The sequence below is a fragment of the Perognathus longimembris genome, chromosome 15, assembly GCF_023159225.1.
Source record: "Perognathus longimembris pacificus isolate PPM17 chromosome 15, ASM2315922v1, whole genome shotgun sequence".
NCBI lineage: Eukaryota > Metazoa > Chordata > Mammalia > Rodentia > Heteromyidae > Perognathus > Perognathus longimembris.
Window position 1 is genome coordinate 971704 of NC_063175.1, and position 288358 is coordinate 1260061.

General features: G+C 42.3%; 1 protein-coding gene across 1 annotated transcript; it reads right to left on the reverse strand.

Moving 5' to 3' along the window:
- Positions 1-11568: 11568 nt before the first annotated feature.
- Positions 11569-202810, reverse strand: Colec12 (collectin subfamily member 12). Its single transcript, XM_048363073.1, has 10 exons — positions 202648-202810; positions 187240-187290; positions 53104-53226; positions 42657-42755; positions 40809-41855; positions 25854-26342; positions 24962-25098; positions 23712-23821; positions 13568-13713; positions 11569-12222 (listed from the first exon to the last, which is right to left on the reverse strand). The coding sequence occupies exons 1-10, from the start codon at positions 202652-202654 to the stop codon at positions 12203-12205; spliced, it is 2229 nt and encodes a 742-aa protein (XP_048219030.1). The 5' UTR covers positions 202655-202810; the 3' UTR covers positions 11569-12202.
- Between the last annotated feature and the right edge of the window lie 85548 nt (positions 202811-288358).

Genomic DNA, 288358 nt, shown 5'->3' on the forward strand with positions numbered 1-288358 from the left:
AATAGGGAAGTCAGATCTGGCCAGTGCCATCAATAACTGTGGAGGGGCTTCAGATTGACTCCAGCTCAGATTAGAGCAGAAGCCAACTCCATCTTCACTAAGATCTCCCCCACCCTATCCAGGGAAACTCCCCTTTATTATGATAAGTTATGTAAATTGACCACCTGAGGCCAGGGAGGTTCAGGGGAACCTGTGCCCTCTGAAGGGTAGGCCTATCCACCTGACGTCAAATCCATGTGCCCTCCAGAGTGGGCTTATCCACCTGATGTCAAACCTATGCATCAATTCTAACTAGAATGATAGGTTGGTCCAAACAGATACTATGAGACAGACTGTAACTCTATTGGCCACCTGCGTGCAGCCTAGCATGCTCTGTAAATGCTGTATCCTCATTGGCCACCTGTGGGTGGCAAGTTTGACTGTGATGTTTGCCTTATAACCAGGCTGGAAGGCCACCCGTGTGTGCGGTTACAGCTCCAAAGTCTGGGCTGCACAGGTGCGGGTGGTTCTGGCTCCCGAGTCTGGGCCGCGACCCTGCACATGTGGTGGGTGAAGTGCCAGACTTTGAAGTCAGGCCCCACTTTACCACGTGAACCCCACTTTACCACGTGAACCTGAGATAAGCAGACCCTGTGAGTAGACCCAGGACAAGCCCATTAGGGCCCAGTCGGTCTAGAACTCTAACCGCTGGGAATGCTTAACTCTAACCACCCCTAGAATCGAACACTGAGCCAATCAGATTTGTATCTGTATCCTAATCTTGCTTGCTTGAACACCTGATTGTTGTAACTTTGTTCTTTGCCTTTATAAGCCCTGTGTAATCACAGCTCGAGGCTCCCTCCTAACCTCCGCTGTGTCGGCGGGGAGGATGAGGCCCGAGTTGCAGCTCGCTTAAATAAAGCCTTGCCTTGCTTTTGCATTTCGGAATGTCTGAGTCTCAGTGGTCTTGGTGGTGGTCTCACGACTTGGCACAACAATATACCAATTTGAAACAATATTAAACTAATAAAAGGAGGTAAATTCAGCCCCCCCCCCAAAAAAAAAAAGTCTCATGGACTTTCCTTCCCCAGGCTGGTTGAACCATCATCCTCAGATCAGCTTCCTGAGTACTAAGGGTTACAAATGTGAGCCACAAACACCTGGCCTAATATTTACTTCTTTTTTTTTTTTCCCCCAGTCCTGGGGCTTGGACTCAGGACCTGAGCATTGTCCCTGGATTCTTTTGCTCAAGGCTAGCACTCTACCACTTGAGCCACAGCACCACTTCTGGCCATTTTCTGTATATGTGGTGCTGGGGAATTGAACCCCCAGGGCTTCATGTGTACAAGGCAAGCACTCTTACCACTAGGCCATATCCCCAGCCCCTAATATTTACTTCTTTAAAAAAAGTTTTTGCAAACTTACTGAAGTGGTATGATTGGCCCCTCCTGTGTAAGCAGTGTTAAGCATGTCATCTTGTTGCCTTATCCAGAGAGGGCTAGGCACTGCCTTTGTCTTGCTGTTCTGAAACTGCCTCTTAAATGTTCTATGATAGACCTCACAGAGATCTGTCTACTGAAGTGCCTCACTGATGGACCTTAACACCTGTGGGCTCACTTGAACACTAGTTGGCTTTCTGCCATCACCATGTAATTGGAATGCATTTGTCTCACAAATGGTGACAATATCATGAACATTCCTCATCAATGGCCCATACCCAGGTGGGAGGGAAAAAGTTGGGGAAAAGGCTATACTCTCCTGTGTGTTAAGCCATTGGACAATTGGCTCCTTACTCCTAAAAACAAAATTAGGAAACATTAGATTAGATTGCATGTGGCTCAGTTTAGGATTCTGTTTTATTTATTGCTTCAACTATTTTTTTTTATTGAGTGTGTTTTACATACAAGGAGCTGTGCCAGGTAGGTAGAGAAGGATAATATAGCAGAGCTCTAGCTCCTACCTCTAAAGGTGCCTATTGCCTGGACAAGGAGTAGGGTAGACAAAAATGTGGGTAACTGTCTTAGCTGGTAGAAGATTAGGGCCTAATAGTGGAACAAAGGGGACATGGGAATTGTTTTAAAAATTATTTAAGTAGTTGTACAAAGAGGTCTCAATTCAACATACCAGTTTGTGTGCATAATGCATCTTGATCAGTGCCTTCCCTCTCATCCTGTGGACATGAGGGATTTAAAATGTTATTTGTAGTGTGATGATTTGAGTATGAAATATCCTCTCCAGTTGCTAGTTGATGGGCTTTGGGAAATGTTTGGATCCTGATGGCTCTAATGGTAAATCCCTTAATGGATTCATAATATGATGACATTATTGCACAGTGGTAAAAAAATAGGAGATAGGGTCTTGGAGGAGGTGAGTTCTGGGGGTGAGTCCTTGGGAGTATATGTTGCCCAGACTACTTTCTATATTATTCTTTTTATTTGTCTCCTGTATACCCTGAGGTGAATAGTCACTGCCATAAATATGCTCCTGCCATCATAATGTTCTGTCTCACTAAGGTCTCAGAGTCAACAGTGCCATATTATAGACTGAAAACTCTAAAACCATGTGATAAAATATTCTCGTTATGTCAAGATATTTTGATACAGTGACGAGAAAAGTAACTAGTGTCTTCACAGAGGATCAAGCATTTGAAAAAGAATTATGAAGATGGATTTCATTGAATGGAGATGTGGCTAGAATATTCTAGCCAGGAAGCTTGCCAAAGAAATAGAAATTAGGGACTTTTTGCCCATCTGTAGACCCCAGGCCACTTTATATTGGAAGCAGATCCCAGCTTGTTTTCCTTGCCTTTTAAAAAAAACCTAATGACTGCTTTAGATTTCAGTTACTGTATGAAATTCCCAGGCACCTTGAATATAAAATTTTCTTTTAAAGCATGCTTTTCTGGTACAAAAAGGTGAAAAATTGTCCTTGGCGAAAGCATAAGAAATACATCCTAGGAAAATAGAGAATGAAGGGACAGCTTTTGCATGTTGCTTGGTTTGAACATGATTTGTCCCTGGTAACTCCTTTTGAAATTTAATTACCATTGTGGTAATATAATACTGGGAGCTGGAGGCTTGGACAGGTGATCAACCGTCATTAAGAGATCATGTATTTCTCATGGGATTAGACTAATTAGTGCAGGAGCAGGTTTCTATAGCACAAGACTATCCACTGTGTTTTGTCTCTTCTGCATATACCTGGTTGCACTTTTGACTTTCTGCCATATTTTAAAGTAGCATAAGGCCCATATCAGATGGTTGTATCATCATCTTAGATTTGCTAGCCTCTGTAAGCATGAGCTGAAAAAAATCCTCTTTCCTATAAATTTCCCATTTCCCAGTGTACTAGTCTGCTTTCTGTTACAGTAATAAATACTGAGATAAACAACTTAGAAGAAAAAAATGTTTGATTTGGGCTCACACTTTTGCAGATTTCAGTCAGAACCAGTTCCCCCCCTCCCATACCTTTGCTTTGGGGCAGCACATTGTAGAATTTACATTAAAACCACTCTCTTGGTAGCTAGGAAATGAGAGAGAGAGAGAGAGAGAGAGAGAGAGAGAGAGAGAGAGAGAGAGAGAGAGAGAGAGAGAGAGAGTGGAGGTAAAGGGATGAGAAGGCAGAGGGAAGTTGGTGACTGAAGGTCTTAGTCATTATCTCAGGAAATATGCTGGTGAAAGGAACTGGGGAGAAAGTGACAGTTCAATGAAGAAGGAGATAACTCTTTTTAAAAATCATATTTCTTTCCTTTATTTTTATTTTCACATGTTATGTTGAATCTTTCCTTTATTTTTGAAATGAAGTAAACTGAGAGGAGGGGAGAATATGTAGTAGGGAAGGTGCTAAAGATGCAAAAGAAGAGCTCCTTGAAGCAGCATACTATGCTCAAGGAGGCAGAATAACAGAGGCTGGTAGTGAATGGATTCAGTGGGCAGGTGTGGGTGGAAACTGGGGCACAGGAGAAGTGGGAACTACTAACAGGCAAAAGGAGTTCCTCCCTGGACAAAGAAGGAATAGGCAGGTGAAAGCACAGGGAGATATTAAAATGGGATACTGATGAGTACTTTAAATGTTGATGCCAACATTGTGTGTGCGTGTGTGTCATGTGTGTGCCAGTCCTAGGGATTGAACTCAGGACCTGGGCACTGTTGCTGAGCTTTTCCATCAAAACTAGTGCTCTAACACTTGAGCCATATTTCTGCTTCAAGCCTTTCCTTTCCTTTTTCTCTTTGTTGTTCCTTTGTGGTTAATTGGATATAAAAGTCTCATAGACTTTCCTGCCTGGGTTGGCTTTAAACTGAGATCTCTGCTTCCTGAGTAGCTGTGATTACAAGTATGAGCTATTAGCACCCAGCTTTAACATTTTTTAAAAATAGGAGAATCTGGGGCTGGGAATATGACCTAGTGGTAAAGTGCTCATCTCGTATACATGAAGCCCAGGGTTTGATTCCTCAGCACCACATATATAGAAAAAGCCAGAAGTGGTGCTGTGGCTCAAGTGGTAGAATGCTAGCCTTGAGCAAAAAGAAGCCAGGGACAGTGCTCAGGCCCTGAGTTCAAGCCCCAGGACTGGCAAAACAAACAACAAAATAGGAGAATTACTTTTTTAAAAATATTTTTTTAAATTTTATTTTTACTGTTAAGATGATATACAGAGGGGTTACAGTTACATATGTAAAGTAGTACATTTCTTGTCACACTTGTTACCACCTCCCTCATTTTTCTCCCACTTTCCCTCCTTCCCAAGCCCTCTTACCCCCTTCCCCCCCTCCCTGCCAAGTTACAGTTGGTTTAGAACATATTGTCTTCTAAGTTTTGTTGTTGTTTTGGTTCACCTTTTACCCTTTGTCTCGCCATTTTTTTTCCTTTTGGCCAGTCCTGGGGCTTGAACTCAGGGCCTGGGCACTGACCCTGAGTTCTTTTGCTCAAGGCTAGCACTCTATCACTTGAGCCACAGCACCATTTCCAGCTTTTTTCTGTGTATGTGGTACTGAGGAATTGAACCCAGGGTTTCATGCATGCTAGGCAAGCACTCTACCACTAAGCCACATTCCTAGCCCAGTCTCACCATTTTGATGTGCCCTGTCTGTTCCCTAAATCAGATAAACATATATGCAATACCCAGGGTATCAAATCAAATACAGTGACAACGGGGCTAAACCATAGGGAAGAAAACAAAAAGGCATAATTTCTCATAGTACATTGAAAATAACACTAACAAACCAGTTATTTCCTTAAGTTGGAGTTCATTTTGCTTAGAGGCATGTGAAGAAGTGCTCAGCATACTTGGCTATAAAAGAAATGCAAATCCAAACAACACTGAGATCCCACCTCAACCCAGTAAGAATGGCCATTATCAAGAAAACTAATAACAACAGATGCTAGTAGGGATGTGGCCAAAAGGGAGCTCTACTACACTGTTGGTGGGAGTGTAAACTTGTTCAACCACTCTGGAAAGCAGCATGGAATTTCCTTAAAATGCTAAATGTTGAGCTCCCCTATAGCCCAGCAACCCCACTTTTGGGCATTTACCCAAAGGATCACAGCAAGATCATACTAAAGCTACCAGCACAACATGTTCATTGCAGCACTACTTACCATAGCTAAAATATGGAACCAACCCAGATGCCCCTCAGTAAATGAATGGATCAAGAAATTGTGGTATATGTACACAGTGGAATTCTTTGTTTCTATCAGAAAGGATGACATTGCCCCATTCATAAGGAAATGGAAAGACTTGGAAAAAAAATCATACTAAGTGAAGAGAATCACTTTTTGACTAAGAGTAAATAAGACATGGAGAAAGTTGTGAGCTGAATCATGTCCACATTAATATATTGAAGTCTTAACTCTCAGCACCTTAGAGCATGGTTTCTCCAAACCAGACCTCTCTTGGACACCTGTGGCAGTGGGAGCCAAAGCAACACTTGCCTCTTTGGTCACTGAAAGGGAAGGAATTGATCTTGTGCTTTCCCTGAAAGCCTGCCAATCAGGATTCCTCCATTGTCTGCCTGGTTCTGTTAGAAACAGAGGGTACTCGTGGTACCTCTACTGATTTAATTTTTAAAAAAAATTTCTTTAAACGACTGTTATATCACTGTTGTAATTACTTTCAACATGTGATGTGAAACCGTAGCTTCTATTATTGATGACCCTCTTGTATCCCCTTCCTGTGGTTGTACCTGCACTATTTCTGTATCTTATCTGAGTACATTGGAACCCATGTATATTGGTATTAGAACTAGGAAACTGAAAGGGAATACCAAAATCGAGAGATACAGGGTAAAAAGACAAACAACTACAAAAGCAATACTTGCAAAACTGTTTGGTGTAAATCAACTGAACAACTCGGGGAGAAAGGGAAAAGGGGAGGAGGGAGGTGGGAATGAGGGAGGAGGTAACAAACAGTACAAGAAATGTATCCAATGCCTAACGTATGAAACTGTAACCTCTCTGTACATCAATTTGACAATAATTTTTTTTTTTTTTTTTTGGCCAGTCCTGGGGCTTGGACTCAGGGCCTGAGCACTGTCCCTGGCTTCTTTTTGCTCAAGGCTAGCACTCTGCCACTTGAGCCACAGCGCCACTTCTGGCTGTTTTCTGTATATGTGGTGCTGGGGAATTGAACCCAGGGCCTCATGTATAGGGGACAAGCACTCTTGCCACTAGGCCATACCCCCAGCCCAATAAAAAATTTTTTTAAAAAAGGAAAAAATTTTCTTTAAGTAATTATACAAAGGGGTTTTTGTCATTGCCACCCCTTCCATCACACTCTTCTATTTTTCAACCCCGCCCCTCTAATTGATGTCCAATGACCAAGAGGAACGGAATATAAGGGGATGACTCTGATCAAGATGCTTTGCACTTACAAATGGATTTGTTGAAAGCCCTTTGTACAACTGCTTAAAGATAATAATAAAAAAGAAATAGAAAAGAATGCAAAAAGCCTAGACTGTCAATAAGGTCACTGTTTAAGCACAGGAGATGGCATGACAGGGTGGAAGTGTGGTGGTTATGGGTTCAAGTCCCAGTTCTTGGAATATTTAACCCATGTGATCTTCACTTACCTGGAGTAGGAGTTGGAGATAATCTATGTCAAGTTCCTAAGTAGTAGTGGGGGCTGTCCTAGTCACTGTAGAGACAGCATACTGTCCTTGCTGGTGTTTGGCCCCACCCCTTGCTCCATGGCCAGGAGAAGAATGCTGAAGAATCCTTTAACGCCTACGCTTTGAGCAATGATGGAGTGGGGCACCATAACTGATCATTACATGATGCCAAAACCTCTGGCAGCAAATACTGGAAGATTGACCAAAGGACAAATCTCTATCACTGGCTCAGGGAACTAAATGAAGACCCTAGGGTAAGCTCATTTAATGACCCATCTGGATGGATTGTTGGGAGAAGCCCCAGGATGGCAGTTGACTCTGCTCATGTTGCAATGATCCCTGCTTTGCAGACTCAAAGACTAATAAGCCCTTGGAGGAAGCCAGAGCCTGGGATACAATCCTGGCTATGGCAATCCCAGCTGGACCAGGAGAGTTCGTTCATATGTTATTTAATGAAAAATACAAAGGGCAGGAGAGGCCTGGAGGTATTAAAGTTGGTTTCTATAAATCTGGTATTTTTGTTTTTTGGCTCTCTGCCCAACTGCTAGACCTGGGCAAGTTGTATACTTTTTAAACAAGGACATGTAGGAGAGGAAAAAGGATGAGCGGAACAAAGTATTACCCGTATCTGTCTTGTGATTTAGAAAATCAATGTCATGGCATCAAAGGATTCTTAGAATAGAAAGGTTCTTAGAGAAGCTGAAAAATTTGCCCATACTTTTAACACTATTGGACAGTTAGGAGATAACCTATTACACTGCCACTTAGATGCTTTTCTCTGGCTCTGGGGCATATTTTGGTACAGAATGAATCTAGTTTGCTTCCTGATCCTTTTTTATGCAAACTTCATTTCACTTTGATGTAATAGCCCTGTGAAGTCATATGAATTCAGCTACCTACAAATTGAAAATATTTGAGAAAGAATGTGAATTTGGTGCAGATCCTTGTATTTTTTTTCTTTAGACAATGAAGTATAATGATTCACATAGCATTTTTATTGTATAAGTAGTATGATCTAGAGATGATTTAAAGTTTACAGAAGGATGTGCGTAAGTTTTATGCAAGTCTGAATGATATTTTATCAGAGGTTTGGGGTTGTCCTGAAACCAATGATACTGAGGGAAGACTAAATAGAGAACCAACCATTAATAACATGAATTCCCTCATTAATCTTGCTTGGATTCTCTCACCTTTCAGTTCTCTGAACAGTTTATAAGTGAACAATCACATTCACATCTTTTCATTTTTAGAACTTTTAGGCTTTACAGCTGGTTTATAAGCCATTTAACCCAGTGAACATACTTTCTGTTTTACCCAGAATACATGGTGTGAGCTTTTGGCATCTAAGGGGATCAGTTCTACCTTTGAGTGATGCTTGGAGGAAGCACTTTTCAGGTTAAGAAGGAAGCAAGATTCAGGTAGAGCTAGGAGGTAAGAGAGCATAATGGAAGGTGCAAGTAGCATGATTTGCCTGTTCAGTACATTGTGGGGGAGTGTGGGCTGCAGAGGGAAATGGAAACCAGGCCTCTAGGCTTTACCACAACTGCATGTATACCCTGTCCTCAACTGAGATCCTGGATTCATCATAAATGTTGTTTTTTTTTAAGGGGTAACTATGATAGAAATGTGGGTAATGGGCATATATTCAAGCTGAGCCCAACGTTCCTTAGTTTCAAAGCTGGCACACTAGGTTTGCATAAAGATGAGAGGAGCTAGAGTATTACTGATGTCACAAATGTGTTATACTTCCATTCTCAGCATCCATGTGGCATTGCTATGGAAGCTGCCCACTTCCTGATGCATCTGCTGGTAGTTTTCATAGGAATAGCTTTTACCATCTGTTGTCTGCTCCAACTTGAACTGTTAACTGCTACAAGTGGGAGGGAGAAGGTAGGAAGAGAGCTGATCTACACTGATCACCAAAGGAAAAGAAAATGTTTTGGTTTTGCCTTGTCTTGCCTTCTTTCAGGAGAAACAATTTTATCTTCTCACAGTATATAGCAAGTCAGGTGTGTGAAGACCTCACAGTATTTCACTAATACTTTCTCCTGTCCCAAAATGCATGGTTATCATAACATTACTAGAGACCTGGTGTACTAGGATAAGGTATCTCCTAATGTGATATTCACCTGAGTTTATTCATCTATGTCATAAAGGCCTTTGGTTCCCACTTTTAAAGCATGGGTTTGAACCCTGTCTTTACCACTCAGTAATGGTATGACTCAGGAAATCACTTCACCTCTCTGAGCTCAAGTCCTTGTAAAATGGGGAATATGGTAGGTAGGCCTGCCTTAGCACTATTGGGATGACTGGGTGAGATGGTTTGATAGAAACACAGGGCAAGTAATCAGTGGGCTGGGAAAGGGCCTTCAGTTGTAGAAATTAGCACTTGCCAATGTACATGAGAGAGTCAATTCCAAGTTTCTTCTGTAGACAATTTTTTGTGACTTGAACTCAGAGCCTTATACTTGCTAAGAAGGCACTCTACCACTGAGCTATATCTGAGTTATGGGCTTGAACTCAGGGCATGGGCATTATCCCTGAGCTTTTCTACTTAGGGCTTGCCCTCTACCACTTTGAGCCACAGATCTACTTGAGGTTTTTAGGGGCTTGTCAATAAGAGTCTCATGGCCCTTCCTACCCAGACTGACTTTGAACCACAGTCCTCAGATCAGTCTTTTGAGTAGCTAGGATTACATGCATGAGACACCAGAGCCCAGCTCTAGATTTAAAAAAAAATTGCGCTGATTATTTTTGAGGCAGTGTTTTATATCCTCTAGACACCACGTGGACTATGATACCTATTTAAGCTTCCTGTCCTGAGATGACAAATGTATAAAACCATACCTAGCATTTTTCTGAGTTGGAAGTCTCACCAACTTGTCTGTCCAGGCTGGTCTAGACTCAGTATCCTTCTGATCAGCCTCCCACATTTCATAAGATGATAGATATGTACCACTGTGACTAAGTCTTGGTTCAGAAGGGGTCTTGTAGCTGGGTCATAATAGCTTATGCCTGTAATCCTAGCTACTCAGGAGGCTGAGATCTGAGGATCAGAGTTCAAAGTCAGCCTTGGTAGGAAAGTCCATGAAACTCTTACCTCCAATTAACCATCAAAACCCAGAAGTGGAACTGTGGCTCAAGGCGTATAGAGTGCTAGCTTGAGCACAAAAGTTCAGGGACAGCACCCAGGCTCTGAGTTCAAGCCTCAGTACTGGCACACATAAAAGGAGGGGAAAGGGGTCTGCTGCTGCTGCTTTGAATTTCAATCTCATGGTCAGTCTCCTAAGTAGCTAGGATTACAGTTGTAAGCTACCATTGCCTAGCTAATGTAAGCACATGAAAAGAAAGAGAAGAGAGTTTTAGTCTATCAATGTTCTTTGAGGTAGTCTTGAAGTCCAGTGTCCACCTTGTGCCATAGACCTTAGCACTTCAGGCCCAGGTGACAGTGGGTCATCTGACCAGTTACATGGATAGGACAGTAGGGCAAAAAGACACCAAGGACAATGGCTGGCCTACAAACTGTCATGAATAGTGATTGCTGGCAAGCAAGATAGTTCACATGGCCACAGATGTGATCACTGGCTTTATTCCTTTACCATTTAATTTGGATTTGGTAGCAGATCCTGCTTTGGAGAACCCTTGTGAGGGGAGGAGGGAAGGAGCTGGGTGGAATCTTAGCTCTGAGCATCAGTAACACCCATGCCTTGTCTCAGCTTGGCACATGCTAGACTTTTCAAGAGCACGTCCAAGAGTAGACAGATGATGGGCTCCAAGTTCATCAGGTGGGTAGCGTTTACTTTTGCATTTCAATTGGTATATGCCTTGGCGTTGTCTTTGGGAGCTGACTGGAGGTCAACTTTCCAGGGAGTGTAGAGCTGGTTTGCATCTTTCCAACATTGCCACCTTTGGTGAATGTGACATTGTGTTCTCCAGCACTGGCTCTGTTGTAGGTTTGACAGTAAGTCTGTTTACATGTCAGCTTTATAAACCAGCTCCCCCAGCCCCTTTTGGTGCTAGTTCTGGGGCTTGAACTCAAGGCCTGGGTGCTGTCACCTAGCTTTTTTTACTCTAGGCCAGTGCTCTACCACTTGAGTCCTAGCTTCACATCCAGGTTTTGGTGATTGAGATAAGAGTCTCAGGAACTTCCTTGCCCAGGCTGGCTTCAAATTGCAGTCCTCAAATCTAAGTCTCTTTCTGGAGTGGCTAGAATTGTAGGAATGAGCCACTGGGGCTTTCTAGACAGACAGGGTTGTGTGTTCTGCCCTTCCACCAGCTCTGATTCACCAAATTAATTAGATTCACATCCTAAATTCACACTTTATCAGGCATGCCATAAGTGTGAGGCTGATGACAGGCTCAAGGCATGGCCCAATTGCATGAGCTATGTAAATGCTCAGGCTTAATCTCCATCAGCAAAACATGCAAGAATATTTTGGATACTTCAAATGATTCCCGCCTCTGAGGAAAAGATACATTAAAATACATATACACACATTTATTTTTAAAACCACAACTGAAAAATATTTTTTTTTGCCACTGGGTAGAATTAAATCTGACAAGAAACCCTCTGAGATTTTATTAGTACCACTGTTGTTTTCTTTGGCTTCATGTATTATATTCATAAAATGACAAAAAAAGGGAAAATAATAGTAACAGGAAAATATTTTGTACAAAAATACAAAGTTTTAAAGCTCTTTAAGTATATTTCATATTATTACTAAGAATTGGCCTATATATCTGTATATGTCTGCATAGTTTTCCTACTTCTGGGATTTTAGAAATGTAAGGTACTGTTTACACAGTGCATAAGTTCTTTGTATAGCTCAACACCAATAACAGTCTCTTTTTAGTTTGAGTATTCCATCCTTTGAGTGATTTAATTTGCATAATTGTGTGGTTATTGGCTGAGAAAAAATGACATGATTCAGTCCATGTGATTCAGTATTGCTCTGGGGGATATTTCAGTTTCCAAGTCCTTGGAATAATGGCAAATGCTAGCTGTCAATTTTTAGCAATTGGTTTTCAGTGCTTCTCCCTCCTTCAACCTGGAGAGAAGGTAATGGCATCTGGAGTATACTTTGCCTTGGAGAGCCGTCTTATTACATCACCATTTGTTATAATGCAGATGACAGGACTACAAGAGAGAAATAAGGATGGGGTTAGAGACATATTTAGGAACAATTCTATTATCTAGCATTCAATAACATTTTTTCCCCCTTTGGTGAGGGGCAATCCTGGGGCTTGAACTCAAGACCACACTTGATGGCAGTGCTCCATTTGAGCCATTTCCTTTTTTGTTTTAGTTTGTCTTACAGATAGAGCTTCACATTTTTTCCTTAAGCTGGCACCAGACTTTAGTCTTTCTACCTTGCCTCCTGGGTATGTGTGTGACTACAGGTGTGTGCCACCATACCTGACAATAACATTATTCTTTTTCAAATGAATGAGTAGAATTACTTACAATTAAGCTAAATTCCCTCTAGGAGGAGAAACCTATTTGGGGGGAAAATCCCTTCCCAACAACTTTGAATGTCTGAGTAAGGCAAAAATGACTACTTTGGTTTAGTTGTCACAACTGATATGTGTGTGTGTGTATAATATTATGTGTATATTATAATCTAGTGTCTAGATATCCATGTCTCCCACCTAACCAGGCTGTGGCTTCCTTATGTGTTTGGGGTTCCAACACTTGGTAGACCTGAAGTAATTATCTACTGAATGGCAGATACATAATTGGTGCCCCAGTTACTTCCAAAAATAATTTGAGCGAAATAATGCCTAAAAGAGTTTTGTTTACTAATGGGTAAAAGCCAGATTTATTAAATTGTAATTCACCATTTAAGTGACCCATTTCAAGTGGTGCATTCAGTGTTTCTTAGTATATTCACAAAGCTGTGCTAGTCTTTGCTAGAAAAGATTTTTTTATTATCTTCAGAAAAACTTCATTCCCATTAGCATTCCTTCCCCACTTACTCTACCATAAACTTTGCCATGTAGTTCTGATAAAATTAAGGTGCTGTGTTATGGAGAGGACCATATATTAAATAAAACTTGAGCCAAGTGTCTTTTGAAGGGCCTCTGGCTTGTGAACTTACAAGCAATGCAGAAAACATCTATTCACTACCTAGGACAGTCTCTGGCCTGCAGCAAATGCTCAGTAAATACACACAGGAGTGATGTTTGGCCGGGCATGAATGCTGGTTTACACAGCATTTTAAAGAACAGTTATTTTAAAGAACAGTTAGATTATAAATTACTGACCTGGGTCTGTAAGTCTAACATTTATTGAATACTTCCTAAATACTCAGCACATTTATCCCCTTGTCTGAGTCCTTACAACCATCTCATGGAGAAAGTATTATTATTTCACAGAGGTTAATAACCTACTCTGCTAGTAAATCACTGAAACAGGACTGGAGCTATCACTCAGAGCCCTTCTTACCACCTCGCCCTCAAATTCCAGCCATGACTTCACTTACCTCTATCCCTGTTTTTTTCACAAATGAAGTTATTGATGTCCTCACACTGGAAATCGTTCCACTGCCCAGCATAAATCAAACCAGCACAGTCTTCTCCTGGTCCATGGCCATGTCCCCAGTTATCTGGCTGTCCAGCTTTCCAATTTCTTTTTAACAAAAGAGAAACAAGAGTGTTATTTGTATAAGAATACAGAGATATTTATTCAGAGGAATATAAGAAACAAAAAACGGAAGCATTTCTCCTGGAATGAAAATGCATTATGGAAAGAAAAAGCAATCCATGCTCTTATTCCAAAAGATGAGCAGCTGTTTTGCAGAACAATGTGCAGTGTAACACCTCCCAGAAGCCTTGTCATTTTTGCCACAATGAAATCAAGATTTAACCTTTATCATCATGAGGCTGAGGGGTTGAATCCTTTTTTGGCATAGTTAGATGAATGGTTTTCTAATGTATTCCAGAATGCAGACTTCTGGACATGTAAGCGTAGTGTGCAAGAAACATATGTAAGTGGCCAGGGGAAGGACTCTTGCTCTCCTTTCTTCCTCTCTCCCTCCCTCCTTTCCCTCTCCTCTTCTCTTTTTCTCTCCATGTTTTACTCACAAGGATCCTTGTATATCACACTATCTTGTCTCTAACAAGTAGAAGAGAAAGAGAAAATGAGAGATCTTTCATATGTATTTATATGAACTTCTGTTTCATTGGCTAAGTTGAGGGTGGTTGATGGCTTTAGAAAGAAATGGTAATTAATTTTCTGGAAATGACTCCTACATTTCACTGGTTTTTCTTGGGAGAAGGATTCTTAAAAACAAGTTTCTTCACTTGGGCTCCTTGGCACAGGACGGAACTTCCTTAACGAAGACCCAGAAAGGCTACAAATCAAAGAAAGGTTGGACAAATGGGACTGCATCAAACTGCAGAGCTTCTGCATGGCAAAGCACATATCTCGCAAGATAAACAGAAAGCCCATAGACTGGGAGAAGATCTTTACTGGCCATTCAACGGACAAAGGCCTCATACCTAAAATATATGCAGAACTAAAAAAATTACCTTCTTCCAAAACAAAACCGCAAAGAACCAATAGCCCCCTCATCAAGTGGGCTAAAGACTTACAAAGAGACTTCTCTAATGAGGAAATGAGAATGGCCAGGAGACATATGAAAAAATGCTCTACATCACTGGCCATAAAAGAAATGCAAATCAAAACAACATTGAGATGCCATCTCACCCCAGCAAGAATGTCATATATCAAGAAAACTAACAATAACAATTGTTGGAGGGGATGTGGCCAAAAGGGAACCCTACTTCATTGTTGGTGGGAATGTAAACTGGTTCAGCCACTCTGGCAAGCAGTATGGAGATTCCTCAGAAGGCTAAATATGGAACTCCCCTATGACCCAGCAGCCCCACTTTTGGGTATCTATCCAAAAGACCACAAACAAAATCACAGTAAAGCCACCAGCACAACAATGTTCATCGCAGCACAATTTGTCAAAGCGAGAATCTGGAACCAACCCAGATGCCCCTCAGTAGACGAATGGATCAGGAAAATGTGGTATATATACACAATGGAATTTTATGCCTCTATCAGAAAGAATGACATTGTCCCATTTGTAAGGAAATGGAAGGACTTGGAAAAAATTATACTAAGTGAAGTGAGCCAGACCCAAAGAAACATGGACTCTATGGTCTCCCTTATTGGGAATAATTAGTACAGGTTTAGGTAAGTCAAGCAGAGCATCACAAGGCCCGATAGCTATACCCTTATGAACACATAAGATGATGTTAAGTGAAATGAACTCCATGTTATGGAAACAATTGTTATATCATAGTTGTAACTACTTTCAACGTCCCATGTGTATCTGTAGCTTCTATTATTGATGATGTTCTTGTATCACCTTCCTGTGGTTGTACCTACACTATCTCTGTAATCTTATCTGAGTATATTGGAAACCATGTATACTGGTATTGGAAGTAGGAAATTGAAAGGGAATACCAAAATTGAGAGACACAGGGTAAAAAAACTCAAACAACTACAAAAGCAATACTTGCAAAACTGTTTGGTGTAAATGAACTGAACACCTCAGGGGGGGGGGAAGGGAAAGGGGGAGGAGGGAGGGGGGGTATGAGGGACAAGGTAACAAACAGTACAAGAAATGTATCCAATGCCTAACATATGAAACTGTAACCTCTCTGTACATCAGTTTGATAATAAAAATTTGAAAAAAAAATGAAAAACAAAACAAAAAAAAAACAAGTTTCTTTAGGATGAGTTTATTTGGGGCTTATGAACAGCTTGAATGCTGTTGTTTGGAATAGAACTTGGCCAGAGTTCATAGGTTTTCTTTTTGGTGGTTGTTGAGCTTGAACTCAGGGCCTGGATGCTATCCCTGAGCTTTTTTTGCTGAAGGCTACCACTTGAGCCACAGCTCCACTTCCAATTTTTTGGTTGTTAATTGAAGATGAGTCTCGTGGACTTTCCATCCCAGGCTGGCTTTGAATTTCAGCCTCTTGAGTAGCTAAGATTACAGGCATGAGCCACTGGTGCCCAGCTGAGTTCACAGTTCTTGATTCTGTTTCTATGCAATGAATTAGATATACTCGCGGACTCCATTTTTCTTTGGGCTGGGGAGTGCTAGCTAGTACTGGGTGTTGAATTCAGGGCCTGAGTACTGTACTGTTAGCATTTTTGCTCAAGGCTAGCATTCTACCAGTGGGGCCATACTCCACTTCTAGCTTTTTGGTGGTTAACTGGAGATAAGAATCTCATGGACTTTCCTGCCCAAGCTGGCTTGAAAATGTGATCCTAAGATCTCAGCTTCCTGAGTGGCTAGGATTACAGGTGTGAGCTACCAGTGCCCAGCTTAAGATACCATTCTTGAGGGCTCTTCTTTAAGATGTAGGTTCATGAACAGAAGTTGATGGTTGCCTTCTGAGAGAACACACTGGCCTCTGGGGAGGGTGTGGAAGAACATCTGCAGCAGAAGATGCTTCCCAGTTGTGACTCAGTACCCATCAGCAGGTGGGTGCCATATGGTCACCCAAGAAGAGAGCTCACATAGCCCTCCATCTTCTGATACTAAGACCAGCCCGATCACTTCATGGAGGATAGTGGGAAAGCGCAGGTGAAGCATACAAAGAATGAGGCAGCATGGTAGAACTGATGCCTCCAAACCATAGGTATGTTTGGGGATTTTAAACAATCATTTCAGTTAAGTAAATCTAATGAAAAAAAGGATAACTTAAAGGAAACTAGCAGCTGTGAGAGTAAATTTGGAATGACACTAAGAAGAAAAATTAGAATAGTCATTTACTCACTTAACTGATATCCACAAAGTACCTGCTGTGTGCCAGGCATAAACCAGATGATGGCTGCAAAGCAGTGCAGAGCACAAGGCCTGACTCCCATAGAACTTACATAACAAATAAGATGGATTAAAACAAGAATCTCAGACAAAGCCAGGCAAGCGGGCTCAAGCTTGCAATCCTAGCTACTTGAGAGGTAGAGAGATCCAAGGACTGTGGTTTGAGACCAGCCCAGGAATAAAAGTTAGTGAGGTTTCATCTTACTCAATGCTTGGGCATGGTAGTACACACCAGCCATCTCAATCACTAGGGAAAGTACAAAATGGACAGCAAATCAGAGCAGCCTGAAGTGAGACCCTATCTTGAAAAGAATGAAAGAAGGGATAGGCAGAATGGTTCAAAATGAGAGAGTATGAAACCCTGGGACAAAACTCCAGCACTTCCTTAAAACAAACAAACAAACCTCCTAGTGATTACAGGTATAGATAAAATTGGAAAGAAAAAAATCTAACTTTAAGGTTGGAGGTCTGGCTTAAGTGATAGAGCCCCTGTCTAGCAAACATGAGGCCCTGAGTTCAATCCCTAGTACCACAAACTATGGCAAGAACAAAACTTGATTAACTTATTTAGACTTTAAAAAAGTATATTAAAATTTTTTTAAATAAAAAAATATTTCTGCCATCTTGCAGGTCGACTCTGGAAATGCCAACAATGCCCAAACAGTTAGAGCTCATTAATGTACATTTTATACATTTCTTCCAGTACAATGAAAAGGTTTGATCCTAATTTTGCTTACAGAATTTGAGACCTGATTCATGATTTTTCAGTTCACTGGTAAATAAATATGGCTTCTTTGGAATAAGAAGATGTGCTTAAGATGACCCTCACATTTTCTTTTAGATCATTTAAAAGCTTTCTCCATTGGCACTCAGACACAATGCCCAAGGCTTTCCTTTAGGGAGGGAAAACCAGAACGCATTTTTGTGGGGGCGAGGGGAAGTGTCTGAGGTGGGCTAGTATGGAGGAGGGATGGTAGCCTAAAGCTAGCTGCAGGAACAATTTGAACAATCTCCATGCATCTCTCTGGAAAAGCAACAATTCCATGCAGTGGCTTGTGGGAACATCCTGTGTGTATTTTGCTGTGGAACAGTACATGTCAGATAAACACAAGGTATGTGTTTTGGAGAAGAATGTCAGCTTAAAGATTGCCTCTAGAAGGAATGGCTGAACTTTGGCCTGAAAATCACCAGATCTCATGTTATAATCTGCACATCACAGCAACCCCAAAAATAAGTACACCAAGAACTTTGAAAACAGATGATGGCTCCAGTGAGCTGGAAACACACACAAGCAAATCAGCTGGTGGGTGTGGAACACCTCCAGGGTTTTGGGGTCATCCTAATGGAGACAGAACATATGTTCCCAGGCTGGGGAATAGCTCCTTCCAACCTCACAAGCTAGTACTTTGTCATCAACCATGGGATTAATGCTACAAGGCCAACGAACTTCGGCTGGGAAGGGTTTGGCCTCAAAACAGGAAGATATTAGTGGTGAGAAATGTTTCTTTGCAACAGAATGTTCTCCCACGATGATGGTTGGAATTGTGGAAAAGTCCTTTTTTGTAGCCTGGGCCAGTGCTACTCTGGTAAAAAATATATGAAGGTGTACCAGTGTAAATTATTGTTAAATTAGAGGAAGCTGAAGTGTCTTTTCTGGTCCCCCCTTCCTATGGTTTATATTATAAAAGCACAAATATGACACGGGACCATCTATAAGGACAGAAAGCCATTGTTTTACCTTTGTTATATAAACATGAAAGCTCAGATCTGACAGTGTATTCTCACCAAATGATATCCACACAGGAGAAAGGAAAGAGCAGACTCAAGGGGGTTGTGGGACACTGGAGGAAGACTGGTAACTTAGTAGAATGGGTAGAGGGGACCTACTGCTCTGAGCCTGTGGGCACAGCCTACATCCTCTACCTTGCTAATTTGGCCCAGGCAATCGGCCAAATGACATATTCCATCAAGAGTAAAAAGATTGGCTTTGATAAGCTCTGGTTCCAATCTTTTCTGTTTATCTTTTCTCTATTTCATTGCTTTCTGTTCTTTCCTGTGTTTCCTTGTACTTATTTGTGTATGCATATATGTGTGTGTTTCTGGGGGTAAACCAGAAGCATATTGGCTCTTTCTACTTAAACTTGTTCTTTTTCTACCCTTATAAGTGGAATCTGATGTTCAACTTTTAAGAATATGTTTTAATGTAGGTATTGTAAAGCTATCAGTATACTACTAAACATGCACTGTTTTATATGTATCTTATAACTTTTGATATGTTGTATTGTTTTTGTGGAACATTTCCCAGATTTTTGTGAGTTTTTACTCTATGGTTTATTTGGAAAGATATACTTCCCAAATATCTTACAGATATCTTTCTGTTATCAGTTTCTAATTTAATTGTTTGGGGCCAGGGAACATATTCTATTAAAGTAGTCTTAAGTTTATTGAGACTTGTTTTATAGTCAAGCATGTGGTCTGCCTTGGTGAATGTTGTTATGTGCTTGGAAAGAAAGCATATTTATGGTTGATGGGAGAAATAATCAGACAAGTTAACTGGTCATGTCCTTATTGATTTTTCTATCTACATGTTCTATCAGTAAATCTTTGATGTCATGCTCTTTTTTACTACCATATTTAGGATTAAAATGTCTTCATTGTGGCATGGTCTTAGAAATGGGCCTTAAATATACAGATATGTGTGTGTATATATATATATATGTATGTATATGTGTATATATATATTTAATTTTATTGTTATTATTAAGGTATTGTACCAGAACAGTTACTGTTTCACAACTCACATAGAAATGGGCATTTTTAATGTGAGTATAGGGATAATGCTTATATTGCTGCCTCCATATTCCAGAAAAAGTCCAGAAGCAGGCTTGTGGGGAATCGTTCAGGATAATTCAGTGATAGTGTATGGATCTCAGTCTGTATTCAGGGGACAAGAGATTGCCAGCCAGAAATGAAGTTGTCCTGTGTCTATGGTGAAATGGACAAATAAGAACAGCACCCTCCTTCTCCATGTGTTGTTAGAGGGCCAGCTGTATGTATTTAGTGCCTGTGCTGGGGCTTGAACTCAGGGCCTCATGCTTTTGCTTGGCTTTTTCCTTCAAGGCTAGTGCCCTGTTACTTGGGTCAGGCCACCACTTCTGGCTTTTTGGTGATTAATTGTAGACAAGTCATACATTTATCTTCCTGGGCAGATTAGCCAGGTTTTCAGGTGTGAGCCAATGGTGCTTGGCCATTTTACTTATTTTTAATGCTGAAATTTGTAGACATCCAGTATGCAAGAACTTGGCCTGAGCGCTGCCCCAGACTGTTGCAGAGTTCATCTCATGCAGTTGCTTTGTTCCAGCAGGTCCTGTCTTGCCCCAGTCTAGCAATAGCACAAGACTCAGTTGTGGAAATAAACCTGAGATCAGGTCTGTATGTGCTGTATGTCATGTCACTTTTTGTCAGTTTATTCTTTCCCTGCTTTCTGAACCAGGACAGAAATAACAGAGGAAGTTGGGTGCTGATGGCTCATGCCTGTAATCCTAGCTACTCAGGTAACTGAGATCAGAGGACCATGGTTTGAAGCCAAAACAGGCAGGAAAGCCTCTTAGACTTATCTCCAATTTACTGCCAAAAATGTCAGAAGTGGAACAGGGCCTCAAGTGGTAGAGTGCTAGCCTTGAGAGTAAAAGCTCAGGGACAGTGCCCAGGCTCTGAGTTCAAGTTGTAGGACCTGTGAAAATTAAAGAAAGATACAGAGGAAGGCCTGTTTTCCTTTGACTATTTCCTCTTTAACAGTAACCATACAAAGTCCCTAAGTAATTTGAAAAGGGCTGTGTATGTGTTGGAGAAAAATGGTAAGAGAAAAGCTGACATTTAATTTCTCTGTGGTAGAGGCAAGGCCTGAGATGATGCCAGCTCCATCAACTTATGGGTTTAAGAGAACTGGTACTAATCCTTCTTCGAATGTTTGGTAGAATTCAGCCATGAAACTTTCAGGTCTCAGTTTCTTATTCCTTGGATTTTTTTTAATTACTACATCAGCCTCTTTATTACTGACTTATTTGGGCTTCCTAGTGCTTCTTGATTCAGTCTTGTTCAGGTGTGTGTTTCTAGAAATGTATCTGTTTTTCTAGGGCATCTGATTTGCTGGTATATAATCATTGAACTCAGGGCCTTGCCCTCTTGTGAGTAATCTCTTAGATGGCTAGATCTAGAGAATCACTGCTACAAGCAGGAGAGAGACCTCAGAAACCCAGAGGAGGAAACAAAATCTAAGTAAATAAAGAAGCACTTGGGGAGATTGGTACTGTTGGGAGGCCCTTGCAAAGCCTGAAGCCCTTCCCAGATCTCAACAGGAAATGTTATCTTCACAAACCTATTTTGAGACTTGAGTGAGAACAGTTTGGATCTCAACTGAGATACTAGACAATACAGTTGTTAGTAGCAGTACTATTTTACTATGATAATTATGATAATAATAAGAATGATACCAGTACTTGGAAGTGATGTATCTCAAGCACTTCCCACATGGTAAGTCCTGTATTAAACAACATATACATATGTGTGTGCACAAACATCTCATTTTCAAAATACACAGTGCTTTCTTTGCTCAAGTATGTTGTACACACAGGGAAGGGAAGATACTACATGGTAAAATAACTCACCAGGAGGAAGGGTCTCGTAGCTTTGAAGGGGGTGTGGTCAAGGCCTGAACCTAGCTCTTACCTGATTCCAGAGCCTGTGCTACCTCCTATGGATTTTACTGGCTTTTCTGGTTTGTGCAGCATTTTTTATTATATGTAAAATTCTATTAGCCTTCAGTTATTGAAACTGCATATTATGTCTAATTCCTTGCATTTAGAATTTGATCCTGGGAAGGTTTACAGGCACATGGGTGAAAAATGAGACACACATCCTTTGCTGTGGGTAGGGTGCAAAAGCTAAGTAAGGTGTCTGGTGATGTAATCCCGGGTACCGATGTTCCCAAATCACCAAAGTGTCTTGGTAAATGGAGCAAAGTTTCACCTTGGAAGAGCTGGCTTATACACTGTGTTATAGCTCAAGGTATTTCATGTGGGCCAACCCAGTTTCTTGGAGGAAAGCTAAAGAATGAATTTCTTAGTGAATCGAACATAGGTTTTTCCTTCATTTATTGGGATAAGAAAAATGGAGATGACTTTTTCTTTAGGAAAAAAAAATCCTGGCTGGGGAGGAGATAACAAACAATACAAGAAAAGTACCCAGGGGGCTGGAATATGGCCTAGTGGCAAGAGTGCTTGTCTGCCATACATGAAGCCCTGGGTTCAATTCCCCAGCACCACATATATAGAAAACGGCCAGAAGTGGCACTGTGGCTCAAGTGGCAGAGTGCTAGCCTTGAGCGGGAAGAAGCCAGGGGCAGTGCTCAGGCCCTGAGTCCAAGGCCCAGAACTGGCAAAGAAAAAAGAAATGTACCCAAGGCCTAACATATGAAACTGTAACCTCTCTGTACATCACTTTGACAATAAATAAGAAAAAAAAATCCTAGCTATCTTGGTTAGCAAAGAAAGTAGGCTTATATTTCCTTTAATAATCTCTGCCTTGAGCAAAAAGAAGCCAAGAAAAAGAAATCTTAAAATAATCTCTACCCCCGTTCTCACCTCCAGCCCTCCATGGCTGTGTATAGATGCCATATCCACCACTGCTTTGAGTCTCCCATAGTTCATCCCTGCTGTTCTAAGTATCAGAGAGTTCCTGAGTGCCCGAGTATGTCAGGGCCTAACTTCCAAGTGCAGAAGAGCAGATAGAGTATCTACCAGGCCAACAGATGCTCACTTTTGGGGCAGACAGACCTAAGATATCCAAATGATCCACACCAACATTTGGCCACTTAGAACACTATTCAGATTCATGCATGTGGAGAATAAGATGAGAAGTAGGTGGATTTAAAAGTAAGAAACTGCCAGGGGAGGTGGTACATGCTTGTAATCTCGGCTCTCAAGAAATAGAGGCATTAAACTGAAGTTGGGGCTGTCCAAGGCCACATGGATAGCAACAGTCTCAAAAGGACAAAGCTGCCTGTCTATGTGCACACCTCTCACACCTATAACCCAATGTCACTACTCCACTAATACAAGGTACCACAATGCCCGAAACAGCCTCATTTTCTTCTCTCCCAGGTAGAACTGCCCCAGAAAGCTAGGCTCAGAAAAATCTCTAGTAGCAAGGCCAGAGTAGGAAGAAGAAATGAGATTCATATGGATAGAATGTATTCTCTTTAGACTTGTGGGGAAGGGGAGGGAACTGAGTGCTCTGAAGTCCTTTAGGAGATGGCTTTCCTCTAGTGCAACTTTGAGGTATACTTGAGCTTCCTGGGTGGGTCCCTAATCAGTACACCAATGGTGTTGTGCTGAAAGGAACACTCAGGGTGCAAAAACATCTGGGGTGAGAGCTGAATGTACCTAAGGTTGTCTAAGTTTCATTACCTTTCCTCAGAAGTACACTACTATGTAGTTTTATGAGTCTTATGATTTTTTTCCCCCAGAAATAATTCATTCCATGTAAACCAAAGTGGAAAACTCTATTGGACAGCTGAAATATGCAGCTGGTTTCAGTAAGTATGTGAGGGAATATCTGAGCACCATGGAGGTTTCTTTTCTTTTTTTTTTTTCAAATTTTTATTATCAAACTGATGTACAGAGAGGTTACAGTTTCATACGTTAGGCATTGGATACATTTCTTGTACTGTTTGTTACCTTGTCCCTCATGCCCCCCACCATGGAGGTTTCTGAATACTCACTTGTAGTCTGCAGGTGTCCCGTCCAGCCACTTCCACTCGTTTTCCTTCTCCAAGTCTGTGAGGCCAATCCAGTGGCTGTCTCTTCCTACGATCTGCTTCTTTATCCATTGCTGAAAAATTTATCAGAATGGGTGCATTACTATGTCTATTAATACTAATGATGGGTATTCATATCTGAAAGACTTGTTTCCAATATTTGGGATAAAGGACAATTGAAAGAGGGTGTTTATGACCATTTTTATATGGCTTGCTATCCTCTTTTTCATAGCATTTATTTAATTGGGAATTGTTTTGGGGGGCTTGGACTTTCTGTAGCTCTCAAGCTTAAAAGTGATGTAAAAGTAATGCAACTCCTTCAAGTCAGCAAGGCAGCTCAGCGAAGCCCTTGGGCCACTGCCCTCCTTCCCTTCCTGGGCTCTACTTATGGGAACAACCACAGCATTATGCATCTGTACCAGGCCCTGTGCAGTGGGACAAGTGGCTGAGCTGGGCGTGGGCCCAGGCACCTGACTGCGCCTCTCTAGATGCTTCCCAGGTCAGTTACTAGAAGAAACCTGACTTCAAGCTTGAGTTTGCTGGAGATGCTTAGGGAAGAGGAAGGAAGTCCTGGGACACGGTGACACCAAGGGAACAACACTGGCATTGTCACGAGTTGAATCTTAGTCTAAGCTCTCCACTTGTCATCCTGTCAGTAAATCATTGCAACCTTGCTGTGCTCCAGTTTTTCTTATCTGTACAATAGGGATTATAAGAACTAGATTTTAGGGTGTTGTCAGGTTTAAAGAAGAAAATACCTGGCACATGGAAGAGGGCCTAATGAGAGCGAGTAGCCGCTATCATTGCCATAGGGGGGGCCCTGCCTCAGTCTTCCTGACCCCTCTGGGGCCACCTGTCTGGTTCCCCACCCATCCCAATAGTGCTCATGTATCTGTCTCTCTTGCCACAGGTGTCTGGTGGCATGCTCACACTTCTCTGCTGCCCCTCAAACTCAAAACAGCCAGTGGGAGGAGCCTCACAACTCTGAGCTTGAAAGGCTGGAGTTCCCAGTTGGATATGAGAAGACAAAATTCCAGCACCATGAATGAATGTAGTAGTCCCTGGAGAAATCCCAGATCGCCATATCATGGCCTTCCAAGTTTATATGATTATGAATTTGATATCTTTGACTCCCCAGCAAGTATGCAATTTCCTGATGTAAGCTATCTCTAAATGATAGCTTTCCCCACACCTGTGTCAGCATCAGCCTTTACCTGTTCCTCTCTTGAGTTTATGAAAACTAAATGTGCAGACTTGTCTTCACAAAAAAGTTTTGCATCCTCAAAAATTTCTTTTTCCACCGAAAAATAGTAACATTTGTCTGTGAAATTCTTCCAATGAGGTGGACAGCCTAGAAAAATAAAGTTTGTAATATTAGTCTTAAGCTCTTCATATTTCCTTAACTATGTTTAAGATGCCAGAGTGCCAACCCCATGCCAGGAGCAGTCTGTGGGAGCCTGTGCCTGATTTCACAGTAGGGAGAAGCAGGAAACCCCAAGACTGGATCTTAGTTCCTTTGTACCTGGATTAGTGCTTTACAGTAACAGAAAGAATGCAAAACAAGCAAAAGGCCTGCAGGCCCAGAGGATTATCACCTTGAGTCACCCAGAACCCATCAACAACTGGATGTGAGAACCTAGACCAACTCCAAGCTCTTGGGGCAAAAGAGGTAAGAGACTCTGAGTCTCACTGAAGGTAAGAGTTTTGGCAAAGATGAAAAAGGTACCATGACACCTTTTCACAAAGGAATCGAATCAAAGCATCATCACAAAAATTCTGTGTGATGCAGATGGAGTTCTCTGAGGGACACTCTGTCCTTGGGGTGGACAGGATGGTCAGGGAGTGGCTAACCAGTACTGGCTGCCTTGAAGGAAGTGTTTGGGTTTTCTTATTTTCTGAGGGCCTGAGTTCTCTATAGAGAACTGATAGTATTTGGAGAGAAACACAGGCATCTGAATGACTGGGCTGAGGCTTGTGGGGCCTCACCTGATACCTCACTGCTGAATTAAATTAGGGAGGCTCCTTCTGGGGGTTGGCTCCACTGTGAACACACATGCACATTGCCAAATTCCCCCATCCACGCTGGAAAGAGAACTAGGGATTTACCATTGGCCTCTGGTACTGGAGTTGGCACATTCTGCAAAGCCAGGGGCTCCACAGCCCCAGATGGGCCTGGAGGTCCTGGGGGCCCTTTGGGGCCTGGCATGCCTGGCACTCCTGGCAAGCCTGGTAGCCCCCGTGGTCCAGGTACCCCAGGCTCCCCCACGGTGCCCTGCAGTCCCTGGAAACCAGGAGGCCCTTGAGGGCCAGGGAGTCCATCTTTGCCTGGTGGGCCTGGAGGGCCTGGGTCGCCACTGGGGCCCTGAGGTCCTGGCTTGCCAGGGGTCCCACGAGAGCCTTTGGGGCCCTGGGAGCCTTTGGAGCCTTTGCCGCCGCGTTCTCCAGGTGGGCCGGCTGGTCCGATTGGGCCTCTTTCCCCTGTAGGGCCTGGTGGGCCAGGCTCCCCCTTTTCTCCTTTCTGCCCTTTGTTGCCAGTGGGACCAGGTGGGCCTTGAGATCCTCTGTCACCTTTTGGGCCTCTGGGGCCAGGAGGACCTAAAACATTAAAAAAAAAAAAAGTTATAAACATGCCCTGTCACACTAGCTTCATGTATAAGCTGTCTTACACTACCTCCATTTTTAAAACATTTAGCACATAAGACATTAATGAATGCATATTTATCATACTTTTGTGGGCGTCCTCAATTGGCGCTAAGGCCTTGAAAAAGGTAATTAAATTAAGGTCATTGGATGGGCCCTCATCTAATGAATCCTTGTAAGAGATTAGGACACAGACATAGGAAATCTGATGAGGCTGGGAAGGAGGAGAGAGGCCCTGGAGGAAACCAACCCTGCTAATACCCTGACTTCTAGTTTCCAGAATTGTGAGGGAAGACATTTCCGTTTAAAGCTTTTAAGTCTATTATAAAAGCAGTTATTATGATAACTGCTGTGTTGGGATTAACAAAAGCCTGTCTCTCTTGACACAGCATCATCTCTCTTTCTACATCACTGCTGTCCTTCCAATTGAGCCTCCTTTCCCCATGGACCAGGACTTACCTAACTTCTATGAGCGCTCAGGCAGATGAAGTTCTCTCTTTTTCTGCCTCCCTCTAAACTCTGCCTGCCTGCCTGTGACATAGGGTGGGTATCGATATTTGTTTAACATCTGCTTTGAAAGACTCAAAGAAAGGTTTTCTATTCTTGTTATTGATGTTAAGTTTGGAGACTCAGTTAAATTCTGCTTGTTTGGCTAAATTGTAAGCTTTCTCTAGCATTGAGCACATGGTCGACAATAGGATTGGTTGGAGTGAAAGCCTGCCCATCCCCCAGGTGACAGGGATGCCAAATTCCTGGAGGCAGGGCAGGGACTTGGAGTCTCCAGCTTCCGGTAATCCTGCCCCCACTCTGAACTCTGTAACTATAGCCTTGCATTTCAAAGGTGCCTTGCAATTCAAATGCTGGAAGATGAAGGTGTCTTACTGTGAGCTTGCTGTCTGTGTTCATGTCCTGTCTCCCATAAGCTCCCCATGGGAGCTAAACTGGTTTCTCAAAATGTGGCTTCTCGGATGATCTCAAAATTTTGGTTTGCTGAAAAGGTTTTTTTTTTGTTGTTGTTTACTATCTAACCACGTGGTTCTAGAATATAGGCAAAATAATATCATTTGCCACTGGAATTCCAGAAAACTTACATGGCCAATTAAAGAACAATTCTAAGCGTGCCCCAAAACGTGTGCACACTGTCTGTATGTGTATGTATGTCTATGTCTGTCTGTTAGTAAAACTTCAAAACAAAAAACAGGTTTTAAACCCAAACTGATATGTTTGGGTTCAAGCAAATGAGTCTAAGAAAAACTCCAAAAGGTTCTAATATACAGCACGTTATATAAGTACAATGATGTAAAACCAGTGTGTTATTCTTTATGTCTATCTATGCTGAGTCAAGTGTACATCTAATCCTGACAATTCTTTGGTATAGACTAAGATTTTGCTTCTCCATTTCTTCTTCTTCTTTTTTCGCTGTGCTCTCATAAACTCTTTAAGGTCAAGGGACCAGAGTCATTTTGGAACAACTGCACAAATGTGACTATTAACCTAAATTTTCCTGACCCAAAATTAACATTTTGCTTTATAAGATACAGGTTGACATGTGTGCTAGCTGAGTGGACTGTGGCAGTCTGTGGCTACAGAAAGCTACCTCCACAGTCAGCTCCCAAACTGCCTGGTTTGCTCAGGCATCTAGGAGTCCTGTGAGGATTTTGACAGGCCCAGGCTGTCAAAGGCTACTACCCTGGCTCTGCCTGCCCCAAGATTAGAGTTGGGTTTATAGCAGGCCTATCATGACAGAGTTGCAACCGAGACTTATTCCAAGGTTAAAAGCATCAGAGTTGTGTTTGGCGACCACAGGGTTGCATTGGGGTAGCTTTGGTGTCTTCTCCCTCCATGACTCACAAACTGTCCTGGCTGCTACAGAAAGCAGACTTGGTTGGCCTTCAATCTGTGTCGATTTTGTGACTAGAAAGATGGTTAAAGGCCCAAGCCTTCTAAAATTTGTTTAAAAATGCCCTTAACCAGTCTGTGTAGAAATTTACAGGCAACAAGCAGGAGGTGTGACAGCCTATCCAGGGAACTCTGAGATGCTACTACAGCCTTATCCAGATGCAAGCCATCCCTGCTGGGATGGAAGACACAGCCACTTCAGATCCACTGAAGCTGAGACTTTTATTGCTATTCATTTGTTTTCTCTTTCACGTGCCAGTAAGGTAAGGTTAAATAATATGATTTGATTTAATAGCACATGGATCTCATTCAGTCTGCTGTTCTTTAAGTGTTAAAGCAAAACTCTGGCAACTATTTGTTGGTCAATTCTTAAAAACTTACAGGTAAGCTCTACTCCTTTTGTTCTCCTGTTGCTTTAATTGGAAATAAAAAGGGCTTTTATGGCTAAGACTCCTTGGACAGTTCAAAGCCAGCTCAGGCAGAGAAAAATAAAAATCCCTCTTGGTCATATTTGAGGTCCTTACTATTTTACTAGTCAAAAATTACATTTGAGTACCTTGCATGATTTAAAAAAAAGTTTTTTCTGGGAGATATTAATTGGCTTCGCCCTTATCTTAAATTATCCACAGCTGAATTAAAACCCTTATTTGATCCATTAAAGGGGGGCCCCTGACCCTACGTCTCTCAGAGAAATGACAACTGAAGCAGCCAAAGCCTTAAGCATAGTAAATTCTGCCATTTCTTCCCAACATGTAAATTATATTGATTACTCAGCCCCCTGGGAAACATATATTTTAACTACACCTCATTCTCCAACAGCAGTCCTCTGGCAGAAGGGACCCCTTTTATGGCTCTCCTTGCCTGCTACTCCTTCAAAAGTGTTAACTCCCTATTATAAACTGGTAGCCACCTTAGTTCCATGTGTGCCGTGTGGAATCTTTTAAGTATCTTGGGTGCGATCCACAAGTTATTTACATACCCTATACTTTACAACAGCAAGAATGGCTTTATATTCATTGTGATTTCTGGGACATTGCTTGAGACAATTTTGTGGGCATAATTTCACATCATTGTCCCTCCAACAAATTACTTCACTTTGCCTCTTCTTACCATTAAGTGAGGGTAATGCTATTACGGATGAGGCTACTCAAATTTTTCTCACTCAAATTGACTTAGCAAAGCAATCACATGCTGCCCACCATCAAAACAGTCGTGCCTTACGTCAGCAATTTCATATCACACGTGAAGCGGCCTGTAAAATTGGAAAAACTTGTCCCAACTGTGCTACCTTCATACCTGTGCCCTCCAATGGTATTAACCCTTGAGGCTTAGTGGCCAACCATGTTTGGCAAATGGATGTTACCCACATCCCCTCTTTTGGACGGCTCCACTTTGTCCATGTTACCATAGACACTTACTCTAATTTTATTATGGCTACTCCTCTTAGCGGGGAAGCTAGCAAACCTTGTATCTCCCATGCATTACGCTGCTTTGCTACTATGGGACTTCCTAAACAAATTAAAACTGATAATGGTCCAGGATATGTTGGACGAGCTTGTCAAACTTTTTGCAAATCTTACCAAATTGTTCACTCTGCAGGAATTCCCAATAATCCTCAAGGTCAAGGAATTGTTGAAGGGGCCAACAGTTTGTTAAAACACCAAATTTCTAAATTAAAAGGGGGGGAATTATACCCCTTCTCTCCTGTTAATATTCTTTCTCATGCTTTATTCGTACTAAATTTTTTAAATTTGGACTGCAATGGCCACTCCACAGCACAGCAGTTCTGGGAAAAGAGAGAGCAAAGAGCTTTTGCCCAAGTTAAGTGGAAATATCCTTTAACAAGTGCTTGGCATGGGCCTGATCCAGTATTGACATGGGGTCGAGGACATGTCTGTGTTTTTTCACAGGATGAAAATGATGCCTGTTGTCTACCTGAGCATTGTGTTTGGATTGTGGAAACTCATCAGAATGGTACAAGTGCTGACCCACTGGGCTTATGTGCCAGATCCACCCATTGTGCACCCTGCGACTTGGGAAGGAGCTGAGGTGTTTGTCCATGTCAACAGATCAGCATACCGTACAGCTCCAGATCCTTTTGTCCAACACGTTAAAATGAGAGACTTTGCAGCTTCTGGCATTGGAACCCCTTTATGTTTTACAACTGACTCCAACAGTTATATATTCCAGGCTGTACTGTAATGTAATCCATAAATCATAGAATTTGGATTCCTGATAATAGTCAAGTATATAATATACGAATGACTTCATTGCCTACTGGGTTTCCTGTACATGCCAATTCTACATCGTCCTTCATGATACCTCGCTGCATCAACTCTTCTCAAATTGTAGAATCCACGGGAGAACTGCACCCCATAAAGTGTAGACATGATCATCCTTTTATAACCAATATTTCAGGAACTAATTCTCAGCTGATGGACTGGTCTGGATCCAATCTCACCAACAAGTACAGCCCAGGTCTGTGGTGGATGAATGGACACCCTCAACGCCATGTCTGGATGTTAGGGGCTGCCCTAAATAGGCCCACTTCTTTAAAAAATATTAAGAGTTGTATAACACCTCCTTATGCCCTTATGTATGGACCTTTTAATATTTTTATAGGAGCCATGTATTTCAATGTTACTTGTACTATTGTTCTTTTACAAATTGCTTGTATATTGGTCTTACTGATTCTGTAATTGGTATTAAGCAGCCTCCATTTATCATGCTTCCTGTGAACATATCTGAAGCTTGGTATAAAGAAACAGGTATTCAAATGTTAAAACATTTAAAAGAGCTCATGCGCCCTAGACGATTTGCAGGGCTATTAATAGGCATCGTAGCCTTTATTTCCTTAGCTGCCTCTGCTGCAGCAGCTACTGTGGCTTTAACACAAAGTGTGCAGATAGCTCACTATGTTAATCAGCTTGCTCATAATACTACGCAAGCCCAGCACTTTCGAGGCAGGATTGATGATAAGGTAGAACAAAAATTAGAAGCATTGTATGAATCTGTGTTGTCTCTGGGAGAACAACTCCGTGCTTTACAAACTTTGCAACGGGTGCGCTGTCATGCTGGGTTTGACTTTATCTATGTGACCCTCCATAAATAAAATGGGTTGAGCTATCCTTGGGAACAGGTTGTAGCACATCTGAATAGTATTTGGCACCATAATAATTTGTCCTTAGATCTCTTTCAACTCCATAGGCAAATAGCTGGACTAGAGCAAGCTCTGCCTCTGGACTCTAAAGTGGCAGAAACAGCAAAAGAACTGTTTGAACAACTTCAACAGTATATCCCTTCCTTGACTAATATTAAGGGACTGCTAATGACATTGTTCGGCCCAGGGATACTTTTGCTGATGGTTTTCCTATGCCTTCCTTGCATTGTACGCATATTGCAAAACTCTTTCATGAGTTTAGCCAGTCAGCTGCATAAGGTCAAGCTCCAAGTGAATGAATTTTCCCCTGAGAGGAACTGCAGCCAGAGATGGGTTTGAGGGCGGGGCCAGCTTGACCGACCTAAGACAAGGGCCTTCAGCATTGCTCTGAAGAAGATCCCCAGGACGGGTAAGGCAGGCTGGGGTACCCACCCCACCTAAGACAGGTGGGTTTGCTTCTTTAAACAAAGACGGGGGAGATGCCAGGCGCCAAACTTGCAGCTAAATTCTTCCTGACCTCTGGCTGTGTTTTCAAGGACGTGCAAGGACATGGCTTAATGGAAAATCAGAAATGCTTTACTATGTCTGTCATGAGTCCATTCTTATGTTAACCAAACTCATCCTGTCTTAACTACCATCAGGTATTGCTCTGGAGTCCATTCTTATGTTAGCCAATCTCACCCTGTCTTAGCTATGTCGGGTATTGCTAACTTCAAGCCTTTTAGTGTTCTGGAATTTTAAGCCTATGCTGTTTCCTGGTTTTCAAACTGCATTTATCCTGGAAGTTAAGAATACACCTGGCTGCAGTCTTGAGTTACAATCTCGAGATGCAGACCTCCCATACCCCATCTTTGCCTCTTGTCTTTTTTCTCTTGTCTTGTATTTTTCCTTTTCTTTAATCCTCGCCCCCCTCATTCAGGATTCCCTTTTCGCTGCCGGCTGGCTCGGCAGATGTCCTCAAGGACATTCAGCCCTACTTGAACAGTCTTGGGTCAAAGTTCTTCAAGAACTGCTTGCCTCTGATCCTCACAAATTCCCATTCAACTACCACATTCTCCTCCCAGTCCATAAGGAATTTTGATTTTCTCTAATCATTCAGCCTTTGCCTTTCCTCAAGGATCCTTCCCCACCAAGCATCTCCAGCTGCAGAGTGATTATTCAGGGGTGTTTATCAAATGCATATGTAGCACTGTCCAGCTCTCCAATGGCAACATTTTGGGCTTCCAGAGAGAGGTACCTCTCTTTCTGTGTTCGCCACCATGGACTGTGGAGACTGTCTTTCCTGATTCTATTGACAATGGGTCCACTAGCTCTCCAAATCTGCAGTTTTAAGTTTTCTTCTGCTTAGTCTGAGGTGGCTTGTTACATAGCCCCAGACATTTAGGAAAGATAGGGAAGGTGGACTTTTGTTGTCAAATGTATCTCTTTTAGGTCACTTTGTTTCTTCTGTTTCCCTCTTCCAGTATCAGGGCTTAAATTTAGGAGCTCAAGCATGCTCAAGCCATACCTCCAGCTCAAGTTGTTGATGTTTGTTTGCCCGTCCTGGGGGCTTGAACTCAGGACCTGGGCATTGTCTCTGAGCTTTTGTGCTCAAGGCTAGTGCTCTACTACTTGAACCACAGCTTTTTGGTGGTTAAATGGAGATAGGAGTCTCATAGACTTTCCTGTCTGGGCTGGCTTCAAACAGTAGTCCTCAGACCTAAGCCTCTTGGGCAGCAAGGATTATAGGCATGAGCCACCAGTATCTGGCTGGTGTGTGCTGTCCCTTGGCCTTTTTGGGTGTTTAATTGAAGCCAGCTTGGGCAGTAAAGCCCAAGAGACTCTTATCTCCAAACTGTGATCCTTGTATCTCAGCCTCTTGAGAAGGTAAGATTAAAGGTGCAGCCACTGGCACCTGGATTTTCTTTTTAATAGACAGAATATTGTGGACTTTTCTGACCTGGCTGGCTTCAAACCATGATCATCTGATTCTCAGCCCCCTTGATAACTAAGAATACAGGTGCCAGCCACTGGAGCCTGGCTAAATAAGTTAATGTCTTTGTATGCCTGCAGAATTATATTCTAGAGATTAATATCGATTGGGAAGCTGCTGTGTGTTTCCCCACAATGGATATTATTATGGAAAATTCTAATGAAAAAAATAAAATGAATCTGGAAATAAATATGCCAAAGAAAGTAACTTTTCTTCTAATTTGTTTCACGTTTATGGATTTCCTTAAGTTAAACAAAAGTCGGTTGAGAAATTTTCAACAGTGGGCTGCTCAGCTTGAGAGTCTTAAATGCCAGGATATCTATGAGGCTGGTAAAATTGCCATAGCTCCAGAAATACACTTAAACAACCAACACCAGGACTCAAGCAGGTCTAGGTTTGCACTGCCAGCAATCCTCCACCTGTATTCACAGACTCTAGGGTTTTGGGAACCTTGAACTCTAAAGCAACTCAAACTAGATGAAAAAGACTTTAAATTCCCAAGCAAGTAGTCTACCTTGAGAAAAGTTTCAAATATATTTCCCAGCAGCAGCTTTAATTCTTGCTGCCACCCATCATCTTGGAGATTGAATTTAAAGAACCTCCAATGGAGCCAGGTGCAGTGGATCACACCTACAATCCCAGCTCCACGGAAGCCAGATGAGCATTTGCCTGATGAACTAGCTGTGAACCAGACCTCAGATTCCTGAGTAGCTAAGATTACAGGCATGAGCCACCCAGTGCCTGGCAAGCATCTTAAAGTGGCTAATGACAAGTGCTCATTAAGTGTAAGTCATCAGGAATTTCCTGGAAAGCATTAGAGTATTTTGAGTCTTGCAGAGGAAAGACTGAGCCAAGCTTAATCCCTCTTGCTCCATCGGGCTTTCCCTCATCCTCATGCTGAGCTCACCATGTGCAGAAAAAAGATAACCCCAGGATGCAGAAGTGTCGAGAGACAGAGGTGCATCCAGAAATGGAGTGCTGGGCCTTGTTGCCTGTTTTCACATACCTGCTGGTCTGTTAGGCTGCTAGATACATGGCATTGAAAGGGAGTTGCCTGAATGACTTGACAAGTTTCTCGTATCAACTCACAGCAAGTGCAGGGATAAATGTGATGTGGGAAAGTAAATATTCTTCAGAAGCTGATGCATCACCAAGAAACCTCATTGTCACTGACATCTCCCACTGATCATGGCTGTTACCACTTAGTGTGCTCCATGGCCTTGCTCTAGGAGCCTCCCTAGTGTGTGCCACCATCTATGAGAATCAAGGTACGCACACAGCAAATGTGTTCCTCACTCCCCACAGATGACGCATCAGCAGGTCCAGCCACACTAACACCCCCAATCTGTAACACACGGCCTATGGCTGCTACATTGAAGAGGAAATTCCGAGATCTTTGAGGCACCAAACATGTGGTTAAGAAGGGTCACAGCACTGTGAGCCTGCCAAGGGTGTGGCTGGAGAGAAGAGATGGGACCTTCAAAAACAGAACCTGCCCTGGGTCCTTGTTACTATCTCCATGACTACCATTCCATGACTACCATTCCATCTCAAGCCACGCCCACCTATGCTGGACCCCTGCCTCCACACTTATGCTTCTATAATCTATTCTTACTCTAACACCAAAAAAGGATCTTTTAAAAATGCAAACCAGATAAGGTGTCACACCTACAATGAACCTCCAATTCCTGGACCTTATATGCTCATTCTAAGGTATCAGGACAAGGAAGAGGGGTATGGATGTTTAATGACTATCCTTGAAGTGAAAGGCATAGACTAGAATGCTTGGGCTCCAACTGTGTATGTACTTGTCTTTTTGAATCTCTATAAATTAGTTTCTTCCTCTATAAACATGGTATTAAAAGCAACTGCTTCATAGAGTCCTGGGATTCACTGGGATGGTTTGTGAGAGTATTCATACCTACAACTTCCCTGACTGGTAAATGTCCAATAGTCACTAATTACTGAAGAACTACTAATAATGTGAACATGGATCTTCAACCATAAGCATTTCATACCACTTAGCTGACCAGATGTATCTACAAACCAAGTATGTCATACATTACCTTGTAAAAGGCCAGGTGAACTGGCTTATATCTATAATCCAGAGGCAGAGCTCAAAAACAGGGAAAAAGGTTAGCAAGAACCCATTGCAGCAATTTAGAAAAATGGCTGGATGTGTAACCCAAGCTACAGTATGTATAAGAGGGAGGCTTTTGGGGTGAAGGGAGGGAGGGGGAAGGAGAGGGAGAGAGAGAGCACCCTGTCTGACTGAAAAAAAAAAAAAGCAAGTGAAAAAATGCCTACCTAGACAGCATGACCTTTGAATTCAAGTTCCTTCTATTACTGCTAGGAAAAAAAATTTCCTTGAAGACAATAGTTAAGCCAATGGAGTCATAAAGTATGAAATGAATAGAAAATATTCAGAATACCCTGGTAATATTGTCCCAGATATCAATTACACTAAAGAGTTGTTTTATGACAATAAACAGCAGCTACAATCTGCCCTCATTCTGGACTTAAGAATAAAGACTAGGGGGCTGGGGATATGGCCTAGTGGCAAGAGTGCTTGCCTCGTATACATGAGGCCCTGGGTTCGATTCCCCAGCACCACATATACAGAAAATGGCCAGAAGTGGCGCTGTGGCTCAAGTGGCAGAGTGCTAGCCTTGAGCAAAAGGAAGCCAGGGACAGTGCTCAGGCCCTGAGTACATGCCCCAGGACTGGCAATAAATAAATAAATAAAGACTAGGCACGGAACAACACAAATGTTCATTAATTTGTACAGCTAAGCACACTCCAGCACCTGGAGTGGCATGAGTTTAAAGCAGCAGGCAAGACTTTACAGTGGCAAAAGGATAAGAAAGGTGTTCATCAACTAGCGGGGTCCATGGCCTCAGAACAAAACCCAGAACAGTGTTAGGAGAGCTGCTGCTTGAGAGAGAGGTTCTTGGCATAGCCAAAGACTAAGCTGCCAAGTGTTTTTTTTTTTGTTGTTGTTTTTTTACAATGCCAGCCTCTGATGCAGCCACATCAAATGTGGTGGCCCAGCATTAATAAACTTGGGTACTATGTCAATGTTCCAGGAGGCAATACTGACATGGGATTCTTGTCTGGCCAGCTGGGGAATGGCTGCAGGAAGGCTGTTCAGATGGGGTGTCTGGTCTTCTCAGAAGGGAGGTAGGCCCAGGCCTGATTAGATCCCTGATACAATAGCAGATCAGAACCAGAGGCAGTCTCCATAAAAGATCACCTCTCGGGACTATTACACATACCTACAACTTCCCTGACTGGTAAGTGTCCAGCACCTCCAAGGTGGGGGTACTAACGTGGTTCCTGGAAGTCATTTTATTTTTATGTAACACTAATTTTTACAAAGAACATCTTTAAAAAACATCCACTAGTCTTTGTGTCAACTCTCCAGAGCTCCCCCAGTGGTCTTCTAAGCAGCTGTACATGACTGCCTTGTTTCCCCAAGGTAGAACCCCAAACCAAGGCAGACCCCAGCAGCCTCAACTTTTGTTAGCATGCAGGGCTGTGGATGTCTGGCTGGAAAGAGAAACCCCAAAGTAAACATGCTCTAGACCTACTGAACACAGTAGGATATCACCACCCCATCGCTATGCTGTTTTTTCATTAATACAGTTAAAGATCACATTAACTTCTCAGAAGAACACATGTAATCACTTCTGCCAACTCAAACCCTTAGCTCTTCCTGCATACTTCCTCTAAGCTATGTCATCCCAACAGCATTTGTCTGTCTGGTCTTAGAAACCTATGAGCATGGTTTTACATGAATCCCTCATTACATCTAATTGGCCTCTCTTGCTACTATTCCAGCCTCTTAGATCATTTTGGATGATTCCACTATCCTCTAGCTATCACACAAGTATTAGATGATCAGAGCATCCATATTCTCATGCTGTTCACTGATACAGTTGTTGAACAGGTCCTGCTACCTGCCAGCTTCACCTGCCTCTCACCATTAACTATTTGGTTGTTTTTTTTTTTTTTTGTTTTTGTTTTTTTTTTGGCCAGTCCTGGGCCTTGGACTCAGGGCCTGAGCACGGTCCCTGGCTTCTTCCCGCTCAAGGCTAGCACTCTGCCACTTGAGCCACAGCGCCGCTTCTGGCCGTTTTCTGTATATGTGGTGCTGGGGAATCGAACCTAGGGCCTCGTGTATCCGAGGCAGGCACTCTTGCCACTAGGCTATATCCCCAGCCCTATTTGGGTTTTTTTAGTACTGGAGTTTAAACTCAAGGCACAATTGCTAGACAGGCGTTCTACTGTTTAGCCATGCCTCTGGTCCTGTTATTGAGATAGGGTGTTACTTCCTGCCAGGACATGTATGTGGACTGATATCCTCCCCTTTTCCCTTCATGTTATAGCTGGTATGATAGATAAATACCACCATGGCCACCATCTTTCCACTGACATGGAATCATAGAGATTGTTTTGCCCAGGCTGGCTTAGAACCAAAATCTCTCAATCTCAGTCTCCCATGTAGCTGGAATGAGTTGTATACAACTACACCCAGCTCTTAGTTGAGAAGGAGTCTCAAAACCTTTTTTTCAACTTGGTCTGGCCTCATGTCACAATCTTCCGCCCCACCCCTCATCTCACCCTCTCAAGCAGCCAGGCTTATGGGTATGAGCCATTGGCACCTGGCTTGTCTATACTTGCCATTCAACCAATGTGGAAGACATACCTGAGAGTGAACCCCCTGCCCTTCCAACCAATGACTCATGCCTCTATGTAATATCTTCCCTTCTAATGAATAGAGATGAATGGAAGAGCTTGTGGGAAATCAACTCCCTGATTAGGCTTTGTTAGTCAAGGATCCATCTTTGAGCGGTTTTCTTGCTGGCTCTGAAGAAGCTATGATACGAGTTGGCCACATAACAAAGAACTGTGGGTAACTCCAAGAGTTGGGAATAGGTTCCAAATGACAACCAGAAAAAGACCAGAAGCCTCCCTCCATCTTAGGCTCAAGAAGATGCATTCTTCCCAGAATCCAAGGCACTGTGGAAAAGGAACTCTCCCAGTCCAGCTTCTGATGAAACCACAGCCCCTTGATGGTAGCTCCCCTAAGCCATGCTCAGAATCCTGACCCACAGAAACTGTGAGACAATAAATGGTTTCCAGCTATGTAATTTGTTACATAGTACAACTGGCAAGCTCACCTAATTATGCTGTAAGACACCTCTTTCTCTACTTCATCCCTATAGTACACTGCTAAACACCTTGATGCAAGCCAAATAGACTGTTTTTCATTCTCCTAGTTCAAACACTCTTAAGAGCTCTGCCAATGTAAGGAGTAAGACTAATTTCACTGCCCTTGAGACTGAAAACTCACAAATGATCTTTTTGTAATTTCTTCTCAAGACTTTCTTGCACTTGAAAACAAATTCCCACTTTCAAGTTAATGTATAGAGTTCCCTCCCCTTGATCTGTTGACCTGTGCCTCTTTTTTTCCTGAACCAGTTTGAACTCGGGGCCTTACACTTGCTTAGCTTGCTTGCTAGGCTGGTGCTTTACCACTTGAGTCATGCCTCAAGCCTATTGTTGTGCTAGTTAATTGGAGATAGAGTCTCTAGGACTTTTCTGCCTTGAAACCACTATCTTTTAGATCTTAGTCTTCCAAGTGGTTAGGGTTACAGGACAGGCATGAGCCACCAGCACCTGGATTACATTTATCCTATTATTTTGCATTTTTGATTCCCTAGTTGTAGTGCTCTAAAATTCTCTTGATTTTAAACTACCTAAGTACCAAGACCATCTTGTCTTTGTATACCTAAAATAGCTGAGCCCAGCATCCTCCATACAGGACCATACAACCTGTCAAAGCAGTTTGACTGGAAGATACTATTACTATATAGTTGCTTCAGATCCTCAAAAAATTTCATCTGAGTCAAGGACTTCCAGTATACGGGAATGACCTAGATGGCAGTATTTCAGATTTCATATAGGAGTCCATCATTTCCATCCTACCACTACTGTGAGAACTAACCATCCCTGTGTTCATGACATATGCAACTAAAAATCCCTTAATGGAAACTTTGCAACATAAAATAATTAGTCTTGCTGGACCCAGTGGCTTATGTCTATAATTCTCACTACCCAGAAGGTTAAATTTTGAGAATCGTGGTTTAAAGCCAGCCCAGGCAGAACAGTCCCTGAGATTTATTTTTAATTCCCCAGCAAAAACTTGGAAGTAGAAGTATAGCTCAATTGATAGAACCTAGCCTTGAAAAAGCTAAAGGACAGCACCGAAACCCTGAGTTCAAGCCTCAGTACTGGCACAAAAATTAGAAGAAAAAAAGTCTTGCTTTCAAACTAACTCAATGTAAAAATACTTCAGGTATTGTGAAAGTCCAAATTAACCATTCTTTCATTCAATTCCTAATTAATAGGGCATCTTTTTATTTTTATTTTTGGCCAGTCCTAGGGCTTGGACTCAGGTCTAAGCACTGTCCCTGGCTTCTTTTTGCTCAAGGCTAGCACTCTACCTCCTGAGCCACAGTGCCACTTCCAGCTTTTTCTGCTTATGCAGTGCTGAGGAATCGAACCCAGGGCTTCATGCATACTAGGCAGGTACTGTACCGCTAAGCCACATTCCTAGCCCAACAGGGCATCTTTATACATCCTTTCAACTTAGTGACTTATTTCTAAACAGTGGACTATGATAGAAGTGATGATACATGACTTCTGAGGCAAGGAGACAAAGGTCATCATGCCTTCCATCTTGGGCTTTCTTCTGGGAGAGCAGGAGTGCTCTGAAAGCAGCCAGCTTCCATGTTATGATGACACTCAAGCAAATTCCTATAATGACCAATTGAGGCCTCTTAATAAGAGCCTGCTGAACAAGCTGTGTAGGAAGCAGCCCCATCGGGCCTTCAGATGATTTGCAGCCTTGACTCATATCTAGACTACAACCTTATGAATGATACCAAGCCAGAACCCACCTACGAAGCTGCTCATGAATTCCTGACCCACCCAAAATTTGAGAGCAATATTTGTTGCTTTAAATTTCTTTTTTCAGAAAAACTTTCAAAATCACTTTAATATTCCATTTTACATGAAAGATGAAGAAAAATTTATACAATAGCAGTATAATTATCAATCAGCAATCTGGTTTTAAGAGAGGTTAACAAGCCCTACAAACTGAAACACCAGTTTAACACAAAAGTGGTCTGCAAAAATTTGAGGTATTTTAATCCTATCCCTTAGCTGTGTTGATCCTATTAAGTTTAAGTCACGTGTAACATGCAACTATATATTCTCATATTTCACCTGTTTGGATTGTTGCTTTGGATTGCCAAGTTTGGGGGTGATTTTTTATGCAGCAAGAGAAAACCAGTACAAACACAAATGCAGAATCCATCTTTACCTTGGAGTATTGTAAAATTCTTGATGAGCTGACCATGCTTGGAGTCTACCAATTTCATTTCTTCCATAATCACTGATAAGTTGGCCACTTCAGTGTCTAACCTTGACCTCATCATGTCTTGTTGCATCCTAAGAGAAACAGAATCCAATCGGATGTTGGCCAGTGTATTATTCAAGAAGGTCAGGTCATCTGTGTGTTTGGTTAGGGTATCTGTGCAAGTGGTTCTGACTTCATTCAGATTGCTGGTCAGCGTCCTCAGGTGGTGGGCTGTGTAGCTGATGTTGCTGATGATGTTCACGATGTCTGTCTCAAAGAGCTGGAAGCGCTCCTCCAGTTGGCTGAACTTGATGGCTGTTCTATTCTCTGCATCCTTGTGTGAGTCCTGAAGGTCTTTCAGGTTCTGCTCATTGGCCTGTGAGATAGTGGTGATGTTGTCCATCTGACCGGTAAATGAGCTGAGCTGGCTGTTCATATCCTCTAGGGTATCGTTGTTGGCTTTGGCCAAGGCTGAGTTGTTGACAGCCAGGGTCTGTAAGCTATGTACTTTCTCCTTTAGCCAATCAGTGTCCTTTTTGGCTTGAAGGAAAACCTGCTGCAGATTCTGAAAGTCATTCTTGATTCGCTGGATGGCCTGGCTTGTGTCATCTACAGACCTCTGCAAATTGGTGATGAGGTTCCTCTGCTGCAGCTGGGTCAGGTTCAGGTTGTTGAGATTCATGATGACCACGTTGTGAGAGTACATTTGGTTCTGCAGATTGCCCTGCAGCACGCTGGTGTCTTGTTGTAGATTCGTCACATAGCCATTATATGCCTGGAGGGTTTTGTTTACGGTGGTGATGAGGAAAGAATTATTCTCCAAAGATTCTTTCAGTTGACTCTGCCTATCTACAAGCACATCCCCACTTGCCTGTAACTTCTCCAGTGTGTCTTTGTTCTTGGTAGTTTTTTCTGTAATCTCATGGAGTTGTTGACGAAGATCCAGAATGTCTGATCGGAAGGTAGAAAGTTCTGAGTTGGTGCTTAGAGCTTTCTTTCCAGTTTGGTCCCCTGGAGGAAGAGATGTTAGTCATTTAGACTGGTGGAATGGAGAAAGTTCTAGCAAGGTGTGTCAGACTGTAGGATATGCAGAATGCTCTGCATTAGAATTTTGGGGAATCAGAAAGGATGCTTTACCCTAGGTCTGGCATAATTGGGTGAACATAGGGGATTTATCATATTCTAAGATACCAGGCAGGGTGTTCTGAGAAGGGAACAATCTCTTACATTCACCAAAATTCTTTCTAAAAAACTGAGGCTGAGGTCTGAGGATCATGTTTTGAAGCCAGACTGGAGAGATAAATCTGAAAGACTCATCTCTAACACACCAGAAAAAAGCTGGAAGTGGAAGTGTGGCTCAAGTGGTAGAGTGTCAAATGAGAGCTAAAGGCCCCAACTTCAAGGTACAGTTCCAGAAGAAAAAAAATGAAAACTTAAACTAAAGAATAGACTGGAATCTTTTATTTTATAATTTTTTACAGTTCTTTACTGAAATTTAAGATATTTAAAGTATTCCAAACACTGAGCCTTTAATGGGGGGGCATTTATGGTTCTTTTGTTGTCAGGATTGGTCTTCAGATTTTATTTGGCATGTACAAATTTGGGGGACAGGAATTAGCTCCAAAATTAGTTGTTAGCTTTAAAAATAAGCCTTTTAATTAAATCAAGAAGATAGGCACAAAAACATGCACAAAACTGAATGCCTTATTTGGCAAATGGAGTTTATAGTACTATCTTTCTAAAAAGTTGTCATTGTTTATATCAAGTAGAATTAAAGAATTTTCTCAAGGATTCACTCTTGTCACAGCTTACCTAGTTTTTTCAGGTCACTCTCCACTGCTGTGAGCTTGTCATCATAGGTTTGGCGAGATGTTTCCATGCCACCTGTGACATCGTCCATTTTCTCTACAACTAAGATTCCAAAAACGACAGATTAGTCCACACTGCCTATGTATAATATTTGTTTCAAGACCAGAGGTCTTTTCATTATGGCACAAAGGAAACAGACTGAAACAAAAAAAAATCACAATTGAAATCAAATATAGGGAGAGCAGGCTAGGGGTGTTAGTGGTGTAACATTTGCCTAGCATGTACAAGGCAAGTTCAATCCTCAGCATGCGCACGCATGCACACACACACACACACACACACACACACATACAATTATAGTCAAGTGTGGTGATATACAAATTTAAAAATTAACTCCAAACAATTTCTGAAACTTACAAGGCATTACCAGATTCTAAAAACAGTAAAGAACAGATAACTTTCAACAAGTAAATTATATGTCTAGATTATAGATAAATTATTTCTTTTCCTAAAGGACAGATTTTCCTTTGCTTTCTTCCTTAAAAAAATTTTTTTTTTTTTGCGTTCTAGTCCTAGGGCTTGAATGCAGGGCCTAGATATTGTCCCTGAACATTTGTGATCAAGGCTAGCATTCTACCACATCTGGGTTGCATGTGTGTGGTTAATTGGAGGTAAGAGTCTCATGGACTTTCTTGTCCAGGCTGGTTTCAAACTAAGACCCTCAGATCTCAGCCTCCTAAGAGCTAGGATTACAGGTGTGAGCCATCAGTACATGGCAAAAAAAAAAAAGGACAACTGTTTAGCATGGGTCTATTTGGCACGATAATTATGAGCTAATCAATCCAGTTTATATTATTTATCATGTGTTCTATTCACAAATGATTACATGGGAAGAGTGTCTTTGGGTCCTCCTAGATAGAAAGTTCCTATTAATGTGTGAGCCAAGGAATTCATCAGATGAATCCTGAAGCAGACTGTTTTCCCTCAAGCACCTAGAATCTGGCCATAATAAAATGTGTTTCTGCTCCCAATGCCCTTTCCCATTCAAGCCTTTCCATGTGTTTTCTCTATATACAATGTTCTTCTTTGGGTCAAGTTGTACTACAGAAGCTCTGAAGGACTCAGCTGTACCTTTACATCATCTCTAGGTGTTTGCAAATCCTGTCTATAGGCCTTCCCTGATGATGGGGCTCCCAACACCTAGCTGGGACTTCTTTATTAAGACATTCTTCATTACAAGGAAGTTTGTACAGAAGCTCCTTAATTTACAGGGAGATTATGTCTGATAAATCCTTGGCTATGTTGAAATCATCACAAGAAAATATGGCACATTGTATTCAATACTGCTAACCTTTGGAGCCTCTCAGCTTAGCAATACCACCACTGTGGTATGTCTGTTGTTTCCATCAGACAGGGGCTGATGAGGCTTTGGATCAATACCACTGCCTACCATCAGACCATGATCGTACCACATATCATGTACTATATAACCAAGAAAAAAAGAGCAAAAAATTCACCATGCAAAGTTGGTTTGTCACAAAATCACAGTAATGCCACCAGCACAACAATGTTCATTGCAGCACAATTTGTCATAGCTAGAATCTGGAACTAACCCAGATGCCCCTCAGTAGACGAATGGATCAGGAAAATGTGGTATATATACACAATGGAATTTTATGCCTCTATCAGAAAGAATGACATTGTCCCATTTGTAAGGAAATGGAAGGACTTGCAAAAAATTATACTAAGTGAAGTGAGCCAGATCCAAAGAAACATGGACTCTATGGTCTCCCTTATTGGGAATAATTAGTACAGGTTTAGGCAAGTCATAGCAGAGCATCACAAGGCCCAATAGCTATACCCTTATGAACACATAAGATGATGCTAAGTGAAATGAACTCCATGTTATGGAAACAATTGTTATATCACAGTTGTAACTACTTTCAACGTCCCATGTGTATCTGTAGCTTCTATTATTGATGATGTTCTTGTATCACCTTCCTGTGGTTGTACCTACACTATCTCTGTAATCTTATCTGAGTATATTGGAAACCGTGTATACTGGTATTGGAAGTAGGAAATTGAAAGGGAATACCAAATTTGAGAGACACAGGGTAAAAAAAAAGACAAACAACTACAAAAGCAATACTTGCAAAACTGTTTGGTGTAAGTGAACTGAACACCTCCGTGGGGGGGGGGGGGAGGGAAATGGAAGGAGGAGGGGGGTATGAGGGACAAGGTAACAAACAGTACAAGAAATGTATCCAATGCCTAACGTATGAAACTGTAACCTCTCTGTACATCAGTTTGATAATAAAAATTTGAAAAAAAAAGTGTGGTTTGTCAGAGGAGATGAAAGAGGCTGGCTCTGCAGGGAGCGCTACCTCCCCCTCCCAGTGAGGTCCTAAGTTTCTCATCATGGCCTTGACCAGTCATGCAACGCTGCTGGTCCTGACCCATTGCCCCAGGAAGATCTGCATGGAACAATGGACTAGGCTTCAGAGGTGTGTGCCTGGGCCAGTCAGAGAGCTAAAAGATGTGGAAGGAGCAAGTTCAGGTGATTAGATGTGGGGACTGATATAGTTCATGGCTATTTAATTATTTAATTATCTTGAGAGTCATACAGCTTTCTTCTACATGTTATTAAGCCCTGAACACCCCCCCACCCTCAGATGGTGACCCTTGTGTCTCCCCCTGAATCTGTAGACTCACTCTTTGACACTGTTGAAACAAAGGACCAATCCAAGTGTTGCAGTTTATCCATCTCATTTTTTTTCGGGGTGTGTGTCGCTTAGAACTATTGGGAAGTTGAAGCCTGCTTGTATTCATTTTTATCCAAGAGCATTTTTTCTTGCCAGTCCTGGGGCTTGAACGCAGGGCCTGGGCACTGTCCCTGAGCTTATTTGCTTAAGGCTAGCATTCTGCTATTTGAGCCACAGCCCCATTTCTGGCTTTTTCTGTTTATGCAGTACTGAGGAATTGAACCCAGGGCTTCGTGCATGCTTGGCAGGTACTCTCTTGCTAATCCACATTCCCAGCCTCATCCAAGAACTCTTACCTCAGTGTGTGGCACTAAGTAGTTATTTAACAAATGCTTCCTTTATTATGACTGGTATTTAAATAAGACTCTGCCTTGGGTGGAAGTAAATAAATACAAGGGGACCAAGCAGGGAACCTGAGCACAATTTTGAAAATTCCTCTGCACAGTTTTGAAAAATGTACAGGACACAGATCTGTTCAAATAATCTGTTCCTCAGTTGTGAAATTGGGATGCATTCTCTGAAATCCCTACACACTTTACAGAATACCATGTATTTTATGCATTTTAGCTGAAACAATTATTTAAAAATAAATTATGGGATGTTTACAAGTTTAGACTCAGTTCTGATTCTCAAATCAAAACATATGTCTCAGTTTGTCTTCAAACCACACACAGGATTGTAAGTCCTGCCTCTTTTCTAGAAGCCACAAAAACCTCTAACTATGCTGGTAGTCGGTCATTTTCTACACTCTTTCAAGTCTCTTCCATTTTAGTTTAGAAAAACACAGAACTGTTGTGGACAGAAAATTCAGGTTTCCTTAGCATAAAAAGAATACTTTAAAAGAAGACTAATGAAATTGTTAACTCTGTTGTTCAGTACTGCAAAGAAACTATTTTCACCCAGCCCTTCAGTGCTGGTAAAGTGGCTCCATGCATCAGGGTGTGTGTGTCTGTGTTTAAAAATAGCATTTCAGCATAAGGCTGTAAACTTTTGGCTGCAAAGCTGGCAGCTGGCTAGTCTATGAAACACAGACTGAAGAGGCTCAGCATAAACTCTCGTGTGCCTTGCTTTTAACTCTTAATTCCCAACACAGAAGGCAGCAGCAGAGCTGTCAGCAACAGAGCTCCAGACAGGCCTCAGTTTTCAGATCATTATCATAGGAGGAAAGTGGCCAGGAGGTGCAGGAGGGTTACAACAGGTGTGTGCACGTACGTGCGTGCGTGTGTATGTGTATGTGTGTGTATGTGTGTGTGTGTGTGTGTGTGTGTGTGTGTGTGTGTGTGTGTAGGCACTGGAGCTTGAACTTAGAACCTAGGTGCTGTCCCTCAGCTTTTTCACTCAAGGCTGATGTTCTACTACTTGAGCTACACCTCCACTTCTGACTTTTTGTGGTTAATTGGAGATGAAAATCTTACAGATTTTTCTGCCTGGACTGGCTTCAACTCGCAATCCTCAGATCTCAGCCTCCGGAGTAGATAGGATTACAGATGTGAGCCACTGGTGCCTGGCATTTCTACCCATTCTTAAAGGTGGAATCTAAGTCTCCCCACTCCATTATTTTGAGCCTGGCTAGTGATTTGATTTCTGTGCACACCTACTGAACCTTTACGTGAATGACAAGTTCTATTGTCTATAATTCAACAGAGTTAGAAGCCTCCTATTCTTTGTTTTGTTTTGTTTTTTGCCAGTCCTGGGGCTTGAACTCAGAGCCTGAGCACTATCCCTGGCTTCTTTTTGCTCAAGGCTAGAACTCTACCACTTGGGCCCCAGCGCCACTTCTGGCCTTTTCTATATATGTGGTGCTGAGGAATTGAACCCAGCGCTTCATGTATATGAGGTGAGCACTTTACCACTAGGCCATATTCCCAGCCCTAGAAACTTCCTATTCTTTGCCTGGTGCAATGAACCCTCACTGTACTTCATTCCTATCACTCCTACTTGAAAGGAAGAAAGAGAAGCTCAGAGATGTTTGATACTTTCCAGAGTCACCCAGTTTTTAGGTGACTCAGAGGGCACCAGGCTGGAAGATCTAACTCCAAAATTCATACCCTCCCTGAAACTCTACATTGCCTCCAATTTAGTATTTCCCTTCCCTCTATCTGGTTTCCACCAGTAAAAAGAACTTTGAAGGAAAGGATAGTCTTTTGTATATTTCTTTAATCTCAATATCACTGGATGTTTTTTAAGCCTCTAGTATAGAGCTAGACATCAAAGATCCAAGAGGTGGAGCCCACAGCCCCAGCTCTTGAGGAGGGGAGCAGGGGGCAAGCAGAGAGCTCCCACCCAGTGTTCAAACTGTTCCTTCTAAACTGAGGCCCCTTTTCACAGGCCCGGGACCCCCAGGACCCACACTTCATTCCCTTGGAATTCAAGGAAAGCATTTCTGCCTTACATGACATTTTCACTTCAATAGAGAAAAACAAAATCTATAGGCTGTTTCCCAGAGTTCTAGAGAGTTTGACAGTGTGACCAGATGCACATTTGGAAAGCCACTAATCCTGTTGTCATTGTCATTTTGGCAGAGTGTAGCAGCAAGATTGATATCCTATGGCTAGGAATAGTGACTTATAGGAAAAATTTCTCTTATTTTCTGGGACTCCATTTTGAACTCAAGACTTCAAATTTGTTAGGTATGCACTTTGGCCACAGGAGTCAAGTCCCCAGCCCTGTTTTGCTTTAGTTATTTTTCAAACAGGGCCTCACATTTTTGCCCAGGTTGGTCTAGATACAATCCCACTTACACTTCCCACAGAGCAGGTATTACAGGCATGAACCATCAAATTCAGTTTATTGACTGAGATAGGTCTTACTTTTTTGCCCAGGTGGCCTTGAACCTTTGATTCTCCAAATCTTCTCACAAGTAGCTGCAATTACAGGCATGCACAGCACACATGGCTTAGTGGATGCTCTTAATGAGCAAAATTCAGATTGCTGACTCTCTATATCTAGCCATCCTTAGCAAGATGGTCTGTTGATCAGGGAAATGGAATAGTTTCTGTTCCAGAAATACTTTGGAGGAAACGGCTCAGTGAATTAGATTGCTCTTATCGTGAAGGCTCCACTGACTAATGATAAAAGGCCCAGGTGAAAGACACACCAAGCTGCCCCTGGCCACAAATGTGTATCTGCTAAGTGGCTGACGCCTCTGGATCACAGTGCTCTACAGCTCTGTCTGATGACTGAGCCATTCTCTAGCTTGTTCAGCCAATGAACTCTTCAGTAGAAACTTCCTATACCATAACTCAGTGTGGGGGAGACAGGCAAGGAGGAAGCTGAGTGGAACTGCCTTCACCAGCTCTGAGAGAGGAATCTCATTTCCTCCCACTTCTCCTGCAGAGAAACATGTCCCTACACCACTTTCACTGCGTTTCTTTCTTTCTCTGCCTCTCTCTGTTCCCTTCCTCTCTCAACCTCTTTTCTACCCCCTCCCCCCACCTTCTCTCTCTTTCCTTCCTCTTTCTCTCCCCACTTATTTTGTGGGAAGGGAGTTTTGTCCACCATTCAAGGTAGGTGTAGGAAGGGAGAGCTGCTTTCATCTTTCTGCCTGTTGCAGTATTAGTTCACCAGAATCTTATCAGCAACTAAGAGGAACCTCTGTACATGTAAGGAGAAAGTACATCTGGAAAACATCAACATTTTGTTCCTTAATGCCAGGTTTGGCAACCAGCAAGTACAAGTTGAATTCTCTTATTTTGGTTGGAGGCCTGAGGAATAGAAGCATTGAAGGAAGGGAATGAGGGGCAAGATGCCACCTTACTCCCCTTCTATTTGCTCCCCAGAGCTCTTCTCCCTTCACCTTGGTATTATTATTCCACAAATCAAGCCAAGTTGATCTCCAGGTTTTAGGTTTCTAGGTAGGATTTTGAGGGGGCAGTGGTCCCTTATCTGCAGATTGCTTACAGATAACTGGGGGCATCTACTGTTTGTCTTCATCGAAGTCAGGCTTAATCCACCATCCAACCACTCTGTCATCTATCCACCTGAACATCCACCCATCCATCAATTACCCATCTATCTTCCTTCCACTCACCCCACCCAACTACCCCTTTGGTCTATAAATCAATAAGACAAACTAGTCACCTGGGCTATAATGACACAGAGCAAAAGGACTAAGAGTAAAGAAACAGTACTTTGGGGTTTGGGAAAAATAGCTGTAAGTGATCCAAGGAAAACAAGGAGCTATGTAGGTGGAAAATAGGCAAAAGGGACTCCAGCAAATGGACCGTATTCTAACATGTTAAAGCTAGGAGGATTTTCAGTGGGTAAAAAAATGGGGGAAATATTTACATTAATAAATCAAAAAAGGAAAAATGCAAGTGAGGTGGTTCAACTCTATAATCCTATGTACTAGGGAGGAGGAACACAGTTCAAGGCTGGCTCCAGCAAAAAAAAAACTATTCCAGTTAATAGGAAGCTTGGTATCTTGGTACAGGTCTGGCATCCCAGCTGTGTGGGCAGTATAAATAGGAGGATTGTGGTCCAGGCTAGCCAAGCATAAAGAAGGACCTAACTTGAAAAACAGCTAAAGCAAAAGGAGCTGGAGGTGTAACTCAAGTGGTAGAGCACCTGCCTAACAAGCTTGAGACCCAACAGTTCAAACCCCAGTACCACAAAACCAAACAAAAATAAGCAAGAAGAAACCCTTTAGAATCAGTTTGATAATAAAAATTTGAATTAAAAAAAAAGAAACCCTTTAGATCTTTTTGTATGACTCTGATGCTCTTATTTCGAAACAGAAGCAAAAGAAAATAACAAAATATTATATATCTCCCAGTCTCCTTTTGCTTCTAGCAGTAAATGTTTATTCTTATTGTATCACTGGGGAGTACTGAGTCCTGAAATTACTTAAAGTGGCTGCTTGACTTCATGCTTGTCACTAAGAAATCATGGAGAAGTGAGTGTTGGCCTAAATAATCTGGGGAAGAAGAAGGCTATCTGGACCTGAACATAGAACACCCTCCTTTGCTATATAGGTTCCCCTCCTGCCCCTTGGCCCAGCCCTGGTCGGGACTTAAAGGCCTTTCTTAATCACATATTCTGCTGCTTCATCTGAAAACCGTGGGGCTCCAGGTTGCAGGAGCTGACTGAAGATGGATGAAATAGCCTGGAAAGTTTCCAAGTTCTCGTTGCCCCAATTCATCAGCCAACACAGTCATCCATGCACGATGCTTCCCATGAATATGGCTTTAGCTTGGGGACTAAAATTCATGAACTGTACTGAGGACTAACAAGTTTGGCGGGTCTAATAGCTAGTGCTGCATAACAAAGAAGGAAGGACAGCTAATTGGAAGGCAAAGGATGGCCATCTAGGATAAAAGTTAGCTAGGCCCAAACTTAACAAGCAAACTGAGGAGTGGGAGGTGGTCCACACCTGCAATCTCAGCAATGTGGAGAGAGATACAGAATTGCAGTCCAAGGTCCAGCCTAGGCAAAGAGCTTGGGATTCTGAAAAAAACACCCTAAAAAAAAGGGACAGTGCATGACATATCCCTTACCTAGCAAGCACAAGGCTGGGTTCAAAGCAAGGTACTGAGGGGCTGGGAATATGGCCTAGTGGTAAAGCGCTCGCCTCGTACACATGAAGCCCTGAGTTCACTTCCTTAGCACCACATAAACAGAAAAAGCTGGAAGTGGCACCATGGCTCAAATGGTAGAGTGCTAGCCTTGAGCAAAAAGAAGCCAAGGACAGTGCTCAGGCCCTGAGTCAAAGCCCCAGGACTGGGCTGGGGATATGGCCTAGTGGCAAGAGTGCCTGCCTCATATACATGAGGCCCTGGGTTCGATTCCCCAGCACCACATATACAGAAAATGGCCAGAAGTGGCGCTGTGGCTCAAGTGGCAGAGTGCTAGCCTTGAGCAAAAAGAAGCCAGGGACAGTGCTCAGGCCCTGAGTCCAAGCCCCAGGACTGGCCAAAAAAAAAAAAAAAAGCCCCAGAACTGGCAAAAAATAAAGCAAGGTACTGAAAGAAGGGAGGGAGGGGAGAGGAGGGAGGGAAGAGGAGGGAGGGAGACACTAATAACCACTATCTATTGGCACCAATTATGGGACAAGATGGATTCTATTATCTTGTCTTGGCTCATCCTTACTACCATGAAGATAACCATTTTACAAAATACAATCAGAACCTTTACGGTGTGATGGTTGGTACTCAGATTATAGAACCAGGGAGGCACACAAAGCAAACACTCATCATCCACTGATAAATTAAGATCAGCTGGACCCAGATTTAAATTGTGACTGGCCAGGTTTGAGGCCCATTCTCATTCCAACTTGCTATGTTTACAGAGGGAATTCACTCTGATCTTTCTTGTCCTGTGTCAGGTTCATAGGCTGAGGGACAGAGAAAAGCTCAGGTACAGATCTGAGGGAAGGCAGTGGAGGTGGCTGCTGAGAGGAGGGTACATATGCCCTTGGTGGTTCTGAATCAGGACACCTGTTGCCTGTGATGTCTGGGAAGGATGGGTCAGGAGGATTTGGACAACAAATTTTATTACCTGGATTCAGACAGATGTAGTCCTAACCTCTGTATGAACCCATCCTAGAGCTTGAACTCAGGGCTTGGGTACTGTCCCTGAGCTTTTCTGCTCAAGGCTAGTGCTCTACCACTTGAGCCAGAGCTTTACTTTCAGCTTTTTGTTAGCTGATTAGAGATGAGAGTCTCATGGACTGTCCTGCCTAAGCTGGTTTTGACCCACAATCCTCAGATGTCAGCTTTCTGAGTAGCTAGGATTACAGGCACGAGCCACAGGTGCTCAGCTGGCCTAACCTTTTTGTAAGGTAAAGCTGTGTGCAGCATTTTTATGGAGCTATATAAACAACAGTGTCTAGCTGTAAATGTAAAGAGAAAGAAAGGAGATTCATTAGTAAGTTGCATCTAAGGAGATCTTGTTTTGCTTATCATGTCAATAATGGTTTCCCATATGTTGACTTCTGGGTTTCCAAGAACCTCTTAGAGACAAGATGGAAGAAAAATAGGAGTAGCTAGAAATAGGTAGGATAAAACAACAAAGAGGAACACAATCTTCACAACTTATAGAGGACTATTAATGTTGTTGAAATGAGTCAAAAGAAACCACTGCTTTTCCTCTTGGATATCCATAGCTATAAGCACACATTTTTCCATGGATTACTCTCTAAACACTTCAGTAAAATACCTATTTCTATAGCTTTTACATAGTTGTACATCACATAGAGAGTCAAGAGAAAGAATATGGGGAGATGTGTGTGTTCTGTACAAATACTTCACTGTTTCATATGAGGGACTCGAACATCCAGAATTTCTGAAGTCTTGGGGAGGGGAACCTAGAACTGATTCCCTGTAGATACAGACAGCTGGCTGCATTTCATATTTGCAAAGGTGAGTCTTTTTTTCATGCTTAGGTTAATGAAATTTTTGTGTGTGCTGGTACTGGGGCTTGAACTGGGGGCCTAGGTGCTGTCCCTTAGTTTTTGTGTTCAAGGTTGGCACTCTACCACTTGAGCCATAGCACCACTTCTGGCTTTTTTCTGAGTAGTTTTTTGGAGATAAGAGTCTCATAGATTTTTCTGCCTGGAATGGATTTAAACCTCAATCTCAGATCTCAGCCTCTCAAGTAGTTAGGATTATAGGCATAAGCCCTAAGTACTCAGTAAAAGATTAATTTTGAACTTCTTTGCTATTTGGTAGGAGAAAGGAAAAGGCACTTACCTTTATATCCCAAAATGGCTACTGTGATGGTTAGCAAGGCACACAAAATGTATAATAATATGATAGAAAACTTCAGTGCCCAGTTATTTTTACATTTGGTACATTGTGTTCCTTCCTGAATACCTGTAAGAGAAGTTTTAATAATAGTAAGCAAACACCATTTCAAACAGTGTCTTTTTGTATTTAGGTCAAATGCCATGACTAAATTATTTTTACATATGCTTTACAATACTACACAAGAATTTTAGAAATCAAATAAACTCTCCACTGCAGCAATATAAACCTTTTAAAAATTGCATTATATTGTTATGGCTGCATTTAACATGACCTTAAAATAACATATAACTTCGTGTTATAGAATACTTTAAAATCACATACTGTTTATTATGACTATTATTTAAATAAGCATCATCCTGGGATAAATTATTTAAATGCTCTTGTTTCACATATGACAAGGATCTACAGCAATTCAGATACAATGAACCAAATGAAAAACCTGTGACTTATCTTCTAACTTTTTAGGTTTTTAAATTTTGTATTGTTATTATAAAGATGATGTGCAGAAGGGGTTACATAAGTTATATGTTATATAAGTCAGGTAATAAGTACATTTCTTTTTGGATAATATCACCCCTTCCCTCACTGTCTCCCAGTTTTTCCCTCCTGTCCCTACCCACAAGTTATATAGTTCATTTACCACACAGTATCTAGTGAATACCACTGCTACATTTGTTCACCTTTGTCCCTCCATTTCTGTGCCCCCTACTTACCTTCCCAAAGACAGATATATGAACAAAACAATAATAAAAACAACCACAAAGAAAAAAACTCATTTCCTTTTCCCTGAGTATCCTCCTTTGGTCTCACTGTGTGTGAATGCCTGGAGTCCTGTATAATTTATCATGTCCCAGTGGATTATCTCTTGATATGTGTTTCGCTGGTGTTCTGGAGCTGGTTCCAACTGGCTTGAGCCAGTTGTTAAATTGGTAAGAATTTTAGTTATTAAACTGAGGGTAACATGAAATCATCCCCAGAGGGAATGTTTATACCATGGAAATTGGTGAACACTACAAACTAGCACTCCCTTTTTCCCCTAAGAAGAAGCCAATTTATCCACATGCTATTGGTTTTAATGTCCTGAAACCTATAGTAGAACAGAAACCCTCACACTGTGTGTGTTTGTGTGTCTATGTGTGCACGTCAGTTCTGGGGCCTGAATTCAAGGCCTGAGCTTTTATGCTCAAGGCTAGTGCTCTACTATTTGAGACACAGCTCTACTTCTGGCTCTCCTAGAGGTAGCTCCTTGAAGATAAGAGTCTCACAGACTTTCTTGCCCAGGCTGGCTTTGAACTGTGATGTTCAGTTCTCAGCCTCATGAATAGCTAGGATTATAGACATGAGCTACTGGGCTAACACTGTCACTTTTTTTTTTTTTTTTGCCGGTCCTGGGGCTTGAACTCAGGGCCTGGGCTCTGTCCCTGAACCTCTCTGTGGTCAAGGTTAGCGCTCTATCACTTGAGCCACAGCATCACTTCTGGCTTTTCTGAGTAGTTTATTGGAGGTAAGAGTCTCACGGACTTTCCTGCCTGGGCTGGCTTTGAACAACGATCCTCAGATCTCTCAGCCTCCTGAGTCACTAGGATTACAGGCATGAGCCACTGGTGCCCAGCTAACATGGACATTTTTATGATCAAATTCTCCATAATAAATAACCTTTTTGTGTATCACATATACACAGACAGACAGATAAATACTGACCATTATTTAAGTTATTATAATTTGTGAATAATAACTATGGAACTGATAGAAAGACCAGATATTTTTTATGAGAAGAGGGAAAAGCTTTATTGATTATAATTCAACCTTTTGGGAGGGAAGGAAAGGGAGGAAAGGAAGAAGGAAGGAAGGAAGGGAAGAAGGAAGAGGAAGGAAGGAAGGAAGGAAGGAAGGAAGGAAGGAAGGAAGGAAGGAAGGAAGGAAGGAAGGACAGACAATAGCCTCTTCTCTTACACCCTGGTATAAGGGACTTGAGACACGAAGCCATAAAAAGAACTTTCCATCTGATTGATTAGAAACACGGAAGACAAAGACAATGGTGTTTTTAACGTGAAGACCATGCTGTACAGCTGAGAATATCCTGTTTTCCCTGCCCTGTCTCCCTGTGTGTGTCTTACTAATAGTGTCCCCAGGTCCTAGGATTGTGCTCATCACTTCAGATGGAGAAGTCATAAGGGGTTAGCTACAGCCCAGGCTTTTGCCTTCTGGTTTGAAATTTTACCCACAGTGCCCTTCTTCAGTGAAAGGAGTCTTCAGCTGCATTTAATACAAAATGATGGACAGTACAAGAAATGTATCCAATGCCTAACGTATGAAACTGTAACCTCTCTGTACATCAGTTTGATAATAAAAATTTGAAAAAAAATACAAAATGATGGAAACAACATATAACAATGACTCACGTTAGCTCTCTGGATTCAGCCGGTCATTCTAGTGCTCTGGCTATAGACATAACAGGAAGGCCCTCCCCACCTCACCCATCAGTTTCATAGCTTAGAACAGCTTCTCACACTTTGGGGTGCATCAGAATTACTGAAAGACTTGCTTACACACAGAGTTTCTGATCGAGGAGGCCTGAGAATAAGGCTGGTTCACAAGTTCCCAGGTCATACGGATGCTCTGGCCCACTGTTATACTTTAGATTGTGCTTCTCAAACATTAAAAGGCTTCATGTGGCACACTGTTGGAATGTACATCCCAATTCAGGAGGGCTGAGTTAGGAGTGGATTTTTGCATTTCTAACAAGGTCCTGATGCCTGGTCTGAGGAGAGCATACTTTGAGAAGGGAGAGTTTAGTTTAGAAGATAGGGTGCTGGGTAACTTAACCAACTATTGCCATGAAGATGAAGCTATCAATCAGACTCATTGATCAAACAGCCCCAGAGAAAATCAGCTTCAGCTTCTTTAGGTCACAATTCTCTCTCTCTCTCTCTCTCTCTCTCTCTCTCTCTCTCTCTCTCTCTCTCTCTCTCTCTCTCTTTTTCTTTCTCCCACACGCACGAACGTGCGCGCACGCCTCTTTTTCTTTTTTTTTTTTGCCAGTTCTGGGGTTTGAACTCAGGGCCTGAGCACTGTCCCTGGCTTCTTTTTGCTCAAGGCTAGCACTCTGCCACTTGAGCCACAGTGATACTTCTAGCTTTTTCTATATATGTGGTGCTGAGGAATCAAACCCCGCTTCAAGTATATGAGGTGAGCACTTTACCACTAGGCCATATTACCAGCCCCATAATTTTCTAATTTTTAAAATGCCATTATCTTTCTGCTTTGCTTCTTTAATAGTTCCCTGTATATCTCAGTGCTTTTTTATGTCCCAAACTAACAATGGTGCTAACTAGTTCAGCCAGAACAGCCACTGTAGCATGCGAGCATCATTCTCACTGGAAGCTTCCTTTTCCAGTCCCACAAGAATCCAGACTCACCCTGTACTAAAACACTGCTATTCTGATGACATTTGCCAAAAATAAATATAAAAACAAAAACTTGCAGTGATCCATCCTTAACTGAAGGATGGGGACACACACACACACACACACACACACACACACACACACACACACACACGGAGCTCTGAAAGTCTTTATCATTTGGTAATTTAAAATGACAAAGACCCATAACATTGTGTCATTGAGCAAGGGTGTACACATTTCTGAAATTATTAAAGGAAGAAGTGGATAGGAAGACCCACAACCACGCTGCATTCCATGCTGAGAATAATACATATGGAGTGGTGACAACAGAATGCTGTTGCCCAAAGATTGGATGGTACTTCTGTTGGTGGTGGGAGTTTCATTCCCTTCCTAGGGGCAACTTCTTCACTCCACAGCAGAACCTCAGAAGATTTGGCTAGGGAGGAGACTGTGGTGGACAATGGGACCTGAAGGCTGGAAAATAGCACTGAGCTCAGCGAGTGACAATTACTGATGGGAAAAGTGAGGCCAGTTAGGGGGAAGAAGCCAAATCCTGTCCCTCCACAAGCACCTGTCCCTCCTATCCTTCCCTGTGTGCTGGCACTGGGTTGCCAATGGACATTTTGTGCCCATGGCATTCATCCAGATCCACTCCCAGACAGCCGACACTGGTTCACCTTCTGAAAAGTTGGGACATTTTCCTTGCTGCATGTCTCCCCTGCTCACTGTATCTGCACTAATCAATATCAGATGGCACTGCCCGGCCTCTCTTTCCACTTGACACACTTTCTTTGGCTTGTTTTCTCTCCCCCTGGGGACTTATTTTTAATAAGAACCCTTGTTTTATCTTTCCTTCTCTGCCCTCCCCTGGGAGGACATCTGGCCAAACACACAGATGCCTACTACAAAGAGACCCTGCTGGTTCCTGGAGCTGGGGGACCCCTCCTTCTTCAACCTAGATGGTCACAAAAAGAAAAAAAAACATTTCAGAGAGATATCCCTGTTACCAGCTTTTGTGGTATTTGTTTTCTTAGCATTACTTTTCAGAGACTGGGGACTTGGTTCCCATAGGGGTGAGGGGGAGGAAGTGCAAGCCAATCTGCAGAGTGCTGCAGGGGATAAGATGGTCCAGGTCAGGAAGGAGAGCAGTGTTGCCTCTTCTGGCAAAAACCTGCTCTCAACAGCATGCTGCCAGGCATGCCATTCTACTGGGCATCCCTCTTGAACTACTTTCTGCTCCGTCCCCATATTTGCCTCCTGGTTTTTAAATGTATTTCCCACTGTCCAAGTCTTTGTTGTTCCAAAACCTTTAAGGATTCCCTGAAGCCAGAATCACTCTGGTTAATACCTCTAATATTCCACTGAAGTTCAGAATAGGTGGACAATTTGATTCCCAATTTCTAAATTCTAATTTTCCTAGGTTTCCCTTGATTCCAGTAACATGTTTCCAAGTAGCAGTGTGGGGGTGTGGTGGGTAGAGAGGGGTTAGCTGGTTGCAGGAATAACTGAAATACTCCAGAATTGGCAGGGCAAAAGGCCAGAAGAATTCACCAGCAGGGAGAATTCCTTTCTGCTGTGGTTCCCCATAAAGAGCCCTCCCAAGTGCTGTGGTTCACGCTCTAACCCAGGCTACTTTTCCAATCTTTTGGAGGGAAAAAAAAGAGTTCTCTCTTTTATTACATTTCCCATCATGTATAGCCTCCACAATGGGCTTGTCTGCTACAAATGGATCCATGGGGATCCACTCCTTTCCTCCTAGTGGGGACTGGACTGAGGTCAGAGTTCATGCTTCTGAGACAACTCAAAATTATCCAAGTCTGTATCTCAGTGGTGTGACTCTTTAAGTGTCATGTTACCAAAGAGAAGCTGCAAGAAGCTGCAAGACTGCACAATCTACAAGACCGCAAGTTTTGATGTGAGACTTGAAATGACCTTTTTATATGTTTTTTTTGGTACTTATTAATCTACTGTCTGATGGCATATATTCCCATAAACACAACAGAATGATTGGCTGTAACAGCAGAACTGATGATTCAAATCTATTCCTGTACATAATTAAAATGCCCTCCTCCAAAGTAAGAAAACCATCAACTGTCCTTGGAACTTGCTTTTATGTTCTGCAATATCATCAGAACAAAATTTAAATACAAAATCCACTGTATCTCACAAATAATTAGCTGTCCTTATTTTAAAGGCTACTATTACACAATTACTTACACAATTACACTATTACACTATTACACTGTTACTATTACACAAACTTATACAATATAGACTTAACTGGTATAAATTTTGTTAGTTAGATATAGTCTCCCTTATTGGGAATAATTAGTACAGGTTTAGGCAAGTCATAGCAGAGCATCACAAGGCCCAATAACTATACCCTTACGAACACATAAGATGATGCTAAGTGAAATGAACTCCATATTATGGAAACAGTTGTAACTACTTTCAACGTCCTATGTGTATCTGTAGCTTCTATTATTGATGATGTTCTTGTATCACCTTCCTGTGGTTGTACCTACACTATCTTTGTAATCTTATCTGAGTATATTGGAAACCGTGTATACTGATATTGGAAGTAGGAAATTGAAAGGGAATACCAAATTTGAGAGACACAGGGTAAAAAAAAAAGACAAACAACTACAAAAGCAATACTTGCAAAACTGTTTGGTGTAAGTGAACTGAACACCTCTGTGGGGGGGGGGGAAGGGAAAGGGGGAGGAGGGAGGGGGTATGAGGGACAAGGTAACAAACTGTACAAGAAATGTATCCAGTGCCTAACGTATGAAACTGTAACCTTTCTGTACATCAGTTTGATAATAAAAATTTGAAAAAAAATTTTTGTTAGTTAGGAATAATTTAGTTTCTCAAATAGAAATCTCAGCATTGAACACTGTGTCTATCTGTCTGCCTACCTACCTACCTATTTATCTGGGTTTGTAATAAACTCAAGGCCTTCACTTGAGCCACACCCACAGCCTTTTTTATTTTAGTTTTGTTTTTTCAAACTGGGTCTTCAACTAATTTTGTTAGTGCTAACCTTGTACCACAACCTTTCTGCCTCTGTATCCCAAGTAGGTAGGATTACTGGTAGGCTAGACATCTTCTTATGCCAAGTTTCCTAAATAACATGGAAGCAGAAGAATTGGTAATAAAGTCACTTTCTGGGCTAAATAAGTGAAGCCGCACAGAAACTCTGTATTTCAAAATGTATATCTAAGCCAGAAAAATTGCTTAGAAGAGACCTTTATGAGCACATGAACTCTTCAGCGTTCATTTGGAATGTGTAGTAATATTCTGCACATTTACCAAGGGTATATTTTGTTTTTGTTAACCTTTTCCCCCCTGGCATATAAAAAGACAATCCATTCTAGTTTGGCTTGAGTGTTAACAATAAGGAATATGTATTATTTGTTTAAATATTTATAATTTATACCCTGCCTTCTAAAAAAGAATTGTTGTAGGCAAAAAAAAGATGTAATAATGGTCCCAACTCAGAATACATAGTGTCTGCCAGAATGTACAGTGTCTCAAAAGAATGTCATTATTTTCCTTTCTGTGGTTTTAAAAATAAGAATCTCTTATTATATGAGCTGTCCACAAATGCTTTCAATTGTGAGTAGAAGGATCCTATCTGGCTGAGGAGGTCAATCAATCCCATCTCTCACCCTTGCTAACTGCCCTCTCTCTAGGCTGTCTTCCTGGTCATTTCATCCTGGGGGCACAGAGCCAACTATCAACAGACCTGAGGGCTGGAGCCATTTCCACAGTTCTAACATCTTCATTATGTGGTACATCATGCCATACGATGCCCTTCTGTGATTAAACTTTCAACCCTTTTATTAAAACAACTCATGAAAATTCAGCTCCAGCCTGCCATCAGGAGTCCACTGTCTAATTGAAGAAGACACTTACACACCACGCAGGTTATTTGGAGGGAGGCCATCAGACATTGGTTAGTGGGTTAGGTTTGCTACTGATGCAAATGCAAAGAAAAAAATAGCAGCGAGGACAGCTATTACTAAGGACTTAAAATTGGCCAGGCTCCTCATCTTTCCTTCTTAGAATATCTATAATAACCTTAAAAGGCAGCAATTCTGATTCTTAAGTTTATAGATTTTGGGAAAGTCCAGAGTCCAGAGGTTGAGATCCTAAGCCAGCAAGTGGCTGAGCTGGGAGTTGAATGCAGATGCATCTCATACCTCATTGCAAAGCTAATTTACCTCAAAATGGCAGCAAGATGAAGGGTGTCTGACTAGATAAGCTGTGGAGAGATGGGTTGGACTTGTAGTCCAAGTGAACTGTCAAAATCAGCCAGGGCTGAAGCAACCTTTCACATGGCTAAAGATAACCCGTCCTCAAATGAGTGGTCAAAGCCAGCCCCAGTTAACCATGACAGGGCCCAGGTTGCAGCAAGCTATGATTTCTCTTACTATCTGTGCTATCCAATCCAAGAACATTCTTCCCTAAGTCAATGTTCATTATTCCATGAGAGGTCAGGCCTGGCTGTAGGTATGGCAGTAAGTGAGGTTCATATACCCCTCAGGGTGCCGCTCTGGTCACTCCATGCAGAGTACTCTCTCTGCAAAGCATGTGGCTTAACCAGTGACCAAAGAGTGGATCCTGGCAGTGAGAAAAGAGGGTGCCATGGTTCCCCGTCCATCTCCCTCCCAACCACTGAAACCAGTCTGCAGGTGCAGGGGATTTCCCAGTCCTGACACCCAGCCTTCCAAGTGTCCTTCAGGCCAGGATGTAGATATTCTGAGAGATGGCAGCTGCTCAGGAGCACATACCAGGAGAGCATCTGCTCCCTAAGCATCCAAGGACCTGGTTATCTGCTGGGGTGGAGGATTGGGGACACAAATGGAAGGAGTGTGAAACATGCCCTTAGACCCCTTCCCAGGCTGAGAGATGCACTGGGTGCCTCTGAGTACACAAATCTAAAGCCTATAGGCATAAATGGGAAACAAAAGTACACAACCTGACATTGCTTTGAGAGTTGTTTCTTTAAAAAGAGTTGCTTTGGGGCAGCTGAAGGATTAACATAATGATGATGGGAAACAGTGCCCCTGCCATCATTAACCTCTGTTAATGGCAGGGTATTTGTATGACTCACTGGAATGGAGCTGGGGCATGGAAGATGTACAGAGAGACACCTGAGTCTGATCTTCCACATCTACCTACTTCATTGTGTGTGTGTGTGTGTGTGTGTGTGTGTGTGTGTGTGTGTCTGTGCATGTATGTGCCAATACTGGGGCTTGAACTTAGGGTTTAAGTACTGTCCCTTAGCTATTTTGCTCAACTACATGTTGAGCACTTCTTGGGGCTCTACCACTTGAGCTGTAGCTCCACTTCTGGCTTTTTCACGTTTACTGGGAGGTACAAGTTTCACAGACTTTCCTGCCACAATCCTCAAATCTCAGCCTCCTGAGCAGCTAGGATTCTAGGTGTGAGTCATCAGCATCCATCTTAGTTTATTCAAAACAAAACAAAACAAACAAAAAAATCCAGAAAACTAGTGATGTTTCATCAAAAGAGAGAGGTCCAGTGAAATGAAAATAGCAATTAACTTGACAGACATTCCTCCATAAATATATGTTTCTATTTGTTTAAGTAAAACCTATACTTGAAGGCACACAAAATTAAGAGACAACAACAACAAAAATAGATCACAGAGTAGGGGAGAGAAACTTTTTCTTCAGGAAATGAGTGAAGCCCTCTGGCTGAATAGACAGATCAGGAGGAAGGGAAGAGTGTCACGAAGGGATGTACTGTAGGCTGGACACAATGCAGGGATCTCCCTAGCTTCAGATAGTTGATATCCTAAAAAGCCGGAGGCCCTGAGGTGGGGGGAGTCTGTGCTCCCATAGTGACTACTTTTGTTAGCTATAAAGAACAGATTTGGAACCAGTGGTGTAAAGTACTTGGACATTGAAGGCAAAGCCAGTCAAGGCTGTCAGGTGTAGAAATGAAAGCTCTGTGGAGACTCCTAATTAAAGGGCCCTTTCCTCTTTTATGGTACTGAGCATTGAACTCAAGGACTTATGCCAGGTAAGTGATCTACCACTGAGCTGTATCTGCAAGATTCTCCCACCCCCTTTGCCTATGCCCACCTACTCAGAGGTACTACGTCTGAACTATACAGTATTCATCTCCCAGGTCTGTTCAATTCCCCTTTCTCCACCTAGTAGCCTGAACAGACCGAGCAGGCTTTTTGCTTCATTGTTTTGTTTTTGTCATGGTGCAGATCAACACATCTACCACTAAGCCACACTCATGCCCTGACTTCACTCATTTTTCTTACTCTGGACCATATTGCAATTTTTATTATACTCATTTCCATCAAATCGAGCATCATAATCCTTTCTTTTTTTAGGTCCAAGACTGGAACCTGAGCTAGGTACCTGATGCTTTTGCTCACTGGCTAGTGAGCTATGCCTCCAAACCCAAGCATCATCATGCTGAATTCTCTGAGCCACTGAGCCAGGGCCAGGAATATATGATCCAAACCTTTGAGATAGCTGTAGAATTAAAGGCAAAATAGCCTTTATCTATGGTTTTTGCAAGGTACTCCTGAAAAAATGTTATTTGCTGACACTCTTATTCAACCAAAACAGAGAATTTAATGAGTTAAGGATGCATCTATAACTTCTTGCCAAAAGGATATTTAATATTGACACCCAGAAAGTGTTGAGATGCCTCAGGAATAGGGATCCATCTTATTACCTGACTTATAAAACTGTAACCCCTCTGTATGTCACCTTTATAATTACAAAATAAAAGGATCCATCTTTAGTATAATGTTTCCAAGGGAAATATTTCTATCCAAATAATAAATACTTCAGGACCTAAGTCTAAACACAAACCTCTATCTTTTCTCCCTTCCTCCCTTGTTTTCTCCCTCCTTTGCTCCCTCCCTTCCTCCCTCCCTCCCTCTGTCCCTCCCTCCCTCTGTTGTGGTACTGGAGCTTGAAATCATAGTCTTGAACTCTCACTTGACTTTTTCACTCAAGGCTGGCACTTTAATATTTGAGCCACAGCTCCTCTTCTGGCTTTTTGTTGGTTAACTGGAGATGAGTCTCATGGACTTTTCTACCAGGCTGGCTTCAAACCATGATCCTCAGATCTCAGCTTCCTGAGTAGCTAGAATTATAACTGTGCCTGGGAAGCTCTCATCTTTATGTAAGAGAGATTGTAGCTTTGTGGGAAAACAATGGTGTATTTGAGAGGAGCCCTGACTACTGCTCTCTGTGACCAGGATGAAAGTAAACTGGCAGTGTTGGACAAGGACACAGGTGAAATATGTTTTAAGTCATATTCAACCCATCTTTTGATTGGATTCTGACAGTCCCAGCTACAGTCTCCAGAAAACTAATCTTGACTATTGAGATAGTCCAAGCTCATGGAAAGCAGCTACATCCCAACCACACCCCAAGAATTCTGCCTGGTGTGCTTGGCAGAGCGTCTGCAGGCAAGCCCTGGCTGGCTGATGTGCATACCAGGCACACATTGTATCCAGTACCCAACAATGCCAGTGAATGCCAGTGGGACTTTAGGAATGCACACAGATTAAATATCCCTTCTCTAAACGCATGTGATCGGAAGTATTGCAGGTCTTTCCAGATTTTGGAATATTTTCTTTGCATAATGAGACATCTAAGGACAGGACCTATGCCTACATGCAAAATTCAATTATATTACAGCCTGAAGTGACTCTGGAACCGTATTTATAGTATGCCTGTGTAGTGACTGTCCTCCATTACATGAGGTCAGGGGTGGAACTTTCCAATTGCTGCATCATGTCAGTGCTCAAAAAGTCCCCCCCCCCCGCCCTTTTAAATTAGGATTGCTCATCTCACATATCCATATACCGTGCTGCTGTGCAGTTGGTGAACATTAAATCCTTTCTGCGCTTGGACCTCCTTTTGCACAGGGGTCCTGTGAGTGAAGGACCCAGAGCAATTATATCAAAGACCCTAAGGCCTAGGCCACTGTTTTAAACCCCTGGGTGCATGCATGTATCTAGAAAGCACTGCTAGGTGCTTTTTCAAAGCTAGGTGGTGTTTTCAAAGGCAATGGGGAACATGAGAACAAGTTATCTAATACAAGGTGAATTCCTGATGGTTTAAAACCACCTAGAAAAAAAAGCAAAGGAAACCTTAAGTATCAATACACTTTGATGTCTTCAAAAATGTACCCAAGCACCTGGTGCCAGTGGCCCACCTCTGTAATCTTAGCTACTCAAGAGGATGAGATCTGAAAACTGCAGCTTGAAGTCAGCCTGGGCAGAAAAGTCAGCTAGAAGTGGAGGTGTGGCTCAAGTGGTAGAGTGCCATCCTTGAGGGAGAAAGCTAAGAGACAGCACCCAGGCCCTGAGATCAAGCCCTACTACTGGCACAAAAAATGCATCTCATACTTTCTAGGATATTATAATTTATGTTTCTTTCATGGGAACATCATATGTAATATTTGTCAAATACTAATATCACAGCTCCTTAATACAAGGGAACTCATTGGCTCCTTTAACTCCATTTGAAATTGATACTTTCCCACAGGAGTGTACAAAGGCGAAAGTACTTTGCCCACCTAAGTTTGCCAGTGTGGCCTGCCCTTGTAACAGAGTCATTCCAAGAAGAGTCATGTGGTACCTCATTCTAGAGTTACAACCTCATTCCAGAAAAACATTCAGACATACATCTAGACACAATTTGAGGAGACCCATGGGTGTCAGAAACTTGCCATAGACCTGAGGATGAGAACTGACTTGTTATAGGACTAGGGAAGATGCAGGATCCTTTCCTTCTAGAATTAATGGGTTCTGGTTGTCTGAAACACTGACATCCTTCATCTCCCACACTGTGTGTGTGGGGGAGAAAGTGATGTTAGAAACATCTCATTCCTCATTCTTCTGCCTAGTTACTTCTCTTGGCCTGCACAAAACTTACCTGTGAGTTCCAAGTGATCCCAGCAATACATCAGGTATTATGTGAACCAAGCTGCTTGGGCACCACTGGGACCACCCAGTGCAGCGTACAGCTGAGGCTAGAACCACCCCGAAGAGGGGAGGAGGCAGGTCACAGAGGGGAAGTTGGGGAAAGTTCATCTGTTAAGATCAACAAGTACAAAGTCTCTAGGGGAGGCCCAGATGTCCCACTGAGAAATGTCCTACTTAAACAATCTCCAAAATTTGGCCATTGGCCTTGTGGGAACCAACAGCAAGAGTAACAGCTGGAGAGAACACATTTCAAGTGTTGCTTCTCACCTCTGGCTTCCTCTTGATCATGTCCAAGTGTGTCTACTCAGGTTCCTCTGGGAAGCATCTCACCTCACTGAGAGAAAGAGCTGAAGTTTATGAGGCTTCACATCATCTGCCCCCAACCCCACTCTCACCTGCTGAGCCATACACAAGGCCTCAGGGCCTTTGCCCATGAGTCTCTATACAGTTTTACTCAAATGTCACCTTTTCAGTTGGGTGTTCCCTGACTAAGAAAAATGCAATTCTCTTACTTTCATTTACCTCCTGTTCCTATTTTTTCTCCTTAGAATTTATGGCTATTTAATATACCAGCTGTTTCACTTACCTATTAGCTTCCCTGACTCTAGTGGTTCACAGAAGCTAGTATATGGTTAGAACTGTAGCTATCTCATGTGGTTGCTTGAGAAGATTAACTGGGTACATACATGTGAAACTAGGAAATGTTATACATATGCTGGTCCTAATGGACCCAGTCACTATTCCTTAGGTTTTTGCTCAAGATTGTCACTCCACAATTTGAGCCACAGCTCAAATGGTTGTTTAATTGGAGGTAAGAGTCATATACTCTGTCTTGTATGGGCTGGCTTTGAACCACAATCCTCAGATCTCAGCCTCCATAGAAATTAGGACTACAGGTGTGAGCCACTAGCACCCAGCTATGAACTTTTTATTATTATACCTGATTACATACACTGATCATTTTAAACTCTGATCATTTTAAACACTGATCATTTAAAACTCAATGTGCATTTATTATAAACCTATTTTACAACATAGGAGACTGAAGCTGGAAAAGTTTCCTTGATATTATTCCACATTTATGGGTAGCAGAGCCAGGATCCCCTGGACTCCAAGTTATTCCATGTTCTGCACACTTGTTCCCTATGCTCTGTTATGAATGTCCTAGGATAGATGAGTGACAGGTCCAGCCCGGGGGGCAGGAAGTGGAGAATAAAGTCCCCCTGAATCCAGCAAGCATTGACTTACACATCTGCATGAATCTGAAATGATGGGTGGCATTCTGTTTACTTCCTAATTTCTCCAAAAAATGTACCAGAGTCTGCCAATAAAAAAGAATGTTTTCATGACCCCAGAAAATCCATGGACTGCAGACATTTACTTTAAACAGTCCTCCCACCATAACAGGAAAGGAGGCAACGCACAGGAGTTTATTATAACAGCTGCTTTCATACCCCAAACAAAGTTTGGCTGTTTTTGGCAGGTTGCACTGTAGTAGAGTTGGCAAGAAGCTGACAGACTGCATGAGTTTCCTTTCCAGAGATCATTTTGCTTCCTCAAAAAGACCATGGTGGACTATTGAGTGTGAGCAGCAGCTGTGTGCTCCTCCATTGCTCCTCTGGCCTCCTCAAAGAGGTCTACCCTATCTGGGCCTCAACATAGCCACACATTTATACAGCAGAAAAAGCCTTGGCATGGCCAAAACCTTGGCTAGCACCCAGTGATTCCTTTAGGCACTACTTAACCCTCCAAACCTGTGTGCTCATTCTGTGGGTTACAGTAAGAATGAGAGGCAGAGGGACAAGCCATCCTAGGCACAGAGCCAGGCACTGTGGGCAGCTCACTGCAATGCTGAGGTCATCATGGTGATGTTAGACAGCTTGAGTCCCAGCACCTCCTGATGCGTCTCCTGGGACTCACTGTTTTACAGCATGCCTGCAGTGGGGGAATGTCCAGTGCAAATCTTTTCCCAAAGGGCTTTCTGTCATATCTGCATCCACTTCCCTTCAGACCCTTGGTGAGTCTGAGAAGAGATGATATAAGACCAGGTGCTAGGGTTCCCTGTACATGCCAGTGCTCTTGGAGGTCCATGGCAAAAGGAAAGGAAGGGAGAGAAGAGGGCCTGGTGATGGCCTAAGGACAGGGCTTTGCTGGGCTTTAGCTGGAAGTCCGCTGGTGAGCACCCCTGGCTGCTGAGAGGTACGCAGTGCTGGGCTATACCTGCTGCAAGGGCCAGGGCTCAGCAAGCACTTCTGCCCATCCCATCTCAGAGCAGACAAGCCACCAGCACAGGAAGAGCTCAGCAGGAACAAGCCAGTGGGTCTAATGCCCCATCAGCCTGGCTCTGGCTCAAACACATACAAAGCCAGAGAGGCTTTAAAGGATTGGAAGACCAGCCTGGATCCGTTGGCTGGCTGGATCTATAGGAGTGTGTGGGGTGGGGGCGGGGGGGGGGTGTACCAGAATGTATGCAAGGGGCTGTCTCAGAAGCTACCCTCTTTGGTCACCAGCATCCGTGTCTGAGCCTCACACACAGCACAGGCCCTCTACTCAAAGGGAGTAGAGCTTTGGACTGGAATGGAGGAAATCCTGGGCTGCTGTAGGCAGCTTTGATGACCTATTTTGTTCAGAGCTGGAGTCAGGAGCACTTGCCTACTTAACAAGAGATGGGGGAGGGAACCCAAGAAAGATAGCATGGGGCTTCAAAGGGCTACTACCAGTGAGGCATATGAACAGGGACACTCAGGGCTGGAGAGGGGAAGGGGTGGTTGGGGAGAAAGGGGTGGATCGGTGGCAGGTGGGGCCAGAACTCCTTCTTCTTAGTTCAGATGTTAAAACATTCCACATCCCAGATGCCAGCTCAACCAAAACGAGGCTGTAGAGTCCTGTCTATCTTTAGTCCTAACCCCATACTCTAGAGGTGATATTCTGGATACCCCATAGTACTCCATAGCTGAATATCAGCTCTGCTTGTCTCCTAGACTTTTGTAAAAGAAAACAACCCAGCAATCATCTGTGGGTGGAATACCTGGGCACAGCTAAAACACTTTCCACTGTTGACTTGGGGCTCTCCCTGCCTGGCCCTTTTCCCAGAGGGGTAGGGCACCCCACTGCCATGAGCTCCAGGATGTGTCATGCATCCAGCTGATGGCTCAGAGGACACAGACTCCACGTCTGAGTAAATTAAAAAAAAAAATAAGTTAAAGTATACAGGCAAATGACTATTTTAAGTCTGTTCCACTGTTAAGGGAAAGTGGCTGTGAGCTCAGGTTCCAGGCTTTGAGAACATTCTTCTGTTCCCATGGAACTGGGTAAAACTCCCAGTGTATTCCTTAACAAACTAAGCAAGTGTTTGCCACTGGTCCTTCAGTCAGTTGACCCACATCAAATCCCATAGGACATGGTGAGGAAGGGGGAAAGAAAGGGCAATCAACAGCCAATTCTTGCCCTAGGAGGCGTAGGAACAAATCTTCACCATGATATCCTGGCCATTGCTATAAAAAGTTGTCAGTTACACCAAATATGGGTGGCGCGTGCTCGTAAGCCTAGCTACTTAGCTGAGAATGAGAGGATCACTGTTCAGTGCCAGCCAAGGCAGGGAAATTCTCTATCTGGAGTTCTTCCCCAAGAGTCGTGCATAGTGTCATATACCTGACATCTCAGCTTCTTGGAAGGCTAGGACTAGATCACATTTCCAGGTCAGCCAGGCAGAAAAGTCTAAAACACTCCACCTCAACCGAAGCAGCTTGAAATGGTGGTATATACCATCCAACTATGACAAAATACCTAAATTAGGCAGAGTATAGTCTGGGCATAGGCCTGGACAGGAAGCATGACCCTATCTTAAAAATAACCTCACACACACAAAAAATAACCTCATAAAAAGGGCTGGAATCCTGGTTCTATGGTAGAGCACCTACCTAGCAAGTTCAAAGCCTGGAGTTCAATGGGGATTTTTTGGGGGGTGCGGGGGTCTGTTGTGGGCTTGAACTTTGGGTCTGGGTGCTGTCCTTGAGCTCTTCAGCACAAGGTTAGAATTCTACCACTTGAGCCACAGTGCCACTTCTGGTTTTCTGGTGGTTTATTGGAGAAAAGAGTCTCATGGACTTTCCTGCCTGGGCTGGCATAATTCTCAGACCTCATTCTCCTGAGTAGTTAGGATTACAGGTGTGAGCCATCAGCATGTGGATCAATGGGGAATTTTTTAAAAAAAATTTCTCAGTCTTTTTATTTATTTTTCTGAATAATTATTTATTATCAAAGTGATATACAGAGGGGTTACAGTTTCATATGTAAGGCGGTGGGTACATTTCTTGTACAATTTGTTGCCTCCTCCCTCATTTCCCCCTCCCCCCTCCCCCTTTGCCTCTCCCCCCATGAGTTGTTCAGTTGGTTTACACCAAATGGTTTTGTAAGTATTGCTTTTGGAGTCACTTATTTTTTAATCCTTTGTTTCTCAATTTTGATATTCCCTTTCCCTTCCCTAGTTCTAATACCAGTATACACAGTATCAAGGGTACTCAGATGAGATACAGTGATAGCATGGGGACAACCCCAGGCAGGAGATACAAGAGGTTCAACAACAACAAAAAGCTACGGTTTCACATGGCATGTTGAAAGTAATTAGCACCATGATATAACACTCATTTCCATAACATGGAGTTCATTTCACTTAACATCATCTTATGTGTTCATAAGGGCATAGCTATTGGGCTCTTGTGATCCTCTGCTGTGACTTGCCTAAACCTGTGCTAATTATTCCCTATGAGGGAAACCATAGAGTCCATGTTTCTTTGGGTCTGGCTCACTTCACTTAGTATAATTTTTACCAAGTCCTTCCATTTCCTTATGAATGGGGCAATGTCATTCTTTCTGATAGTGGCATAAAATTCCATTGTGTATATGTACCACATTTTCCTGATCTACTCATCTACGGAGGGGCATCTGGGTTGGTTCCATATTTTAACAATGACAAATTGTTCTGTGATGAGCATTGTTGTGCTGGTGGCTTTAGTGTGTTCTTGTTTGTGGTCTTTTGGGTAGATGTCCAAAAGTGGGGCTGCTGGGTCATAGGGGAGTTCTATGTTTAGCCTTCTGAGGAATCTCCATACCACTTTCCAGAGTGGCTGAACAAGTTTACATTCCCACTAACAATGTAGTAGGGTTCCCTTTTGGCTACATCCCCTCTGGCATTTGTTATTATTAGTTTTCCTGATAATGGACATTCTTATTGGGGTGAGGTGGAATCTCAGTGTTGTTTTGATTTGCATTACTTTTATGGCCAGTGATACAGACCACTTCTTCATGTGTCTCTTGGCCTCAATGGGGAAATTTTTGAGAAAGGGTTGCTAAGAAGGTTTATTTTGTCTTTTCCTTTTAAGACTCTCATCCTTCCTGCCAGGGTGTACTTGGTACCTATTTATTTTCTCTTTCCCTTTCTACTCCCAGATTGCTACCATCTTGATTTCTACCTGAATTACTTTTTCCCCCTACACAACATCTCTCCCCTTCCCCAGTCTCTCAGAAGATCTATTTCTCCCTCCTAATTCTTTCCACCATCCTTTAGGGCTGCCAGAAATAATCTTGAAGGCCCTTGGCTAAGGAAGGGGCAAGACCTGGTGGAACTGTACAAAGTATGTCCACAGGCCTGGGTCGCAACTGGGGTCACTTCTTTGTAAGGGGAATTGTTCCCCATTTCTACCAAAACACTTCAACTTCATCAGGAGAAAAAGTCTAAATGTTCACCTACTTGAAAACCCCCAACATTTGAAAGAGAAAAAGAAACAGAAGAGCTGGGTGGCTGGTGGATCACACCTGTAATCTCAGGAAGCTGAGATCTGACAATCATGCTTCAATGCCAGCCCATGCAGGAAAGTCTGTGAGACTCCAATTAACCACCAGAAAACAAGAAGTGGAGTTGTGACTCAAAGTGGTAGAGCTTTAGCCTTGAGCAAAAGAGCTCAGAGACAATGCCCAGGCTCTGAATTCAAGCCCCACAGGAGAAGAAAAGAAAAGGAAAGGAAAAAGGAAATAAAAGAAAACCATGAAGAGGAAAAAGGAAGAAATGAAAGGAATGAAGAGCAGAAGACAAAGTCTCAACTTCAGTGATCATGATCTATTTAGGTCAAAGCTCAAGATGCTAAAACTTTCCAATGCAGCACTAAATAGAGGCCTCTGAGCTCTTGATAGGGATTTAGAGTAAAGTACTCTGTTCCCCAAGGGGGCTCGTGAGTCTCCAGCATGACAGTTCAACAGAGAGAGCCAGGGAGTTGCCCAGCTGGGAGGTTGGTGGAGCAAAGGCCAGGCCTGGCCAGCAGTGCAGAGCTCATTCACCAGGCCACGTGGGAGCCTGTCAGGCAGGCGCACAGGACGAGAGCCATCTGTCACCGTGTTTGCAAGACCAGCTTAAGAGAGCACAAGTCCAAAACCACGAGTGAGAAGATGAAGCTATACATCCGGAGGAAAAGCAAAGAGTTCTACCCAACGCTGAGGTAAGAGATTTTTTTTTTCCATTGATGAAGAAAGAATCCTACTTCCCTCTGATTTAGATTATTTTTAGCCCATTTTTAGTATACATGCCTCAGCTGCTGCCTCACACATCTGGCCAAGACTGCCCTCTCCCTTAACATTTTCAGCAGTATCTTTCTGCCTAGAAGATGAAACAAGCCCAGGGCAGGGCAGGGAACCTGGATGCAAAGGCCTCCCCATCCCATTCCTCTGTCTCTTGCTAGCTGTCTGGGTCAATGCATCCCCTCTGCCTGGAACACTTGCCTTGTTTACCAGGCCAAAGTGTGCTCAGACCCTCCCTCATGGTATCAAGGACTTAAACAACATCTTTTCCTCTATATGTCTCCAGCACCTAACATAGGAAGTGTCCCATTCATAAGCTGAGTCTTTGCATAGGACTCTTTGCATACAATTACACACATGCATACACATGTGCACACACACACTTACACATGCTATTATCTCCTGCCTCTCCAGAATTATGGTTTCTAGTTAGGTCCCTGACACAGTGTTTCTGAACAGGGACCCAGCAATGGAACAGATGCAGTAAAAGAGAAGGAACTGTAGATGGGCTTAGAAATAGCTGTAAGTGTTCAGAAATCTTATGTGGGTAAGCTTAGGCTTTCAACTCTTGCAGGGCATGTGCCAGCATGTTTGCATCAAGGCAGAATTGGTAAAATGAAAGGGAATAGAAATAACAGAGGCAAATGCCCTGTATAAGATCCCCCTCCCAGCCAGCTCCCTGGGCAAACAGCCCCTGCTCAGTGTGTTAAGTACGATTTCTATTGTGAATCCATCTTTCCCCAAAGAGCTACAGAACACCAAAGGTGCTGGGATAAGAAGTTGAGTCTTTTATAGATATAAGGCAAGGCAGGCCCGGTCAGGCATGGTGATCTGTGCTTATAACTCAAGCCTCGTGAGAAACTGATAGAGGAGGATTGTAGTCCTAGGCCAACATTCAGCAAAAGCATAAGAACTTATCTAAAAAATAAAGGAAAAAAGGGCTGGAAACCTCATTCAAGTGGTAGAGCAGAGTTCAAATTCCAATACCACCACCACTAGCAATAACAGCAACATCAAATCCAGCAGGAAAAAATGCAGAGGGAGCTGAGGAAGCACAGGAGGGGGACCCCTTGCATTGCAAAGAGCTCCAGACCAGTAAGGTGAGTCTTTTCCCAGGAAAGAATTTTTCAGATAATTGTATGGAAATATAGCTCTACTCCAAAATGTTAGTTTTCAAAAGACTAGCATGAAAGTGGCAAGAAGAGAGAAGGACATAAAAATCTCAGGTGTTGCTGGGAATACTGGCTCATACCTGTAATGGTAGCTGAGATTGTGAGGACTGTGATTGGAGGTCAGTGCAAGTGAAAAGTTCACTAGATCCCCATCTCAGCCAGTAACACACCCGGCATACAGCCAGGTGCTGGTGGCTCATGCTTGTAATCCTAGCTATTCACCCCCACTTTACATAAATCTCAGGAAGCTGAGATCTGAGGATTGTGGGTTGAAGCCAGCCCAGGAAGGACAGTCCTTGAGATTCTTAGCTCCAATTGACCACCAAAAAGCGAAAAATAAGGATGTGGTTCAGGTAGTAGAGTGCTAACCTTGAGCAAAAAAAGCTCAGGGATAGCCCCTAGGCCCTGGGTTGAAGCCCCAGGACCAGTACAAAAAAAAAAAAAAAAAAGAGAAAGAGGCAGCGTGGGGGTGGGGAGGAGGAAGTTAGGTAGGTGGGTCTGTGATCTCCTAGAAATCTAAAAAAGATGCTGCCTCCATAGGCCTGACAGAAGTCTTCAAAGTAATGAGGACTGCTGCTGGGCTGACATGGATTCAGTATCATCTCCACATGCACTGTGGGTCAAACAGGCAATGCAGGAGTGGCCAACTAAAAATATTGCACTTGCTAGGCCATTGCTCTACCACTAAAGCTACATCACTAGTCCTTTTTTTTTTTTTTTCCGTGCTAGTCCAGGTGCTTGAACTCAGGATTGATGCTGTTCCTGAGCATTTTCCTCCTCAAGGCTAGTGCTCTACTACTTAAGCCATGGCTCCATTTCTGGATTTTTCAAGGAGGGAGGGAGGTGCTTAATTGGAGATAAGAGTCTCATGGGCTTTCCTACTAAGGCTGGCTTTGAACCTTGATCCTCAGATTTTAGCCTCCTGAGTAGCTAGGCACGAACCACTGCCACCTGGCTGCTTTCGTTATGTTATTATTTAAAAAAATAAGACCTTGCTAGCAGCACAATTTGCCATTGCTAAAATATGGAACCAACCCAGATGCCCCTCAGTAGATGAATGGATCAAGAAAATGTGGTACATATACACAATGAAGTTCTTTTTTTTTATTTATTAGTTTTGTTGACAAGGTGTTGTGCAAAAGGGGTACAGTTACATAATAGGGCTATTTCTTGTGATATCTTATACCCTCATTTTTCTTTCCCTTTCCTAGATCTGGTAGGCATATATACAATACCCAGTGTACCAAAAACATAGACAGTAGCCACATGGCTTACGCTAAAGGAAATTCACCTAGAACTTTAAATATAATGTCAACAATAGAGTTTGCTTATCCTTCTTATATGATCATACATATATAGCTTTTGAGCTATTGTGATCCACTGAGAGGCCTATTTTAGATCTTTTAATGTTTAGTAGGTGTTTGATTTTAGTTACATAATGTAAGGTCGCTGACCCACACCTGTGGGAAATACCATTTGACAAGAAGTTTTTTGTTTCACAGACCTGGTCTCTATTATTCCCCCCTCCCACCTTAACAATCATATATCAAGGAGATCATGCCCTTTTGTTTTCTGTGTTCTAGGCTTGTCTCACTCAACATTATTTGTTCAAGTTCTGACCATTTCCCTGGGAATACCAATATGTTATCATTTCTAATCGCTATGTAGTATTCCATTGTGTATAGGTACCACATTTTTTTGATCCATTCATCTATAGAGGGGCATTTGGGTTGTTTCCAATATCAATATCAGGTCTGATGTTGGCTATTGTGAATTGTGCAGCATTAAACATGGATGTGCAGATATCTTTTTGATATCCTGAGACCTGTTGTTCAGGATAGATGCCTAGGAGTGGTATGGCTGGGTCATAGGGTAGGTCTATGTTGAGCTTTTTGAGGAATCTCCATACTGTTCTCCAAAGTGGTTGTACTAATTTGCACTCCCACCAACAGTGGAGAAGGGTTCCTCTTTCCTGGCATTCCCTCCAGCATTTGTTGTTGCCTGAGTTCAGAGTATAGGCCATTCTAACTGGAGTGAGGTGGTATCTCAGGGTTGTTTTTACTTGCATTTCCTTTACTGCCAAGGATGTTGAACATTTCCTTATATGTTTCTTTGCCATTTTTATCTCTTCCCCTGTGAGGTCTCTCTTTGGCTCCTTTGCCCATTTAATAATTGGTTTACTGGGCTTGGAGGGGGTTAGTTTTTTGAGTTCTCTGTAGATGACGGATATTAGGCCTTTGTCTGTTGCTGTGCTGGTGAAGATCCTTTCCCATATGGTTGGCTGTCTTTCTAGTTTGGTGGCTATGTCTTTAGCTGTGCAGAAACTTTTTATTTTGTAGTAGTCCCATTTGTCGAGACTCTCCCCTATCTGTTGTGCCCCTGGGACTCTGTTCAGGAATTTCCTACCTGTGCCTGTAAGTTCTAGTGTGTTTCCTACTCTGTCCTACAGTAGTTTCAAAGATTCAGGTCTGATATTGAGGTCCTTGATCCATTTTGGGATGATCTTGGTGCATGGTGATAGGCTAGGGTCTACTTTGAGTTTTCTACCTATGGCTACCCAGTTTTCCCAGCACCAGTAGTTGAAGAGGCTGTGTTTTTTCCATTGTATGTCTTTAGCTCCTTTGTTGAATATCAGCTGACTGTAAGAATGTAGCTTTATTTCTGGGTCTTCTATTCTATTCCATTGGTCTTCAGATTTGTTTTTATACCAATACCATGCTGTTTTTGTTATGATGGCTCTATAATAGAGCTTGAAATCTGGTATTGTGATACCACCTGCACTGCTTTTTTTGCTTAGAATTGCTTTGGCTATTCTAGGTCGTTTGCTGTTCCATATGAAGTTATGGGTTGCTTTCTCTATTTCAGTGAAGAATGTAGCTGGGATTTTGATGGGGATTGCATTGAATTTGTATAACAATTCGGGCAATATGGCCATTTTCACTATATTGATTCTGCCTACCCATGAGCATGGGAGGTCTTTCCATCTCCTTGTGTCCTCTTTGATTTCCCTTTTTAGATTTTTATAGTTCTCATTAAATAGGTCCGTCATGTCTTTAGTTAGGTTGATCCCCTAGGTAATTTATTCTTTTTTTAGCTATTGTAAATGGTATTATTTCCATAATTTCCTTTTCTGCTTGTACATTGCTGGTGTACAGAAAAGCTGCTGACTTTTGTGGTTGACTTTGTATCCTGTTACTTTGCCAAAATGGTTTATTAGGTGTAGGAGATTGGGAACTCAGTTTTTTGGGTCCTTCAGATATATGATCATGTCATCTGCGAATAGGGATAGTTTGATTTCTTTTTGCCAATGTGAATCACTTTGATGTCCTCCTCTTGCCTTATTGGTATGGCTAGGGATTCCAGCACTATGTTGAAAAGAATTGGGGAGAATGGGCATCCTTATATTGTTCCTGAGTTTAGGGGGAATGGTTTTAGTTTCTCCCCATTTAATATGATATTAGCAGTTGGTCTGTTGTATATGGCTTTATTGTTTTAAAGAATGTTCCATCTATTCCTGTTCTCTCCAGGGCTTTTAAAATGTATGGATGTTGTATTTTGTCAAAGGCTTTTTGGGCATCGACTGAGATGACAATGTGATTCTTGCTCTTAGATCTGTTAATGTGGTGAATTACGCTTATCAATTTATGGATGTTGAATTGATTTACGGATGTTGAACCATCCTGTGTCTGTGGGATGAAGCCTACTTGATCGTGATGTATAATTTTCTTGATCAGTTTCTGGATCCTGTTAGGTAATATTTTATTGAGGAGCTTTGCGCCTGTGTTCATTAGTGATATTGGTCTGTAGTTCTCTTTTTTTGTTGGGTCTTTGCCTGGTTTGGGATGAGTATAATAATAGCTTCATAGAATGAGTTTGGGATTTCTCCCTCTGTTCTATTTCGCGGACGAGTTTGAGGAGTATTGGTATTAGCTCCTCAGAAAAGGTTTTATAGAAGTCATTGGTGAATCCATCTGGGACTGGGCTTTTCTTTGTTGGGAGGCTCTTGATTACCCCCTGTATCTCGCTGTAAGTTATTGGTTTATTTAGTTGATTTATTTCTTCTTGATTCAGTTTGGGCAGTTTATACTTCTCTAAGAATTGATCCATTTCTGTAAAATTATTGTTCTTTAGTGAGTAGAGGTTCTGGAAATAGTTCCTTATGATTTTTGAATATCGTGTGTATTTGTTGTAATTTTTCTGATGGAATCCCTGATCTTATGGATATGAGTCTCTTCTCTTCTTTTTTTTTTTGTAATTCTTGCAAGGGGTCTGCCAATTTTATTTATTCTCTCAAAGAGCCAGCTATTAGTCTTATTTATTTGTTGAAGGGTCTATTTTCAATTAGACCTATCTCTTCTTTAATCTTTGTGATTTCTTTCCTCCTAGGCATTTTAGATTTATTATTTCTTGTTTCTCCAAATATTTTAGTTTCATTGTGAGGTTATTCACCTGCTCTGATTCCATTCTTTTAATGTGTGTGCTGAGGGCAATGATCTTGCCCCTCAGCACTGCCTTGGCTGTATCCTATAGGTTTCTTTGTGATGTATTTTCATTGTCCCTGACGCTTATGAATTCACTAATGTCATCCTTAATTTGCTCTGTGACCCAAGTGTTAGATAACAGTGAGGGGTTTAGCCTCTAAGTATTTGTGTAGCCTCTGTGGTATCCTTTGTTATTGAGGGTTACCTTGATTCCACTGTGATCAGATATAATACATGGGATGACGTCAATACTCTTGTATTTGCTGAGGTTCTTTACACAATGGAATTCTATGGCTCTGTCAGAAAGAATGACATTGCCTCATTCATACGGAAATGGAAGGACTTGGAAAAACTCATACTAAGTGAAGTGAGCCAGATTAAAAAAGACATAGACTCTATGGTTTCTCTCATTGGTAATAATTAGGACCTGTCTAGGATAGTCCTAGAAGAAGATCACAATAGTTAATAGCTATGTACATATGAACACATAAGAAGATGCTAAGCAAAATGAACTCCAAGTTGTGGAAATAAGTGGTTTGTCGTTGTTATTTTCAACCTACCATGTCTTTCTTCCCCATGGTTTTACCCTTGATGTCACTGTAACTGACTTTGGTACCCTGAGTATTGTATATGTTTATCAGAACTAGGGAAGGGAAGGGGAATATTAGAATGGAGAGACAAAGGGTAAAAGGCAAACCAATGCAACAGCAATACATAGAAGACAATATGCTGTAAACCAACTGTATAAGTGGAGGAGGGGAGGAAGTTGGGGAGGGGGAAGGGGAAGAAAATTGAGGGAAGAGGTAATAAGTTTTATAAGAAATGTACTCACTGCCATATGCATGAAACTTAACCCCTCTGTACATCACTTTGACAATAAATAAATGAGTTAAAAAATAAGACCTTGAATTTATGGCTGGGCAGGCCTGGACTCCAATTCTTTTTACACTATGTATCTGGATGACGTGTGTACTATGCCCAGCTGTGTGTGTTTGGTGGGGGGGGGGTGGTCAGTCCTGGGGCTTGAACTCAGGGTCAGGGTGGTATTCCTGAGCTCTTTTTGCTCAAGGCTAGTGCTCTACCACTTGGATAACTCACAGCACCACTTCCAGTTTTCTGGTAGTTAATTGGAGGCAGAGTCTCATAGGTTTTCCTGCCCAGGCTGGCTCTGAATCATGATCCTCAGATCTCAGCCTCCTGAGTAGCTAGGATCACAGGCATGAGCCACTGGCACCTGACCATGCTCAGGTTTTATTGGTTGAGATAAGGCTTCACAGTGTTTTGCCTGGAGCTGGCCTAGAACTGCAATCTTCCCAATTTCTACCTTCCAGGTAGCTGGGATTTTAGCCACAACCCATCATGCCCTGCCAAAATGTATCTTTGAATTCTCAACATCTAATTACAAATCACTTCTTCTCAGGTAGAAACTTCTTGTGTTAATCATTCAGATACACTAATGGAAACAAGATGCTTTTTTTCTTTCCATTTCTTATGCACAGAGTCAACTGTATAGAAGGGACTGGTTCTGCATATCTGACCTGACCCCCTCCTTTACCTAATCAATTGTTACAAGGTAGGTAGAATGCATTGTAAGGGTTCTGCATCTCATCACAATGGGGAAAGTTTTCCTAACCTAGCAAGTAGCAGATATGCTACTGAAAGGGAATGAAGCCCTTCCTTACTTTAGCAGTAGGGCGTAGTGGAAAGTGCATGCCTCAAGTTTCCATCCAGACAATTTGCTCCTTAGGACTTAGGCCCCCTTCCACCTCAGTGTCTTCATCTGTATCAAATGTCATCACCGCAACTGTGATTCTGGGTTACTGTGCACATGAAATGGGATTGTGTGTTTACAATGAACACAGTGAATGTGGCACACTCTGGACTAATGTATTCTTAGTTCCTTTTGGGGGATGTCTGCCTGCAGGTAGCACATCTTTTGACCTGTATCTCCATGTTGTCCATTTTTACAAGGGTTAGTATGTCATGGGATGGTGTTGGGAGGGAGTGATGACTCAGGAGGAAGAGGCGCGCTTTTCCCTTAATCTGAGTATCTGTCAAAAATGAGCACACATTTAACATAAACTCAACAATCCTAGCTGTGGAACTTAAATTACAATTATATTCGTCTTGTGTCAATGTAAAAGAAAACCAAGACACACAAGGATATACACCACCACCACCACCAACAACAACAACAAATCCTTAAGAAATGAATCCAAGTTCCAGTTCCTGAAGAGATCTGTCTATTCACCCACAGACTGTAGCCTCCCTTCCACCCTGACCACCAACCTCTTTCCCACAATCCATCTGGCATCCATCCATCAGTGCCTCTGATCAGCACGGAATGCAGACATTGGGGCTCAGCCCTCATACATTTGATAAATACAAGAAGCTTTCACACACTACAGGAATGGGGAGGCTGTTCAATGGAGGATCACCAAGATAGCATGGAACCTGATGTCTGTCCCAGAGACGCTGTAGCTGTTGCTTGAATGTACTTGAAGGACTCTCCTGTGTGACAGAAAGTTGCATTGCTTTCTCCAAATTACCTTTCATGAATGGGGCCTAGACAGAACTGAATTTACGCTAAATCTAAAAAAAAAAATTAAGGATTTAATACTAATGGTAGAACAAGTTTGTTTGTTTTTTTAAAGTCAGTGGGAAGGGAACATGAACACTATTTCAACACCTCTAATTCCTTTGTACATATCATCTGCTTTAGTGCCCTGGCTAATTCTGATAGCTTCCTTGGAATTTGGTTCATCTTGACCTCATCAAATGCCAAACACAGAAATTCAGACTCTAAGAATCCCTCCATTTTCCCAAGAAAGGGGCAGAACTCCTATGGCAGCTGTGGGTAGGGTTGGCTGGTCAGAGGTTCCCCTGTGGTTTCCGGGTGTCTGTGGGAAGTGCCCCGGGCTGGGTTGCAAGGCAGCCAGCTTAGGGCTTGCCCCCTGAAAGCTTGTTTGCCAGGTCTGCAAAGACCTCACCCCCAGCAGAGAACTCCAGATGTAAGGAGATCTTCAGACAGGGACTAAGAGGGGCCACTGAGAGAATGAGCAACATATTGCTGAATGTTATGAGCAGAAACTAAACTGAAATCCTATTGGGCAGAGATTCTACAGGACATCAGTCAGTCACTAGACACAAGGATCGAGACTCAGTGACCTTTAGGGTCCCCCTGTAATTGTGATTCCAGGGGATCGATGGCTAGTAATAACTAATCAGTGAATTGTAGAATGAAGGAAAATATTTTTGTTTAAGTGAGGAGAACAAATCCACCATAAATTTTACCAAATGGATGCACATGAGTGGACTGGGACATAGGAAGAAACTGAAGACAACAGAAATGTCCAACAGTTCTTTAAACCATAGCATAGTTCATTAGAACAATTAAAAACACAGCAATAAAAGGTGTAGGCCTAATAAATGGCCTGGTGTGGTAGCTCCCTTGGAGAGTATCTGCTGATTTAAGTAGACAGACAATCTGGAGGAGACTCCTGCTGTTTATATGGTTGCCCAAGTTAATTATCCTTATACTTTAGATCATGTGAATGGTATTCTGCTTATCTAGATCAGGTATCTAGAGCTGACTCTGTCCCTTGACAGTCATGAAAATACATAATGTTGTCCTTTTAAGCATTCTAAGATCAGGTTAACAAAAGCAGCATCCTTTTTGTATATAGGCACAACATAGAAAGCCTTTATTTCTAGAGTACTTGAATTAGGCCACTTAAGCAAGTGGTTTAAAGTGGGTTTTTTATAAAAGACAAAGAAAAGAGCACTGGTGGTGAATTGTTCCTGTGTCTTGACTCATGATGTGGCTTGGCCCTGAGTTTATGAAGTGTATTTCAGATAGAGATGATGATAATGTGTCGAATGCAAGCATCCCTAAGAATACTAACCACAGGCCAGGCATGGTGGCTCACACCTGTAATCCTAGCTACTCAGGAGGCTGAGACTTGAGGATTATGGTTTAAAGCCAGCATGGGCAGAGAAGTTTATGAGACTTTTCTTGAATTAACTATGAAAAAGCTGGAGTTGCAATTCTGGCTCAAGTAGTAGAGTACCAGACTTGATAAAAAGGAAAAAAAAGCTAAGGAACAGCCCCCAGGCCCTGAGTTCAAGCCTCAGTACTAGTACCACAGACAAAAAGAAAAGTAACTACTACTGCATATGGAAAACAGCATGATGCTCCTACAGAAGATGCAGCAAAGTGCAGATGTTCTTACTAGAACAGAGAGGGGGTGTCACAGTAAAAGAAGAAACTATCTATCAGGGTGTCTGTAATTCGATCTTCAAAATACAATTTTTGAGAGAGAGTAAGGTTCTGTGCTTCCTTGTAGCATGTACAGATCCTTAGAAAGTTGATCTCATTCTGGATCAAGTTTGTCCAAGTGAGCTACAGCTACAGATAGGGTGGATACACGTACTTTGGAGAAAGCTGGGCTTTACTAGGGAATCTGCTGTTGGGGGTGAGAGAGAAGGCCAAGAGCTGGTGTGGCCTTTATAGGATGGAGCCCTCAGGAATTTGCAGAATCACTGAGCATCCACTGCTACCAACTTCCCTTAGCTCCTTATTTTGTACCAACTAGTTTCAATGTATTTAACATTTAACAAACATTCCAGTTATGCAAATGTGGGTGTGCTGGGATGACTAGATTAAGACATCGAGGCTGCCATCTTGGAAACCAGATTGATGATGCTCCAGGACCTTGTTGATGAAAGTTCTGTCTATGGCTCAGCAGCATCTGCATCTTTTGAAGTCCATTAGATGCATGCCCTCAGATCTCTCCTTAGACTACTGAATTCAGTGTTTCTCAAAGCCCTGGAAACTTAGACAAACATGGCAGTCAGAGACCCCCAGTTTCTTTTTTTTTTTTTTTGGAAACAAGAGGTTTTTATTTTACTTTTTATGGTATTTTTTCTGTTTTTCCCTTTTGTTGCTGTTTTTCATTTCTTTTTTTTTTTTTTCAAATTTTTATTATCAAACTGATGTACAGAAAGGTTACAGTTTCATACGTTAGGCATTGGATACATATCTTGTAGTGTTTGTTACCTTGTCCCTCATACCCCCCTCCCTCCTCCCCCTTTCCCTCCCCCTCCCCCCGGAGGTGTTCAGTTCACTTACACCAAACAGTTTTGCAAGTATTGCTTTTGTTGTTGTTTGTCTTTTTTTAACCTGTGTCTCTCAAATTTGGTATTCCCTTTCAATTTTCTGCATTCAATACCAGTATACACGGTTTCCAATATACTCAGATAAGATTACAGAGATAGTGTGGGTACAACCACAGGAAGGTGATACAAGAACATCATCAATAATAGAAGCTACAGATACACATGGGACGTTGAAAGTAGTTACAACTGTGATATAACAATTGTTTCCATAACATGGAGTTCATTTCACTTAGCATCATCTTATGTGTTCATAAGGGTATAGCTATTGGGCCTTATGATGCTCTGCTATGACTTACCTAAACCTGTACTAATTATTCCTAATAAGGGAGACCATAGAGTCCATGTTTCTTTGGGTGTGGCTCACTTCACTTAGTATAACTTTTTCCAAGTCCTTCCATTTCCTTACAAATGGGACAATGTCATTCTTTCTGATAGAGGCATAAAATTCCATTGTGTATATGTACCACATTTTCCTGATCCATTCATCTACTGAGGGGCATCTGGGTTGGTTCCAGATTCTCACTATGACAAATTGTGCTGCAATGAACATTGTTGTGCTGGTGGCATTACTGTGATTTTGTTTGGGGTCTTTTGGATAGATACCCAAAAGTGGGGCTGCTGGAGACCCTCAGTTTCTAACTGCTCATTTTTTCAGATACAAAGTTGAGACTCCCAAAAGTTAGGGTCCTTTAAGTCACACCATGAATTTTTAACAGCTCAATATGGAGCAAAGAATGTTTGATGTTTCATCTGGGAGAACCAAGGAGCCCTGCTCAATTTCTCATCTGTAGAAAGGCAGATGCTCATATTTCGCAAATAGTATAAATGTGAGGACTCAATACAGCATGTAAAATGCTCAACATACTTCATTTCCCACATCCCCCCCCCCCCCTCCCGAGAAGCACCTTTTAGGTATGCACAGCCTCCACACAAGCCAGCTAAATACTTGACTTGGGCCTGAAGGAATCTCCACATGGTGAAACATGCAGAATGTTACATATTGGCTGAAAGGTGGGGGCCATGTGCTGCCTCCTGTTCTTTAGGACAGTTGTCATTGTGTTATATAGATCCCTGGATGTTTCCAGCCCTGCTTTCTAACACAGTGACATGCTTGCTTTTGGCAGGTTAATTGGTACAGTTGTCAGTACAGCTGCCTTTTATTGCCAATAAACTTGGGTCCCTAAGCACTGTAGCCTTAATTATTTGTTATTTCTTTTTTTCCCCTCCAAGATGACTAACGTATGTCCTGCTTTTAAAATTGTTGCATCTTGAATCACAACAAGGAATTGAAGAATTCACTGAGGAATTTATCACAAAGCAGTGACTTGAAGAAATGGCTCACAAAAAGCAACAGTTGGAGCTGAGTGTACTCCTTGCTATTTGGGAGGCCGCAATCTGAGGATTGTGGTTCAAAGTCAACCTGGGAAGACAAGTCTGTAAGACCAGCAATAAAAACTGGAGGTAGAAGTATGGTTCAAGTGGTAGAGCACCAACCTTGATTGAAAAAAGCCAAGTGGTTGTATGAGGCCCTGAGTTCAAGCCCCAGTACCAGAAAAACAAAAACAAAAACCAGGTATGTGCCAGTGGCTCATGTCTATAATCCTAGCAACTCAGCAGTCTGAGATCTGAGGATTGAGGTTTGAAGCCAGCCTGGGCAGAAAAGCCTCCAATTAACTACAAAAGAAAGAAAGAAAGAAATGAAGAAAGAAAGAAATGGTTTTGCAAGTATTGCTTTTGGAGTTGTTTGTCTTTTTATCCTTTGTCTCTCGATTTTGATATTCCCTTTCCCTTCCCTAGTTCTAATACAAGTATATACAGTATCCAGGGTACTCAGATGAGATACAGTGATAGCAGGGGCACAACCACAGGAAGGGGATACAAGAGGAACAACAACAACAAAAAGCTACGGTTGAACAACTCATGGTGGTGGGTGGGGGGAGGGAAAAGGGGAGAGGGGGAAATGAGGGAGGAGGTAACAAGTTGAACAAGAAATGTAACCACTGCCTTACCGTATAAAACTGTAACCCCTCTGTACATCACTTTGACAATAAGTAAATAATTATTCAAAGAAAGAAAGAAAGAAATTGATCATGGCTTAAGTGGTAGAGTGTTAGCCTTGAGCCAAAGAAGCTTAGTGACAGCACCTAGGCTGGCACAAAACCAAAACAAAGCAAAATCAAACAGAAAAGCTATTTGGCAGAGGTAGTGCAGTTGCTTTGCTCCATTCTCTGTAAGGTTGAGAATGATTTACTTCCAGGCTAAGGAAATCACCACTAAAGAAATATTTGAAGGCCCCAATAGCCTAGTGACATTTTCCACTGCAATATTTGAGAACCATCTTTCAGATCACCATTGATTGATTCAAACACAACTATACATAGCTATGTTCATAGCTCTTAAAAATATTGTGCTCAAAGAAAATTCAGAATCATTGAGGACAGGATGGAGAGGTGGATATAGACCATTTTGATGACTGTAATCATGCGTGTAGCATTTTAAAAGCTTCCCTATGTTGTTGGGTTTAATCAGAGTATTATTCTTTATGGGTGACAAAACTAATGATTACATGAAATAAAATCCTTCTTCTTTTCCTTCTTTCATTACCAAAGGAAGACTATTCAGCTCAGCCAATGGTTAGTTCCCTTCCATCTTTAGAAAAATTGGAAAAACACAACCCATAGGCAACAAGGGTCTTTTTCAGCCAGCAATTTCAAGGATCTGCTTCATAAAGTCCTCTGGTAGGCGGGCTAGGAAGCAGACAGATGGACATTGCACTTCTTTCATTTCTACCTTTCAGCCAAGGGCTATCAAACTGAAAAACAGCTCCCACAAAACAGCAGGAGGGGTAGGAACAAAGAGAACTTGGGAATGGGCTGTGTACAAAATTGGTCCTTTTAAAACAAAATCAAGCTTAAATAATACTTTTAAGGCTGTTAGGAGGCCTCAGCTTCCACAATGGCAAGGCACAGTAAGCTACTTATTATGCTATTTTTATTTATTTATTTATTTATTTATTTATTTATTTATTTATTTATTTATTTATTTGCCAGTTCTGTGGCTTGGACTCAGGGCCTGAGCACTGTCCCTGGCTTCTTTTTGCTCAAGGCTAGCACTCTGCCACTTGAGCCACAGCGCCACTTCTGGCCGTTTTCTATATATGTGGTGCTGGGGAATTGAACCCAGGGCTTCATGTATGCAGGGCAAGCACTCTTGCCACTAGGCCAAATTCCCAGCCTATGCTATTTTATTATAGTCAAACACTACTTCTCTTTAAATAGAGGTCTGTAGAAATGATTTTTAAGTAGTTATCTGTATAACTGTAAGTAAGCTAAATCTAATTGAATCATCTTTGATAGCTCTTTTGGCCTTTAGTCTGAGTTGACGTGGTGCCCCCATTGTTCAAGTGACTTGTTTATGAAAAGATTCAGTCACATTATTATTGTCAGGGTAAGGGTGTCCCCAAATACCAATCACACAGCAATGAAGCTTGTAGACTCCAGTTGTAGGATGCAGATGTCATTTCACTAGCTGCCTGTGGCCACCATGTCTTAGGACTGTTATGTCACAGACATGAGGGCCCAGGGAGCATGCTGGGAAAACAGCCTCTGATACAATGCCAAATGAAGGTGGTATTTAAAGTAGCTTTTGCTACAAAATCTGATTCTCAGGAACACTGAATGAGGAACATACATATCAACAATCATAATAAAAGCCATGTTTATAAATTTCTCACCTGTTGCTCTTCCTTTCTCTAGGGTTAAGAAACCTTTAGGCGAACACACACACCTATCTTCCCAAGGTCAGCTTCCTTACCTTTCCAGCAAAGGAAAAAGCTCCTGCTTCGACTTTGCGTTGTCCTTGGCCTCCTGAACATCTTTCCCCCCATCTCCCAGGATGCTCATATTCCTGCCACCTAGCCAAACTCCTCACTCCTCAACGTTTTTTGGTCCAAAATACCTATTCCTTCTACAACCAATGTAGAACATCTAAGCCAGTAGTTAGGAGAAATGCAACTTGACTGCGTGATTCACAATTTAGCACAAACATGGGGCAACTTACTGCAAGTCTCCAAAGAGTTTTGACAAAAATATAACAATTTTTCTCTTTTCTTCATCTTTTTCTTTTTTTTCTTCCAGTCCTGGGCCTTGGACTCAGGGTCTGAGTACTGTCCCTCGCTTCTTTTTGCTCAAGGCTAGCACTCTGCCACTTGAGCCACAGCACCACTTCTGGCCGTTTTCTATTTATGTGGCGCTGGGGAATCGAACCCAGGGCTTCATGTATACGAGGCAAACACTCTTGCTACTAGGCCATATTCCCAGCCCTCTTTTCTCTTTCTTACTGGTATGATAGCTAAGGTTTGAACTCAGGGTCTCGTGCTTAATAAGAAAGCCTTATGCTATTTGAGCCATGCTTACAGCCCTTTTAAAAGGTTTAGTTCTTTGGGTTTTGTGCAACAATGAACCTAACTCCTCCAATCTCTGCCTTCTAAATTGCTGGGATTACAGGTGAGAGCCACCATGCCAAGCTTAACCTAAACATACGGATATAGTGGAATTTCAGTGAACACAGTTTTACAAAAGAGGTTATTTCAGGCAAGATTAGAAGAGAATGTTTGACGGGGCTGGGAATATGGCCTAGTGGCAAGAGTGCTTGCTTCGTATACATGAAGCCCTGGGTTCGATTCCCCAGCACCACATATATAGAAAACAGACAGAAGTGGCGCTGTGGCTCAAGTGGCAGAGTGCTAGCCTTGAGCAAAAAGAAGCCAGGGACAGTGCTCAGGCCCTGAGTCCAAAGCCCAGGACTGGCAAAAAAAAAGAATGTTTGAAAAGCAGGAGATGATAAACAGAGTCAGCTGTCTAAACCCACTGGTTCTCATCTGAGGCTTCAATTAACTGTGTCTGTGCTGAGTGTACCTGGATAATTAGTTTCTAAAGAATACAGTATCATCACTATTTTCAGAGCACTTCCATTGTGCTAGTTATTTTGAGTAATCTAGAGATGAATTAAAGTTTCTAGGAGGATCGTATAGGTTCTATGCAGCACAAGAGGACTTGTGTATCCATTATGCACGAATGCATACATGCATGTGCACACACAGTTACAGAATAGCATACAATGAAGCAATTTTTGAAAAAGTATAGTGTAACAAGCCTATTTGGGGGTATCTAACAGCCAAACAATAGCTCAGAAGTAAAATTAGGCCTGGTCTTCCTCCACTAATCCAGAACAATCCTCTCCTCCCCTCAGAACAACCCAGACTCAGACCTGAGGGGCAGAGATTGAAACTCAGCTCAGCACTTTCGTAGACACTGAATATGAAATTGGTATAGATCTGGCCACCAATGCGAATCCACAAACCTCATTACAGCTTTCCAACAATTGCCTTTGTTCTCATTTCTTTTTGAACCTAGGGCCAAAGATAGATGGCTGCTGATGGACTTAAAAAAAATTACTATTAAAACCATAAATTGCCAGGAGCTGATGGCTCATGCCTATAATCCTAGCTACTCAGGAGACTGAGATCTGAGAACTGGAGTTCAAAGTCAGCCAGAGCAGGAAAGTCTGTGAGACTCATCTCCAATTAACCACCAAAAAAGCCAGGAGTGGAGCTGTGATTCAAGTAGTAAGAGTACTAGTCCTTGTCACAAATGCTCAGAGACAGCACGTAGGCCTTGAATTCAAACACTAGGCCCGGCATATGGTACACTCATGAAAATCATACATAAAGAAAAAGCAACAGAGAGAGTTATTCTCAGCAAAGCATGAAACATGCATGTTGGAAATACTGCAGTGAAACTCTTTGGTGGGAATACTACAGTAAAACTTTCTTCAAAAAACTGAATGAAGTGGGGCACCTGTGGCTCATGCCCATGATCCTAGCTACTCAGGAAGCTGAGATGTGAGGATCACAGTTGGAAGCCAGCCTGGGAAGGAATGTATATGAGACTCTTATCTCCAATTAACCATCAGAAAATGGAAAGTGGTGCTGTGGCTCAAGTGGTAGAGTGCTAACTTTGAGCTGAAGAGCTTAGGGACAGTGCCCAGGCCCCAGAGTTCAGGCCCCATGACCAACCAAAAAAACAAAAAACAAAAAACTACCAAACCACCAACAACAAAAAAAAACTGAATTAAAAAAAAAAAGAAGGAAAACAGGCTCAGATGGAGGGGCACAGCAGGAGGGGGGAGAGCTAATGAAGTGGGCCCATGAAAGAACAATGAAACTTTTTGAAAGAAACGATGAAAAGTTTTAAGAAGGAGTGAAATTGAGCACTAGTGACTCATATCTTTAATTCTTGTTACTCAGGAGGCTGAGATCTGAGGATCCTAGCTCAAAGCCAGCCTGGGTGGAAAAGTTTCAGCTTTAACCAGCAAGACTCTTATCTTTAACCAGCAAAAGACCAGCAGTAGAAGTGGGTTGTGATTCAAATGGTAGAATTCTGGCTTATAGTGAAAAAGCTAAGCCACAGGCTCTAGGCTCTGAGTTCAAGCCTCAGTGTTGGCACGCACGCACACACACACACACACACACACATACACACACACAAAGGAGGAGGAGGAGGAGTGGAATGGAGAAATGAGAGGAGAGGATACAGTAGACTGACACACATCATTTGTGTGGAAATGTCACACTGACACACATCCTTAAACAACTAATATATGTTAGCAAAAAAGACAAGAAAATGGTAGGTTAACATACAACTCTTTTTTTTTTTTTTTTGTTTGTCATGCAGCTTGAACTCGGGGCCTGGGTGTTGTCCCTTAGCTTTTTCTACTAAAGGCTCTACCATTTGAGTCACAGTTCCACTTCTGTTTTGTTGCTGTTATTGTTGTTTGCTGGCTTATTGGAGATAAAGGGTTTTATGGACTTTCCTGTCTGAGCTGGCTTCAAACCTCTATCCTCAGATCTCAGCCTCCTGAGTAGTTAGGGTTACAGACATGAGCCACCAGCACTGGAAGGCTAACACTGGTAAGTTCATAGTTCCAGACCAGCCCCAAGCAGTAAAGTCTGTGAGACTGTCTCAGTGGAAGAAGCTGGTAACATATACCTGTCATCCAGCTACAATGGAAACCTAAGACAGTTAGAGTAGGGTTCAAGCATACAACTGGGCAGGAATGAAACCTTATCTCAAAAATAACCAGCACAGGTATTGGAAGTAGGAAATTCAAAGGGAATACCAAATTCGAGAGACACAGGGTAAAAAAAGAGGAATAACTACAAAAGCAATACTTGCAAAACTGTTTGGTGTAAGTGAACTGAACACCTGGGGGGGGGGGGAGGGAAAGGGAGGGAGGGAGGGGGGCATGAGGGACAAGGCAACAAACAGTACAAGAAATGTATCCAATGCCCAACGTATGATACTGTAACCTTTCTGTACGTCAGTTTGATAATAAAAATTTGAGGAAAAAAAAATGTACTCATAAACCTTAAATGGTGATAAGTCATTCTGGTAGCATCATAACAAGAAACTTGAATTATGCATAATGATGTGTTGGGGAAATTATAAATGGCAATAAACAAAAAAGTTCTTATAAAAAAAAATAACCAGCACAAAAGAAGACCATAGAACACCTGCTTGGTAAGGTCAAGGATCTGAGTTCAAATTTGAGTACTGCCAAAAAAGGAAAGGAAAGGAAGGGAGGAGGGATAAGGAGAGGGAAAGGGGGAAGGGAGGGGAACAAATGGGAAGGAAAGGGGAGAAGAAGGGAAAGGAAGGTTGCAGAAAGCAGTCATTAGCACATACAGAGTACAAGTTTAGTTTGTGTTTGTACTGAATAAGTGCCTTTGGGAAGATCTGGCTGCTCTATATGGACAGGTAAGGTTAAAGTCTCTACAATGTGTGTCAACTAATCTTGCAACATACAACATACTACACACACACACACACACACACACACACACACACACACACACACACACGGAGTAACTGTCTCTGGCCAGAAAATATATGAGTCCATTTGTGAGATCTAAGAGCCAGAGAGCCCTTGCCTTCCCATCACTGCCACTCCTCCTGTGATGTGAATTTTTCTAAACTAACTCCACACAGCCATCCCTACCTACAATATTTGACTTGTTCAACAGGCAATGATGTAGTGTGGTGGTGGCTGGACATGAGTGTTGCAGCCCTGAAGTATCTGGATGTCAGGTGAGCCCAGGAAGGTAGGAAAGCAAAAAATCCAGGAGAACTCTTGGCTCTCTCATCTAACATGCACACCTGCTCACCCAGGCCTAGGCTTCCTCTCTAGCCCAGATGATCATCTACGGTGTGTTTTTTTCTTTGCCAGTCCTGTGGCTTAGACTCAGGCCTGAGCACTGTCCCTGGCTTCTTTTTGCTCAAGGCTAGCACTCTGCCACTTGAGCTACAGCGCCACTTCTGGCCTTTTTCTATATATGTGGTGCTGAGGAGTTGAACCCAGGGCTTCATGTATACAAAGCAAGCACTCTTGCCACTAGGCCATATTCCCAGCCCCATCTACGGTGTTTTTTTTTATGCAATTCAAATTAGATGCTGGGTAAGACTGACAGGAATGAAGTTTATAAGCTGTGCTGTTATTTAAATATGTGGAATCTTATTTGTTTAGAAAAATGGGCACTCTCTTTTAGGTAAATGCCACAACCTTCTGCATCAAAGCAAACATACATACATACACACACACACACACACACACACAGCTTTCTGGACTTTGGTTTACATTTTACACAGTTGCTTTAGCTCAGAAGGAAAGAATGAATAGGGAGAGGAAACTCTCAAAAGATGCCCTGTCATCAATTTGACTTCTAAAATGTTGGGGTGCCATGGGGGGGAAGTCACACACATGGAGTCAGGTCAGGGATTTTTATGTAACATCTCAGACCTGGGGCCAAGCCAGCAGGGACTCGCCATAAACTATTAGTTCAGAATGATCAATTACTGCTCCTCTATGATTAAACATCTCTGTACTTTTTTTTCTTTATTCCATAATCCAAGGTTCAAATTCCTTTGTTTCTGAGGTCTTTGCCAAGTTCACTGCCTGCTGTCTTAAGAGTCCAATTGTCAGAAACAGTATGCATGGATGATTGCCCAAAAGATATGCAGAACATCTACTCTACATACTGTACTTGGATCCACAATCAAGCCAAGCCATCAAAACACAACAGGGGGAGGCTGAATTGTTCTGGCTCTGTGTAGAGCTACTTTCACTGAATTACACTTTGGCAGAAGGCCACTGGCTTGCATCAAGGGACATTACAAAAAACAGTCCTCTAAAAATTGCTAGTGTAGGGATACTATTGAAGATATCTCCACTACAGCCTACATGGAGCCATTGATGGCACCAGTGGAGAAACTTCCCTGACTCTTAGTTCCAGAAGAAGCCTGTTTCTCTTGAGCAACTGGATATTTTCCTTTTGTTCACGATGAATTTCTTATTTCCCTTTTTGCTTTGATGTCTAGGAAGCTCAAGGTCAAAGTTTCCCTCCCACTTCTAGCAACTATACATTTCTTATGTTTCCATTTCTTTTTTAAAACTTTTATTATCTATATTTATTGTATATATTTAAGGTATACAACATAGAAATTTCTCTCCACATACTATGTCCTTCCATAAATGTCCTTGAATGGTTGGAGAACATGGTTATTTAATTCATGGCCTGTATGCGTCTTTTTTGAGATCCCAACCTGCTTTTTCCAATTTGTTCTTTTACTACTCTCTACCATGAAATCTACTTTGCCATCTGCCTATTCCAATTCCTCTATCCTGAATATTTCTCTGCAGCAAACTAGAAGGAAGTTGAGCCTAGATAACAAGTGGTAGGTCAATTTTCAAATGCTATCACAGCTTCCCTTGTTCTTCCAATGCCAGAAAAGTGTGTTTCATGTTTGTTCAAAAATCCAGACTAATCAATAGATCATGAAAATGGCATCACAATGCCCATAGCCAAATATTTCATCAAAATACATTAGAAGCTGAACAGAGTGGTTTGTGCCTGCCATCTTAGCTAGTCAGGAGGCTGAGGTTGAAGTTTGGACCCAGGTTGAGGAGAAAAGACTTCAAGATTCCATCTTGGAGGCATGGCTCAAGTGGTAGAGTGCCATCTGAATGAATAAGCAAGGAAGGCAAATGAGCGGCAGGCCCCTGAATGCAAGCATGGATACTGGCAAGAACAAATGAATAAATAAAAACAACATATCCCAGAAGATGTACCATAATTTCCTACCCTAAGTGTTCTTAGTTTTGCTTTTGCTTTGTGTATTTGTTTTCTTCTTCCTTTTTGTGGGGGAAGATGGTTTAAGGATTTTTTTTAAACTCAGGGCCTCATACTTGGTAGATAGTCATTTTACCACTTGAGCCATATCTTCAGCCCTTTTCAATTTTATTTTTCAGGAGAGCCTTGACTGGGCCACAATCCTATTTATGCTCCCTGTGTAGCTGGTATGGCAGATGTGTACTGTCATACATAGTCATTGGTTGAGATTGGGTATAACTCTGCCTGGGCTGGCCTCGAACTGGAATTCTCACTATCTCCATCTGTAGTAGCTGAGAGTGAAATGTCACAGTAAATGGCATAGGATTATGGTTCTTTCAGCAGGAAGACCACTGAGCCCAGAACCTTCCAACACACGGACAAGCCGCAGCCCTATCAGGTACAAAGACTTGCCAAGCTGGCAACAAAATCCATTCTTGACTCTCAGCCCACCATTCTTCCCCTGGGACCCTGCCAAGTACAAATAATGGGGGTTGGGGGAGATGCTTGTAAGAGAGAAGAATCCAGAGTACTTGTATCTGCACTGATGCCAGTTCACCTAGACACAAAACAAAGAAACCCACACTTGTATTGAATCAGATCTGAGCATGCGAATAATGGGTTCAGGCACAGGTACTGGGGTTCTAGAGATGCTTGGAGCTAGGCACCTGGAATTTTCTTTGTCTACCACCATGGGAGAACCTGACTCTCATGGGCCAGATGCCTGGATGATGAGGTGAATGAAAGCCTTGTGTAAAAGGCTGTGTTGGCAACCTGGGAGTCTGGCTTCACTCTGCTCATGATTGCACTCTGTGTGTCTCCTGGAGAGGGGCATCCATGAATAAAGACACTCAGGATTTTCATAGTTGAGGTGGAGGATACAAAGTGATCCCAACTTGTTTAGGCCACCTGGTTGGGAAGGACCTGAGGAAAGTGAGAGTTTAAATGCTGGCACCTTGGTTCCTCTGGTTTTGTTTTTAATGGGCCAAGTGTAATCCCCTGACATACAGGGTATAAGAGAAAGCTCAGGAGACACTGTGCTCTCTCAACCAATGCAGAACACTCAGCATTCTTGAGTTTCTGATCGCCTTTTTAAACAATAATGAAAAAAACATAGATAATAATCCTTCCCAGAAAAATGTGAGGTTAAAAGTTTAATCTGAGTTCATAGTCCATGCATTCCAAGAGAGGACTGTAGGAGGAAAATTACTCACCTAGAGTTTATATAAATTCTAAGGCGATTAGAGTCAGCCGACAAATTGGAGCCAGAACACGTTTACATTGAAGGCTTAACATGTAGATTCCTCTTATGGAAAGAAAGAAGAGGAAAGGCGGAAAATGGAAAGAGAAAAATCCCCCGCCACCCCATGGTTCTCGTTAAGGAATAGGCCCATTAAATGTTACTCCATCAGCTCAAAGAGTGTGTAAGATGTCAATCCCCAGTTCCTCCCCTTGTCTGTCACTCTTGAAAAGCACGTCACATCTGCTTGCTATCAGCATTGATCTCACAGCGTGTGTCTGACTCACTTAGAAAACTCAAAGCACATGTTTATTCCCGCTGAGGAACTAGTCATTACTGTGCAATTTACAGGCTCTCTGCGACCCCCGGGGCCTGCCACGGGGCTGGAGAGCACTGGCCCAAGAGCTGCTCTGAGTTCTTGATGCTGGACTTTGCTACCAGCTTTGAAAGGGGAGGAGACTCCTCTCAGCCTCCAGTCAGCTCACGTACCCCTGACCTCTCCAGTCTGGCAAGGTGAGGACCCCCCCAAAGTCAAGTATTTTGTGGGAAAGAAGGGCAGCAGGTAATGAAGACAAAACTGTCATCTCAATGCTTTCTGAACAGAGATGACATCCATGCACCCACTCAGCAAGTCCCCGTCACAGCTGTGCGCTCCTCCGTTTTCCACATCCTGCTGTCTCAGTCACCCTAAGGGACTGGTCAATGAGGCTTCTTCAGCAAGATGGAATCTGTGAATCTGCACCCAAGTGTCTTCTCTAACCATGGTAACCTACTTTATCAGGGCCTGCCCAGTCATATTCTGGGCTTCAAAATGAAAATTCATCAGACTTACATTTGGTCCATCATATTTTAATTTTTTTTCTAGTTTTGCCTCTATTCTGTCAAAATTCCTGGGAAGTTCACAGCTGTGATCAATCAACACAGGTGTCTGTATAAGTCAGGGGAGTGAATCCCTTTTGGGCAGATCTGCCCCTTGGAGAGCCTTTCTACAGAATGGAGCCTGCACAAATGAAGTCACTCTGTCAAGAGCCTAGAGTTTTCTTTCTAGAAGCCTTTCAAAGAGACAGGAAACTGTACAGGTTGCCTTAGCTGGAAAAAGACACAGCCAGATAATTAAATCCAAGAAGCCAAAACCCACTCCACACCTTTGTGTAGTTGGAACACTGAACCATGTGATCCCACAAAGGCGCCATTCCCCATCCATCCCAATGAGATGGTCATCTAGGTGGCCCCTGGTGCCCAGCTTTCCTTCCCTACAGTTTCAATTTCCTGTAGTCTGAAAATAATACATGGGGAATTTCAGAAATAAACACAGTTTAAACTATATACCATTCTGAATCGTATTATAAAATCTTGCACTGTCCTGTTCATTTGTGCTTGAGATATGAATTATCTATTTGTCTAGTGTGTCTACACTGTCTGTACTACCCACTTATCACATCTTAACTGTCTTGGTTATCAGACCACTGTCACAGTGTGGCAGTGCTGTGTTCAATAACCTTTATTTTACTTAATAATGTTCTCAAAGTACAACAGTAGAGATGGTGGCAATTCAGATATGCCAAAGAGAAGCAGTAAACATGTTTCCTTTAGGTGACAAGGTGGAATCTTACTATAGATATGTATGCATAGGAAAAACATACTATACATATATAAAGTATATATGTATATGTATATATTAGTACTATCAACAGTTTCTTGATTATTATTGGGGGTATCTTAGAAGGTATTCCCTTGCCTAGAGATAGAGGTCAACTCTAGAAGTAGCTTGTAGAGAGAACTTGTTGATTTGGTGAATTTGTGTCTGCTTACCCTGGGTCCTTTCTTAGTTCTGTGCATCTGGGAAAAGACAGGGAGACTTTGTGTCCTTGCAGTTTGTTTGGTGGGTTCTTCAAGTTCTTTTTTTTTTTTCCTTCAAGTTCTTTACTAGTCATCTATGGCCTTATTCATCCCTTCAGCCTGTTTGCAGGCAAGCTGTCCTCTGCGGTCAGCACCTCCACCTGTGACCTGCTACCAAACTCTGGATATCAGCACGAGTCGATGTCACTCCCTAGAGCAGTGGGTCCTGAGCATTCTGAGCCTGCTTTTATTCATTCCTTATGTGTTAGCTTACAAATTATCTTCACTGGCCTTTCTTGTCACTTCATAATTCAAGGCATAAAATATAGCCACCCTTTGATAATCAAAGAGGGATTGGTTCCAGGACCACCCCAAGTGTATCAAACTACAAGGATGCTTTAGCCTCTTATGTAAAATGGTGTGACACTTGTATAGAACCTACACATTTCCTCTGGAATATTTAAGACCATCTCTTCGTTCACTTATAATACCTAATGCAACATAAGTACTCTGCAAATAGTTGTTATACTATATTGCTTAGGGAATGACCAGAAGAAGGCCTAGGCATTTATTCCAAACACAAGCTTTTTAGTTTCAGAATGCTTATGATCAAGGATGGAATGAATCTATAGGCATAGAACTTGTGGATATGGAGGCCTGACTGTAGATCCCTAAATTTCTTGTCTTATGATTCCTTTTCTGTTAACTTATAAATTTATAAGTTAATAGTGCAAGACACAAAATGCACTTTGAAGTTTATCCTAATAACTCTAGATGTAAGTGTGTGTGTGTGTGTGTGTGTGTGTGTGTGTGTGTGTGTGTCTTTATACCAGAACTGTGGGCTTAGCCTGGGTGTTTTAACTTTTTATGCTCATAGCTGGTGCTCTTCCATGTGAACTACGGCTTTTTGGTGGTTAATTGGAGATAAAGAGTCTTATGAATTTTCCTTCTCAGGCTACTTTTGAAGCATGATCCTCAGATATCAGACTCCTGAGTAGCTAGGATTACAGGAGTAAGCTACCAGCACCTGGATTTAGAGGTAAATTCTATCCATACTCCCAAGTAAAATGCTTTAAATTCTGAAGGGTTAGGATATTTTTTTAAACTAACTGCCTGGCAAATGAAACTTAGATGATCACTACTGCTAGCTGTAACAGCAATATTCGTCAGAATTTGGTGGTAGGAGGTTGAGAATGGAAGGGCTCCCTTTGCCATTTTGAGTTTTGGTTCTCTAGAGTCTGAGTTATTAGTGGTGGTTTTACTCCATGGGTCCTTCATAGGAGTAAAGACTCCTGTGAAACTGAGTATATCTGTCAATCCATGTAACCAAGAAGAAATAACTAGGCATACTATAATCTCTCTACTTGAATTTTTAAAATTGGAGTCAAAAGACCAAAGACTGACCCATTCACTTAGGGTTAAACCATGCCATCCAGCTAGGAAAAACAGGGTTTGGAGGGTACAAAGAAAAAAAGTTTCCTAGATATGAATAATGGTACATTCATATCTTTTCTAGTTTAGAGTACTTTTTTAATGGGAGAAGGACATTTAGAGTACTTTCTCCAAGGAAAAGAGAAATTAGAGATACTAAATGCATCCAAATGTCTTAAACATTTCCAAAAGGAAGACCTAAAACCCAATTCTGCAGGTAACAACTGCCTCACACCTCTTCACTCCATGGGCACATTCAGAACAGCAGGGAAACACTAAGAAACTGGAGAGGGGTGTTGATTTTCTCCATTAGTTCATACTATCTCTTGTTTAGTTACAGTACCTTCAGTCTTAATACCTTTTGTCAGTTGATTCTGTTGTCTCATTTCAGGTTTGAAAAACATTAGATGAGTTGTTTGTCACACACACACGCGCGCGCGCACACACACACACACACACCCCTTTCCAAGAATCACAAATTCTAGTTTGAGAGTCATTCTACAACTTAATTCAAGAAAGGCAATCACCATCACAATGAAGGAAGCTAGCAACAAATTCCCTTTCTACCCATTTGCCCCATTAAACAATACAAGATGAGTGCATTTCCCCACTGTTGCCAGCAAAGAGTGCTGAGGGCCAGTTCTCTGGTACTTGAAAGCCATGAGCCCTTCTGACTGTAGTGTCCTCTCCTTGCAGGAAGCTCCTTATGAGGTCCCTGTTAGGAGGAATGAAGGTTTGTGAAAAGGGTAGGTACCTGACTGCAACAGGCTCAAGTGTGAAAACCTCAATAGTAAGAGATTCACAAGAGATGGCAGAGGAATGGGGACCCATCTGCTCAGTAATGACGCTCAAAGAAGTCAATATTTACATGAATAGCAGTGAGAAAACTGACTCTGAAGACATAGGCCAAGACATCCAATCTTTCCATGCTTTTCTGGGGGGAACTGTGGGAGTTGGCAGCTCTGACCTTGCATTTCACCACATACATGCTCCCTCTTTTTGCGCTACTTGGAGATGTTTATATGTTAATTCTAAGTGCCCATGGACTTAAATAGTCCAAGAAGGAAATAAGGAATTAAAAACTGCTCTATATGTCATAATCCAGACCCCAAATCCTAACCTAAACACATCCAAATTCCTCTGATCTTGTTAGCAATCTAACGAACCCAGCAGTTTTGGTCTAAATAATGCGAAGCATGTCAGGACCACCCAAGTTCACCAGGCTACCCTGTCAGCAGCTCAACATACTGCTTAAAGAATGAAACCAATACAAAAACAACACACACACACACACACACACACACACGCACACACACACACACAAAATGCTATTGAGTATCTGAACTGACAAGATTTTCTACCATACTGGTCTACCATACTGGTCTCAGGAGTATAAGATACTCCTGAGGGCCAGGCATCGACAGTGCCAAAAACCCAGTGTGGAAGGAAAGAGTTGGATGGCCAACTAACCAACCAGAAAGAAAACTTCTTTTCCTAGCAGTAGCTCAAGGCTTCAAATACGAAGCTCCACCTTTTGAGAATCTATTCTTGTCAAAACAGCCTCATAGTGGGCCAGGCCTTGTCATCCCATATCATGTCCTCCACTGATTTATTCACTCATTTCACAAATATTTATTGACCTCCTTTGAAGTGTCAGATGCTGGGGATACACTAGGGATTGGGACACACATGGTGTCCACCCTCATCTCATTCTATCTATCTATCTATCTATCTATCTATCTATCTATCTATCTATCTATCTATCTGTCTGTCTGTCTGTCTGTCTATGTCCTTCTTGCGGGGGTGGGGGCAGTGCTTGCTTCAGTTTTAATCTGGGGTGAATGTGTCTGGGAGGAGTGCTCTACTTTGTACAGTTATCAGCAGAGTTGTGAAATTAGGGGCTGATGTTGAGTTCTTGGGATGAATCACCACCACCCCCATTCCCCAAAACCACCACAGGAGGGGGTGGGGACAGATGTGTGGTAAGGATTGTGGCGAAGCACTTGGGAAATTTATTTTCATCTGCTTCACAGTGTGCTTGGGTCTAGCCCAACCTATATAACAGGCCCCAGATCTTGGCTCCATCCTCAGACAACCCTTATTAAAAGTGACTGGGGAGGGTTGTGACTGGTGAGGCTCTATTTAGCATCCATAGGAAAAGTTCATGGCATCCTTTCAGAAAGGGCTCTCAGCTTTCCCAGTATACATAGTTAATTCTTTCACCTCCTTTTGTTCCCAGGGCTGGTATGCTGGTGTTGAGATGGGGGAACTGCAAGGTACCAGAGGCCAGTGGGCTAGATAAATCCTAATCTGGATAATCTGGATAATGAAACACTAGTGTGCTCTAAAGTAATGAAGCAAGAGTTAGCCAACTTCTGTCAACTGCATGTTCAACAGAGTATGGTGTAAATAGAACCTTTTAGGCTGCCAGAAGTTCATGCACTGGGAAGGACCAATAATGTGCACTTGCACATGCAATAAAACTTATGGGAAAACAGGGCTCAGGGTATGCAAGGGAAATGAGCTATTTCTTTTCTGGCATGAGAAGGCTGTTGTATTTCATGTATGATTGGTCTATGCTTCAGTAAAGTAATTTCAGCTTCAAATGGCACATTTCCTTTCTTGTTTATTAGTCTTCCTGAAGGGTTATTTCACCCCAGGTACTTTGTTTCGCAGAGTAGCATTTAAGCTGTATTATGCAAACATGGAGTTCTTGCAGGAGTATGTGATATGTCATTGACGGTCAACAACCAGTGGCGGGTGTGGAATCCTGAGATGCATGCTTGAAACAGTGATGGATGTTTACGACTGTTGAAATGTGTCTTCAATCATCAGAAATGCCTGTGCACATGCTTGTGGGTTATGCGATGTGAAGATGTGACTGCCTATGTTCTTTCAGATGGGCATGTGTGCCATTATTCATTATTGTTCTGGTAACATTTTCTATTCTGGAGAATTTGTTGTTCTGTTTTAAGAAATAACAATCTGTGTGTGTGTGTGTGTGTGCACGCGTGCATGCGTGTGTGCATGTGTTTTTAAAGAAATGGCCTATCCCCCTTTTTCCTGAGTTTTGGAGCAAATCAACATCTGGGAACATATGGTCTAACTTTCTAACTTCCTGAAAAATACATTTTCTTCCCTGATTTTGTTCAGATGCATTCTTTATCCCTCACAAAAACAAGTCTGACTTAGTGAGCTTCTCCTGGTACCTCCAGGAGGACACCAATCTCAATGGTGCATTTCAATGGAGCACAGGAGGCAAGAGCTGAAGGGAAAGGAGACTTTGCCTTCCACATGGATCTCTTCTATCAAAACTCACTGCTTCTCATCCTGGGACTTCCTATGCTCTTTTCCACACTAGCTGTAACTCTGAGGCCTGCTGCAGCTGTCTTAGGATTTAGGAATTTAAAATCAGTTATGAGGGGAATCAAACACTTCTATTTGCATGACAGCACTTCTGATCTGTAACTACCCACTCTGCCTAGGATTTTAAATATTGCTTTATTAAGTCTGTAACAATTTGGCCACTCAAAGCAAGGTAATGACCTTCAGTCTCCCTACAAGGATCCAGTGTATCCCCAGGGAAACCAAACTGACCAGTTCTCCAAAGGCCCTATTCTCCCTGGCTCCTTACTAACTCATGAAAGTATAATTATTACATCAGAAAAGATACTAAGATATGTCCTGGTGTTTTGTTTTTCTGGTTAATTGGAGGTAGGATCTCCCAGACTTTCCTGCCACAGGTTGGCTTTGATCTGCAATCTTCCTCACTCTGGAGTAGCTAGGATTGAAGGTGTGAGCCACTAGCTCCCAGGCTATTTGTTTTGCTTTGCTTTGAGATAGGGTCTCACTATGGAGTACAGGATCATCTCACTCACAATCCTCCTGTTTGGATGGATTATAGTTATATGACACCATGCCTAGCTAAGAAGAGATACTTTCTGATTGTCACCAAGGACTTGTCCTCAGTGCTCAGTGACTACCTTAGACAAAAGTAGTCAAAAGCAACAACTGTTCCATCAGCAATGGCCTTGGACTCACTATGCATCTTTTTGACAGCTCAGTTATCCTGTTTATGAAGCTAGTTTCCCATTCTTAGAGGGACTCTAAAGCCTGCTTTTTTTAAATTAAATTTTATTGACAAGGTGATGTACAGAGGGGGTACAGTTACATAATAAGGTAGTGAGTACATTTCTTGTCATATTTGTTTCACCCTCCCTCATTTTTCTTTCCCTTCCCTAGCTCAGGTTAACATATGTGTGTGTGTGTGTGTGTGTGTGTGTGTGTGTATGTGTGTGTATATATATATATTACCCAGTGTACCAAAATCATATACAGTGACCACAGGGGGTACGCTAAAGGAAATTCACCTAGTACATTAAACATAATGACCATGATAAAATCCTCCTGTTTCCAACTCTTGGAGTTCATTTTGCTTAGCCTCATCTTATATAATCATATGTACATAGATGTTGAGCTATTGTGATCCTTCAATAGGTCTATCCTAGACTTTTTTATGTTTATTTTGTAATTGTTTAGTCTTAGATACATACTGTAAAGTCACTGACCAAATTTTACAGACATAATCTCTACTGTTCTCCTCCCCCTGCCACCTTAACAACCACATATCAGTGAGACCATGCACCTTTCTCCTCTGTGTCATTCAAAATCTGACCATTTTCCTGCAAATGCCATTATTTTATCATTTCTAATCGCTATGTAATTTCCATTGTGTACAGGTACCACATTTTTTGGATCCACTCATCTGTAGCGGGGCATCTGGGTTGTTTCCGTATTTTGGCTATTGTGAATTGTGCAGCAATAAACATGGATGTCAGGTGTCTTTGTGGTATCCTGGATCCTGTTGTTCAGGATAGATGCCTAGGAGTTGTATGGCTGAGTCATAGGGTATGTCTATGCTGAGTTTGTTGAGGAGTTGAGAAACCTCCATACTGTTCTCCAGAGTGGTTGTATTAGTTTACACTCCCACCAACAGTGGAGAAGGGTTCTTCTTTGCCCCGTCCCCTCCAGCATTTGTTGTTGCCTGAGTTTAGAGTATAGACCATTCTAACTGGGGTGAGGTGGTATATCAGGGTTGTTTTTATTTGCATTTCTAAAAGCTTGTTTTACACTGAGGGGTGAAGAGGACCAAATGGTAATGTGCACAGACACACACACACACACACACACAGACAGAAATAGTCTATCCAGCCATTCATCCATCCATAGCACAATGAAAAAGGGGAGATAGGGAGGAAGGAATAGGAATATAAAAGAAGGGCAAATTCACACACTGCATACATATACAGAAATGTCACAATGAAACCTTCTATGTTACAAATGTATGTTAACCTAAAAATAAAAAGAAAGTTCTTGGGAATGGCATTGGTGATTTGGAATTAAGTGTGGCTTTCTTGCAAGTTGCCAGCCGTCTTTCTTCAGTGTTCAGAGACAGAGAGGCTGAAAATCAGCTTGACTAAAATCAGCTGACCTTTGGGTCCCCCAAGTGCCTGCACTCTGTTACAACAGAAAAACAGAGATGCTGTGAAGACTTAGCAAGTGGGCTGTAAGCTGAACCACTGCATCCCCATGCCTATGTTGCTTTATCTGTAAAAGGAGGGTGGGGGAATATTCGAGAACCTCTACATCCCTGCCCAGCTCAACTGTATGATTCTGTAACTCTATTCCATTTCCAATTATACCAGGCAGAGTGGACCTGCAATACAAGAGTACAAAAGAGAATGCTTTTAATAGATAAATATGGCTAGCCATGTTCTAAGATGACTTCCTTTGTCTCTTCTTCTGCAGTTAAGGGATCTGGCAGAGATCCAAAGGATGCAGAAGTCCTGTCCCAGGAGATGTTCCACCTCCCATTACAAAAGTCCTTTACACTAGCTGAATTAGAGCCATGGCTATGCTCCATGCCCAGGCTCCTGATGCCCCCACCCCATCCCCTCATACTGCAGTGAAAGTTTGTCTCTTGCTCTCAAGTGTGTGTTCTAAAGCATGCTGGTGGGTTGGATACCTGCACGTAAGCTGGGAAAATATATAAAACTGGGCTTTATTTGTGCTTGCTATGCAGGGTTTAGCAGTCACAGGGTATCTGTGTCTGACAATGAGCCATCTACAGTTACTTCTCTTTTAAGGCTGAAGTTACTCTTTCAAAAGAGTGTTCTGACTTCCCATTTGCAATTTTGGCATTCAGAAAATGCTAATCCTACTGACAGGGCTTTTCTATCCATGGCTGTTAAGGGCACTAAGAAATAAGGACTAAGTATGTGAATGCCTAGCTTATTAAAGATCCTGAAGTAAAAAGTGCAAGCCACATCAAGTGATTCATGATAGAAAAGAATCCTATGTACCAGAGTGTCTCTGAGTAGTGGTGGATCTTCATGGAGAGGGGACTGGCAATAAATCACAGCACTTTCTCCCTTGTGGTTTGTTGTAGGCACATGTGAACACAAACTGGGGATGATACTTGCTCACTACAGAGCAATTCCAGTCTCTTCCAAGAAATCCATTTGGTGTCTTCATCAAGTCCCTCGGCTGGGAATACACTGGGAAAGGCTAACATCACACACCCTTGTTCACAAAGCACGCTGAGCAAAGTGTGCTTTGTTGGAGACAACTCCTTTAACTTCAGGGGCCTTTTACTGTCCAACTTTCTGAAAAGACAGCTTTGGCCAAAAGGACATCTAAAACTGAATGGCTTTGGGGAATTTCTATTCAAAAGAAAAGTGGAATTGATTAGTATTGAAGTAGTATCTCTATTAGCTAACTAAAGTGGAAGGCCGAGAAAATGGTACAATTTTGGCAAAAGTAAGAGAAATATGACCCTCTCCAATCTAAAATGTCTACTCCTGTTTCCATAGCCAATTCTTCCAGGTCATTAGGCAGGCTTAGATGCTCTAGGAGCCAAGGGAACTGGAACAGGGCTATTTCACTGTTCTCACATATCCATGGTCCTAGCACAGGGGCTGGAAGAGGTTTTTTTTGGCTGCTCTGATGTTGGAAGAACTCCAACATTCAACCCAGGACATCTTCCTTTTTTTCTCAAGTGCATTTCTGGTTTTTAAAATTTATTTAGGCAAAATAAAGATCACAAGGAACATCAGAAAATGGAGCATGAAATAGAAACCCTGATGCTTTTATCTCCACAGGTGACCCATAGACGTGTGAGTATGATTTCGTGATAAGAGCATGCTAGAGCAACTTCAGTGGTATCTTGTGCTTCTTTGAAATCTATTTACGCCCTGGAACTGAAGTCATTCCTGTGGCTTTGTTTATTTAAGAACAATTATTTTACAAAGTTTGGAAAAGTGAGAGCTGGGGACATGGTTCAAGTGGTATAATGCCTATTTAGCAAACACAGGCTCTAATTTCAAACCTAAGTACTGGGGGGAGTGGAAGAAGAAGCTTGGAAGAAATGTAGCAAAGAAAAAAGCAAATCAAGCGTATCATTCCCCTGCCTCTTTACAAGATAGTAGGATGAAACAAAGACTTTTCTTTTTGGCCAGTCCTGGGGCTTAAATTCAGAGGCTGAGCAATGTCCCTGATTTCTTTTTGCTCAAGGCTAGCACTCTACCACTTGAGCCACAGCACCACTTCTGTTTTTTTCTACATATGTGGTACTGAGGAATCAAATCCAGAGCTTCATGTATACGAGGCAAGCACTCTACCACTAGGCCTATTCCCAGCCCCAAGACTTTATTTTTTTGTAGTCATGTACTTTGTTAAAACAGCCAAAACTCAAAACATTCAAAAGACAATATGGAGTCATCCAAGAATTTGAAGTGGTACTGAAGATAGGACTATAACAAATGAAAAATTTTGCTACCCCAATACTGGTCTGCCAAGCATTCATGACCATATAGCTGGTGGCCAAATATGAGTCATAGACACACAATGAGGAGACCTCTGATTTACCTTCCTGACACCTCCACACTTACATCAATGGTACTTCTGATCTTTTGACTTCGAACCCTTTCTTGCTGCCTGCTTGCCCCTTGGGCTAGTACTGGGTATATACCTAGCTCCCAGTGCTCTCCAGAATAAGCTTACACCTTACATTGGATTCACATTTTTCTGTCTCCTCTAAGTAAACATCCCCTTTACTCAGTGTTGGACTTCAGACATAAACTTCAGCTTTGGCCACCACCCAGCACTCCTGTCTCAACCACAGACACTGTGAGGGGCAGATAGACAATGGGTGAGTAGAAGGTGACCATCCTCCTTAGGCTGTTCTTGTTGTGATTGGACTACTTCAGCAACATCATGACTCGGTAGCAAGCTAATGTGTTTCTTGATGAAGAGAAGTGACTTGAGTCAGACTTGTACTGGCTCAGGATAAACTTAGGGGCAAAAACTTGAGCTGCTTGAGACTGAGCTATATCTATCCTGAGTCAATGTGAAGGAGGACTCTGAGAAAAATAGGCATACAAATTCCGATTTTAAAGAAGCTTTGTTTGATTATATTTTAGGAATATGAAGTATGAAAAACCTCAGGGAGAGCTAAGATGTGTAGAGAAGTTTTAGTCTAAAAGGAAACAAATTATTGAGGTTCCCCAAAGAAACAGAACCAATAGAACATTGAATATATAGAGAAAGGAATTTATAATAAGGAATTAGGTCATGTGAATATGGAGCCTGGTTAAGTTTTGAGGTCTGCAGTCAGCAAACTGAGAGCCAATGGAGTCAATGATTTGAAGAAGAGAAAGGTTCAATATGAATTTGAAAGGTGTGTGTGTGTGTGTGTGTGTGTGTGTGTGTGTGTGTAAATTTCAAGCTTCTCGTAAGAGGCCCATCCACATTAGGGGATTCACATAAGTTTGCTTTATTAGGTCTACCAATTCAAATGTTAAATTTCATCCAGGAAGCATTCCCATAGTTACACTCAAATATCTGGGCACCCTGTAACCTAGTCAAGTTGATACAACAAAATAAAAGCTTTAGAGAAAGCAATGAGACTGTGATGTGCTCATCCAGACTGTACAACAGAATTATTTGGGTACTTTTAAAAATAGCTGATTGGACACTATTCCCTAGAGCAATGACCAGAATCCCTAAGGAATGGGGCTTGACATTTTTGCTTTTTAAAGTTACCCTGGGTGATTCTGACAGGCAGCTAGAATTGTAAAACTCTGGTGGAAGGAAGGGCAAATGAGGGTTATTCTGATTTTAAAATATATGCACATCTCAAATACTGTGGTGAAGCCTTGCGGTACAATTAACACACACACACACACACACACACACACACACACACACATACACACACACGTAATAGCAACAGGAAAGTAAAGCAGACCCTGTTGAGGAGTGGGAGACCAGTGGGGAAGGAAGAAGGCTAAGAGGGTGAATAAGGATGGATATGGTCAAAGTAGTTTATTTGTATATATGAATATAGGACAATAAAATCTGCTTGAGAGTGTTCTATTGGAGGGAGGGGAGTAAGGGAAAATGATAGAGGGGGTGAGTTAGACCAGCATACATCATATACAGGTATGGAAATGTCACAATAACCACCCCCCTACACAAGTAATGCATGTTAGTAAAAAAGAACTGCAAAACTCTGGACTAGAAGGAATACAATAAATATCTGAATAAATGATGAATATGACTCATAAATACAAGAATTCCAGTTGGCATTGACCCAGGAAATCACTTGTGTGGGTTGAGGGATGGGGGGTACAGCTTGAACCATGTCTGGGCACTGTCCCTGGGCTTTTTAAAAATTTTCTCAAGGCAAGTGCTCTGCCACTTGAGCCAGAGCTCCTTTCCCACTTTTTGGTTATTAATTGGAGATAAGAGTTTCATGGACCTTTTCTACTTGGGCTGGCTTAGAACTGCTAGATTTCAGCCTCCTGAGAAGCTAAGATTACAGGTATGAGCCATTGGTGCTTGGTAAATTTTTAATAAGTCCTAATCAGAAAGCCAGAGATTTTGTTAATGTCTATGGGATTTTACATGATGTGAGGACAATATCCTCAGAAGAACTCGGCTTTATCACATCAGCTGTCTAAGCTCAATGAACTCTAGTTTCTTAATTAGGAAGCTAGGTACAATACTGTTGAAAGGTCAGCCCAGTGCCTGGCCTCTGCTCAGATACCTACAATGTCACCCTCCCCTCCAAACTCAACAGGACTTTATTATCTGGAAATTGAAAACATTCATCATGCATGTGATTCCACCTGTGTTTTCAACAAATAATATATCACATATTGCATTTCCTTTTGCATTCTTTTCAATTACTATCTTGTAACAAAAAGTCCTGTGGCTCATAAACAGAAAAAAAAAAGATGCCATTTTTTGAACTTGGAATAAATGTACGATTAAGCTTGAATTATTCATAGTTGTCTTAAAAGCTGAAACTTGCCAGGGAATTCAAATATTGCCAAATATTAAGAAAAAGAAAAACTAGGGGGGAAAGAAAAGAGGAAGGAAAGATGTTTAAGATTATTTTTTCTAAGTTTCAGTTTAAGAAAATAAGTCCAAACTCAATAGTGTATATAAAACTCCATAGGAAATAATTTTTGCCTCAATAACACACTTTTTTCACAGTAAAACAGGAATTGAAGTGCCTGACTTAGAAATGACTGTGGAGGCCAGGCATGGTGGTTCATGTCTGTCTCCCAAGTGATTTGGGAGACAGAAGTCAGGAGGCCTATAATCCCAGCTGTGTGGGAAGCATAAACAAGAAGCATGTGGTCCAGGCCAACCTTGGTAAAAAAACAAGATCCTACCTTAAAAATAACTAAAGCAAAAATGGCAGGAGGTATGGCTTAAGTAGTATAACACCTTGTCTAGCAAGTATGAGATCCTGGAAAGGAAGAAAGGAAAGAAGGGAGGGGGGGAGGGAGGGAGGGAAGAAGGCAGGCAGGCAGGCAGGTATATGCACAAGTATACACATAATCACATACACGAATAAGCTTCTCTCACTGAAAACTACCTTGGATTTCCTGGATGAGGACATGCAGAAGCAGGAGAAAAGACCATGTCTGTCCTCACTGACCTTATGAACTCACTAAGGCAGATGGTGGGGAGAAAAACATGGGCAAAGTTGGCTTCAAGTCCTGGTGCTGCCAATTACTAGCTGTACAATCTGGAGCAAGTCACTTCATTTCTCTGAAGCCCAGTTCTCCCCTCTGTAAATCAGGGTAAATAAGACCCTCTATATAGCATTCTACCGAGGATTAAGTGAAATTATGCATGAAGTGCCAAGCACATGGCAGACTCTTTCCCTCTTACATAAAATAAGTCCTGGAGAAATGCTTCCTGCAGGTGGCTGGTGGATCCTTCTGGCTTGTTAAGTGCTGCAGCATGTTCATAAAATATTGAGCTTGCAAAGCCAACTTGACTAAAAATGAAAGCTCTGGGAATCTGACTTCTGCTAAGTATTGATAGAAAACAGAAGACGACTAAAAGATGGATAGGCCAAGTATCCAAAGACCCCAGGACACACAGGACAAACACCCTGCAGACTCAACAGCTGAAGGAGCTAGAAACACAGGGATACCAAAAGACACGCTAAAAAAGAAAAAGAAGTCAGGTGTGGGTAGCTCAGGCCTGTAATCGCGCTACTCAGGAGGCTGAGATCTGAGGATTGCAGTTCAGAGTCAGACCAGTCAGGAAAGTCTGTGAGACTGTTATCTCCAATCAACCACCAAAAAGCCAGAAGTGGAGCTGTGACTCAAGTGGTAGAGCACTAGCCTTAAGCAAAAAAGCTCAGGGACAGTGCCCAGGCCCTGAGTTCAAGCCCCATGACCAGTATACACAAAAGAGAAAAAGTTCCAACCAAAGCCTGTTCTCTTTAGGAAACAGAAGCTAAAGAGGTTAGAAACTTTCTAATCCACAAATAATCTTCTCTAACCAAACAACACAGGCATCTGTGCTGGCAGACCCCAGGTGAGCTCCCCGACTTCTACCCAGTGAGGCCACAGCAAGCTTGTGGAGTGGAATCAGAGATGCCAAGGGGAGACAGAATCTCCACCATTGTGCCTACACTGTGGTCCAGCCACATTGGAAAAGGCTAGCAGTGTCTTAGACTGCTGAACATATGCTACTATACAACCAGCTGTTGCACTCCTGAGCACTTATTCCAAAGAAAGGATATCTCCTATTCCCACAAAAACCTGTACACAGATTTTTATTGAAGACTACTCATGAGTATCCCAAGCTACCAGCTATATTAACATTGATGAGATCAATGAATAAGTATGCTGTGATATCTACATCCCATAGAACAGTACTCACCAATAAAAAGGAATCAAACATGGATTTATGCAATAATCCTAATAATTCTCTAGAATTATGCTTCATGGTGAAGGTGGAAAGACAACCATGGAAGGTACATAATATCCACCTACACAATGTTCTTGAAATGAAAAAATTATACAAATTGAGAATTAATTAGCAGTTTCTAGGGAATAAGGAGGAGGTAGAAGGGATCTTTATGACAGAATAATTTGCTTAATTCTGTCAGCGACAAAATCCTGGTTGTGAAAACATGACTATTGGGGGAGACTGGATAAAGAGTACACAGGCTCTCCAGCATTTGTTATAACTGCATGTGAATTTATCATTATTTCAAAATTAAAACTTAAAAAGTGTAAGGCTCCATAGGTGACTTTTAAACTGGTAAAGAAAGCAAGGGATGGCAAAAGAGAACCAGGAAACACAAAACTCTTATGCTTTGAGGATAGGCAAACAGCTTGAGGAATAGAGAAACTTTATCTGCAGTTGGGAAATGGAAGTGGCATGGCCAAGGTCAGAGCTGGGACCCTGCAGACTTCAGCCCATGGGCAGTAGGCACAGTGTCTAGCTGAGACTCAGAGATACATGGGTGAGGTTACCGAGAGTGTTCATGCTTCATTTTCAATGGCACCATCACCTGCACAAGCAGGATGGATTTTAGAAGCTATTTCTTAATGCAAGCACATACTATCCCACTGTTTCTCTTGCACCACATAAAACTACTGCAGTAAGGACCTCTAAGCAGCTTGATTTCCAAATTACATCTATGCAAACTTGAATGAAATCAGCACCTGTATGTTCCCTAGAATTACCTACATTGTTGAGCCCCAGTGATGACAGTTTATGAAGCTTGATGGCTTAAAACATAATTTTATTTGATCACAGTGACAAAATCTGTGTGATAACAGAATTAATGTCATCTCCATTTTACAGATGAGTCAAAGCAGCTCAATGACCAACCCTAAAGTCAGAAAACTAGAGAAAGGTGTGTACCTAAGGCTCCCACCTAGATTTTCTGTCTTCAGTCATGGTTTCCTTTTCTAATATTGTCGTGACAGTCTATTCTGCTTGTTATTTAAAAACAGTGGGCTAGGGCTGGGGGTGGAGCTCAGTGATAGAGCACTTGCATAGTATTTGCAAAGTTCTGGATTCAATCCCCAGAACTACAAAATAAAAATAAGAAAGGACCTAATGTAACCTCCCTGTAATTCAGTTTGATAATAAATACTTAAAAAAAAAGAAAGGATGGGAAGGAAGGCAGAGGGAGAGAGAAAGATTAAAATAAAAATTATCATTAAAACAATACATTGGGCCAGGCACTGGTGGCTCGTGCCTGTAATCCTCGCTACTCAGGAGGCTAAGATCTGAGGATTGTGGTTCAATGCCAGCCATGGCAGGAAAGACTGTGAGACTCTTATCTCCAATTAACTATGTGAAAACTGGAAGCAGTGCTATGGCTCAAGTGGTAGAGTACTAGCCTTGAGCTGAAGAGCTCAGGGACTATGCCCAGACCCAGAGTTCAAGCCCCATGACCAACAACAACAACAACAACAACAACAAAAATACATTGGGCCAGGCTCCAGTGGCTAAGGCTTATAATACTACCTACTCAGGAGACTGAGATCTAAGAATCATCTATAGGGACTGGGAATATGGCCTAGTGGCAAGAGTGCTTGCCTCGTATACATGAAGCCCTGGGTTCGATTGCTCAGCACCACATATATAGAAAACTGCCAGAAGTGGCGCTATGGCTCAAGTGGCAAAGTGCTGTCCTTGAGCAAAAAGAAGCCAGGGACAGTGCTCAAGCTCTGAGGCAAGCTCCAAGGCTGGCCAAAATAAAAAATAAAAAAAGAATCATCTATAGCACCGGCTCCTCCTTAATTACCTGCCAGTCTGGGCAGGCAAATCCAAAAGACTCGTATCTCCAATCAACCAGCAAAAGAGTTGGAACTGGGAGAGGAACACAAAGGCACGATGCCTATGTTCATTTTGTCATGCAAAATATTTATCCAAATGTGTGTGTGTGTGTGTGTGTGTGTGTGTGAGAGAGAGAGAGAGAGAGAGAGAGTGTGTGTGTGTGTATGCTGGTACTAGGGCTTGAACTCAGGGCCTTGTATACTCACTCAGCATTGTTCAAAAAGAAATGCAACTGTAAAAAATGTAACTGTATGCCCTCTGTACATCACCTTTATAAAAACAATAAAAATACATGAAAGAATTCAAATGTCAGGTTTGTATATTTATCCACTGTGCTTTTGCATTTAAGAAAACAGGCCAGGAGCTGGTGGTTCACGCCTATAATCCTAGCTACTCAAGAGGCTCAGATCTGAGGATTGTGGTTCAAAGCTAGCCTCAGCCAGAAGGTTCTTGAGATTCTTATCTCCATTTGACATGTGTTGACCCTAAAAAATTTCACTTTGGGAATTTGAATTAGTACACCAAAAAACAAAAGGAAACTGAAATACATATCATGTGCTGGCTATTAGGTGATCATTTTGAAACATTAAACAGAAATGAGTCTTGAGAGATTATCTATGCAAAGGATAAGGAAGATGGGGCAGGTCAGAAGCTGACATGAGATCTAATGAGCGAGTGCAGTGCTGCCTATGAGCTGGGGCCTGTTTACCTACTCACTTGACAGTTTGATTAAATGTGTGGTTATTATATCTTAGAAGAATCTCACACCTGATAATGGTTTCAGGGCTCCCTCTCTAGCTAAGGCCCCTCCTCTGTTACGAGGTAACTGTGATTCCATTCACATTCCCAGGTGCCAGGCCTTCTCTGAGCCCTGCTAACTCCAGCTACTATGTGAACAGAAGGATCAACTTGTAGGAAGATGAAGGTCTTTAAAAAAAACAACTCATGGTGTATATGTAGCTTCTATTATTGATGATGTTCTTGTATCACTTTCCTGTGGTTGTACCTACACTATCTCTGTAATCTTATCTGAGTATATTGGAAACCGTGTATACTGGTATTGGATGCAGGAAATTGAAAGGGAATACTAAATTTGAGAGACACAGGGTAAAAAAAGACAAACAACTACAAAAGCAATACTTTCAAAACTGTTTGGTGTAAGTGAACTGAACACCTCCGGGGGGAGAGGGGGAAAGGGAATAGGGGAGAAGGGAGGGGGGTATGAGGGACAAGGTAACAAACAGTACAAGAAATGTATCCAATGCCTAATGTATGAAACTGTAACCTCTCTGTACATCAGTTTGATAATAAAAATTTGAAAAAAAAAGAAAGCAAAAAAAAAAAAAAGATATTTACCTACACAGCACCCAAAAAAACACATGGTAATTAAAGTGAGAAGACCCATCCTGCCCTACATTCTGGACAGTAGGAGATAAAGTTTTGGCAAGTGAATCAAGAGGAGGTAGAAAGGAAGAAGGAATGGAAGGTCATTCCAGGCAGAGAGGCCAGCATGGGCAAAGATATCAGTTGTGGGAAAATATGGCAGATTTAAAGAACTCAGCAATTGCAAATAGTTCATTAATTTTACATCCAGACAGACTGTTAAGCCTCTGTATCTGGATGTTCCAATTCCTAGTAGTTTCTTCTTTTCTAAAACAACAAAAATGTCTAATAGATAAAGAGAAATGCAAACTGACATTTAATACATGTTGGCTCCCCCTAAAAAATTCAGTTTGGGGATTTCTTCATCAAAATCAAAAGAAAACTAAAAACTGTAAGAACAGCCAAGAATATATAAAAGTACCTATCACATGCTAGCTGTTAAGCCAACTGGTGCATGTATCAGCTCCTGAGCCAGACATTAAGTCTTACATCAGTGACCAATACAGAAAAAGTGCTTGCCCTCATGGACCACAGCCAACCATGTTCCCAAGGCCACTGTCATTCCTAGATGTTGCTAGGCCATCAAATGACTTGAGCGGTGATGCTTCTTTATTTTCTAGCCGAGAGAGGGCCATGGTGAGGGGCTAAAGTTGGGTAGCCAGCATTAGAAACACTGTTAACAGAGGAGAGACTTCATTCCCAAGGCCTGCTGCTATCAGTGAGTTCAAAGAAACTCTGGTCATTGCTGTAGCAACTGATTTCATACCTATCAAGTGAAATCCTAACAGTGGTCCATCTCCCTAGAAACAGGCCAAATTAGAACTGCTTGTGGCCAGGTTCTGGTGGCTCATGCCTGTAGTCATAGCTACCCAGGAGGCTGAGATCTGAGGATTTTGAGTTGAAACCAGCCTAGGCAGGAAAATATGAGGTTCATATCTCCAATTAACTTCCAAAGCAATAACAACAACAAAAGCCAGGAGTGGAACCGTGGTTCAAGTTGGTAGAGAGCTAGCCTCACGCACAAAAAGCACAGGGACAGGGCTCAGGCACCAGGACCCAGCAAAACAAACAAACAAACAAATGAACAACTGACTGTGACCTGTGTCCCCCATGTCCTCTAGTGATCCTGGGGCGGGGTGGGGTGGGGAGTCCCTCAGCCTTTCTCTATCCTCCCAGGGGATGGTTCAGTCCTCAGAAGCCAGCCTCTGTGAAAAAAAAACTAAAAGCAAAAGACTGGGGGTGTGGCTCAAATGGTGAAGTAATTGTCTAGCAAATGGGAGGCCCTGAGTTCAATCCCCAGTACCGCCAAAAAAACAAAGCAACAACAATGAAATACTTAATTTGATGTCCTATCTCATGTGATTTGACAGGGCATGATTGGAGTTGGGGAAATCTCTGTAAAAACTTAAACAACAGAATATGACAGAAAAGATACCATGCCAATTTCCAGCTTGCAGCTCTCGCAGATGTAAACTTGGGACTCTTTATAAAAGTGGCTGACTTTCATGAGGCTGCCATTCTGGAAGGAAGCCCAAGCCACAACTAGAAAGAGTTGCTGAGCCACCCCTCAGCCATTCTTACCAAGCCAGCTGAGGCACTGTGTCCTAGAGGAGGGCTGTACCTACTGTGCCAAACTACCTAAATCCTTTGCCAAGCAGATCAGAATGAGAAAAAAAGAGATTCCCTTTGAGATGCTAAAGACAGAAAGTTTAATACCACCCAAATATATTTGATAAAACACTGGATGAAAATGTATGAATGTGTCCCTTAAATGGATTTTCAGTCCCAAAGTTGCTTTAGTCTTAGAATAGAAAAAGTTTTCCTTTGCCTAGCTGCCAGTAGGTATCTGAGAAATGACGGCAAAGTAAAGTGATTTCTTAGTATTTCCAAGGACAATGAAAATGACAAAAGGTTCACTAGGCAGTACAAATTAATTAAACATACATATGCTCCTCTATAAAAACAGAAAATGAAAAGAAGAGCCTAGAACATACTCAACTTTACAGGAAGGGGATTCTGAATGAACCCTGAAAGTACTCTCTTTTGGAGTTTAACTTAATCCCAAGTAAAAATCCTTACTGGATGGTTACTGGTGGAACATATAAATTAGAACACATTTAGCAACTGAGGGCACAAATCCATGAGAGGTGACTGAGAAATTTTGAAATAAAGTAACTGCACTCATTTGTATTGTATCTATTTCTTATTTTCTGAATCTCATGACATCTTGGTATTTTAGCCTTTCTAGTTGGGGAGGAATTACCCTTCCCTCTAAGGTACAGCCAATTTTTAGAGATAGAAAAGGGCCCAAAAGAAGCCTGACTGGTCTACAGGATAACTAGGCAAGAGCCAGCTCCTTTTTCTATCTGCATTAGCTAGGAGACAATAATGCTGCCTTAATGACATGACGGCCAGGTACCAGACCACTAGAGATCAGACCCATAGTATAGAGTACATAAAACTCAATAGAACTCATTAATCCCCAACTACTTGTCCTGCTCCCATTTCCCAGGGAAACCTCAGTAAAGATCTTGGTCTATGCCACAGGGTGTTGGATGGGCTGAGTTATGAAAACTCCATATTAAGGTTCCAAGAAGATATTTTCATACAAAAACAAATGAAATGGAATCTTCTCCCAGGGTGATAAAAACCAGATAGGTTTTTTTTTAAATTAATAGCCCATCTTTGTAGAGAACAGATGGTAAAAAGTATACAAAGGTATGATTCACTTCTGCCCTGAAATGCTTTATTGTTCACTACAATCAGCAGAAATTGGATTACACATATTCTCAACTTCCAAACATGGTGCTTTTGTTTCTCTCCCTCCCCCCTCCCCCCTCACAAGTCCCCGATAATAGAAATGAATGAGTTGAAGTCATTCAGCCCTTTCTAGATTCTCCTTGTGCTTGACACCTCACTTACTACCGGTAGGTGATAAACGGGCCAATGAGAGCCATTGAAAAGAATATAGGAGGAAGATGAATGCATAATTAAGAGAATTACATTATGTATATGTACCACATTTTCTTGATCCACTCATCTACTGAGGGGCATCTGGGTTGGTTCCATATTTTAGCAATGACAAATTGTGCTGCCATGAACATGTTGTGCTGGTGGCTTTAGTGTGGTTTTGCTTGTAATCTTTTGGTTAGATGCCCAAATGTGGGGCTGCTGGGTCATAGGGGAGCTCTATGTTGAGCCTTCTGAGGAATCTCCATACTGCTTGCCAGAGTGGCTGAACAAGTTTGCATTCTGACCAACAACCTAGTAGGGTTCCCTTTTGGCCACATCCCCTCCAGCATTTGTTATTATTAGTTTTCATGATAACAGTCTTACTGGGGTGAGGTGGAATCTCAGTGTTGTTTTGATTTGTATTTCTTTTATGGCCTTTGATGTAGAGCCCTTCTTCTTGTGTCTCTTGACCATTCTCATTTCCTCTTCAGAAGTCTCTTTCTAGGTCTTTGGCCCATTTGCTGAGGGGGCCATTGGTTCTTTGAGGATTTGTTTTGGAGGAATTTAATTTTTTGAGTTATGCATATATTTTAGATATGAGGCCTTTGTCTGTTGTATGGCCGGTAAAGATTTTCCCCCAGTCTGTGGGCTTTCTGTTTATCTTGCAAGCTATGTCCTTTGCTCTGCAGAAGTTCTACAGTTTCATGCAGTCCCATTTGTCCAACCTTTCTTTGATCTGTTGCATTTCTGGGCCTTTGTTAAGGAAGTTTCATCCTGTGCCAAGGAGCCCAAGTGTTTCTCCTATTTCTTCTTGTAGTGTTTTCAGGGTATCTGATTTTACTTCGAGATCTTTTATCCATTTGGAATTGATTTTGGTGCAGGGTGATATATAAGGATCCAGTTTTAGTTTGTTACAGGTGTTGAACCAGTTTTGCCAGCACCATTTATTGAAGAGGCTGTCTTTCTTCCATCCTGTTTTGTTGTTTTTTTTTTAGCTCCTTTATCAAATATTAAGTAATCGTAGGTCTGCAGGTTCATTTCTGGGTCTTCAGTTCTGTTCCATTGGTCCTCAGGCCTGTTCTTGGAATTCTATGTCCCTATCAGAAAGAACGACACTGCCCCATTTTTAAGGAAATAGAAGGACTTGAAAAAAATTATTCTAAGTGAAGTGAGCCAGACCCAAAGAAACATGAACTCTATGGTTTCCCTCATAGGTAATAATTAGTGCATCTCTAGGATAGACATAGCAGAAGAGCACAATAGCTCAATAGCTATGCCCATATGAACACATAAGATAATGCTAAGCAAAATGAACTCCATGTATTGGAAATAAGTGGTATATCATTATTGTAGTTAATTTGAACATACCATGTGAAACTGTACTCTCTCTCTCTTTCTCTCTCTCTCATTCACTTCCTGTGGTTTTACTCCAGCTATTACTGTAACTGATCTTAGTACCCCAGATACTGTATAGACAGGTATTGGAACCAGGGAAGGGAAAGAGAACACCAAAATTGAGAGACAAAGGATAAAAAGACAAACCATTGCAATAGTGATACTTACCCAAACCAATTGGTATAAACCAACCATACAACTCATGGGGCGGGGGGGGGGGGGAAACTCATGGGGTGGCGGAGCAAGAGAAGGGGGAGATGGGAGGGCAGGGAATGAGGGAGGAGGTGACAAGTTGGATAAGAAATGTACTTGCCTTACATATGAATCTGTAACCCCTCTGTACTTCACTTTGACAATAAAGAAAAAAAGAGAGAATTACATGTCTGCCTTGCTGTAATGAACTACTGAGAGTCTGTGCCACGGTCACATTTAAGAAGACTCAGTCAGCCTCACAGATAGAGACTGAAAGGTACTTTCTTCATTCCCTCCAAAGACTTAAGTGATTCAAAGGACTGACAGCTGACAGCCATCTTATCTACACATTCCAGCCACTGGGATTTTTCTACCCACTTCATGGAATTGACTCCAAGCTACCATTTATGTATTTTGAAATGTGTCCAATTCCTTTTCTAGGTGAAGAGCCAAGAAATGATTCCATGCATTTGGATCATGTCAGTTAGATGGAGGCTAAGAGTTATACATTCTACCAACTTTTGAACATCAATCTACAGGGCAGGCCTAGATGACTGATTCAGGCAAATTGCTGTAAACTGACTGCAAGACTGATATCCCTTCCCTCGGAAAGCCTTGTCAGACCTTCATTTGTTACCTGAACCTGGCTTTGAACACATGGCTTTTCTGGTACACAAGTGTCAGTCCAGTACTCTCAGTTGAGCAGATCAACACTGTTACTGTTTGGTTAGTTGATAAATAAACCCACAGGGACAACTATAATGAGGACTAAATTATTTTTCAATAGCAGCTAGGTAGCTAAGTTGAAGTGTGTGTGTGTGTGTGTGTGTGTGTGTGTGTGTGTGTGTGTGTGTGTGTGTGTGTGTTGGTTGTGAGGCTTGAATTCAGGGCCTAGGTGCTATCCCTGAACCTTTTCCTCAAGACTAGTTCTCTATCACTGGAGACATAGTTCCACTTCTGGCTTTTTGCTGATTAATTAAAAATAAGAGTCTCATAGACTTTCTCGCCTTGGCTGGCCTCAAACCATGATTCTCAGATCTCAACCTCCTGAGTAAATAGGATTACAAGTATGAGCTATGGGAACCTGGCCTATTGGGGACATTTTTTAATTTAAATTTTATTGTAAGGGTGATGTACAGAGGTAGTACAGTTACATAAGTCAGGTATAAGTACATTTCTTTTTGAACAATGTTACCCTCTCCCTTATTTTCTCCCAGTTTTCCCCCCTCTTTCCCCCCAAGTTGTATATTTAATTTTCAACATAGTGTCTAGTGAGTATCACTATTGAATTGGTTCATCCTTTGTCCCATCAATTCTGAGCTTCTCCTTCCCCTCCCAAATCAGATAAATTTATATATAAGACAAAGGGTACAGAACTAAAAACAGTGACAAAAGGGAATAACCCAAAGGGGGTAAAACTGTAAACAGTGCAGTCAAAGGTCTCTTGTTTCCATTTCTTGGAGTTCATTTTGATATGCATCATTTTATATGATCATAAGTACATAACTATTGAGCCCTTGTGACCCTCTCCTAAGAATATCTTCCTTTGTTCTCACTATGTGAATGTTTAGAGTCTTGTTTAATTAATCATGTCCAAGTGTAATTATTTGTCTTTTACTATCCATTGGATTTACTAGTAGATTTATAAGCACATTCTAGTTATTACAAATGAGGAAAACCATACAGCCTATGTTTCCTTGGATCTGGCTTACTTCACTTAATATAATTTTTTCCCAAGTCCTTCCATTTCCTTTTTTATTATTAATTAAATTTTGTTGACAAGGTGTTGTGCAAAAGGGGTACAGTTACATAATAAGGCAGTGAATACATATCTTGTGATATCTTACACCCTCGTTTCCTTTTGAATAGGGCAATGCCATTCTTTCTGACAAGCATAGAATTCCATTGTGTGTGTGTGTGTGGTGTGTGTGTGTGTGTATCCCATGTTTTCTTTTCTGTTTCTTAAAGATAATAAATTTTTTTAATGGAATAGGAAGTACTGATTAAAGCAGACTGGAAGAAATGATTTAAAATGGCTGCAGAATAGTATGCCCATGTGGCTGGCTTCCTATAGATAGTTGGCACATTTTCTTGATCTATTCATCCACTGTGGGGCATCTGGGATGATTCTCTATCTTAGCTATGATAAACAATGCTGCAGTGAACATGGCTTTGGAGAACATTTTTGAGAGTGGAAAATATGCAACTTAGCAATGGTGACCCCAAAATTCTCTGATTTCTGATGGCTTCATCCAGCAATAGGCCATTCACCTTCCTAAGTCCTCAATTCATTTTCCTTATCCTCACCTCCCTCCCCAAATCAAACATTATGGCTGATTCCCTATTTTATCTTTAAGTGCAAGATCATGTGTTAAGAACCAGAGATAAATAAGTGCATGTTCAATATAAGAGTTCAAACAATGAGAAGTACTGGAGGTAAAAAAAAAATGTGTAAGTTCTTTTCTGATTTTGCTCTACTCCTCAAATAGCTTTTTAACAATGTACATTTCCTGTAGCTTCACAAGATATCTGTATACAAACACACATAGACACAACCTACGCATGACATTCTAAGTATGTACACATGGGAATTTATTTTTTGTGCAACTTGAACTCATTGTCGCTGATAAATATTTTTATTTTTTTCTTATTTATTGTCAAAGTGATGTACAGAGAGGTTACAGTTTCATAGTTAGGCCTTGGGTACATTTCTTTTTTAAAAATTTATTTTATTTTTTTCTATTTATTTATTTATTGTCAAAGTGATATACAGAGAGTTTAGAGTTTCATATGTTAGGCCTTGGGTACATTTCTTGTACTGTTTGTTACCTCCTCCCTCATTCCCACCTCTGTCACTGATATTTTTCCACTTAAGACTAGCACCATAACACTTTGAGTTACAGCGCCATTTCTGGTTTTCTGGTGGTTAATTGGAGATAGGAGTCTCAAGGACTTTCCTGCCTGGGCTGGCTTCAAATTGTGATCCTCAGATCTCAGCCTCTTGAGTAGCCAGTATTACAGGCAGGAATCACCAGTGCCCAGCATACCTGGCAATTCTAAGGGAGAATATTTTAGATATTATGCTCATAGAATTAAAAATAGGTATTGGATAAAAATAGTATTAGGTGTTCTTTCTAAATTTCTACTGTGATATTTTTGTTTATATAAAATTTCTAAAGTTGACAGGAAGAAGTTACCACTGAATCCACAGCCAGCTAGCCCCAAAATTTTGCCCTGTAAATATTCTTCTCACTTGTTTGAAACAATATTTATTGGATCATGTGCCAGACACTGCCCTAAGTAGGAACAGAAAAATAAAGCTATAGTTGCCAGGGGATGGTGAATCATGCCTCTCATTCTGGCTACTTGGAAAGCTAAGAATATAAGATCCAAAGGAAAAGCCAACCCACAAAGAGTCTGCAAAACTCCATCTCCAGATAATCAGCAAAATTCTGGGCTGCAAGCATATCTCAAGTGGTTGAGTACCAGCCATAAGCAAAAAAGCTGAGCAAGTGCAATGCTCTGAGTTCAAGCCTGGTGCTGACAAATTGAGGACATACAGAATAAAAATTAATTTATATACCATTTTAAAAGATTTTAACTGGAGTTGGTGGCTCACACCTGTAATCCTAGCTATTCAAGAGGCTGAGAGCTGAGGATCCCAGTTTGTAGTCAGCTTGGGAAAACAAATCCAGAAGACTCTCATCTCCAATTAGCTCTCAAAAAGCTGAAAGCAGAGGTATGGCTCAGGTAATAGAATGCCAACTTTGAATGAAAAAGCCAGGAGAGCATGCAATGCCCTACATTCAAGCCCCAGTACTGGACCAAAAAAATTAATTTCCTTTTAACAAAATAATTTTGGATTACTAACTCAAAAATCATTTTGGGCTATTATAATTATTCAAACAGCCTTCACCGTGTCAGTACTTGTCTTCCCAGAAGTGCCTTAAGAAGTCACTTTTCGGGGCTGGGAATATGGCCTAGTGGCAAGAGTGCTTGCCTTGTATACATGAAGCCCTGGGTTCCATTCCCCAGCATCACATATATAGAAAACCGCCAGAAGTGGCGCTATGGCTCCAGTGGCAGAGTGCTAGCCTTGAGCAAAAAAGAAGCCAGAGACAGTGCTCAGGCCCTGAGTTCAAGGCCCAGGACTGGCAAAAAGAGAGAGAGAGAGAGAGAGAGAGAGAGAGAGAGAGAGAGAGAGAGAGAGTCACTTTCAAGCTAAGCACCTGTGGCTCACACATGTAATCATACCTACTCAGGAGGCTGAGATCTGAAGATCGAGGTTTAAAGCCAGCCTAGATAGGAAAGTCCATGAGACTCTCATTTCCAATTAATCACCAGAAAACCAGAAGTGGTGCTGTGGCACAAAGTGGTATAGTGCTAGCCTGGAGTACAAAAGCTCAGGAACAGTACCCAGACTCTGAGTTCAAGCACTGTCTGATTTTTGCTCATTTGTAACTGAGAATAGCTCAGCCACATGTGCTAAGGACATCTCTGGCTCAGGGTGGGGAAAGAATCCTTTAGTGACCCTCTTTCCTCCCCCTACTCAGTTGGGAAAGAGGAAAGGGAGGAATTATGTGCAGAGAGAGCAGAAGAGTTCATCTGAAGTCAAGCTAATACCATTCCATCTCTCATCTGGTGGAAGACAGTCTCTTGCTTCTTTTTCCAATTGGGAAAGGAAAAAAAAAAGAACTCTGGATTAGGCTTCTGACAGCATTTATAGGTACTTCTAAATGGAGCTTTCAGTGAGCAGCATCTTTTTATGAGAGAAAAATATTATACAATGTTCTTGGTCATTTTTTTTTCCTATGTGGAAAAACCAGTTGTAAATTACTCCAAAGGCTTAAATCATGGCATGACCTACAAGTGACCTTCTTGCCTTACAGAGTCCAGGCAGCTGAGGGCTCCTCCATCCCCCATCACCACCAATACCGCATCACAGAAGGAATAAAGGTTGTAGAGGGACTTACGTAAGCCTCAGGCCCATCTCCATCCAGCCCTCTGTGCACATTAACACGAAGCAGTATATAATTTAGAAAGGGGGAAATGCGATCATAGCTTTTGCCCCCACACTGCTATGAAATTCCAGGCTTTTATGTGCAGGAAGCTCCATGTTGATCTTGGCGTCTCCATGGGTTAAAAATCTTGTTTAAATGTTGCAGCCTTAGAATAGTCTTTGAGGTTTTTCCTATGTTGTTTTATAAAAGGCTTCTGCCTGATTATTTACAGATGCTGTCTCTAAGAAGGCTGAAAATAGTCTCACTATGAACACCGAAATTTGGACTCAGGCTTTCCTGACTACTTTATGGTGAACAGTTCAACAGAGCTCAGGCCCAAAGGGGGTCCTGCTAAACTTACTTTGCAATGAAATTTCTGTTGGTGTCTCAAACACGGGAGTTTGTGTTGACCTGATGTGTGCCGGTCAAGGAGTCATCCCTCACTGTACCCATTCAACAATTGCTATGTTGAGTCAGGCTTGTGCCAGGGTCTGGTGACCTGAGAAGAATCCCAAGGCTCTGTCTCTAAGGAGCTCAGGTTAGAAAGGCAGTATGGCCAGAAAGCATGATGGGAATGTTACCTGTCAGACACATTCTTGTTCTTCAAGATCTCCAGAGAAGAGCTTATTGTAACATTCTTAGTGTATCTGTAGTTTCCTACCCTACCACCTCATACAGAGAGATCTTCTCTCTCCATCACCCAAACCCCTGAGCTGAGTTAAATCCTGGTCTCATAGATGCATCTTTCTCTGTGCAGGTCATGGCCCAGCATTCTCTTCCCCAGGCAGAGCAGCCCCTACCTATCTACCCAAGGGTTCTCTCTTCTCCTTCTAGTGCCTTCAGGGTCACCTCCTGGACTCCTTCCAACCCCCCTTATCCCTTCTCAGCAAAAGGATAAAAACTCAGAGATGGACAGGAAAGGAGCCAAAGACTTTTTCTTCCCAATTCCTACAAATCCCTTAGGGTCTCTAGAGGCAGGTTAAATAAGCCTCTTTTTAGAGGACAATGGGGAGAGGCTCCAGGCTGCCAGCACTGGGGGAAGAGGCTGACAAGAGTAAAATACAATCTGTACACATTTAATTAGGGACACATGGTCCCCATAGCCATCAACATTACTGTTCTTGGCACTGCTAACCTCTCTGGACCCATCAGGACAGGGGGGTGAATATTGAATACGAGCTTTTGGGCTAACCGTAGTACCATCAATCTTTGTAACTGAGTTAAGGACTTTTCCATGTGATTTAAAACTTGCAGAAACAATGGCCAGAGCTCACCACCCATCTCTTGTTCTAGTCTTCTCTTCTTAAGAACAGAACCCAAGCCTACATACACTGTGAGCAACATTATAATTACATCTCATCTTCTTCCTCCTCCCCAGGGTATTTACCATAGGCAATTCATCTAATTCTCCTAATAACCTTATATATATAATCTTCCACACTGCTAAGAGAGAAAGGGGAACTGCTAGGTAGATAAGGATAAAAAGACATAACACGTGTCAGGTAACATGTGGCCCCTGGTGGCATTTCTTGTTCCTTTTGTGCCTTGGGTTCCTGTTCAATTGCTTCTTCTTCCCATGTGCTGTGAGTTCTTGTTCAAAGGCTTCTTCTTCCTTCCCACAACACTCTAGGTGCCCACTCAGCCAATGGAAAGAGCCAGGGCAGTGCATGCAGGAGCTATGAAGTATGGGAGGAGCCCTGTAGTATTAAATTCCCCACAAGAGTGGCCTCCATTGGACTCCTCTTTGGGCCCCTCTCTGGATGGAGAGCTACTTTCTTTCATAGCTTTCCTTCCACTTTCAAATAAACTTATTCTGTTTCCTGTAAACACTTTCTTGCCTTTTAATTCCCTAATGGATGGAGAAACAAATGCATTCTCCTAGATGGCATCACAGCTAGGAAAACAAAGGCATAAAGGCATCCTGGTGACTTGCTCAAGGCATCTATAGAGAAAGTATGGGAGGTAGGAGCCAGACAGATATGCCTGTCTCACTATCTTCTTCTATACTCTGACTACTGCAAAATACACCATGGATGCTACAACACTTTCTATACAGAGATGGTCCCTGCCTTAGCAATGGGTCAACCCATGATTTCTCCACTTGATGAGGGGGCCAAAGGATACATTCAACAATCATTACTCATTTTGCCTCCAGAATCCCAGAAGTTACACGAGTTAGTCAACACTAATTATAAAATGGGCATTGTATTAGATGTTTTTGCCCAACTGTAGGCTAGTGTATGTGTTCTGAGCACATTTAAGGTAGGCCATATTATGATGATGTTCAGTAGGAGGATATTCAATTTACAATGGGTTTATAAAGACATAACCCCATTGATGGTTAAGTTGAGTAGAGTCTGTAATTATTTTATTGGTCCTCCAAACATTTCTAGGATGATTAAAGAACTATTAGTAGCCTGGAACAGTGACTTACACCTGTAATCCCAACTACTAAAGAAGCAGAGATTGGCAGGATCTTGGTTCAAGGACAACTCTGATGAAATTATACACTGAAAGATAACTAAAGCAAAAAAGACCTGGGGAAATTGCTCAAGTAGTGGAACAAGTAGACTGCTCCAATTTCAAACCACAGTGCTCAAACAATACATCAGCAAACAAACCAAAAGAAAAAAACAAACAAAACCCCCAAACTAACCAACAATACAAACCATACAGAAAAAAAGCTGTGAACATTTTTTAATGGACTAGAACAATTATTGTGTATTGTCATCAGAAAATGAGCTGCCTCCTCACATTCTTCCAGGTTTTCTGATTCTACACACATTTTTACAGCTCTGCAAATCACAGATATCTGAGAGAATGTAAAGCATTCTTGTACACAGATGTGCAGATAATTGTGGCTAGTGGAAATGCGATTCACATTCATGTCCCTGAGTGGAAAAAGGGAGCCGTGCATCCACCCAGCAATTTCAGCTTTTTTTTTTGTTTTACTTGAGCTGCCTATGAATTCTTACTGATTGTCTCCTTAGTTAATGAGTTAATTCCTCAATGCAAATTCATTTGATGTTTCTGAGTGATGATTTTTTTTACCTTTTAAAGTAAGAATCTTTGAGTAACACTAATATTTATTGAGTCCTTGGGGCTGGAGGTGTGGTTAAGGTGGTAGAACACCACCCACTGAGTAAAAGCATCAGGCTCTGAGTTCAAGTCCCAGTCCTAGGGTTAAAAACAAAACAAAAAAATTTTACTGGGCCCTTATTTTGAGCTTTATATACATTTAATTTGCACAGCCATGATTAAGCAGGCCCTGTGACTGCTGCACTTTGGAGATGAGAAGACAGAGATTCAGAAGGATGCTGCAAGTTTTTGTAGTTTCTATGAGTTTGGGAAGGGGTTATTTCTTTCTTGCTTCTTTGTGAAACCATCATTCTTTATTGCTTTGGAGCTCGCATGGGTGAGACTAAATAACTCCCTGAAGCAGCAAAGTCCTTAAAGATGAATACAGATGTCTCTCCCCAGCAGTTATGGAAGGCAGACTGCAGTTCGCACACTGTGAAGTTGTCATCACTTGTGCTTCTAATGTTGGCCTACATTCCCCTGGTGAACAATCTGGGGTGCACTCATTGATATCACTGATCTCTGAGTTGGAAGTCCTGCATTATTAGCTGGGCTATGCTACCAGCAGCAATGGAATCACAGACATGTCATTTAGCCTTCCTGGTTCTCAGTAGGGCAACTGGGTGGACCAAGTCAGGTGTGCCAACAATGCTAACAAAGATGGCTCCCAGTCAGATGAGCATCTTATGCAGGCTTGGTTATTAAACCTGAGCCTTAAAGGAGGGTGGTGGTGATGTGCATATGAAAACCAGTAAAGAGCAAGACTTGAAGGGCAAGTCAATGAAGGTGGAAGTGCTCCTAACCTTACTCCCAATGGGCAAAATTATCCTAGGCTGTCTCTCAAGTCAAGTCCCTTCAGAGACTTTCCTTGAGTTGGACAAACCATCAACAGTCCTCAAGTGTGCACCAAAATGAATGCAAGCTCACTAATATCTAGGATGGAGACTTTAGCCCACACCATAGTGCTCCAACATCCAGGAGACCTGTTCCATTATTCTGCCCTCCTCTTTTGCTGTGTTTCCCAGGGTAAATTTCTCTTTCAAAGTTGTCTTTGTTTTTTAACTGTGTTCACTTTTCTTTTGTTTTTTGTTTTGCTTTAGTGTTAGGGATGGGACCCATGGCCTCATACATGTTTGGCAAGGTCTCTACGCTTGAAGCACACCCCTAGTCCCACGTTTTGGTGTTTAATGATGTTTCCAAAATGATGCACTACTACACATACTCTTATTTGCCCCACAGAGATCCTACTTAAGACCTTTTGATGTCCAATATTGATTGTTTACTGTGAGCTACATATACTTTGTTCTAAGTACTAGGAATGCAGCAGGTTTTGAAACAAAAAAAAAAATCACTGCTTTTACAGATGTTTATATTTTGGGATGCTGGGACCCACCTGCCGCCCCGGCACTCCCACTCCGCGTGGGACTCACCAGATGTTTATATTTTGGGATGTGGTAGAGTGGTATAGGTGGATATAAATGACACTCAAGGAAAAAACTGGAGGTGGTATGTGAACTTGAACTCAAGAGTCTTATACTTGCAAGGCAGGTACTCCATCACTTGGACCCATTCTGTCAGCCTATTTATTTGTGCTATTATTTTCAAGGTAAGGTTTTGACTTATGCATAAGGCCAGCATGAGCTGTGGTCCTCCTATTTGTGCTGCCCTTTGTCACTGGAATAACAGGCAAGAACCACTGTATCCAGCCAATGGTTGATTTGTAAACTTTTATGCCTGGGCTGGCATCCAACCACAGTTTCAGATCTTTGCCTTCCAAGTAGCTAATATCACAGGCCTGAGCCTTTAAGACACTTGTCTTAAAAATGCTTAATTGTTTACTATGAAGCCTTTAAAAATTATTAGAAATCTTGTTTTGAATGAATAAAAACAAAACAAAACAAAACCAGTAACCTAGCCAGGTGACAATGGCTAACAACTGTTATCCTAGATACTCAGGAGGCTGAAATGTGAGGATCATAGTTCTAAGCCAGCTGAGGCAGGAAAGTTTTGAGACTCTTATCTCCAACTAACTACCAAAAAAGCTAGAAGTGGAGTGGCTCAAGTGGTAGAGCACTAGCTTTGCGCTCAAATGCTCAGGCACAGTGCGTAGGCCCTGAGTTTAGGCCACAGGACAGACACAAAAGCAACAAATACCAACAACCTAAAGAACAAAAGTTTGTATCTTACCAGAACACTACAAATTAAAGAGCCAAGAAGGCAGATATCTGTATGATTCAGTGGTATTGCTCATTTTTAGACAATAGACAAGTCAGATTTGTTTGCTGAAAAAAAGTGCTACTTTATTTTTTAAAGCTACTCACTGGGTAAGTGAACCAAATGGCCAGAAGATGCCTCACACATTGCACAGCCATCTGGTGTTATGGCAAATAAAGTAATTAATTAGAAATTACAACTGAAAACCCCTCTGTACAAATACTTAAATAATTTAAAACATTTTAAAAGAAATTATATCTGACTGATGTGATTTATCTACAGGCACATGTCTGAGGGGGCTCATTAACATGGAATAACTTCAGAAGGAAAGGTATGAAACAAGTTCTTAGTATGAAGGGCCAGCTGGTCTCAAACTCACAGTCTTGGTTCAGCCTCCCAAGTGCTGGATTATAGGTAAATACTAACATGCCCACCTTTAGAATTACTTTAAAGAGGTATTATTTTCCAAATGAAGCAGCAATGCATTTAATTAGGTAACTAAAAGCTCTTTTTTGAAACTTAAATAAAAATAAATCAATATTAACATGGTAGAATAATAATTAAGATACCAGGCTATATATAAATATGGATATCTTTCCATTAAGAAGACTTCACTAACTTAAATGTTTTTCTCCCTTTGAGTTAAATTAAATCAAGCCAAAATGTACTTGGCCTAAAGCAAGTCTTCTAAGGCATGAGTATAACATTTACTAGGAAACACAAACATAGTAAAGAGGCTTTCCAAAGAGGTAATTTTTTTAGCCAGATGGAAAGCTTTATTTTAAAAATGTGAAAGGTCATAAAAACCACCCTATTTTGAGTAATCATAATTTTTAACAGGCCAAATTGCATATTCTTAACACACAAGCTAGTCTTTTAATTATTTTAAATGATTTTCCTCAAAAGTAAGAAGGAAAATCCAATATAGATTGTGAAACCTCAAAACCTAAGACTAAAACTTCTCCAATTGGGACATTGTTAGCTCACTATCTGCTGTATGTGTTGCATGCATGCATACACGTGCGTTTAATGAAAGCATTTTATCCCCAATGGTGGTGATAATATTTCCAAATACTTAAAACCTATGGTGAGAACAATGTGTACCACAAATGAAAAATTTCTATTTTTGGCTAGTTTGTCAGTAAACAATACAAGCAATTTTCTCATGCAATTTACCAACACAAGCTAGCAAAGAACAGGCATCATAGTGGAAGGTAGATGTGGATTTGAAAGTCTAACACCAGACCTATGTGAATTAATAAAATACCAATGAAGAACCAAAATAGATCTGAGCTCCACAAACAGATTCGCCAATCTATCTCAGCTAGCACCTTTGTACTCTTTCCTATCATTTCCCTTTTCTTAATTCATAACTTTTCATAAATGTGTGGGATTACAGGCTTATTGTCTATTCTCTTATTTCTAAAAGAATGTAAATGCCACCTGAGTTATGGAATTACATTTTTGTACAACTTAATAGTATTTTTCTCTTAAAAAAAGAATGTAAGTGTTTTGTGATGAGGACTCTGCTTTGCTCACTTATGCATTTCCAACCCCCAGGACAGAGCCTGGCATGTGGAAGGGGCCTAGTATTTGTTGAAAGGATAGAGAAGTCCTCTGGAGACCCACAGACTCCATGACAAAATAACTCTTCATTTTAATCTTGAAAAATTACATTTTCCCATGACTCTTTTGAACTTATTATGAAAAATAATCTTTCTTTTCAAGTATTGGGTAAATTTGAAACTTTCAGTGAAATAAAAATCTCTAAGGTTTAATATGCATAGACAAAACTTCTACAAGCAAGTACACCTGACCTAAACTGAACTTGATGAAATTGAAAGAGCAGTACTATATTTCCAACAGATCTCCATACCATCCATATATATATATATATACACATATATACACACACATATATATGCACATACATACATACATACATACATACATTCATCACTCAAGTGGAGTACCAGTGGTTCATCCTTGTAATCCTAACTACTCTGGAGGCTAAGATCTGAGGATCATGGATCAAAGCCAACCCAGGGAAAAAAGTCTATGAGTCTTCAAATAACCACCAAAAAGATGGAAGTGGAATTGTGGGCTCAAGTGGTAGAATGGTTGCCTTGAGCAAAAAACAACAACTCAGGAACAGTGTTCAGGCCCTGAGTTAAAGCCCCCCTCCCCCCACACACAGTATTGCTGGACACTGGTAGCTCACTAGCTACTCAGGAGGTTGAGATCTAAGGATCACAGTTCAAAGCCAGTAGAGGCAGGAAAGTCTGCAAGACTCTTATCTCCAATTAACCACCAAAAAGCCAGAAGTAGAGGCGTGGCTTAAGCGGTAGAGCATCAGCCTTGAGCAAATAAATAAATAAGCTAAGCAAGAATGTGAGGTCCTGCATTCAAGCCTCAGGACCAGTGTGTGCATGCACATGTACACTCCTCCCATCCCCCACAAATTAAAAAGATTACATTTAGTTCGACTACACCACCTTGTTTTTCTTAAATACAAATCAGCCCAACACAATGGATATACCTAGAAACTTTTAAAGGTAAAGCTCTATGTTTATTGGAATACTTACGTATCTCACCATCACAAATCACAAAATATGATTAAAATTGTGCTGGTTGTTGTTGTTGTTGTTGTTGTTTTGCCAGTCCTGGGGCTTGGACTCATGGCCTGAGCACTGTCCCTGGCTTCTTTTTGCTCAAGGCTAGCACTCTACCACTTGAGCCACAGAGCCATTTCTGGCTTTTTCTGTTTATGTGATGCTGAGGAATAGAACCCAGGGCTTTGTGCATGCTAGGCAAGCACTCTACTACAGCTAAGGCTCATTCCCAGCCCCTGTACTGATGTTTTCAAGTGGTGATAAAGTTTGGAGTATTGCTCCTCTAATTCCACGTTTACTATGAGCCTGTGGTTTTCATGTCATGATTTTTCCAAGTGTGGTTAGGCAGTCTACAGAATTAGCTAAGACAGAATGGACATGTTGAGATTGTGCTCAGATTTATCCTCCACTTTTATCTCGCTTGCCAATGGCTACTCTGGATGAATTGTTTCTCTTCACTAGTGTCTCCAACATACCACACCAAGAGAAGGTTGAGAAGTATTACTTATCTAAGTGTAAGTTTCTTTCTTTCCTATAAGGAAAACCAAAACATGTCAGGTCATACCACTGAACTGTTCATGTATTTGCTATCAATTCTGCTTACGGAAGCTGGTACTCTTTCTAAACACACCAAAGAGAGAGAAAAGAAGGTTAAGTATCCTGTCATCTACATAAAAATCAAACTCATAATGCAATATTGAGTCACAAATATGAGACCAACTATTATAGTTTGAATATTAAATGACCCTCCCCTGTCCCCCACCCCTGCCAGATTGATATACAGAAAGCCTGGGTTCCCAGCTAGTGGAACTATTTGGGGGATATTCTGGAAACTTTCAGAGGTCAGATACACCTAGAAACATAAGTCCCTGGGGCTTGTGTCTCCTCCTGGGCTTCCTGTCAGCCATGATGTCAGGTGTTCTCTGATTCTATCTGCCATGAGGTAAGAAACTCCTCTGCCAGCTAATCCAACCCCAGATGTCCTGCCCCACCACAGCCATGATGGACCAAAACTTCTGAAGCCTTCCTTCCTTCCTTGTTTCTGTCAGAAAGAAAAGCTAATACATTACTTCTATTACTACTAATAATGTATTGCTACTGAAATATTGCCCATAAATCAAAGAGGCCTTTTCATTATCTAGAAAAAAAGAACTCAAATATATGTTTTCTACTGCTAACAAATTACAGCTTGAGAATATGCCAGGGGTTGAAAACTGGCTCAAAGCATCACTGGAAAATTCAAGAACAAAAGAAGATATCTAATGTTTAAAAGTCAGGTATTTCAGCCCTTGGGAAGCTGATGCAGGAGGATCACAAGTTCAAGGCCAGCCTGTGTTATGAAGCAAGAACTTGTTCAAAAATAGAAAAGAGTAAAAAGTGTAAGGCTAAAGGATAGGAAAGAAACTTACAAGTATTTTCCCAACTATAAGCTAATAATGACCAATAATTATTCAGAAAAACAAATGTATTATATAATTTTCATGATAACCCTCCATTACCAAGACTACTAATTTTGCTCACATAATCATCTACGAACAAGCTCAGAGTCCAAGCTTATAGCACACCTCTAGTGTAGGAGCAGCCACACTTGCTCATTGTGTCTCTGCATCCTCTCCCTGCCATTCTTTTTTTTTTTTTTTTTTTATGGCCAGTCCTGGGCCTTGGACTCAGGGCCTGAGCACTGTCCCTGGCTTCTTCCCGCTCAAGGCTAGCACTCTGCCACTTGAGCCACAGCGCCGCTTCTGGCCGTTTTCTGTATATGTGGTGCTGGGGAATCGAACCTAGGGCCTCGTGTATCCGAGGCAGGCACTCTTGCCACTAGGCTATATCCCCAGCCCCTTCCTGCCATTCTTCCCCCCATAGGATCTTTGCTGTATTCCGGGTCATCTCTCTACCTCCTGCCTGGGGGTAGATAAATAATAGTCAAACTCAAATATCTGCTTGGATACCTCAGTTCTCCAATCACTTCTCTGATCATACTGCCATCAAAAAAACTTTCCCAGGGGCTGGGGCTATAGCCTAGTGGCAAGAGTGCCTGCCTCGGATACACGAGGCCCTAGGTTCAATTCCCCAGCACCACATATACAGAAAACGGCCAGAAGCGGCGCTGTGGCTCAAGTGGCAGAGTGCTAGCCTTGAGCGGGAAGAAGCCAGGGACAGTGCTCAGGCCCTGAGTCCAAGGCCCAGGACTGGCCAAAAAAAAAAAAAAAAACTTTCCCAAAGCACATTTGTGAAGCTTGCTGTCCCTGGCACAATACAATGTCTACCCTTTTTCTTACAGACTCCCTCAAATGACATTTAAGACAAACATCATCCCCACAGCAACTCATAACCTGAATTATTTTTTTTCCCCTGCATCATCTCTCATTCTGCTTATCCACATATTCCAAGAGAACCAAACTACCTCCATTTCTGGAAGTTTCCTCTCTGGCTCCATTACCCTTGCCATCTGATCTTCTTAGATTTCTCTCCTTCCATGCCTCTAGTCTCAACAATGTTTCTGATTTTGATGGACAGTTTTGTGGTATTTATAAACACCCACTCTTCATACTGCAATTCTCTTCACTTACATGTTCTCTGTGGGATTCGAACTTTTAGTATTAGCACCCCGATCACTCCCTTCCACATAATGACTATTCATGTTCATTAACATATATCTCAATTGAACTCCTAATCAGAGAGATGATAGAAGTTAGTTTTGAGGATGACATTTCAAGTCACTTATACATGTTTTTTTTTAATATCCAGAAGTAGATAAGGCATCCAGAATTTGCCTACTTTGTTTTCTTTCTTCTCTTCCTTTTTCTTTTCTCTCTCCTTGCTTGCTTGCTTGCTTCTTTCCTTCCTTCCCTTTTCTCTTTCTGCTTTCCTCTTTTCTCTTTCCCTTTTCTTCTCTTCCTTTCCCTTTCCTTCCCTTTCTTTGGCAGTAATGGAGTTGTTTTTGTTTTTTTGGCCAGTCCTGGGCTTGGACCCAGGGCCTGAGCACTGTCCCTGGCTTCTTTTTGCTCAAGGCTAGCACTCTGCCACTTGAGCCACAGCACTACTTCTGGCTGTTTTCTATATATGTGGTGCTGGGGAATCGAACCCAGGGCTTCAAGTATATGAGGCAACCAATGTTGCCACTGCCATATTCCCAGCCCAGCAGTAATGGAGTTTTAACTCAGGGTTTGCACTTGCTGGAGCTCTATCATTTGAGCTGCACCTCTACTTCTGATTCTTGCTGGGGTTTTGTGTGTGTGTTTTTGATACAATCCTACAGAATTTTCTGCTGGGTCTGGCTTTGAATTGTGATCCTCCATACCTCAGCTTCTTCAGTAGCCAGGATTCTAGTGTGAATCATCAGCATGTAGCTATGAATTTGGCCTACTTTAAAAAACTTTTAGATATCCCAAATCTACATATTGGGATTCTACTGAGCAGCTGTCTCCATTTAAATTGAAAAAGTTCACTTATCTCCAAGACACAAAAAGTGTTAAAAAATAATGCATATTATTTTGATGGGTCAGATGGACAAATTTCTCAGAATTTTTCACTTTTATTTCTGTTAACATATGACAGAAATGTGGAGAGATACCCAGGCTTTTCATTTTGTACTCACAGCAAACATTCACAAAAACTCAATTATATTTTTGGATTAATAACTGTTCACCTTTCCTCTTTCATCTGTGTTGTCTCTAGAGAGCATTTAAGTCAGAATTCTAGACTAATGTGCATACTATGTCAACCAGATTATTGCTATGAAACAAGTAACTTCCACTTGGCCATTGAATCTCTGTCATAATACTGCTTCTTGGTCAAGTTACTTGGTTCCAAGGGCCCTTCTTCATGGTTGCAATTCTGCCCAGTACTGCCCATGAGAGCTGGCACCCTGGGAAGAAGGCAAGGAGGCCTTGTGCATAGGTGGGAAGAGGTTGGTGTCAGTACATTACAAAATTCAGAGATGGTCTAAAACATGATCTTGCACACATGCCCTCAGGTTGAGGGTAAGAAGCTAGGATTATGAGGTCAGCACACTGGTGGGGCACAGGACAAGGATAATTACCAGGTCTCATCTCCAATTTGTTTCATATGCAGAAATGTATGGACTGAGATACACTGACAGAACAAACATCAACAATGAGAAACTCACCTCAAAATCAAGTCACTCAGATTTCCCAATTGGGAAAGAATGCTGTCAATTTTCAATTTTCTGTAGTAGTTTCAGGTTTTTATAACAGTTAATAACAATAAAGCTATTCTGCGCTCAATGTTAGAATTTGTCAGTAAGTTATCTTGGCATCAGTTATGATGTTACAGCATGATATATGCAAAATGGAAGTATTATACCTGTACATCATTCTAAACAACACACACGTAAAGAACCTTTAAAGTAAACCTGCTAGAATCTTCTGCAAGAGAGTAGATTGAAAAAAGAGGTCTTTCTTGGGTAGAGACCTGTTTATTTTGCATGTAACAAAGGATAGAAGAAAAGGGGGCTTCCTGGAATTAAAATTTGTGGTTTGGCATAATAAATGTGGGCTTGTTTTAACATTACCTTAGCTGTCGTCTGTGTTCAGTTGGGGTTTTCAGGACATACATTCACCCTAACAGGAGTCACCAGAACCAAAATCACGAAGAGGCTCTAAACAAGCATGGAGAGTTTAACATTGCTCTGTGAGGGCTGTGTGTGTATCAACTTTCCCTCTGCAAAAGTCTTGAAGCCAAGGTCTATATTTTATAATTTCTTTGTATTCCTCTCTCTTAGCTGATCATCTTTATACTTGTTCAGTAAATATCTGTCATTTAATTGAGTTTGTCATAAAGAGCAGCTACACACTCCTAATTTCAAGAGATTTCTATCTCATAATTAGAAACCCACACACAATGGCATGTGCTGGGGACTTGTAAGGCGAGACACAAGTCTCCAAGAAGAATAACCTCAGAGATGGGGTATTTCGGGGGGGGGGGGGTGGAGGTAAAGAGGAGGCAGCCAGTAAGGGGAAATTACAGAGCACAGCAGGCTGTCTGGGCCTCAATCAGGACTCTATATTTTCAAAGAACAGTCCATTAAATATTGATGATAGAACCATGAAGTCCTAGAATTAAATTCCAATCCTGTTTCTATTTTATGGGCTATGCACCATAAAGACTGAGGAAGAACATCTGGGCTATTCGGCTGCAATGCACATGTTCACAGCTGGAAGAGATCACAGATGACCCAAGTTCAATTAGCTTCAGGGTGACCACCTGCACAGCACTTTCATTTCTCTAAAATTCTTTCCCTTGCCCATTTTAACCTGTCGTATGACTCTGCACTGTTATTTTCTTTCTTTCTCCTTCCTTCCTTCCTTCCTTCCTTCCTTCCTTCCTTCCTTCCTTCCTTCTTTCCTTCCTTCCATTTTGCAAGTAGTCTCTTTTCTCTCTTAACTCTAATGATGTTTTTATTTTTCCGCTGTGTTGCTGCTATGTGTACACGGGGTCCATGAGCTTTTGTTCACTCAAGGAATAGCTGGTTAAGTTGTCTTTCTCTAGAATATTTCCTAAGTATGATTACAAAGAACAGAGGATGATTCTGGGGTGAAAAAGTTTTATTGTGATTGGATAAATGGCTTGAGTCAACCCAGTACTTGAGTAAGAAGAACAGTCTTTGGAGAAACAATAGCAATGACAGCATTGTGCATTTACTGAGTCTTTAGCAGGAGCCAGGCCCCTCCACTCTTCTGTGTCACTTTCATTTAATAAACTCTTTAGGTTACAAGTCAAAGGCAGAAAGAAAAAAAAAACACCATAACATTCCTCTGACAAGTAGAAGAGACAAAGATTTGAAAGTCTGACCTGCCCTCTCATAGCATACCTAGCTATGAATTTAAAAACTTTCAAGAAATTTACAGCATACATATGTATGCTATATATAATATATATATATACATATACATATATATATATTATAATTCAGCCCTGAACTCCAGGATATATTTTAAATGTAGCCTTTAAAAAAACTATGGAAGTGATAAGATGACCTAGGTGCTAGGTTGTAATACAAAATCCATATTCTAGGGCTGGGAATATGGCCTAGTGGCAAGAGTGCTTGCCTCGTATACATGAGGCCCTGGGTTCGATTCCTCAGCACCACATATACAGAAAATGGCCAGAAGTGGCACTGTGGCTCAAGTGGCAGAGTGCTAGCCTTGAGCAAAAAAGAAGCCAGGGAGAGTGCTCAGGCCCTGAGTTCACGGCCCAGGACTGCCCCCCCCCCCAAAAAAAAATCCATATTCTAAAATAAAATGTAAAGAAAAAAGGACTAAATTTGTCCCATGAGGATAGTAATAGCTATTTTTAAAGCAGCTATGCACAGTGTTAGTTGTTGTAAAGACAGAGGGCCAGCATGCCACCTCATGCCATTACAGCTGCCTTGACATGGATTTACTAATTCCTGCCTTCTAGGGGATAGCTTAACTCTAACAGCAATGGTTCTACACCATGGCACTAAAATTCCCTCCAAATTTTCATGCATTCTCTTTCTGCCAACTATTTTTTGTTTTTAAATATTTAATTCTTAAGTGAACCTTTGCATTTTATGTTTGATGCACAAGGCATATCAGAAATAGAATATCACATCCATAATTCTCGTTCCACCATTTCTGATAACCCCCCACATCTGAAAATATTCTTTGGATCTCTTTTAACAATCACAGAAGAAGGAATGAAAACCAGAGCTGACATCAGGGGATGGGGCTATCACAATGAGAAGTTAAAAGAGCAAGAGGGAAGTAAGGAATAATAAAGAAATGAAGCAGGAATAATTTTGGAAAAGAACTGGCTACCTTTAACATGTTTCATGTAGATGAGAAACCTTCAAGAACACCTCAAACTTCTGCCCCTTCTTTTTTCTGACAGTTACTCTGCTCTTAGAACTTCACTGCATTCCATCTGCCATTCTTTGTATAACAAACTTCACCATAGCTCCTGCTTTATTGTCTAACAATGATGTGTTTCTATATCTATTTTTCCCCTATAAACTCAATATTCTTTGTAAGCTATGCTCCAGTGGCTCATGCCTGTAATACTAACTACTCAGGAGAATGAGATCTGAGATGTGCAATTCAAAACCAGTCCAGGTAGGAAAATCTTTGAGATTCGTAGCTCCACTAAACCACCAAAAAGCTAGAAGTGAAGCTGTGGTTCAAATGGTAGCATGCTAGTCTTGAGCAAAAAGAAAGTGCATGAATAGTTCCCAGGCCCTGAGTTCAAGCCGTAGGAACACACACGAACACACACACACACACACACAGACACATACGCACACACAGTTTTGTTCAGCTATTATCCATATGCCTATTTCAACCAAAATGATCTGCTTTCTTCAGTGTTCAATTAATATTTGTTGGATGAATAAATGAATAAATGAACAAATGACTAGGTTTGAAAGTTTAGATTAACAAGAAAGATAAAACCCTGGAATACACAGAGAAGACAATCATATACTAACTAATTCTTATAATAATCCAAAAACTTCAGAACTCATAGTCTCCGGTATGTGCATTTTTTTCACTGTTCCATTCACATTTACTGATATATAATTTATGTTAGCATACAGGCAAATTTTGAATCAAAACCACAAAAAGATCTGACTGCACTCCTGTTAGAATACCTACTATTCAAAAACAAGAGATAACAAGTGTTGACAAGAATGTGGGGGAAAGATGCTCTTTACTCCACTGGGAAGGGTACAGATGAATGCAGTCATCATGGAAAGCAGTATGGCGGCTTCTCAAGTTACCAAATGATCTGTTGATCCCACTTCTGTGTACAGATCCAAATAAGAGCAAATCACTATCTCAAAGTAATATCTCTGCTTCCATGTTCTTTGCAGTTTTATTCCCATTTTTATGACACTAAAAACAACCCAGTGTACATCAACCGATGAATGATTTACAGAAGAATACTATTCAGTCATCATGAAGAGTATCTTGCCATTTCTGAATGTACTGAGAAAGCTTTATGCTAGGTAAAACAAGCCAGACCATGACAAATATTATGTAGTATAATTTACATGTAGAGTTGTTTTTTTTAAAGAGTTAAGTCAAGGGGCTGGGAATATGGCCTAATGGCAAGAGTGCTTGCCTCACATACATGAAGCCCTGGGTTCGATTCCCCAGCACCACATATATAGAAAACAGCCAGAAGTGGCGCTATGGCTCAAGTGGCAGAGTGCTAGCCTTGAGCAAAAAGAAGCCAGGGACAGTGCTCAGGCCCTGAGTTCAAGGCCCAGGACTGGCAAAAAAACAAACAAACAAACAAAAACTTAAGTCAAGTGGATACTGGCAGTTTACACTTGCATTCCTAGTTACTTAGAAGGCTGAGAACTGGAGAATTGAAGTTCAAAGCCAGAGTGGACAGAAATGTTTGCAGGACTCTCACTGACTCTCCTGCCTGGGCTGGCTTTGAGCTGCAACACTCACATCTCAGCCTCCTGAGTAGCTAGGATTACAGGCATGAGCCACTTCCTCCCAGATGACTCCATTTTTTACAGGGCTTGTGTGGTGAAGAGGACCAGAGTGAAAGAGTATGATGAAAAAGAACTACCCACTTTGTGGTCGCCAGGAAATAGAGAACACAAGCAGGGCCCAGGGACAAGGTGTGGCCTCACAGGCACCTCTAATGGCCCATCTCCTCCAACTGGGCCCCATCTCTGATAGTGTCTACCACCTCCATCAAACTATGAAGCCATCAGAGAATGACCCCTTGATGAAGCCATAACCATCATGGTCCAATTACTTCCCCAAAGTTTAGTCACTCTTTAACACATGAGCCTTTTAGGTGACACTTCCTATCCAAACCACAATAGCAACTGAATGTTTCTCTTCAATGATGTTTTCTCTCAACAGTTCCTTTTGCACATTTCTTGGAAATCTTATCATCTGACCTCTAAGTTTGACCACCTGAAATAGTATCACATGCCCAAATCAGGATTTTTTCAAGGGCTCCTGGTTTCCTAGTCACACAGTTCCAAGGTTAAAACATCTAAAATTTACTCTGTTATCTTTCTTTCCCTTTACCCACACTTATTCTGCATGATGACCCTCTTCTTTCCATCTCTTTGTTGCCTCTAGCACAGTTCTGGCCTCTTTTCCTCAAAGGAGGCAATACCAGGAGCATCTCACAACTTTGCCAGGTTAAAATCTTTCCTTTCTTCAAGCTGTCACTTTGATGGAGCCAATGTTCCAAAATGAAAGTCATTTGGTTTGAAGATCCCTTACCCAAAATGCTTTGCAACAGACATGGTTTTGCATTATTGCAGATAAACCAGAGGTATTGGGTGGGGATAGGACCCAAGTTTAAACACAAAATCCATTCATGTTTCAGATACACCTTATTACACCCATGGCCTACAGGTATTTTCACACAATATTTTTAGTGCACCAGCATATTGGCTATGCACTACCACACAAGGGCAGGTATGCAATGTTCCATGTGTTGCATGATGTCAAAACCCAGAAAGCAGCGGGGCTGGGGATATAGCCTAGTGGCAAGAGTGCCTCAGCCTTGGATACACGAGGCCCTAGGTTCGATTCCCCAGCACCACATATACAGAAAACGGCCAGAAGCGGCGCTGTGGCTCAAGTGGCGGAGTGCTAGCCTTGAGCGGGAAGAAGCCAGGGACAGTGCTCAGGCCCTGAGTCCAAGGCCCAGGACTGGCCAAAAAAAAAAAAAAACAAAAAACCCAGAAAGCATGCAATTTGGGAGGATTTTGAGTTCTGGATTTTTGAATTATCAATGATCAATTCATGTTATACTGTGTTGTGTGACAGAATCCTGAGTTTATTTTTTCTTTCTTTTTCTCCTTCCTTCCTTTCTCTATTTATTTATTTGTTTGTTATTTTTTCTTTGTGTGCCAGTACTAGGGCTTGAACTCAAGTCCTAGGCACTGTTCTTTAGCTGTTTTTGCTCAAGGCTAGTGTTCTACTACTTGAGTCACAGCTCTACTCCTGGATTCTATTTGGTGATAAATTAGAGGTAAGAGTCTCATGGACTTTCATGCTTAGGCTGGCTTCAAAGCTTGATTCTCAGTTGTTGGCCTCCTGAGCAGCTAGGAATGCAGACACAAACCACTGGCACCTGGCAGTATCGATTCTCTAAACCCCAAGGATTTCCTGGCCCTTCTTTCCATAGGAACTGGTGCATAGGCAGAGACCATGACCTTGGGCAAGTGATCCTGGCCCAGTGGAGCCACTGGAGATCTGGAAGAGAAAGCCCATGCTTGTGTATGACACCCATCTCAGCACCAGCACCCACAGTAAGAGAGGAGGAGTCCTGAAGCTTTGTGCCCTCTATGCTTTCTGCATACACTGCTGCTCTTGTGAAGTGGTTGGCATAGCAGCCCCAAGAGACCTCTGCTTTGTCTAAACCCTTGGAGCCTATGGACCAGCAACTAGATGCACCCATCTCAAAGGCAGACACCTGTAAGTCAGCGCCTTTACAGAAGATGCAAGACTATTGCACACGATCCTGATTACTAAACTGTCATACATGTATTAGCATGGTGTGTGTGTGTGTGTCCTCTTTCCAATTTCTTCATAAGCTCTTAAAGAACAAACACTTGCCTGGTTTTCCCTTAACATCACTTTTCCAAGGAATATATGAGCTTGATGAGTGACTAGCTGACTATCATTACCTTTGGATTGCACTTCAGTTCTTATTGACAAATCTCAAATCTGGAAACTGCATTCAGCCATTTTCTCATGGCTCACCACAAGCAAGAGTCAAATCTGAAAGAAGCCTACCTCATCTCTGCATTTTCATGGCTGGTGGTTAGGAATGTGAAATCGCTCTTAAGTTTTTGCTTAAATATCCTCCTGGTCTTCTATGCAATGGTGGTTGAGAAGAGCTGGTTCATGGAGAAGAATTGTACTATTCATCAACTCCAAAGTACTCTTGGCTTCAGACAGGCCTGCATTCCTGCTGCCTGATGGGGCAGAGCCAATGGTGATTCTTCAACTGGCTGAAGACAGATTTGAACCCAGGGCCTTGTTGTTTGGTCAGCAGGCACTCTACTACTTGAACCAACCCACTGCCATGTTGTTGCTTTTGCTTCTTTATCTGCTTTTGTTTTTCCCCTGGATAGGATCTATTTTCCTGGTGGCTGGCCTCCAACAAGAATCTTCCACCTCTGCCTCCTGCATTGCTAGGACATCTATATAAATGATAGCTAGCTGATATTTCCACATCTCCTTAAAAAAAGGAAATCTAAACAAGACAGAGGTGGCTCACACCTGCGATCCTAGCTACTTAGGAGGTTGAGATTTAGGGATCATGGCTCAAAGCCATCTTAGGTAGAAAAGTCCATGAGACTCTTATTTCCAATTAACCACCAAAAAGCCAGAAGTGGCACTGTGGCTCAAGTGGCAGAGTGCTAGCCTTGAACAAAAAGCTAAGGGAGAGTGTCCAGGCCTGCGTTCAAGCCCCTAGTACTAGTACTAGCACACACAGACACAGTCTAGAACTGTTAGAAACAATGTGCTTATTTCATCCCCCATAATGAGCTGCAGTTTTCTGTTCATGATGTGACAAAGGGGACTGGTGGCTTGTGGACAGCCACTTTTCAGATGAAATAAGACTCTTTTGTGCTTTATATTTTTGGTTTTGTAATTGGTGTAAGAGATTTCTCATTTTTATTATTTTGAAATGGACTGTGTGCTCTTCCTATGGACTTCACAGCTCATTCCCTCTCCCTGGAAACAGTTTCCCAGGGGCGTTTGGTGCTCTCCTCTAGTAAAGTATTGCTCCTGTGTGGGGCAATGATGTGGGTATGGGGAGCAGGCTCGAGTGCACCAGAGTGTAGGACCATGCACTTGTTCTGTTGGTGTGGATTCTTGAGCACCCTGGACAAAACATGAGCCATCTCTCGGGTCACAGCTAGCTCCTTCACCCTTGCTCCTTGTCCCTTGCAGACAATGCCTACCTTATCATCAAAGATCTTAGTTGCACCCTGATGATTCCAAATTATGAAACTACAATGCAGTGCACCTGGCACAGTAGTTTGGTTGAGATCAAATTCATTTTCATATAATTATCTACCCACTATATAAAATCCTATGGCTCTTTAGCACATCCATGGAGTGGTATGATTATGTCTGTAATTGCTTACATGCTATTCTTATCACTCTGAAAGAAATCTTGTATTCATCTGTTGTCTAGGCAATTACTAATTATAAATGTCCTTACTGTAGACATATTATACAAAGAATTAGATATTATATGGCCTTCTTGGTCTGACTTCTTTCATTTAGAACAATATTGTTAAGGCTCACCCATGTTTTAGTATATATTGGACTTCATTCCTTTTCATGAACAAATAGCATTCTATTACACTAGGTGTACTATATTTTATCATTCATAACTCATCAATATTTGGGTTTCAATCTTTCTTGCTTGGGGCTGGGAATATGGCCTAGTGGTAAAGTACTTACCTCGTATACATGAAACCCTGGGTTTGATTCCTCAGCACCACATTTATATAAAAAGCCGGAAGTGGTTCTGTGGGTCAAGTGGTAGAGTGCTAGCCTTGACTAAAAAGAAGCCAGGGACAGTGCTCAGGCCCTGAGTTCAAGCCCCAGGACTGGCAAAAAAAAAAATCTTTCTTGCTTATTATTAAGGAACAAGTTTTTATGTAAATATATGTTATAAATTCTCTCTAACATATACTTATGGGTAGACTTATATCAAAATTCTAGATTCAACTTTAAGAAACTTCCAGACTGTCCTGACATTACATTTATTGCCTATATAAATATTTGTAAACAAAAAAGAATGCAAAAGTGAACATTCTGCCTCTTTCCTCAACAATCCAAGTCTTCCAAAGTCTTAGCACAATTTGCTTAAAACAATTGCTTTTCTAATCACAAATCATCAACATATCTACTTGATCTTAAGTTACAGGGAAATACTGTCAGCCATGTGTGGGGGGGAACTCAGGACTTAGATGCTGTCTCTTAGCTTTTTCCTTCAGGGCTGGTGCTCTGCCACTTATGCCACAGATTTAATTCCACATTTGTTTGTACTGCTGAGCATCCTAAAACAAACAAAAAGGTATATATTTTCCATTGACCCTTCTCTAATTATCCTGAATTATTCTAGCCATTTGTAACAGAATTCAAGCAATAATGTTTGAAAAGTTAGGCATTTATCTCTTGACAGTTTGTCTTCAGTTATGGTTTATATCTGGGGTGTTTCTGAAAGTGTCTGTGAGCTGCGTGTTCCTCCATAGTGGCATTACTGGTAAGTGGTGGGAGCTTTAGGAGGCAGGTGTTAATTGGAAGAAGTAAGTCCCTGGGAGTGGATATTCAAGGTCCACCTCTTCCTCTCTCTCTGCTTCTTGGCCACCATGAGGTGAGCAGGTAGCTCTACCCTGCCCTCTCTGCCCTAAGGTACTGCCTCTACACAGGCTCAAAGCAACAGAACAACTGTCAATCAACTGAAATTATGAGCCAAAAGCACAACACAAAATAAACCATTCCACTTTTTAAGTTGGTTCTCTAAAATATGTTGTTAAACTAATGGAGAGTCAGCTGACACACAAAGTACACAGTCTTTAGTACTACCTTCACATTTGTTCTTGATCATTTGTACTGATTTTTCTTTTTTTTTCAAATTTTTATTATCAAACTGATGTACAGAGAGGTTACAGTTTCATACGTTAGGCATTGGATACATTTCTTGTACTGTTTGTTACCTTGTCCCTCCTCCCCCCCTCCCTCCTCCCCCTTTCCCTCCCCCCCCCCCCCGGAGGTGTTCAGTTCACTTACACCAAACAGTTTTGCAAGTATTGCTTTTGTAGTTGTCTTTTTTTACCCTGTGTCTGTCAAATTTTGTACTGATTTTTCTATGTTCAAGATACAAAGTACTTATGAGCTCTTTAAGATCGTGCAATTGGAAAAGTAATATCCTGGGAATTACATGGCCTTCAAATTAGATAGTCCCATGTGAAGTCACTTTTTATAAAAAGACTGTGCCATGAAGATAGCCAAAGCAGGCCTTCACTTACAGCGTCCAGCCAGTATATTTCCTTTTCTTCTCCTAATTCAGAGTCAGATGATCACACTGTCAAAGAGGAATACTTGCATTGGTTGGATCCTCCTCAAGGACAGAGACCTTGCTCTACTGCGCATATCCACATTTCCTAGAGCCAATCAGATATCCTTCTCACTCCATAACCCTGAATGGAGAACAACCTACAAATTCTGGAAACCCACTCACTTCCTGCCTGGCATGCTGACCAGAGGCCACCCACATTGGCTTCTTGAATTGAGTCTGACTACTTTAACAGACCAAGTTAAAACAGATCCACCAATAGACATACTTCAAGAAAAACACACTTTTGAAAGCTCAGGCTGCTTAACATCAGTGCTCATTATGAGCCACTGTAAAAAGCAGGATGGGCCAATCTCAGTTTCTGGTACTTAACTCTTTTGCTAATAGGCATAAAGGCAAGGCAAAGCTATTAAAGTACAGTCCTCTCCTCTCTGACTTTACTAGGTATAAAGCCACTACCTTTCTCTCCCCACTAGAGCAAAAGAGGCCATGAATGTAATCATGTGGAGAGAAAGAAAATACAACTTTCATTTTTGGTAATGACAGATCATTTTCAAAACTCAGCAAAAATACTCAGTAAAGACTGGAGATGATCACAAGAGGTAGACTGCATGAGGTCCTGAGTTTTAAGTTCAGTACCTCCAGAAAAGAAAGATAAAGGGAGGGAGGGAAGGGAAGAAGGGAGGAAGGGAGGATGGACAGACTCAGCAGTAGTCAAGTTAAATTATAATTGTGAGTAATGGGAATCTGACACTGGGAAAGAGTAGACATGAAAGTATATATCCACAATGTTCAATGGGAACCGAAGCATTTCTTTGACTGAAAACTGCTTTCAAATACCCCAGTGGTAGCCACAAAGTTTGTCTTTCTGTGGAGCCTGGCTGTGTGTCTCTTGAAAATACTACTGTCTGTAACTTCTTTTTGAATTGCTTTGTCATCATCATGAGATAAATAAAGAGTTTCCAGGATGCCAACCAGAGACTTGGGGGAGGAAGAAGTTCGTGTCCAGTGCTGTGTGACCTCTGTGTTGGTAGAAAATCCCCAGAGTACACTTGGTTTGGCAAAGCTGGTATAAGAGCAGACCTTTGACTAAAGCCACGGTGTCAACACAGTGGCTTCGTAAAGTCCTCAAGGTGCTCAACAAATTCTGGGACACAGCACTGCTGTGGCAATCCCAATGAATTTGAAATGCAAGTTGTTTCTTCTCAGGTCTTTCACCATAGAAAGACAGCTCAGTCTCTATCCCACCCCACCCCCCCCAAGTCATTATCCGAATCTCTAGAGAATCTTCAGGGGCGATGGTATTCAAAAGACACAACTGCTGGAGGACTTTAACATGGAATGGCCGTGGGGGCCAATTAGATTATGAGTGGATGAAAAGAAGCAGAAGTTGGAGCAACTAAGGAAATGAAAAGGGTCCAAAGAAGTCTATACGGAAACATTTTTTTAACAGATTCTCTTACATTATACAGGTGCAATGGCCATTTTAGTCAGGCATGCAGTCCTGGTGCACACCTGTAATCCCAGCACTGTGGAGGCTGAGGCGGGAGGATCTTGAGTTTGAGGCTATCATGGAATAGATAGTAAGACTCTGTCTCAAAAAAAAAAAAAAAAGATCTCCCTCTCCTTCCCAGTACTGAGGTTTGAACTCAGGGCCTAAATGCTATCCTTTAGCATTTTTACTCAAGGCTGCTCTACCTCTTGAGCCACATTGTAGTTTGTGCTGGTTAACTGAAGACAAAGTCTGACTGACCCTTCTGTTTGGGCTGGCCTTGAACTGCAATCCTCTGATCTCAGCCTCCTGAATAGCTAGGATTACAGGTGTGAGCCATTGGTGTCTGGACTCAAAAGATTTTTAAAGATAGTATACCTCCAACTCAAGAAAGCAATGCAACACTTTTTATCACAGTATGAAAGAAATAACTCAATGCTTGCTTTCTTAAACAAAATTATTTTCAATGAAAGAATATGATACATTATTCACAATGAGAATAATTAGTAGTCTTGGGAGAGGGGCAGATACTCCATGGTAAAGTGCTAACCTTGGATTTGATCCCTAACACACATACACCAAAAAAAAAAAAAAAAAAATATGGCAGAGGGAGAGAATGAATTAGTGACCAGATATACAAAAGGAGACCAGTTTTGTTCTGTTCCCAAAGAAACAACTTCTGAAAGGGAGACAGAAAGAATTATTGTCTACATCAATCATCTTTTATTAAAATCATGCTGAAATTGATGCAATAAAAATGGCAAACTTTTAAAATGTTAAATAGACTTCTGCTAAGATCTGAATGTTTGTATCTCTTCCAAGATTCACAGTGCCACAGGATTCGAAGCTTTTCAAAGGTGATTAGACCCCCTGGGGAATGGAGTTCAGGGATAATTGGGCCCTTCTGCCTACTTGCTTCTGCTATGGGTGAGGAAACAACCAGAACTTCACCAGGCCCTACCCACCGTGCCACCACACTGGACTTCCTCGGCCCATGACTGGAGGAAGTCAGTTTCTATGCTTTATAAATTCCTCAGTTTTGGCATTTTGTGAAAGCAGCACAGACAGACTCAAAGACAACATCTTTTTTAAAAAAACCAAACACTGTGATTATCTTTTAGAGGTAGTCTGTGATAGCAGATGTTTACTTTCTTGTTTTGGGGTTCTTTGTTGTTGTTGTTGTTTTTCCAGTCCTGGGCTTGGACTCAGGGCCTGAGCACAGTCTCTGGGTTCTTTTTGCTCAAGGCTAGCACTCTGCCACTTGAGCCACAGCGCCACTTCTGGCCATTTTCTATATATGTGGTGCTGGAGAATCAAACCCAGGGCTTCATGTATAGGAGGCAAGCACTCTTGCCACTAGGCCATATTCCCAGACCCAGATGTTTACTTTCTAAGTTATACAACTCTGTACTGTCTGAGAAAGTGTGCATTATTTTAATAATTAGAAAGATAGCAGCTAAAAATTACTCTGAAATTATATTTGAGGCTGGGTTGCAGGAAAATACATTTCCTTACTGTTTATTCTCTCAAGTAGAAACAAATATAAACAATATTAGCATATATGTGTACATGTGTGTATATATATATGTATATATATATACATTAGTTTTTAAAATTGCTGTAGTTTTGTTCTGTTTGGGGATGGTTTTACTATGTAGCTCAGGTTGGTCTTGAACTCATATTCTTGCCTCCATTTCCTGGGTAACAAGATTACAGATGTGCTATCACCACTCCCAGCTCCAGCACTTGTTTTGAAAAGGACCCACCATGGAATTTAAAAGCAATTCTGAAAGGCTGTTGTTTCACTGACCACACTGGGAAGCTTCTGGAAGCACATTCTCTCTCCCAGGGGTTCTATGCTGAGCCAGCTTCTAGAGTGGGAAAGACACCAGGCTAACATCTCCCTTCAGAAAACAACCTGCAGAGCTAGCCAACACCTCCAGCAACTGTACCTTTAAGATCTGTCTTGGTAACCTGGAAGAAATGGATGATTTCCTAGAAAAAAGGGATATCCCCAAACTCAACCATGAAGATGTAAACCTTCTAGACCCATATCCAGCATTGAAATAGAAATGTCAATAAATGATTTCCCATCTGAGAAAAGCCCAGGTCCACATGGATTCACAGCACAATTCTACAAGGCCTTCAAAAGAGAACTCACACCAATATTTCTCAAACTCTTCAATGAAATTGAAAGAGAAAGTTCACTACCAGACACATTCTATGAAGCCAGTATAACCCTCATCCCAAAACCAGGGAAGGACTCATCACGGAAAGAAAACTATAGACTGATTTCCCTGATGAACATAGATGCAAAAATTCTCAACAAAATTCTGGCCAATCGACGTCAACAGGTCATCAAAAAAATCATACACCATGAACAAACTGGATTCATCCCAGGAATGCAAAGTTGGTTCAATATACGCAAGTCAATTAATGTAATCCACCACATCAACCGGAGCAAGGTAAAGAACTACATGGTTATATCTCTGGATACAGAAAAGGTGTTTGAAAAATCCAGCATCCATTTATGCTAAAAGCCCTGGAAAAGCTGGGATTCCAGAGAACACTCCTGAATATAATAAAGGCAGTTTATGACAAACCAACAGTAAGCATAACTCTAAATGGTGAAAAACTAAAGCCATTCCCTTTAAAATCAGGAGCAAGACAGGGATGTCTGCTCTCTCCCCTTCTCTTCAACACAGTACTAGAATTCCTAGCCAGAGCAATTAGGCAAGAAGAAAATATAAAGGGGATCCAAATAGGAAAAGATGAAGTTAAACTTTCTTTCTTCACAGACGACATGATCCTATACCTAAAGAACCCCACAGACTCTACACCCAAGCTACTAGAGCTGATCTAAAACTTTGGCAAAGTTGCAGGATATAAAATAAACCCTCAAAAAAATCAATGGCATTTCTATATGCTAATGATCCGAACGCCGAGGCTGAAATCAGGAAAGCAACTACTTTTGCAATAGCCTCAAAAAACATAAAATACCTAGGAATAACCTTAACCAAAGAAGTGAAAGACCTCTATGATGAGAACTTTAAAAACATGAAAAACGAAATTAAGGCAGAACTAAGGAAATGGAAAAACCTCCCATGCTCCTGGATTGGGAGGATTAATATAATCAAAATGGCAATATTGCCAAAGGCTATCTACAAATTCAATGCAATACCCATTAATATCCCAACACCATTTTTTGATGAAATAGAGGAAGCAATCCAGAAATTCATACGGAACAATAAAAGACCCAGAATAGCAAAAACAATCCTAAGCAGAAACAACAGTGCTGGAGGAATTACAATACCCAACTTCAAGCTGTATTATAAAGCTATAGTAATAAAAACAGCTTGGTATTGGCACCGGAACAGGCCTGAAGACCAATGGAACAGAATTAAAGACCCAGAAATGAACTCACAGAACTATGCCCACTTAATCTTTGATAAAGGAGCTAAAACAATAGTCTGGAAGAAAGATAGCCTCTTTAACAAATGGTGCTGGCAAAACTGGTTCAACACCTGCAACAAACTAAAACTAGATCCTTATATATCACCCTGCACCAAAATCAATTCCAAATGGATCAAAGACCTCGAAATCAAAACAGATACCCTGAAAACACTAAAGGAAGGAGTAGGAGAAACACTTGGGCTCCTTGGCACAGGACGGAACTTCCTTAGCAAAGACTCAAACATGCTACAAATCAAAGAAAGGATGGACAAATGGGACTGCATCAAATTGCAGAGCTTCTGCAGGGCAAAGGACATAGCTCGCAAGATAAACAGAAAGCCCACAGACTGGGAAAAGATCTTTACTGGCCATACAACGGACAAAGGCCTCATATCTAAAATATATGCAAAACTAAAAAAATTACATTCCTCCAAAACAAAACTGCAAAGAACCAATAGCCCTCTCAACAAGTGGGCTAAAAACTTACAAAGAAACTTCTCTGATGAGGAAATGAGAATGGTCAAGAGACATATGAAAAAGTGCTCTACATCACTGGCCATAAAAGAAATGCAAATCAAAACAACACTGAGATTCCATCTCACCCCAGTAAGAATGTCAAATATCAAGAAAAGTAACAATAACAAATGTTGGAGGGGATGTGGCCAAAAGAGAACCCTACTTCATTGTTGGTGGGAATGTAAACTGGCTCAGAAGGCTAAACATAGAGCTCCCCTATGACCCAACAGCCCAATTTTTGGGCATCTACTCAAAAGACCACAAACAAGAACACACGAAAGCCACCAGCACAACAATGTTCATCGCAGTGCAATTTGTCATAGCTAGAATATGGAACCAACCCAGATGCCCCTCAATAGACGAATGGATCAGGAAAATGTGGTACATACACACAATGGAATTTTATGCCTCTATCAGAAAGAATGACATTGTCCCATTCCTGAGGGAATGGAAGACTTGAAAAAAATTATACTAAGTGAAGTGAGCCAGACCCAAAGAAACATGGACTCTATGGCCTCCCTCATAGGGAATAATTAGCACAGGTTTAGGCTAGTCACAGCAGAGGATCACAAGAGCCCAATAGCTATGCCCTTATGAACACATAAGATGATGCTAAGTGCAATGAACTCCATGTTATGGAAATGACTGTTATATCACTGTTGTAATGACTTTCAACATGTGATGTGAAACCGTAGCTTCTATTATTGATGACCCTCTTGTAGCCCCTTCCTGTGGTTGTACCTGCACTATCTCTGTATCTTATCTGAGCACATTGGAAACCGTGTATACTGGTATTAGAACTAGGAAACTGAAAGGGAATACCAAAATTGAGAGACACAGGGTAATAAGACAAACGACTACAAAAGCAATACTTGCAAAACTGTTTTGTGTAAATCAACTTAACAACTCATGGGGGGAAAGGGAAAAGGGGAGGGGGAGGGAGGAATGAGGGAGGAGGTAACAAACAGTATAAGAAATATATCCAATGCCTAATGTATGAAACTGTAACCTCTCTGTACATCAGTTTGACAATAAAAAAACAATTTTTTTTTAAATCTGTCTTGGTGACTCATGCTGTTACCATTCCACCTTGGCAATGGCTGAGCATGTCAGGGTCCTGAGGCCCAAGAGACAGCACATACCTCATAGACATCCTAAGTACCAGGCCAGGCTGAGACTCAGAGATGTACTGCAGTCTGAGACTTCCTAGCCTGGATTCCTTCCTCCTCCAGGGTGGAGACCTGTGTCACAGCCTAAGGCTCTCCCTGCTACTCCTAATCTCCTACCCCAGGATCCTTCACGGCTGCTGCCTCTACTCAGCCTTGTACTTCATATTCTGTAGGCACCTGATTTCTAGATGCCCAAACTAATGCAGCTACCTTGAGGCTCAACACACCTTCTTCCTGGGTAAAATGGGCAACAGTGCTGGCCCTGGAATACATATGATAAACACTGGTCCTTAAAACAGGACTGTCTGTGCTTCCTCATCAAAACACCTCAGGTCTCCTGCTTAGACGTGGCTTCCTTCCCTGTTGCAAGGAGTTCATTTATATGAGCTTTGCTATACCTCTGGCCAATAAATGATCTTTGAAAAGTGTGCCCTCTGCCAGGTGTGCTAGCACATGTCTATAATCCCAGTACTCAAAAGCTGAGGCAGGAAGATTGTGAGTTTGAGTACAGCCCGGGCTACATACAGAGGGTCTACTTAAACAACAACCAATAAAAAGCATACTCCCAAAGCAATAGAAATATTTTTTGAAACAATACTGATAACGACACTACTTGTTAAAAAGAAAAAAAGAGCTACTCCCCGATGCTGTGCCTCATTGCCTATAATTCAGCTATTCATGATGCAAAGATAAGGAAGAATGCTTGCTGCTCAAGGCCAGCCTGGGCAGAAAGTTAGAGAGACTCCCATCTCAATGAAAAAGCTGAGCATGACAGTGCACTCTTGAAATCCCAGTTATGGGAAAACAGAACTAAAAGGATGGCAGTCTGAGGCCAGCACAAGAAAAACTATGAGAACTTATTTTAAAAATAAGTGATCTCTTCTCCAGCTATTTTACTTCCTCTGTCCACCTCTTCCAAGTGGGTGTCCTCCCAGGGCTCTGCCCTTGATGGCTTCCCACTTCTGCCTGCTCCCAGAGTGATCACATCCTCCCACATCCTCTCTGGTCTATGTGCTGACCACTCTCATCTCTGACTTCAGTCTCCATCTTACTGACCACTGGCCATTTTCTCCTAGGTGTAAAAGTACCTGAAGTGGACTGCAGTGGTCCCAGAGATAGCGGCCCTCAACCCCTGAACAACAGATGGTACCTTATTTAAAAATAGTGCTTGAAGACGGGACCAGAGATAGAAAGATTATCATGGATTATCTGGATGGACCTTAAACAAAATCACAAGGGTCCTATGAGTCAGGGGTAGAAGGACATTGGACAAAAACACAAAAGAAAAGGCCACTGAACCACAGAGGCCACAATGAGAGTGATGTGGCCAAGGCTGAAGAAATCAGGCAGCCACTAGAAGCTGGATGAGGCCAAGGAAGGATTCTTTCCAGAGACCCCCCAGAGGAAACCAGACCAGTTGGCTCTGATTTTGGCTTCCAGATCCGTGACAGCATAGATTTGTTTTTGCGCCACTGAGTTTGGAGTGGTTTATAACAAAAGCCACAGGAAACCAATCCAGTGTTATATTAATTTCCTAGGGGAACAGTAGCAAAGTACCATGGTCTGGATGACTTCACCAACAGGAATTCCTTCTCTCAGTGATCTGGAGGCTGGAAGTCTAAGATCAAGCTGTTGGTAGGTTTGGTTCTCTGTGAGGGCTGTGGTAGAGAATCTTTTCCATGATGCTGTCCCAATTCCTGGTGGTTTCCTGGCAATTCCGAGCATTTGGTGACTTTTGCTATATCAGCTCTATCTCTGCCTTCATTTTTCATAAGGGCACAGTAACCTTCTGGTTTCATCTTAACTGATTATCTATAGGATTCTAATTCTAGTCACAGGTACTGAGGGCTAGAACTCCAGCATCTTGGGGGGGGGGGGTGTCCATAGTTTAACCATTAACCTCAAATACAACAAGTACAAAACAATTTATCTTCCTATAAAAAGAAAAATGGTGCTCTTGCCTGGTGCCAGTGGCTCACACCTGTAATCATAGCTACTCAGGAGGCCGAGATCTGAGGATTGAGGCTCAAAGCCTGTCCATGCAGAAAAGTCCCTATTAACCACTCAAAAAACTAGAAGTGGTGCTGTGGCTCCAAGTGAGAGAGCACCAGACTGGAGCAGACTGAGTTCAAGCCCCATGACAGAAAAAATGGTGCTTTTCCTATATTCCATGTCTGAGAAGAAAGAGCCATTACCCTCTGTGTGGGTGGAACTTTTGTATGTGTGCCTGTACTGGGGCTTAAACTCATGGCCTGGGCACTGTCCCTTAGCTTTTTTACTCGAGGCTGGTGCTCTGCCACTTGAGCTATACTTCCATTTCCAGCTTTTTTGGTGGTTAACTGGAGATGAGTCTCACAAACTTTCTTGCCCAGGCTGGCTTCTAACTGTCATCCTCATATCTCAGCTTCCTAAGTAGATTACAGGTGTGAGCCACCCGTGCACATCTTGAAGTTACCCTGGACTCTTTGCTTTCTTCAAAAGTTCACATTCAGCCCTGTTTATTTGGCCTCTTCAGGTTCTACTGGATCCTAGAATTCCTCTCCATCTCTTCAGTCAAAGCCCTCATGTTTACACAGTGATCCTGGAGACCAGGCAAATAAGCAGCAGCTGACATCTTCACTCTTTAAATGAGACAACTCCAGTGACACACAAGAGAATTCTATTCTGAAGGAAAAAAACAAGGATCCACAAAGCCGGTAGCAAAGAAGCAGAGAAATACAGAGAAACAAATCTAGAAAAAGAAAAACACAATGCCTAATGTATGAAAGTGTAACCTCTCTGTACATCAGTTTGATAATAACAAAACAAAACAAAAGAAAAGCAGTGAGAAGACCCAAGCTGGTCCCTGATTTGTGGGAGGAGAATGTAAAACAGTCTTTCAGACAGACTGCCAACTGTAGCTCAGGAAAAGTCAGTACCACACACAAGCCTCCATGCCAGTACAGGGATTTGAAAGGTAGAGGCTACGCCACTGTGAAGAAACGCATTCTATTGCTCCCCTTATCTCAGACGGTGGCAGTAAGGCGCCATCTTGACAGTGCCTATTCTTTGAATAAAAAGCAATTATGGCTCCAGGGGTCAAAGGACACCTTGATGCAGAATGTGGGTGAAAGCCAGTCATAAGAGGTCATTGAGGTGACATCTATCTGATATAGTTCATTCCAGCATCTCGCTCCCATTTAACTTTTTACTTCTGCTTTTCCCTCTCTCCTTTTTCTCTGAAGTCATCATATCTGCACTGTAACATCTGCCTTCCTGATTTAATTTTAAACCATATTTTCTTCCCCATTCCATACTCCTTCCTCATTTATATTTTCCTTCTATCTATAAGTAATTCACTACTCCCTTGCTTATTTTTTGCTGCTACTTCTATCATCCCAGCCCTAATCTTTCTCATTACCTGACCTCTTGCCTGGTAACTAGATTGTAACTAGAACATGACTTGATTTTGTGTGTGTGCGCGTGTGTTTATTTTGTGTTAATTGTTGCATTTTGCCTTTGCCCTTTGTTGTTATTCTTTTGTGTTCTTGTGTGTGTATGTATGCAATTTTTCATTTTTCCTCCCTGTTCCTTACCCTAACACAATTAAGGTTTCTATTTAACCCCATTCCACTTTCTCCTTAACCTCTACTACTAGGTTTATCTCACATCCCTATATAACCAAGAATTTAGTATATCTCTCTGGTTATTAGCACTCTGGTTAACTAAGGTCTTTCTAGGTCATGAAGATACATTTACTGCTATATTCACCTAAAGATATTAGAGTAGCATTGACAAGTTTTCACTTGGAATTGTCACAAACCAAGGTTATAGCTTATCAACTGCAACGTATTTGCAGCCAAGTTTCTTCACCCTGAGTACAAAAGAGTTCTGCATTCAGTGTCTTAACCAATAAAATAGATTAATTGAAACCTGAACACCTACCCTTCAATCTAGTAACAGCAAAATTAACCATTACTAAGTCTTAAGGAATCTGTAAGAAATCACCCATTAAGAGGACAGAGAAAATTAAAATTGCCACTAGAACTTCCCTCAGGTGTATAAATCCCCACAACAACAACAAAAAATATCTAAGCTCATGAATAAATACAACAAATGTCTCCCTCAAAAAAAGAGCCAACTCACCCTGACTCGCTCCAACTGAATAGCAAGCTGGGAACTCCAACACCCAACACCCCATCAAGAACCCAGCAAAACCAGCAGCCAGAAGCAGTGGAGAAACGCAGGAAAACAAAAAGGAGCAAAAAAGAAGAATCGAAAACCTACACGGAGCTGGAGAATCTCCGGGGCACCCTCCCCCCACCAGCCGACCCTGGCCCAAACAGGGCCAGCCTGGGAAAGGGGAACCCGGCGATCGGCAGACAGGCTGCCAGGAGCGCAGAATTCATATAGCAGGAGACCCCACGGTCACAAGGCAGGGTGCAGACCAAGACACACACCGGTAGCGGCGAGAAGTTCGGGTCCACACCGGGTTCGGACAAGGGAACCCAGCGCGGCAGAAAATGGGAACCGGGGAAGCCACCAAGACACTTCACCAACCCCTGAAGGGCCAACGGCTGCGCGGGACACACACACAAAGCAGCAACTGTGAGTCCCCCATTACCCCCTCCCCCAACGGGAGACCAGCTATCAGAGACCCAAGCCCGACAAAGAAGGTAGATCTCCCTCCCTCCCCCTCTCCACCCGGAGGGAACAAAGAACCCCCAAATCAGGCGGGGAGCCCCCATCAGGCGCTGGGAAGTCAGTTTAGCAGGGAAAGGGTGGAGCAGCCCCAAGGCCCCACAGGTTCCTGAACTGGCAGAACCGGCCCCGCCCCCTTCCCAACAGGGGCGGGGGTCTGCGGGCAGTGCAAGCCCCACCCGAGGCGCCTGGACCTCGCAGACTCTTACAACTAAAATCACAGGCGCCGGTGGGCAATACCAGCCCAGCAGGGTCACCTGAGCCTGATCACATCCCCCACTCCCAGCGGAGGCGAGGTCTGAGGGTGCCAAGCCACACCTGGACAGTCGATCCCACTGGACCCCACACATGCCGCCCCGCCCCCAACGGACTCGCAGGAGGGTGCAAGCACAACCCAACAACCCGGGGCTCACTCTGGGAGGCATATCCCGCTAAAGTGCATGTTGTAGTGGACACACAGTGCACAGGAGGGTGGGGCCCCTGGCGACAGCGCCCACTCTGGTAGGCGTACCCTGCACTTGTGGGCGGGGCCACAGCGACAGCACCAGCTGCCGTAGACACGCCTACACAGGAGGGAGGGAAGACCTACACAGACCTCCAGATGCGCAAATCACAAAGAAACATAACTCAGTTCATCAAAGGGCAAGTCAACTCGCCAGCTCCAAAAAGCAGCACGACTGAAGAGGAGATGGAGACTAAAAAAGCAAATGAGCCATGTTAACAGGAATGATCGAAAGCGTCAGAAATGAAATCAGAAAACAATTCCAGGAGTTTAGAGCGGAAATCTGGAAGGACACCCAGGAAGCCAAGAAAGAAATGGAAGCAAAAATGGATACAATGCAAGCCTCAATTAAAGAAATGGAAGCAAAAATGGATACAATGCAAGCCTCAATTAAAGAAATGGAAGCAAAACTGGATACAATGCAAGCCGCCTTTAAAGAAAATCTCCCCATCCTGAGAATTGAAATGCATGAAAAAATAGATTTAAAATACAACTCTTTAAAGGAAGAAATTTCCACAATCAGAGCTGATATGACAACCATAAATAGCTCTCTGACATCCATAAACTCCGCAATTGAAACCATAACACAAAGAGTGGACCATATAGAATCCAAAATCTCTCGCCTGGACGATGAAGCAGCTGACAACAACCAGAAAATGACCACACTCCAAGAAAAGGTGAAGCTTCAGGGAAGACTAATCCAGGAACTAATGGACAAAGACAAGAGATATAATCTGCATATAATTAGAATAGAAGGAGCCGAATATCAGAACAGAGGGCTTAATCATGTTCTCAATAAAGTTATTGCAGAAAACTTCCCCAATCTCACAGGGGACCCCATCCAGGTAACCGAAGCCTATAGGACACCTGGCAGGCGAGACCCCAGGAAAACCACCCCAAGGCACATAATATTCAAGACTACAGACCTCAAGATTAAAGAGCAAATTCTGAATTCAGCCAAAGCGAAGAAGGAAACTTTTTTCAATGGGAAGAGGATTCGAATAACATCCAACTTATCCACACAAACTTACCAAGCTCGAAGTGAGTGGAAGAACACCATCCAAGTACTTCAGAATAACAATCTACAACCTCGGATCAAATATCCAGCAAAATTGGAGTTCACAGTCGAAGGGAGAACCAGATCTTTCCACACCAAAGAGGAGCTAAAGGAGTATGTGAATAAAAAACCAGCCCTACAGCGAATATTAAGAGGGGAACCCCACCCAACAGAGATCGTAAAAGACACACAGACAGAATCAGAAAGAAACTTCAATAGCCAAAGTCCAGCAGAAAGACAGCTCACTAAAGACAGGAAAAAAAAAAAAGGGGAAAAAACAGCCCAACAAGAAAATGGAAGGAGAAAAAACACCCTTATCCAGATCTCTTTAAATATAAATGGTTTAAACTCCCCGATAAAGAGGAGCAGACTGGCAGAATGGATTCGCAAACAAAAAGTTGACATCTGCTGTCTAAAAGAGACCCACCTTACAGCAAGGGACAAAAACAGGCTTCGAATGAAAGGATGGAGCAAGATCTACCAAGCAAATGCACCCACCAAAACGGCAGGTGTAGCCATTCTGATCTCAGACAAGCTGGACTTCTCATTAAAGTCCACTCAAAAAGACAAAGAAGGACACTACATATTAATACAAGGAAAAATCCAGAATCAAGAAATCACGGTGATAAATGTATACTCACCGAACAAAAGAGGCCCTACATATGTCAAGCAAATTCTCACAGAATTACAGAGCAAGATAGACCCAAACACAATCATAGTGGGTGACTTTAATACTCCTCTCTCTCCAAGAGACAGATCCAACACCCAGAGGATTAGTAAGGGAGCTGAGGACCTAAATAACACCATTTCCCAAATGGATCTAACAGACCTATATAGAACTTTTCACCCTACAGAGACCCAATACACCTTCTTTTCAGCAGCCCATGGATCATATTCCAAAATAGACCACGTCATAGCCCACACAAAGAACCTCAGCAAATACAAAAGTACTGACATCATCCCATGTATTATATCTGATCACAGTGGATTAAAGGTAACCCTCAACAAGAAAGGATACCACAGAGGCTATTCACACTCTTGGAGGCTAAACGCCAAGCTGCTATCCACACTTGGGCCACAGACCAAATTAAAGATGAAATCAACGAATTCATAAGCCATAATGACAAAGAAAACACATCACAAAGAAACCTATGGGACACAGCTAAGGCAGTACTGAGGGGCAAGATCATTGCACTCAGCACCCACATTAAAAGAATGGAAGCAGAGCAGGTGAATACCCTCACGATGAAACTAAAACAACTGGAGAAACAAGAAATGACAGAATCTAAAACGACTAGGAGGGGAGAGATCACAAAGATTAAAGAAGAGATAAATCTGATTGAAACTAGAAAGACCATTCAACAAATAAATAAGATTGAAAGCTGGTTCTTTGAGAAAATAAACAAAATTGACAGACCCCTTGCAAGACTTACAAAAAAAGAAGAGAAGAGACTCATATACGTAAAATCAGGGACTCCACCGGAAAAATTACAACAAGTACACACGATATTCAAACAATCATAAGGAGCTATTTCCAAAATCTCTACTCAGCAAAAAACAATAATTTTACAGAAATGGATCAATTCTTAGAGAAGTACAAACTGCCCAAACTGAACCAAGAAGAAATAAATCAACTAAATAAACCAATAACTTACGGTGAGATACAGGAGGTAATCAAGAACCTCCCTACTAAGAAAAGCCCAGGCCCAGATGGATTCACCAACGAATTCTACAAAACCTTTAGTGAGGAGCTAATACCAATACTCCGCAAACTCTTCCGCGAAATAGAAACAGAGGGAGAAATCCCAAACTCATTCTACGAAGCTAATATTATACTCATCACCAAACCAGGCAAAGATCCAACAAAAAAAGAGAACTACAGACCAATATCACTAATGAACACAGACGCAAAGATCCTCAATAAAATATTACCTAACAGGATCCAGAAACTGATCAAGAAAATCATACATCATGACCAAGTAGGCTTCATCCCTCAGTCACAAGGAAGGTTCAACATCCATAAATCAATCAACGTAATTCACCACATAAACAGATCTAAAACTAAGAATTACATTGTTATCTCAGTCGATGCCCAAAAAGCCTTTGACAAAATACAACATCCATACCTATTAAAAGCTTTGGAGAGAACAGAAATAGATGGAACATTCCTCAAAACAATAAAAGCCATATACAACAGACCAACTGCTAATATCATATTAAATGGAGAGAAACTTAAATCATTCCCCCTAAACTCAGGAACAAGACAAGGATGCCCACTCTCCCCACTTCTGTTCAACATAGTGCTGGAATCCCTAGTCATAGCAATAAGGCAAGAGGAGGACATCAAAGGGATCCACATCGGCAAGGAAGAAATCAAGTTATCCCTATTCGCAGACGACATGATCTTATATCTGATGGACCCAAAAAACTCAGTACCCAAACTCCTACACCTAATAAACCAATTCGGCAAAGTAGCAGGATACAAAATCAATCCACAAAAATCAGCAGCTTTTCTGTACACCAGCAATAGACATACAGAAAAGGAAATTATGGAAACAATTCCATTTACAGTAGCCAAAAAAAGAATAAAGTACCTAGGGATCAACTTAACCAAGGACGTGACGGACCTATTCAATGAAAACTACAAAAATATAATAAGGGAAATCAAAGAAGACACAAGGAGATGGAAAGACCTCCCATGCTCATGGGTAGGCAGAATCAATATAGTGAAAATGGCCATATTGCCCAAATTGTTATACAAATTCAATGCAATACCTATCAAAATCCCAGCCACATTTTTCACTGAAATAGAGAAACCAATCCATAAATTCATATGGAACAGCAAAAAACCCAGAATAGCCAAAGCAATTCTAGGCAAAAAAAATTAGTGCAGGAGGTATCACAATACCAGACTTCAAGCTCTACTACAAGGCCATCATAACAAAAACAGCATGGTATTGGTATAAAAACAGATCGGAAGACCAGTGGATTAGAATTGAAGACCCAGAAATAAAACCGCACTCTTACAGCCAACTGATATTCGACAAAGGAGCTAAAGACATACAATGGAATAAACATAGCCTCTTCAACTACTGGTGCTGGGAGAACTGGGCAGCCATATGCATAAAACTCAAAGTAGACCCAAGCCTATCACCATGCACCAAGATCAACTCAAAATGGATCAAGGACCTCAACATCAGACCTGAATCCTTGAAACTACTGAAGGACAGAGTAGGAAAGACACTAGAACTTATAGGCACAGGAAGGAACTTCCTGAATAGAGTCCCAGGGGCACAACAAATAGGGGAAAGACTCGACAAATGGGACTACTACAAATTAAAAAGTTTCTGCACAGCTAAGGTCATAGCCACCAAAATAGAAAGACAGCCAACCATATGGGAAAGGATATTTACCAGCACAGCAACAGACAAAGGCCTGATATCTGTCATCTACAGAGAACTCAAAAAACTAAGCCCTTCCAAGCCCAATAAACCTATTAGGAAATGGGCAAAAGAGCTGAAGAGAGACTTCACAAGAGAAGATATAAAAATGGCAAAGAAACACATGAGGAAATGCTCAACATCCCTGGTAGTAAAGGAAATGCAAATAAAAACAACCCTGAGATACCACCTCACTCCAGTTAGAATGGCCTATACTCTGAACTCAGGAAACAACAAATGCTGGAGGGGCTGTGGGGAAAGAGGTACCTTTCTCCATTGTTGGTGGGAGTGCAAATTAGTACAACTACTTTGGAGAACAGTATGGAGGTTTCTCAAAAAGCTCAATATAGACCTACCCTATGACCCGGCCATACCACTCCTAGGCATCTATCCTAAACAGCAAAACCCAAGATATCAAAAAGACATTTGTACTTCCATGTTTATCGTGGCACAATTCACAATAGCCAAAATATGGAAACAACCCAGATGCCCCTCCACAGACAAATGGATCCAAAAAATATGGTACTTATACACAATGGAATACTACATAGCGATTAGGAATGGTGAAATATTGTTATTCGCAGGGAAATGGTCAGAACTTGAACAAATAATGTTGAGTGAGACAAGCCTAGAACACAGAAAACAAAGGGGCATGATCTTCCTGATATATGACTGTTAACAAAGGGAGACGGAGAGACAGTAGAGACCAAGTCTGTGAATACTGTATATGTTCTTGATACATTGTATATTGCATATATGTCTACCTGACCTAGACGATGGATAGAAAAACAGGTCGTAAGATATCACAAGAAATGTACACACTGCCCTACTATGTAACTGCACCCTCTTTGCACAACACCTTGTAAAAAAAATTATGTTCAATTAATAAAAAGAAAAGAGCCAACAACTCAACAATTGAAGACTTAAGCAATAGTCGAGAGGACAGTATTTAAATTTCATATGATTCATTAAGAATAAAAGCAATAACAAGAATGATCAATAAGAATTGGTTGCTACGGGGCTAGGAATATGGCCTAGTGATAAAAGTGCTTGCCTCATATACATGAATCCCCGGGTTCGATTCCTCAGCACCACATATATAGAAAAAAGCCAGGAGTGGCACTGTGCAAGAGCTAGAGTGCTACTGTTTTAACTACTTTCAACGTGCTATGTGTAACTGTAGCTTCTATTATTGATGATCTTCTTGTATCCCCTTCCTGTGGTGTACCTGCACTATCTCTGTATCTTATCTGAGTACATTGGAAACCGTGTTTACTAGTATTAGAACTAGGAAACTGAAAGGGAATACCAAAATAGAGAGACACGGGGTAAAAAAGACAACTACAAAAGCAATACTTGCAAAACTGTTTGGTATAAATGAACTGAACAACTCATGGGGTGGGGGAGAGGGTAATGAGGGAGGATGTAACAAACAGTACAAGAAATGTATCCAATGCCTAACATATGAAAATGTAACCTCTCTGTACATCAGTTTGACAATAAAAATAATTTTAAAAAAAGAGCTACAGTGCTAGCCTGCTAGCCTTGAGCAAAAAGAAGCCAGGGACAGTGCTCAGGTCCTGAGTCCACGCCCCAGGACTGTCAAGAAAAACAAAAAAAAATAGAACTGGGTGCTGGTAACTCATGCCCATAATTCTAGCTATTCAGAAGGGTGACATCATTCAGGAGCAGTCAGAGCAGAAAAAAAAATCCACACTAGTAAAACAGGTAAAAATGCAAGACCCCGAGTTAAAACACCAGTACTGGCACCAAACAAAAACAAAAAATCAATAATATTAAGGAGGCAGTGAGTTTGATCAGGATAGTTTACACATGTAGAAATATGATGATGAAGCTTATGTTACACAAGTCAAGTGGGCTAATAAAAAGAAAGAAATTAAGGAGACAAAGTACAATCAGTTGAATGAATTCAACAATGATAAAAGCAAACAAGTAGAGATTATGAACAAATAGATGAAGTAATGATAATGTAGGCTATAAAACAGGAACTCTAAAGTATATAAACATCTTGGCGGGAAAATCAAATTAAAATTTTGGAAATGAAGACCCCAATAGCACAAATAAAAAAATCAAAAGTGCAGTGAATAGAAAAAAAAAACCAACTAGTTGAAAATAGTGTAGTAGGTATTGAAGACTAAATAGTCAGACATTTAATAAGCACCAAGAAAATATGAATGGAGTTTATAAGATCTGACTCCAGATCTCATGTGTGTATGTGTGTATATACCCAATGTATACATATATATAGCAAATACAAGAAATCTGTGTGTATATACAAATATATATGCCGTATCTATGAAATTTGAAGTAACTCTCTGTAATCCATCAGACGTTAACCAAATTGAACTCAGCAGCAAAAGACACTATAGAAAATATTCAAATACAAGGAGAATGAACAGCACATTGTTGTATGACCTGTGGATCACTGAAGAAGAGGAGGAATCAAAATTTTTAGAAGATAAAGAACATTAAAACATAACCTGCTAGAATGTTTGAGATATAGAAATAGTAGTGCCTAGAGCTAAGCTTACAGCTATGTTACCTAAATTCAAAAAAAGAACTGTCAATAGCTTAATGATGCACTTCAAACTTCTAGAGAAACAAGAACAAGCTAATCCCCAAATTAATAGGCAAAAACAAGCAACACCTGTAATCCTAGCTAAAATCCATGAGACTTTAATCTCCAATTAACCACCAAAAAGCCAGAAGTGGAGCTCAAGCAATACAGCAGTAGCCTTGAGCAAAAAAAAAAAAAAAAAAGCTCAAGGACAGCACACAAACCCTGAGTTCAAGCCCCAGGACCAGCAAATAAAAGAAGGAAAAGGAAAAAAAAAAAAAAGAGAGAGAAGAGAGGAGAGGAGAGAAGAGTAGAATAAAGATTAGGGTAGAAATTTGAGCTAGAGACTAAAAACAAACAAAAAGTTGGCTCCTTAATAAATGAATACATACATACATACTTACAATCTATAATCCTCTAGCTAATTTCACCAAAAGAAAGTTGGAAGAGATTCAAATTAATAAAAATTAGATACAAAGAGGATTATCACAACAACTACCAATAAAATCTAAAGGATCATGAGGGATAACTTCGGAAATATATTCAAAATGGAAATAAAATGGATAAATTTCTAGATATAGTTGGACTACCTAAATTGAATCAAGAGGATATGAAACATTTAAGTAGAACTATAACAAGCAATGAGATAAAAGCAACAATAAATAATCTCCTAACAAAGAAAACCCATCCAGGACTGCACAGATTCCCTGACAAGTTCCATCAGACTTTTAAAGTAGAATTCACACCAATACTCCTCAAAGTCATCCATGAGATAGTAAAAGAGGGAATGCTATTGAATTCATCCTATGATGCCAGTATTACATATGTTGTAAAAATCAGACAGACAGACACACACACACACACCACACACACACATACACACACACACACACACACAGCAAAAACCATTCTATTTGGAGTCATCTGTAGGATTTGAAAACAAACTCCTTATTGAAATACATGTAACATTTCTTAGAAATACTTTATTTTATATTTTTATCTACAAATATTTCATTTTGATTGAAGGCATATTATTAGTGCTTTATATACCATTAAAGAGTTACATAGAAAATAGACATCACCTTGATCTTTGTAGCTTATATATTCATTTGACCCCAATCAAACCAGCTGGCACATATTTCAGAGGCAACGCTGACCAAGCTTGCTAACATGTAAGAGTGGGCTTCAGGGGCTTGATCGTAGCCTCTTGCTCTCCCTTGAAGCATCTGAACTTTCTGCTCTCCCTGATTTGAACCCTTCATGAGCCATTGGTTCCAACAAATACTGAGGATGCAGAGTTGGGTACTGGACTGTGGACACTTGTTTCCGTTTCCTGTAACACCCCCCGACTTCTGCTAAAAACCTGCTGCTTCTCAAGTAAGCAAAAAGGTTTACTTTATCCCTTCAGTGAAGCAAGGTGAAAAAAAAAGCTTTAGGGGTACTATTTGCTTCTCAGGAGGGAGTTTTTACGTAAAATTAAATACTAACTAGAGCACGCAACAATTGAAACACAATGGATGATAACACAGAACTGACGAGAATTCTGCATCTGCCGTGAACTATGCACACAGGAATTCAAGTTTTTGGTTTTGAAATTTGTTTTGCTTATTATTTTTTGGCTGCTTCTGGTCAAAACTACATGTAGGAAACCCATGTGTAGGAGCTTGCTATTTACCATCTCTAACTTTAAAAATAAAAATTTGCCATTTCTTATGTCTAAATTCTAAGCTATATGAAAAGTAAATAAAGCCACATCTCTCTGGATTTTCCAACTATGAATCACCACATATTAAGCAGAATGGATACTGATAAGTAAATGAATTTCACTGACATCAATGATTACACATGTTGTGGGGGAAAATCTTGAGTCATGTACTTTTGTATACATTATGCATAATTTAGGTTAAAAGCTTGATTTAAAGATTGAAATCAAGACAGACTTGGTTCAATTTTCTACTACCTGTGGGCCTGTTATGCTAGGAAACTTATAAAGCTCTTTCTTGTTCCCTCTGGTAGGCTTCTACTTGTGCAATGCCTCCAGTCCTATAAAGCTTTTTCTTTTTCTTTTTGCTGCCAGTCCGAGGGTTTAAACTCAGGGCCTGATAGCTGTCCCTGTGCTTCTTTTTGCTCAAAGCTATTACTCTACCACTTGACACACAGCTCTACTTCTAGTTTTTTTGTTGTTGTTGTTGTTTATTGGACATAAGAGTCTCATGGACTTTCCTGCCCTGACTAGCTTTGAATCTGGATCCTCAGATCTCAATCTCCTGGGTAGCTAGGATGACTGACACCCAACCCTATAAAGCTCTTTAAGCCTCAGTTTCCTCATCAATCAAATGGGACATCCTTTCTCTCCATATCCTTCAGAGTCTCCATTCCAGGGCTACAGTAAGAACTGAGATCAGAAGTTTAATGGGTCACAAAGTACCTGGCATATGAAAGCTCCCAGTAAATGATGGCTGTTATCCCCAACATTTCTTTCATTCCTGGTAGGCACTGAGTCCCTCTTTTTAGTAGTAGCAGCATGCTCACCATCATCACCACCATTAGAAAGCATTTACTAAGAACCTTGGAAGAAAACTCCACCGGATTCTGTGCTTTCACATGCTGGCTTTGATGGGACTCTACAGCAGCACGGAAGATCAGCTATTGTCTTTGAGGGAAGCAAGGCTTTTTTCCAACCAAGCCAGGACACAGACACTGCAAGACCCTGACTTTTACACTTATTCTGGTAAGTTACAGAGTTCTTCCAGTGTCTTTCTAATGTGCTGTAATGCTCATCTCTTTCCTTACTGTGCAAACACCTGAGAACCTTGGTACTTAATGGAGCCCAAAGAGAAGATGCTCAGACTTTGTCCAATCAAATAGCACTCAGAGGGCAGCAACCACAGAAGCCCTACCTCCTAAGAATTTGAAGTCAACAGTTTATGTTGAAAGTATGAGACAAAAGAACAACAGCCCCCTGTACACTAGTAGAAAAATGCTACAAATCTTGCCTCTGAGACAGCTGGACACGGTGGCTCACACTCAGCTACATAGGGGCTGAGATTAAAGGCACATGGTCCCAGGGTGATCTGAAAAAGTGTAAAGTGAGAAAAAGAAATAAAATTTTAAAAATTAAAGCAGAAATGGCCCAAGTGGTAGGGTGCTTGCAAGTACAAGGCCCTGAGTTCAAAGCCCAGTACCACTGAAGGAAAGGAAAGAGGAAGAAAAGAAACAAAAGGAGAAAGAAAGAAAGAAAGAAAGAAAGAAAGAAAGAAAGAAAGAAAGAAAGAAAGAAAGAAAGAAAGAAAGAAAGAAAGCAGGGAGAAAAGGAAAATGAGAAGGCTGGGGAAGAAAGAACCAGCTTTTGTCTCCTCTGCCCCAAAACATCAAACTCCAGACTTCCCCATCATATTCCACTGCATGCATAAACATCTCAAACTTAACATGTTAATGATAAAATTTAAGGTCAGGTGCTGGTGGCTCACAGTTGTAATCCTAGTCACTCAGGAGGCTGAGATCTGAGAATCACAGTTCAAAATCAGCTTTGAGCAGGAAAGTCCATGAGAATCTTCTCTCTAGTAAACTACCCAGAAAAGCCCAAAGTGGATCTGTACAGTGCTGGCCTTGAGCAAAAGAAGCTCAGGGAGAGAGCCTAGTTCCAGAGTTCAAGCCCCAGGACTGGCAAAAAAAAAAATTATTTGTCCCTTAGAATTCACAATGTCAATTAATGAACTCCTTTTCACCAAGATGCTAAGATCAAGCCCCTGAAATTAACTCTTTCCCATGTCTCCATATCAACAAACCTGGTCAGCTTTGTGGGGTGCAATTTATACATGTATAGAAATGTCACAATGAAATACTTCCTTGTATGGCCAACATACTAATGAAAGAACTGTTTCAAAAAATACATATCTCTTGGAAGTGTGGCTTATATGGTAGAGTACCAGACTTATATGGGTAGGGAGAACCTAAACAAGACTGTGAGGTTCTGAGTTCAAGCCTCAGATCAGCACCAAAAACAAAACAACAAAAATCCTACGTCCCATCTCCTTATCAGCTCCAGGATTCTTCCTGTCAGACACCACGACTTCTCAACTAGTCCTGTGGCATAACTTCCGGCAGACTTCTCTGCTTTCACGTGTGCCTCCCAACCACACCCACAGTCTCTTCTTACAGAGGAGTGAGGGTGGCTTACAGCATGAAGTATGAGCGGAACCACATCACAGCTCTTGGACCCTAAGACTCCAAGCTCCTCTTCGAGGACTAGCAGGTCTGAACATAGTATAGCCCCTCTCATTTCTTGATGTTATTTCTGACCTCAGCCCTGTTCATTCTATTCTAGAAACATCAGGCTTAATTCTGTTCCTAGGACCCTCCAAGCTATTTCCACTTCAAGGCCTCTGAACTTACCACTTTCTTTTATCTACTCCTCTTTACTCCAATCTTACTTCCTTTAAGAGATCTTAAGTGCCTCTAATCTTTTCCATCAATCCTGGTCCATGGTACAGCACTTATCAACATTTTTTTAATGCCTGTCCTGGGGTTTTAACTCAGGGTAAGAACACTGTTCTTTAGCTTTTATCATTAAAGGCTGTCACTCTACCCCCTGAGCCTGCCTACAATTCGGCATTTTGCTGGTTAATTAGAGATAAAAGTCTACCTACTTTTCTGATCAGGCTAACTTTGAACTAGGATCCTCAGATCTACTCAGCCTCCTGACTAGCTAGATTTATAGGCATGACACATCACCATTTGAATCCCTGCTTTTTATTCGTTTATTACTTGCCTCCCTACCTGCCACGAGGGTTACTGTTTTCTGTGTCTGAAATCCCAGAGCCTACAGAGTCTGACATAAAATAGTTATTCCATAAATAAGCAAATAAATGTTAAGCCACTGAAACTGACTAGAAAGGGCTTCCTATAATCACATTTTGGGTTTCATATTTACAGTGAAGGACATGTTGGCTGAACTCAGACTTGAAGATAACTCATATTCATCACTTGACTACTACCCCAAGCATTCGGGTCCCCTCTCTGAGGTCATTTTTACCCTAGCAGACCCCACACTCTCCTTTGGGGGGGGGGCGGGATGAGGGACTTGTGAGCCAGACAGAAACAGGGCTAAAGGACCCAATTTCATGGCTGCAGCCCAGCTAAAACAGCAAGCTACACTGGGAGAGAAATAGAAATGCCAGGCTTGTTGACACTATGATGTTGTAAAAATAGCCAACATATTTTAAATAACGAAGTACTTTATAGTCCATGGGCCCAGCCCAAGCAAAGTGCGAAATCAGCGCATCTGTCAGCCCCCAGGTGGAATCATGAGTGTGTGGCTGGAGGCTGGCTGGCTTAAGGCCTGTTTATATGGAGCAGTTTACTACTTTCCTGCATTGCACTTAGGCATAGAATTGAGGAACAGAACTTTCTGACTTCTGCATTTTCAGTGTCATGGAGACATAGATGACATGACACCATTAAACTCCAACAGGCACACTGTGGCTGGGCCCAGTCTGAATTTTCAATGAAGTCTGAAAGTCGTTTCTGGCATTATGCTGTTTTTGCATCTATGCTTTCCATCTAGCACAGGGTTTTTTTCTACGATGTCATATAGAACTCAAACCCCTGGCTTGGTTGCCTGCCAGAAAGCATTGGGAGTTTGGGCCAATCTTGTGCCTTGAACAGCAGTTCAAGTTGTGCTCGTAAACCAGGCCCACACTGATGACCACTCCACACAAGAAGGGAAAAGCAGTCCAGAAACATTCTCTGGAGAAATGTAGAGTTGGCTAGAACTCTGCCCTCAGGGCGAAGCCAGCAGGACTTCTGAGTCCCTGCACTTCAGTGCAGCCCTCTCACACCTCCCTGCAAGAAAGGTCACACACCCACTTTGTGTTCAACACTCTCAAAGCTTACTGGAATCCCACTGGCAGCTGAGATTGGATTTGGAGAATAAACTATGTCATCTGCAAAGGTTCCAAAGAAGCATTATTTTCTTCCCCAACAAAGAGCAGCGGACGAAGTTGTGAATGGAAATCATTTACTCTCTTGAATCTGGAGAGACTACACAGACAGATCAAATGCTGTTTGGATGATAAGATTAGCTTTGTCCTCAAAGTAAACATAAAACACAAATGGTAGGAGAGACAGACCCTAAGGTTTCCTCTCTTGGTCAAGGGCTCAGCCCTTCTGCTTTGCCCCTCTGAGGTCTTACATATTTTACTCTTGGGGAAACGTCATTTTGTTCACATTCCTACCAGGATCAGTGCAGCTAGGATGGCACTGTAAGGCCCACGGCTGTGCAGGACAAGAAAGAAGCTTAACTTGTACATGAAGAGGCCTGATTGGGATTATGGACACTAGCTGTGTAAACGGGAACAGAGCCCTGAAGCCAACAGTCCTTGGCCTGCTGACACAGCTGCACATCGTACCCACTTGCTGGAGCACTGAAGGATATTCAGTTACAGTGAAGAAATCATAACAAAGACAGGAAACAGATCAGCATACTCTGGATTTAACACCATCCCTGGGGAACTCTGCTGATTTCTAGGCTGCAGATGTTTTTAACCCTGCCTTGAAGAATGGCCGTGTCACATGCTTGGGCTGATGTAGGCGAACACAATATTTAAACAGTGCAAACATATTCTGAAATTGGACCCATATTACATTCATTAGAGGCTCCAATCTCATAAATTGGGTGTCAAAATCTGTAAGAGCTGGGCACCAGTGGCTCACACCTGTAATCCTAGCTACTGAGAAGGTTGAGATCTAAGGAGTGTGGTTCAAAGCCAGCCTGGGCAGGAAAGGTTGTCAGTGAGACTCTTATCTCCAATTAGCAAGCAAAAAGCAGGAGTGGAGGTATGGCTCAAGTGGTAGAGCATCAGCCTTGAGCACCAAATTTAAGGGACAGTGCCCAGACCCTGAGTTCAAGGCCTAGTACTCCCTCCCCAAATCTATAACAACTTGTGATTAAACTTGCTGAGCAATTGGGAAATAAGGCTCCATGGTGTTTTCCTTTTGTTATTGTTTGTTTTCACTTACAATGATGTGTAAATGCCTCTATCTAGACCCTGTCATGAAGATGTAACTAGCCCTTATGGCTCCAGGATTCTCAGCCATTTCCTCCTTGGCTTTTCTGAGCACCCTGTTCAAAATGGACAAGAAAAAACAAGTGGCCTTCATTTAGCATTTTTAAACATCATTGCCAACCCAAACTGGATCCTGGGCTGCTAGGAGCTCATGATGAAGGGGATGGCATATCTTACTGGCAGGATATAGATTTTTTTTTTGAAAGTTACAGTAAGTTTGTAGAATTGGAAATTTATATTTTTAAGTTCTCCTGACTAAGTTACATAAATATATCTGGTTCTACATACAGCTGTGGTTTGCCCCAGGCATTTCATTTTCTCTGTGGCTGGGGGACAGACAGTTCCCTGCAAGAAAAACAAAATCAGGCAGGAGGAGGGTGATGAGGGCTAGAGAAAACTTTGAATCCAAAACTGGATCAAAGGAACAGTCCCATTCACTGGTCATCTGTTTGTGTCCTATCTGCTGTTATTTGACTGTTGTACATTTCTGTATGAGATGAGTCATTTTTAAGAATGTTCTTGGAAGACTCTAGCAGGACCCAGAACTCTATCCTGTATTATTTCCTAGCTTCCCTTTGGCACACAGCTCACAGAGGACATGGTTTTGTTCTTCAGGATGAGCAAGCAATGTGCACTATAGCTGCTCCTGAATTCAGCCTCATGTTCGAGCAGACCTGGATTTCTAGACCCAAATGTCCAGCAATTCTCCTTTGCCCACCTGAGCTTGCTGACTTATGCCAATACGAAAGAAGCCATGAGGGTAGACGGAGGGGCTGGCAGGAGTGAAGCAGACTGGCTGTCTCCAGGTCTAGGACACTGCTGTTCCTGTCAGCACTTACAACCATCATCAAGTCCTACTGGCTAAGGATGATGGCACAGAGCAGCCTCTCCCGCTCCTGGACAGATCCACCTATGTTATTCTGGACCTCAGAATGCCTCTCTGTCTGACCAGTTTTTAAGATTTCTCTCTCACCTAGAGTTCTCATTTTTCACTAGGTAGGCAGAGAACTTTTGCTTGCTGTCTAAATAACTGGTGGATAGTACTAAATTGTTCAGACCCTGCAGAAGGGTTTGGATTTCTGTGGAGCAGAAGGGCTCTTACATAAGAACAGAAAAGCTCTCCTTAAGATTTGGTGGGTACCAAGCCAGGCACTGATGGCTATAATCCAGCTCAGAAGGCTGAGATCTGAGACTCCAGGTTTGAAGCCATACCCAGTGAAGGAAAGTTCTTAAGATTCAATCTCCATTAACCAGCAAAAAGTCAGACTAGAGACATGGCTGTGAGACAAATAAAACTCTTCTCTATAAAGTTACATAACTCCATATATTTTCTTACACAGAGAGAGACAGACAGACAGACTTCCTGACTGAGGGATATAAGACCATAAGATCAAGTAAACATCAGGAAACCCACACACAGCATAAGTGTAACTTCTTCATGCTGGAATACCCAACCCTCATAAGGTCAGCTCCAACATCAGTATGGAAATTCAATATAGCACATATGTTCAACACACATAAGAGTTTATGAGAGTGTTGTGTCTCTCTACATTATTCTGTTTCTCAATAAACCATAATGACCTCTCAGGACTTTCCAAGAGGACTGCTGTGTGGTTCTTCCTTTAAAATGAGCAAGTGATGATAGGCGATTGATGGATGATTGATTAGCTTGTGGAATTCTTTTTTTTTTTTTTTTTTTTGCCAGTCCTGGGCCTTGGACTCAGGGAGTGCTGTCCCTGGCTTCTTTTTGCTCAAGGCTAGCACTCTGCCACTTGAGCCACAGCACCACTTCTGGCCGTTTTATATATATATATATATATATATATATATATATATATATATATATATATATATATATGTATATATACATATATACATATATATATATATATGTGGTGCTGGGGAATCGAACCCAGGGTTTCATGTATATGAGGCAAGCACTCTTGCCACTAGGCCATATTCCCAGCCCTGTGGAATTCTTTACTTGAGAACTCATCAAGACAAAGAGGAGCCTTGGTGATGTTGATGAAGCTGTCAGCTTAAGTACACAGCATCAATAAACAGGAAAAATGTTTCTCTGTCAAGAGTTATCATTCAAATACACATAAGATAATCTAAGAATACATTCTAGGCTATGTTGTACCCATTTTTATTTCTTCTCCTATGGTCACATGGGATGGCCCTGAGAAAGACCAGAATTATTTGTTTTATGCTTAAGGTCTTATAGACTTCATCTCACCTTTTCAATCTCCACTCCCACCCCAGGTTTCATTTTATGCATCCATGGAAAAAGCCATTTGTTATGAAGGGGAAGAACTTTCCTTCCCAATGGAATAGAATTCAGGAATGTATCTGTCTTGTGTTCTCTATTCAAGCTAAATACTGTTACCTGGGGATGGTGCCAAAATACAGATCTGTTCCCGGTTTTGAATAGAGAGACCGAGTGGTCACCTCATGTCTAGAGATTTGAGACTGAAAACACCAGGTCACAACGTGAATTTTACAGAAGATTGTTGGCATATATGTTATGCCTTCAATAGAGCTCTCCTGATTATTTCAGAACTGACCCTCAACAAAAGGACAGGGAAGCACTGCAGGACCCAAACTCCCTAGGGTTAAGTGATATTTGCCCAGACATCAACTACCCCTGACATCTTTCTAAAACTGCCACACATCCCCATCCTTTCTTTTTAGGCTCCTAGTGTACCCTGGTCACCTCCTGGGTTATTCCATGAACTAGCCACCCATCCATCCATCCATCCATCCATCCATCCATCCATCCATCCACTCAACAGTATTGGCCATTGAACTCAAGGCCACTTGAGCCATAGTGGTAAACAACTTTAAGGTCCTGAAGGCACTGGGAAACCCAGATTCACTGTCTGTAGGAGGCACATTTTGGTCTCTTAAAAGTGGAAGAAATATTGAAGGCCTCTGATCTGATGACACCACTGTGAATCACTGGAGAAATGGCTGCTGTTAATCAGCACAGTGGACTCAAATGACTGCAGCTTAGTTAACTGCTGTGGCCACTGGTCAGCACAGCACATGGAGAGGGAAAGACCTCCCAGCTTTCTGCCACTAGCTTCCATTATGGTGATTCTCACAACTTATCCCTAACCCTTTCCTTGGAACAAAGGACATGGAGTTCATGTTCTCTCCACTGTATAGACAGGTATAGGCAGGTACAAAGAGAAGTTCCAACCTTACTCAGACACCAATTTTGAAACAGCAACTACAGTAGAAGCAGAAGCTGGGCACTGGTGACTCATGCCTATAATCCTAGCTATTCAGAAGGCTGAGATCTAAGCATTTTGATTTGGAGCCAGGTTTGAACCTAATTCAAGCAGAAGAATCCAAGAGACTTTTATCTCCAATTAAACAGAAAAAAAGCTGGAACTGCCAGGTGCTGGTGGCTCATGCCCTAATCCTACTTAGGAGGCTGAGATCTCAGGATCATAGTCTGAAGCGAGTCCCAGTAGGAAAGTCTGTGAGACTCTTTATCTCCAATTAACCAGAAATGGTACGGTGGTTCAATGTAGTAGAGTGCTAGCCTTGAATAAAAGAACTCGGAGACTGTGCTGAGGCCCTGAGTTCAAGTATGGCTAACAAAAAAAGCTAGAACTGGAGGCATAGCTCAAATGATAGAGCACCAGCCTTGAGTGAAAAAGCTAAGCAAGAGGGTGAGAACCTGAGTTTAAGACCCTATACTGGTGTGTATGTGTGCATGCGCACACACGTGCACACACACACCACCACCACCACCACCACCACAAGAATTCAGTAGAAACTGAAAAAGGTGATCCACATGGACAGTGGTGTCTTCTATTTGTGCCTTCAGAATTTCTGCAGGTAACGGTGGGAAACAATTCATAAGGTTGTTGATATTTTTCCCTATTCAAATGTACACCACCACTGTTTAAAACATCTGTCTGCTTTTCATTCAATTCAAAACTCCCTGAGGCAAAAGGCCCTGTCTCCCTTCTGCACCATGCATCATGCCCAGCACATGATGGATGGGTAATAAATGTCACAGCGTTTTCATACAGCGTTGACTGAGAGTAACATTATCCCCTGGAGTCCTGCTTGCTTTCATTTCTTAGCAAATCTTATGAAGTACATAAGTTTTCCAAGAAAGAGGCATTGCTAGAGGCTGATTCCTCCTCCCCATTCTCATTCATATACCAAGCCCTTCTTCACCAAGCCACCAGATATTAGAGCTCACCAGGGCAAGGGCAGGCATTAAGAATAAGAGTACAGCATGGATTTTGGCCAAAACATTTGCAAATTTATTAATTCCATTCTCCCATTTTACTGACAAATCTAAATCCCCCTATCTTCTGTAGCATGTGAAAGAAGCTGTTCTAAAAATGAAAACTTTCATATTAAATAACTACTACTACTACTATTACTACTCAATTGGGTACCAGTGACTTACACATGCAATCCAATCCTACTCAGGAGGCTGAGATCTGAGGATCACAGTTCAAAGCCAGCCCACGTAGACAAATCCTAGAGACTCATCTCCATTAACCACCAAAAGCCTGCAAGCCAAGGTATGGCTAAAGGGATAGAGTGCCAGCTTTATGGGGGAAAAAAAAGCTAAGGACAGCTCCTAGGCTTTGAACTCAAGTCCCAGGACTGCCAATAAGGAAATAAGCTACTCAAGTATATAAAATGAGAAGCTTGTACCAATCAGAGCCAAATGTCAGCATTCAAAAACCCAGAAAAAGGATAAAAATGAAATCCTGGATGAAGCAGAAAGTATTTGTAGTGGTGACTCAGAAAGACAGACCAATTTCACAACACTTCATGTGGCAAGTTACAGTCACTAACATGTGGGGTCCTTTTATCCTTCTCTCTGTGTTCCTCTTTGGGAAATGTTCCTTTAAAAAATGTATGCTTAACAATACAGAGAATATTAAGTTCCCCAAAGCAAATAACTTTCATTCATTAACTTCTCTAACCCGCTAGTTTCTTTCTTTCTTTGTGGTACTAGGGGTTTGAACTCAGGGCATCACACTTGGCAAGCAGGCACTCCACCACTTGAACCATACCCCTTTTGGTCTTGGTTATTTTTGAGGTAGGATCTTGCTTTATGCCCAGGCTGGCCTGTGAGCCTCCTACTTGTCTTCCCTATGTCACTGGGATGACAGGCATTTGACAGTCAGCCCAGCCATTGTCCTCCCCCCGTAGCTGGGATAACAGATGCAGGCTGCCCACCAGCTGTTAGCTGAGATGCTGTCTTGCAAATCTCTTTTTGCATGGGATGGCCTCAAACTATGGAACACCACCCCTCTCCAACTTTGCTTCCCAAGTAACTAGTATTACAGGACTGAGTTACCATGCCCAGCCAGGTTTCTTATTTTTAAAGTTTTCTCTTTAAAAATTAAATAAACTAAGAACTCTCATCTCCAGAGAGCTCAACACCTTGAGGCTCCTAGTTACCACCAAACTTACCAACAATTTAAAAGCAAACTTGTTATTATGGTCTGAATAAAGTGAATTATTAAATATTACAAGCTGAACAATAAATATCAGATCATAATTAAATGTTGTATAATAATCATTGTATAATATCAACATTAAATTCTAAATACACTGGTCATGTCATATATAAAGGATATTCGTAGCTGGGTGGTATTGGCTTGTGCCATAATTCTAGCTGTGGTTCAAGCTGTAAAGTCCCAGTCTTGACCAAAATCAATGCTCAAGAACAGCACCCAGGCCCTGAGTTCAAGCCCCAGTACTAGCAGCTACAACAACAAAAAGATATTAGTAAGTTATAAGGAATAAGAAATATCAGCCATAGAAAGACCTTAATCCTCTACCACATATTCTTCTCTATGAGAGCCCAGGCTAGCCAGAGTCCATAACTGTGTCCATAACTACCAGGAAATGACAGGGACTCCACATTGGTAGTGAGACAGAGTGAAGAGCAACCTACTGAGGTCCTCCCAGAAAAGCCTCCTTGCTCCAAGGCTGTCTTTTTCACCTACCTGGCACTGCTTCAGGCTACCTGTGATCATCTATAGCTGACCAGGTACAAGGCAGTGCTAAGTATGGTCCATTCAGTTCTCCCAGCAGCAACACTGCAAGGTGAAGACAGCCAGGCACCTGCACAGAGGCTAACAGCCCAAGACAGTGGCAACGCCAGTCTCAGGATACAGGCAGTCTGGCAGCTGCACGTGGATTCTCTGGAACAGGTGTTGTACCTCAGTCACCTGTATACTCTACCAAGAGTACACGCTCTTCCTTAAACTGCATTCTTTGCTAGTGGCCACTGTGATAAAAACAAACTCATTTAATAGTCCCTGATCAAGTAATGACCATGGTGCAGGGCAGAGAAAACAGATATAGGACAGTAGGATTTTGACTGGGAGAGGAAATAAGATGGGAAGGGAGTAGCCCACAGCAGGAGCTTTACCAAACAAAGGATGTTTGGAGATTGACTAGGAAGGAGAGGAGAGATCCAAGGTTGAGAACAAAGGTTTAGTATCAGTCGGTCAGACCCACTATGTACCTTGGCACACTCAGCCAAGAAGGTACTCCTGCCATTCTCTATTCACAGATGAGCCAAGGAAAGCTGAGGGAGGCTGGATGACTCTCTGGTAAGGGACAAAGCCAGCATGTGAAGTAGGACCATCTGCACAAAAGCCTGGTTTCCTGGCCACCCACTGCACTATGTCGGAGCATGGCGGACATCAGAGGAAAGGAGACAGAAAGACTCTAATTCACAACTTCACTGAGGGGGAAAATCCATGAGCCTCGGGCAGCTTTTCTTCCCAGGGGGCAACCCAGTGAACCACTCACATCTTTTCAGGAAAAGTTTCAGAACCCATCTGTTTTAAGTTGCTAGGAGTTGCTACCAAAAGGCCTAAGACTTTTCCCACCCTACCCAAATGAGCAAACATTGGACACCACCTAATATCTTCATGCTGTCTTCACTGAAAAAAAAAACAAAAACAAACAAAAAAAACGGCTGAGTGGATTTATTTATCTTTTGCCCTTAAATTTTCCAAAAATAAAAAACAAACCATATTCAGCTTCAACCCAATTGTTGGAAAACAAATGATTCCCTCCCACATTCTCACCAGGATTCAAAAGTGAATGAAAACCAGGAAAGGATTGGGGGAGGGATGTGGAAAATTCCAGGCTCGGTACTACACATGTTATGAAATACCAGAGCATGTGTACACTATTGGCTGATGTACTCTGCACCCAGATGATCATTTGTGTCCCCTCAAGATCTTGAGGTGCTGAGATGAGACACCTCCGCCTGCCTCTCGGTCCACAGGAAAGTGGATTGAAATCCTTGAGGGTCTGAAATCAAGTTTGGGTTTGGAATTGTTTTTTGGTACTAGTGGCTGAACCCAGGGGCTTCACTCATGCCAAGTCCACCCTTCACCACCAAGCTCCACCCACAGCCCTTGGAAATCAGGTTTAACTCCAATGTTAGCCATGAGCTAGGCACCAGTGAATGGCTCATGCCTGTAACCCTAGCTAGTCAGCAGGCTGAGGTCTAATGATTTTGATTGGAAGCCAGGTTTGAAGCGCGTGGGGGGGGAAGGGGGGGGAATGAGGACAAATCCAAAATCCAAGACTCTTATCTCCAATTAACCAACAAAAATCCAGAAGTGGAGGAATAGCTCGAGGTAGAACACCAGCTATGAGTAAAAATGCCCAAGCAATAGCATTTTGAGGCCCTGAATTCAAGTCTCACTACTGGCACAAAAAAATCTAAGACAATAGTAAAAAATCAAAATTAAAATAACATGGAAATGCAGTGGTGAGAACAAGACTAGGCAAGGAGGATTTGATCAGAAAAGAAATCTGGGTGCACTTGATGAGCAAGTGAGTATCACTGATGAAAATTAAAATTAGGAGATCTCCTCTGGTTCTTTCAAAGAAAGTGATAGTCCCAGTGAACTCTCCTTCTCTGGCTTTAGGTCTCCCATCTGCCTGCCCAAGAGCTGAGGGTAAAGGAGAGCCAGATGAGCTATTCTGCAAATCCACTTCAAGGCAAGTCTAAGACTCTCTCTCATGTGGATGTCTCCACATGCCATCTGACACCAAATTCTTCTAAAATCAGAAATACAAGCTCCATTAGGAGTTGCAAAAGCCCATAAATAAAACCCTCCCAGTAAGTGATGCAGATGGCTTTGAACATTTCAAAGGGACCCTTCAAAGGGCACCCAGGCAAACTGTGTCCCCCTGGCCTTCCACTTATCTGGAAGGGTCAGTCCTCTGCCTCCTGTCATCCCCTTTCCCCTTAGAGATGTTTGCAAAAGGTGCTGCTGACAGGGCAGCCCCCCCCCCCCCCCCGCTGGGCCCATTTAGCTGCTCCCCACAGGAAATGATGGAAATTCCTGGCATTCTCCTCACCACAGCTACACTCTGCTGGTGTCAGTCAGTCTGGGAGATGCCTGCAGTCACCCTGGCCAGTGGGGGGTTGGGCAGATGGCCTCTCAGCAGCCAGTTCTCCAAGTCCAAAGAGGAAGTCAGGCCTTTGGGGAGATTCCCAGGAAAGGAGAGACAGGCAGCCAGACAGGGAGACCTCAAGGGTTCATTGGGAACAGCTTCCCAAAGATGGTTGCTTCCGCATCCTCTTGAGGGACTCTTAGTGAGGCTCGATGGTAGAGTGCTTAGCAGTCCCAAGGGACTGGGTTCAGTCGACAGCACCCCACCACACACCTGCACACACTTGCATGCATTCATGAGTGTATGCACACACAACTTTCTGCACTAAGGTAGAAACCCACTGGGTATCTCAGAATGGACCCTTATTTTCTAGCTCTATGGCTAAGTATATGTGTGCTATGAGTTTTCCAGAAGCCTAAATAGTGCTTTATGTTTCCAGACATTCAATTTCTTAGCAACATCCAGCTCAATGGTTTAACTGAGCTTCATATGTTAATATATCTGGAGGATGGTTGGGAAGCCAGAGATAATGACAGTCAAGAGTAAGGTGAAGGTGTGTGGGTATAGAGCTGAGCTCTCTTCAGTACATATTTCTTAGGCTGTGCCAACATGCCCTGTACTGTATGGGTTAAACTGTCAAAATATTCTTGTAGCTAAGTACAGTGACTCACATCAATAATCTCAACTATACAGGAGGCACAGATCAAGAGAATCATATTTCCAGATCAACCTGGGCAAAAAGTAGGTAAGATCCCATCTTAATCAACAAGTTGGGCATGATGGCACATGTCTATCAACCCAGCTAGACAGGAGGCAGGTTAGCCAGGCAAAAAACATGACTTTATTTTTAAAATAAAGCAAAAAGAGCTAGGGACATGGCTCAAGTAGCAGAGTGCCTGCATAGCCAAGAGTAAGACTAAATTAGAAGCTCCAGTATAATTGTGTTATATTATATATTACTATATAGTATACTGTAGGGGATGGCTATACCTTTAAGACCTGGGACTGTTGGCTGCTAGCCACTCCCACCTTCTCCCTGGGTCTGAAACCAGCCCCGCCTCTCATCTTCGAGCACACGTCTCTTAATGGCGCCACCGGCCTGAGCCAGGACCGGTCCTTGGGGGACTGTAATCTCCCCCTCTGCGGGAAGTTCTGTGACATCACTGTGATGGACAGTTCATTAACCAATCGTTAATACCCAGTTAGTCCCTCCTCTTCCTTCCTCGTCATTACTGTTATATAAACCCCTCCCCTGAATAAAACTTTGGGAAGCTCCTGAAGCTGACTCCAAGGTGTCCATGCGTACCCGGCCTCCTTGGCGAGTATGGGGAGGGGGGAGGGCATTCTCGCAGCCACACTCGACCGAGATTATCCATGGCCCTTGCTCTCACATTACTTCCTACTGGCCAGAGGATATGTGTGAGAGCGAAAGGGGAACACATAAGGGGATAAAAGGCTTGGCATCTCCACAAAGGAGAGGTATAAAAAATAGCCCGGTAGTATACTATATTATATATTATACTATATTATCCTAATGATAGTATTATATTAGCAAGATATTCTTGCTAAGCAGAATATGGTGGCACAGATCTGCACTCCTAGCTATGAAGGGAGGTTGAGGCAGAGGATCTCAAATATACACATGCACATATTATATATATGCATATGTCTCCCACATGTGATATATACACATATATCACGTTTTATATATCACATATATACATACATATGTGTGTATCTACACAGAGATGCAATATGTAAATATTGGTTCTTTTACTAATCTAAATTTTTTTCAAGGAAAACAAAAAGCCAGGTTTGGTATAACTCAGTGTTATGAGCACCTGCCTAGCAACCTGAGGACCAGAGTTCAAACCCAATACTGAAAAAACCAGGTTTGTTTAAGCTCCAGCTATAAGGCCCATAAAATTATGGGTAAACAAAACTATTCAAGGACATGCTTCAAAAAGCATACTTACTGTCCAGAAAGGAAAATATATCCAATTATATTCCCCCTGGGGTTATAATATATCTCCCCCCAGGATATAATATATCTCCCTAGCATATTACTATATAGGTAACTTTTCAGTAGCTCCTCTACAACTTTCCATTTAGTTTTTACTAAACACTTGAGTTCTTCTCCATAGAAGACTCTACCTTTTACTGTTTCACAGCTTGCAATGTTTGATATCTTCTTCTCCCAGCCATTAATAATCCCTCTCCCCCACCCCCAAGGAAGCAGGTCTGTCAAGTTGTGATTGTCAAATTCAAATAACAAATGTTCCCAGACGCCCACACTTGCTCACTGTGAAAGTTTAAATCCCCCAAGATCTTGTACAAGCTAAACTGTATCTCTCAGGTCCCTCCATCATTCCAACTTGGATATCTATTATTATAGCAGGTTACAATCCAAAAACAACACAGAAGACCCCACTGCAACCAATCAATCCACAGAGCGCAGTTCATCGAGAGCCCACCCCCCCCCCATCCCCCAAGACAGAAGCCAGCGGGCTGCAGAGTGCACTTAGGACATCCAGGGTGCTCAGCATGATGGACAGCTTCCAGAGCCTGGATGATCGGGGGTAGGGGGCGGGGAGAGGGGTGTGGGCTAGTTCCAGGGCTTGAACTCAGGGCTTCCAACTCTTCTTTGGCTTACTTTCACAGCTATCACCCTATCACTTTAGCCAAGCTTTAGCTTTAGCTTTTTTTACTAGTTAATTGGACATAGAGTCTCAAAGACTTTCCTGCCCAAGCTGGCTTCAAATCTCCATCCCCCTGGTCTCAGCTTCCGGAATTACAGCTGTGAGCCACGAGTGCCCAGCCTATTGTTGTTGTTGTTATTATTATTATTGAAAGTCGTAAGCTGGAAATAAGTAAAAAGGCATAATTGTAGGGCAGGTTCTAGTGGTTCATGCCTGTAATCCCAGCTACTTTGCCAGGTAGAGACTGGAAAGATCATGATTCAAGGTCAACCTTGAACCAAAGATTATCTCCCCCATCCCCCCTTCCCCCGCCCACACCTGATGGTATATGCTTGTCATCCAAGCTATGAGTAAGGTGTAAATAGGCGGATGTCAGTCAAGTCTTGCCTGGCTATCAACATGAGATCCTATCTGAAAAATAACTGAAGCAAAAAGGCGTGGGATGTGTCTCAAGTGGTAGAGAACTTGCCTAGCAAGCATAATGCCCCAAATTCAACCCCAGTACCACTGAAAAAGGAAAAAGAATGGTATCATTGAAGTATATATCATTATTCTAGGAAGGAAAGAAGGGAGGAAGGGAGGGAGGGAGGGATGGAGGGAGGGAGGGAGGGAGGGAGGGAGGGAGGGAGGGAGGGAAGGAAGGAAGGAAGAAAGGGCAGTGCACACCTCTGAGGTTCAACACTCTACAGGCAGTCTCAGGAGGATCTTGAGTTCAAGTTCAGCCTGGGCTACCTGAGACCTTGCCAATAAAAAAATAAAACAAAAGAATAAACTGTATGCTTTGTGTCCCAGTAAAGGAATCCTGTCAAATTGTAACCATAGTTACACCTCAAATAGTTCAGCAGACTGAGGCCAAGAAATGCTGACCCAAAAAGTCTGATTGAAGCTGAGAAATGCTCACTTAATTAACTCTTCAAGGTCCTCTTCATGGGAGCTTTTATCACAGAAACAACTGAGCCCCGAACTTCAGGGATGGGGCTGGCAACTCTGACATATGGAAGAACTAAAAGAAAAATAGAAAAGCTGGTTGAGAGTAAAAATGCAGCAATGAGTCTCTGAACAAACAAGGGTGATTATACTAAATTAATGTACTACCAGGCTTGATCATTGGAGAAGAGCTAAATGTTGGCTCTTTATTCTAACCCTACATGGAATTTGAACACAGTAGTATGGTGTAAACAATCTTGACTTTATATAGAAAACACTCTGAACAACTACATATGAATAACTTTGGAAACAAGCCCACCCAGTAATGATTTGCTAAAACAATGCCCCTTTGTTCTGAGAATAATTAACCCCTGGCTCATCTGTAAGCTAAATTCAAGTTGTGCTTATTATATTTACATAAACAAAACATACTTAAAATTATCCAGTTTACTTTTGCAAAAATAAAAGCCATTATTCTGGGCCAAGTTCGGAGGCAAATCACACCTTCCTATGTCTTTAGGAATGAAGTTTCAAGTCTTTTTTTTTTTTTTCATACTTAGATATTCTTCTATGGGTACATCAAAATGTCTAGAGTGCTAACCACCCTAAACCTCAGGGGAGGGGAAGGACAATTCAGCTTTGTCCAATTAATCGGTTGATGCTGGTGCTGAGGCTTGAACTCTAGGACTGGGCATTCTCCCTCAGCTTTCTTACTCAATGCCCATGCTCTATCATGAGCCACAGTTCCACTTCTGGCTTTTGGTAGCTAATTGGAGATAAGAGTTGTAAGCTTATAGAATGTCCTCCGGCCCATCATAAGCTTTGCCCTTGGCAATGTGATTCCGCCCCTGGTTACCTGAGGGGCAGGCGGAGCACCTCCCACCTTAGTTGCATGAGGGTATAAAGACCCCCCTAAAAGAGAGTTCAGGTGCCATTTTCCTCTCCTCTGTGGGAACTTGGCCTTGCCGGTCCTGCTGGCAATAAACTCTTTTGCTCTACGTGACTTTGTCTATGGTCTGTGGTTCTTCTGGGACAATTTTCCTTTCAAGAGTCTCATGAATATTCCTGCCCAGGCTGGCAGGAACTCCTCAGATCTCAGCTTCCTAAGTAGCTAGGATTACAGACGTGAGCCACTGGTGCCCCGGCTCAGCCTTCTCTTTTTACATGCAGCACCTTCAAAGCACATGTGCACCTGGAATCTTCTGGGCACAGCCCTGGGAGGTAGACTTAGCTATCTTGGCAGGTATCACTCTGCTCATAAGGCAAATACTGCATCTGAGGTGCAGATGAAGTCACTGGCCTTGAATCACAAAAGTAATTAAGGGCAGGGCCCAAGGGGCCACTCTGTCTGCAGAAACCTTCTACTGACCTGCTGTGTGCAAGGGATTGAGTCTTTCTTTAATGGCTGATGTTCAGCCATACCTGAGAGAATGGGTTCTGAGTTCTGCTGGACTTGATGAGCAGATATAATCTCTTCTAAGGGTCTGAAAAACGATTTCTCTTCTAAGAAGCCTAGCCCAGATACAATAAAGAAGTGGCCAGACCTGCCCAATGGGGCTAGATCAGGTGCCCTGCTCACTTTATTTTCCCCCAAATGACACCTGAGAGTTAGAAGACCCAGAATCTTTGAACCCATGCTCAGCTACCTCACTTGAGCAAGAATTTAATCTATCTAGACCTCACTCCTGTATCTAGAATAGCTAATTCAACTCATGTCAGTTTCTTCCAAGAAATTCTACAACCCTCTGCTGGGTATTCACCACTTTATGGGGAACACAAGATTTCCCCAACATCTTCACAGCCTTCTTCAAGGCTTCCCATTTGAATTCCAGCCCTCTTGTTTATTCGTATACTTGGGTTGGTTTCTTTTTCATTGGTGTGTTTGTTTATTTATTTGTTCATTTTAACTTATTTTTTGATAGTAAGGTTGGAACTCAGGGCCTTGTACTCACTTAGCTTGCTTGCTCAGCTGGTGCCCTGCCACTTGAGCCACGCCTCCAGCTCTGTATTTGTACTGCTTGGTACCACTCTCTTCATGCCTGTTTATACTCTCCTGATATTTGTAAGCTATTGTCCTGTCCCCTCTGAGCCATTAGTTGGCAATTCCTGTATATAATTTCATCCCACAAATGAATATCCCTTGTGTAATATAGTAGGGGTTTTTTTTGTTACCAAATTGTATAGCTAGTGTGATGGTCTATAGTTAAAATATTCTCAAAGTCATCCTTTTTAAAGAAATGTTTCCTGTTTGTTCTCTGTATTTCTACTGATTTCCAACATTGAGAGAGAGAGAGACCTTTCAACATTTATTTCACAAGCTTCAAATTTCCTCACAGTTTCTGCCTTTCAATACTCTCTGGTTTGTTTTTCTTTGTAATTCTAGGTTTCATCTACACTCCTGCTACCCTACAGGGAGTCCTCCACAGGCAATCAGAACAGTATGGGGGTACCAATCCAGAAATGCTTGATAATATCAAGAACAAGAGTATGGAGGGCAGTGGGAGAAAGGACTGGGCCGGCTGCTCTGTAAGGGCATGAATAAAAGCTGTGGGCCTGGTGCCACCGCATTCCCATGTTAAAGCCCCATTTCTTTTCCCAGAAAGAAATGTAGACGTGTGTTTCCAGAAGGAAAAATACTAAAATAACAAGGGAGCCAGAGCAGCTGGGGGTTGTTAACTTTAATCAAAGTCCAGCCAAGACTTTTTTTTTTAAAGCAACAGAAAATAAACTCACTCTCATTCATATTCTTGCCCCTTCTATTTCTTTCTCATACAGACACACACACACACACACATTTTTTTCTTCCATCCTTCCCCATTTATCACCAAGCTGGTCAGAGAAACCTCAGTTCTCTCGAATTTTCTTTGAAACTGCAGCATTTACTAGCATTTTCAAGCTAAATTGAAGAGCCTGCAAAGCAAGTCAAGGTGGAGAAGCCCACTGTGTGGAGCCAATCTGGAGGTGAAGCAGTAGGGATTAGTGCCAGGTGGCTGCTGTAACAAATCACCACAAATGGGGTGACTTAGAAGATACTTGCTCTTATAGAAATCCTGGAAGGCAGAAGCCTGAAATTAGCTTCACTTAGTGGAAATAAAAGTGGTGTGTGTGTTCTCCTTCTGGAAGCTCTGAACGAATTGTCTGTGTCCAGTGCCTCTTATAGCTTCTAGAAGCTGTCAGCATTCCTGGCTGAAGGGGCCTTCCTGCAGAGCATGTTCCTGTGAGCCCCATTCCACCATCTCGTCACCTTCTCTCTGCAACCAAATCTCCTATCCCTTTTCTTATCATTTTTTCATTTTTTTTAAATTTTGCTGTTCCAGGCTGGGGATATGGCCTAGTGGCAAGAGAGCTTGCCTCGGTTCAGTTCCCCAGCACCACATATACAGAAAACGGCCAGAAGTGGCGCTGTGGCTCAAGTGGCAGAGTGCTAGCCTTGAGCAAAAGGAAGCCAGGGACAGTACTCAGGCCCTGAGTTCAAGGCCCAGGACTGGCCAAAAAAAAATTTTTTTGCTGTTCTATTTTTTTTTATTTCCACGTCTCCCTCTTAAAGAGCATTTGCAGTGGCATATAGAGCCACCTGAGTAACCCAGGGTCATAATTCCTCCATCTTAAGCTCTTCAACTGCAAAATGTCCTGTATAGGCAACAAGATCTTTCCATCCTACAACTTAAGGATCTAAATCTAACCAGCAATCTGAATGAGCCTGAAAGCAAATACAAGTCCATAGACACCCAAGCACCTCCAGAAGAACCCAACTCTGGCAACTCCTCACTATTGGTCATCAAAGATGTTAGCCTGGATTGATGCTATGCCTGGATTTATGACCTACACACTATGGGATTATAAAAACCAAGAGTATTGTGTATTTGTGGATAAATTGTTCTGGCAGCAAAATACATTGAATATATCACATTTTTAAAACTAAATCCAAACTCCTTTCTACTGCCTAAGGTAGCATGCAGGTCCCAGGATTCAGGATGTGGGTCTCTTTGGGGATCATCACTCAGCCAACCACAAGGCAGGCACTTGTGAAGCTGGGTCCCTGGAAAAAAGTTTCGTCCCATCCATCTACTAGTATAATTATAAACATAGGCCTGAGCCACAGAGAAAAAGATGGTTTCTCAATACCCAAAAGAGAAATCCTCCTGTCTCACCATCAAGTTCCCTTTTTCTGCTATGTTGGTTCGCAAGCTGTTTTCAGCAGACCTGTCAACATTGCATCTCTTCCCTAACACATCCCACTGTCTCTGAGCTGTGATCCATCATCCATCAGTTACACGGAAGCTCAACGTCCAACCAACGCTGGATCTCAAGGCCACAAATGTTCGTGTGTGTGTGTGTGTGTGTGTGTGTGTGTGTGTGTGTGTGTGTGTTGACGATGACTGGCCAGCAGTCTTACTTCTCCTTGTCTCAGAGGGATGTGACTGTATCCCAGACCGAGAAAAGAGAAGGAACAGAACTTTGCTAGAACTCACCGAACCTCTTGTAACCGAAGGACTGCACCTCCTCCTCCTCTGCAAAGTCGTCTGTAGAAGGAAAAACACAACACGGTGTTGGTGTTCAGCACAGGTTTGGTACAAGAAGCAATGGGGATCCCAGCCAACACCTTCCCCTCCTGAGAAAGAATGCACAGTCTCCACACTAGCTGTCCTGCAGCAAAAATATCATTCTCCCTGTTCTTAATGTAACTTCTGACTCTGATCTTCGCTAACATGTGACTCCAAGATGCTTTTCCAGACCACCCTGCCACTCCACGTCACATGACTCAACCTCAATAGCACCCTCTCCTAGCCACAAATAAACCTCCACTGCCTACGATGGTGCCTGGTGCAAAGGCTTAATAAATGTTGAAAATGAAACCTCCTGTATAGCTAATTGGTGCTAACTGACTCTGGGAAATTGACATTTTCACAAAATCAAGTCTTCCAATCCATGAAAATTACATTTGACTCTGTTTGTTTAGGTCTACTTTAATTTCTCTGGGTTTTTTTCTCTGCCAAAGTCTTGGAAAGTGTTGTTCAATTTGATATGTGCATATTTAATGTTCTGGCTCATGCATGTTCAGTGGCTTGTTGCACAAATATAGAAATGAACTGAATTTTTGAATATTTGCCTTTATTTTGAGAACGTATTGATCTCATTTTGCTTTTGTTCTGTTAGTTTAAGTCTCTTTGTTTTGTTTTAATCTACTTGGGAATTTCTATAGAAATAATCCTGCCATACATGAATAAGGGCAATCTTGCTTTGTTGTGTCTAAAAAATGTGAAACAAGCAAACAAATGAAGGAATAAATGTTGTTGAATTAATCACAAAGTAAGTAACCAGCTGGCCCTTTCACATGTCATAGCTCCCACCAACTAGGGCAGCATCTCAGAGCCCAGTGTAATCCCTTCCACAATACCCAAACCATTTCCTGAAAGATGGTTCCAGTCAATGCATTTCAACAGGCAGCCTTGCTATGGGAATTCATACCTAATCATTGTCTTGTGGACACAAGAGAGATGCTAAATGAACCAACTGTGCTACCCAAAGGCCCAAACTCTCCCTCCTAATGGGGCCATTGAAAGGATATGTCCCAGCCATCCCAGGGACCATGTGGAGATAGTCACAGACAGGAGAAGAAGGTTTATAAGGAGGTTTATTAGTGGGGCCATATCTCCCACAGGAGAGGGAGCAACATGGCAGCTGCACCTTATCCAGGTGGTAGCTTCTCTGGGGCTAAAGGGGAAGTAGTTAGGTCTTAATGGTGAGTGGGCGTGGCCCATTATAGTTCTAGGGCAGGGAGTTCAGGTATGGGTGGATCTGGGGGCTAATGGGAGGAGCTGAGGACCTAAGGCAGGGAAAATGCTAATAGCCATAACAAAATTTCTCACATGGATAGAGAGCTTCCTGTTTACAATTCACCAGGTGTGGGTCTGGAAGGGATAAGCACCATGCACACACAACTTCCTAACATAAGTGATATGTTTTGAGGACAAGAGATGTCAAAACCAGGTCTGTCCAGAAGACCCTAACCAAACAGGTCATGAAGGAGAGAACAAGCATTCATGACAGTCTTTTTTAACCCCCAAAGGGGACATGGCCTGGCTGTATCCTAATCTTGCACCATTAAGGAGAACCCAATGTGCATGGGAATGATCTCACAACATGGAACAACTATTTGTAGCAGAGAATGCAGACCATTTTGCTAGTGCTTCCTTATTCAAAGGACAGGTAGGAGATCTTTGCTGTGAATCTAGCATTCATATTTTTATAATCAAAGTAGGTTTCTTAGGTCAGAGATTAGAGCACCCAATCAAGCCCTTTCTGTTTCTGCTTTCACGAGTCATGTATAATCTCTCATCTCTCATAGTGAGCCTTATCTATCGGACTAGGCTGGGGCACAGTCACAAAGAGAAACACTCTTCTCTTTGGAAATGTATCCATTTATTCATTCACTCAATAAATCCTCCAAGATGCTCAAATCCTTTCTACATAATGGCAACCATACTTACATGAGGAACCTGCACACACCTTTCCATATAGTTTAAATTATCTCTAGATTGCTTATAGTACCTGACACTTGGCCAGTGCTATAGAAATAGTTGTACCGTATTGTTCAGGGAATAAGGACAAGGGAAAAAGCCCACATACGTTTGGTACAGATAAGACTTTGGGTTTCAAATATTTCAGTCCACAGTCAGTTGAATCTACAGATGACATTTCCAAGGAGGAGAAAGCCAGTGCTTCCAGCCTAGTCAAAGATGAGGCCTTGAGAGGTCAGCTCTTCCTGCCAGCCACCCCCCCCCCCCCCACCATCAGCTTCATAGCCAGATGCAGGACACTGCAGACCAGGGAGACATCACTGAAGATTTCACAGTGAAACCATAAGAACAGAGTTAGGCTGTACTCCCAATAGACAATTCTGCTTTCAAGGGACTTTCAATGAAGGCTACCATTTGTTTGTTTGTTTGGTGACTTGCCTCTCTGTCATTTTTTTGCTGGATCCACTGCACCCTTCTTCCTACAGTTTCCCTGGGAACTCTCTCATATTTTTGTTGTTAAAACCATTCAGTTTGGCCCTTGTTTCTCCTTCCAAATCTACATATTCAAAGCCACTAGGGGCTCCGAGGAAACAAAAGCCTAACAGACCCACTCACCCATATTTGGGGCTCTGTGAGGACGGTGGGCTTGTCTTCACCCTCATTCCCAAAAGGGAAGCCATTCTTGCAATAGCTACTCAAAGAACAACAAAAAAAAATGTCTCTTACCCAACTCTAAAAGTAGATAGAAAGAGACATGAATGGCAGATAACTTTCACTGGGAGTATCAGGAAATGTCTCCTAAAGAAGCATCTTAAATCAGTCTTTCTCTGAGTTTTCCTGGTATGTGGAGGTAGAGACTGGAAAATGGGGTGGAGGTACATATTAGATCTCTTTCTTGGGAGTTCATTGTGGTTTTGCACTGAGACTCTGAGAAGTATTGAAAGAAAAAAGGCAAAGCTTGTTTAACTTTGTTTTACTCAATTTTTAAAAAAAATTATTTTTAGTGGGATAAAGGGGTTTCAATTCAATATGTCAGTTTATGAATATAATGCATTTTGATCAATGTCACCTCTTCTATTGTTCTCCCCTATTTCTCCCACCATCCCTCCTATCCCCTCAAGTTAGATAGTTCCATTTTCACATATGTACATTGAACACTGTGACTGTTTTCATCCACCATTCCCCTCTCTGTTCATCTGCCTTCCTTCTCCTTGAATTTCCCACACCTGACCCCAACATAGGTTCCAACTACCTGGCATTCATTTTGTCACACTGTAAATTAGTTGTTCAGTCTGAGCAAAGTTAGCTAGACCCTACTTCAAAAACAAAACAAAAAATAAACCCATGGCTTACACTAGCTACTCAGGAGGCTGAGAACTGAGGATCAAAGTTTGAAGCCAAGCTAGGCAGACTCTCATCTCCAACTCACCAACAAAAAGTCAGAAGTGAAGCTGTGGCTCAAGTAGTAGAGCACTAGTTCTAGGGGGATAGTGCCTATGCCCTGAGTTCAAGCCTCAGTACTGGCACACACCAAAAATTAATTAAAAATCTTAATTTTTTTAAAAAAGGCAAATACCCTGGTATAAGTGTTACACGAGATTTAAGACCTCTATGTTTTGCAGTGGCCAGAACCTGATCCTGCTTCTGATAGCAGTCTGTCTGCAGGAAAGGCTAAAGCTTTAACATATTAAATAACCAAACATGCTGAAGATTTAAACCTCCAAGTGCATAGCTTCTTGGCTTCCTTGGCTGTACCTTGGCACTCACTTCAATACCTGTGGGCTATACTGTACTCTGTTTGCCTGCTAGGAAGAGCATTACTTCTTCATTTATTTTTACTTTCCTCAGCAACTGGCACAGAGCCACGCTGGCCAGGGATTTTTGTAAAGAACACAGAATAGGATTCTGCTGCTGTTGATTTATTCTCTGAGCGCTGCTATTTCAGAGGACCATGAGTTCAAGTGGAGTTTAGCTGGCTTCATTAGAGAGCTGAGAGTCACAATAACTTCCGCACTGCAGTGGATCTGTAGAGCAAACCTGGGGAGGGTGCCTGGCGGGCACTGTAGTGGGGAGGCCTGGAGTGAGGATACTTCCTCTTCCCTCCACCTGCTTCCAGCCGCAGAGGTGCAGCTATCTCCCCCACGTGGAAACGTCTTGCACCCAGGGAATTTATCCCAGCTCACCCATTTATGGCTTCTCCTCCCTCGCCCACTGGTGGGATTGAACCCTGAGCACTGAGCCCAGGTCTTCAACCCTTTGGGGTTTTGTTGTTATTGCTTGTTTTTGTTTTGGCGGGTTTCATTTTGCATTGGTTTCCATTGTTGTTTTGCAGTAGCAGGATTTGACCTCTGTGCTTGTCAAGTGACTGCTCTCTAACGCTTCAGCCATGCTCAGACCAGCCTAGACAGCCCTCCTCCTGCTTTATGTTCCCCACCCTCGGTCCTGTAGCTGAGACAGTAGGTGTGAGCCACCAGACACAGCTATTAAAATGATGATTGATCCATGCTAACCTTGAACTATGCTTCTCTTGATCTCCACCTTGCATGTAGCTAGGATTACAAAAGTGAGCCACCAGTACCCATCTGTTAATGTAATGAAGTGCCTGAGGTTCCAGATGTTTTCAGAGAAAAATCAGATCTGTCTTCCATTCAACTGCTCCAAGTCCTGCTCCCACCCAGATGGGTGAAAGAGTATACAGAGATGTAAATACCTTAGGTTATTAAAATTACTACAAGAAAAAAAATTCTCTTTGGTGGCACTGGGTTTGAACTCAAGACCTCATGGTTGCTAGTCAGGCACCTTACCACTTGAGTCCTGTCCTTTGTTTGCTTGTTGCTGTTTTGGAAAAGATCACACTTTTTCCTGGGAAAGTCTCACACCAGAATCATCCTCTCTATGCCTCCTGTGTCTCTGGGACCATAGGTATATACTATCATGCCTGGCTTATTAGATGAGATGGCGTCTGTCTGGTTAATTTTTTTTTTCTAGGCTTCTTCAAACCATGATCTTCCTAACCTCTGCCTCCTGAGTAGCTGGGAGTACAAGATGCATAAGCCACCATGCCCAGGTTGGCGCCAATTTTTGACACAACTTTTAACTAAGATGCTCATTTTAAAATGCTTCCTAATTTAGAATTAGTAATAAGAATTTACTAATTCTTTCTTTGGGAATAAAGAAAGATAATATGCCTTGTGACTCCTCTAGTAGTTCACAAAACTGCAGGGCATTTTCATTACTTTTACCCTAAATTAACAGTGGGTGCTCAACCAGTTTTTCCCTAGTAGCCAACAGCTTCAGTATCTTAGAGCAAGCAGCAAATAATGACCTCTAAAATCCTGACAGCTAGTTGGATGCCAGGAGGTCATGTCCATAATCTTAGCTACTCAAAAGGCTGATCAGAGGACTGATATTTGAAGCCAGCCTACACAGAAAAGTCTAAGAGACCCCATCTCCAATTAACCAGCAAAAGGCCAGGCTGGAGGTATGGCTCAAATGATAGAGTACCAACTATGAGCAAACAAGTAGCACAAGGCTCTGATTTCAAACCTCAGTACTAGCAAAACAACACAACAAAACCCTACATCTTTATTCATCCTTTTCAGAAAACTACAGGGAAGGTGATGCACTTCTCCTGTGAAGGAGCTCTTCAATCATGTTAACCTCATTGAGATTATCATGTACTGGGCATGATGGCTCCTGCCTCAAATCCCAACAACTAGAGAATCTATGGTAGGAAGATTGTGAGTCTGGAGCCAGCCTGGGTCCATTGTATCCAGGAAATATGTAACTGGTGGATTTTGTGTATGTGTGTCTACATGTACACACGGAGGTGTATGCTGGGATTGGGGTTGTGCCGGTACTGGGGCTTGAACTCAGGGTCTCCAGCTCTTGCTCAGCTTGCTTGTTCACAGGTGGAGCCTCGCTGGAGGAAGTGGCTCACCGGGGGTATTTCTTTGAAGGTTATACAAAGTGCCCAGTCTCTTGGTTTCCTTTGCCCTGGGTACCACGATGTGAATTGCTCTATGCCATGCCCTCCTATGTTATAATGGACTCTGAAACCTTGAGTAAAATAAATAGGAGGAATAGAAGAAGGGAAGGAGGGAGTATAGCTCACTGACAGAATTTGCCCAGTGCTCGCAAGGTTTGATCCTAAGCACCATAAAAGAAGGTGGAGGTAGAGTTGAAGGTGGCAGAAGAGGAGGAAAAGTAAAAGGAGGAAGAGGAGGAGGAGATGACAAAGTATAGGCAAAGAAGGAAAGAAGATTAAATTAAAAATGAGTTCGAATTTGGTGGCCCAACTATAAATAGAAGTAAGACAGTTTAAAGGAACACTAATACCACTAACGAAGAAGACATGATGTCATATGGTTAAAAACTTACATACGTACATGTCTGTCCTAAAGCTCACAGACAAATTAGCTCAATGTTGTGATTTCTTGGTGTCATATCCTTACCAAATAAAAGTGGACACTGGACTTGAGACACAGATCTTTAAAAATATTGTCATCATCAGTAGGACCTGAACAATCAATTGTGCCTATGGAAAATCAATGCTCCTATCAAATTAAGCATATTTACATACTATTTTCTACCATTATTATCATAAGAAGTGATACAGTTGACAAGCTTCACTGTAATTATGAGCCTGCATTTTGCAAAGTGCTGGCCTTGGTGCGGGGCGGGGGGGGGGGCGGGCAATTGGTCTTGGGACTTGAACTCAGGGCCTGGTTGCTGAGTTGGTTTTTTTAGTTAAGGCTAGTACTCTAGCACTCTGAGCCACAACTCCAATTCTCATTTTCTGGTGGTTAATTGAAGAATCTCCTGAACTTTTTTTTTAAATTTAATTTATTTATTAATTGAACACAAATTTTTTGACAAGGTGTTGTGCAAAAAGGGTACAGTTACAGAGTAGGGCAGTGTGTACATTTCTTGTGATATCTTACGCCCTGTTTTTCTATCCCTTCTCTAGGTCAGGTAGACATATATACAATATACAATGTATCAAGAAGATATACAGTAGCCACGTGGCCAAGCCCAAGAAAATTGGCCTAGGGCTTTAAATGTAATGTCGATATTAGACAATATGTCGACAGTAGTCTTACATGAACGTACATACATAGCTTTTGAGCTATTGTATTCCCCTGAGAGGTCAATTTTTGACCTTTATATGTTGAGTAATTGTTTGGTTTTAGTTACATACTGTTGGGTCGCTGCCCCAATCCTGTGGGGAATACTATTTGACAAGCAGTTTTTGGTTTCACAGACTTGGTCTCTACTGTCTCTCCGTCTCCCTTTCTTAACAGTCATATATCATGCCCCTTTGTTTTCTGTGTTCTAGGCTTGTCTCGCTCAACATTATTTGTTCAAGTTCTGACCATTTCCCTGCGAATAACAATATTTCACCATTCCTAATCGCTATGTAGTATTCCATTGTGTATAGGTACCATATTTTTTGGATCCATTCGTCTGTGGAGGGGCATCTGGGTTGTTTCCATATTTTGGCTATTGTGAATTGTGCCGCCATAAACATGGAAGTACAAATGTCTTTTTGATATCTTGGGTTTTGCGGTTTAGGATAGATGCCTAGGAGTGGTATGGCTGGGTCATAGGGTAAGTCTATATTGAGCTTTTTGAAAAACCTCCATACTGTTCTCCAAAGTGGTTGTACTAATTTGCACTCCCACCAACAATGGAGAAGGGTTCCTCTTTCCCCGCACCCCCTCCAGCATTTGTTGTTGCCTGAGTTCAGAGTATAGGCCATTCTAACTGGAGTGAGGTGGTATCTCAGGGTTGTTTTTATTTGCATTTCTTTTACTACCAGGGATGTTGAACATTTCCTCATGTGTTTCTTTGCCATTTTTATTTCTTCTCTTGTGAAGTCTCTCTTTAGCTCCTTTGCCCATTTCCTAATTGGTTTATTGGGCTTGGAGGGGCTTGGTTTTTTGAGTTCTCTGTAGATGACAGATATTAGGCCTTTGTCTGTTGCTGTGCTGGTAAATATCCTTTCCCATATCGCTGGCTGTCTTTCTATTTTGGTGGATATGTCCTTAGCTGTGCAGAAACTTTTTAATTTGTAGTAGTCCCATTTGTCGAGTCTTTCCCTATTTGTTTGCCCCTGGGACTCTATTCAGGAAGTTCCTTCCTGTGTCTATAAGTTCCAGAGTCTTTCCTACTTTGTCCTTCAGTAGTTTCAAGGGGTGAGCTACCAGCACTCAGCAGGGCTGACGTTTTATAACAGTGCCAGAAATGACAGCATTGGGAACACTGACCCTGCTCCCTGCAGAAAGCACACTGATCACTTCTATCCCTAGGTCTGTTTCTGCGCATCTGTAGCTTTAAAATGACTTTCCTATCAAGACTTGAACACTTGCCCCCTCTCCCCAGCCTAAACTATACATATGATCAAATTAACATAAGTGTTTTGCTTTTTTTTACTGACAAATTACTGCCTGGAGGTAAAGATGGATTCTAATCACCCAATATTATATTACAATAACTAAAACATCTTAAGTTCTTATATGCTAGACATCATTCTAAAGAATGGACTTATATCAAGCTATTTAATCCTTAAAATAGTTCTACTGGGTAGATACCATTGTTCTCGGTTTTCACAAAGGAACAGGGACCCTGGAAGGTTAAACTGTTTTCCTGTGCTTACCAGACTCTTTAGTTTCACAGCTTATTCCTCCAGCCAAACAAAATGTATCAGGCTCATCTGGGTACCGGTGGCTCACACCTGTAATCTTAGCTCCTCAGGAGGTTGAGATTCAGAGGATCCCACTTGGAGGCCAGCCCAGGAAGAAAAGTCTATGAACTCCCATTTGCAACATAAACAGCAAAAAGCTTGTCTGGAGGCATGGCTCAAGAGGTAGAGCACCAACCAGAAAAATTCAAGCAAATCATAAGGCCCTGAGGTCAAACTCTGGTACTGACAGACAACATTGATCAGGTTCACAAAGCACAATTATACTTCACGAGATGGTTATATTTTGAAACATAGATTACTTTAAAATGGGACTGTTCAAAATAGATTACTTTAAAATGGGACTGTTCAAACTTCGACTAATACGTAGTTTCTTAAGTTTCAGCTAGTTTTGTAGTTATTTCTATGTCCAGAGAACATGAGGCTCAAAAAAAACTATATACTATATGTGTTATTTTTATAATATTGAGCTGTTTAGGAAATAGGAAGAAGTCCTGTTTAATACTTCCAACTCTAATGAATGTATTTTATTTTAAATCTCCTCTCATGTTGAAAAACACATTTTTTTATACTTAGGAGTACTGATTAAATAATGATGGTAAAACTCCAGAGGTTAAGAGAGTGTCATCTTTGTTGGGGGTTACTAATTTCTGCTTGCCTTGGCTTTCACTGCTATGTAATTACCAAAGTCCCTTAAGCAATCAGCAGGACATTCTTTTTTTTCCTCAAGGTATTATATTGGTTTTGGCTCCTCGAGTGATGCTAACTTAGAAATCAAATCCCAGCTTGATTGAAAAGTAACCTCCCTCAAGCTTCGGTAGAGGGCATGTTGGTGGGATAGAAACTGTGCTGTCAGCAGTTAAGAATGAAACCATTTCTGTGAGGAATCTCTATAAATCCCTTGTCCCTAGCTTACAATCTGTCCTTGGAAATGGTACTTCTGATGGTGTTTTGTAGGCTACAGATTTTAACAAGAAGATTCTGGAATCCATCTGAGTTTGAATACTGATTCACACTGGTGAACTGGAAGCCTTTAGACAAGTACAGTGATCTCAGTGAGCCTCAGGTTTTCCATCTTCAAAGTGGGGAAAGCAGTAATGACTAGCATGGTGGGTGCTCAGTAAGTGTTAGATATTAAATAGAAAATAATAAATGGGGACTGTTAAGTAGCCATCAGAAATACATTGTTATGAACACAGCCACACAGTACAGAGCCCCCCAACCCCACCCCACCCCGCACCATCCCTCGCTCTTATATTCCAGCCCAGGACCCTGCTGCCCATCTCCTAGTCACACACAGCTCTCTGGTATCTTATGAAGACTTGCATTGACTGGCCAGAAGGGGGATTCTCTGACCATTTTGGTTACAGAACCCACAGGATCTCCAGGGATCCATGACTTCTAGCCACCAGAGAGCTTCCTTCCCAGGCAGTCTTTACCCAGGGCAAAATGTGTTTTCCCCATCTGGAAAGCTAACTCTTCCAGAAAGCAAGCAAGCTAGCTGAGGACCAGTGGTTCATGCCTATAATCCTACCTGCTCAGAAGGCTGAGAACTGAGAATCATGGTTCAAAGCTAAATGGGGGAGAAAAAGTCCCTGAGACTCTGATCTCCAATCAGCTAGTGAAAAGCTGGGAGTAGATGTGTTTCTCAAGTGGCAGAGTATCAGCCTGGAGTAGGAAAGCTAACTGAGGGCCCCAGGGCCCTCTGCTCAAGCTCCAATACAAAGGCAAATAATGAATAAAGAAAAATGGCAAACAAACAAGTCAGCCCTTCAGGGGGCATGCAATTTACTATGGCGGCAGTTGTATCAGCTGTTTGGAAAGAATCTTTTAATGAAAACAGTATATATTAGGAAAATTAGATCTCCAGTTGTGACACTGCTTGAAAGCTCTCATCTACTAGCTTTTCCTGTCATGCTGTCATGGATAAGCCACATAGCCAAGGGCTGGGGATGAGGAGGGAGGCATGGGAACAATCAGGAGAAATTACATGGGAGACCACAGACACGATGATCTATACTTAACAGTAATCCAGCCTCAGATTAAGAATGTCAAGCATCTTCAAACTAATGATAAGTCAAAAGTTATAATTAGATTGTATATTTGTCCTCCCCAAGTAGGGGGACCCTGATGCCCAATCAGTGAAGGGAAGAAGGTCTTATTTTGTTTCCATCTTGCTTTAGAAAACATGACACTTTCAGTGGTATTTGCTTAGCCTAACAGAACACAAGAAACCCCAGGAATACAGTAAGAAAGAAGACTATCCCCAAAACACAGAGAATGTACTGCTGGCTGTTTTCTGTCTTTTCTCAGGCAACAAGTATGGCTGCACTGGGTGTCACCAATATCCACATATATCAGAATCAGGAATGGGATTTAGTAATAATACAACTCAATGTGACCATTTGCCACAAACCACTAAATTGATGATGGGTGTTAGGAGCTAACTGAAAACTGAAATTGGAAATCAAACAAGCATTCTTTTTTTTCCATTCACAAACAAGCTGTCTTCCTTTTCAATTCAGCTTGGAAGGCTTCACATGTTGCAGCAATAGAACAAGAAGTTTTCTTCTGGAAATAACATAATGATGTCATTATTTTGGTACTTGGGTATGCCAAGGATGGAGGAAATAGAAGAGAGATGTTTGCTAAATGCGGCTGATAGGTGGCGCTGTGTCACACAGCAGATTGGGATTACACTTGTGAAGGCTAGGCCTACCATTTAGCAGAATAGGTACCCTTAAAAAAAAAAAAAAAGCATCTGACTTGCATAGGGAGCAACTGCTTTAGCAAGTTAAGCTATATAATTTTCCCACAGTGTCTACTGATTTTCTATTTGGCTAAACAATGTTTTAAGGTACTACAGAGTTCTCAGTATCCACAGAATTGCCTAACAATTCCAAAACCCAAGTACCTAAATTCCAAAACTCAAGTACCTTAAATAAAATGATGAGGGCCAGAAGTTGCTCAGTGGTAGAGCACATAGTTAGCAGGCATCACAATAAATAAAGCAAAATGCATCATATTTGCACATAACCTATGTAATCACAGTATACTAGAAATCAGTGAAAAGGGCTTGAATACAAGATAAATGTTCTGTGCATGGTTGCTATACTGTGACATTTGGGGAGTAGTGACAAACAAGTTCAGTATACCTACAACTTCTTTCATTTCTTTCCAATCCTCAGCTGAATCTTCAGGTATGGGCCCCGTGAATATAGAAACTGCATATAGTTTGTTTCTTAGCACTTGCCAAGCTTGTCTTTGCCTTCTGTTGTTAAGAAAAATCAAATTGTAATGAAGGTCTAGTGAGTTAACAAGCATACTGCATAATCAGGAGCCCAGGGGAACTCTTGACTAAAGGGTCAGAATATCCCACTGAGTAAAAAGCACCTTTCCTTTTTTGTTTAGGAGAACAGCGCCCCAGGCTCGGCTTCAGAAACCCCAGGTTCAATGGCCTGGTTCTGCCTCTTCGGAGCTCTGCCCTATTTGTGGATTTACTAGTCCGTACCAAACGCTATTGGTATTGAATATCCTAAAACTTTGTGAATATCACAAGGATACAAATCCACAGAGCTTGTCTGTGTCTGTTCCATCCATCCAGTTGACAGGTCCTGTTTTTCCTAGATCAGTTTCCTCATGTATAATGCAAGAATTAAATACCTGCTCTTGGACTGGAGATGGAGATAAGTATGAGTAAGAAATCCTGGAATCAAAGTCTAAAAAAGACTATTGATATAATTGCAATGTGCTTATAAAAGTTACAGCACAGGGCTGGGAATATGCCCTAGTGGCAAGAGTGCTTGCCTCATATACATGAAGCCCTGGGTTCGATTCCTCAGCACCACATATATAGAAAAAGCCAGAAGTGGCACTGTGGCTCAAGTGGCAGAGTGCTAGCCTTGAACAAAAAGAAGCCAGGGACAGTGCTCAGCCCTGAGTTCAAGCCCCAGGACTGGCAAAAAAAAAAAGTTACAGCACAATGTCTGCACTTAGTAGGCACTAAACAATTATCTCCTTTCTCCCTATCTCTGTAACAAGGCACAAGTGCAAATTATGTGCTGATGGTAACCAAATCTCCTAGATTATTTCCGTTTTAAAAGAGGTCTTCAAGCCAGGCACAAGTGGCTCATGCATACAAATCCTAAGTACTCTAAAGGCTGAGGTCTAAGAGTCTCAATGCCATCCCAGGCAGGAATGTCCATGAGAGTCTTATTAATTAACTGCCAAAAAATCAGAAGTGGAGCTGTGTGGCTCAAGTGGTAGAAAGAGCACTAGCCTTGAACATGAAAGCTCAGGAGAGCATTTAGGTCCTGAGTTCAAGTCCCAGGACTGGTGCATATGTGCCTGCGTGCATACATGCATGCTAGTGCAGTATTACATGCCTATAATCCCAGCACTCAGGAGGTAGAGGCAGGAGGATCACCAAATTCAAGCCCAGCCTCTGCTACATAGAGAAACATTGAGGCAAAAATGAATAAAACATGCCTTCAACATGACTAGCTACATATGGATTCACCGGTCCCTAAACCAGCCTTCTGGTTGAGGCAGATGTTGGTGGGGATTGGAGGCAAGGTTAGGACCACAAGGGGTAAAGGCATGAACCTTTTCCAGGTTCTCAACATGGACACAGCACAGCACAGCACAGCACAGCATTAATTAGTCTTACCCCAAAGTGCTTTTCATTGCACATGCCAATTGCTGCTGGGAAATACAGTGCAGTCATGGTCATTTATTCAGGTTTTTTTTTTAAGTTTAATAAATTTTGGGGCTTAGAACTCCTGAGAGCTGATATGTGACTGACTCATCATCACAAGAGTTGAAAACCCTGAGTCCAGCAGTAGTGGCCCATGCCTGTAACCCTAGCTACTCAGGGAGCTGAGATCTGAGGGTTGTGGTTCAAAGCCAGCTCTGGCAGAAAAGTCTGTGAAACTCTAATCTCCAATTAACCACCAAAAAGCCAGATGTTGAGGTGTGGCTTAAGTGGTAGAATGACAGTCTTGAACAGAAAAGCTAAGGGAGAGTGCCTCAAGGCTCTAAGTTCAAGTCCAAGTGCTGGCACATAGTGCACACACTAGAGTTGAAAAATGACTTGCCTTAATGACTTCTTCTGGCTTGAAGTTAGCACCTGAGCACGGTTGAGCTTTTTTTCTTCTTTTTTTTAACTTAAGGCTAGAGCTCTACCACTTAAGCCACAGCTCCACTCCCAGCCTTTTGGTGGATGGAAATAGGAGCTTCAAGGACTTACCTGCTTGGACTGGCTTCAGACCAGGATCCTGAGATCTCAGCCTCCTGAGTAGCTAAAACTAGGTTTACAGGTTTGAGCCACCCGTGCCCAGCTCTTCTTGGCTTAATGACTGGCAAGAAGACTTGCTCCTGGCTAAAATGATGGGAGCTGAGTTCTAAAATGACTTGTGGCCTTGTACGCCTCAGAGTTTTGGTGTGTTTTGTTTTTTTTTTTAAATTCTCTTAAAGTAGTTAAGTCGCTCCTCATCTTTTATTTCCCTCAACTGGCACTCAGTCCTGCCGCCCTCCGCCCCCCTTCTCGAGTCTCGGGTGGAGATACCTTAGAAAAGCAAATTGCTAGGACCTTATCTCTGCATAGTTCCGTGAGAAGTGCCTTTCCCCGAAACCGTCCGGAGCCAAAAGTTTTTTTTCCAGGCGCGTGGGACTCTCGGGGCAACCCTCAGCCGGCCAGTGCGCGGGCATCGCGCAGCCTGGAGCAGCTGGAAACTCCGTCACTGAGATCCGATGGCATTTCGCACCCAGCCCCAGATCAGGAGGGGTCCCAGATGTGTTCCCCTAGCCCCCACATCTAGAAGTCGGGTTCTTGTGTAAACGCCGCGCCCGCCCAGTCCTCAACGTCTCCCTCTGATTATTTATCTCCCATATAAATCAAGACAAATCTCTGTGTTTCCGCTAAACAGAAGGCTGCCCAGGAAAGTCTATCCCCGGCACCATAACATCTGACACTTCCAGAACCCCGCCTGGCCCGGGACACCGCCCAGGGGAGGGGGGCGATCCCCGGGTTGGCGTGTGTCTCCCAGAGCGCACGTGGGCGCAGCCCGCCCGCAGGCTGGCACCGGCAAAGGACGCGGAACGGAGAGCAGTTATTTTCCAGTGAGTGGATGTGATGGAGCAAGATGCCAAATGCACTTTCCGAGCCAGCTGAACTCCGCGGGCATCTAATCACTGCCAGATGTGGGGAGCGCGCACGGGGATCATCCCGAGTCCCGGCCGGCGGGCGACGGCTCGGGTGGAGATGAAGGAGGACAGTGGGGAGAGTGGGGAGCGCGGAGAGTAGCCCAGGAGGAATGGTGACCGCGATGATGGTGGGGGTGATAAGGATGCCTCCCTCTCCGCAGGTTTTTTCAATTAAAAAGTTGGGAACTGGAATTCGTAAACAACGACTTAAGGCTTCAAACTACTTTGGCAAAAGACGCGACAGGGAGAAGAGCCACCGGGCGCTTCTACTCCCTGAACTCTTCTCCGGGTCGCCTGAGGTTCCCCGTCCCGCCTTCGGGGAGCGCACCCGTCCCCAGGAACCGCGCACCCACCGGGCTCCCCTGGGACTGCAGCCCAAAGGAAAGTTCGCGCGGGGTGCATCTCGCCAGCCTCTCGCGCGCCCCCCCGAAATCTGCCGCCGCCCTCCCTACCTTTCATGGTGATCGAGGAGACGCACCGCCAGCTAGGGAGGTCCGCGCCGCCAAGGAAGCCGCCCTGAGTCGCCGTTCACTGCACGCCCATGGCAGCCGCGCCCCGCGCCGGCTGTCCGCTCTCCCCGCTCGCTGGCTCCGCGCTACCCGGGGCCGCCGCGCGCGCTGCTGCTCAACCTTGGACGGAGGCTGCGATCCCGCCAGAGTCCCTCCCCCTGGCCCGCCGGGGCGCGCGGCTCACGCCCCTCGCGCCCTCCCCGCTCCGCCTCGCCCCGCCTCGCCTCGCCCCGCCCGCGCTCGCCCCTGCCCGCCGCTTCCTAGCCCGGCCTCTTCTACGCGCCCAGCTCCCCTAATGCAATGGGGGGAGGGGGCGGGGGAGGGTAGGGAGAATCCAGGCTTCACCTTCCGTTATGCAAAATGTGCAATGGCTGCAACCCAGACTCCCTAGGCTACTAGTGCAGGGCGAGAAAGTTGGGGAGCCGCGGAACCTTGTCCCTTCTCCAAAGGCTCCGGAGCTTGCAAAGTTCCAGGGTTCCAAGTTTCCAAGGGCGAGCGCTGGTTGGCGCTCAGAAACAAACCGGACAACCAGGGAGCGCCCTGTCCACCCAAGGACTGTCCGACTCGCTAAGACCCCGAATCACCACTAGATACTCACCCTACAGAACTCTTCACACTTTGGAACTTTGCAAAAAACATCATACAGCCCCTTGGCTAGAAAAGTGAGCCTCTGTGCCCCGGCCCCAGAAACGATCGGGTTGAATATGTTTGATCAGGCAGTAGGCTTGGCAGTCCCGAGGCTTCCGAAGTGCCTTTCCTTGTGCGTCCGGCTGCCCTGCTGTCTCAGTGAGAAGCCCGGGCTTATCTTTCCTTTCCTTTCGAAAGCCCCTTTAACAGATTCCTTGCTTAATTGCTTTAAAGCATGAGCTGGCTGAGGAGGGGAGCTGTGAGGAGCGGGAGGCAGTGGAACTTTCTGCAACTCGTTAAAATAACACAAAACTACGCTATGGTAATGCATGACAGAATCCTGGTTGGGAAATATTGCAGCTCTTCAGTTTGCTTTCCTGAGGACTGGGTAACTAGGTGCAACCAATCCCCCCACCCCGCGCTAGTGTGGTCTATTTGCAACCATGAAAATGGAACAAGGAAACCTGATGGGGACGCTCGTTCTTATAGGGTAGGGTGTGGGGAGTGCGATGAAGGGGGATGAAATTGATTGGAATATGGAGTTAACGTGTGGGGAAGTAACAATGAACACCCCCCCATAACTGTTATAAGCCAATTCAAACATGTAAACGGGCTTCTTTGCCCTGTAAAAAGTGGTGCCAAGAATATATTCTAAAGGATTTCATAGGCTTGCCACTCTAGAACCTTTTGCTTTTGAACATCAAGGAGAAACATGGGCATTTCTAGCAAAGAGAAAAAGACTGGCATGTCTCCCCACTTTGTATGCTGGTGGAAATTCAAGGTACTGTGGAGGTGTGCCTCCAATCTCACCAAGGTACCTCTCTCCCCTTTCCATATACGTGTGGGTCCCTGAGGAGCCTAGAATAAGGATTGTCAGCACTGAGATTACTGGTCCATGTTGGGATGGACTAAGCCCTTCCATTTCTTCGCTGGATGTACTTTCTCCAGATGCAAAAGGGAGAGAATCTTGAACCCAGTCTCAACATTTGAACTGAAATCATCATTTTTAAATGATGACGGGCAACACAAGAGAAAAGTAGATAAATTGTACTTCAAAATTAACTTCGGTGCCGCTTAACTTCCGCCGCTTCCTAGCCCGGCCTCTTCTACGCGCCCAGCTCCCCTAATGCAATGGGGGGAGGGGGCGGGGGAGGGTAGGGAGAATCCAGGCTTCACCTTCCGTTATGCAAAATGTGCAATGGCTGCAAAGGACACCATCAGAGAGTGAAAGAAGGTATTTGCAAACCACATATCTGATAAGAGATTAACATCCAGAAGACAAAGAACTCCTACAAGTCAGAAATAGAAGGCAAACAATGCAATTAAAAGTGAGCAAGGAACTTGAATAAAAAGTCTCCAAAAAACACATACAAATGCTGAAAGGATGCACCCCCTTACAAATTGTTAGGAAAATGCAAATTATTAAAGAGACAGAATGGCATATCTAATAGGAAGGTCATTTTGTTTTGTTATTGTTTTCTTTTTAAGCAGGAGTGTGGTACATGTTTGTAATCATTCCCTTCGGAACACTGAAACAGAAGAAATTAGAGTCCAGACTAGCCTGGACTGTGTGTCAAAAACTCTGTCTTGTCAGACACTGACAGCTCTTGCCTGTAATCCTAGCTACTCAGGAGGTAGAGATTTAAGGATCATTGTTCAAAGCCAGCCAGGGCATACAAATGCAAGAGACTCTTTATCTCCAATCAGCCAGCAAAAAACCAGAACTGGAGGCGTTGCTCCAATGGTAGAGTGAATAGTATTGAGCAAAAAATGCTAAGCAAGAGCATGAGGCCCTGAGTTCAAGATCCAGTACCAAGGCAAAGAAATTAACATAGTAAATTTTATATTACAGATAAATACCACAATTTAAAATTCTAACAGAGGCTGGACACCAGTAGCTTGTGCCTGTACAGTAATCCTCGCTACTCAGGAGGTCTGAGGATCATGGTTGGAAGCCAGCTGGGGCAGTAAAGTCTGTGAGACTCTTGCCTCCAATTAACTACTGAAACAGCTGGAAGTGGAGCTGTGGCACGAATGGTAGAATGCTAGCCTTGAGCAAAAAAGAAGCTCAGGGACAGTGCCCAGCACTGAGTTCAAGCCTTAGGACAGGTGCCCGCATGTGCATGCGTGCGCATGCGCACACACATAAATGTCAAAAAGCAACAACAAAACCATAAACCTCTTCTGTTGCCTGTGATGAGCCAGGCTCATGGAGCTCTGATGAGAAAAGAGGCTCCGCATCTCTTTAAATACAATCCCGCCCCTCCCCCCAGGAATCCCGTGATCATCTTCTGTCCATCTCACCCTCTTCAGTGTGGAGTGGAGCCCCATGGATGACCCCGCTTCTAAGCCCACTCTGAAGAATACAACTCTGAGCCTTGTGGTCATGCAAAGAGCACTGGTTGATTTCTCTTATTTAGGGCTCTTGGGAGAACAAGATTGGGCTGGGGCTCAGAGAGAGAAGGTGATGAAGGTAACAAGGTAATTGGGAAGGGCTCAACGATGCTTTCAGGTCCTCAGAGTTGCTGCCTGGGACGGAGTGGTGGTGGTGGTGGTGGGGAATTTATAGGAGATTCCCCACCTCCAGAAGCATGACCAGGCCCTGCAACCGCACCACATTTATAAAACCTGCCCTCAACCCATGTTAGTATCTCCTCCTTGCTGAAGAGAGAGGTCCAGGCTGTGGCAGGAAGAACCCAAGCTGAGCCCACTGGTACATGAAGCCCAGTGCGGCAGGAGAGTGCTGCCGGCACTGCGCGCTGCTGGCCCCGGACCCTGACTGTGCCTCACACTCTGACAATCTATGTATTCTCCTCTTCCTGCTGGCAGCCAGAACATTCCAGCAACTGTTATGGCCACCACCTTCCATCTGCCCCCTGGTTCCACTTCTCTCGTCAGGCAGCATCTCCTGCTGCATTTCAGCCAGGCCGCTTCCTGTCTCTCCACACCTTGCCATATATGAAGCACTGTGTCTAAGCATCCCACCTCCCAAACACCCCCCTGCTCCACTGTGTCTGCTTGAAAAATTGAGGCATAGGCCCTCTTGTTCAACAAGCACAACAGGATGATGACACCCAAGACACTGTGCTATGTACTGCAGAGCATCAAAGCTGGGGCAGATGCCGGTCAGATATATCCAGACATCTGGCAGGCCAGGACCTTCTAGAAAGGATCTACTGCATAAGATAAGAATCAGGAAGGAGAAGATAAGATGATGTTAGGAGTGTGGGGGAGGGCAGTCAAGTATTAAAGCAATTGCCTAGCTGGTTGGAGGCCCTGAACTCAATCCCAAAAATGAAAGGAAAGAAAAAAAGAAAGAGAAAGAGAGAAAGAGGAGGTGTTGGGTAGGAGGAAGAGGAGGAGAGGAGAGGAGGAGGAAATGGAGGAGGATGTGGAGGAGGTGGAGGAATTAGAGGAGGAGGAGGAAGAGGAGGGCGGAGAGGAGGAGGGGAAGAGGAGGGGGAAGAAAAGTAAGAGGAGGAGGAGGGGTGGGGAGGAGGAGAAGGAGAAGAAGAGGAGGAGGAGGAAGACAATGATGACAGGAGGAGGAGGGAAGAAGGGAGGGAGAGAGAAATGGAAAGGAAAATGTGAAGAGGAAGGGAAGGAGAAAGGAGGGAAGAAAGCAGGTGGTAACTGGTGACAACATGGAAATCTTGGGGCTGGGCCCTGGAGGGTGTTTAGGATCTTGAAAATACTTGCTCTCCCTCCAGACCAGTGTGTTGAGTGAGGATGCGGTCTGGGAACCCCCTATTAACCCAGGGGTATTTTCATGAAGTGCAGGTGCCTGTACCTCCCTAAAGAGCCTCTGAAGCCCTTTTCTCCTGATTCATATCACTCCAACCTCCCTGCCCGCCTCCATGATTTCCAGGCTACGTGCTTCTTAAGAAGAGGACTCTGTCCCTGCCTTCGTTTTTGTAACAAAAGCATCTAGCAACTGGCCTTTGAAGGGAATTAAGGAAGGAAGGAGGAAGATGCCTAATACAAGCAAAGCAGGGAAAGCAAGCAAAATGTTGGATGGAAACATCCTTAGGACTCACTGTCTGTTACAGTTTTGGCAATCAGTGGATCATTGACCATATTCAGATCATTAAACCTGTAAGAATGGCAGCAGAGCAAGCTTGCTTTTTTTTTTGTAATTTATTTATTAATTAAAGAAAGGGTTTTTTTTTTGACAAGGTGTTGTGCAAAAAGGGTACAGTTACATAGTAGGGTAGTGTGTACATTACTTGTGATATCTTACATCCTGTGTTTCTTTCCTTTCCCTAGGTCGGTAGACATATATACAATATACAATGTACCAAGAACATATACAATAGCCACATGGCCTACACTGAAGAAAATTCGCCTCGGGCTTTAAATGTAATGTCGAAAATAGACAATAGGTTGACAATAGTCTTATATGAACGTACATACATAGCTTTTGAGCTATTAGGATCTACTGAGAGGTGAATTTTTGACCTTTATATGTTGAGTGGTTGTTTGGTTTTAGTTACATAGTGTAGGGTCGCTGACCTAAGCCTGTGGGAAATACCATTTGACAAGAAGTTTTTGGTTTCACAGACCTGGTCTCTACTGTCTCCCGCTCCCCCCTACCTTAACAGTCATATATCAGGGAGATCATGCCCCTTTGTTTTCTGTGTTCTAGGCTTGTCTCGCTCAACATTATTTGTTCAAGTTCTGACCATTTCCCTGCGAATAACAATATTTCACCATTCCTAATCGCTATGTAGTATTCCATTATGTATAAGTACCATATTTTTTGGATCCCTTCATCTGTGGAGGGGCCTCTGGGTTGTTTCCATATTTTGGCTATTGTGAACTGTGCAGTGATAAACATGGAAGTGCAGATGTGTTTTTTGTTTGTTTTGTTTTGTTTTGTTTTGCCAGTCCTGGGGCTTGGACTCAGGGCCTGAGCACTGTCCCTGGCTTCTTCCCGCTCAAGGCTAGCACTCTGCCACTTGAGCCACAGCGCCACTTCAGGCCATCTTCTGTATATGTGGTGCTGGGGAATCGAACCCAGGGCCTCATGTATATGAGGCAGGCACTCTTGCCACTAGGCCATATCCCCAGCCCCGCAGATGTGTTTTTGATATCTTGGGACCTGTTGTTCAGGATAAATGCCTAGGAGTGGTATAGCTAGGTCATAGGGTAGGTCTATGTTGAGATTTTTGAGAAACCTCCATACTGTTCTCCAAAGTGGTTGTACTAATTTGCACTCCCACCAACAATGGAGGAGGGTTCCTCTTTCCCCGCACCCCCTCCAGCATTTGTTGTTGCCTGAGTTCAGGGTATAGGCCATTCTAACTGGAGTGAGGTGGTATCTCAGGGTTGTTTTTATTTGCATTTCCTTTACTGCCAGAGATGTTGAACAGTTCCTCATATGTTTCTTTGCCATTTTTATCTCTTCTCTTATGAAATCTCTCTTTAGCTCCTTTGCCCATTTCCTAATTGGTTTACTGAGCTTGGAGGGGCTTAGTTTTTTGAGTTCTCTGTAGATGACAGATATTAGGCTTTTGTCTGTTGCTGTGCTGGTAAAGATCCTTTCCCATATGGTTGGCTGTCTTTCTATTTTGGTGGCTATGTCCTTAGCGGTGCAGAAACGTTTTAATTTGTAGTAGTCCCATTTGTCGAATCTCTCCCCTATTTGTTGTGCCCCTCGGACTCTATTCAGGAAGTTCCTTCCTGTACCTATAAGTTCTAGTGTCTTTCCTACTCTGTCCTTCAGTAGTTTCAAGGATTCAGGTCTGATGTTGAGGTCCTTGATCCATTTTGAGTTGATCTTGGTGCATGGTGATAGGCTTGGGTCTACTTTGAGTTTTCTGCATATGGCTGCCCAGTTCTCCCAGCACCAGTAGTTGAAGAGGCTCTGTTTATTCCATTGTATGTCTTTAGCTCCTTTGTCGAATATCAGCTGACTCTAAGAGTGCGGTTTTATTTCTGGGCCTCCAATTCTATTCCACTGGTCTTCAGGTCTGTTTTTATACCAATACCAGGCTGTTTTTGTTATGATGGCTCTATAGCAGAGCTTGAAGTCTGGTATTGTGATACTTCCTGCATTGCTTTTTTTGCCTAGAATTGCTTTGGCTATTCTAGGTCTTTTGCTGTTCCATATGAATTTATGGGGTTTTTTTCTTTATTTCAGTGAAGAATGTAGCTGGGATTTTGATGGGGATTGCATTGAATTTGTATAACAATTTGGGCAATATGGCCATTTTCACTATATTGATTCTCCTACCCTTGAGCATGGGAGGTCTTTCCATCTCCTTGTGTCTTCTTTGATTTCCTTTATTAGATTTTTATAGTTCTCATTAAATAGGTCCGTCACATCTTTGGTTAGGTTGATCCCTAGGTACTTCATTCTTTTTTTGGCTACTGTAAAAGGAATTATTTCCATAATTTCCTTTTCTGCTTGTATATTGCTGGTGTACCGAAAAGCTGCTGACTTTTGTGGATTGATTTTGTAGCCTGCTATTTGTCAAAATAGTTTATTAGGTGTAGGATTTTGGGGACTAAGTTTTTTGGGTCCTCCAGATATAAGATCATGTCATCTGCGAATAGGGATAGCTTGATTTCTTCCTTGCCGATGTGGATCCCTTTGATGTCCTCCTCTTGCCTTATTGCTATGTCTAGGGATTCCAGCACTATATTGAAAATAAGTGGGGAAAGTGGGAATCCTTGTCTTTTTCCTGAGTTTAGGGGGAATGATTTTAGTTTCTCCCCATTTAATACAATGTTAGCAGTTGGTCTGTTGTATATGGCTTTTATTGTTTTGAGGAATGTTCCATCTATTCCTGTTTTCTCCAGAGCTTTTAATAAGTAGGGATGTTATATTTTGTCAAAGGCTTTTTGGGCATCGACTGAGATAACAATGTGATTCTTGATTTTAGTTCTGTTGATGTGGTGAATTACATTGATTGATTTACGGATGTTGAACCTTCCTTGTGACTGTGGGATGAAGCCTACTTGGTCATGATGTATAATTTTCTTGATCAGTTTCTGGATCCTGTTAGGTAATATTTTATTGAGGAGCTTTGTGTCTGTGTTCATTAGTGATATTGGTCTGTAATTCTCTTTTTTTGTTGGGTCTTTGCCTGGTTTGGTGATGAGTATAATATTAGCTTCATAGAATGAGTTTGGGATTTCTCCCTCTGTTTCTATTTCACGGAAGAGTTTGAGGAGTATTGGTATTAGCTCCTCACTAAAGGTTTTATAGAATTTGTTGGTGAATCCATCTGGGCCTGGGCTTTTCTTTGTTGGGAGGTTCTTGATTACCTCCTGTATCTCTCTGTAAGTTATTGGTTTATTTATTTGATTTATTTCTTCTTGATTCAGTTTGGGGAGTTTATACTTCTCTAAGAATTGATCCATTTCTGTAAAATTATTGTTTTTTACTGAGAAGAGGTTCTGTAAATAGTTCCTTATGATTGTTTGAATATCATGTGTTTGTTGTAATTTTTCCGGTGGAGTCCCGATTTTACGTATATGAGTCTCTTCTCTTCTTTTTTTTGTAAGTCTTGTGAGGGGTGTGTCGATTTTATTTATTTTCTCAAAGAACCAGCTTTTAGTCTTATTTATTTGTAGAATGGTCTTTCTATTTTCAATCAGATTTATCTCTTCTTTAATCCTTGTGATCTCTCTCCTCCTAGTCATTTTGGATTCAGTCATTTCTTGTTTCTCCAGTTGTTTTAGTTTCATTGTGAGATTATTTACCCACTCTGCTTCCATTCTTTTAATATGATTGCTGAGGGTAATGATCTTGCCCCTCCGTACTGCTTTAGCTGTGTCCCATAGGTTCTTTTTGATGTATTTTCATTGTCATTGTGGCTTATGAGTTCGTTAATTTCATCTTTAATTTGGTCTGTGGCCCAAGTGTTAGATAACAGTGAGGGGTTTAGCCTCCAAGAATGTGTATAGCCTCTGTGGTAACCGTTGTTATTGAGGGTTACCTTTATTCCACTGTGGTCTTATATAATACATGGGATGACGTCAATACTTTTGTATTTGCTGAGGTTCTTTGTGTGGGCTATGACATGGTCTATTTTGGAGTATGATCCATGGGCTGCTGAGAAGAAGGTGCATTGGGTCTCTCTAGGGTGGAAGATTCCATATAGATCTGTCAGATCCATTTGGGATATGGTGTTACTTAGGTCCTCAGCTCCCTTACTGATCCTCTGGGTGTTGGATCTGTCTCTTGGAGAGAGTGGGGTATTAAAGTCACCCACTGTGATTGTGTTTGGGTCTATCTTGTTCTGTAGTTCTGTGAGAATTTGCTTGACATATGTAGGGCCTCTTTTGTTCGGTGAGTATACATTTATCACCGTGATGTCTTGGTTCTGGATTTTTCCTTGTATTAAAATGTAGTGTCCTTCTTTGTCTTTTTGAGTTGATTTTAATGAAAAGTCCAGCTTGTCTGAGATCAGGTTGGCTACACCTGCCGTTTTGGTAGGTGCGTTTGCTTGGAAGATCTTGCTCCATCCTTTCATTCGGAGCCTGTTTTTGTCCCTTGCTGTAAGATGGGTCTCTTTTAGACAACAGATGGAAACTTTTTGTTTGCGGATCCATTCTGCCAGTCTGCTCCTCTTTATCGGAGAATTTATACCGTTTATATTCAAAGAGATCAAGGATAAGAGTGTTTTTTCTCCTTCCATTTTCTTGTTAGGCTGTTTTTCCTCTGGTTTTTTTTTTTTTCTTGTCTTTAGTGAGATGTTCTTTCTGTTGGGTTCTGGCTATTGTAGTTTCTTTCTGTTTCTGTCTGCGTGTCCTGTATGATTTCTGTTGGGTGGGATTCCCCTCTTAGAATTCGCTGTAGGGCTGGTTTTTTATTCATATACTCCTTTAGATCCTCTTTGCTATGGAAATATCTGGTTTTTCTCTTGAATACGAACTCTAGATTCGCTGGATATTTTATTCTGTGTTGGCAGCTTTTGGCCTGTAGGACTTGGATGGTGTTCTTTTATTCTCTTCACGCATGGTAGGTTTGTGTGGAGAGGTCTGCTGTTATTCTGATCCTTTTCCCATTGGAATAAATTTCTTTCTTCGCTTTGGCTGAATTCAAAATTTGCTCTTTATTCTTGAGATCTGTAGTCTTGATTATTATGTGCCTGGGTGAGGATTTTCTCGGGTCTGGTCTGCCAAGTGTCCTATAGGCTTCGGTTACCTGGGTGAGGTCCCTTGTGAGATTGGGGAAGTTTTCTGCAATCACTTTATTGAAAATATGTTGAAGCCCTCTGCTTTGGTATTTGGCTCCTTCTTCTATTCTAATTATGCACAGATTATATCTCTTGTCTTTGTCCACTAGCTCCTGGATTAGTCTGCCCTGGAGCTTTACCGTTTCTTGGAGTGTGGTAATTTTCTGGACCTTGTCGGCTGCATCATTGTCCAAGAGAGAGATTCTGGCTTCAATATGGTCAATTTTTTGTGCTGTGGATTCAAGTGTAGAGTTTATTGATGTCAGGGAGCTATTTATGGTTGCCACATCAGCTCTGATCATGGAAATTTCTTCCTTTAAACAGTTGTATTTTAAATCTATTTTTTCGTGCATTTCGCTTCTCCGTATGTTAAGATCTTTTTTAATGGAGGTTTGCACTGTATCCATTTTTGCTTCTGTTTCTTTCTTGGTTTCCTGAAGGTCCTTCAAGACTTCCATTCTAAACTTCTGGAATTGTTTTCTGATTTCATTCCTGAGGCTTTCCATCATCTCTGCTATCGTAGCCTTGGTTGCTTTTTTATTCTCCATCTCCTCTTCAGTCGTACTGCTTTTTGGAGCTGGCGAGTTGGCTTGCCCTTTCATGTAATGTGCAATATTTCTTTGTGATTTGCGCATCTGGGCATCTGTAGGTGGTTTCCTTGGGTTGGCTTTGTGCTGGTTCCCGCTGGTCCATCAGTGTGAGACTTGTTTGTGTCCTGGCTCTGGATTTGAGTTTGGCTGTTGAATCTTACTGCCCAATGGGTGAGTGTGACCGTCTCGGTTGTTGCCAGGAGGTCACCCTCACTGCACTTGGGGGTCGGTTGGTTCTGTGTCTTTCTCTGCGGGGTAGTGTCCTGCCTCTATGTTGTGCTGACCCTAGCGTGCCCTGGTGGGGGTTTGCTGGTCGCTGATTCAGTGTGGCATGGAGGCTTTTCTCTTATTTGGTTCTTTTTTCCACTTGGTACCTTGGTCAGAGGAGCTCACCTCTCAGATTAAGATTTGCCCCTGAGAGGTGGTTCGCCCACCTGTGTGGGTTGTTCCGGGGCTGGTGTTGTTGAGGGGCAGCCCACCCACCTGTGCGAGATGCCCCTAGCAGAGCGGGCACTGCCGCAGGGGAGCCCTGTCCACCTGTGTGAAGTGCGCCTACCAGAGCGGGCGCTGCCGCTTGGGGCCCTGCCCACCTATGCGAAGCTCCTGTGGAGGTTTGGGCAGTAGGTCCTCTTGCTGGAGGGCTAGCACGCTGGCCCATGCTGGCCCTGGGGGTGGGAGGGCGCATGCGTGTGCACTCTAGTGCTTCCTCTGGGGGTGTGCTGCCCTAAGCTGTTGGAGGGTGCTTGTGCCCTCTTGTGAGTTTGCTGTGAGGGGCAATATGCGTGAGCCCTAGCTGGACCAAGTGTCTGGGCGCGGGTTGGTGCCCACAGACTCGGTGCCTCAGCTGCGAGGGGGGCGTATGTTCGGGCCCAGTGAGCCTGTGACTGCTGTTCAAAAAGTCCTCGAGGACCAGGTGCCTCAGGCGGGGCTTCCAATGCCCACTGGTTCCCGGGCCCTTGTTGTGGAGGGGGTGGGGCTGGTGCAGTCCAGCTCAAGCTCCTCTGCTGCCTTGGTGCTGCTCTGCCCCAGCTTGCTACTGTGTCCTCCCAGAGTCTGTAGGGACCTTTTGCCGCTTGATTTGTGGCTGGCTCCTTTGTTCCCTCAGGGTAGGGAGGGGGAGGGAGGGAGCTCTAGCTTCTTTGTAGGTTTTGGGTCTCTGCTAGATCTGGTCTCCCGTGTGTGTGTGGGGGGGGGGGGGGGGGTAATGGGGAACTTACTGGTCCTGGGTCGTGTGAGCGTTCCGTGGGCTTTTCAGGGCTGAGGTGCTGGGGCGTGGAGATCGGTTGTTTGGTGGTGGTGGACCCGGCTGTCCCTGTCTGCACTGCCCGGTTCCCCTGCTGCTTACGTCTGATCCCCGCTGTTTGGTCCTGCAGTGTCGGTCTGCACTCAGTTCTAGGGCCCATGGAATTCCTGCCGTCTGGACTCTGCGCTCCTGGCATGACTTTTTGGCAGCTGGTTTGCTGGTGCCAGGTCCCCTTTCCCAGCCTGGCCCTTTTCGGGGGGTGGGGGAGGGGTACCCTGGAGATTTTCCGGCTCCGTGCAGGTTATAGGCTCTTCTTTTTTTGTTCTTTTTCATTTCCTGAGTTCCTCTGTTGCTTCTGGTTGTTAAGTTTGCTAGATTCTTGATGGGCTGTTGGGTGCTGGAGTTCCCAGCTCAGTATTCAGTTGGAGCGAGTTGGGGTGCCTCCCTACTGTGGCGGTGCCATCTTCCTCCCTCTCGCAAGCTTGCTTTTTGAAAAGGATACTAGCTTCTACGGCTTGGTCATCTGGGCCACTTCAAGGTCTTTCCCTCCACAAGCAGCTAAGCAAGCTCACTAAAACCTTACACACAAGGCAGAGAGAACAGGGTTGTAATGGACACCAGGTGCTTTGTCTCCACCCCTGGAGATTAGAACTATGTGAAGCACTTTTTTCTGGATAAAGAAATAGCTTTTACATCTTAAAAAGTTTATGTATTTCCCCTCCTTCACTGCTTCTATTTCTTAGGTGTTAAAGAAACCTAGTTTCCTATAAAAGAGCTCTAATTGAGAGTTGCTCTCTTTATCTGTCCTAAGGCACTCTTGGTATCAGATTGGTTCCAAGAACCTCTGAATTTCAACACCCAGAATGCTCAAGTTCCTTGTGTAAAATGAGCAGAGAACCTATGCCCATCATCTTTAAACCACCTCCACCTTACTTAGACTCACCAATTCATAATCCCTACACATGCTTTCTTTCCTGTAGGTTCCGTGCAGTACTCTTGTCGTAAATCCAAGTGTGCTTTCTGGTGTGTGTGTGTGTGTGTGTGTGTGTGTGTGTGTATCTTCTACATCTGTAGGCGGGAGGTCAGTTGGAATTTCAGAACTGGTGCTGACGCAGGAGCTTTGGGGTTCTTATTTTGAGCAGGTTAGGTAAGTGCTCAACCACAGAATTACATTCCTTGTCCTCAGCTTTTTGAGTCAAAGTCTTGATCTGTAGCCAAGTGGACTTGAACTCCAGATCCTCCTGCCTCTGCCTCTTGAGTATTGGGATTATAGGTGTGTACCATCACCTCTGGCAGGAGAGCCTTTTTTTTTTGCCAGTCCTGGGGCTTGAACTCAGGGCCTGAGCACTGTCCCTGACTTCTTTTTGCTCATGGCTGGCACTCTACACTTGAGCCACAGAGCCACTTCCGGCTTTTTCTGTATATGTAGTGCTGAGGCATCGAACCCTGGGCTTCATGTATGCTAGGCAAGTACTCTCCCGCTAAGCCACATTCCCAGACCCTGTTTTGGAAGTTCACTGTAAAGACATGGACCAAGCAAAATGGAAATGTCGTCCTTGAGTGTCGTCTCTGGCCATAAATCTCTCCTCATGAGGAAAGAATTACAGGCCAGACAGCCATGGATCTGACTCCAAATGGTCTGAGTATTTTCTCATCAGGCTTCAGCTGTGTTCTACTTGGTCATAGTGGGCCACTGGCTTATGTAAACAAGGTTTGGGGATGGGGTTGTTTTTGCTTTTGACATGTCTTTGGTAGTGTCAGATGTGGAAGAATTTCCTTTGGTGTCAACTTTCATTTGGCCTTGTCATTCATCTGTCTTGTGAAGATGAAGTGAGGCAGGTTGACAGGAACAAAACTCCAGTCAGGTAGTCAGCAGAACTGAAGGCCTGTCTCATTGTGAGGCCTTGTACTGATGTAAAATGGGCCTTGTGCCCATGTAAGGGCAGCCTGGGTCTCTCATGGCTCTAGGCTTAAGTGTTCCCACCAGTAAATCAATTAGGAAGTCATTTCTAAAGTCTTTTTCAGATCAAACATTCTAACACCATGTAAAAGTTGGAAATTCAGACATGTTTTAAAGCAAGGAAGGAAGGAAGGAGAAAAAGAAAAGGAAGGAGGGGGAGAGGGAAAGAAAGATGTGGGAGGGAGGGAGGGAGAGATCTCTATTGTCTGTGGATTTCACATCCAAAGACTATCATCAAATTTATGTTTTTCTTAAGACAGGCATGGTGGCTTACCCCAGTAATAGCAGCCCTCTGAAGGTTGAGGCAGGACAAACCACACATTCTATTCTATTCTGTTCTATTATTCTATTCTACTTATTTCCAGTGCAGAGGATCAAACTTGGTATCAGGCATGTGTTCTAATGGTGAGCTACACCACTTGCCCTAGACTAAATTTTCTTTATAAAACTAAAAATCAGTATAGAACATGTAGAGACTTTTCCCTTTATTTCCTAAGCATATCAGCATAGCAAGTCACATTGCCCTAAGTATTATAAACAATCTAGATGACTGAAAGTATGCGGGAGAATGTCCATAGGTGATAAGCAAATACAATGGAATTTTATGTAAGGAATATTAACATTTGTGGATTGGATATGGGGAAGAGGTGGGGGGCTTGGCACCAATATCCTGAGGTTGCTAAGATAGAACTGTACTAATAGATTCATGAATGCATTATGAAATCATGGGCAGAGAGCCTGGCATATAACCCCAACTACCCAGGAGGTTGAGTTCTGAAGATCACAGTTTAAAGCCAGCTGAGGCAGACAAATCTCAGACACTCTCATGTCCAGCTAACCAGCAAAACTCCAGAATGGGAGGCTCAAGTGGTAGAGTACCAGCAATGAGCAAAAACTCAAGGTCCTGAGTTCATGCACCAGTACCAGCACAAAAGCAAACAAAAACACCTGTAAATGGTACAGTAGAGTATGCTTACCATTTTAGAGGCCTTGGCTCCCCAGCCTGGTTGTGTGTGTGTGTGTGTGTGTGTGTGTGTGTGTGAGTGTGTGTGTGTGCATGTATACATATATATTCTTTACTTGTCGCATATCACTTCTAAAAGTGTTGCAAGCACTTGTAGCTACATTTCTGTCCATGATCATGCCAAGTATTCTCAGTGCATAATATGAATGGTCATGTGCAACTGAAACAGACCTAAAACTGAACCTCTTCTTTTTTTGTACCCATACTGGGGCTTGAACTCAAGGTCCCACACTCTCATTTGGGTTTTTTTGCTCACCACTTCCACTTGAGCCACACTTCCAGTTCTGGCTTTTTGCTGATTAATTACAGATATAAGTCTCAGGGACTTGTCTACCTGGGTTGGCTTTGAATCACAATCCTCAGAGCTCAGCTTGATGAGTGGCTAGGATTCCAGGTGTGAGTCATTGGTGCCTGGTAAACCTCTCTCCAAAAGGAACTCCTCCTTTATAATGGCCAGAGTAGCCACTGGTGACATTTACCAACGTTTATATTTCCATGTTTCAGATTCTTGATACATGCTATATTATTTATCAGGTTAGAAAAACACTTGAAACCTTAGGGAAATTCTTTCTTTGAACATCAATTTTCTCCTCTATGAAATGAGAATAATATCTATCTTGAAGAACTCAAGGAAGAATTAGAAACAATGTTTTTTTAAGTGTCTCATTTTTAAATTACTCTTAGTAGAAGCCCAGTCAATTGTAACTATTCATATAATTTATTTCATTTTGCAAATCAGAAGACCCATTAAATAAAGGTGAAATAATCTTGTCCAATTATTTTGTATGAAATGACAATGTGGACAATTAGAAAGAATCTGGTAAAATTAAGTTAAATTCAGAATGATGGACTAACGTTAAGAAAACAGTTTTATTTTAAGTCCAAGCAAGAAGAAAACTAATGGAGATACTAAAGAGAATTTTAAGGGTTAGATTAAAATGTTTATAATTCACATATAAATTGTTACTAAGTATGGTATGCTCAAGATATTTGAACATAATTTGTTCTCTAAAGTAATTTAAACATTAACTCTATGAATAGAGTTTATACTATAATTTGATTAATAATGGTGAAAGGTAAACTTTTGCTAAGCTTTGGTCAAAATGGTCTCAAATTCCAAATAAGTATATGAAGACTGGGGAGGTTTCACAGTGTGGTTTCATTCTAGTGTGGCAGTATCTGTTAACATTCATCTTGGAAGATTGGCAGGCTTTTACTTTATCCTTACTTCGTATAAATAACTCCAAGTTTTCACTGGAGTCTTTGAGACCTAAATAACTTACACTACATTTTTTATATGAGGTCTGATTCAATAATTTCTCCCACTTTATATCTTTCATTGAGACAACACACTATTTTCTTTACTACATGTATTTTCTTAGCCTCCTCAAAAAAAAAACCCACTGAATATTCTAAAAGATTTACTTAACAATAAAGAACACTAGAAGGGTAAATAACTTATTAAATAAGATCTTGTGGGGTTTTGTTGTGTTTTTGGTGTTTTGTTTTTTTTTCTGAATTTGAAAGGTGTTTTGTTAATTGCTCCTATGACTCAGTAAATCCTCATACTGGCCAGGAACTAGGGTTTGAACTCAGGCTCCCTCAACCTGATGACTCAGCTGGTGCTCTACTACTGGCTCTACTAGGGTGGCTGGTGCCACACCTCCATCTCAATTTTTTTTTTGCTGGTTAATTGTGGATTTTTCTGCCTGGGCTGGCTTCAAACCTTGATTCTCCAGAGCTCAGCCTCCTAAGTGGCTAGGATCATAGGCATGTGTGAGTCACTGGTGCCTGGCTGCTCTATAGATTTTTAAAGTTGTAAATTTCCCATCATACACAATAAAAACCATACACTATTCCACATGATGGAAGCTGAAGCTCAGAAGAGTCCCACAATTTTCTTCAAAGCCCATGACAGTCAAGACTAAGACTTCATTAAAATTCTTATTGTGTCCAAACAAGCACATCCCAAATTGAGTATGATTTCCTAATAATTGCATTCTTCTGCACTAGTTAGCAGAATGAAAAACTTGAGATGGAAAAGAATGTGAAATTCGTAAATAAACCCACAATGCTGTAAGAATATAGGCATGTGGATAGCTGGGGCTTAAAAAAGAAAGAAAAAGAAAGGGGGAAAAACACTCATATTGCACTGAGATTCTCCAACAAAGAAATCTCTATAAATATAAGATTCCTAGATTTTAATGGGCTATATTGAAAAATGACAAAAATCAAAAGCCAGAGCTTCAGTCCCAGTGCAGATCAGGGCCAGCTCTGTAGCATATAGAGTGAGCTGGGGCCTCAGAGTCCCTCAGAAATCCTGGACAGGTGGAGATGCTGGATTGGAGAGTTATTGACGATTATTGAGGACCCTGGGAAGCCCCCACCCTCTTTTTCCTCATAGATAACCTCATCTGCTTCCTTAAAGAACAACATGTTATCTGGCAGGAATCTCCCCAAGTTCCTGCATTCTGCCCCTCCTCCACTCTGTACCAACATCTCTCTCAGCACCTGGCCTCACTACTTCCTCTTGTTTTCATAGGAACAGCCATCTGGTCTGCCTTTCAAGGCTCCTCTTCCAGCTGTGTGCTCCATCCTGACTTCTACTCCATCTCCATCTCTTATTTTCCCTCTGTCTTCGTGGAAGACTGCCCACTCTTCTGTAGTCTGCGGTTGTAATGTGCTCTTTCAGGTCTCCACTCTGCTCTTTAAACACAGGCCACGTGTCTGCTGCCACATGGTGGCTCTGACCCTGCTCAAATGAAGGTCATTCACAGCAGAGGGTCAAATCCAGTGGGTGCTTTGCATTCCTCCCTTGATGCGTTTAACATCTCTCTGCAGGCCATTAGGCCCCTCTCTCTGAAGGGGTCATTGTACTTCTTTGCTCAGTCCACTAACCATGACTACTTTATTTTCATTTTTGGCTTATTTTTAATGTCTTGCTTCAAAATAAGGAACATTCCAGGTTTAGATCAATGGTAGCATACTGGTTTATTACCATGTATGAGGTCCTGGGCACCATCCTAGCACTGAAAATAAATAATGATAATAGTGATACTATTCTACCATTAATTTTGCCTTCAAGTCTGTGTGTGTGTAGGGAGGTGTGTGTGTGTGTGTGTGTGTGTGTGTGTGTGTATGTGTGTGTGCATACCAGTACAGGGGCTTGAACTAAGAATATAAATGCTATCTCTTAGATTTTTGCTAAACTCAAGGCTGACACTGTCACGCAAACCACAGCTCCACTTATGGATTTTTATTGGAGATAAGACTGTCAAGGATTTTCTTGCCTGAGCTGGCTTTGAACCGGGACCCTCAGATCTCAGGCTCCTGAACAGCTAGGATTGCAGGTGTGAGCCACCAGTGCCTGGCTGCCTCCCAGTCCTTAATAACTCTGTTTCTGATTCCCTCAATTCCTTGTCTGGACTTCACTGAGCTCCAATTAGGAGCATCTGATTGTTTACCAGATATTTCAACACCTTCCATCTATTTTCTTCAAATTCCCTGGTTTACAGTAGTTATTTCATATAGTGTGTGTGCGTTTGTGTGTGTGTGTGTGTCCATTGTGTCTGGATTTATGTCTCTCATTGTTTCTGATATCATTTAACCTCAGTCTGTTAGTTTTGCCATTTCAATGAAACTTCTTTGGCATTGCTCATATTTTTAATCTGTTTTATTTATTTCACTTTTACCTGGAGCTTTTTGCTTCCTTTTCCTTTTTTTTTTCTTATTTTTTTCCTAAACTGGTTCTTTTTTCCCTTCATAGAATTTACCAATTGAGTGCTGAAGGAGACTTTTATTCCTGGAAAAGAATAGAAGCAGTGAGTAAACTCATAAACCAACTCCTCAACCCTTGAGTAGTAGGGGAATACAGATACTGAGAAAAGGACATAGGGAAGCAATACATGAATATCTTTCTGTATTTTCATGTATCTTTTTGAGAATGGACAGAGATCTTTCCAGAAATTCAGGTGCCACGACTTATTTGCTCCTTTTATGGTTCTTTCCAGTTGTTGCCATGGGAACTGTCAACTCTCTTGGCAGTAGATGGTGTGTCTGAGCATACAGATGAAGTGATAATGCTGTCCTCTCATTTTAGATCCAGCCAGTTCCTAAGAGCCCACCAGAAGAGGAAAGTCACATATGGCATCTAGTAAGGCTCAGAGCAACAGTTTCACTGTTGTTTTATTTTTTTTCTGGTTTTTCAGTTTTATTCTTTATTTTTTCTGGTTTTTAAGTGCTCACACATATGTGGTTTTATTACTTTTGTTGTTGTCATTAATAAAGTAAAAGATCATGGTAGATACTTGGTTTTGATTTGGGATGAATAGCATCTAAATCTCCTACTATGTTTATTTATTTATTTAGTTTTGCCAGTCCTGGGTTTGGACTCAGGGCCTGAGCACTGTCTCTGACTTCTTTTTGCTCAAGGCTAGCACTCTGCCACTTGAGCCGCAGCACCACTTCTGGCCATTTTCTATATATGTGGTGCTGGGGAATCGAACCCAGGACTTCATGTATAAGAGGCGAGCACTCTTGCCACTAGGCCATATTCCCAGCCCCTCCTATCTTTAGATCATTTCTTATCAGATGAATCTTGCTAGAGGCAAAGGCCTCCTCCCATTACAGAAGCAAAAGTACCAGACATTTACTGTCTCCACTTATCAAAGTGCACTATTTTAATTGTCCATGCTACTTCTCAACAAATTTTTGTCTCTCCATGTTGGGTTCTAGGTAAATACCTCTATACTATGTTATCTAGATTTTGCTATTTCTACCAACTCTGCTTTTCCCCTCCCCCAGCCAGCAGTCTACTGAGACATGCCTCCAGTTCAGCATTTTGACCTGGCTGACTGAACCTCGGATCCTCAGACCACAGTCTCTTGAGTAGCTAGACGTACAGGTGTGAGCCACTGGCACCTAGCAGTGACTATTTCTTTACCTACAAGATTTCTAATTTTCTTTTTCACATCTACCCTGTGTGTGCTCTATCTAATTCATCTTCCTTTTTCTTCTTCTTCTTCTTCTTTTTCTTCTTCTTCTTCTTCTTCTTCTTCTTCTTCTTCTTCTTCTTCTTCTTCTTCTTCTTCTTCTTCTTCTCCTCTCTCTCTCTCTCTCTCTCTCTCTCTCTCTCTCTCTCTCTCTCTCTCTCTCTCTCTCTCTCTCAACTTAGGGCCTCTATACTCGCTGTCCCTTAACTTCTTCACGTAAGGCTGGTGCTGTACCACTTGAGCAACAGCTCCACTTCCAGTTTTTTGGTGGTTAAGAATCTCATAGGCCTTCCTGCCCAGACTGGCTCTACTTTGAATCACAGTTCTCAGATCTCAGCCTCCTCAGATCTAGCCTCAGCTAAGATTATAGGCATAAGCCACTGGTGCTCAGCTCATCTACTTTTTTCTGTAGTATTCTTCATAAGTTGGTAAAGGTAAAGAAAATGTTTCCATACATTCTATGAGCTACTCTTGCAAATTCATCAAAGTCAAGGCCATGGGAACTCTGAAGAGGGGCAAGACCTGTTGGACTGGGCCCTCAAACTGTCTCATCTACCTGGAGACAGTGTCAGAACTAAATTAAAGGTCATCCGCTGGAGAAGCATGTGGACTTTGCTTGGTTTATGGGAATGCCCTCACTGTCTGGTGTTAGAAGTGCTGAGTGACTGAGAGAAATCTGAGACTGTGAAACCAGTTTAGTTTCTTTTTTATCTCACAGCGATATTTGATGCCATTTGAAATATACCTTGATGTTTGGCTTGTCCTGTAGTTTTCTGATGATCTATTAGTCACAAACCACATGACTTCTGGTCCCTCCAGGCTGGGCCTCTCACTGAGAAAGGGTATAGAAAACCACATGCATGCCTTAGGTAGCATTGGGTCTCAGAAGGGTGAGACATGACCACAATTTAAGTCAACTTGGAGCCTAATGCCTAGGACCCAGAGGCGGGTTAGAGAGCCCAGAGACCAGCTGTGCCCACAGATGACAGTCTGCCAATAGCTCCACTTACTTGAGAATAAATGGATAGGCTTTCCATGACTTTTGCCACACAACATCATTGTAGCAATAGCCACATCCACATCACATCTTATTTTATTTCATCCATTTTCTTCACAGGTTGAGGTCTCAGGTTTGTAGGCTTCTTCTGAATGTTAGTTTTCTTCTTTCCTTTTGTCTGTGTTTCTCACTACTTGTTTTATATATATATATATATATATATATATATATATATATATATATATATGTATGTATGTATGTATGTATGTATCAGAAACCTCCATGCCAGCCTCCAGTGCCCTATATCTAGAGCCAACTCTTCAAATGATGTTCATGCTTTATCCTGGGACTATATTGGGAATTGCAACATTTGGCTTTTGAGATAGAGGGGGGTTTGTAACTAGAGTTAGAGGCCCTACTCTAGGAGTCTCACAGGTAGTTGGGTCTAGCTACTCACCCCAGTACTCCAATTAAAGAGAGATTTATTAGAGACAAAGCAAGTACTTCAGCCCATCTGGGGGTACAGATGTGAGCCTTAGATTTAAATAGAAGAAAAATTGGGACAGGGTGAGAGGTATGCATAATTGCTAAGTAGTAAGGTCACAGGTATGACCTGGTGGAGGGGTTTGTGTGGCCTGTTGCTTTTTATCTCAGGATTGGTTGGGTGAGGGCTGATTATCATAAGAAAGTCATTGCTACAGTTGTGGGCATGGGAGCTTTCCTTTCCTTACAAGGATGTTTATTCATCGGTCCTATCCTTTTCCCTCCTCTGCCGCTGCCATACGACTGCAAGAGAAAATGATTCAGAACAAAGGACTCAAACAAAATGGAGACTGGGTGCCAACCTTTCACCTTGCCTTCCATTGCTCTTTGGTGTTTGCAGGCTCAAGTGAGGAGTCAGTGCTTTTCAGCAAAAGAAGTTTGGAAGTCCTAACAGCACGGCTGTACTGCTAGTAAGCTGTGGCCTGACTAGGTATGAAGATCGTATAAGGTAAAGGCCCAAGTGAGGTGCTTGCACTTTCTTCAGTGTTCATTCACACAGGTGTGAAAACTAGCCTTGCCTGCACGGGGCCACCATAAAAGACACTGGCTCTGTAGAAAGGGCCACTATCGAAGACACTATAGTAGACACTGGCTCAATGTTTACTCCCAAGGTTCCCTTAGTCCTCATGACCAGACTAGACATCAGAACATCATGTGCTAGATCTCCCTGGTATGCCTGAGCCCAGAGGCCTGCGGCTTAACTCCTGCTTGTCAGCTTATCCCCTCCCACACATAGTCCTATGTTATATTTACTTTACTTCTGAGATGGCAATGTCTTTTCAGAGATTTTTTTGGATATATTTCTGCCATCACTTTTGTATGTTTAGGCTGGGGCTATAAGGCCTGTGCATTCACACTCCTTTTCTGAGCAGCATTCTTCTGGATATTTCCACTTATATATTCAACTAAGCACTTGTAGGTTTTATATTCAAAGCAGCATGGGCATTCCAGCCATTTCTCTTCCATACAACCCTACTTTCTGGACTCCCTATCCTGGTGACTATTATCATCCAAATGTTAGTTCCACTCCCAACTCTTATGCATTCTTCTGTGCACCTTTGCCCAATCTGTCAGCTCCTCATCTGGCCAATCCATCTCCTCTGGAAATCCAGTTCACCAAAATTCACATCCTACTCCATTCCAGGCATGGGCTGGGCCCTGGTTCCTTTTCAGTGTTTGCTTAAGCTCCCTTTTTTCCTGGGTTTTCAAGGATCTAATCTACTGATAGCTCTTGACTCTTTCAACCTGTTTCTGGCCAGCACCTCCTTTCATGCCCTTGGCTCTTACTGAAATTCCCTTTGATCCACCCATGGCATCCTACTCTACATTCCTCATCTGGCAAATCCTCAAGACTCAAGAACCACTCATTCGGGAAACCATTGCCATGGCTACCCTCCTCCTTACAGCAAGACTAATCCTTCTTTGGTGCTCTTAAGGAGTCTGACACTACATGGTACGATAGAATCTAGCACATTAAATGGCCTGTGCTTGCACATACCTTTATTGTTCCAGCTACACTATAACCTCAAGGAGAGTCCTCATTGTCTTCCAGATGCTGACAGGAAATCTGACATGCACACAATGAATTTGCATGTACCATCAGGTTGGGTGAAATGTCTGCTAGCCTTTTCTACCAGGTCTGCTTTCTCATTGGGAAATGTACATGGACTGGATGGACTCTATGGGTTCTTTCAAATTCCTCATTTTACCATTGTTAGGCTTCAAATGTACATTTTAACCATAAGTTATGTAAATTATTATTTATAGATACCATCAGCAGATCTTTGATGTTTCGGGACTCAACCTATAATGGTGGTAAAATTGATAGTTGCTTTAATAAATGTTTCTAGTTTATCTAGGTTTTGCTTTGTTTCATTTTGTTGTTCTTGTTGCTTAAGACTAAAGATAAGACCCAAATGAAGACCTTGGGTAAAATGTACGTTTTTGTATCTTCATATTGTATACAGTGACTTCTGGCATTTTCATGTGGCATTTATGTTTGTGTCTATAGTATTTGATTATAGTTTTATTCTAGTGGAAGTCCTTTATTTGCAGTTGTTGGGATTTTGTGGAATTATTTTAAGGGTTTAAAACCTCATTCAGTAAAGACTTCAGTTAGTGTAGAAAAAAGGAAGCATTTTGCAAATCAGAAAATTCACTTTACTCTCTGCCTGGTTTAGCTAACTCAAATACTTTAGGCTCAAGTTGGATATGTCAAGCACTTTAAAGAACATGAAATCTAAGAAAATTGACAGTTTGACTCTGGTTACCCACTATCAAAAAATTTTTTTTGCTCTTTGTTCAGTATATATTCATGTGATGTTTACCAGACAACAAGCAGCAAAAATACAATAGTAACAAGACAGTGATGGCTTAATGATCTTAGTGGTTTGTGGGAAAAGAACCAATTTAATAAAGAAAGAAAAAGATCATGGATAAATGCTAATGAACTCTGTGTGTGTGTGTGTGTGTGTGTGTGTGTGTGTGTGTGTGTGTTGCTCCTGGGGCTTGAACTCAAGGCCTGGGCACTGCCCCTGAACGTTTTTGCTCAAGACTAATGCTCTATCACTTGAGCCACAGCTCCACTTCTGGCTTGTTGGTAATTGGAGAGTGCTGTGGGCTTTACTGCCCAGGCTGACATTGAATGCAATTCTCAGTTCTCGGCCTCTTCAGTAGCTAGGATTATGGAGGACAGCCACCAGCACTAGGCAAATTAAGAAGCTTTTAAGAGCACAAGTAAGAAAACATTTAACATCAAGTGAACTAACAACAAAGGAAATTTACATATAACTGTGATGTCCTGAGATGGGACAGCTTCCTGAAGATTGATTCAAGCAGTTCAAAAGCCTGTGACCAAATCAGCACTTTCGCAAGATGGCTCTGAGCAACTCCTAAAGCTCCAAGGCAGCACCCACCCTGTTCATTTCCAAAGGCTATTTATTCAGCGCTGTTGCAAATACCTAAAACAAGCAGTTTAAGAGGGAAAGACTAGGGCTGGGGATATAGCCTAGTGGCAAGAGTGCCTGCCTCGGATATACGAGGCCCTAGGTTCGATTCCCCAGCACCACATATACAGAAAACGGCCAGAAGCGGCGCTGTGGCTCAAGTGGCAGAGTGCTAGCCTTGAGCGGGAAGAAGCCAGGGACAGTGCTCAGGCCCTGAGTCCAAGGCCCAGGACTGGCCAAAAAAAAAAAAAAAAAAAAGAGGGAAAGACTTATTGTAACACATGGTCATATCATGGTGAACTTTCTTTTAGGCTGCAGTGAGGAGGAACATCATGACAAAGTATGTGGCAGAGTACAGCTGCTCCTTTCTGGTAGCCAGGCAAAGAGAAGCAGAAGGAAACATTCAGGGACGAGCTTGGTCCAACTTGGCCCACCTCCTAGAGTTTCCATCCATTCCCAAAACAGTGCCCCAGCTAAGGATGGCACTTTCAACATAAGGGCATACCTTTTCAGTGTATTCAAGTCATATGAAGAAGAAATTGTGTCCCAGCATCCCATCCAAGTCTCCAAATTTACTCTGATAGTCCGCCCTCAACTATATGCCTACTCTGAACCAAACACCAGAGCAACAAAAGGAAATATATTGATGGCTTTGTCTACTTCATATGTTTCACTCCTGGGGTCAGGGATGGAGATTATAGAAAATGACAGGGAAGACAAAAAGGATAAACACTGGGCAGGCAATCCACTAAGATATATTGCAAGTGCTGTTATAGAAAAAACAGAGGGTTTAGCTGGTGCCAGTGGCTCACCCCTGTGATATTAGCTACTCAGATGACTGAGATCTGAGGATCCTGTGAAAGCCAGGCCAGGCAGGAAAGTCTGTGAAACTCTTATCTCTAAACAACCAACAAAAAATAAAAAAGGTTGGGCTGTGGTTCAAGTAGTGGAGCACTAGCCTTGAGAGAAAAAGCTAATGGACAGTGCCCAAGTCCTGAGTTCAAGCCTCAGTATCAGGATGTGCAAGAATGCTGGATGCGTGTGTGTGTGCACACACAAATGAGTTTGGTGGGCATAATGATTTGGGAAACAGGATGCAGGCAGCATCCGGACCAGGGGTTTGATTTGCCTGTGGGAAGGCAAGTTGACTTTCTTTTGCACTGAACTTTCTCAACTACAAAGTAGATATGATAATAATAGTAACTTACCCTTCAGGCTATTTTAATGATCAAATGAAATTATGAATGCAAAAAGACAGCACTCTTTACATTAGTGACACCTGACCTAGCCTGGAGTAGTCAGAAGGCTTCTGGGAAGAAGTATTCATCTTTGCCCCTTGCCTTTCTTGCTAAGGAAAAAAACAAAAGAATGGTTTTTAAGAGAAGTGACCCTCAATTTCTGACTCAAATGAAAGTTGTGCTACCTCAGAAGGGAATTATTTCTAATGACTTACTTTCCATTTTAATAATTTTCTTTTGGCAGCCCTGAAGTTTGAACTCAAGACCTTAAGTTGGCTAGGCAGGCACTCTACCACTTGAGCGCAGCCCCAGCCCTTATGTCTCCTCCTCTTTGTTTTCTTTAATATTTCATTAGCATATATTAATTATACAAGGTGGATGTTCCTTGAGACATGTCCACACATACATACAATGTACCCAGGTCAGATGCAGCTCTTCTATATCCTTCCTTCAACCTCACTTCTGAAACAGTTTCAACAGGCTTCATTGCTCTACTTTCACTCATGCTTATAAAGTACTTTGTCCCATCTCATTTTTCTAAATGAACTGTGTAATGCTTTCTTGCAAATGAGCCATTGTTATGACCAGAGAAAGAGAAAAAGCTAGTTTTGCAAGAATGATTTGAAAATGGAGCTCAATGAAAGGAAATTTAGAAATGAAAAATTAATATGTGAAAATTATTTGGCTTCCTTTTATTTTTGTCAGCCATAGAGCTTGAACTAAGGGCCTGGGCCTGGTCCCTGAGCTCTTCAGCTCAAAGCTAGTGCTCTATTACTCTAGCCACATTGCCATTTCTGGTTTTCTGGTGGTTAATTGAAGATACGACTCTCAAGGACTTCCATGATTCTCAGATCTCAGCTAGGATTAATTCTCAGATCTTAGCTAGGATTACAGGTGTGAGCGACCAGTGCCCAGCTTGGTATCTTTCTTTTAATTAATTAATTAATTGTCAAAGTGATGTACAGAGGGGTTACAGTTTCACATGTAAGGCAGTGAGTACATTTCTTATCAAACTTGCTACCTCTTCCCTTTGGTTTTTTTTTTTTTTTCTACCTTACCCCCTCTCCAATCCCCCTTTTCCCCGTTGTATAGTTGGTTTACAGCATATTGTCTTCTAAGTATTGCTGTTGTACTGGTTGTTCTTTTACCTTTGTCTCTCCATTTTGCTGTTCCCCTTTCCTTTCCTAGTTCCAATAAACATATATACAATACCCAGGGTACCAAAATCAGTTACAGTGGCATCGGGTAAGACCATGGGGAAGAAAGACAAGAGGCATAATTTCACATGGTATGTTATAAATAACTACAACAATGATAAACCACTTATTTCCATAAGTTAAAGTTCATTTCGCTTAGCATCATCTTATATGTTCATATGTACTAGCTATTGAGCTGTTATGATCTTTGTTAGGACTGTCCTAGACATGTTCTAATTAGGGACATATACTAATGAGGGATACCATACAGTCTATGTTTCTTTGGGTCTGGCTCATTTCACTTAGTATGATTTTTTCCAAGTCTTTCTATTTCCTTACAAATGGGGTAATGTCATTCTTTCTGATAGAAGCATAGAATTCCACTGTGTCTATGTACCACGATTTCTTGATCCATTCATCTACTGAGGGGCATCTGGCTTGATTCCATATTTTAGTGACGGTGAATTGTGTTACAATGGTAGCTTTAGTGGGGTCTTGCTTGTAATCCTTTGGGTAAATGCCCAAAAGCAGGGCTGCTGGGTCATAGGGAAGCTCTTTTGAGGAGCCTTTTGAGGGAAGCCTTTTGAGGAGCTTCCACACTGCTTTCCAGAGTGGTTGAACAAGTTTACACTCCCACCAACAGTGTAGTAGGGTTCCCTTTTGGCTACATCCTCTCCAGCATTTGTTATTATTGGTTCCCTGATAATGGACATTCTTTTTGGGGTGAGGTAGAATCTCAATGTTGTTTGGATTTGCATTTCTTTTATGGCCAGTGATGTAGAGTACTTCTTCATGTGTCTCTTGGCCATTCTTGTTTCCTCTTCGGAGAAGTCTCTTTTTAAGTCTTTAGCCCATTTATTAAGGGGGCAGTTGTTTCCTTGAGAATTTGTTTTGGGGTAACTTAATCTTTTTTTTTTTTGGCCAGTCCTAGGCCGTGAACTCAGGGCCTGAGCACTGTCCCTGGCTTCTTTTTGCTCAAGGCTAGCACTCTGCCACTTGAGCCACAGTGCCACTTCTGGCCATTTCCTGTATATGTGGTGCTGAGGAATCGAACCCAGGGCCTCATGTATATGAGGCAAGCACTCTTGCCACTAGGCCATATCCCCAGCCCATGGGGTAACTTAATTTTTTGAATTCTACATACATTTTAGATATGAGACCCTTGTCTGTTGTATGGCCAATGAAGATCTTCTCCCAATCTGAAGGGCATTCTAATTATCTTGTAAGTTATGTCCTTTGCCTTGCAGAAGCTCTGCAGTTTGATGCAATCCCATTTGTCCACCCATTCTTTGATTTGTTGTGTTTCTGGGCCTTTATTAAGAAAGTTTCGACTTGGGCTGGGAATATGGTCTAGAGGCAAGAGTGCTTGCCTCATATACATGAAGCCCTGGGTTCAATTCCCCAGCACTGCATATACAGAAAATGGCCAGAAGTGGTGCTGTAGTCTTGAGCAAAAAGAAGCCAGGGGTAGTGCTCAGGCCCTGAGTCCAAGGCCCAGGACTGGCAAAAAAAAAAAAAAAAAGAGAAAGTTTTGACCTGTGTCAAGGAGCCCTATTTATTCCTTTCTGCAATGTTTTCAGGGTATCATCTGCTTTTGCCTCGAGGTCTTTGATCCATTTGGGATTGATTCTGGTGCAGGGTGATATATAAGGATCTAGCTTTAGTTTATTATAGGTGTTTAACCAAATTCGCCAGCACCATTTGTTGAAGACGCTGTCTTTCTTCCATCCTATTCTTTTAGCTCCTTTATCAAAGATTAATGGCCATAGGTCTGTGATTTCATTTCTGGGTCTTCAGTTCTATTCCATTGGGCCTCAGGCCTGTTCTTGTGCCAATAGCAAGCTGTTTTTATTACTATAGCTTTTTAAAAAATAACATAATGGACTTATATTTAATAAAATACGTCTTATCTTTGAGATATTAATTAATATAGAGGTTTGGGTTTTTTTTTTTTTTTTGGCCAGTCCTGGGCCTTGGACTCAGGGCCTGAGCACTGTCCCTGGCTTCTTCCCACTCAAGGCTAACACTCTGCCACCTGAGCCACAGCACCCCTTCTGGCCGTTTTCCATATATGTGGTGCTGGGGAATCGAACCGAGAGCTTCATGTGTAGGAGGCAAGCGCTCTTGCCACTAGGCCATATTCCCAGCCCCTATTTTTTGTTTTTTACATTAAATCTCTTATCCATTTCAGTAATATATAGATTGAATACATTTTTTAACTTCCTCTTCCCCACCCCAGAGATTTAAAAGTTTCAATTTTTGGCTGTTCAATATCTAAGTAAAATATTAACTTTAACGGATAAAACAAAAAACCAATTGAATACAAACATGGAGTAAAGAGCTCCTCAACAATTCAGTAATTATAAATGAACCATGGTGATTTTCTGGATTCTGGAACAAAGCTTCGTTCTTTCAACTTCACATGCTTTGAGAATGGTTATGAAACATAACTTATACAAACTTAAGCCATCTTTCTTCTTTGACCATCTTTCTATACAGCAAATACAAATTACAGGCTGCATTTTTCAGTGCAGTATTTGTTATAAACAATATTTCCCCACATTTAACAAATCTCTATTTGTTCCCATTTTATGGGAAAGGAAATGTGAAATCATCCTATTTAGGTTTGCTGGGAACTTTGGAGATCAATGTTCAGTAAAAGTTTTGAGGGTGTCAGGGTGAAGACTGACTTCTGAGGAACCTTGCAAATATTATATCTGTCCATTTCTCTTTCTTGCATAAACCTCTAAGCAAGCACAAATGCCTGTAATGTTTTGCCAGCATGGATGTTACTGGCATTGTCTCTACATTGCAGAGGAGGAAACAGGGGTTCTGAAAAGTTTAAATAAAACTTGTAAGCTCCCACAGGTGAGTGGGGTGAGAATCAGGAACCCAGGTTCCAGTCTGAGATACAGGATGAGCTTGGCGGGTTGTGGCGGGAGGGGGGTGGGGGGAGCAGGCACAGTGACCTTCTGCAGTCAGGTGTTTCCTTGCCAGGCAGCTTTGACTGCCTGGTGAAGGATCATAGGCTGCTCTGGTCCTCTGCCTTCCTTTGCAAAAGCAGGTATTCTTGGTGAATTGGTTGATTTTTTTCTCTTTCAAGACAGTGGATGTACACACACACACACACACACACACACACACACACACACACACACACAGTGGAAACAAACTCCAAGATATGGAAACTATAGATTTGTTTTTAATTTTTATTTCTTGGATGATTCTGGCCTCTTTATGTATGGTATATTTGTGTGTATGTCATTGGGAGGAGAGAAAGGTAGGGTACAGAACTCAAAGGAAAAAGAGTGGAAAAGTGCAGCAGCGGAGCTCACTGGACACTGATGAAAGTCAACTATACAACTCAGGGGTGGAGACAGGAGGGAGGGACTGGGATAGAGTGAGGGAAGGGAAGACACTGTATAATAGGAAATGTACTCATTACCTGACTCATGTAATCGTAATCCCTCTCTACATTACCTTTATAATAACAACAGAGTAAATAATAATTTAAGAAAAATAGAAAATCATAAAAAACAAAATAACAACAACAAAACAGTAAACCTGAAAACTGTAGGTTTCACTGGTCCTCATATATTCACAGTCAATGGGATTTTCTAACAAAATTTAAATACCAATTGCTTTTATCATTAGCCCCCAATACAATCTTCATTTTATGTTAACTGTAAAACGAAAGCAAAAGAGGATAGTGACATATTTCAGTGATTAGATATCCACTAGTTTCCATTTTCATTTGTGTGTAGATGCTAGCAGTAGGACTTGAACTCAGGTGTTTGTACTTTCACTTAGCTTTTACAACTCCAGATCCAGCTTTTTGCTGGTTAATTGGAGATAAGAATCTCATAGATTTGTCTGCCTTTCGCTGGGCTGGCTTCAAACTAGGATCTTCAGATTTCAGCCTTCTGAGTGGATTACAGGTATGAGCCATTAGCACTTGCCTCATCTCACATTTTAAAAAATGAGAACTACAAAAATATGAGAGAGGAGAGAAGAGGGGAAAGAGAAGGAGGATGAGAAAGGCAAAGTGAGAACATTTCTCACTGAGATGTTTTCATTTTTGTTTCTGGTTTTTATGTGGTGCTAAGGATGGAAGAAATGTTTTTAAATGTAAGGACTTCTCTGAACTCTTTGAGCACACAAAATGCTATTACTCCCCCTCTCTCATTCATATTTTTTATACATTAGAATTTACTGGTGCAAAAAATCCTAGGAATAATTTTTCAGCCACTTCAACTGTATCTAACATAACCATAATCTTCTTGATAAAGGGAAGTTACACTGCTTTTAAGAACAAAACAAAACATGTCAAGTGAGGACTATCTTAGGAATGTATAAATATTCTAAATCTTATTTCCTCAACTCCTTTAAAAAATAGAGATGTGTGTAGTTGAAATCCCCTTTGGCAAAGATTCAGGCAGATTCTGATCTTCTGCCATAGTGTATTGATTTCTTTGGGGCATATGGCATGGAGAGGTATGAGAAGATGGTTGTTGATTGTTTTGTGTGTTTGCTCACATTGATGAGTAAAGATTTGGGAATGACACATTAGAAGTGATTAAGACACAACTCCAAATATCTATTCTGCTAGTTGTTTGTCAACAGAGTTGCAATCTGGATAAATCTACTTATTACCTTTATCCTGCCTTCCACTATGGTCAAGAAGCCAGTCCCTTACATCTAAACATAGCTACCTCTGGTGTTGGACTGATAGTAGATACGCATTTACCCTATATATTAATTACTACAGCAAACTGTGCTTACAGGTCACATTGCACCAGCCAGGTGCTGGTGGCTCACACCTGTAATACCAGCTACTCAGGAGTCTGAGATCTGAGGATTCTGGTTCAAAGCTCACTCAGGCAGCAAAGTCCATGAGACTCTTATCTCCAATAGCCACCAGAGAACCAGAAGTAGAGCTGTGCTCAAAGTGGTACAGTGCTAACCTTGAGAGAACAAGCCTTGCACAAAAGTGCTCAGGGATAGTGCCCAGGCCCTGAGTTCAAGCTCTACAATTGACCAAAAAGAAGAAGAAGGAGGAGGAGAAGAAAGAGGAGGAGGAGGTGGAGGAAGGAGAGAGGGAGGGAGGGAAGGAAAGGAAGGAAGGAAGGAAGGAAGGAAGGAAGGAAGGAAGGAAGGAAGGAAGGAAGGAAGGAAGGAAGGAAGTGGAGCTGTGGTGAAAAAGCTAAGGACAGCACCCAGGGCCTGAGTTCAAGAACAGAAACAAAACAAACAAAAATATCAGTGCCCTCAAGTAAATGCCATTTCTTAGTGATTATCAACCTTTCAATTGTTTTTAAAAGTCCCTCATCTTGCCTGGCACTGGTGGTCTCAAGCCATGAGCCTTCTCCTCTCAACCTCCCCAATAGCTTGGATTATATATGTGAGCCACCCAATCAGTGCCTGGATAACAGTCACCGTTGTTGCTTCTGTACCAATCTGCTTAAAGAGGCAAAGCAAATATCCTCATACCCAGCACGCTCAGGTGAGCTCCTTGCCCTGCCAGAGGCCCTGCCACCTTCAGCCCCTGTGCTGCCACACACCCTGCCTCGAAGCTTCTTTGTCAAAACTGGATCAGCCTTGGTGATATAACTCTTTACCGTGGGTCTCATCGTAAACAAACAAACAAACAAAAAATCCCATGGGTCATATTCTGACAAAGTACCTGCTTATAAGACCAAAAATACTGACACTGGTGATGTGGTTTGAAGAAATTTCAACATAGCAGTGTGAGTTCAATAAAGGAGAATGATGACTTTTGCCAAGTCTTTGGCTATTGTTGCACACGATGAAATCTTGGCTATCAGACTAGAAGTGATGTCTAAGCATAACTTCAAATTCAAATGATGTCATTATTCTATTCATTGGTCTTAGATGCAAATCCAGATAAGACACAGACTGCTAGACAAACCACATCGTTGAGTAGGTTTTCTTACATAATAGTCAGAAGTCACTCCCTCCTTCAACACACTGGTGCTTTCTTCTTTGACTTCATGACAGACAGGTTGCTAAGGCACCTGGGGTTTTACTGTCCAATGGCAGGGACTGGCAGGTAACAAAAAGCTTCAACACAGACAAGGCTGTGATGGAGAATTGTAAGCACTTCTGAGAAATCTCCAGGGGAGATTCTCTGCAGATAACACAACAGACTGTGAACTATGAATTGTGTTGTGTTGTAGAATGTGTGTGAGTTGTATTCTGTTAGGTTGTGTCCACACATGCACAAAAATGATGCCACATCAGTGTATTGAATCTATAACCTTTCAGTCGCATATTGGAAGTACCATCAGGAAAACAGCTCCAGCCCAGCCCACTGGCCCCCACTGAATTTTTGCCTTCTAGCCCTGATCCTTTCCCACCAACCTCCATGCTGAACTCCTTCCTCTCCCTTACTTCTTACCACTTTAACTAGCTAACTACTACTTACTTGAACATCTTTTTTCCACCAAACATGTCCTTACACCTTCTAAACCAAGTACCAACTAAATTGGGGATCCCTCCAAGTCCTTCTATCACTTTGTGATAATCTTCTCTTTGTGCGTGTGCCAGCACACACAACTCAGGTACTGGGTAGTCTCTGGGCTTCTGTGCTCAAGACTAGTGCTCTACCACTTGAGCCACAGCTCCACTTCTTGCTTTTTGCTGGTTAGTTGGAGATATGAGTCTCATGAACTTTCCCATGGCTTCAAACTGCAATCCTCATATCTCAGCCTCCCGAACAGCTAAGTTTCAGGTGAGCCACCAGTGTCCCAGCTTGTAATCATCTTTTTTTTCAAGTGCAGTGAACTGCACTCAGGACCTTCCATAGTTGTTAGGTAAGTACTGAGCAGCAAATGAACCACACCTCCAGATTTCTAAGCTTTATTATGAGTCTGTGTCTGGAAAAGCTGGCCTCAAATGTGTGACCCCTCTGCCTCTGCCTCCCCAAGTGCTGGCATTTGAAACACATGACCCTGTACTTGGCACAGTCTTCATTTTAAGGATAAACACTGCCTTACTGCCCTCAGTGACTGGCACAAAGTAGCTGAAATTCATGCATTTGTAAAATGACTGAATTTGGTCAGCAAATAAATAAATAACTAGAATTGTGAGGTGGGCATTGTGACTTGAACTCAGGGCCTTCTACCTTCACTTGGTTTTTATTCTCAAGGCTGATGCTCTACTATTTGAACCACGGGTCTACTTCTGCTTTTTGCTGGCTTAGTAGAAATGAAGAACCACACAGACTTTTCTGCTTGAGCTGGCTCTGAACCTCGATCTTCAGATCTCAATTTCCTGAGTAGCCAACATTACAGATATGACCACTAGTACCTGGCTCAAATAACAAGGAAATGAGTGTCTATTTTGTATGTATGTCAGATACCATGCTTACATGTATACCAAATTTAATCTCAGGAGTCCTATGACTTAGGTATTATTCTCCTCATTTTACAGATGTGACCAATGAGCATGAGATAAGTAGAATGACAGAATCAGAACCCAAGTCTCATTTCTGTGTCTTCTGCAGAGTTGATGTTCTCTGCCATTCAATTTTGCTGTCTCAACAAATATCATTATACTGTAACTATAGCCAGCCCCTTCTTAGAAGTTGCATTCTTTTGAAACAGATATCTTTGAGATAATTGTCTTTTGCACTTACTTCAGATTTCAGAACAAAGATGCCAGTCAAACTAACATGGTGTTTTCAGGTTCAAAATTATTTTTAACTCAAAAGATCTTGAAATATAATAAACAAAAAGGAATGGACTACATAATAGCTAAAATGTAGAAGCAACTTAAGCATCTATGGTTGCATGAATGAATGTGAGTCTATCCATAAGATGTAATATTATTCAGCCATATAAAAGAAGGAAAATTAGCATTTTATAATAGGGTGAACCTTAAGAACATTATGCTAATAAACTAGTCATAAAAAGACAAACACTATATGATTCCACTTATATGAGGTACCTAAAGTACTCTGAGACAAAGGAGAATGAGGGTTGTCAGAGATTGGGGAGAGGGAATGGGACTCAGTTTCAGTTTTACAACATGAAGAGTTCTGGCATGGCAGTATTGGCTGCCTTTCACTGTTATTGTACTTAACTCTACTGAACTGTGCACTTAAAAATGGTTAAGATTTCTGGGTGCTAATGGCTAATGCTTATAATCCTAGCTACTTGGGAGGCTGAGATCTAATGTGTGTGTGTGTGTGTGTGTGTGTGTGTGTGTGTGTCTGTGTGTGTGTCTGTGTCTGTGTACGTGTGTGTCTGCATGTTTAATATGTAGAAGTAATGCATATATATTATATTTTATTCTCCAGATCTCTTATATAAATTTTAAAAAATTGAATCATGCACCAGTGGCTCATACCTGTAATTGTAGCTACTAAGGAGACTGAAATCTGAGGATTGTAGTTCAAAGCCAGTCACGGCAGAAAAATCCTTGAGACTCTCATCTCCAGCTAACTACCAAAAAAACCCTGAAAGTAGAGCTGCAACTCAAGTGATAGAGCACATACATTAAGCAGAAAAGCTCAAGGACACTCCACCAGCCGACCGTGGCCTGAACCGGGCCAGGCTGGGAAAGGGGACCCGGCAAACGGCAGACCAACTGCTGAAAACTCACACCGGGAGCACAGAGTCCAGACAGCAGGACTCCACGGAACCCAGGGAGAGCGCGGACCAAGACACACGGCAGTGACGGGAAGTTCAGGTCCACATGGCGGGGAATGGACGTGAGCGGCGGGGGAACTGAGCAGTGCAGAAGGGGAGAGCCGGGGATGCCATCACAACCTTTCGCCACACTCCAGCACTCCACCCCCGAAGGACCAACGGCAGCGTGGGACACACACACAATCCAGGACCAGTGAGTCCCTCATTGCCCCCTCCCACAACGGGAGACCAGCTATCAGAGACCCAAACCCTACAAAGAAGCTAGAACTCCCTCTCTCCCCTCCCCACCCCGAGGGAACAAAGAACCCCCAAATCAGGCGGGAAGCTCCCATCAGGTTCTGGGAAGACACAGGAGCTAATGGGGGAAGGGCGGAGCAGCGCCAAGGCAGCAGAGGAGCCTGAACTGGCCGCACCAGCCCTGCCCCCTTCCCAACAGGGGCCAGGGGACTGCAGGCATTGCAAGCCCCACCCGAGGTGCCTGGGCCTCGCGGACTTTTTCAACTAAAATCACAGGTGCTGGTGGGCAATACCAGCACAGCAGGGACACCTGGGCCTGATCACACGCCCCCCTCAAAGCGGAGGTGCAGTCTGAGGGCGCTAACCTGCGCCCAGACAGTTGATCCCACTGGGCCCCACACATACCACCCTCCACAGCGGACTCGTGGGAGGGCGCAAGCACAATCCAACAACCCGGGGCTCGCTGTGGTAGGTGTACCCCGCTCAGGTGGGTAGGGCCACAGTGACAGTGCCCGCTGTAGTGGGCGCACAGTGCACAGGTGGGCGGGGCCCCCGGTGACAGCGCCCGCTCTGGTAGGTGCGCCCGCACAGGAGGGCAGAGCTCTCCATCGGCCCGTGCCCACACAGTTTGGTGCATTTCGCACAAGTGGGTGGGCCGCCCCTCAACAACACTGGCCCCGGAGCAATCCACACAGGAGGTCGAATGGCCTGAGAGGTGAGCTCCTCTGACCAAGATACCAAGTGGAAAATAGAACCAAAGAAGAGATAAGCCTCCACGCCACGCTGAATCAGCAACCAGCAAACCCCCACCAGAGGCACGCTAGGGTCAGCACAACACAGTAGCAGAACACTGTCCTGCAGAGAAAGACACAGAACCTACCGACCCCCAAGTGCAGGAAGAGTGACCACCTCAGCAACAACCGAGAAGGTCACGCTCACCTATTGGGCAGCAAGGTTCAACAGCGAAACCCAAACCCAGAGCCAGGACACCAGGACACAAGGCTCCCACTGACCGACCAGCGGGAACCAGCACAAAACCAAACCAGGGAAGCTACCCACAGATCTCCAGATGCGCAAATCACAAAGAAATATAGCACAGTTCATCAAAGGGCAAGCCAACTCCCCAGCTCCAAAAGGCAGCACGACTGAAGAGGAGATGGAGAATAAAAAATCAACTGAGGCCATGTTAGCAGAAATGATGGAAAGCTTCAGAAATGAAATCAGAAAACAATTCCAGGAGTTTAGAGTGGAAGTCTTGAAGGACATCCAGGAAGCCAAGAAGGAAATGGAAGCAAAAATGGATATAATGCAAACCTCCGTTAAAGAAGACCTTAACATCCTGAGAAGTGAAATGCATGAAAAAATAGATTTAAAAACTTTTTAAAGGAAGAAATTTCCACGATCAGAGCTGATCTGACAACCATAAATAGCTCTCTGACATACATAAACTCCGCAATTGAATCCACAGCACAAAGAATAGACCATATGGAATCCAGAATCTCTCTCTTGGACAATGATGCAGCCAATAAGAACCAGAAAATACCACACTCCAAAAAACAGTGAAGTTTCAAGGCAGATTAATCCAGGAGCTAGTGGACAAAAACAAGAGATATAATCTACGCATAATTGGAATAGAAGAAGGAGCCAAATACCAGAGCAGAGGGCTTCATCATATTTTCAATAAAGTTATTGCCGAAAACTTCCCCAATCTCACAAGGGACCCCATCCAGGTAACCGAAGCCTATAGGACACCTGGCAGGCCAGACCCCAGAAAAGCCATGCAAAGGCACATAATATTCAAGACTTCAGATATCAAAAATAAAGAGCAAATATTAAATGTAGCCAAAGCGAAGAAAAAAATTTACTACAATGGGAAGAGGGTCCAAATAACAGCAGACTTCTCCACACAAACCTACCACGCACGAAGAGTATGGAAGAACACCATCCAAGTACTACAGGCCAACAACTGCCAACCTAAAATAAGATATCCAGTGAAATTGGAGTTCATATTTGAGGGGAAAACCAGATCTTTCCATAGCAAAGAGGATCTAAAGGAGTATGTGAATAAAAAACCAGCCCTACAGTGAATTCTAAGAGAGGAATCCCACCCAACAGAAACCGTACAGGACACACAGACAGAAACAGAAAGAAACTACAATAGCCAGAGCCTAACAGAAAGAGCAGCTCACTAAAGACAAGAAAAAAAAAAAAAGAGGAAAAACAGACCAACAAGAAAATGGAAGAAGAAAAAACACTCTTATTCTTGATCTCTTTGAATATAAACGGTATAAACTCTCTGATAAAGAAGAGCAGACTGGCAGAATGGATCCGCAAACAAAAAGTTGCCATCTGTTGTATACAAGAGACCCACCTTACAGCAAGGGACAAAAACAGGCTCCGAATGAAAGGATGGAGCAAGATCTTCCAAGCAAACGCACCTACCAAAACGGCAGGTGTAGCCAACCTGATCTCAGACAAGCTGGACTTTTCATTAAAATCAACTCAAAAAGACAAAGAAGGACACTTTATTTTAATACAAGGAAAAATCCAGAAGCAAGACATCACGGTGATAAATGTATACTCACCGAACAAAAGAGGCCCTACATATGTCAAGCAAATTCTCACAGAATTACAGAACAAGATAGACCCAAACACAATCATAGTGGGTGACTTTAATACCCGACTCTCTCCAAGAGACAGATCCAACACCCAGAGGATCAGTAAGGGAGCTGAGGACCTAAGTAACACCATATCCCAAATGGATCTGACAGATCTATATAGAATCTTCCACCCTAGAGAGACCCAATGCACCTTCTTCTCAGCAGCCCATGGATCATACTCCAAAATAGACCATGTCATAGCCCACACAAAGAACCTCAGCAAATACAAAAGTATTGACGTCATCCCATGTATTATATCTGACCACAGTGGATTAAAGGTAACCCTCAATAACAACGGTTACCACAGAGGCTATACACATTCTTGGAGGCTAAACCCCACACTGTTATCCAACACTTGGGCCACAGACCAAATTAAAGATGAAATCAATGAATTCATAAGCCACAATGACAATGAAAATACATCACAAAAAACCTATGGGACACAGCTAAGGCAGTACTGAGGGGCAAGATCATTGCCCTCAGCACTCACATTAAAAGAATGGAAGCAGAGCAGGTGAAAAACCTCACGATGAAACTAAAACAACTGGAAAAACAAGAAATGATCGAATCTAAAATGACTAGGAGGAGAGAGCTCACAAAGATTAAAGAAGAGATAAATCTGATTGAAAATAGAAAGACCATTCTACAAATAAATAAGACTAAAAGCTGGTTCTTTGAGAAAGTAAATAAAATCGACACACCCCTCCCAAGACTTACAAAAAAATAAGAGAAGAGACTCATATATGTAAAATCGGGACTCCACCGGAAAAATTACAACAAATACACAAGATATTCAAACAATCATAAGGAGCTATTTCCAGAACCTCTACTCAGTAAAAAACAATAATTTTACAGAAATAGATCAATTCTTAGAGAAGTATAAACTGCCCAAACTGAACCAAGAAGAAATAAATCAACTAAATTAACCAATAACTTACAGCGAGATACAGGAGGTAATCAAGAACCTCCCAAAAAAGAAAAGCCCAGGCCCAGATGGATTCACCAACGATTTCTACAAAACCTTTAGTGAGGAGCTAATACCAATATTCCTCAAACTCTTCCGTGAAATAGAAACAGAAGGAGAAATCCCAAACTCATTCTATGAAGCAAATATCATACTCATTCCCAAACCAGGCAAAGACCCAACAAAAAAAGAGAACTACAGACCAATATCACTAATGAACACAGGCGCAAAGCTCCTCAATAAAATATTACCTAACAGGATCCAGAAACTGATCAAGAAAATTATACATCATGACCAAGTAGGCTTCATCCCACAGTCACAAGGATGGTTCAACATCCATAAATCAATCAATGTAATTCACCACATCAACAGAACTAAAATCAAGAATCACATTGTTATCTCAGTCGATGCCCAAAAAGCCTTTGACAAAATATAACATCCCTACTTATTAAAAGCTCTGGGAAAACAGGAATAGATGGAACATTCCTCAAAACAATAAAAGCCATATACAACAGACCAACTGCTAACATCATATTAAATGGAGAGAAACTAAAGTCATTCCCCCTAAACTCAGGAACAAGACAAGGATGCCCACTCTCCCCACTTCTTTTCAATATAGTGCTGGAATCCCTAGCCATAGCAATAAGGCAAGAGGAGGACATCAAAGGGATCCACATCGGCAAGGAAGAAATCAAGTTATCCCTATTCACAGATGACATGATCTATATCTGAAGGACCCAAAAAACGCAGTCCCCAAAATCCTACACCTAATAAACCATTTTGGCAAATAGCAGGATACAAAATCAATCCACAAAAGTCAGCAGCTTTTCTGTACACCAGCAATAGACAAACAGAAAAGGAAATTATGGAAACAATTCCATTTACAGTAGCCAAAAAAAGAATAAAGTACCGAGGGATCAACTTAACCAAGGATGTGACGGACCTATTTAATGAGAACTATAAAAATCTAATAAGGGAAATCAAAGAAGACACAAGGAGATGGAAAGACCTCCCATGCTCATGGGTAGGCAGAATCAATATAGTGAAAATGGCCATAATGCCCAAATTGTTATACAAATTCAATGCAATCCCCATCAAAATCCCACCCACATTCTTCACTGAAATAGAGAAACCAATCCATAAATTCATATGGAACAGCAAAAAACCTAGAATAGCCAAAGCAAATCTAGGCAAAAAAAGCAGTGCAGGAGGTATCACAATACCAGACTTCAAGCTCTACTACAGGGCCATCATAACAAAAACAGCATGGTATTGGTATAAAAACAGATCAGAAGACCAATGGATTAGAATTGAAGATATAGAAATAAAACCACACTCTTACAGTCAGCTGATATTCGACAAAGGAGCTAAAGACATACAACGGAATAAACATAGCCTCTTCAACTACTGGTGCTAGGAGAACTGGGCAGCCATATGCATAAAACTCAAAGTAGACCCAAGCCTATCACCATGCACCAAGATTAACTCAGAATGGATCAAGGACCACAATATCAGACCTGAATCCTTGAAACTACTGAAGGACAGACTAGGAAAGACGCTAGAACTTATAAGCACAGGAAGGAACTTCCTGAATATTGTCCCAGGGGCACAACAAATAGGAGAAAGACTTGACAAATGGGGCAACTACAAATTAAAAAGTTTCTGCACAGCTAAGGACATATCCACCAAAACAGAAAGACAGCCAACCATATGGGAAAGGATCTTTACCAGCACAGCAACAGACAAAGGCCTAATATCTGTCATCTACAGAGAACTCAAAAAACTAAGCCCCTCTAAGCCCAATAAACCAATTAGGAAATGGGCAAAGGAGCTAAAAAGAGACTTCACAAGAGAAGAAATAAAAATGGCAAAGAAACATATGAGGAACTGTTCAACATCCCTGTCAGTAAAGGAAATGCAAATAAAAACAACCCTGAGATACCACCTCACTCCAGTTAGAATGGCCTATACCCTGAACTCAGGCAACAACAAATGCTGGAGGGGGTGCGGGGAAAGAGAAACCTCTCTCCATTGTTGGTGGGAGTGCAAATTAGTACAACCACTTTGGAGAACAGTATGAAGTTTTCTCAAAAAGCTCAATATAGACCTACCCTATGACCCAGCTATACCACTCCTAGGCATCTATCCTGAACAGCAGATCCCAAGATATCAAAAAGACATTTGTACTTCCGTGTTTATCACGGTACAATTCACAATAGCCAAAACATGGAAACCACCCAGATGCCACTCCCCAGATGAATGGATCCAAAAAATATGGTACTTATACACAATGGAATACTACATAGCGATTAGGAATGGTGAAATATTGTTATTCGCAGGGAAATGGTCAGAACTTGAACAAATAATGTTGAGCGAGACAAGCCTAGAACAAAGGGGCATGATCTCCCTGATATATGACTGTTAAGAAAGGGTGACAGAGAGACAGTAGAGACCAGGTCTGTGAAACCAAAAACTGCTTGTCAAATGGTATTTCCCACAGGATTGGGGCAGCAACCCAACATTATGTAACTAAAACCAAACAACTACTCAACATATAAAGGTCAAAAATTGACCTCTCAGTGGAATACAATAGCTCAAAAGCTATGTATGCACATTCATATAAGACTACTGTCGACATATTGTCTAATATCGACATTACACTTAAAGCCCTAGGCGAATTTTCTTGGGCTTGGCCACGTGGCTACTGTATATGTTCTTGGTACATTGTGTATTGTATATATGTCTACCTGACCTAGGGAAGGAAAAGAAAAACAGGGTGTAAGATATCACAAGAAATGTACACACTGCCCTACTATGTAACTGTACCCTTTTTGCACAACACCTTGTCAAAAAATTTGTGTTCAATTAATATAAATTTTAAAATTTTTTTTAAAAAAAGCTCAAAGATAGTGCCTAGGTTTTGAGTTCAAGCCCCAGGACAGGCATACACACACACGCACGCACACACTCACACGCACACACTCACACGCACACACACACACTTTAATAATAAGAAATGACATTGGAGTTAATGCAACTAGAAGGCCTCAAGCTGACTGAGTGTGTACCCAGGTCCCTCTGGGCTTTTGAATTTTCTGGTGGGAAACAATCTCTCCAGCAATTCAATTCTCTCATCCTGGAAGCTGTTCTAGAATCTCCAGCCTTCTCCATTTGAAATCTTGAAAAGTCCTTCACAAAGTGGCACATTTTACGAATTTAATTTTCGCATGTTGCTTCCTCCATCAGAACATGTGCATAAGAAGTTGAGATAGAGAACAAAGTTAATAATCCAAAATATATCATTCACTCCCTCCCCCTACAAAATGCTAATAAGTCTCCTGACCTTTGCCACAACATAGGGGCTTGCCTAATCTCCCCTAATCAATCAGTTCCATCTCTGATGTCCCCTCTCCTTTGCCAGCTAAGGGCAGCCGAGTCTTTTGCTGTCCAGTTATCACCACAGTGATGCACAAGGAGAAAACCCAGCTTTGAAGCTGAGACTTGGAAGACAGCATAGCATCTTATTTGGGAACAGTAGAACAAAAACTAGTCCAGTAGAAAATTGTCTACAGACCCATGTAAATTGGTCTGTGCTGATGATTTTTCAAGAGATTCTTCACTCATCAAAGTTGTTACATCCCAAGTAGATGAAAGTCATTGTTCCTCAGAAAAGCGAATTGAGAAAGCAAATATCACAGCAAAATTAAGCCTAAGGCCTACTCTATGCTGTTGCACAGGCAGCTTGTGGGGCTGGGGGTGGAAGGAGGAAAGCCTAGTATTCACTCAAAACCACAACAGGGCTTGTCAAGGCAGGACCATCTGAGCACACAGGCTTCAGCTTCCTGTTTCCTTAGAACAGGGATCAGGGGCTTCAGTTCCCAGTCTGCTTCTCCCATCTATACAGCCTGTACTATCTTATCCCTTTTCCCTGCCAATTTCCTCCCCCCCCCCCCCTTCCTCTTTGCCCTCCCTTTCTACTTTTCCTGCCCCAATATCCCTTGCATACATGTTCTTTCTCGTGTAATACTCCATAGAGTCAAGTTCAAAATTCAGTATTTTATTACAAGAGGCAAACTCCAAAATGATAAGTAAAACATAAAAGATTAATTTCTCTCTCTCTCTCTCTGTGTGTGTGTGTGTGTGTGTGTGTGTGTGTGTGTGTGTGTGTATCTGTCTGTCTGTGGACTTAAACTTAATACCTTATTCTCTTGCCTGGCTTTTTTCCACTCAAGGCTGGCACTCTATCACTTGAGCCATTGCTCCACTTCTAGCCTTTTGCTGCTTTTTTTTCCTATCTGTTCTGGCCTCCAATTAGCATCCTCAGGTCTCAGCCTTCTGAGTAGCTAGGATTACAGGCTAGAGTCATCAATGCTTGGCAGAGTTTATTTTCTAACATTGTAGCATTTTTTCCGAATAGAAGTAGCTAAGAAAGTCCCTAGGCAAAGCTCTGCTTTTGTCCACTCATCAGCACACCTGCAGGTTAAATGATGGTTTCTAGCAGATAAGCAACCAAAGCAGGGATTAAAACCCATGTCTCAGGAGTGACATTGTCCAAAAAGAAATGTACTCTTTACCTGACTAGTGTAACTGTAACCCCTCTGTACATCACATCTGTAATAACAATAATTTTCTTAAAAAACTCAGACTTTATTCACAGTCATCTGAAAACAATCTCACCTCTGCCTTTGTACAAAGAACTTTAGGACTCAGCTTCAATATAGACCAGCTGGTCGTTCATAACCCCTATCAATGTATAAATCACAGGGCTACAAAAACTGTCTTCCATTGGGTCAACTGACTATCAAGTGGCATAGCAGGGCTCAGCTCTGCAGTGTTGAGCCATCTGCTTTCCACAGGCATCTGCCTTCTCAGAAGTTCTCACACTTATATTTTAGGGCCAAAGTTGCATGTGCATATATATATATATATATATATATATATATATATATATATATATATATATCCAGAAAGGATCTGGTTTAAGTGATATCTTTTATGTGAGATAAACACTACAAAATTATTTGGGAAAAGTCTATTTGCTTACATTGCCAACTTGGATACATTTGTCCCAAGCCTTCTCTTAAATTTAATGATCATTATTCAGGACTGAAGTTTTTGTCTGTCTTTTTTTTTTTTTTTGGTCTCATTCTGAATTCAGAATAGAAGGAATGCAGCATATTTCAAGGCAGGAACAACAATATATACATGAAAAGAACAAGTTAACACCCAAATCTGCTGGTGTCAGGTCTGGTGAACTAAAGGTCCCCTCCCAAAAGACCTACAATCTTGATGGCACACAAGTGGCAACTATTTGGCAGCTGTTTTACATTGCAAATGTGCCCTGCTTTGTTGCACTAAGTGCTAGATCATGGATGTTTCCTATGCTCACAAATGTATTTTCACAACAGGATTGGTAGTGCTTCCAATTCTGCTTGAAGTTATGGACTGGTGTTTCTTGTCTAGTCAACCCTGAGTGGTTGAAATAAAGTTGTCTCTGATTTTTCATGTCACCAACAAAAGACATCAGTGACACCTAAATCATTTGTCACAACTCCTGTCTTCTTTGAAGACAACATGAAAAGGTGAGGTTGATGTCATCTGACAGTCCATTGGGGACCAATTTGATTGGTGTCATCTACAGAAAGCAGGTGTTGATAAGAGAGACAGAAGCTGAATCATACATCACTCATGAGCATGCATTCAGTTGCTAAGTTGTTTGTGTAATACTTAGTGCACACTTATATATGTCTGCTGTGCTACACAAGCACAAGTCAAAGATGGTTTCAGACAGACTCACGATTAGGTCAAAGTTCACAATCGGGTGGAGGAGGCAGGAGAGGAGACTACCCTTTCCCTGTACATATAGCCCCCACCTCCGTGACTTCTTCCTGAATGTCCTCAAGGGACTTTACTAAGGGCATGGGCACGTTTGACTTCAAGTGAATGACTGGAGCAACTGCACTCTCCAAAACACAGGAATGCAGGCTTATGTGTGGCAGAGCCCACTGCTTCACTGCAAAAAAGAACTTTATCCACACCCTGCCGTGCAAGAAGAAACGAGGGTGATCCAAGGATGGGGGCAGACACTGTGTCCGCTCACAGACCACACTGAAGGGAGGTCTGGCCCTTACTGTTGTTTTTTCCCCCCAGTGGTTTTCTATGTTCATTTAAATAGCAGAAGTCTCAAAGAATCTTCAGGCAATGTGAATAAAAGGAATTTTTTTGTCACATCCCTCCCAGATTCTCTAGCAAAATGTTTGCATAGCTTAACAATTCTGAGGCGTGCCTAAGAAGTTCCACTCAGCCCACCCACCCTCATACCTCATGTTAAAATCCTCTCTGTAAAATGTTGTTCCTTAAGACTCCCTGAAGAGCTGGGACCCATGGCACATGCCTGTATCCTAGCTGAGAAGGCTGAGATCTAAAGATCACAGTTTGAAGCCAGCCCAGGAAGGAAAGTCTAATAGGACTCTTATCTCAAAACTAAGCAGCAAAAAAAGTAGGCAGTGGAGCTGTGGTTCAAGTAGTAGAGTGTCATCTTTGAGTGAACAGTCAAGTGAGAACCCAAGGCCCTGAGTTCAAGCCCCAGTACCAATATACATGAAAAAGATTGTCGTGGAGGATGGTTGGATGGTGCTCATGGGTAAACAGCTTTGGAAAGAAGCTTTGTGGGAAGATGCACCTGAGAACCTTGTTGCAGAATAAGTACATGTATCACATTTGGGCCACAAGATATACAACTCAAGACAACTCCATCTGGTGGGACACATCACTGCAGAAATAAGACAGAACATGCTCCCTGCCCATTCCTATTTGGGAATACACAGTCCAACATCAACTTGCTCACCGACTGGGTGGGCATGCGTCTGTAGTGGTACTGCAAGTTGATGAATAGAATATTCTGTTTGAACCTAAGGATCAAACCCAGGGCCTTATGTGTGCTAAGCAAGTGCTTGACTGCGCTACACCCACCAGCCTGAAATCTGTTGTTCTGTTTTGTTATTTCATTTTGAGACTAAATATTGCTGTGTAGCTCAGGCTGGTCTTGAACTATGAAGTCCAGGCTAGCCTCCACCCTGAGATCCTCCTGCTTCTCCCTCCAGAGTGCTGTGATATACATGTGTGTCACTCTACTTTCTGGCTTTCACTCTAGCTCTTTCTAACGGTGCACACTGAAAAATCTCTCTAGGTCTCAATGACCTTGTCTCTTGAGGGAGGTTTGGCTATCTCAACTTTGAGTCTCTTCCTGTGAAGGAAGAGAAATCCTCCACAGGAAGAGAAATTCTATGCAAGGTTTTTTGCAAAGGTGTTGAGGAAAGATAATGGGAGGAAAGAGGAAAGAGTCTCTTTAAGGCACAAAGAGTTTGTTCACTGAAATAAACAATGAAATACCCAGGGACAATGAATCATGTCTAGGAAACCAGAGAAGACAAGAGAAAGGACTAATATTTAGGAATAGAGATAATTAGCTACAGAGCGTGTCGGACTGGTGGGCCAGAGAGCTGAAGTATGTTCAAGGGCAAATTCTTGGCTTCACATAATGTAAGAGACAAGAAAAAAAAAAGGCTGGATGGGATACAAATTTTAATTTCAAACTTCCACGAGGTTCTTCTAAACAACTGGGGAAATAGTTATTGGGAATCAAGTTTCAATGTGAGCATCCACTTGCTGGCAATGTTTAACATTTCCTACAACTCTCACTCACATCAGATGGATGGAGCTGCAACTTGAACTGGGCAAGGGAAAGGTGAAGGGTGATCACAGAGAGAAACATGGGGCATGAGCTCTGAGCTCCTTCCCTTTATTCTCTTTGGAACCCATGGCAAACAATTGCCTTTTGAGTGTCTGTGATCTCATTAATATACATTTTTGCTTTGCATTTGGGTATTTAATATGCTCTCCAGAGAGTAGTTCAAAGCATTTAAAATAGCATTTGCCAATTTCTCCTAATTAATACCAAGTGGTTTCATTCAAACCAAAGTTTCAGGCTAATTCTACATAAGCAGGAGGAAGGGTAGAATTTGAGCTTGGAGGCCAGAATTGTTTAGGCTCAGATCCTTGCCCCAACACTTGCTAGCAGAGTAACCTGAAGAAAATCACCTGGACCAATGTTATTTCTTTGCAATGACAGTTGTTATGACTATGAAATGAGACAAAATATAGAAAATACCCAGCCAATCTCCATTCACAGCAAGAACTGCACAGAGAGACTATTCCTTCTCCCATTCTCAGTGGAAAAGCATGTGGCTTACTAGGTCTGACTTATTAATGTTGACACAAAGAAGCAATTCTGCTATAAACCCCTTGGTCTTAACCATATATGACTCAGGTGCTCCCTGACGCATGGGCTTGCACAGTCTTGAGTGCCTCGTCTGCTCACTCTGCTCTTCCTACCAACCCTGCCTTCACACTCACTCTGGGAGAACCTATGCAGAACTTCTGCTGACCCTTCAAGAATGGGTCCTCACATAGTGTGTAAGAGCTTTCCACGCTGGGGGCTGGGGCTCATGCCTGTTATCCAAACCACTCAGGAGGCTGAGACCTGAGGACTGAGGTTTGAAACCAGCCCAAGCAAACAAACCTAGGAGAACCTTTTCTCCAGCTAACCAGCAAAATGCTGGAAGGGGAACTGTAGCTCAAGTGATAGAATTCCAGCCTTGAGCAAAAATTAAAATTAAATTAAAAAGCCAAGCTTGAGCATGAGGCCCTGAGTTTGAGCCTATATACCAACACACACACACACACAGTGTGTGTACCAACTTGCCAGGCTGACACTCCCCCCTTAAGCCACACCTTAGTCCTTTCTGCTTTTATTAATTTTCAAAAAGGGCCTTACATTTACGCCCAGCAAGCTTCTACTACATCTGCACTTTTTTGCATGGGTAGGATCGACAAACCCAAAGCACCACATCCTTTTATTACTTGAGAAGGAGTCTTCCTTAAATTGCCATCCTCCTAATTTAGCCTCCCAAGTAGCTAGGATTGTAAGTGTGAGCTACTAAGTCCAGCTCTCCTGTCTCTTTTGGTAATACTCCTGAGATTTTTTTTTATGCTGATAGAAAACTTTACTGAAAGAAGACTTAAAGCTGCATTTAGGGAATAAGGTGGTAAATGATAGTTCATCAAATACACTTCCTAAACTAGGAATGTTGCCTGGCCTCCATCTGACTCCAGAGAACATACACAATGTTACCTAAGGGTGGGATGGGGCTCCAGCCTAGAACCTTAGTTACTCAGGAGGCTGAGATCTGGGGATAATGGTTTGAAGCCAGGCCAGGCAGGAAAGGCCATGAGACTCTAATCTCCTATTAATCAACAAAAAGCCATAAGTGGAGCTGTGGCTCCAGTGGTAGAGCACCAGTCTTGAGTGAAAAAGCTAAGGGAGAGTACCTCAAGGCTTTGATTTCAAGCCACAGTACTGGGACAAAAACAAAATTGTCCTAATGTTCTTTGTGTTAAATTGCCTTCTATCCTCAGTGCTCATAGGAGCCATGCATTATTTTGGAGCAAGATGGCATAGGAGTAAAGATATATTCTCATTGCCCTACTTAAAAGTCTACAATGACTTCCTGCAAATAATATCTTGCACCCCAAATTCCCTGGGCAACTTCATTTTGGTTCCAACAGGCCTTAGCAAACAATTTCACATAACCAACAACCCAGGCACCTGGATACATTGGTGTGCTTTTCTCTACTCTCTGCTGCACTGTGCCTGTTGCCCGCCATGACAGCCCATTTCTCCAGCATTGAACAGCCTCCATCCACCACTCCTTCCTTCCTTCCTTCCTTCCTTCCTTCCTTCCTTCCTTCCTTCCTTCCTTCCTTCCTTCTTTCCTTCCTTCCTTCCCTCCCTCCCTCCCTCCCTCTCTCCCTCCCCATCCCTCATTCTCCTCCTCTCTCATTCTCTCTTCTTTCTCTCTTTCTTTCCTTCCTTCTTTCTTTCTTTTTCTGGACCCAACCACCTTTAGAAAGCAGTGGTGCCCCTGTACTGCCTACCAGATCCCACTTTAGGGTTTCACTCTGAATCCTTAACCTGCAGCCCACTTGGTAGCTCCAGAGTCCATCTAGGAGTAGGATTCCTGCTGGTTCCCATCCTCTCGCTTCCCAAGTGCTCCAGTCCTATCCCTACATTGCTGCCACTAGGGAAGCAGTGCTGTCCCAGACTAGTTCCCAGCTGCTGCCTGGTTAGGCTCAACCTAGTATTGCTCCCTTCAAACTAGGTCTCCTGCCACAGATGAGAGCCCTGTGCCAGGGCTGTCTCCTGTCATGGATGCTTTCATGGGCTGTCAAAACTGCCCTGTATTTAGGACAGAGGTTCACTCTCCTAGCTTCTAGGAGACAGAGTGGCTAAAGCTCTCAATTCAACTATACTCTCATCCCAAGGTTTCTACCTCACAAAGAGCATGTCTCCTGTCCCAGTCGCTCTTATCCACTGACTGGCCAATGTGCGGAACAAAGGCATCATCTCTTGTCTCACAGTTGGACTTCTCCGAAGGGCCGCTCTACCTTTATAGCTCTCTTTCTTATTGACTTTTCTTCCTGTTGACTCCATTTCTTTTTCCCTCTTCTTTCCTCCCTGCCTTTCTCTCTGTTGCTTTCTTTTTGCAGTGAACTCAAGATCGGGGTGCTGTGTCTGAGCTTTTCTGCTCAAGGCTAGCTCTCTACCACTTGAGCCACAGCTCAGCTTTTTAAAATTTTATTTTTCAGTAGTTTATTGGGGATAAGAGTCTCCCAGACTTTTCTGACTGGGCTGACTATGAACATTGAGCCTCAGATCTTCTGAGTTGCTAGGATGCTAGGAGAGAGCTAGCTCCTGGTGCCTGGCTCTCCATCCCTTTTTATTTTTTATTATTTATTTATTTATTTTTTATTAATTGAACATAATTTTTTTTACAAGGTGTTGTGCAAAGAGGGTGCAGTTACATAGTAGGGCAGTGTGTACATTTCTTGTGATATCTTACAACCTGTTTTTCCATCCCTTCTCTAGGTCAGGTAGACACATATGCAATATACAATGTATCAAGCACATATACAGTGTTCACAGACTTGCTCTCTACTGTCTCTCCGTCTCCCTTTGTTAACAGTCATATATCAGGGAGATCATGCCCCTTTGTTTTCTGTGTTCTAGGCTTGTCTCACTCAACATTATTTGTTCGAGTTCTGACCATTTCCCTGCGAATAACAATATTTCACCATTCCTAATCGCTATGTAGTATTCCATTGTGTATAAGTACCATATTTTTTGGATCCATTCGTCTGTGGAGGGGCATCTGGGTTGTTTCCATATTTTGGCTATTGTGAATTGTGCTGCGATAAACATGGAAGTACAAATGTCTTTTTGATATCTTGGGTTTTGCGGTTTAGGATAGATGCCTAGGAGTGGTATGGCCGGGTCATAGGGCAGGTCTATATTGAGCTTTTTGAGAAACCTCCATACTGTTCTCCAAAGTGGTTGTACTAATTTGCACTCCCACCAACAATGGAAAAGGGTTCCTCTTTCCCCAAAGCCCCTCCAGCATTTGTTGTTTCCTGAGTTCAGAGTATAGGCCATTCTAACTGGAGTGAGGTGGTATCTCAGGGTTGTTTTTATTTGCATTTCCTTTACTAGCAGGGATGTTGAGCATTTCCTCATGTGTTTCTTTGCCATTTTTATATCTTCTCTTGTGAAGTCTCTCTTTAGCTCTTTTGCCCATTTCCTAATAGGTTTATTGGGCTTGGAGGGCTTAGTTTTTTGAGTTCTCTGTAGATGACAGATATCAGGCCTTTGTCTGTTGCTGTGCTGGTAAATATCCTTTCCCATACCTTTGGCTGTCTTTCTATTTTGGTGGCTATCACCTTAGCTGTGCAGAAACTTTTTAATTTGTAGTAGTCCCATTTGTTGAGTCTTTCCCCTATTTCTTGTGCCCCTGGGACTCTACTCAGGAAGTTCCTTCCTGTGCCTATAAGTTCTAGTGTCTTTCCTACTCTGTCCTTCAGTAGTTTCAAGGATTCAGGTCTGATGTTGAGGTCCTTGATCTATTTTGAGTTGATCTTGGTGCATGGTGATAGGCTTGGGTCTACTTTGAGTTTTATGCATATGGCTGCCCAGTTCTCCCAGCACCAGTAGTTGAAGAGGCTATGTTTATTCCATTGTATGTCTTTAGCTCCTTTGTCGAATATCAGTTGGCTGTAAGAGTGCGGTTTTATTTCTCGGTCTTCAATTCTAATCCACTGGTCTTCCGATCTGTTTTTATACCAATACCATGCTGTTTTTGTTATGATGGCCTTGTAGTAGAGCTTGAAGTCTGGTATTGTGATACCTCCTGCAGTATTTTTTTTGCCTAGAATTGCTTTGGCTATTCTAGGTTTTTTTGCTGTTCCATATGAATTTATGGATTGTTTTCTCTATTTCAGTGAAAAATGTGGCTGGGATTTTGATAGGTATTGCATTGAATTTGTATAACAATTTGGGCAATATGGCCATTTTCACTATATTGATTCTGCCTACCCATGAGCATGGGAGGTCTTTCCATCTCCTTGTGTCTTCTTTGATTTCCCTTATTAGATTTTTGTAGTTTTCATTGAATAGGTCCGTCACGTCCTTGGTTAAGTTGATCCCTCGGTACTTTATTCTTTTTTTGGCTACTGTAAATGGAATTGTTTCCATAATTTCATTTTCTGTTTGTCTATTGCTGGTGTACAGAAAAGCTGCTGACTTTTGTGGATTGATTTTGTATCCTGCTACTTTGCCAAATTGGTTTATTAGGTGTAGGAGTTTGGGTACTGAGTTTTTTGGGTCCTTCAGATATAAGATCATGTCATCTGTGAATAGTGATAACTTGATTTCTTCCTTGCCGATGTGGATCCCTTTGATGTCCTCCTCTTGCCTTATTGCTATGACTAGGGATTCCAGCACTATGTTGAACAGAAGTGGGGAGAGTGGGCATCCTTGTCTTGTTCCTGAGTTTAGGGGGAATGACTTAAGTTTCTCTCCATTTAATATGATATTAGCAGTTGGTCTGCTGTATATGGCTTTTATTGTTTTGAGGAATGTTCCCTCTATTCCTGTTCTCTCCAAAGCTTTTAATAGGTATGGATGTTGTATTTTGTCGAAGGCTTTTTGGGCATCGACTGAGATAACAATGTAATTCTTAATTTTAGATCTGCTTATGTGGTGAATTACGTTGATTGATTTACGGATGTTGAACCATCCTTGTGACTGAGGGATGAAGCCTACTTGGTCATGATGTATGATTTTCTTGATCAGTTTCTGGATCCTGTTAGCTAATATTTTATTGAGGAGCTTTGTGTCTGTGTTCATTAGTGATATTGGTCTGTAGTTCTCTTTTTTTGTTGGGTCTTTGCCTGGTTTGGGAATGAGTATGATATTAGCTTCGTAGAATGAGTTTGGGATTTCTCCCTCTGTTTCTATTTCGCGGAAGAGTTTGAGGAGTATTGGTATTAGCTCCTCACTAAAGGTTTTGTAGAAATCGTTGGTGAATCCATCTGGGCCTGGGCTTTGCTTAGTAGGGAGGTTCTTGATTACCTCCTGTATCTCACCGTAAGTTATTGGTTTATTTAGTTGATTTATTTCTTCTTGGTTCAGTTTGGGCAGTTTGTACTTCTCTAAGAATTGATCCATTTCTGTAAAATTATTGTTTTTTGCTGAGTAGAGGTTTTGGAAATAGCTCCGTATGATTGTTTGAATATCGTGTATACTTGTTGTAATTTTTCTGGTGGAGTCCCTGATTTTACGTATATGAGTCTCTTCTTTTTTTTGTAAGTCTTGCAAGGGGTCTGTCAATTTTGTTTATTTTCTCAAAGAACCAGCTTTTAGTCTTATTTATTTGTTGAATGCTCTTTCTATTTTCAATCAGATTTATCTCTTCTTTAATCTTTGTGATCTCTCCCCTCCTAGTCGTTTTAGATTCTGTCATTTCTTGTTTCTCCAGTTGTTTTAGTTTCATCGTGAGGGTATTCACCTGCTCTGCTTCCATTCTTTTAATGTGGGTGCTGAGTGCAATGATCTTGCCCCTCAGTACTGCCTTAGCTGTGTCCCATAGGTTTCTTTGTGATGTGTTTTCTTTGTCATTGTGGCTTATGAATTCATTGATTTCATCTTTAATTTGGTCTGTGGCCCAAGTGTTGGATAGCAGCGTGGGGTTTAGCCTCCAAGAGTGTGTATAGTATCTGCGGTTTCCTTTGTTGTTGAGGGTTACCTTTAATCCACTGTGATCAGATATAATACATGGGATGACGTCAATACTTTTGTGTTTGCTGAGGTTCTTTATGTGGGCTATGACGTGGTCTATTTTGGAATATGATCCATGGGCTGCTGAAAAGAAGGTGTATTGGGTCTCTGTAGGGTGAAAGGTTCTATATAGGTCTGTTAGATCCATTTAGGAAATGGTGTTATTTAGGTCCTCAGCTCCCTTACTAATCCTCTGGGTGTTGGATCTGTCTCTTGGAGAGAGAGGAGTATTAAAGTCACCCACTATGATTGTGTTTGCGTCTATCTTGCTCTGTAATTCTGTGAGGATTTGCTTGACATATGTCGGGCCTCTTTTGTTAGGTGAGTATACATTTATCACTGTGATTTCTTGATTCTGGATTTTTCCTTGTATTAATATGTAGTGTCCTTCTTTGTCTTTTTGAGTGGACTTTAATGAGAAGTCCAGCTTGTCTGAGATCAGAATGGCTACACCTGCCGTTTTGGTGGGTGCATTTGCTTGGAAGATCTTGCTCCATCCTTTCATTCGAAGCCTGTTTTTGTCCCTTGCTATAAGGTGGGTCTCTTGTAGACAGCAGATGTCAACTTTTTGTTTGCGAATCCATTCTGCCAGTCTGCTCCTCTTAATCGGGGAGTTTAAGCCATTTATATTTAAAGAGATCAAGGATAAGGGTGTTTTTTCTCCTTCCATTTTCTTGTTGGGCTGTTTTTTCCTCTTTTTTTTCTTCTTCTTGTCTTTAGTGAGCTGGTCCTTCTGCTAGACTTTGGCTATTGAAGTTTCTTTCTGATTCTGTCTGTGTGTCTTTTACGATCTCTGTTGGGTGGGGTTCCCCTCTTAATATTCGCTGTAGGGCTGGTTTTTTATTCACATACTCCTTTAGCTCCTCTTTGGTGTGGAAAGATCTGGTTCTCCCTTCTAATGTGAACTCCAATTTCGCTGGATATTTGATCTGAGGTTGTAAATTGTTATTCTGAAGTACTTGGATGGTGTTCTTCCACTCACTTCGAGCTTGGTAAGTTTGTGTGGATAAGTCGGATGTTATTCGAATCCTCTTCCCATTGAAAAAAGTTTCCTTCTTCGCTTTGGCTGAATTCAGAATTAGCTCTTTAATCTTGAGGTCTGTAGTCTTGAATATTATGTGCCTTGGGGTGGTTTTCCTGGGGTCTGGCCTGCCAGGTGTCCTATAGGCTTCGGTTACCTGGATGGGGTCCCCTGTGAGATTGGGGAAGTTTTCTGCAATAACTTTATTGAGAACATGATTAAGCCCTCTGTTCTGGTATTCGGTTCCTTCTTCTATTCCAATTATGCGCAGATTATATCTCTTGTCTTTGTCCATTAGTTCCTGGATTAGTCTTCCCTGAAGCTTCACCTTTTCTTGGAGTGTGGTCATTTTCTGGTTGTTGTCAGCTGCTTCATCGTCCAGGCGAGAGATTCTGGATTCCATATGGTCCACTCTTTGTGTTATGGTTTCAATTGCGGAGTTTATGGATGTCAGAGAGCTATTTATGGTTGTCATATCAGCTCTGATCGTGGAAATTTCTTCCTTTAAAGAGTTGTATTTTAAACCTATTTTTTCATGCATTTCAATTCTCAGGATGTGGAGATTTTATTTAAAGGCGGCTTGCATTGTATCCATTTTTGCTTCCATATCTTTAAACGAGGCTTGCATTGTATCCATTTTTGCTTCCATTTCTTTCTTGGCTTCCTGGTTGTCCTTCCAGATTTCCGCTCTAAACTCCTGGAATTGTTTTCTGATTTCATTTCTGATGCTTTCAATCATTCCTGTTAACATGGCTCATTTGCTTTTTTAGTCTCCATCTCCTCTTCAGTCGTGCTGCTTTTTGGAGCTGGCTAGTTGGCTTGCCCTTTGATGAACTGAGTTATGTTTCTTTGTGATTTGCGCATCTGGAGGTCTGTGTAGATCTTCCCTCCCTCCTGTGTAGGCGTATCTACAGCAGCAGGTGCTGCCGCTGTGGCCCCGCCCACCAGTGCAGAGTACGCCTACCAGAGCGGGTGCTGTCGCCCAGGGCCCTGCCCTCCTGTGCGCTGTTGTCCACTACAACATGCACTTTAGCGGGATATGCCTCCCAGAGCGAGTCCTGGGTTGTTGGGTTGTGCTTGCGCCCTCCTGCGAGTCCGTTGGGGGAGGCGGTATGTGTGGGGCCCAGTGGGATCGACTGTCCGGGTGTGGCTTGGCACCCTCAGACCTCGCCTCCGCTGCGTGGGGGGGACGTGATCAGGCTCAGGTGACCCTGCTGGGCTGGTATTGCCCACCAGCGCCTGTGATTTTAGTTGTAAGAGTCTGTGAGGTCCAGGTGCCTCAGGTGGGGCTTGCACTGCCCGCCGTCCCCCGGCCCCTGTTGGGAAGGGGGCGGGGCCAGTTCTGCCAGTTCAGGAACCTGTGGGGGCTTGGGGTTGTTCCGCCCTTCCCCTGCTAAACTGGCTTCCCAGCGCCTGATGGGAGCTTCCCGCCTGATTTGGGGGTTCTTTGTTCCCTCGGGGATGGGGAGGGGGAGGGCGGGAGATCTAGCTTCTTTGTCGGGCTTGGGTCTCTGATAGCTGGTCTCCCGTTGGGGGAGGGGATAATGGGGGACTCACTTTTGCTGCTTTGTGTGTGTGTCCCGCGCAGCCGTTGGCCCTTCAGGGGTTGGCGAAGTGTCGTGGTGGCTTCCCCGTTCCCTCTTTCTGCCGCGCTGAGTTCCCCTGTCCGAACCCGGTGTGGACCCAAACTTCTCGTCGCTGCCGGTGTGTGTCTTGGTCCGCACCCTGCCTTGTCTCCGTGGGGTCTCCCGCTATATGAATTCTGCGCTCCTGGCAGCCTGTCTGCCGATCGCCGGGTTCCCCTTTCCCAGCCTGGCCCTGTTTGGGCCAGGGTCGGCTGGTGGGGGGAGGGTGCCCCGGAGATTCTCCGGCTCCGTGTAGGTTTTTGGTTCTTCTTTTTTGCTCCTTTTTGTTTTCCTGCGTTTCTCCACTGCTTCTGGATGCTGGTTTTGCTGGGTTCTTGATGGGGTGTTGGGTGTTGGAGTTCCCAGCTCGCCATTCAGTTGGTGCGAGTCGGGGTGCCTCCCTATTCTTTCGGCGCCATCTTTCTCTCTCCTCTCCATCCCTTTTTAAATCAACCTTTTAAAATCAACCTCCTATGAGTCCTTCTCTCTTTCTTCCTTTCTTTTTGGTGACAATACTGGGTCTTGAACTCAGGGCCTGGGCACTGTTCCTAAACATTCATTGCTCCAGGCTAGTGCTCTATCACTTGAGCCACTCCACTTCTAGCTTTATGGTGATTAATTAGAGATAAGAATCTCATGGGCTCTCCTTCTCAGATCGACTTTGAACTTTGATCCTCAGCTCTCCACCTCCTGAGATTACAGGCATGAGCTACTGGGGCATGGTCCAATATGTGATAACACATAAGCCTTTCCCTGCCCAGTCCATTCCTGAGTGCCCAGCCTGAACTTACCTGTCCTCTTTGGAGCCCCCCCCCCCCAGCTTATCACTTCATGTCAACCAGACATTCAGTGCCCAAGGTATGAATGGAAGGCAAAGTCTGTGCTTGTGATATATTCTTCACATTACATATTTTTCCTCTTGGGGGGAGGGGAACAGGCAAGTTATCTCCATATAGATAAATAATAACAGCTTTAAACATTCTTCTTTGTATTTGAGAAAGTTACCTGACAAGAAAGATTTTTGTGTCACTCAAGCAGTTAATCCTTTGGAGTACATTCTCAGTGCAAGAGCATTAATTAAGATCCCCACTTATTTTATACTTGGTTTTACTTAAACATTTTCCTTATTCTCTCATGATATTGAAAGATTTACATTCTCTACTCTCAAATGTCAGTGTGTGGGGACCTTGTGATATTTTAGGGGTAAAAAAATGAAGTGGTTATATGCATATCTTTTTTTTTTTTTTGGCCAGTCCTGGGCCTTGGACTCAGGGCCTGAGCACTGTCCCTGGCTTCTTCCCGCTCAAGGCTAGCACTCTGCCACTTGAGCCACAGCGCCGCTTCTGGCCGTTTTCTGTATATGTGGTGCTGGGGAATCGAACCTAGGGCCTCGTGTATCTGAGGCAGGCACTCTTGCCACTAGGCTATATCCCCAGCCTGGTTATATGCATATCTTGATTAATTAGAGAACTATTCTCTCCCCTTGCACTTTTTATATGCCCCCCTCTCTCTTTTCTATTTGAATTGGCCTGGGAATGTGGCCTTTCTGCCAAGTGAGTAAGATGAAATAAGAAAATTCCTTGCTTTTTTTTTTTTCTGGAAGAGTGTCAGTGTTGATCTGGGGAAATAGTGCTGCCTTGTCCTAGGAGATCGTGGCATAAGACAAGGGCCAGGACAAGTTGAGGAAGTGCCCACATGAGTTTAGCTGAGTGTGCAAACACAAAATTATCTAAACACACTTGAGTTCTCTAGGGAATCAGTGGCATCTGGGTGGGTGACAATACTTGCATGGCTACTGTGATTCTCAAAGTTAGCTGAGTACATACATAGTGGTCATCTTGCCAACTGTGCACTTACCCACAGAGGTGGTTGTGCATGAGCTCCACAAGAAGACTGTAAGGAGGGGTTGGGACTATTTTGTCATATCTGTAGACAGCCAACGTCCTAGATGTAGGTCCTGCCAGAATTCTTCTACCTACAAGAGCGTCTAGCAGTTTCTGAAGGCATCTCAGCACTGCAGAAGGCATTGAACTCAGGAACCATTGCACTGAATGAATTCCTACTGAGTTCCAAAAAGGTGCCTCTAAGAACTCAAAAAAGGCTGCCATGTTTACTATGAGAATGTAGAGACACTGGATGAGCTGTCAGCAAGCTGTTTCTGGCAGAGGGTCTGGGATCGCAGGGGGCAATGAGGCTCGAGTGATTAGTGGGATGGAGTGGTGGTGCCAAGGAGAGAATCACAGAGCACCAAGAGTCAAGGGCCTGGGGCTCATCCCCCCAAATCCCATGGCACTTAGTGACAACTGTCTAAGATGAAGAGGGCAGGACAGGAAAACCAAAAATCACACACAACTTTTACCTATCCCTCTCCTTTCAGCATCATCTAGAAGCAGTCCATTTGTGGACACAAGTAGGAAAAGAAAAAGTAAGAGATTTTAGGTTTCTTGCTGTAAGTATAGAAAGCCAAGCCACAGCTCGAGGCCCTGAGTTCAGGCCCTTGTGCCACCATTAAAAAGGAGAAGAAAATATGTTTTCTTGGAGGTTGACCTTATAAGAAGAGATTACACTAAGTCTTCCATGTCATTAATTTTCTTGGAGTAAACTATTTAAAAAGTGAATACTTTGATGTAAAAATGAGTCACATATTATTCTTAGAAAATGGTTTCAAAGTTACTGTCAATAGTTTGCTATTTAACAATGGGTGGTACTTAGGCCTCAAAGTTCCTAAGGTGGCACTCTACCACTTGGGCCACAACTCCAGCCCTGCTTTTTACTACTTATTTGGGAGATGAGAGTTTAGAAAAAAATTTTATCATTAACTCTTTGCTCAGGTGGGCTTCTAATTGAGATGCTTCATATCTCATCATCTGGAGTAGCTAGAATTATATAGGTAGAAGACACAAGTGCTCAGATAAGTGTTTTTGCTTGTTTGTTTTCTTGCTTGCTTACTTTTTTAAAAAATTGCATCACTGCTTACGATGCCAAACTATGGAATCATCCACGTGCTTAAGAGAAGATGAAGGGATAAAGAAGGCATGGCACACAGGCTACATGTATTCCCTCATGTGTAGAAGCTAGAATTCATTTATAAACTTAAAAGTAAATACATTGGGTGGTATGCAAGTATCTACAAATGTATTAACTGAAATATGGTAGACTCAAGAGAGAACTCGAATAGTGTAATCCTTAAAGAGCAAAGTCAAAGTTCAACAACTTAAGTACCAGGAAAGGGGTACTCGAAAGGAGGTAGGTGTTAGGTCCTCTCCTTGAGGGCTACATGCAGATGCCCCCACCTCATTAAGTCACTCTGCCACTTGAGTCACAGTGCCACTTCTGGCTTTTTTCTATATATGTGGTGCTGAGGAATCGAACCCAGGGCTTCATGTATACGAGGCCAGCACTTTACCACTAGGCCATATTCCCAGTCCCAGCATATAGTTTTTTAAGTATTGCTGTTGCTTTGGTTTGTCTTTTATCCTTTGTCTCTCTATTTTGATATTCCCCTTCTCTTCCCTAGTTCCAATACATGTATATACAATATCCAGGGTACCAAAATCAGTTACACACACACACAAATACTCTGAGAGTAGACTCTTTCCTAACATCATATAAACTCAAAATATATTAACTCAAAATATATTAAACTATATATAGTTATAATTATATAACATATAATTAAACATGTGGTTAAAATATATTAACTGAAAATATAGCAAAGTCTAAAACTGGAAAATTGGTAGAAGAAAACATGGATGGAAACTTATGGCATTAGCTTTTACATTAATTTCTTGTATATTACACAAAAATATGGTCAAATGAAAGAAAAAATAGATAATTGTACTTCTTAAAATTAAAAAGTTGCTGGGCATAGCAACACATGCTTCTAATATTAGCCCTTTAGAAGACTGAGACAGTAAGAATACTAATTCAAGTCCAGCTTGGGTGACTTAGTAAGACCCTGTCTCAAAATACAAGTAAAATAGGACTGGAGATGTAGCCCAATAGTAGAGTACTTGTTTAGCAAACATAAATTCTGGGTTCATCCCTAGTTCTGGAAAAAACAAAAGCTAACATTTTTTGTTCATCTAAGGACACTATCAAAGAGTAAAAAAACCCACAAATTCACAGAAAGGAGAAAATATTTGTAAATCACGTATCTGATAAAGGATTGATACTCTGAATATATAAAGGACTTCTATAAGGTAACAAACAGTACAAGAAATGTATCCAATGCCTAATGTATGAAACTGTAACCTCTCTGTACATCAGTTTGATAATAAAAATTTGAAAAAATAAAAATAAAAGAAAGAAAAAAAAGGACTTCTATAAAAACCACAAAAAGCAAAATCAATTCAAAAATGACAAAGGATTTCAATAGATGCTCCACAAGAAATACATACAAATGGTTGATAAATACACAAAAAGATGCTACACATCACTAATCATTAGGAAAATGAAAATCAATGCCAAAAACAAAGCCCAAGGCATGGCTACCAAGCACAAGGCCTTGAGTTCTGGAAACAAACTCTAATGAGGCCCTAGTACCATCTTAGAACCCTCCCTGGTCTCAGCCACGTTACAGGAAAGATTAAAAAGAAAAAGGTTAAAAGAAAAAGGGTGAGGCAATGTGCCAAGTAAACTGCTTGTTTGTGCACCTGTGGGAGTCAAGAGGCAGAAAGAAGGAAAGCCAGAGGAGAGGATGCTGGTGGAAGTCACTGGACTCAGGCTACTCTTTGGAATGTGTCTCTTAATGGACCTAGAACATCCATTGCCATCTAAGTCATCTAGACCACCTCTGAGACACCTACTTTGCTCATACAAAGGCAGGCCAGGACCGAAATGGTGGCTCAGGACTATAATCCCAGCACTCAGGAGTCTAGCCTTGATTGCAAATTGAGATCTCCTGTCAGAAACAACAGCAACAACAACAAAAACAAAAACCCAACAGGCATAATGATACTCTGGAATAGGAGAGAAGGGAGGGGGAGGGGAGGGAGAAAAGTGTGTCTACATTGGTGTAAGGTATTACCAGCACACTTTAAAAGAAGGCAGAAGTATCTGTACTCACAGGCCAGCATTATTGCCTAATTGGTTGAGTGGATCAACTCCCCTTACATCTCTGAGCCTCATTTTTCTCATCATGAAATGAGGACAGTGTTGTTACTCAAGACTTATTTTATTTGGTGGTATTGGCCTTGTGTGTGCCAAGTAGGTGCTCTAACATTTGAGCCACACCCTCAGCCATTTTTGTCATATAAGCTTTCTCATTTCTGCCTGGGGCCAGCCTCCAGACTACAATCCTCCAGCCTCCAACCTCCCACATAGCTGCCACCACAGACCTGGGCCATCACACCCAGGCTTGTTTGTTGAGATGGGATCTTACTTTTTGTTCTGGCTGGCTTCAATTCTCCCAATCTTAATCCTCCAAATAGCTGGGATTATGGACACACACCACCATACTCAGCCTTGTTCCGATGTACATCGGTCAAATGAAATGATGTATGTGGAAGACTTCACAAGCAGAAAAATGAATGAGATGTTAGCCAACACCAACTAATGAAAGTGGGGTGTCACAGATCCAAGGTGAAAAGCTAAATTCCAATGTCAGAAAAGATGGAAAGCAGAAAATGATCATTTTATGAAGTAACAGGGGTTTTTTGAAACATCACTCCTGATTCTCTCCCTACTCACCTGAGGTGGCTGGAGTCCCTTAGTGGCAACCTTCGAGGTCACTTGTGACCTTACCCACAGCTGAGGTCATGGGGTCACTGAAGCCTGAAATCTGGGCCTCAGATTTTATTTTTGGATACAGGACTTTCATCAATTCATTTCCAGGAGAATGGTTATCAGAGCCAATGGGTGTCATGGTCTCCTCTGGCTACCCCCTGCAGCTTGGGCACATGAGGAGTCACTGGGGCTGGGGTCTTCAGGGTCCAGATCTGCGCTGGGAAGAGCAGTGTAGTAAGATGATGGCCTTGAATTGCAAGTTCCCAGGTGGCATCCTGGGTGAGGGATGTTATCCTGTTAAAAGAGACTTTTGAAAAGGTCAGGCAAAAGGCTGACAAGTTCACAGGACCAGTTAACATGAATGACATGGAAGAACACACCCTGGGTACAAGGCAGAGAAGTTCCATTTGGAACATAAACCCAATTGTGGCCCATTACAAGGAAGGACTGGGGGCAGGAAATGTTTAGGGATAATGGACTGGTTGGGAGTAACCAGTCAGACACTAATACATATGGCAAGTAACAAAAGCAAGAATGCAAGTTTCTGTCCAAATGGAAAATGGACAGATATGGACATTAGGTGGGTAAACAACTATTCCTCTTGGTCTCCTGGCTCTGATTAATTTTGAAAGGGCAAGTTTAAATTAACTCCATTTAAGATGAGACGTCATCTCCTCTTACTCCTCTCCACGGTTCCTCATTGTCAGGATTGACCTCGTTCTGAAGGTCTAGATGCTTATTGCTTGGATAGCTTGTCCCAGTTGGCATTCACAGGGTTTGAACTCAAGGCCTGGGCACTGTCCCTGAGCACTTCTGCTCGAGGCTAGTGCTCTACCACTTGAGCCACGGTGCTGCTTTCAGCATTTGGCTGGTTCTCTTGAGCCAAGCCTCCAGTCTGGCTCTTTGCTGGTTAGTTGGGAGATGGAGTTTTAGAGGGATATTTTTTTTGCCAGGGCTGGCTTTGAACTGCAATCCAAGGAGTCTTAGCTATAAAAATCCTTTTTATCTCCAATTAAAGCAACAGGAGAACAATAGGAGTAGAGCTTACTGTAACTTGTTGAGAATTGACCAACAAATACTTGCCAGAGTTCTGCTGTAACACTTAGAGAACAGCAGACTGAATGAGATCCATGTGCCATCAAATCAAATCATATAATTTAACCTTAACAGCAGGTGGAAGAGAGCACAAATGAATAACAATCAAGAGGGCAAAGGGTCAGGACAATGTAAAAGTCTCAGCTTCAGTGGATTCGAAGTGGCTGTGTCTTCCATCCCGAATCAGCAGGCTTCATTAGTCATATGTGATGGAGGCAGGCAGGAGAGATGTGTTGGATCTGGGCAAGGCTGTAGTGGCATCTCTCAGAGTCCCCTGGATAGATTGTCACACCTCCTGCTGGGTTGTCTGAAAATTTCTACACAGACTGGTTAAAGACATTTGAAATCTTCCTGTATACTCTGGCTTTTGTAGGCTGGTGCCCTACTGGTGTAAGCAGGGTGACAACTTTAAAAATATTTTAGAAGACTTGGGCCTTTAACCATCTTCCTAGTCACAAAATCCACACAGACCAAAGACCAACCAAGTCTGCTCTCTGCAGCAGCCAACAGTTTCTGAGACATAGAGGGGGAAGACACCAATGCTACCCCAATGCAACCCTGTCGCCACCAAACAACTCTAACAAACCTTGGAGTAAGTCTCGGTTGCAACTCTCATGATAGGCCTGCTATAAGCCCAACTCTAATCTTGAGGGGGAGGGGGCAGAGCCAGGGCAGGAGCACTCTGGGCCTGTCAAAATCTTTACAGGAACACCACCAGTGACTCTTAGGTTCCCTGAGCAGTTTTCCATGCAAGAGAGAGAGAGAGAATAAGGAATCACTAGTAGTGAAACCAGGCAGTTTGGGAGCAGAGTGTGGAGACAGCTTCCTGTAGCTATGGACCGCCACAGTCCACGCAGCTAGTACACATGTCGACCTGCATAAAGCAAAATATTAATCCTGGGTCAGTAAAATCTAGTTTAGCAGCCACATTTACACATTTGCTCCAAAACGACTCTGGTCCCTTGATCTTAAAGACTTTATGAGAGCACAAGAGAGAAAAATGGAGAAGTGAAATCTTAGTCTATACCAAAGAATTGTCAGGATCAGATGTACACTTGACTTTTAGCATAGATGGACATAAAGAACAACACACTGGTTTTACATCATTGTACTTGTACCACTTGCTGCATATTTGAACCTTTTGGAGTTTTTCTTAGACACATTTGCTTGCACCTAAACATGATCAGTTTGGGTTTAAAACCTGTTTTTTTTGGTTTTTTTTCTTTTGGCTTGGAGTCCAGTGATAAGAGTCAGGATTGTCTCCAGGCTGTTCACTGTGACTCCACCCACAGGCTGCAAAGGTCAGTTTAACACAAGACTTAAAAGTAAGTTAAATAGTAGTCAAAAGCAAGTAATTTTTAAAGCATGATGCCAATTTTTACATGTTTTACCAACAGACAGACATACAGTGTGCACAAGCTTTGGGGCACGCTTAGAATTTTTTTTTTAAAACTGGCCATGTAAGTTTTCTGGAATTCCAGTGGCAAAATGATATTATTTTGCCCATATTTTAGAACCACATGGTCAGTTAGAAAACAAAAAACTTTTCCAGCAAACAAAAATTTTCACAGATTATCCGGCGAGGAAATGGAAAAGCTACATTTTGAGAAACCAGTTTGGTGAATCTTGATGGAACCAAGATGGTGCTTGTTAAAACCAATTCCATTGTCCACCACATGGTCAATGCTAGAGAAACTTAGGATTTAGTCAACAACAAGCAGAATTTAACCGAATCTCCAAGCTTAACAAACATCAATAACAAGAAAAGAAAACCTTTCTTTGTTAAACAAATATTGGTAGCTTTGGAAGCTAGTACCAGTCCATCCTATATCACAGGCAGTCAGGCAGAGTTTAGAGAGAGGCAGAAAGAGAGAGAGAGAGAACTCCATCTGTCCAAGTGCTCATAGAAGTTATGTAAATCCTGTAAAATATTCCAAATTTGTAAGATTGGGCTCAAACTTGAGCAGCTTTTCTGAAGCGTTTTAGACTATCCCCCACTTGATGAGTGACCAGCAGAGCTGAACTAGAGGTCAGTTGACTCCAAGCACCCACAATTGCTGATCCCCTTGACCTAGCCCAGTGGCTTAAGGTCGGCGGCCCAGTGGCCTTCCCTGGGAGTGGGGCTCGGAACTTGGAGCCAAGATTTACAGTGGCCCAGTGGCCTTATGGAAAATCGGATCCAAGCCCCTGGTAATGGTCACTCACCCTGGTTGGAGGTTCAAATCTGTCATTGTGGTGGTGGAAGTAGAGCGCTCGGTCAGGAGAAGTTACCTCGGTGGTCCTCTGGGTGGGCTTAGGACAGCAGAATAGGTCCCAGGGGCAGCTTGGACCCCCCAGAAATGGGGAGCAAATCCACCAGGCAACCTATCCCAGGCTCAGCACCAATGAAAGGATATTTCCTGGCCATCCCAGAGGACTATGCAGAGATAATCATGGGAGAGGGAGCTACATGGCGTCTTCACCTTATCCAGGTGGCAGCTTCTCTTTCTCTGGGGGTAAAGGAGAAGTAGGTAGGTAGTGAGTAGGAGTGGCTCATTAGGTATGGGTGGATCTGAGGGCTAGTGGGAGGAGCTGAGGACCTGAGGCTAGGGAAATGCTAACAACCTCTCTTTATTCTGATAGCCAGCATGCTTGCCTTTCCGCCCAAGCGGAGGAGGAGGAGGAGGAGGAGGAGGAGGAGGAGGAGGAGGAGGAGGAGGAGGGGGAGGGGGAGGAGGAGGAGGAGGAGGAGGAGGAGGAGGAGGAGGAGGAGGAGGAGGAGGAGGAGGAGGAGGAGGAGGAGGAGGAGGTCAGAGTTGAGATCTTTTTTCTTTTTTTGTTTTCTTCCAAAATTAGGGCTTGAACTCAGGGTGTAGGCACTATCCCTTCGCTTTTTCACTAAGAGCTAGCTCACTACCACTTGAGCCACACCTCCACTTCTGGTCTTTTAGTGGTTAGAAGAGTCTAATGGACTTTCCTGACTGGGGTTGGCTTAGAATTGAGCTCCTCCCATCTCAGCCTCCTGAATGGCTAGGATTGCAGGTGTGAGCCACAGGTGCCTGGCTGAGATCTTCAGTGAGCTACATGTTCTGTGCTGCCTCAGGAGCAATAGGTCACAGGAGTCAGAATTCCTTGTGGCACCAAAGATTTCCTTTTCTGGCTTTCCTGGTGACCCCCTTACCCTCTTTCTGTTGCCATGACAACAGTCTCTTCCATACCATCTTGCCTTCACTGTGGGAGAGAGAGCATTACTAGAGCTGGTGCCTGCCCCCTTGGGAGGCACACTGGCATGTTAATCTCATCTGAGGCACTGAATACCCACAGCAGGGTTCTTTCATTTCCAAAGGACCTCAGACCTCAGGACCTGTGGGGCTGAATTCCAATAGCTTCAGTTCCAGAAGCTGTTGCTGTTGTAGCTGTTGTCATTGGAAAAAAAGAGAGAGAGATGGTGTTTTTCTTACTTGGACATCATATCTATCTTGACCTTCTCCAGATGTATCTCATCTGAAATCTCAAAGTCCTTCTTCAGGTTGTGTTCTTTCCACAATGAGGAAAACCTGGGGTGTGTGTGTGTGTGTGTGTGTGTGTGTGTGTGTGTGTGTGTGTGTGTGTTGTATACACTCAGGCCCTTCTATTACCCTCCTCTCTGATCTTCAGAGATTTCCTACCCAGGCACTTCCTGTATAAACAAAAACAACCCATGCAGATCCAAACAAAATCTACCATTATCTTCTCCAGCATGCTTACATCATTCATTCCCCCTGGAAGAACAAGCTACATCCCCCTCCCTCATAAGAAACCAGGACCCTCATTTGTGATGATTAAGACTCTTATCACATAAGGGTTTGAACAAAATTTAGTTTCATTAAAAAAAAAAACTTTGGGGCACAATCATCTCTTTCATCTAAATGTTTTGAAAAGAAAAGCTGCAGAAGTTATGGATTCCACTGTCAGAAGGAGACTCCTTTGATAGAGGAATGTTTTTAATTATTTAAATACTTTCACAGCAAGTGCTCACAGTGGGATGATTCTAGAAAAGTATTACTGGCATCTCACTGCAGGTAAGCGTGTAACTGGCCCAAAGCCATTGATTAAACAAGCTAGCATGATGAACATATTACCCCCCCCCCCACATGAACACAAGGTATTCTCTGGATATAAGTAGCCATTTCTTTGCTCTGCTTTCTTTTCTACTTCTGAGTAAATAGAAGCATTACTAATGATATTCTACCCCACCTCACCCTTCCAGACGTCTGCTGGCTTCTATCTATCTTGTTAAAGCTAAAGAATAACATCAAAGGCCGAGGAGTATTTTCCAAGCCACAGGCAATTAAGAGTAGCCTTGGGAACCCATGAAATTAGAACTCACAATTTCTTCTATCCCTTTGGAAAAAACACACACACACACACACACACACACACACACACACCTGCATATATATCTACAGATACATATGTGTGTATATATATACAGATACATATGTGTGTATATATATACATACATATCCCAGGAATCTTTTTTTGTGCTATGTTTTTATTTTCTTATTTATTATCAAAGTTATGTACAGAGAGGTTACAGTTTCATTCATTAGGCCTTGGGTACATTTCTTGTACTGTTTGTTACCTCCTCCCTCATCCCCCCTCCCTCCTCCCCCTTTCCCTCTCCCCCCATGATTTGTTCAGTTGGTTTACACCAAATGGTTTTGCAAGTATTGCTTTTGTAGTCATTTGTCGTTTTATCCTGTGTCTCTAAATTTTGATATTCCCTTTCACTTCCCTAGTTCTAATATCAGTATATACAGTATCCAGGGTACTCAGATGAGATACAGTGATAGTGCAGGTATAACCACAAGAAGGGGATTCAAGAGGATCATCAACAATAGAAGCTATGGTTTCACATGGAATGTTGAAAGTAATTACAAGAGTGATATAACAGTCCTTTCCATAACATGGAGTTCATTTCACTTAGCATCATCTTATGTTTTCATAAGGGCATAGCTATTAGGCTCTTGTGATACTTTGCTGTGACTAGCCTAAACCTGTGCTAATTATTCCCTATGAGGGAGACCATAGAGTCCATGTTTCTTTGAGTCTGGCTCACTTCACTTAGTGTAATTTTAAAATTCCAAGTCCTTCCGTTTCCTTACAAATGGGGCAATGTCATTCTTTCTGATAGAGGCATAAAATTCCATTGTATATATGTACCACATTTTCTTGATCCATTCGTCTACTGTCCCAGGAATCTTTATGAACTGGACTTATTGAAAAATAAGCACTGAAAAGCTTTCAAGAAAGTCAGAGTAGGGGCTGGGGATATAGCCTAGTGGCAAGAGTGCCTGCCTCGGATACAAGAGGCCCTAGGTTCGATTCCCCAGCACCACATATACAGAAAACGGCCAGAAGCGGCGCTGTGGCTCAAGTGGCGGAGTGCTAGCCTTGAGTGGGAAGAAGCCAGGGACAGTGCTCAGGCCCGGAGTCCAAGGCCCAGGACTGGCCAAAAAAAAAAAAAAAAAAAGAAAGTCAGAGTTGAACTGGCCAAAGCAACTCAGAATTCCTTTTAACTTAGACACCTGATAAGAACACACACAATTTTCTTCTCCTTTTCTCCTTTCTGCCTGGAATTTCCCCCCTCCCTTCTTACCAAAAACATTAATCACCTACTACGTACAAGCATTATACTAAATATGTCTCTTCAGCTCACAGTCCATAGAGAAAGGCAATTAGTTAAGTCATTCACCCAAACCAGACATAATAGATATTCCTGTCTCAGTTTCTCCACTTGACTATGTACTTGAAACAAATCATGGTAATAATTTCTTGTGTGTGTGTGTATGTGTGTGAGTGTATGTGTGTGTGCCAGCACTGGGAATTGAACTCAGGGCCTCTTGCTCTTGGTTAGCTTTTTTTGCCCAAGGGTGGTAGTGTTCTACCATTTGAGTAATTGCTCCACTTCTAAGATTCTCATAGATTTTCCTGCCCAGGCCGACATCAAACTATGATATTCAGACCTCAGCCTCCTGAGTAGCTAGAATTATAGGCACAAAAGTACCAGTGCCTGGCCATACACACACACACACACACACACACACACACACACACACACACACATACATATATACATATATGTACATATATATTGTTGATTGTGGGGCTTGAACCCTGATCTCTTCAGCGCAAGGCTAGTGCTCTACCACTTTGAGCCACAGCACCACTTCTGATTTTTCTGGTGGTTCATTGGAGATAAGTCTCATGGACTTTCCTGCCTGGGCTGGATTTGAACTGCGATCCTCAGATCTCAGCCTCTGAGTAGCTAGGATTACAGGCCTGAGCCACCAGTGCCTGGCCCTGGCAATAATTTTAAATGTGCTTAAAGATCCACTCTCTAGACCTTAAGACATTATCTATTGTGACTAAAGTTATGCACAATGAAGTACTCACCCACTCGGAGGCTCTAGGAAATACCAGCTGATCTGAAGCATGGTGGAATGTTTCATAAGAATATTTTAGAGATAAAAAACTAGAAAGTAGATCAGTGCTACAACTTCCATCATTATGTAACTTTCTTGCTCAAAAAAGACCCTTCACCTGCTAGTACTCTTTTATTTGCCTATGTAGATTTGAAATATTAGAAAATTATTTTCTAATTCTTGTGAATAAAAAATGTCAGAAAATTTTGAGCCATTTATCATAAATATAAGAAGGCAGATAAGGGTGTAACTCAGTGGTAGATTGCATGTTTGGCATATTTGAAGCCCTGGGTTCCTTCCCCAGCATGGAAGATGGGTGTGAACATGGGGGATGGACACAGACATGTGCATATGTGTGTGTGAGAGAGAGCACAAGAGATTAACAATGCAAACATTTTATCTGCATTTGTACTTAGTATCTAGACGCCTGTATAATTTATCACATCTCAGTGCATTTTAGATCTACTTTCCTCATATCAGAAAGAACATGTGCTGTTTATCTCTCTGATCTTGCCTTTCCTCACTTAACATGATTTGTTCTACTTCCATCCATTTCCCTACAAAGGACATTATTTTATTCTTTCTAAAGGTGGTATAAAATTCCATTGTATATAGGTACCACAGTTTTTGGATCCACTCATCTATTGTGGGGCATCTGGGTTGTTTCCATGTTTCTTAGCTATTGTGAACAGTGGGGCAATGAACATGGATGTGCAAGTGTCCTCATCATATCCTGGCTCATGATATTCAGCATAGATGCCTAGGAGTGGTAGGCTGGGTGGTGGGGAAGATCTATGTTTAGTTTTTTGAGGAACTTCCAGACCGCTTTCCAGAGTGGTTGTACAATCCCACCAATGGTGCAGTAGGGTTGCTTTTACCCCACATTCCCATCAACATTTGTTGTTGTTCAAATTCACAATGTTGGCCAATCTTAGTGGGGTAAGATAGAATCTCAGAAGTTTTGTTTTTTGTTTTTTGTTGTTGTTTTTTTGCCACTCCTGGGGCTTGAACTCAGAGCCTGGGCACTGTCCCTGAGCTTCCTGGCTAGTACTCTACCACTTGAGTCATAGCGCCATTTACAGTTTTTTTTCTGTTTATGTGGTACTGAGTAATCAAACCCAGGGCTTCTTGCATGCTAGGTAAGTACTCTACCACTAAGCCACATTCTCAGCCCTCAGAGTTATTTCAATTTGCATTTCCTTTATAGCCAGAGATGATAAGCATTTCCTCATGTGTTTCCTTGCCATTCTTACCTCTTCCTCTGAAAAGTCTCTCCTTAGCTTCCTTGCCCATTTAGTGATTGGTTTATTAGGTTTGGGAAGGGTTAGTTTATTGAGCTCCTGTATATATTGGATATTAGGGCTTCATCTGATATATTGCTGGTAAAGGTTTCTTCCTAGTGTGTTGGCTTTCTTTCAAGTTTAGTCACTATGTCCTTAGCTGTGCAGAAAATTTTTATTTTGATGTAGTCCTGCTTGTCAAGTCTCTCTCCTATCTGTTGTGCCACTGGGATTCTATTTAAGTTTCTACCTATACCTGTAAGTTCTAATGCTTCACCTACTTTCTCTTACAGTACTTTCAGAATTTTGGGTCTGACATTGAGGTCTTTGATCCAATTTGGATTGATATTAGTGCATAATGACAAGCAGGGATCCACTTTTTGTTTTCTTCACACGGCTTCCAGGTTTTCCCAACATGAATTGGTGAAAAGGCTATTTTTTTCCATTGTATGGTTTTGGCTCCCTTTTCAAATATCTGGTAACTGTACGTGTATAGTTTTATCTCTGGATCTTCTAATCTATTCTATTGATATTCCGGTCTATTTTTTGTGCCAATACCAATGTTTTTGTTACTGTAGCTCTGTAGTAGAGTTTGAAGTCTGGTATTGTGATACCACCCATATTGTTGTTTTTTTTTTTTTTAATTTGTTTTGCCTAGAATTGCTTTGGCTATTCTTGTTCTTTCACTGTTCCATATGAAGTTTTAGATTGTTTTCTCTATCTTGGTAAAGAACATCACTGGGATTTTGATGGGGATTGCATTGTATTTGTATATAATTTTTGAGAGTGTGGCCATTTTCTTTTTTTTCTTATTTATTGTCAAAGTGATGTACAGAGAGGTTACAGTTTCATACATTAGGCATTGGATACATTTCTTGTACTGTTTGTTACCTCCTCCCTCATTCCCTCCTTCCGCTTCCCCCTTTCCCTCTCTCACCATGAATTGCTCAGTTGATTTACACCAAATGGTTTTGCAAATATCGCTTTTGTAGTTGTTTGTCTTTTTATCCTGTGTCTCTTGATTTTGGTATTCCCTTTCCCTTTCCTAGTTCTAATACCAGTATATACAGTTTCCAATGTACTCAGATGAGATACAGTGATAGTGCTGGTACAACCACAGGAAGGGGATAAAAGAGGATCATCAACAATAGAAGCTACGGTTTCACATGGCATGTTGAAAGTAATTACAACAGTGATATATCACTTATTTCCATAACATGGAGTTCATTTCACTTAGCATTATAATATGCATTTATAGGGGCATAGCTATTAGGCTCTTGTGATCCTCTGCTATGACTAGCCTAAACCTGTGCTAATTATTCCCTATGAGGGAGACCATAGAGTCCATATTTCTTTGGGTCTGGCTCACTTCACTTAGTATAATTTTTTTCAAGTCTTCCATTTCCTCAGGAATGGGACAATGTCATTCTTTCTGATAGAGGCATAAAATTCCATTGTGTGTATGTACCACATTTTCCTGATCCATTCGTCTATTGAGGGGCATCTGGGTTTGTTCCATATTTTAGCTATGACAAATTGTGCTGCGATGAACATTGTTGATGAACATAAAGCTGGTGGCTTTAATGTGTTCTTGTTTGTGGTCTTTTGGGTAGATGCCCAAAAGTGGGGCTGTTGGGTCATAGGGGAGCTCTATGTTTAGCCTTCTGAGGAATCTCCAAGTATGGCCATTTTCACAGTATTGAGTCTACCTATTCATAAACATGGTAAGGCTTCCCATTTCCTGGTGTCCTCTTTCATTTTTTTCTTCAGATTTTTATAGTTTTTGGTATACAGATCTTTCATGTCTTCAGGTAGCTAGGGTTATTCCTAGCTTTTTTTGTGTGTGGCTATTGCAAATGGAGTTGAAAAACAAAGATTTTAAAAATCTGATGAACCAGGTGCTGGTGGCTGTAATCCTAGCTATTCAGGAAAGTAAGATCTGAGGATCATGATTCAAAGCCAGCCCAGGCAGGAAAGCCCATGAAACCCTTATCTACAACTAACTAGCAAAAAGCCAAAAGTGGAGCTGTGGCTCAAGTGGTAAAACTCTAGAATTGAGTTAAAAAGCTGAGCAAGAGCTAGAGTTCAAGACCCAAGATAAGAGCAAGCGCACACGCATATGCGCGCGCACACACACAGAGAAAAGAATAAAATCCCAATTCATTATTCTATTGTAAATTCAAGCAAACATTCAAGGGTTAAGGAATTCTGATTCTAGAATATTTTCAAATTATGCAAAAAGAGAATATTCTAAAATTCATATTATAACACCATCTTAACCGTAACACAAAACTTGACCAAGTTGCTAGGAGAAAGGAAAAGCACAGGCTAATTAAGAGCATCAATGTAAAAATTCTAAAATATCAGAGAACTGGGGAGAGGGGGGAATGAGGGAGGAGGTAACAAACAGTACAAGAAATGTACCCAAGGCCTAACGTATGAAACTGTAACCTCTCTGTACATCACTTTGACAATAAATAAGAATAATAAATAAAATAAAATATCAGAAAACTATAACCAGTAATACATAAAAATATATTAAGACCAAGTTATGGGGCTGGGGATATAGCCTAGTGGCAAGAGTGCCTGCCTCGGATACATGAGACCCTAGGTTCGATTCCCCAGCACCACATATACAGAAAATGGCCAGAAGCGGCGCTGTGGCTCAAGTGGCAGAGTGCTAGCCTTGAGCGGGAAGAAGCCAGGGACAGTGCTCAGGCCCTGAGTCCAAGGCCCAGGACTGGCCAAAAAAAAAAAAAAAAAAAAGACCAAGTTAGCTTTATTCTAAGAATATATGATTAGTTTAATACTTAAAATTATACACACACACACACACACACACACACACACACACACACACACACACATTTGTGCCAGTCCCACGGCTTGAATTCATTGGCTGGTGCTGTACCTGAGCTTTTTTTTTTTTTTTTTTTTTTTTTGCCAGTCCTGGGGCTTGGACTCAGGGCCTGAACACTGTCCCTGGCTTCTTTTTTGCTCAAGGCTAGCACTCTACCACTTGAGCCAAGCGCCACTTCTGGCTATTTTCTGTATATGTGGTGCTGGGGAGTCAAACCCAGGGGTTCATGTATATGAGGCAAGCACTCTTGCCACTAGGCCATATCCCCAGCCACCTGAGCTTTTTTGTTCAAGGCTAGCACTCTACCACTTAAGATACAGCTCTAATTCAGCTTTTTTGGTAGTTAATTGGAGGTAAGAGTCTCACAAACTTTCCTGTTCCAGCTGCCTTTGAACTGAGATCCTCAGATCTCAGCCTCCTGAGTAGCTAGGATTATAGTTGTGAGCCACTAGCACCTGGCAAATATCAAATAACAGTTTGAGAGCAAATATTATCTTCTATACAAATGCAAATAATTCAATAGAATTCAACAAAATAAATACCTGCCAACTAAATTTGAAGAAACTTTCCTTAATCTGATTAATGATTGAGGTATGCACACACACGCACAGTATAATTAATAATGAAACATTAAAATCAAATCCTCTAAAATTTCAAAAATAGTCAGAGATGCTCATTAGTAATATTGTTTTGAAGGTCTTAGCCAACACATTAGACATTTGTTTTTGGCAGTTCTGGTGTTTGAACAAAACACTAAATCATTATACCAAGCCAATTTCTTTTCTGTTTGCAAGCTACTATTAGTAAGAAAATTAAAAGAAGAGGTTGACACCAATAGCTTATGCTTAGAATCCTAGTTACTTGGGAGACTGTGATCAGGAGGATTTTGGTTCAAGGCCAGGCTGAACAGAAAAGTACATAAAACTCCATCTCAACAGAACTCCAGCCAGATACATAAGCCTGACATCCCAGCTACTGTGGGAAGTAAAAAATTGGAGGATCAAGGTCCAGATATGTATCCAGACAGGAAGCACGGCCCTATCTCAAAAATAACCAGCACAAAAAAGGAGTAGAGACAAGGCTTAGTAGTAGAGCTCCTGCCCAGCAAGTACAGGTTCTGAGTTCAAACCCTAGTACTTCCAGAAAGAACAAGGAAAATCAAATGAGAATGCCATTAATATGAACAATGAGAAGTACAAAATATGTAAGAATAAGTCCAAGCAGTGTAGGAGATTTATATGGAAGCAAACTTAGGACTATTGAAAGAAGGTATTAAAGGAAAATTTAATAGCAGAGAAGATGCTTATTGATAGACCCTCAATATTTAAAGACATAGCTCCTCCATTAATGAGTTATAGATTCAACAAGATGATTCTAAAATTTATAAAGAAAACCAAAGAATCTATCCCAAACATCACAATGCAGCTTCCATAAAGACATTAGCATATCCATGTTCATTTCTGTACTGTTCACAACAGCCAAGTTATGGAAAGAGCCCAGATGCCCTACAATAGATGAGTGGATCAAAAATGTGTTACCTATACACAGTGGAATTTTACATGGTCATTAGAAATAATAATATTATGTCATTTGCAGGGAAATGAATGGACCTAGAACAAATCATTGTTAAATGAGGTAAGCCAAGCTCAGAGAGACAAATGGTGCATGTTTTCTGTCATAAGCGAATGCTAGATCTAAAATACATGATAAATTGTATAGGACTCTAGGCATCCACACACAGTGAGACTGAAGGAGGATACTCTTAGGGGAGGAACACAAAGGCACAATGTTTCTGTGCCTCTGATCATATAAAATAATACTTATGTAAATGAACTCCAAAAAATGGAAATAAGAGGGTTTTCCCCCATAGTCTTGTCTGTTCTCTTACTATTATTTGTCATTTGTTTATACTGGAGGGCAAAGGGGGCACAGAAATGGAGGGACAAAGGGTAAACAAATGCAGCAGTGGTACTCACTAGACACTATGTTGAAAATGAACTATACAACTTGGCAGGGGGGCAATGGAGGAAAAAAACTAGGAGAGAGTGAAGGAAGAGGTGACATTGTGCAAAAAGAAATGTACACATTACCTGACTTATTAAACAGTGACCCCTCTGTACATCACCTTTATCATAACAAAGAAAATAATAATACAAAAGATCAAAGATCCAAAAAGATAACTATTCACATGGGATTTGTCATAACAAATATCAAGAGTTATTAAACTAGTGGCTCATACCTGCAATCCTATCTGATTAGGAGGCTAAGATCTGAAGAGTATGGTTCAAAGCCAGCCTGGAAGATAAATCCATGAGACTTTTATCTCCAATTAACTAGCAAAATGCTACCCAGGAGGTATAGTTTAAGTGGTAAAGCACCAACTAGCTTTGAGCAAAAAAAAGATAAGAATTCAAGGCCCTGAGTGCAAGCCTTGGTACTGGCAAAGAAAACATAAGTCATTATAAAACTGTGGTAATTGCCAGATACCAGTGGCTCACACCTATATGTAATCCTAGCTACTCAGGAGGCTGAGATCTGAAGATTGTGGTTCAAAGGTAGCCTGGGCAGGAAAGTCAGCGACTCTTAGCTCCAATTTACTACAAAAACAACAAAAACAAACAAATGAAAAAACCCTAAAAGTAGAGCTATGGCTCAAGTGGTAGTGTGATAGCTTTAAAGAAAATTTTTTAAAAATCTCAGGGACAGTGCCCAAGCCCTAAGTTCAAGCCTAGAACTGGCAACATACACACACACACACACACACACACACACACACACACACACACACGTGCACACACACAGTCGTAATTAAAACAATGCAGTAGCCAGGTGCTGGTGGTTCCCTCCTGTAATCCTAGCTGATCAAAGAGCTGATGATCTGAAGATCACTGTTCAAATCCTGTCCAGGGAAGAAAAGTCTGTAAAACTAAAAAGAGCTAGAAGTGGATCTATAGCTCAAGTGGTGGAGGGCTAGCCTGGAGCACAAAAGTTTAGGGACAATGCGCAGGCCCTGAATTCAAGCCCCAAGACCAGCACAAAAATTAAAACACACACACACACACACACACACACACACACACACACACAAAAATGAAAACAATGCAGGGCTGAGAATATGGCATAGTGGTAGAGTGCTTGCCTCGTGTACATGAAGCCCTAAGTTCAATTCCTCAGCACCACATATATAGAAAAGGCCAGAAGTGGTGCCGTAGCTCAAGTGGTAGAGTGCTAGCCTTGTGCAAAAAGAAGCCAGGGAGAGTGCTCAGAGCCTGAGTTCAAGCACCAGGACTCCCCCCCAAACACACACACACACACACACACACACACACACACACACACACACAAATGCAGTACTAGTAGAGAGACAGAATCAGAGGATTAGCCAGACACATCATACATGGGAACTGGTAAGACTACTCAATGTATGGTGCTGAAATATTTATCCATAGAAATAAAATAAAAACGGATCCCTACCTTATCCGACTCAATGTAGAAGGAATTTATAATTCACAATCAATTAAGAAATTTAAAGGTGAAAGGCAAAACCTTAAACCTTTTAGCAGAAAACAATTAGTTGAGAAACTGATCTCTCAATTAGGATATAAAAAGCACTACACATAAAAGAAAATATTGAAAAAGTTCAACTGTAGTATAACTTACTACAACAGTCCAAAAATTTCAAGATGGTTCAAAAGCAAAATACTGGGATAAGATTTTTAAAGCACACATGATGAATTGTTTATATGATCTCTTGTTGTAACACAAACTTCCTTTCCAAACTCGCTGACTAGAACAACAGTGAATTTATTGCCTATGGTGTTGAGGGTCAGGAATTCACGCTCAGGAATTGTGGGTCAGATGGGCAGTTTTCTATTTCCTATGCTAGACCATCCAAGACGTCCCCACCCCTGAGTGCTCAGGGCCTAGCAGAAGGGGCTGGCAGATCCTGGACCTGTCTTTCTCCCTTCGCAGCCTCTCTCCTCCAGGCACAGCTCTATGGCTTCTTTCCAGCAGGATGGCTGCAGATCTGCCCATGGCAACTAGCTGCCTTAGTTCTGCAGTCACTTATCAAGACCACCTTGCTCTGTTCATCAGAGCAACACAGGGCCTGCTCAGATGCCACTGCTTGATGGGCTGTGGCTCACCTATGGGGGCAATGGGACACGTGGGAAGTTTTCTTGGCAGATATTTTCATAGGAGTTCTTTAACACCTGTCAATCATTAAGAAAAAATTTAAAAATGCCCCCCAAGATGCCCACTCACATCACTACTAAGAAGAAAATGTTAAAATTTACAAAAATGAAAAAAAAAGCAAACAGACAAAACTAATCAGTGAGAACTGTCATCTACAGCTAGAAGTGTGAAATTCCACCTGACTTTGGAAAGCCAAGGCTGTGTTAAGGCAAGTATGCACACTTAAGTAATTCTACTCACGGACAGTCCTGCGCATATTCCCTGAAGAATAGTTCAATACTATTCTTAGAAGCAGCTTGCACACTAAAAACAACACAAATGTCAATTAAGAATAGAATGGATAGATATATTGATAGATTCATGCCATGGAATACTATAATGCAGTGAGAATGAATGTGCCACGTCATCAGTGATCAATCTTGAATATGTGTGTATACATGCACATGTATATACAGATATTAATATATGGATATATGTGTATGTACATATTTCACAAACAGGCATTGTTTTCAAATCCTTCCCTTCTGCTTTTCACTGCCGATTCTTGCTCTCAACCTGGCTGTAAATAGCCACCAATAACCATTCACAGCCTAAATGCTAGGCTGTCTTAAAATTTCTTTTGCCAAAGTCATCAACCCATTACTTTAAACCAGCCTTACTTACTCTCAGGATGTGACCACCCTGCAGACAAGTCTTTTACCAGAATGTAACGTGAATATCCTCTAGTCTAATTCCTGACAGAGTCCTCAGTTCAACAGGAACAACTCAGAATTGTTGCTGGTGATAGGAATGTTAAGTACTCCTGGAATGTTAAGTACTCCCAGAACTGAAGAATGAAACAGAGGAGATTGCAAAGGAAAGGAACTTGGACAGCTCTTTATGCCAGGTGGAACACATGAAGGCAGAAGCACCTAAGGGTGGGCCAGGCAGGGGGCGGGTGAGGGATACTAGGAAGGCCTTCCTATGAGCGGCACTGCAGTCCATCTTTTCCCCACCACTGAGGACCTCTGAGGTCAAGCCATGGCCTTGAGCCCTTGGGCTGGCCAGCAAAGCTGTGGTCATCTGCTCACCACGCCACGATCAGCTGGCCAGCTTCAACGGTCTATGACAGAATGCTGTATCTCCCCTACACTGCCCCAGTCCATCGCTCTGTTGCCCCCTGCCTGGGCTCCCTGGGTCACAGCTGCCATGCTGGGCCTGCAAATATCCCAGTGAACTCCACAGGGCCCCAGCCTGCCTCCCACCCCTCCTGCCCCTAACCTCTCATCATGTACTCACCACACGGAGCACTTGCCGTTCATTCCCTTGCTTCTACTCCTTTGTGGGTATAATTCTTCCTCACAGCCAACTCCTCCCTACACCTTGTCCTCATGGTCACTGCTTTAATTTTGGCCAATAGTAGGGCTGGAACGCAGAGCCTAGAGCTTGCTTAGCTCGCTCACTCCCAGCTTGTTGTCTACCACTTGAACCTTGCCTCCAGCCTAACTTTTTGCTGGCTGTTGTGGAGCTAGAGCCTAGCAACATTTTCTCAGTGAGCTGGCTTCAAGTCTCATCCTCTGGATCTCAGCCTTCTGGGCAGCTAACATGACAAGCTTGAGCCTATCAGCACCTGTCTCATGGTCACGTCGTTATCAACTTGCCAGATTGGGGAACTTGCGCCTCCTCCACAGTCTCTCTGAGTTGGGTGCCAAGTGGGGCCCTCCCCTCCTGTGTTACATGGCACCAGCCTCAGTGCTATCAATATGGGCACCTTGTCTGGCTCTTTCTACCCAAGGAAATGTTCCTCTGCTAAGTACTGGAAATGCCTTTAGAGAAATAGGATGAGTTTCCAACCCTGACTTAGGACAGACTCATCAGACCAGAAAATGACAGGAACTGCTCTCCAATCACAATTACAGCATGTCTTCCTCCACCCCATATCTGTCTACCATACACAGAGGAATAGTCCGGAAAAGCACATGTTTGCTATTTAGAAGATTGCAGAGGGTATTGAGAGCCGTTGATGGTACTCACAAGGAATGTAGTTTCATCCTACGTGGTTTTCATTTGTCTGTTTGATTCAGGGTCTTGCCTATAAGTCAGAATGGCCTTGAACTCAGGATCCTCCTGCCTCTGCTTCTCAAGTACTGAGATTACAGGTGTGTGCTACTGTACTCACATTCTTTTTGTTAATTTTCTATTGTTACATGGTGCTGGGACTTTGATGGAGTTAACCTAGAAGAGTTTCTGCAGATATAAAGAACTATAGTTGAAAAGTGGGAGGAGGGAGGGGGGTATGAGGGACAAGGTAACAAACAGTACAAGAAATGTATCCAATGCCTAACGTATGAAACTGTAACCTCTCTGTACATCAGTTTAATAATAAAAATTTGAAAAAAAAAAGAATAATTTAAAATAAAATTTTGGAATATTGCCTTTGAAATAAAAAAGAACTATAGTTGATGTCTTTCTTACCTACATGTTTGTTCCTACTGAATGGCAAATGACCTTTCACCAATACCCAACACTGGCAAAGCCAGGGCAACTCTTCCAGTGACCCAGGTGTGGAGAGAGATGGAAAGGAGAAAGTACTGAAGTCTAGAAAATTACAATTTACTAATGTTCTTCTTCTAAAACATGAGGTAGGTATATGTGGTACTGGGGGTTGAACTCAGCTCCTCCTGCTTGCTAGGCAGGCACTCTACTATGTTAGCCATGCCTTTCTTCCCACACTTTTCTTCCCACAGTTTTGCTGGAGGCTGCTTTGGCCCTTGGCCCTTCTTCCTGTCTCCTGAGTAGCTGGGATTACAGTAGTAGGAGTACAGTAAGGCCCTGTACCCAGCTTATTGTTTGGGATGGGAGTCATTAACTTTTTTGCCCAGGCTGACCTCAATTGTGATTTTCTCAAGCTCTGGTCTCCTAGGTGTCTGGGATTACAGGAGTGTATCACTATGCCCAAACCCTTAAACATTCATCCATTAAAACAAAAAAGATAGACCGTCTGGCCCCAGTGGCTCATGCTACTCTGGAAGTTAAGATCTGAGGAGGGCAGTTTGAAGCAAGCCAGGTCAGGAGATTCCATAAGGCTCTTATCTCCAATTAACCAGCAAAAAGCTGCAAGTGACGCTGTGGCTTAAGTGGCAGAGCACTAACCTTGAGCAGAAAAAGCTAAGTGACAGCGCTCAGGCCCTGAGTTCCAGGCCCAGTACTGGTGCATGGGGGGGGGGGGGGAAGGGGGGTGTGCACCCCCCTCCAGACACACACAGGGTAACATAAATCACAACATAAAATCTGTACCATGAAACAAGATTAAGTTGGAATGGGTAGTTTTACCCATTTATTAATCCTGGGAGAAAAGAAAAGCTAGCTATAAGCAAAACTTGGCAATTTAACCATATATTACATCCATGGTATCTGTTTTTATTTAGTAACATTATATATTTTCTTCCAGCACTGTTCTATTTCGCATATGACACTTAAGTCCATGTGAAATGTTTTGGATCCTATCTCTGGGACAAAGGGCAGTCACTTTAATTTATGGGTGATTGCAATTGTCACTTCCCCAACACAGCAATGGAATTTTTCAATATCCTCAGAATAAATCCCTCCTCTGGAGCAGTAAACATAATATGACAGTGTGTCAACCGCAGATTTGTTCCAAGATTATTTACTTGCAATTCACCAACAGTCCTGGCCCGTGGAGAGCCCTGTCAGCAAAAGCTGCATTGTTGGAAGTCGCTGGGAAAAACAGAAACTGCCAGGGTTTCAGAATCCAAAGAATGCAGTTTTCCTAAATACCTCAGGATTATGAGATGCTATAGAACTAATAAATTTGCTCCTTAAAATAGTCCAGAGGAACCTTGAACCTCGTTTCCATGCTTGAAAGGGTAGGTTATTGAGGAGAAGAGAGAATGCCCTTCTGTCCCTTGGGCTCAAACAATAAGTATACAGGACAAGTTATCCCCACCCCCTTTTCTTTATAATTATTTTTAAGGGCAAATTCAGAGGTAGAACACCTTTTGGAAGACATGGAAATAATGACAAAAGGAAGAAAAATTATCTGCAAGAGACCTACTTAAAAATAAGTCAACATGTTAGGTAACTGATGTCAAACTGACTTTTTTTTTTTTTTTAATGCTAGTCATGAGGCTTGAACTCAAGGCCTGGATACTGTCCCTAAACTTTTTTCTCAAGGCTTGTGCTCTACCACTTGAGCCACATCTCTACTTCAAGCTATTTGGTAGTTGATTGGCAATAAAAGTCTCACTGATTTTCTTGCCTTGGCTGGTTTTGAACTATGTGATCTTCAGATCTTAGTCTCCTGAGTAGCTAGGACTATAGGAGGGAGCCTCAGTGCCCAGCTCATTTTAGACAGTTGAAAGCACTTTCCGGTCCACAATCTCATTTTCTCACCACCATCCAGAGTTAGGAGTTATGACCATCCCATTTTACAAATAAGGAAATAGATCCAGAAGACAGGCACATTGCCTAAGTTCATATAGAAACTAAGTGAGAGAATATGGACAAGAACTCATGTCTTATGCAAAGGGCATTGTTCAAATGGTGGGGTGTCTGCCTAGCAAGTACAGAATCTGGATTCAAAACCAGTACAGAAAGAAAAAAAGAAAGGAAGGAAGGAAGGGAGAGAGAGAGAAAAAAGAAGAAGGAAGGGAAGGGAGGGAGGAAGGGAGAGAGAGAAGGAGAGAAGGAAGGGAGGGAAGAGGGAGGGAGAGGGAAGAAGGGAAGAAGGAAGATGGTGAGAAGGAAGAGGAGAAGAAAGTGGTAAATCCAGGATTTGAACTCAGTGAGTTTGGCTCATTGTGGTAAACCTGAGCCTCGTGCCTCCTCATCCTCTTGGCCTCCATGTAAATGAGTTCACCTGCCCAGTATTTAAAGGGCATCTGAAGAAAGAAGGTGGGCATTAAGCACAGAAGTCTAATGTGTGAACAGTGTCTGATCTCAGTTGCTTCAATAGTAAAATAAAAACAATAAAACATTTAACTCAGGCATTTGGAGATGCTAAAGCAGTCTATGTGCACATAAGTGCTTTGTGAGTCAGCAAACAGCACCAGTCCTGAGTACTTACTGTGGGGCAGGCATAGTACTAAACACTTTTGCATGGCATGTTAGTCTTTCCTCACTACCCTAAAACACCAGCCACAGGCTAACTTTATGAGCAGAGAGGTTCACTTAGCTCCCAGCTTCAGTGGGTCCAAGACTAAGTAGCAACCCTGCTGCAGGCCCTGTGGCGAGGGTTACCACCAGGCGGCCTATCTCGCCGCCTAAAAGGAGAAACGCAGAGGCACAAGCTGCAAGAACCAGCCATTACACTCGCATCTGCATTGGCAAGGCCAGCTTCTTCCTGTTATAATCACTGTCTGGAAGAAATCAAGGGTCCTGTGGAACTACCCTTAGATCCTCATTCTTGCTGTTAGACCCCAACCCTTAAAGGCTCTGCCATCTCCCAACTCCACCTCCTGCCAGCAAGTCTCAGCCATGAGCTTTCGAGAGCTACAATTCAACCAGATCCAAAGCACAGTGTGCAACTGCTCTCCACTGCAACTGGAGGAGCAAGTCAATTACCCTCCCACCTGTTTGAAGGAAGGAGACCCTTGGCTTGTAGGTATATTTTAAATGAATCCTTAGCAAATCAACAATTTTGAGGCACCTCTTCAATTCTGAGCATGATATGGATAGCTGATGCTTTAGTCTTTTAAATGTGAAAGTGTTGGCAATTAAGATCTTCTCAGTTCTAAAGCAGAGAGAGAGAGAGAGAGAGAGAGAGAGAGGATTAAAAAAGAGTAATTTCTGAATGCCTTGAAGGTAAGAGGTTCATGGAGATATTTACCTCTTCACAACCACACAGTTGAATGTGGCTTGTGTGTATGTTTGAGAGCTAACTGCTTCCAGTCAACCCCCTTCACCTCACTGCTTCATTCCCACTTGTTCTGCTTAACACATGACTTTCCAAAGCACCTTGTGAACTCTGCCCTAAGAGGCTGTGGGAGGCTTTCAAACTAACCAACTGTGTCTGGCCCAGTGGCTCATGCCTGTCAACCCAGGCAAGACAATCTGTGAGACCCTTATCTATTAAAAAAAAAAAAAAAAGCTGGAAGTGAAATTGTGGCTCAAGTGTAGACTGCTAGCCTTGAACAACAACAACCACAAAGCTTAAAGACAGCATCCAGGCCCTGAGTTCAAGCCCCAGGGGACAGAGAGAGAGAGAGAGAGAGAGAGAGAGAGAGAGAGAGAGAGAGAGAGAGAGAGAGAGATATTATCCAACTGTGGACTCACCAACAAGGCATGAGAAGTTGAACCACCTTGGAGTGCCAACACTATGCTTGAGGTGCACAGTAATTGAAAATGGAATTAGGACCAAAGAACCTCCAATTCTCTTCTTGGCTTTTTCCATGTATATTGTTCAGGAAAAGAAAATAAGCTCTAGACAGTGACATTGAGAGAAAGAAAAAGGGAAGGAAGGAAGGGAGAGAGAGAAAGAGAGAGGGGGGAGATAAGGAGGGAAGGGAGTAAGAAGGATCTCAGATTAGAATGATCTGGAAAACAAAGCAATTTGTAAAGGACTCCATAGGCACCAAGTAGAAAATGCAGCATGTAATGGAAAGGAGGCCAGTCAGCAATTCTGGGTAGAGACACCACCCCTCTCCCCCAGACATTTAAGTAGGGACTAAATGAAAACCCTGTTAGGGGTGGAGCTCAGTGGCCAAGCACTTGTCCCGCAGGAGAAAGGCTGGTTGCATCCCCAGCGCTACAACAGTAATAACGCCCTGTGGTGAGCATAAACCTTTGTGGGGTCTGTCAATTGCCAGCTCACAGGATGAGGGAAACACCCTGGGCTGCAGCCCTCATCATCACCCCTTTCAACAGGAAGAGACTTTAATTCAATTAGTGTTGGTAAAGGGAATTCTAGTTGCTGCCTCACAGGAGACTTCAATGACCTCCTGGTTTCCTTTGATGTTTTGTTTGCTGATACCACTGCTAAACTGAAATGTAGTAGAAATCTAATTTACTCCCAAAGCTTATTTTCTCATGTATATCAGTCATGGAGTTGGTTTTTATCCAAAATGTATTTCTCAGATTTTGTTTTTTGAGATAGAGTCTTATTATAGAGTCTCATGGGTCTAACTAACCCACCTCCTGCCTCAATTTCCTGAGTGCTAGGATTAGAGGTGTGTGCTGCCATGCCCAGCTCAGAATACATTATAAACGCATCTCTTTTCTTCAAAAAAAAAAAAGGTAAATTTTCTCTACCATCTTCTGTCCCTTTTATTTGGCTTCCTCAATTTCCTATGAGATAGGAGCAAACATCTGCAGACATGGCTGTAGAGTGCCTACCAGCATGTGGGAGTCCTAGTCCCTGCTCTTGCTCTCCTTACAGGTGGCCTGGGAAGACTGCACTTAGATCAGGCTTGTTGTCAACCCTAGGGCCACAAACAAAGAAGTCCTAAGGGAAGGGGTGCTGATGACATGATGGGTAGGGTGAACTATTTTATCAAGCTGGCTCAAGGGTGAAAACCTACATTTCTACATTCATGAAAATGAATTTCTACACCTGCTGGAGTTCACTTTTCCCTATGGGCCGGTCTCATAGTGTGGTCTTTGCATAAACAATATTTATGCCACACAAAAGAATCTATGCACAAGTGGGCTTCGGGTTAACATTGGCTTTTCCCTGTCTCTGAGAAGTGTGGGTGCTACTGAACCCCAGCAGAAGAGCACACACTGGAAAGATAAGGTGAGCAGGTGCACCCACAGGCTTCATGGGGATTTTGTTTTGGTTTTTAATTTGAAATCAATGTCTTTGAAAAGGGCACAGACTCTCGTGGCCGCTGCCAGTCCCCAGCCACACCCTGTCACATAGCCCCATGTGGCTCTTTCTGTGGCTGCTGACATTTTGACCTCTGGGGAACCACATATTCTTCATACTGAAGACTCTCAGAGTCAGTGGGAGATACTTCACCAGTGGGGGACCAAAGCAGATCAAAGAGTAACCAATAATCTGTCAGTGAGATTTTTGACATTTTCAAGCTAGCCACTGCTGGGCTTCTGTTCCATGCCTGCAGCTGGTAGGTCCTGCTTACAAGGTGGTGCGACTACCACATCA

Bases quoted from the DNA above. Each gene is read 5' to 3' on its own strand.
- Colec12 (XM_048363073.1), bottom strand. The intron at 53,227-187,239 runs GTGAGTTCTAGC...CTTCTCTTACAG, and splicing joins CTTCGGTTACAAGAGGTTCG to GTATTCAGGAAGGAACACAA. The intron at 12,223-13,567 runs GTAAGTGAAGTC...TCTCTCTTGTAG, and splicing joins TGAAAAAAACAGGGATAGAG to TCCTGTCATCTGCATTATAA.